Raw genomic sequence first — 288,358 nt, 5'->3', positions numbered from 1 at the left:
AGAGTTAAGGTGGTGAGAAGGCTATTGCGGAGGTATAGGTAAGAGATGATGTTAGTTTGGGTCAGGGAGATGGAAATAGAAATGGAGAGAAAGTAATGTCAATAAGATTTGGTATTGCATTGTTTTAGGAGGGGGAGGCTTCCATACTCTTCTGATTTTCATGAAGAGAGATTTTTCCTTAAAATTTCCTAGCTTCTTTTTTTTTTTTTTTTTTTTTCCTGGCTTCTTTCCTCATCTCATACTCTTCCCACATGACTTATGAGTTTGGGAGAGTGACTGTGCATGGTTCAGCCCTTGCTGCCTTCTCTTTAGGACTGGCTTGTCTATAGGGAGCATGTGATCTTGGTCTCCATAGGGTCTATTTTTTTTTTTTTAAATAAAGAGATTATTCTTCTGAGGAGAGGGCTGCTGTGGCCTGGTGCTACCTGGGACAGGGTAGGTAAATCTTCCTAATGCTGGGATTCAGAGTTAGGAAATTCATTTTTGCCATGTACTTAAATAACATTCTTCAACTTGGGTGTTGTCAGTAGTAAAACTGATCTCTGTTATCATGACTCTTAGCTACTCCTTTATTTATTCAGATTTCGGTCGGGGTTTGGGGGAGGGAAGAGACAATGAGCAATGATGACTCCTCAATTTCTAGTTTATACAACTGCGTAATTTATGGTGCCAATTTTTTCCTTCCTTCCTACCTTTCTTCCTTCTTTTCTTTTTCTCAGGAGGGATAGAGTCTTATCTCACAAATTCAAATTTTGGGACATGTTGAATTTGAGATAACTTTAAAATTGATGTGGAAATGTCAAGTAGGCAATTATATATACAGGTCTGGGACTTAAGGATGTAGCCCGTACTGAAAATAGAAATCTCGGAGCTGTCAACACAGAGATCATGGTCATGGGCATGGATGAGCTCACCTGGGGAGATATTATATAGAGAAGGGAAGGAAGTCAGGCCTGAGCTTCAATGAACTACAATAGTAAATACCCAGCTTGAGGTAGATGAATATAGGAATGTAGGCCAGGTTTTTTATATTGGAGCAGTTTCAGAGGCCAGAAAGGAAGAATTTAAAGAGCAATGGGGGAAGGGCTGAACAAGAGGCAAGAAAACACAGAGCTTTATGAAGATGATAATGCATAATGATAGAAGACCAAAGGTGGGCTTATACTTTGGGCATGAACACAGGGCTCAGATTTAGTCTCAGAGCTTGTAATAATTTAATTACTTATCTTGACTTATATAAGGCCTGGCTTCTCTTCCAGATAGACTTTGAAAAGCTCTCATTTCTTAGTCATTGCTAAACCCTCAGCCACATCCAACAATGTAATTCCTCAGAACAAAGTAGGGACTCAATATCCTTTGACTTCTTGCCTCTATATTTATTGATAAAAAGACCTGAGAAAGAGAAGCACTTCTTAGGGTAAGCACTAATTACAGTCACAAAGAGAGGGGCTGGTGAGAAGAAATACATGTTTGTTAATCACTGCATTCCATACTGACTAAATGCACATTCTTAACCATTATTATTAGCCAGCACTATTCTCCTTTGGTATGATAATTATTTGATTGTATGGAACCCCTCATCAAATAATTTGAAAAAATCTTCAGGCTCCCCCAAATAGATCTGGCTCCCCAAATCATAATTTCAACTATGTCAAAATGCACACTAACATAAGACCAGAAGGTAATGTAGTAACATGTCAATGGTAGTATGAGAGTGATTTCTCCCATGTAGATCTAGGTTATAAATATTCTCATTATTCTATGTTATTGTTGTAAAGGATTTTTCATATTTTGTAGATATTAATCCTTTATTGATTGTATATTATAAATATTTTCTCAAAGATACTCCTTTAACTGTGTTTGTTCTTTAGTTTTTAACAGCTTTATGGAGGTATAATTTACATACCATAAAATTTACCCATGTTAAGTATACAACTGAATGGGTTTTAGTAAATTTGTATAACTTTGCAAACATCACTGCATTCAAATTTTATAACACTTTTCTCACTCTGGAAATTACATTGTGTCCATTTGTATCAACTCTCACTCTCAGCCCCAGGAAACCACTGATCTTCATGGTGAAGTTTTTCCCTCTCCAAATTTTCATATAGATGGTATCATACAACATACAGTCTTTTAATAGTACATGGCTTCTTTCATTTAGCATGGTGTTTATGAGATTCACCCATGTTGTTAGATATATAAGTAGTTGGTTCCTTTTATTGCTGAGTTTTTTACTTATCCATTGAGTGGATGTATCATTGTTTGGTTATGCATGTACAGACTGATGGACATTTGGGTTATCCCCAATTTGTGGCTATTACAAATAATGCTATTATGAAAAGAGTTTGGTGGGGACATATGCTTTAATTGCTTTGGGTTAGATACAGAGAAGTGGTTATAAAATCTGTGATTTTCATTTCCACTTACCTAATGACTAGTTCTGCTAGTGCATATTGTCATCTGTATATCACTTTCTGGTTTATGTGGTAACTTTTCCTTTATAAAGATTTATTTATTTATTTAAGAGAGAGAGCATGCGTGAGCACAAGCAGGAGGGGCAGAGGGAGAGGGAGAGAGAATCCCTAGCAGACTCCATGCTTAACCTGATGCAGGGCTTGATCTTACCACAAAATCACCACCTGAGCCCAAATCAAGAGTTGGATGCTTAACTGACTACACCACCCAGGCGCCCCATGTGGTAACTTTTAAAGAAACAGCTTGATTGTTCCTCAGTGGCTCTAACAGTGTACAAGGGGTTCAGTTTCTTCAAATCCTTGCTATCACTTAGTATTGTCAGTCTGAGATTTTAGCCACTCTTTCAATGTGTAATGAAATCTGTGATTTTCATTTGCACTTACTTAATGACTAGTGATGCTAATGTGTATTGTCACCTGTATACCTTTTTGAATGAAGTGACTAATCTTTTGCCCGTGTCTGTTATTGGCTTGTTGGTCTTTACTGTTGAGTTGTAAGAGTTTTTAAAATATATTCTGGATACAACTCCTTTATGAAATACATGTCTTGCAAACATTTCCTCTCAGTATCTTCTAATTTTTAAAATGGTATTCTTAAAAGAACAAGCATATTTAATTTTGATAAAGTTAAATCTATCAGTTTAAAATTTTTATTATTTGTGCTTTTTGTGTCATATCTAAGAAATCTTTGCTTACTCAAGATTACAAAGATTTTTCTCATTTTTTTTCTTTTTTAAGATTTTATTTCTTTATTTGACAGAGAGAGAGCACAAGTAGGCAGAGCAGGAGACAGAGGGAGAGGGAGAAGCAGGCTCTCCACTGAGCAGGGAGCCCAACAAGGGGCTCAATTCTAAGAGCCTGCGATCATGACCTGAGGCAAAGGCAGACACTTATCTGACTGAGCCATGTAGGCGCTCACCCCTTGCTCATGTTTTCTAAAACGTTCCAGAGTTTTAGCTCTTACATTTAGGTGTATTATATATTACAAACCATTCCATTTTGAATTAAGTTTTGTGTACAAGTGAGGTAAGAGCAAAGGTTTTGTTTATATAAAAATGTCCAGGGGTGCCTGGTTGGCCCAGTTGTTAAGCGGCTGCCTTTGGCTCAGGTCTTTGAGCCTGCACTGGGCTCCCTGCTAGGCAGGAAGCCTGCTTCTCTTACTACCACTCCCCCTGCTTGTATTCCCTCTCTCTGTCTCTCAAATAAATAAATAAAGTCTTTAAAATTTTAAAAAGAATTATAACCATTTCCAATTATCCTAGCCCCAGTATTTGAAAAAAAAAATTTCTTTCCCTTTGACTTGACACCTTGTCAAAAAAAAAAAAAATTACCCTTATATTTATGTCTGGATTTTCTATTTTATTTCCTTGCTCTATATGTCTATCCTTTCCCCCAAACCATATTGTTTTGGCTAATATAGGTTTAAGGTATGTTCTGAAATAAGGTATAAAAATCCTCCAACATATGTCTTGTTTTTCAAACTTTGTGGCCATTCTAGGTTCTTTGCGTTTTCAACATAAATTTTATTTTTTTTTAAGACTTGATTTATTTATTTTGAGAGAGAGAAAGAGAGAGAATGAGCATGGGAAAGGATAGAAGAAGAGGGGAAGAAGACTCCCCATTGAGCAGGGAGCCTGATATGGAGTTTCATCCCAGGACCCTAGGATCATGACCTGAGCCGAAGGCAGATGCTTAACCGACTGAGCCACCCAAGTACCCCTCAACATAAGTTTTAGAATCAGTTTCAATTTCTGCAAAAACACACATGTAAAACAAAACAAAACACCTGTTGAGTTTTTGTTAAATATTGCCTTGAATCTATAGATCAGTCTAAGAAGAACTGCTATCTTAATAACATTTCGTGTTGTAATTCTTGAACATAGTACAGCTTTCCATCTATTTAGGTATCTATGTGCATTATTTTTATTATTAGAAAAAATCAACAACACTTCTCCCCCTTTCCTCAACTATCACAGGTGGGGGGTGGGGCTGCTCTCAGGGAAGTGCTCTAAGCTATTCAGAGCACCGCTGACACTGGTAATTTACTACAGAAAAAAGAGATGCCATGAAACTATGGTGAGTGGGCAGCAGAGATCAATCCGTCAAAATCGTGTTCTGCTCTGCTTCTTTTTCACTTGTTTAAAATACTTATAAGAAAGGGCCACTTAATTTGTCCATCTTCATCAATACTAAGTATGTAATCTTACAGAAAATAAGTACTCAAATACTTAATAGTTTTTAGTTATTGAATAATCATTAGAAATTCTGGAAGAATTTTTCATGATAGCATTTTCAACACATAAAGAATAATAGGTGAAAACACTGGTTTTTTTAGAGGTCATTGTTTAAGACTTTTCTTGCTGCATTTTATTGATAAAGTAATTTACCTTGAAATGTATATTCTTATCTAAACCAGACAATTTATGTACATTAAGGAATGTTACATAAATACAAATCCCAATACAAGCAAATTATAAAATATAGTAAATATATTGGAAGATTTTTAAAAATACTATTATCTGCTAATATATTAAAAATACTCAGTGTATAAAATATCTTTAATAAGTGAAAAGGCAACAACAGCAAATCTTCCTTTATAAGGAGTGAGAAAAATTTTTTCTTTACAATTTTTCTATTTGAGGAAGCAAAACACATTTGCACTAAGATAGAATAAACTTAAAAAAAAAAAAAAAAGAGCAAGCAGTAGCCTGCAGAAAATAAAATGTAACACTTGGTAGCTCCAATTACAGAACTGTAGAATAAGAAAGAAATAAATGAGATGTAACAAATATAAACACTTTGTATCTCTTATATTCAATGCTTCATGTTATCAGCCTCAGTTATAAAGAAAACATAAAAAGACTCTCCAGTAAGAAAAGGAAAAAGATATAAAGCTAATGCAACTGCATTCTTAAATCTGTAAAATTCCTCAAATATAAAAAAGCATATATCAGGCTTTCTGGGTGGCTCCGCCATTTAAGTGTCCAACTCTTAGTTTCCACTCAGGTTAAGGTCTCAGGGGGTCGTGGGATCCAGCCCCATATGGGGCCCCATGCTCAGCCTGGTGTCTACTTGAGATTCTCTCCCTTTGCCCCTCCCCTTGCTTGCTCTCTCTCTCTCAGATAAATAAATAAGTAAATAAATAAACAAATCTTTTTTAAAAAAGACACATGTCTAAACAATCAACTATGATAATGCTACTTGAGTGGAACATATTAGGATTCAAATATTCCTGCATATTTAATAATATACTCAACATTAAAAGGTTTCATTAATGGCCCAGTGGTAACTAAAAATTACAGGTCAAAAGAAATGCTATATGTAGAAAGGAGATAGACCATAGATATAAATAAATATAAACACATATAACACTTCTGCTAGATATTTTTTTTTTTTAGCTGTATTTTGTCTTTCTGAAGGGAACTACAGATCATTTTGTAGGCCCTTAATTATGTTTCTGAATGGATGAAAGGATTTATCTGTCCTGATTTATTCATTTTGCAGTTGAGAGACTGGTGGTCCAGAAAAGTTAAATGACTGGTGCTCATTCATTCATGCCTGCATACATTTAGTGAACAAATAATTTTTGAGCACCTCCTATGTGCCAAGCCCTGAGCTAAGAACTGGGAATTCACAGGCAAACCCAAACCCACTAGGTACCTAATCTATGGAACTTATCATTTAGTGGGAGGAGATATACTACTTACACAAACAAATTACAACTGTGGATAAGTGCCCCCAAAGATGTATTTGTGGAACTTTGCAGAGGTAGAAGAAAATACTTTTATCAGGTAGCTCAAGGAAGAGTGGCCAAGCTGAAGTCCTAGGAAACACTAGTTTGGAAGGTCCCTTTTGTCTTTGAGTTTCAGAGGGAGGTCCTGCAGCCGCATGAAAGAGCAAGGCATTTAGGACGGGACACTCTGGGGTTTGAAGTCTCTCCACTATTTACCATGTATGAGATTTAGAACAACTTATGTAACTTACCCTAGACTTAGTTTTCTCTTCTGTAACATGGGATTAATAAAATCCCTGCTTCCCTGGTTTATTATAAAGATTAAAGGAGATTTTTATTAGGAGTATAAGTTCAGTAAAATGTTGCTACTCTTTTTTTTTTTTTTTAAGATTTTATTTATTTATTTGACAGACAGAGATCACAAGTAGGCAGAGAGGCAGGCAGAGAGTGAGAGAGGGAAGCAGGCTCCCCGCTGAGCAGAGAGCCCGATGCGGGACTCGATCCCAGGACCCCGAGATCATGACCTGAGCCGAAGGCAGCGGCTTAACCCACTGAGCCACCCAGGCGCCCAAATGTTGCTACTCTTAAAACAAACACAGGTTGAAGAGTTTCTAAGTGAGTGTCACTTCCATATCAAGCTTCCAATCCTTTCCTGGATTTGTCTTGCTTTTCCTTGAAATACAGCGACCAGCTTTAAGTATGTTCTGACAAGTCAGCTATTGTGTAATGCAAACCTGTCATGACCCTCGAAGACCAGGACAAAGATCAAGGCTCCGAAGCACTGCCTTTTCCTCTTGTATCACCTATGGTGCCCTTTGGCTATTTCTGTGCTATTGCAATTATTTGTCCTCTTAAGTAGAGGATGGAAATAAAGCATTATACAACACCATTTACAAAAATCTAGAAAAAAATTTTTTTACAGACTTTGTAAAGAAAAACTTAGGGCTGTTAGCACATGAAGTGTTAAAGTTTGGAAAGAAACAAATACTGTTTATTGTGTTTTAAAATAATTTCTTCTTAATATCCCAACAATCCCCATAAAGGATACTATGTTGAAAATTATCAACATAGTCATTTGAGTAATTTGCTAATCTAAATGACCCGTCAGAAAAACGTTAAGAGTATCTTCAGTGCCTCAGGAAATCTATCACCATCCCCTTGACCCATCCCAGCAAATGACATTACTGGAGAGCCTTTTCTGAGTCCGTCTGGCCATAACCCCTACATTTAATCAGTTACCAAAGCCTGGAGAGAAAACCTGTTAAATATTCCTTAGGTTCAGCCCTTCTTCTTCTTCTTCTTCTTCTTATTTTATTACTATTATTATTTTCTAAAATCTCTTCATCATCATTGAGCTGGAATAGCCGCTTGATTACTAGTCTTACCCCCATTCTCACACAGCACACAGCATGCTGAGTAAGATAGTGAAAAAATGTGGAGGTAAAGTGCTCCCCTTGCCTGCCCCCCCAACTCTGAAAAGTGCCTTAAGCCCTGGAACCTCTGAATGTCACACGATATGGCAGAGCAATTAAGGTTTTATATCTCATGATAGGCAGTTTGTCCTGGAGTATCCATGTGGGCTCAATCTTACCACATCAGCCCTCAAAGGTAGAGAACTTTCCTCAGCTGGAGTCAGAGAGAGAAGGCTTGGAAGAGAAAGAGGAGAGATACGGCCAAAGGGGAAGTCAGAGAGATATCAAGCGAGAGAAAGATTTGACATGCCGTTACTGGCTCTGAGAGTAGGCACCCAAGCCTCTCGGGGCTAAGAGTGTGCCCCCCAACACCCATAACAGCAGCAAGGGAAATGGAGATCTTAATCCTGTCACCATAAAGGGCTAAATTCTGGCCAATAACATGAATGAACTTGAGAACATATTCTTCCCTGGAACCTCCAAGAAGAAACACAGCCCTGCTGGCACATGTTTTTTAGCCCAGTGAGACCAATGTTGGACTTCTAACTTTCAGGTGTCATTTTAAATTGTGGTAATTTGCTGTGGTATCAATAGAGAACTAATACACAAAAGAGTTCACTGTTCAAAGCTAACTAGTGGCTCCAGTCAGTCATACCAAGGATAAAATCTAAGCTCCTTAGCATAGTGTAAAAATGTTAGCATTCTCTGTTCCCAAGCTATCCATCACACATGTCCTGGCCTTCATGTCCTGACCAGAAGCTACCTTCTCTGTGAAAGTCTCATTGACACCCCTGTGCAGTTTCTCTTTTATTCACTCAATAAATATTTAGCACCTACTATGTGCCAGGCACTGTTCTAGGTGTTATGAACAAGACATTAAAAGCCCAGGGGCTCCTAACTGGCTCAGTCGGTAGAGAATGTGACTCTTGATCTCAGGGTTGTATGTTCAAGCCCCAGATTGAGTGTAGAGATTACCTAAAAAAAAGTAAAATCTTAAAAAAAAAAAATAGTTGTGTTTAAAAAAAAAAAAAGCCCAAGTTTTCATGGAGCTTCCACTCCAGTTGAGAGGAGAGGGAGAAGAATATAAATAAGCAAGCAAACACATAATGAAGTTCACATTGTGATGAATGCTCTGAAGGAAATTAATAGATTGACATGATACAGAGCATTTTGATGCAGAAAGGGCACCTTTAGGTAGGGTGGCCTGAAAATGCTTTGAGGGCAGATCTGTAGGATGAGAATAACCTGGCCATATTGATGAGCTGTACAAGGGCAGTTCAGTCAGAGGAACCTCAGCTGAAAGGATCCTGGAACTTAGCTTGTTCCAGGAAATAAAAAGATGCCAGTGTAGTGGGAGAGCAGCACTGAGAATTCATCTTGGGCCAAGATGAAGCTGCTGATGACAGTAGACTGTAGAAGCATAAGCATAGGAGCAGGAAAAGCCATGTCAGCAACCCAGTGGGAGAAGGAGAAGGACTGGCTGAGAATGGGAGCCATGGAGAAGGAGCAAAGCAGAACGTCTGGAAAGATATCCTGAAAGTGAGATCAAGAGCATTTGCTGATAGATTAGCCTGGAGATAGAAATCTACTAAATATTCCCAAGTTCCAGTCCTTCTTCTTAATTTCTTGATTTCTTGACTCCTTTCCCAGAACTTGCTCCAAGTTTTTGGCTTGGATGGTTGGTGGTGCCATTCACTAAGACAAGGAAGTCAGGGGAGGTAGGAGAGGGAGGGTGGAGACAGGTTTGGGATTTTAAAAAATCAATAGTTCTGTTTATACTGTGTTAAATTTATGCCTGTGAAGCATCAAAGAGGAAATATCAAATAGTTTTTTTGGATATGCCTGGAGCAAGAGAGAGGTCAAAGTTAGAAATGTGAAACTTGAAGTCATTGGCATGTGGATGGTATTTAGACTTAGGCACTCTTTTCCATGTTCTAACTTTGTAGAGACTTCTCTTTTAGCAATTATCATACCATCTTGTAATTGTCTTTGCACGATGTCTTCTCAAAGGATTGTAAGCCTTTGAGGCAAGGAATTATGTTGTATCTGTATTCCCCTTGTTACATAATAGTTTCCTCAATTGAAAGAAAAATAGATGATAGTTAAATAGATTTTCTTGATTTTACAGAAAAGGATACTGTGGTACAGGGAGGCAAGTGAGTTGCCCAAGATCACATAAATAATAAGTGATAGAGGAGGGTTCCAAACTTAGCACACTGGCTCCTGGGGCCCCAACTATTAACCAGTCAGGTGTAACTGCTTCTCCAGGAATCTGGCATTGTTCAGTAATGTAAGCACAATGTAATCAGAACAAAATTATGAAGACATATTATTGCAATTTTACAATTCTCACAAATGGCCCTCTAGCTTAGACCTGTACTCAAAGGGGCCTTGTGATGTACAACTCCAAATATACTCCTCTGCATAGAAGAGAATGTGTATGGTATGTTTCCCAGAATTGTGTAAAGCGGTAGAACCCATTGTCTCATAATTAAGTTAACTATCCCTATACAGGTTTGGGTTGGAGTAATCATTCAAAAGAACTTCATTTAGAGTCAAGAGTATTGGTATTTACCTTATTCTAGCTTCCTTTCTTGGTTGAAATTTTATATTTAAACTTGGTATTTTGTCATCATGGAAAACAATGGGCAATTGTTGTCACATATGTATTGGACATTCCTCAAATCCATGAGTGCACAGAAAAGGGAGAAATCAAGTGGAAGGAGAAGAGCACGTAGCACTGGTAAGTACCATTTACAGTTTATTGAACACTAAGTATGGACCAAGAACGTGCTAAACACAATTAGGGAAAAAATGGGAAGTTATTCACCCTAGGTTCACAGTTGTAACTATCAGATACAATAACCCAGACCCATTATCTTTCCAATATATCTCTAGTCAATTGGTTAAAAGCACTTAGTACTAACCTTAAAGGATATCTCAGAAAGCAAAACACAAACTTTATTTCAGAAATTATGAGTATATCTTCCTATAATATGAATAAATTAGTCATAATCCTTTAAAAAGCAGTTAATTTTTATTTTTTTTTTATTTTTTATTTTTTTTAAAGATTTTATTTATTTATTTGAGAGAGAAACAGTGAGAGAGAGCATGAGCGAGGAGAAGGTCAGAGAGCGAAGCAGACTCCCCATGGAGCTGGGAGCCTGATGCGGGACTCGATCCCGGGACTCCGGGATCATGACCTGAGCCGAAGGCAGTCGTCCAACCAACTGAGCCACCCAGGCGTCCCAAAAAAAAAAAGCAGTTAATTTTTATAAATCAAATAAATAGAGTTTGGTAAATGGTGCCCGGTAAACTGATCATTCTTTTGGCAAAAGTAGATGTTTGCTTTGCATATCATGGAAAACTCAGTTCCATTTGACTTAACGATCAAAATATATCTTTACAAAAGTAAAAAGTAGAAAAGATATGGAGACACCCAACTGGCTCAATTTGTAGGGCATGCAACTCTTGATCTCAGGGTCATGAGTTTGAGCCCCACATTGGGTGTAGAGCTTATATAATAATAGAAAAAAGTAGAAAAGATAATTTTTAAACTATTGAGACAACATGACTTTATAGAAGAAATAAAAGCTGTTATAAAAGAAAAGACTTACAGTCCAACTACATAAAAATTAAATACTTAAACATTTAGAGAAAAATTTCTCTCTCTCTCTCTCTCCTCCCCCCTCTCTCCTTCCTATCTCTCTTATCTATCATCTTCTCACACTCATGTACAGACATATACACTACCACCACACAATTATATCTATAATATATAAAGAGCTCTGGAAAATCAATAAATATGGCACCTGGGTGGCTCAGCTGGTTAAGCGTCTGCCTTCGGCCAGAATCATGATCCCAGGGTCCTGGGATGGAGCCCTGCTCCAGGCTTCATGCTCAGCGGCATTGGGGACATTGGGGAGGATATTCTTCTCCCTCTTCTTCTGCCCTTCCACCCCACTCATGTTCTCTCTCTCTCTCAAATAAATAAAATTGTAAAACAAAAAAAAGAAAGAAAGAAAGAAAAGAAAATCAATTTAAAATCGACAAATAATCCAGTTGAAAAATGAGCAAAGAACAGGTGGCAGGAAGACTCTAAAATGGTCTCCAGTAATCTCTGTCGCCTCATACTTATAACTCTTGTATGAACTCTTGAGTGTGGGCAGACCTATAGCTTACTCTTAACCAGTAAAATACAGCAGTGGTGATGAGATGTCACTTTTGTGATTAGGTTACATAAGATTGTGACTTCCATCTTCTAGCTGATTCCCTCTATTGCCTCTTAGATGGCATGTTTTGATGAGTCAAGCTGCCATGTTGGAGAGACCGACATGACAAGGAATTGAGAATGGCTTCTGGCCAATAGCCAACAGGAACTGAGGCTCTCAGTCCAATAGCCTTCAAGAAACTGAATTCCACCAACAACTACATGAGCTTAGATGTCGATCCTTCCTTGGATAAACCTTCAAATGAAACCATGGCCTTGTGAGAAACCTTAAAGGAGAGGACTCAGCTAAGACATGCCTAGATCCACAGTAACTGGGAGATGATAAATGTGTGGGTTTTAAGCCATTAAAATTTGTGCTAATTTGTTAAACAGCGATAGATAACTTGTATAGAATATGAACAGGCAATTTATAAAGGAAGGACTACAAACGATTCTTTAAAAATGCTTACTCTCACTAGTGATTAGGAAAACAAATACAGAAAAATTACAAAGAGATATCAGGTTGTGCCTATCAGGTTAGTAAAAATGTTAAAGACTGTTACTTTCTAATAAAAGTAAGAGCAGGGGAAAAGAGTTCTCTTATAGAGAGCTGGAAGCAGTATAAATTGGTAAAATGTCCTTTTTGGAGAGCAACCTGGCAAACCTTTGAAAAGTTTAAATATATAGACAATTGACTAAGTTAAATCCATCCTTTGCAATCTATGCCACAGAAAGAATCCAAGTCATGTATGTCAATAATCATTGCAGCATTTGATGTTATAGCAAAATATTGGAAATTATCTAAATCTCCATCAATGGGGTGTGATTGAATAAATTATGCCACCTTCATACAATGGTAGTCAGTAAAAATGGATCTGTGTGTAGTAACCTGGAAATGTATTCATGATTTATTAGTGGGTTAAAAATCAAGTTGCATAATAATCTGTTTACTATGACCCTGTTCTATGATAAGCCATACACATATATATATATTTATATATGCACATATGTGTATGTGCATAGGAAAAGGTCTTAAAGGATACACACCAACTATGATCAGTGGTTACCCCTAGGAAGTAAGAACAGGACAGATGAGAGAGATGCTTTCACTTTGTACTTCCTATTGTTTAGATTTTTTTCAGGGACCAGTTCATCTTTTTCATATAATATTTGCAATTCTTAAACCAGTGAAAATAAATAAAAGGAAATAAAAAACAAAATTAAAGCATTCTTTTCTTGTTGAAGGAGGAGAACTTTGATACTCTACTTTGTCATGTAACAAAAGAAGACTGAAAACAGAAACAGATGTCTCTCATTCAAGCATAGAGAAGGAAGCAAAATAAGAGAACTGTTTAAGGAAGAAAGGTTTTAAAACAAAAGTCATCTCTTAGAATTTAATCTATACAACCGCATATGGCTTACATTTAAAAAATCATTTTATAAATGTAAAGGAGAAACAGAAATAACTTGTTCATTTTACCACTAAGAACAAAAAATACATTTGATAGCCATGAACACTTTACCAAATAGAAAGTATCCAAGAAAAGACAGATAAAACAAACCAAACAATGGAAAGTATTTCTCAAAGAGACCAAGATTATATGTGACTAAATGAGGGAGCTTTAAGGTTGAACAGTATGAAATTGCCATTTTTGTAAGTCAAAAATAGTAGACAAGCAGTAGTTTCATATTGTTCAACCAAACATATGAGATAGTTCTTGCATTAAACAATCCTTTAGGAAAATAGCAAAAATAAAGAAAAATTTAAATCTCAAGGGTTTTTTGCTATCACTTTTTATATATTGTAAAAGTTTATAGGACAAACCTGAGACCCTACTTTGTTTTCTAGACGAGGCAACTCTACTTTTTCATACTAAATTATAAGCACAAATGTTAATATTTGAGGGGATCATTCAGATGTCCTTTGTGCCTAGTTACTGCTCAAAGAAGAAAAAAAAAAAACAATTAAAATGTTACCTTTCAAAAAAAAAAAACCCCAAACAACAAACAAACAAACAAACAAAAAGTTATCTTTTGTGACACTCTGATCTTCAGAATGAAAAGATAAAATGTAGACAAAGCTTTGCCACTGACAGCTAAACTTTGAAATAATCTCTAGATAGAAAGAAAGTAACAAAATTCAGAGAGTTCCAGGGGTCCCTGGGTGGCTTCTGCTTCAGCTCAGGTCATGATCTCAGGGTCCTGGGATTGAGCCCCTGCATAAGGCTCCCTGCTCCGCAGAAAGCCTACTTCTCACTCTCCCACTCCTGCTGCTTGTGTTCCCTCTCTCGCCATGTCTCTCTCTGTCAAATAAATAAATAAAACCTTTTTTAAAAATTCGGATTGTTCCAAATCTAAATTAATTTTTTTAAAGCAAAGGAAAATAAAAACCCACTTAGCTATAGACAAATTGCTTTAACGGCATAACCTGTTAATAACTGGTTCAGAGTATACAATATGGTATCAGAAGATAAAAGAAAAATAAAAGTAGGGAAAAGTGTTGAGTCGAGACCTGGCCTGGACCCTGGGGACATAGGGATGAAACGACACAGTCCACGCCCTCTGCAAGCTCACAGTGACATAGGGATCTAGGCTGTGTAAACTAACAAACTAATAAGAGCTACAACAGGGGGATGTATATTCTGCAGTACAGAAGAAGGAAGCCATGACCAGACCATGGGCTGGAGTGGGGGTATCAGAAAAGTCCCAATCTCTGAATCCAGTCTTAAAGGAAGTGTAGACTTTAGTCCGGAGAACAAGAGAGGAAACGGATGCCCTAGGATCAGTGTTTATAGCTATACAATAGCTATTGATCCCTTTTATTGCAAGAATTGGGTCATGAAACCTTTCAAACACAAAAAGGTTGTAAGAATGTTAGAGTGGACGCCCACATACTGCTTCCCAGATCCTACCATTAATATTTCTATTTTATTATATATCTATCTGTAGGAACTTTCTAAGTGATAAGAAAAAACAATATGTGCTAATAAGGGTATTTTTAGGCTATAATAAATTACCTTTTTTTGGGTAGTTCTTTCCACTTATATTGGAATCAGAGGTTATAGGAATGTAAATTTTTGGATAAGACCTTGAATAAAGAAATTAAGGGTAAATTTGTGGTATTAAATAGGCAAAGAAAATGCCATTATAGAAAAATATAATCCATATTACTCTCTAATGCTTTCATCTATCAAGATAGTGTCTTTGTTTTGTGTTATTTTGGTTTTTGCGTATTTTGTTGCAACTATATAAGGGCTTATGCTGATTAGGAATACTAGGTTTGTGATTTAAATTACAGTTGGTGGTCTAAATTCCCCATTCAACTGATAATTGGATTTCCAGTTCCTAGATTTTTATGAAGGGTATGCTGTCAAGCATTCTTAGGATTTTTAAAGTTTTATACACTCCTTATGGTAATTTAAGTATGCTACTAAGAATCTGTTATGAATATGTATTATGAAGATGAAGAAAATGAAAAGATGTACTGAGAAATCATCTCTCTCTTATAAATGAATGCTTGGCTAATGCATATTCCAGGCGGGAAGGCTGTAGAAAACAGGCATTTCTGGGAGTGTATGAGATATAATTTGGAGCCATGCCTTAGTTGAATTGTTCTGAACTTCTGTGCACATAAGAATTACCTGCAGAGCTTATAAAAATGCAGACCTGATTTGATCCCCCCAATTCTAATCAGGAAGCCAAGATGGGGTCCAGAAGTTGCATTTCTGGCAAAGGATGTCAACAGTGCAAGACCAAACTTTCAGAGACTCTGTTGAACAAGTCCCAGTTGTGTGGCACTCGGCTTGACCAAGTATAGCTTAGTAGATCTGGACCTTGTCCATATGGACAAAATATGAATGATCATTTTTTTGGAGCACTTATTATATGTTATTATTACTAATATGAAGACAGGTTATTTGAACTAAGCCTCCTGCTAAAAACAACTAAAAATGCTGAATGAAATATGTTTTAATATATCTTCTTAAAAACACCTAGTGTTAGGTAAGATTTATCGAGCCAAAATCTGGGTGAAGGTAGGAATCCAGGGTGTAGCGGAGAAACAAAGCTACTTTTACTCTGAGAGTGTTTGCTGAAAAGGGAAAAACTGAGGGACAGTTTTCATAGTTTTTGCTTATGGGACACCCAAGCTAGGGAGTATAATGGGAAACCCTCCCCCAGTAAAGTTGAGACTCCAAGCTAGGCTAGACTCTAGGGTAGGATAACCCAGAAGCAACCCCCATGCTCATTGCTAGAGTCAACAAGGAAAATAGCCCTGTTCTGAGGGGTTGGGGAGGAGAAGAGGACCCTTGTGTAAGAATTTGTGGCCACAAGCTGGTGTTTGTGGGGTTTTTTTGTTTTAAGATTTTATTAATTCATTTGCCAGAGAGAGAGAGAGCACAAGCAGGGGGAGTGGCAGGCAGAGGGAGAAAACAAGCTCCCCGCTGAGCAAGGAGCCAAATGCGGGACTCGATACCAGGACCCTGTGATCATGACCTGAGCCAAAGGCAGGCACTTAACCGACTGAGCCACCCAGGTGTCCCTGTTTGTGCTGTTTTTTGTCCAAATTTATATCACCTGAAAGGTATAAAACTATTACATCATGTAAGCAGAAGACAGATGGATTGTCAATCTGAAGTCTTGTGGAGTGGGAACTTTACTGCTAAACCAGGGTAAAGGGTACCAGACATTTGTTTTCCCACCCTCCTTTCTCTCTCTCTCTCTCTCTCCTTAAGATTTTATTTATTTATTTGAGAGAGAGCACAAGTTGGAGGGAGAAGCAGAGGCAGAGAGGGAAGCAGGATCCTTATTGAACAGGGAGCCTGATGTGGGGCCCTATTCCAGGACCCTGAGATCATGATCTGAGCGGAAGGCAGAGGCTTAACCCACTGAGCCACCCAGGCACCCAGAAGTGGTTTTAAATTTAATCTCTGCTACTTACTAGCTTGTGAGCTATTTAAACAATTTCATCATCTGTAAAATGGGATTGATATTTGCTTTGCAGTATAATCATGAAGATTAAATAGAATAATATACGGGTATGTGTAACATGTAACATAATGCTTGGTATTTAATAATAAATATCCATAAATCTTAGTTTCCTTCCTTGCTTCCACTACTTTCATTTCTTTTTAAGTTTATTTATTTATTTATTTATTTAAGTAATCCCTACACTCAGTTTGGGGCTTGAACTCATGACCCTGAAATCAACCATCATACCCTTTTCTGACTGAGCCAGCCAGGGGCCTCAACTTCTTCCTTCCTTCGTTCCTTCCTTTCTTTCTCTCTCTTTCCTTCCTTCCTTCCTTTCCTATCTTTCTGTGGGTGTGTATGTATTTATTTGTTTGTTTCTTTTTGGTAATCTCTACACTCAATGTGGGGCTTGAACTCACAACCTTGAGATCAAGAGTGGCATGATCTCCCAACTGACCTGCCAGACACCCCGGCCTTTTTCTAATAATATAAACACATTTGAGGATTTTTTCCCCTTGTCCTATCAAGTTTGTATCTGGAAGGGCTGATGGCTGGTTTGCTGCTGATAATCACAGTAAGGAGGAGAATAATACAGAAAAAAAAAGTGTCAGCTTTAATCAAGGAAATTCGTTTTTTTAGGAAGACCAAAGGAGGAAAGGAAATGCAAAGAAGAATGAGAGTGGACCTGGAAGCAGGAAGAAAAGCAGTGGAGAGTGATGTCCTGGAGACCAAGGGAAGAGGGAATTTCAAAAACAGAGTGATGAAATGTCATGGAGATTAAGATAAGGACTGAGAACTTTCCACCTGATTTAGTAACTTGGAGGACCCTGGTGGCCTTAGCAACAACATTTCAGTGGAACTGAGCAGGAAACCAGTTTGCAACAGCTTGAAAAGAGAGAGGGAGAAAAAGAAGTAGAAGAGTTTAGTCAAATGTCTTCAGGTCTAGCTCTTCTCTAGGGAAGAGATAAAGCAGTAGCTGTAGGAGGACATGGAATTGAGAAGGCGTGTTTGATTAGCTGGAACTATGGGAGTTAAAATACTAGATGGAGAAGAGACCAGAGAGAAGGAAGGTACCAGATATGGAGGACGGAGCATAATGGAGAGAGGGAAGTTCCTGGAGAGGCTGAAGAGCCTGGGACCAGGGCTCAATGGGAAAGAAGGTCTCCTATTTCATTGTGACAGGAAAAGGCAGGGTGCGAACCCAGATTCACTCATAGACTTGGAGCCAGGAAGCTAAGGGAGCACTCCTTGGATGGCTTCTGGTGTTTGTTTGTTTGTTTGTTTTTCCGTGAAGTAGGAATTTAAGTTTTCTCTGGAGAGGCAGGAGGAGGGGCTGGTGCAGAGGTTAGATGTTGGAAGGAAGTGGAGAAGATAAGGAAAAAACCCATTTAGAGTATGGAGAGGGAAACTGACCAGGAAAACAGCAAGAGGCAGAGAAGTGTCAAGGACCCATCTGACATTGATTACTCTGAATTTAAACCAACACCAGGATGTAGGGCTCGGTGGTTTTCTTCAGGCACTGTAGGGGGACTAAGCCACATCTTCTGTCATGTTGCACAACAAGGTACTGATAAATACTTCGCAAGTGCTTTAGGAGTTGTGATGGGAAGAACACTGATTTGCAGCAGTGGTATAAATAATCCCAGTATGACTGACTTCAAGCTATCAATGTGATGTTACTGGATTCAGGCTTGGGAAGGGATGCCCAGTGGCACACCCTTATATGATATTCCCACCATTCAGAATCAATAGACATAAGTAACCATAAGAGCATAGAAAATAGTAAAATGTAGCAAAATAATTAAGAAGTGATAAGTTTTGATTCTTTAGTACCTTGGCCTTTATGTAATTTTCTTAATTATAAGTTTATGTAACTTAATTTTTAATAATAACTGACACCTGGCTTGCAAAATTCCTGCAAATGTTACAATCAGCTCTCTAAGACAGTACGAGCTGCTCTGGGTTGAAATGGCCTGCATTAAGGGATTGGATAGGGTTGGGGGCAGGGAGGGAGCTAAGATGTTAAGTGACAAGATTGCTTTCTTGGGACAAGGGACTCTCCCCTGGGCCTGACAGAGCAAGTCTGAGTTCACTGGGTAAAGAAAGGAGCTGGAAATGATTGAAAAAATGTTGACCCTGGGGAAGGGATAAGAGCTGTTAGGTGTGACATGAATCAAGGATCAGACAATTCAATATCACAGTAGTTACCAAGTTTGTATCTTTCCTGTGGCCATTTTCTCTCATCGTACTATAAATAGTCATAAAGGTCTGATGGAATAGGCTGCCACAGCGTGGGGGAGGGGCTGTCCTGGAGAAGAGCAGAGAGAGTGGTTTTGAGTCCAGGGGCAGGAAACCCCGGGCTGCCTGGATCATGTCACAAGAAAGTCACCTCTGCAAAGGCAAAACCAGCTGGGAGTCTTGCTGTTGGCAGTTTCCCTGAGCTGTGTTTTGTTATAGGTTGGCAGGAAGATACTTGGGGGATGGAAGCTCTTCTTGGTTCTAAAATTATACTATAGCAATGAATGCCGGTAACTAAGTTCCTTCTTTCAAGTAGCTCACTAAATAAACTTAGATAAAAATCCTTTTGTTGTCATTCTTTAAAGTTCTTTGCATGAGGTAGGAGAATAAATTCGCTTCATTTCTGTTCAGTGCACTTTTCTGGTATTGGAAAGTCACTTTCCACAAAAGAGCTAACACATTAATGGCCTCAGTTTGGCTTTTATAATCGTGACTGGGTATAATTCCGAACCATGTTTGGTGTGAGATACCTCAGCAGGCAGCATTTTCACTCTTTTCAGAGAAAATATTTCATAGAGTAGCTGTATTGTCAATATCTCCCTGTTTGCAAAAATCCTATCTGCTCAGGGTACAGCCACAATTACAAACACATTTAGAGATTTTATTATATTTGATCAGATTTCAGAAGCAGTAACAAGAACAAGAGGATGTAGGAGAAAAATAGACAAATGTATTAACACTAAAAAAAAAAAAAAAAAAAAAAGGCATGTGTTAGGCCAGCAATTTCCAGAGCAGTAAAATTATGGGGGTGGGAGGAGTGGGAAGTGGGAGGAAGGACAAACACAGAGTTGCCAAGTCATGACATTAAAAAGAAATTACCAGTTGCTGTCGTTATCATTTCTTAAAAGAAAGATATTTCAATACTAGATAAATAGTAAGAAAAGAATCTTTGAATCAAGAGAATGCATTTGGTTTATGGAAAACTCAACAAATTGTTTTTTATTTTTTTCATATAGGGCTTAATAGTATCTCCATGAGCCATTGTAGGACACATGTGAGATTTTTTAAGAATTTAGTGATTCTCTCTTCTTTTTCATTAATCTTTTGCATAAATCTTTAATATTCTTTACAAAAAGAAAAAAAGAAAGAAAAGGAAATGAAATAAAGGGGCAGTGTGAGATTAGCAGTTTAAAAAGGCAGTTTTCTTTGAAAACTAAAAAGAACTATGGGTGTTTCCTATGGTTCTGATAGAGAGAAGAAGAGGTTGATTGGGAGGAAAGTTATGATTACATGTAGTCTGGCATAATGGAGAGAATATGTTTTTCAGAACTGGGACAGGCCTAAACAAGGAAAGATCTGAAAAAGAAATTAAAAAAAAAAATCCCATTCACATCAAAAACAATGAAATATTTAGGAATAAATTTAACCAAGGAAGTGAAAGACCTGTACACTGAAAAGTATAAGACTTTGATGAAAGAAATTGAAGACACAAATGGAAAGATATCCCGTGATCATAAATCAGAAGACTAATATTGTTAAAATGCCTAGTTTACCCAAAGCTGTTTATAAATTCAATACAAGCCCTATCAAAATTCCATGTCATCTTCACAGAAATAGAAAAGCAATTCTAAAATGTCTATAGAACCACAAAAGACCCCAAATAACCAAAGCAATCTTGAAAAAAGATGGAGGTAAGTTTCTTGGTTGCAAACTATGCTATAAAGCTATAGTAATTAAAATGGTATGATACTGTCACAAAAATAGACACACTGACTAACAGAACAGAATAGAGATCCCAGAAATAAATTTCTGCATATATGGTCAACTAATATTTGACACGGGAGCCAAGAATACTCAGTGGAAAAAGAATAGTCTCTTACATAAATGGTATTTGAAAAATTGGGTAACAACATGAAAAAAAAGGAAACTAGATCCCTATCTTACACCACTTACAAAACTTAACAGAATTGATTAAAAACTTAAGCATAAGATCTGATACTATAAAACTCCTAAAAGATTACATAGGGAAGAAGCTCCTTGACATTAGTCTTGGCGATGATTTTTGGATATGACACCAAAAGCACAAGCAACAAATGGAAACAAAACAAAACAAAACAAAAAACAAAAAAAACAAGAGGGACTACATCAAACTAAAAAGCTTCTGCACAGCAGAGGAAACAACCAACAAAATAAAAAAGCAACCAATGTAATTGGAGAAAATATTTGCAAACCATATATTGGATAAGGGGTTAATTTCCAAAATATATAAAGAACTTACTCAACTCAATAACAAAAACCAGACAAACAGATTTTTTAAATGGGCAGAAGAACCAGATAGACATTTCTCCAAAGACATTCAAATGGCCAACAGGTACATGAAACGATGTTTAATATCAATTAACCACCAGGGAAATGCAAATCAAAACCACAGCTGAGATATTACTTCACACCCATTAGAATAACTATCATCAAGAAGACAAGAGGTAACAAGGGTTCCTGAAGGTGTACAGAAAAGGGATTCCTTGTGCACTGTTGGTGGGAATGAACTGGTTTAGCCACTGTGGGAAATAGTATGGAGGTTCCTCAAAAGATTAAAAACACAACTACCATATGATCCAGCAATTCCATTTCTGGGTGTATATATATATTCAAAGGAAATAAAAACACGATATTGAAAAGTAAAGATATCTGCAATCTCATGTTTATTGAAGTATTATTCACAATTGCCAAGATACAGAAACAACCTAAGTGTCTATCAATGGATGAATGGACAAAGAAGAAATGGTTTGTGACTATCTAATGGAATAGTATCCAGCCATGAGAAAGAAGGAAATCCTGCCATTTGCAACAGCATGGATAGACCTTATGATAAGTGAGATAAGTCAAACAGAAAGATAAATTCCGCATTATGTCACTTATATATGGAATCTAAGAAAGCTAAACTCAGAATTAGAAAGTAGAATGGTGGTTATCAGGGGTTGGGAGTAGGGGAATTGAAAAGATGCTGTTCAAGGGTACAAACTTACAACCAGTAGATAAATTGTGGAGATGGAATGCACCTCATAATGTTTAAGTCAACTCTACTGTTTCACTGTTACTAGTTGGATTTGTGAACGTTGTTTTAAGACATTTGTGTCTATGTTCCAGAGAAATGTTGGTCTGTAAATGTTTTCTTATCTTTGCCCAGTTTTTATATCAAGGATATGCTGACTTCATAATGTATGTAGTATTCTCTCCTCTTATTCTTTGAGTTTTTGTAAGATTTGTATTATTTCTTAAATGTTTCATAGCATTACCAACAAAAATAAATCTTTGATCTGTAGTAACTCTCTTATTAACACATTTTCTAACATTTATTTAATGATTTTCTTGCTGTGACCTCTAACAGAAATGATTATCAGAATAATTCAGCTAGCAAATTATAATGTATTTAATTATAAGACAAGCTTATAATTTGATAAGCTTCAAAGTTGTAAAGAGATTAAATCTTAATCATTCTAACCACACAAAAGAAATGATAATTATGTGATGTGATAAAAGTGTTAGCTGATGACGTGGTGGTAATCGTATTGCAATATATGTGTATCAAACCAACATGTTCTATACCTTTAACTTACACAGTTATATGTCAGTTCTTTTTAAAATAATAATAATAATAATTGCTTCTTGGCCTTTTGGCTAAGATCAAGTGTAAAAACAATAATAATAAAGGACTGAGGTCTAGGTTCAAATCCCAGCCCTGCCACTTACAACCCAGGGACTCAGGCAAGTTATCGAACCTCTCCAAACCTCAGGTTTCTTCTTCTCTAAAGGAGGATAATGATACAGGTACATCCCAAGTGGTCTATGCTGATTTGATGAAATAAAGTAAAAATATAAACTACAACTCACAAGATTGCTTAGCATTCAGTAATTGTTTGTTCTTTACTTCTATCATCCTCTTACTTTCCCATTTAAAAATAATGACAGAAACTGGTAATAATTTATTTTTAATGTCTTGAACTTGACTTTAAGTTGGTACCCTCACCTTTAGATACACACACATATACCCTCCCCCACAGACACCAATTTTTCCGGTCTGAATACTTACACAAGAATAGGTTGCACCTAATAAGTCCCCACGAAAAATTAGCTATTACGGTGTTTTATACTTTATTCTTTTCCTTTTTCATTTTAAAATGGATTTCTCATGCTTGTAAATTGCTATCGCACTCTCATTAAGACTTGGCGCTTTGCAAATTTGATCAGTGTGAACTGCTCTGAGCCTCCGAGCATACTCACAGTAACAAGCAGGAGAGCACCCAGAAGCCAGGGCCCTCTCCTCCAGCACCCTTTGCTTATCTAATGCTTTCCATCCCCGTGGTGTTCAAGCTTGCCCCTGGCTACTTTGTGTTTCCATACCTCTAATGTTTTATTGCATTTTATTGCATTACTGAAAGAGTGTAAGGTTGACTGTCAGTTAAGTTGAATGTAACACAGCAAAGTGGAGCATCTGTAGTTCATTTGTTTTATGAACATTGTCCACAGAAATGTATTGTCTGGGTTAGATGTTGGAGTTATGTTAGAAAATACAAAAACAAGAAAGCCAGCTTCTGCCTTGGGGAAACTGTCTGCTTGGGGGAGGGGTGACGGCCACAGGAACAATTAGACATTGAGAGCAGAGTGTTGTTAGGGGTCTTCATGGAAATGTGTTTGCTCCTGCTACTAGGAAACAGGCATTGGGGGTGGGGTGAAGGTAGGGTGCAGATGAGCCCCGCAGTGAGAGCTTGGGTCTGCCTCAGCCCCAGGGGCAGATGGAGGGGAAGGTGAATATTCAAAGCAGAGGGGACAGCACGAACAAAGATGTGGAAGCTAGAAAGAGCTTGCTATGTGTAAGCGTATATGTGTGAAGAGATACAAACAGGAGGACCGGGGTTGAGAGTGTGTCTAAGGCCCCCACAGAGCCTGGAAGCCTGTGGGGAGTTTCGAGACAGCAAGCGTGGAGCCCAGCGAGGGGGATCCGCAGCCTAGTCTGGTTTGCCCTCTGGGGAGGTCTGATTTCCCCTCTTGGGGTCATTTCTGTGGGCCTGAAATGCCAGCTTACTCAGACCTTAAGGATGTGGCCCTTGCTAGCTCAAATCCACATTTCCTCTGACTCCCTCAGGCCACAGCAGATTCTGCTTCCTTTAAACTCTTAGGACATCCAGGGTATGAGCCTTATGGAAATGAATACTTACATGACCCTGCCCTGTGAAGTCTTTATCTATGAAAATATTTCTCGACCCTTCTGCAGGAGGGTGAGTTCCTTGAGCACAGGACCCACTTCTTTTACCTCTTTCTGTTCTCCATAGAGGCCAGAGTAGAGCTTCCAAATGGTAATTGCTGTAAGTGTTTGTTGTTCAATTGTTGCCTCTCTGGCTTCATGGGAGGAGTAGGAACAGGGTCAGATCCAGAAGTCTGAGGCAGACATGCTCTATTTAGGGGAACTTCCGGCCTTCCAGGCCACAGGCAGGGAAACAGGATAATATTCGCAAAATCTTTTTTTTCTAGGTTTGCAAGTTACCACGTTCTCCTGGTTTGTTCCCAACTCTCTTGATTGTTACTTTTCCATCCCCTTTGTCAGCCTCTCTTTAAGGATACATGCTGGAAAGCCTCCTTTCTTTCTTTGAAATTCTCTCCCCTCGGAAGATTTCAGCTCACTCCTGAAGCTTCAGGCTGCCATTTTCACACCAACAGCTCTGGATCAGGACTTCCAGCCCAGCCCTTCTCTTTGACCCTGACCGCCACCAAGACCCTCCCAGCAACCCCACCCCCACCCCCGTCTGGAGTGTCTCAGAGACACTTCAAATCCAGTGTGCTTGGAACTGAACTCATGTTCATATTTCCTACCCTGCAAACTAAACAAGCGGGAACAAGACAGATGAAAACCCTAAGGCTCCTCCAGTCTTGCCCTGCTTCATGAACGGCCCCAGGTACTCGGTCGCCCAAGTCGCAAACCTGGGAGCTCTTCTTGCCTCCCCTCCACCAACCATCCCACCAAACCCCAGATCAAGTCCATCATCCCGCACCAAATCTTCCCTTACGTCTTGCCACTCCCACACATGGAAACCTAGTTCTCTACCTGGATTATTGCCAAGGGTTCCCTGAATACACTCCTGACTCCCTTAAAATCTATTCTCTGTCCCACAGCTAGAAAACACACTTATAATCATGTAGATCTGATTATGTGACTTTCTTAATGAATGTTCCTCAGGTGTTTCCCACTGCCCTTACAACGAGGCAAAACCCTTGCCAACTTGCCCTCTTCTCTATATGCTGCCCTGCTCCTTACGGTCTGTACCTTGCAGCTCTCCTGGACTTACTTCTGTGAGTATTTCATGCTCTCTCTCATCTCTAGGTCTCTGTGTCTACCCGTCTCTTTGTTGGAACGCTCCACCTGCTCACTCTCACCCTGGCAAACAAATAAATATGAGTCACTTGCTGCTGCTCTGCTTGGAGACATGAATAAGGCAAGGAGGTGGCAGGACCTAGTATACTGAATGGCCAGGTCTCAGCCCTGTCACATTGCATATCCTCTGTGCATTACAGTTATCACTCTATCCGTGTGCTCTTGTCCTGCATTCTGGTGTAGGCAACTCACTGGCTCTGTGATCGAGGGGCATAACTGATGGGGATGTGCCAAGCCATCTTCTAGGTACAGTTTGGGGACCCATGCTGTACCTTTCTTCAGTGTCTGGGTGTTTTAACATATGTAATGATCACGAATGTTCCATTTGTTGTAGACAGCATGTGTCTCCGAGATGAGGTACAATGACAGGGCATTTATGGCCCAAGAAAATAAATAGCATGGGATATATGTTCTTAAAAATGAGGGTGGCTGCTTAGGTCTATGCCATGTTGGGATGATTACCCCAAGATACTCATTAAGCCCGGGTGTCGATTTACTGGGCAAGAACTATACTTCTGCAACAGTTGAACTGGAGGCCTGCAAGGCCATTAAAATGAAACGAATAACCTAACCTCTGCAAAATCAGCACAGGATTCTAATTTATGCTTATCAAAAAAGGATCATTTCTATCCAAATTAACCAATCAGTAATATAATGTTAAGGCAATTATATTAGACAATGTTTCCAAGAGATTGAATTACATCAAATTAATTCCACATTGGCTTAGATCTCCAAGCCAGGTATTTTCCAGAGGCCATGTGTTATGAATATTTGTGCCACATCTGGGTTTCTCTGGGCCAAAAGGGGTCCTTATAATCATAACATGCATTAAACATGTTTACATGAGCTGCAGTATAATGAACAATAGTGAACTATTTCAGAGCCATCAGTTAGGAAAGGTTAAAGAGGCTAATCCCAGAGTCGGGAAAGGAAGAAGCTCATCTGCCAGCAATGAAACATTAAAAAATGATTGCTAGGACAAGTGGTCAAGTATAAATGAATTAACGAATGAATATACACAGCAGTCAACAGTGAGTCCTGAATGCTTTTAAAAACCACACGCTTTCCTAGCTCAGTAGCCGAATCTCTTCACTGATATCACATCTCCTGCACACATTGAAATCCAAATCAAAAATGATTTTTTTCTCACGAGGCACAATTCCACATATTTGAAAATAATCATTTGGTCGCTTGATAGAAACAGGGAGAAGCTAATTCTGCCATAAACAAGGAGCAGTGAAGAAAGGCATGCCATCTCTCTCTCTTTGAGACAGAAGCTGCTGCTTTAACCATTTCGTTGCCAGATGTCATTGCCAGATGTGCCCGTGGGCGTTCCAGACTCTCTTTGGGTATTGGTGTCCTGAGCTTTGGCACAATTCAATCTCTTCCTAGAAAGGAAAGCAATTCATTACATCAGTTCGTAATAGGAGCTTGCTTGTTAGCTGGATGCTATCTAATTTGATCCTCCCTGCAATAGCTTTATTGATGGAGAAGTATTAGAATCCCAACTTTGCCAGACAGGAAATGGACCCCAAGGACTGAAAGGATTTGCCTAAAGTTTCAGGGTTAATTTCAGCAGAGAATTCAAGCTCCTCAGGTCATCCCAACACAAGTTATACCCCTCAAGCTGCCTCTCCCGGCACAAAACCGATGCTCTGACAAGCTCCTGTAGCAGATGATTCCATTGACAGAAGACCAGACCCAAGAGAAGCATGCCATGGTTGAGGCTTGGAGGGGCCACAACACGAGATGCCAATCCCAACAAAGAAACTTCTTTTTACTTTCAAGGAAGATTGGGACTTGATTCCAGCAGATGTTTACCGAGTACCTCCTGTGGCCAGATCCTTTGTTCTGTACCTTCACAGACTTCTCAGTTGTCACAACAAATTCTTTTACTAAGATGCATGAAGGCAGCAGAAGATTCATATTTAAAAAGAACCAAGTGTACCCTGTGGATAAAGAGGAGCACTTGTAGAATCTTCTCCTTATCTCCCATTCTTGGGAACAGGTGTGATTAGTTTCTTAAAAGCAAGCTCATTGGAGTGCCCAAATATCAGTCTGTAGACATTTATCTTGTTCTTTCCTTTAATCAAGATGGGTATTTTTTAATCTTTAGCGTGACTAAGAATTAGGATTGTATAGCCATTTTAGAGATTTTTTTCAAGGATGATTTTGAGATGTGTGATTTTTAGCCTCAGGCTGATGTTAGAACCCAGCCCCTGGTCCAGATATGACCCTGTGGTAGACTAGGACTGGGGAAGCTGCTGATAATTCTCCCCGTGTCCATTGTTGATGTCACCTGCTTCCTTGGGGGCACCACTCCTCCTCTCTGCACTCCAACCCAATGGTCTAAAAGGGAGCAGCCATCTTATCTGACTGCCTCCCTTGGCCCAATGATTGGTTCCAGATATTGGACACATGATCTGTATGATCCAAACTGGACCATCACAACTGTCTCCCAGAACTTTTCAAAGAGGAGCTACAGAGATTCACACATACTTTCTCCTTTTTGGTTGTGGCTCTCTGAGAATGTGCGTCCAGAGCCGCCAGTGTCTCCCATGAAGAGACAGAGAGACAACCTGGGGGTGTTGGTATCTCTGGGTCCAGTCTTTCCTCAGGTCAGCTTCGTCCTGCCTGTCCTACAGTTCAGCTCTGTGAGTCAATAGATTTATCCATTTTCTTAGACACAAACTGGGGTTTTCTCTCATGGGAAAAAAGAGTTCCAACTGAAGATACCAGTGAAATATTTTTTTGTTTGTATTTTTACCTAAAAGGCAGTATGCTGTAATAGAAGGCATGCTGGTTTGGAAACAACATTAGAAAGAATTTTGAAGATTAGGAGGTGTCAGGCACCTATTATTGACATGTGGTGTTGGGGTGGAGTGTGGGAGAGAGTTGGCCCAGGACCAAACAGTTCATTTAGCTCAACTCAGGGATTGGTCAGCCTGTAGCTATGGCCCAGATGTGTCAGGATTCTCTTCACAACCAAGTTAAGTTGAACTGCTTCACATTCCCCCTTCCCCCACTGAATTGTGGGAACCCATCTTCCATTAACCTTAGGCCCATAGACATGGCAGAACCCTTGTCCTTCTAGGTAGTGAGCTGACTGTGAGCACAAGTATGATGAACGCCAGTCCTGAATGCTGGCAGCAGTAGAGATAGAATTGCTCATAGGAACTACTCCACAATAAAACCATGGAGGCAGGGACTAAGAGTGGGGACATTTAGAGCCCCACAGAACTAGGTTTTCATTTAACTGGGTTGCTTACCATCTGAATTCTTGGAGTGCCAGGTTTTTATCTCTAAAGTGAGAACAATCATACTTAAACCTTTAACACTTTTATAAGAATTAAATAAAGGAACTATGTTGTTGCACATAGTTGGCACTTAGTATGTGGTACTTGTACTGAGGATGATGAGGGCAGGTGATGATAATAACAGTAACTTTTTCACTAGAAAGTAGTCTCATGCTCTTTTTTTCCAATAGACAAATACAGCATGGGAAAAGTAGTCTTTTTTCCTTGGGGTCATGTGATGAGTAGCTAACAAAGACAGGATTCAAATAACTGACTCATTTAGGGAATGGCACTTTAAAAAAAAAAAAAGATTTATTTATTTATTTGAGAGAGAGTCAGGGGAGGATGGGGCACAGGGAGAAGGAGAAACTCAAGGAGACTCCCAGCTGAGCGTGGAGCCTAACATGGGGCTCCATCTTACGACCCTGCGATCAGACCCAAGCCAAAACCAAGGGTGAGACACTTTAACCAGCTGCACCACCCAGGTACCCCAGATATGTACATACTTACGAGCCAAAAAGTGTCCAAACACTAGAAGTGCCTAGTTAGTTTTGTGAACAAAGTGTGAATCACTATTATTTTGCTTTTTTTAAATCATTTACAAAATAAAATTTGATGCAAGTATGCTTTTATAGTGTCCTAAACCCTCAAATTGGGGTGGTTCTTACTCTTAGTTTATATTGGAAATAGACTTCTAAATTCTTTCTTCTTAATTTTGATTTTTTTCAAAAAGTTAAAGTTTTCTTCACATTTTTCAAAGGTGAGGTGCTGTTTCCTATCTTAATGAGAATAAAATGAAACCATTGCATTTCCCCAAAGAGAGGTCTTGAGGAAACACAGATCCCTGAGAGGATATCGTTAACTGCCTGCTTCTTATAATTGAGGCCTCTTCTCAAACAGCTCTGCTGTTTAATTTCAGCTCTCACCAATAACCCTTTTCTCTTTTCTATCAAGTGTTTAATTTCCTTGAAAGATTTTCTCAGATTTCAACGATTATTGAGAGGATTTTCATTTAACTCTAACCCTTTAATGGCTAAATCTTGCATATCCATTATTTCAGAAAAGGGTATTTCTGTTCATCTAAGTAAATAGTCCACGGATTTGCTCTTCTTTTCTTGACTATTATTGCTGAAATGAGGAATTATTTGGAAACTTCTCTGCTAACTATCCTGTAAAAATCAAGTGAAATTAAACATTTACAAAAACCAATCTTGGGCAACTCTCAATTATCTACAGCAATATAGACTAAAGCATAGATTACTAAGAACAGATAAACTCCCACACTTGATTATGGCCATTCTGTTCCTTTCTTCTAAGTAAAATCTGTGTTTAACCTTCAGTTCAGCTTTTCTTACAACCCTTAAAAACTTTCTAATTTTAGGAAAACATTAAATATTCATCAGGAGGTAACAGGAAGAAAGAAGAAAGGGGTGGTCAGGATAACACAGAAGTTTAGGGGTAAGAATTATTGCCATTACTATTTAACTATACAGGAAAATTATTAAAAAAAAAACACACACATAAAAATAACAGTAGCAAATCAATCCAGTATGGCTTTTGCCAGATGCTTCCAAGGACTTTAATTTATCTTAACTCTAATCATAAACCATAGCTGGCTTTCAAATCTGGATTAGGTCCTGTGTACTAAGGAATTTGGCTTTATCCAAAGAGAAGTTCCTATCTTTGCTCTCAGCTTCTGGGATGCACTCTGTCATATCTGGTAGGAGTCTTTGTTTAGAGCAGGGACTGTCTACACAAGAAAGACCAACAATGTGCTTAGGGTCAGGGCTTTGGGGCATGTAGCATCACTAGACCTGGAGACTGAGTTGACTCTTATAGCAATCAATCAGCCATGCCTATGTCATGAAGCCCCAGGGAACACTCCAGTCACTAAAGCTCAAGGGAGCCTCCCTGGTTGGAATTCCCTGTGAGCGTTGTCAATCACTGATGCTGGCAGGTAACACCCTGACTCTCTGAGACTGGAACAATGGAAACTTCAAATTTGAGGCCCTCTCATACTCTGCCCTATGTGTCTCTACTTTTAGTTTATTTTTATCTGTATCCTTTCCCTGTAATTAAACTACGACTGCTTTCTTTGAGTTCTGAGTCTTTAGAGCCAATTACAGAACCTAACGGTGATTTGGGGACTCCCCAAACAAGGAGTTGATGAAGGCAGTGTTGGGGACTATGCTTTAGAGTTTGCCTAACTGTGGGTTGCAACTCTTCAGTCCTCCCACAGCATGTTGTCATGACTTCTATTGTAACATCTAACACATTGTTCTTTTTTTTTTTAAATATTCAATGATGGAATGGCAATAAAAATGCTTATGGAGTAGAAAGGCATGGTTGTTTCATTAGTAGCAGTAGTAGTATAGTGATAATGAATATAGTGAAACTGAAGTTCAGAATGATTAAGCAACTTGCCTAGAGTCACACAGTAAGTGACAGAGCAGGGATTCATTAGAGGCTAGTCCTCCGGGCCCCAGAGTCCAAGCTCTTAACCACCACAACATTCTACCTCAGCGTTTGTTGGAAAGAACAGAAAAACGACACAGAGCTTAAGTTCAAATCCTATCTCCCACAAAAACAAACAAACAAACAAACAGAAAAGGAATTCATTATTATAAGTTTTCCTCCTTTCCCTCCTTTTATTTCTCTCTCTCTCCTTCTCCCCTCTCTGCCTCTGCTTTTTTTGGTGGAAGGCAGATGAAAACAACAGGCTACAGTATGGGTGAGAAGGTGGTAATGAATGGAATGACTTCAAAGGGAAAATCCACTGGACCTGTGACTAACTGGATTTAGAAGATAAAGAAAAGGGAAAGGTCAACAACATCTTCACTGTTCGGGAGTAGGGTTAACTTGGAGGATGTTATTATCCATGATAGAGAGAGGCAATTTCAAGGGAAGATAATAAGAGAACTTTTCTTCACCTCATTAAGGTACAATTTACTTAGAATTAAATTTGCATATGTTAAGCACACAGATTGACTTTTGACAAGTATATATCAAGATATCGAACATGTGCGGGTCTCCCAAAAGTTCCCATGCCCCTTCCTTTCATTGTCATGCCTCACAACCACTAATTTGATTTCTGTTACTGTAGATGATTTTACCCGTCCTAGAACTTCACTTAAACAGAATTCTACTTCTTGCTATGTTTTGTATCTGGTATCTTTTTTTCCTCAGTGTAATAGTGGCTGTGGGACTCATCCATGTTGTTGCACATATCAGTAACTTGTGGAGGTGAGGGAAGGGGCAAATAGTATTCCGCTGTATGAATATACCTTTATCAGTTGATGAACATTTGGTTAGGTTTCCAGTTTTGAGTAATTATACATGAAGCTGCCATAAACATCCAGTATATGTTGTTGGGGAACAAGAATTTCCTGTTTCCTTCAACGTCCTTCTGGCTGGACTGAGAATCAAATGGACATGAGACAGATTCACAGGAGAAAATTAAATTTAATAGCATACCTATGGGGAATCTGCACAGACACGGAAATTCCAAAGGCAGGCAAAGTGAGGTACGTATGTTATCCTAAACTAAAGAGAAAGGAATAGGGGTCTAGGACTTCAAAGCGAAGGAATGCAATTCACAGGAAGATGAAAAAGAGTAAAGGTTTGGTCAATGAATGTTTCTGATTGGGCCACTCAGAAATAATGGCATTTGAAGTCCTTTGATCAGACAGACCTTCCTAGGTTCCTCCCGATCTACAGTAACTTCTACAGTTACTACTACAGTTACATATACTTCACAGTATAATTTAGTTATCTATGGTGAGAGCTCTCTTTCTGGAGCAGGTCCTCTATCTAAATTTATTTTTAGGCAATTGTAGAAGAGGTAAAGGGCTTTTCCTCAATCTGCTGGGTTTTGATGGCTTTTTAACTCAAAATAATCTTCACGCCACAGTGACCCATCTTGGGGCGGCCTACCCTTGTCCCCTTTTAGAGACAGATACTCTCATTTCTTATGGGTAAAAACCTAGGCAGCAGAATTACTGGCTCATAGGTTTGATGTATATTAACTTTTCAAGAAACTGCTAAATGGTTTTTTGAAGTGCACCACTTTACACTTCAACCAGCAATGCAAGTGTGTTGCTCTCCATCCTGGTCGATCCACACAGTGGCCAGTCTCCTTAATTTGGTGAGTTTTGTGAATGTGAAATAGCATCTTACTGTGTGTGTTAAGCAGCTACTGAAGTATAACTTACACACCTTAAAAATTCACCTGTTTTAAGTGTACATACAGATTAATGATTTTTAGTAAACATAGAGACTTGTGTAAATATTACCACAAACCAGTTTAAGATATTCCTATTACACAAAAAGTTTCCTCACATTCACTTACAGTCAGACCGCTCCCATTCCAAGCCCAAGGGAATCAGTGATCTACTTTCTGTCTCTATAATTTACCTCTTCTGACTATTTCACGTAAATGGAATCCTACGATAGTCTTTTGCATCTGACTTCTTTCACTTACAATATTTTTGACATTCATCAAAGTTTTAGTTTGTATGTCAAGAACTATGAAAAGTTTTGGGGCTCTTGGGTGGCATCTGAATCTGGTCAGGTCATAATCTCAGGGTCCTAGGATTGAGCCCCACATAGGGTTCCCTGCTCAGCGGGGAATCTGTCTCTCTCTCTGTCCCTCCCGACTCAAGCTCTCTCTGTCTCAATCTCTGAAATAAACAAATACAATCTTTAAGGGGGGGGGGGAACCATGGAAGGTCTGAAATTTCACCCTGATTGCAAACTAACAAGGTAGGCTGCCACAATTTCATGACTGAAGACATGAGACTCCGGGATAAGGGATAAAGGACATTATTCCTTACAGCCTAGTAGGCTACGAGCTTCATGTTTGTGCTGATTCCTTCTGCACCTCAAGTCCCACAGGTGTGCTGCAAGTGGGGCCACATGGAGGCATGTCAGTGGGCCTATGTCAAAGATGAGAAATTCTAAGCTTGGGGAACCCCCATTTTTTGTAATGAGCTGCAAGCAAACCCACCCAACATTTGCCCTGGAGAGAGACATTATCTTGATTAAACTGGACATCAAAAAAAATCATCCCTCTGGTTCACAGCCAGACACTATCTCAATCTTCCACATCTGTTTGCTTAACAATCCTCCCTGAAAAAAATGGTCTGGAATGAAGACAATCAATACCTTAGACCAGGGAGAGTTTTCTCTAAACACTATTTCAGTAGTTTCTTTCTTTTTTTTCCCTTAAGATTATCTATTTGTTTGTTTCTTTATTTGACAGACAGATCACAAGTAGGCAGAGAGGCAGGCAGAGAGAGGAAGGGAAGCAGGCTCCCTGCTGAGCTGAGAGCCCAATTGCAGGTGGCTCCATCCCAGGACGCTGGGATCATGACCTGAGCTGAAGACAGAGGCTTTAACCCACTGAGCCACCCAGATGCCCCAGTAGTTTCTTTATGAAATAATAGTCCATTTAAGTAAACGATTATGGATGTAGAAAAAAAAGAAAATTTTTTTGTAAAATAGGACACCTTTTGTGTCCTATTTTATCTCTTCCTCAGTTGTTAGATACCTGGATTATTTCTGGTTTGGGGCTATGATTCACAAACATGCCTTTGTGTGACTATATGTTTTCATTTCTCTTGATTCTTAGGAGTGGAATTGTGGGATCATTGGTAACTTAATGTTAAACTTTTTAAGAAACTGCCAAACTGTTTTCCAAATTGGTTGTATCATTTTTACACTTCCATCAGCAGAGTATGATTTCTGTTCTTCCTTCCCAACAGAGTGTTCTCTGTCTTCTTGATAGTAGCCCTTCTATGGGATATGAAGGGGTATCTCATTGTAGTTTTAACTTACATTTCCCTCGTAACTAAATGAGTGCTGTTGAGCATCTTTCCACATGCTTATTAGCCATTGGTGTATCTTTCTTAATGAAATGTCTATATTTTTCTCTCATTTTATAATTAGATCATTTGTCTTATTACTGAGTTACAAAGGTTCTTCATACATTCTGGATACAAGCTCTTGTCCATATATGTGTTTTGCAAGTATCTTTTCCCCCGTCTGTGTCTTGTCTTTTCATTTTCTTAATGATGTCTTTTGTTGTTGTTATTCATATTTTTAAGTTTTATTGAGATACAATTTACATATCATAAAGTTCACGTCTTTCAACTGTACAATTCAATGGCTTTTGGTGTACTTACAGGGTGATGTAATATCACCATATTCTTATTTTAGGACATTTTCATCATCCTCAAAGGCAACACTGTACTCATTAGCAATTATTCTCCATTCTCTCCTCCCCAAAGCCTCTGGCAATCATGAATCTTTCTGTCTCTGAAAACGTGCCTAGTCTGGACATTTCTTATAAAAGGGATTATATAATACTTGGTCTTTTGTGACTAGCTGCCTTCACTTAACATAATGGTTTGGAAGTCACCCACATTGTAACATATATCGGGTACTTCACTCTTTTTTATTAATGGTAACATTGCATTGCATGGATAGATCACATTTTCTTAGTCATTCATCTAGTTGATGGACATTTGGGTTGTTTCTACTTTTTGGCTATGATGAATAATGCTGCCATGAACAATCATGTGCAAGTTTTAGTGTGGGCATCTATTTTCATTAATCTTGGGTCAATATTTAAGACTGGAATTTCTGGGGCACCTGGGTGGCTCAGTTGGTTGAGCGATGACTGCCTTAGGCTCAGGTCATGTTCCCGGACTTCCAGGATCGAGTCCCGCATGGGGCTCCCAGCTCCTGGGGAAGTCTGCTTCTCCCTCTGACCTTCTCCTCTCTCATGCTCTCTCTCATTCATTCTCTCTCAAATAAATAAATAAAATCTTTAAAAAAAAATTTCTAAAGACTGGAGTTTCTGGGTCAGACGACACCTCTATGTTTGACATTTTGAAGAACTGCCAAACTGTCTTCCAAAGTAACTGCACCATTTTACATTCCCTCCAGCAGTGTACAAGGGTTCTTCACCAATACTTGTGATCATTTCTCTTTATTTTATCATCGTCATTTTAGCAGATGTAAATTGGTACCTTATTGTGGTGTTAATTTGCATTTTCCCAGTGACTACTGATGCTGAGCCACTCTTCATATGTGTATTCACCATTTGTGTACCTTTGGAGAAATGTCCATTCAAATGTCATGCTCATTTTCTAATTTCATTAATTTTTTATTGTTGAGTTGTGAGAGTTCTTCCATATTCTAGATACAAGTGCCTTATCAGATTAATGATGTTTTCTGAAGTGGCAAAGTTTTTCATTTTGGTGATTTGCTTTTGGCATTCTATCTAAGAAAATTTGGACTCATCCAAACTCACAAATATTGTCTGCTCTATTTTCCTCTAGAAGTTTTATAATTTTAACTATTACACTTAGGTTTATGATCCTATATCGAGGTCTTTAAAAGAATCTTTGCATATTTGTGAAGTAAGTTCATTCTTCTGTATATGGATATTTAGTTATAGGGAGGAATATCCTGCATACGGATATCCAATTCCAGTAGTATGTATTGGAAAGGTCACAGTTTGCTCATTGAGTTGTTTTTGTACCTTTCTTGAAAATCAATTCACCATGAATGTGAGATTTGTTTATGGACTCTCAGTTCTGTTCCTTTGAACTGTATGCCTATACTTGAGCCAATACTACCCTGTCTTGACTACTGTGACTACTGTGGCTTTATAGTAAGCTTTGTTAGTGAGTGCTTGAAGTTCTCTTTGTTCTCTTACCAATTGTTTTGGCTGTTTTAGTTCCTTTGCATTTCCATGGAAACTTTAGGACCAATTTGTCAACATATCAAAAAAAAAGCCTGGGATTTTCATAGGGTGTATTGAATTTGTAAATCAATTTGGGGAGAATTGTCCCCTTGACAATACTGAGTCTTCCAATGCATGGACCTAAGGGGCCTTTCCGTCTCTTTAGATATTCGTTAATGTGTCTGATCTATGCATTGTCATTTTTAGTGAATGTCTTCCACCTTTAAATTAAATTTATTGCTAGATCTATTTTTATGTTATTGTGAAAGCAATTATTTTATTAATTTTATTTTTGGATTGTTGAATGCTCATATATAGAAATATAATTGGCTTTTGTGTATAGCTCTTGCACCTTAGGGCCTAACTCAACCTGTTTATTAGTTCTAATAGTTAGCTGTAGATTCTATGTGGGATTTTCCACATACAATGTTGTATCATGTGAATGCAGACAGTTTTACCTATTTCTTTCCAATCTGAATGCATTCATTTATTTGCCTTACAGAGAGTGTAGGAGAAAACATCCTTGCCAATTCCTGATCTTAGAGGGAAAGTATTTCATCTTTTACTAAAAATATAATGTCAGTTGTATGCAATTGCTCTTCAAGAATTTTCAGAAACACAGCAAAGGAGAGTGTAATATACCTTGGTGACAGAGCCTTTTGTTCCTCTGACTGGCTTGGTTGAAGGAAGAGACAGAGACTGGGATAGACAGGAGACAGAGATAGAGATAGAGATTAAAATGATAGAGATAGAGATAGAATGGTAAAGGTGTGAACATTTCATCTGAATGACATCAGCCAAGCTGATTCTGTCAAAAGGTTGTAACCAAGAAGGCATGGAGAGCCTGGACAGGAAATGATAAAAATCAAGACAATGCCCAGTGGCTTTCTCTCATCACAAAAGTCTTTATCTCAAGATAAGAGAAAGTACTATCTTAAACTAAGAGCTGGGAAAAAGAGGATCCCTGGACTGGCATTATCTGTGTGGAAAACACTGTTGGAAGGACTGGGACAGGATGTAGACATGCATTAAGGGAGGGCAAATCCCTTCAGTATGAAAGCAGAGCTTGAAATATTACATTAGCCCACTGCACCGGCTGCCCTGCCCATTAAATATTCATGCTAAAATCCCTGTCAATCAACAGGAACAACCTTGTCCCACTCAGACCTACTAAAGAGAAACTATGTAGGTTATTCAGCAAATTATAAAAGAAAAGGGACTTGGCTTTTGTTGTCCACAATGTTGCCAAAGATGCTTTGGTACTGAAGATCAAACTGCTTTCTTTCTTGCCTGTCTTTCAACAGACATGGTTGCATGACCTTGGAAGTGTAACCTAACCCATAAGGGCCTCAATTTTCTCACCTGGAGGTTGGAAATAATAATACTGCTTACGTCCTCAGAGAGCTATAGTGAGAATTAAATGAGATAATGTGGGTCAAGTATGCATATGAAACAATTCAAGAAATGGTAGCTATTGTCTTGAATTCAGGCAGAAACATATTCATTATCCAACTCATAATATGTGCCAGTCCATTAGCAGGAACCTTAGGCCCCACCACACCTCAGGATCCTAGTATAAGTTGGGATTGTAGTGAAGAGTTAGAGATCCCCAGAGGGCTTTGGCTTGGCGAGAGGCTGACACAGGAAGCCACACTTCCCACCGAGAGGTGGTGGCCTGACCCACGGGGCCAGAGTGCTGTGGTCTCTCAGCCAAGCCTGCTTCACAAAACCGTGCCCACGGGAGTCAGTGTGACCTGAGTCTTTCCTTACTTTGCGTCTGTGGTAAAGAGCCTGCAGGGAATGTAAGCAGCTCAGGAAATCGTGCTGTGTGAAGGAAGGCACACTGACCCAATTTCCTGTCCTGCCTTTCCCTCTTGTAAGCTGAGAGACGGTGCACATGTCAGGTCATTTCTGTCAATGTTAGCTTCCTGATCTCCCAAAATAAGGGCAGATCAGATATTTATATGCAGGCTTGTGGTTTAGCACTTTAACATACAGTTTCCCTTTGATTCCCACAAGACTGTGGATTTCCCAATGCAGGAATTCTCTCTCCATTCCCTGTGAGCCAACTGAGCCTAAAAAGGTTAAAGGACGTGTTCAAAATCACAGAGCTCAAGCCGGAGTCCTCCAGAGCTTTCCTTTGTTGCCAGGCCCTCGCTGCCTCGCTCAGAGAGCTCACAGCTCGGAGGAGGAAAGAATATCAAGGATGTGAAAGAGCTTGGCACACTTTGGGACCTGAAAGCCTGGTGCCACATCCTCCTCGGCCAGACCAGAACAGAAAGGTGGGAGTCTATTTATAGAGAGCTGTGGTTTGGCTTTCACCCGCTGTTCACTGTGTTTCGGAGAGAGGAATATCAACGTCACAAATGCTTAGTGCACTGAGACTTCTTCAACGTATTGCACGGGAGAAGTATGCTTTTATCGTCCCATCATCATCTTCATTATCGTCAACAACATCGTTAATAACATTAAGCTGGCATGCTGGGTACCAGGCCCCCCCCCATAGTGCTTTCCATATAACATCCCATTTATTCCCAGTGTCAAGTGCAGATTTTTAAAAAATCCCCAGGAAAAGGGTGTTATTATTATATACCCATTATATAGAAGAAGAATTTGAGGAACAGAGTTTGAATATTTGACTATAATTCATGTGTAACAAAATATGAAAGGAGTTCTACGACTGTTGAGTTTTGCAAGCATTTACACATGTACTAATTTTTCATTTCCTTTCTTGCAGCCAGTTTTTGTTTTTGTTTTTGTTTTTGTTTTTTTAAAATGTGAAACCTTTTCATAGGTCCTTAGGAATTGCGCATCTAATGCCTTGTTAATATCCAGGAGGAAAGCAAATGGAGTGAGCAGGGACATGAGCTTTACGTAACAATAAGAGAAGGAGAGGAACTCCCGGCAGATGGTTCTGCTGGCTCACTATCATGCGAAACAGGACCCCACTCATGGAGGGGCTCCCAGATTAAATCCTTGGGGATGCTTTAAAAAAATATAGATTCTTCGGCCAAGTTTCTCTGCGAGCTCAAGGCCTCATCCCCTGCCCCACCTCCCTCCTACTGGTCTGGCTCATTTTCCAGCGTCTCCATCTTGTCCCTTCGCATCCAGGGAGAGGTCAGGAGGAGAAGCTGTGGCCACTCTCCTTCCTTAAACTCCTTATTCCTTCGCTCATCTTTGTTAGGTCTAATACACCCCCCCCTCCATTTTTATACGACCAAATGACAAAACAGAAACAATTTAGTAATGAATTTGATGTCCTTCATTTAAGGGAGAATAACTCACAAGGCGTGGAGCGCTCTCTCAGGGAGAGATATTAGGGGGCAAAGGCAACCAGGAAATGGAGCACCATTGGCTAGGAGATAGAATTTCCTCAGAAGGCTAGCAGGGCCTATTTTCTAGGGTAAAGTGAGCTAGCTAAAGCAGGGCTAGCTCTCTGATTGGTATATGTTAGGTTTCCTTGGCGGTGAGATGTTTCCCGTAAATGGAGGCTGACCTAGATTAGATGGCCTGGGATGACCTCCCTTTTGTGGGTTTCAATGTAGGAATTAGCTTTACCATCACCGAGTACTATGCAAACATAGCTTCAAATCACTCTTCTAGCAGGATAGGTGCCCTCAGTTCCCTGTACCAAAATTCCTGGGCCTTTAGAGCCTCTCTCCTCCCCTGACTTCACTCTGCCTCTGAAGTTAACATGTTGTCCCCCTTGGCTCACCCCCTGGCCTGGATTTCTCCTCGACTCAACTCCCCCGCCTCCTCATTGCCTCATCTGCTGCTCTCTCTTGAGTGGCTCTCTATTCTCTGACTATATTTGTGCCGAAGACCCACCTTCTCTTGTTTCCAGCTGGACCTAGACCAAAACTGTGAGGCAGTTTCTCTGGTGGCAAAATCCTTCCTATCATGTGCAAATTATGGTCACCACCTGGAACAGCTGCCTTCCGAGTTTTCAGGCCTTACCAGTATGTTTCTTAAGGGAATTCCTCAATGTTAGCAGGTTTCATCAAATGATCTCCCCTCTGACATTATGAAATAAATCCCTGAGGCGTGTAGGCACAGCAACAGTGAGAAGTTTTGGCTGGACTAAGGAGTGTGGGGGTAGGCGGGAGGAAGGCAGAAGCAGCAGGAAAATAAAAGTAATATTTACTGAGCGTTTAAATATCGAAGGAAACAGATTTCAGTGTATTATGTCATGCGTACTCATGACAAGTCTGTGAGAGAAATGTTGTTACTCCTGTTACATAAATAAAAATACTGAGACTTAAAGAATTTAACTGCTTTGTCTCAAGTCAAACTATAAATAAGTAACTGAACCAGGACTAGAATCCCTACTTTGGAACTGGCTCCAGAGCCCCACTGCTTTATGAGATCATGGTTCCTGAGACTAGCAGACTACTATCTTTCTTTCTCAGATGATCCCATACATCTAGAATCCCCTGCCTGAACTGCGAGGAAGATAAACTTTCGTTCTGCTGGGCTTTGTTTTAGAATTTCCTTGCTTTCTGGCTTCTCGAAGCCCAAGGAAAAGACTTTTCTTTTTGAAGTGCGGTTTCTCCCTCAGGTAATTTGTAATATCTGATGCAAGGCACAAGCATTGGCCTGGTTCCTAAGGCAGGAGTTCCTGAGAACTCACATGATGCAGGGAAGAGCTTCGTGTGCTCGCGGATGCCTGAGCTGGGGCCCACGTTCGGCCACCAACCAGCTCTACCGAGCTTCAGCAGCTTGGAGATTTAGGCCCCTGAAGTTGGCTGCAAAAGTCTTGTTTGGACCTACTTTGCAATGCTTCTAACTGGGCTTTGTGATTTTATAAGGGTTGCATTTGACAGCAAAACCCATTTCTGTTCTTTAGGGAAGGCTGGTTGTATAAAGCCTTTCATTCTCAGGAAAACTTCTTTTACACTCCAGAGTTGTCTGCCTTTAACCAAATGAAAATCATGGAAGAGATTTTAAATGAGAGGAAACAGAGGGTGAGTCAAACAGTAACACTAGACTGGGATCTTGCTTTTAGCAGATAATCCCCAATAATCCACATAAAGCAAGAATAAAATGCCACAGTTATTAAATGCCCTGAGGTTCTTGCTTTAATCCCTCTTCCCTTAAAAAGTTATCTGCTCCATATGTACAAGCCATATCCTACCATCTCCCGCTCCTTCCACACCACCCCCACCCCAGAGCTGAGAGATTCATTTATTCAAGGATTTATTTAGTGTCAATCCACAGCCCATCTGCCTAGCACCAAAAAAAAAAAAAACAAAAACACAACAACAACAAGAAAAAAGAAAAAGAAAAAAATTAAAAAGCAAATATGGTCCTTTTCTGTTCTTTCAACACAGGAATGAACACCCTTCCCCCACATTCCTCACTCACATGCCTCCTTTTTCAATTATTCTGTGTGTAAAGCAAAGGAATGCTTTGCTTCACCTATCCTTCCTAAGCTTATGAGGCTTTGTTCCTCGGCTGCTAAAATTCACTCCTCCAGAAACTCAAGTTTTTGAAGAGTGAGGTCGGACCAAAGTTGGCGTTTTGTAAATCAATCTCCTTGAGAGCTTTTTACACCTGTAAAGTCTTTTCAAAAGTCTTTATGATTCTGGATAAACACCTGGATGCAGGCTGCCAGAGGGGGGGCTCCGGAAAGCTTGTTTTTCCCTTTCTTTGGGGGTATTTGCATGAATGTTGGTTAAGAGTTTTGCAAAAAGATGATGAAAATCTGACAGCAACACTAAGTAGTGACTAAAACAAGAAAATGGATAAATGTTACAGGGTGCTGAAGGTGTTACAAGGCTGACGGTGAAGTGAGTGCAATTAGAGATTTTTGAGAAAACAAAAGAGCCAGTTTCCACATTAGTTTGTCTCTCTGCTTTCTCTAAATCGACCAGAGGTAGTTTCCTTTTGCCATATTTTCTTTCCCGTGGCATCTGGAAACCTGGGGTAGTGAATTCAGATAGTTGATCATGAGCAAACTGCTAAGCACCTGCTCTAAGAAACAGAACATGCTTCTCACACATCAGTGGGGTAGCAGAAAAGCATTTCCCTCTCCCCGGAAATGGATCAGAAGCAGTAATGGGGGAGGTTGAGGGACTGCTGCTTTGTCAGGACCTAGAGACACTCACAATACTTGTGAATTTTAAATAGGCTGTCCAAAGTGAAATAATACTTCACTTTGATTCAGGGGAACTTACCCATCTAGGACCATTAGAGACTTTTCATTACTAAGGTTCCAAGAGAAAAAGTGTTATGGAAGCCTGAGAGCTGAATGCTGTGTCAGGAGAGAGGCTGGGAAAGACAGAGGCTTGGGGTGCGTGAGCTTTTGGTTATACAGGAAAGCACAGAATGGTCAGTATTTGGCTGGCTGGTCTCAGGACCACCAGCATCAGCAATTCCGACAAGGCTGATCTAAAATGCAGATGCCCCAGATGGACTGACTCAGGTCTCTGGGGGTGAGCCCAGGGCTCCAGAGTTTCACTAGCTTTTCAGCAATTTCTGACGCAGTTTGAAAGTCATTGCTTCAAAACCAGTGGAGGGGTGGGGCTCAGTCGTTAAGCGGCTGCCTTCAGCCCAGGACCCTGGGATCATGACCCAAATCTGGCTCAATCCCAGCTGGAAGCCTGCTTCTCCCTCTCCCATTCCCTCTGCTTCTGTTCCCTCTCTCTCTCTCTCTCTGTCAAATAAGTAAATAAAAATCTTTGAAACAAACAAACAAACAAACCAGTGGAGGGGTGCCTGGCTGGCTCAGTCACTAGAGCATGAAACTCTTTGGTGTCAGGGTGGTGGGTTTGAGCTCCACATCGGGTGTATAGAAATTACTGAAAAACAGGGTTTTTTTTAATTACTAAAAAATTAAAAAAATAAATAAAACCAGTAGAGCCAATCTTACCTACTACAACTTGGAATAAGATACAGATGATCGCTCATTGATTCTAACAAATGATTCTAACTCTTAACTGTAGCCTGTTTTATGTGGGTGCCTAGTTAGCACCTAGGCAGGATCACTGGGGACCCCATTCAACCAGCAGGAAGTGGCCACATGGAGACTGCAGATTCTGACCAACCCTCTTCCATCCCTCCTTCTTTATCTCCTTCCCCCTCCTCTCCTGTTTGTACACTGTCAAGTAGTTCTAGACTTTTGGGGTTTTGCCTATCAGTAAAATAGCAAAACAAACCAAAAAAATGAGAGACATTTTGGTGATTAATATAGGGCTGCCTACTTTTTCTTCCGGCAAGTAAAGACATGAAAAATAACAACTATCACCTATTATCACCATGCTTAGATAAAATAAAGAATATTTTAACACTACTATCTAAACTACTAACACTAAGGAGGAGAAAGGATATGTGAATGGGTTTATAAAACTCTCTACCATCATTATTTTTCTCTAGGTCGCCATTTTCTAAGAATTGTGGAATGCTGACTTTATCTAAGGCATGCAACTTGACTCACCGGAAAGGATTAAATGAGGGGACATTTGGCTGAGGAGAGAGTTGCCATCTCTGCTGAGGAAAGGACATTTAAATAGGTGAGTTCTAGCTGGATCTTGAGTGTTAGGCAGGCTTTTAACATTTTAGGGGCAGTTTCTAGAATTGGAATAGTAGAAACCTAGGCATGTGAGTGTGGGGTGCACTGGAAGACAGAAAATCCACTGGGTCTCTCAGACTTTGATTGGAAAAGATGAGTTGAATACAGAAAGGATCTTACCAATTATCACCACTGTTCAATACCAATATCTTCACTAATCACCATGTGCTGGGCACCATATTTATTATGTACCATCTAGTTTTCATAGCAATCCTTTAAGGTAGAGTTCTACTTTACAAATATATAAACTGAAGTACAAAGAGAGCACAATCATATGGATCTGAACTGAAATATTTCCAGGTCCGACTCCAAAGTCCATGCTCTTTCCTTGTACCAACTTTCTCTCTTGACCTTGAGTGAAAAGATAATTACGGTTGGCACTCACATCTGGTACTTGCTATGTGCCAGGAACTTCACAAATCATTTTACATTCATCAGCTCATTTACTCTTTACAATAAGCCTAGGAGGTGAGTATTCTTGTTACCATCTACAGATAAGGAACTGAAGCCCAGAGAAATACAGCAAAAACACAGCCTAGGTTTTAACCTAAGACTCTGATTTTGGGGCCCAAGCTCTTAATCTCTCCATGGTGCCTCTGTTGTGTAGAAGTTTCTGAGCTGCGGTCACAGAATCCAGGTACCACATATACTAATATTTTCCTGGATGAAGCCAGTAACAGGTCAGAGAATTCTCCTTTCTTCCCTCAAGTCCTCAGTCCTTCTCGTATCCCCTAGTTCCTCCCCTGCCCCAAACACACAGCGACGCTGCATTTGCTTGACAGACACTATACATTGGAACTCCTTGAGCTCAAGAAACTAGCCATCTCCCTTACCTGAGTAGTGTCCTTGGCATTGACAAGGACCCCCTAAGTCAGCAGGTGCAGATGAGGGCTGTGGTAGAATTGGTAGGGGTGGGGCCAAAGGGAACAAGATGAAAGAGGGTTCTACTGACAGGGACAAAAGATAGTTCTTACAGTGCTAATGCCTGGGAAGATGTCCAGTTACACGACCTCTAGTCAACTGTTATTTTTTTTTAAAGATTTTATTTATTTATTTGACAGAGAGAGATCACAAGTATGTGAGGAGGCAGGCAGAGAGAGAAGGAAGCAGGCTCCTCACTGAGCAGAGAGCCCGATGTGGGGCTTGATCCCAGGACCCCGGGATCATGACCTGAGCCGAAGGCAGAGGCTTTAATCCACTGAGCCACCCAGGCACCCCAACTGTTATGTTTTTTTAAAAGCATCCCATACTAATTCTTCTTTGATTTAGAAGTTACTTCAGTTCTATACACAACGGGGGAAACATTCATACAAGTGCACAGTTTTTAGTACAAGTTCAATGAACATTTATTGAGCACTTATTACATATCAAGCACAAGGAATATTGAAAGATTGAGGAATTTTTTTTCAGCACAGAGTGACCAACCCGATCCAGTCTGTTTGGGATTGTCTTGGTTTTATAACCAGAAGTCCCACGTCCCAGAAAAACCCTTAATCCTGGGCAAACCAGGATGGTTGGTGACTCTAACAGACGACCTACACAGCGTCTCTGTCTTCAAAGAGCTCCCAGTCCAGAGATGATGTAGGAAAATACACAAAGCTACCATGACAATCCAAAGATTTAGGTGCAGTGTTTCATTCAGGAAGAAATGGCAGTTTGATATATATATATATATACTGTACTCATTAATTCTGTAATACAGAATTAATTTCAGGGTACGTGACTGGCTCAGTGAAGCATGTGACTCTTGGATCTCTCAGTTGTGAGTTCAAGCCCTGTTTGGGTATCGAGTTTACTTAAACATAATTTTTTTAAAAAAGAAAGAATTTCCATTTGTTATAAACTCTGAGCATTAGCTCATTGGTAGACTGCACTGTGAAATGAAAATTATGAAAGAATAATTCCAGCAAAGTTTTGTTTTTGTCTAAAATAAACTATCTTTTCTCCTGGAATGAATTCTTCTTTCACTCTGCTAGCAATCCAGTCTTTATGATTTTTTTGCTTCTGTAATCTACTGAAAGGGGTGCCTGCCTGGCTCAGTTGGTAGAGGGTGCAACTTTGGATTAGGGTTGTTGAGTTCAAGCCCCATTTGGGTATAGAGATTACTTAAAATATAAATAAAAATAGTCCAGTGTGTATAGGCATTGTTTCCACCAGTGCTGTCCACCATATTACAGATATAGAATATATATCTATATCTATACAGATATATTCTATATTTAGATATAGATATAGAATATAGAATACCAGATATAGAATACCAACGATGTAATTAATTTTAATAATATAACATTTTAACCAACAAATTTAAATATCCTTATTTTAATATGTGATCAATGTCAAAATTAGTGGGATTTTTTTTTCTTACTAAGTCTTCAAAATCCAGCCATATTTTAAGGGCTCTTTAGCCAGAAATGACTAGTAGTTATAGTTAACAGCACTGGGTGTCACAGGTCTACACAAAGCCAAATATAGAACAGAAACAATTAGTTTGTTAATTCAAGTCAAAATTCTTTGCCTAAATTAATGGACAGTTTTGAAAGAAAGTAGTTACTACTGCATATATTTCTGACCCCTCCAAATTTGGACTCTCCTGCCCTTGTCCCTTGGTTCCAGCTGAGCTGAACACAAATACTAAGCCTAGGAGGCAGAAGCATATGTAAAGAAGCCTGCAAGCAAGCTTGGGACTGTGTGTTCTTTCTTCACTGCAGGAGCCCTGCTGAGCACATTGGGAAATGGCTACTCTCAGGCCTGGTTTCACAACATCCCCAGGTGTTTCCAGTTATCTCAAAAGGGTATCATGAAGTTTGCAAAACAAAATATAATTTAAATTCTTGGATATCTAAAAAGCAATTATTGTATGTGCCTCATGGTATGTGCTTGATGGGAAGGGAGAATTGTGAAACCCAGCAAATAGTGAGCTGATGTTGTAATTCCCAAAAGGCTGCAAAACACAAACAAAAATAACGTGACAGATATGATAAAGGCTGTATGAAAAAACATTGAGCTGGGGTTTAGAAAACCCGGTCCTCCCTTGGTGTGTTTTGCCAAATGACTTATCTGTTCAATAATGCTGAATGAACATTCCACCTTTTTCCTCTGCTAAACATTTTTTATTCCCCCTGTCTTTTGTTTGCTATAAGCATTTCTGCTATTTTGGCTCATTGACTCTCAAAATGACTGCACCCATACTCTTCTTTTTTTCTCATTATTTGTTCATTTTGCAAACATTTACTAGGTCTTCCTATGTTTCAAGCATTGAGCTAGGCACTGGAGTTAGGGAAGGAATCACAAAAAAATGCTCACGATCTACAGGGTGAGCTGGAGAAACAAACAGGAGGTGCAGAGTGATCATTTCTGGAAGCGAATTCTGGACAAAGGGTGAGGGGAGTCCAGCAACAAAGCTGGGGAGCCAGTTCCACTCTGGGTCTGGCTAGGTCTGGGTTAGCCTGAGAGCAGATGGCCTTTTACAATGGTATTACTTGACTAGGCTGGAAGGGGAGAGCAGAGACGGAGGAAACGTCCTAAAGCAAACAGGCTGGGACAGGGAGCAAATGCAATGGATTGAACTTTCAGGAACTAACAATGTCATTGTCAGTTAATATCTCAGCAATCAGACTGGGATTAAAATGTGTCCTGAAAAAGGCATCAGAAGCAGGCAGGGCAGGAATGACCCTGGATGAGAAGCAACTCATATTTCCTTTAACACATTTTTCTCCTGAGTTGGCCTTGACCTGGCATTCAAAGTAATCTCAATGGCACCCTTCACACCATTCCTTCCTTCCTTCAATTTATTCATCAAATAATGTTGAACGCCTACTAGATTCCAGGTGTAGGCTGGTGCTAAGAGTAGGAAAATGAATATGATGCAATCCCTAACCCTGGGGTGCAGGTGAGGGAATCATTCATAGGCACGTGGGCAGGATTTCGAGCCTGCTGTGGCAAAGACAAACCTGGAAAATGGGGAAGATCCCCTAGCCAGTGCCTTTGGGCTCAGAAGACAGAGAGCTGGCAAAGGGAACATCATCACCCTGCTGCTCCCCCGCATTCTCAGAACTATTCCAGAGGGCTTTTGACTTTCACAGGTCATGGGAATTGGGGAAGTGTATGTGGTAGACATTATATAATTTTACCTGAATTTTGAGGGCTCAGGAGAGCCCCAACTGACATCTGATCCTGGGAGGGAAGGCATGACTGGAAGCAGGTGATCTCAACATCCTCACTTTGGGGCAATGGTGTCTGTGTGTATATGTGTGCGTGTGTGTTGGGGAGTGTGTATGTGCACACACACACACAGGTGTGCAAAAGCTGGATAAGCACTCTTAGAGTGAACAGGACCCATACGGTACAGCCTATTCACTGACTGCTGAATCTGAGCTTCTGCTGGAACCAGATGGTCCTTAGCCGTCTGTTTTTCTTTTTTCAAAATCCTTCCTTTAATGACTGAAAAATCTGAAATTTAGAGCAGTGCAGTGTGTCCTCAAATGTTGTGATTGGACCCCACATCTCCTGACTCCCTGTATTCCTCTTTTCCTCATGCTGCCTTTCTGCCCAACTCTGTAAAGAATGAGGGCTGCACAGTCATATCCAAGCCCACTTCGCTGTTTCCAAACGCATTCAGGGGCTTGGCCACATTCAGTCTCAAGTATCCCTTCAGGGTGAGCATCTGCCTGGAGTAAAGGAAGCCTGTAAGCTTGTAAACTTTTTCTGTTACCTCCATTCAGGTCCATGAAGCCTGAAAAACCAACAAACTGCTGTATGTTACATAAACTCTGGGGGGAATTGCATAATTTACCACAGTTTAAGGTTGATTCTTAAATATATGGCATTAAAGGGGCTGCCCCTCCCACAGTTGTCTGTAGGACTGTCATTTATCCAGTTGGAATTTTCCTGGGTACATTTAGCCTGAACTTAGGGGGGACTTGGTGGGCACAAATGCAGGTTTCTTATAATCCTTTTGGTCTGGGAAGGCAAAGAAATTTCAGGCCAACACAGGCTTGAGTTCGTGCCTTCCTCACATCTCACTAGAAGCCCCCCCAAGGGGAAGAACCATAACTGTGACCAATTCTGCAATCCCAGGTCCTAGGATTTTCAGTGGATGGATGAATAGATGGATGGATGGGTGGATGGATGGATGTGTGGATGGAAGGAAGGAAGGAAGGGTGAAACTTTACAAAATCTTCCCACTTTGTAATGAGCTTTGTAATGGGTGGACAAAAAAGAGTCCATTAGCTGACACAGAGAGTAGTTAGAAAGGCCAGGCAGCAGGGAATTCCCCATAGGGAATTTCTCCACCTAGAGAAAGAACCTAGAGGAAAAGTAATATTAAAAATACGCATGTTTCTTAAGTGTGTAGGAGAAGAATAAATGAAACAGGATGGGATTGGGAGGGAGACAAACCATAAGGGACTCTTAATCTCACAAAACAAACTGAGGGTTGCTGGGGGGAGGGGGGTTGGGAGAAGGGGGTGGGATTATGGACATTGGGGAGGGTATGTGCTTTGGTGAGTGCTGTGAAGTGTGTAAACCTGGTGATTCACAGACCTGTACCCCTGGGGATAAAAATATATGTTTATATTAAAAAATAAAAAATTAAAAAAAATACGCATGTTTGACTCTTGATCTTGGGATCGTGAGCTGGAGCCCCATGTTGGGTGTAGAGATTACCAAAATAAATAAAGAACTTCAAAAAAATCTGCATGTATATTTCTTTTCTTTTCTTTTTTTTTAAGATTTTATTTATTTATTTGTCAGAGAAAGAGAGAGAGAGTGAGTGAGAACAGGCAGAGGCAGAGGGAAAAGCAGGCTCCCTGCCGAGCAAGAAGCCCGATGTGGGCCTCCATCCCAGGGATCATGACCTGAGCCAAAGGCAGCCAGTTAACCAACTGAGCCACCCAGGCGTCCCATGCATGTATATTTCTGAGCATCAGGCACCTCATCTTACATTATTCTCACAAAAAACATCATGAAAGAGTGACAATTTAGTAACTATGGCCCTATGTAGGTTACCTTGCTGAGGACTCTCCATGCATCATCTCATTTAAAATTCACAGCTTAATCAAGCCAATACTATTATTAGCCCCATTTTACAGTTGGGGAAGAAGAGGCTGAGACGAGAGACAGCAGGGGTGTGACAGTGGCAGGAAGTGACTTAACTCCAAAGCATATGCTCTTAACTGCTGTGATTCATGGGAAGGAAGGTAATTTGATTTTATTTCAGAGAGATGGAGAAACTGAGCTTAGAGAACATGAGTCCCGCTCAGGCCAGGAAGTGGTAGAGCCAGGACTGGAATAGAAGAGGTTGGCCTGACTTTAAATCCTGCCCTCCTTTCAACACTACAAACTCCCTTCTCCTTGACATGCTCAGGGACTCCAAGGCAGACCACCAAAAGTGGCTTTAAATGGACCCAGAAAGAACAACAACAAAAAAAGACTCTACTTATTTATTTGAGAGAAAAAGAGAGAACACAAGTGGGGTGGACTGGGATAGGGAGAGGGAGAAGCAGGCTTTCCTCTGAGCAGGGAACCTGATGCGGGACTTGATCCGAGGACCCTAGGATCCTGACCTGAGCTGAAGGCAGATACTTAACCAACTGAGCACCCCCAGGCACCCCAGAAAGAATATTTTTTAAAGATTTATTTATTTGCGGGACACCTGGGTGGCTCAGTTGGTTAAGCAGCTGCCTTCGGCTCAGGTCATGATCCCAGCATCCTGGGATCGAGTCCCACATCGGGCTCCTTGCTCCGCAGGGAGCCTGCTTCTCCCTCTGACTCTGCCTTCCACTCTGTCTGCTTGTGCTTGCTCTCGCTCTCTCTTTGACAAATAAATAAATAAAATCTTTAAAAAAAAAAAAAGATTTATTTATTTGAGTAGGAGAGAAGAGGAGAGCACAAATGGGGCAGAGGGAAAGGGACAGAATCTCAAGCAGGCTCCCCACGCAGGGAGGAGCCCAATGTAGGGCTCGATCTTATCCCCCTGAGATCACCACCTGAGCCAAAATCAAGAGTCAGATGCTTAACCAGCTGAGCCTCCTGGTGCCCCAAGAAAGAACAATTTTAACTAGAAATTTGGCAATGGTGTCTGATACACATTAAAATAAAATTTTTTTAAAAAGAAAGAAAGAGGGGCACCTGGGTGGCTCAGTGGGTTAAGCCGCTGCCTTCGGCTCAGGTCATGATCTCAGAGTCCTGGGATCGAGCCCCGCATCAGGCTCTCTGCTCAGCAGGGAGCCTGCTTCCTCCTCTCTCTCTGCCTGCCTCTCTGCCTGCTTGTCATCTCTCTCTGTCAAATAAATAAATAAAATCTTAAAATAAATAAATAAATAAAAATAAAAAGAAAGAAAGAGAGATCTCCGTTAGGGTTGGGCAGCAATGAGTTCCCCAACAGAGGGGAAAAAAAAAAAAAAAAAAGGAATTAGGCCCCTGTGGGATGATTTTAAGAATCATTCTTAAAAAACAAAACAAAACAAAACAAAACAAAAACCTTATTTTATTGAATAGGCATTTCATGCTCTCTTGGTATAACATTCAAACTGTACAACAGGGGATATAGTGAAAATTGATTCTTCTCTCCCTTATCCCTCAATTACCTTGTTTCCCTTCCCAAGAACTACTCACTGCTCTAGTGCCAGTGGTCTGTATGTGAGGGATAAACTTGGCCTGTCTACCCTACCCTCCAATCCACACACATACGGGAGAGCAGGAAAATGGGGAAATTTCCACAGGCAAGAGAAAGTGAGGAAGAAGAGGATAGAGGCCTTGGAATGAAGGGCATCTGCCCTTCCTGGATCCCTCTGGAGGCAGGAAGTTAGAGGCCAAAGTGATAAAACTAGTGAGACCCTGGAGCCCCGCCCCTCACCACCCCCACCTATCTTGTTCTCTCACTGGGACTGGGAGCCTTGGGAACATCCAGAGTCCCTTCCCTCTGGCACTCTTCTGATGGGCTGTGAGTCACCCCTTCTGTGGGACACAGAGGGGGAAAAGGACCTCAGTCCACATTTTTAAATGAATAGAGTTCATTGTGCAGTAGACATAAATCTATGGCAATTTTACTACTTAGTGAGTGCTTGCTGTAGAATACTGAGCATAATGGAGCTCCATGAATGACATTTCAGCCACACATGAGAACTCCTCAAAGGGAAATAGCTTTGGTTGGCCCGGTATTTGTCTTGAGGTGAACGGCTGGGTACGGAAAAACAATGAAGAAGTCTTGCTCAGGGCATAGATTGTAGCTTAAACGGGAGAAATACCTGATGCCTATGGTTAGCAGCAGAAAATGTCCTTGGTTACTTTTGTTTTTATCAACCTGGACGAGCCCTCAAGATCGTTCTATTAAAATCTTTGTCATTTATAGATAAAAGGGTGCAGCTGGGCTGAGGGTGTAGAGACATGCCCAATGTCGCTCAGTCAGTATGTGTGTCACCTGTCTGGAGACCCACCTGGCTGGCAGGTGGAGGATCCATTCCACAGCTCTGGCCAGGCTGTTCCCCACAGCCCTGTCAGTGTTTGTCAGCATGTTCATTGTCTCTGAGTTCTAGGGCAGGAAAATCAGGTTTTTCCAGTCTAAAAACCCCACAACCTATTCTTCACTTCCCCAACGGTGCCTCAGAGGCCTCGGGAAATACACTCATGAAAACTAAACTCTACTGCAGTTGATTTGTAATCAAGAAGCTAATAATTTACAAGGGGGAGTCAATCTATTCCAGAATTTCTTTACCTGGCAGTAGGCTTGCTTGTGAAATAAAAAACCCAGTAGATAGGCAGAGAGTTACACAGCAGAAAGAATAGACGTAGTAAAATTGATTCAATATTGGGGCTCAGAAAATGTTACCCTTTTTTTTCATACAGAGGTGCATCTTGGGTTTGAACTTTAGCTCTGACATTACTGGCTGTGTGACTTTGAACAAGTGGTTTAGCCCTTCTGAGATTTCAGTTCTCCATAAGTCCAATGGAGATAACTACCAAGTATAGTCTCTTTCTCCTGGATGGTGTGGGAGGCACTGAGATTTGGCTTCTTGAGTGCTGTTAAGTGGACTGTAATTCTTCACCAGTCTTTTGCTGCGTGGAAAGGGACAATGTAGGTTTTCATCATGCTGAATTCACTGAAATATTTAATATTAAAATGTCCTACATTTCATCAAATGGTGGTGATGAGAGATCATCTTTTTAAAGAATGCTTTTTACTTAACTATATAAGTCAATCTCTTAATCTAGTAACTTGGGACTTGTGCCTGTATAGGCAGGAATGTTTGGTTTAAGCAACTCCAGTGAAACAAAGAGGTATACTCTCTTTTGCATTTGGGTCCTCTGTTTAGTTAATAGTTCCAGTTAATTTAGGAATAAAAATGGAAATTTCCAAAATAGAAAATTGCATGTCCATGCTTTAGTCTCATACTTGTAATTTGTCTCAAGAGAGAAAGTTAGCGTTTGGTGGCATCCAGGTTTCTGTGGCATTTTCTTGCCCATCTGCCTACCATATCAACCTTGGCTGCCCTTCTTTGAATCCTTCAGAGTCTGGTGATTTGGGTTATGTATAACCTTTCATGAAGATGCAGGTATTATGGCTGAATCTGGCTGATGCTTCTAGCTCCTGATGGGAGGTTTGTCCTGCAGGTAGAGATTGGAGGAGGGAACCTCAAAGCCAGAGCAGTAGTGTCACTCTGCTTAAGGCCCAGTAACTTCTAGAACTGGCAGGAGGGATGGGTGAGGCTGCTGAGGAAGATGTCAATATGTGGCTTTATATGAAGAGAAAAGAAAAGAGGAAAGAGAAAATGAGAGGAGAGAAGGAGGGAAGGAAGGAGGAAAGGAAGGAAGGAAAGAAAGAAGGGAGGAGGGAGAATGGTAGAAAGAGGAAGGGAAGGAAGGATAATCAGGAAGGAAGGGAGGGAGATGGAGATTATCACTTGAGCCAGAAAAGCTCTCCAAACAAACAAACAAAAAATACATAGCCCTCTGGAGGACGGAAAAAAAAAAAAAGTTAGCTGGACTTTGGGATCTAGACTGTGAGGGGCACCTGTTGTGTTGAGAGGCAGAGTTACCTCAAGAGCAGCCTGGCAGGCGCCATTTCTCGTACACACAAGCTCTTATTTTGCTCTGGAAAGGAGTGGAGGGGAAGGGAGAAGGAAAAAGAGCCCGGGTGAGCTAACTAAACCAAAGGTTGGGTGAGATGAGGGGCACATCTGGCTGCTCCTTTAAGCTCAGGTAACTGAAGTTCAGTAAGGGAGCCCTGGGGTAGGGGGACCCTCTCTCCATCCCCTTGTCCCGGTTAGAGTCATCTGGTTCCATTCTAAGCCAGCCAGCCAACGGTTTTCATCCCGTTCACAAATGTGCAAAAGTGATTTTTTTGTAACCTATAGTTGTCAGCTGTAATTATTTTGATTCTTGTGAATCTTTTCATGTAAATCGGGGGAGGCTGAAAACCCAAGTAGGGCCTTTCTGGAAGCCTTCTGAGCTGCCCCCCTCCTTGGAACAGTTGGAGAGGAATGTTATGCCAGAATATTTGAGGGTGTTTGCAAACATGGCAGGGGGGAGGAAATACTTCTTTGCTGATCCTTCAAGGATGGAGGCCCAGACTTTCACACTCGAGGCAAGACTGTGGATGAATGTGAGACAGACAGCTACATCCCTTACCCTCTTGTGTCATCGCAACAGTCGGAAAATCTTGGTGATATTTGACAGTGGTGGTGGTTGTACTTGCAGTGGAGCAGGGGGTTTCAGCTATGGACATGCAGACGATGTTCAATTAGCTCCAGCTGTGTATTCCAAGGACAGGAAAGTTTAGTGTATCATCGTCTTTTTTTTTTTTTTTGGACTAGACTCCTAACTCACCTTATTGCCTCAGTGTCACTGAACCCAACCCTGCTGCCTCACAAGAGTTGATCATGCATGTCTCCTCCTAGTTCTGCATCCAGTGGCATCAGTTGGTAAGTTTGGAATTAGCCAGGGTGGAAGATTTACACAACATAAATTGTCAAGGGCCACAGATCAAGGCTTTTGTTTTTCCCCAACATACCCATCTGTTAGCCCAGCCTAGATGCTTCTACTTCTGGGCCCCTTTGCTCACTTCCTTCCACAGCTACAGTAGACCATCAACAGATACAGCTGATGGCCATCACCATCTAATGGTCCAATGCGTTCCATGGCTCTGAGAAAGAGCACAACCTTCACTGTGGCTTATGAGACCAGCCTATACCATCTGGCCCCCACAGGTCTCCCCTGCCTTTTCTTGCATCATGCTTCATCTCTCCACATGTGTTCTATCATTTTTGCCAATGGAGCTTCAGTTTCTCACCACAAGGTCTTGGTTCCATAGTGCCTGGAGCCATTTGCTGATCACCAAGTATTCACAAAGTTTCTCACATTTCCCACCCGACTTGCGGTTGGGTGAGGCCCTGTGACCAGTTCTGCTGAGTGGACTGTGAGTGGACATGATGACTAGCAAAAAAGTTAGGAGCCAATGTGCCATCTTCCAGCTTTCTCTTCCAGAACTGACATGGGGGAGGCCATACGTGGACACGGCAGAACCACAAGTTGGAGTAACCTGGTTGCTGAGTCAGCACATGGAGAACAGCTGTCTTTGGAGAGCTGCCTGATTGTGCATGGGAGGGAAATAAACATTTGTTCTGTGCAGCCACTGAGATTCAAGACAACTCTGTTACTGCAAAACAATCTAGCCAAACAGTTCTCAACCATTTGGGTCTCAGGACCCCTATTAACTCTTAAAAATTATTGATGAGCCCAAAGAGCTTTTGTTTATATGGACTATATCTAGCAATATTTCCATATTAGAGGTTAAAACAGAAATTTTAAAAGTGTGCATATATATTAATTCATTTAAAAATAACAATGGTTTAACTATTACATGTTAACATAAATAACATATTTTTACAAAAAACTAGCTAGCTTCCAAAACAAACTAGTGAGAATGACAGTGTTTCACATTTTTGCAAATTTCTGGATTAATTGAAGACAGCTGGATTCTCATTTCTGCTCCTGCATTTAATTAGTTGCAATCTGCTTTCTTACTGTTGTTGAGGTATATGACGAAAATCTGGCCTCAAGCAGATACCACAGCTAAAAAGGGTATATTTTAATGGCCTTTTCTGATGATTGCAGATATTCTTTTTTGGATAATATATCAAAACTTGCAAGTGGTAGTTTCTTAGAAGTTAGTTACAATATGGAATACGAAACCATACCAGTGACCTTTTCATACTCTGTTACATTAAATCCATTTGGCTATCTTGCACTTTGAACCTATCCTTTACCCACGCATGATTGGGTAACCTCCTGCATTGGTTATTTGAAAAAGATTGGTTCACTGAGTTGAACAAGATCTTCCAAATGTTGACATATTTCATTATATGATACATATTGAAAAATCACAGTAATTAGTATCACCATCAATCTCACTGGAGTCTTGAAGTGTTAGGAAGCTCTCAAGCTCATGGTAGTAACTACAAGCTTGAAAGCTTGAATTTTTATCTTTGGCAACAAACACTGTCAGTTATTTTCCTTGAAGTGACAGGCTGGCTTTATTCATTCTCAAAAAAAAAAAAAAAAAAGAAAAAGAAAAGAAAAGAAAAAGTTTGCCAAGAACCCAAGTTTGAATTATCACAAATGATGGTTTCTGGTATATGGTCAGTAGGGTTTGTTTTTTTGTTTTTGTCTTTTCCCAGAAAAAGCTGTATTTCATGATAAAAGCAGCTAATTCCACTTCCAACTCAAAACAATCAAACAAGTGCTTTTTCTCAAGGCAACCACTGCTCCTCCATCCTCAGAAGTGCTTTATGCCTACTTCCCCTTTGTCACCCAGAATATTATAAAGATATGCACTCAAGGGCAGTGATTTAATTAAAAAGGTAACTTTTACTGCTTAATCAAAGGCATTTCTAGGTGAAACTGGCTTTCCCCCCTATAAGTACATGGTTGAGTGCCACTGACTTGCTCAGGGCTGAGGCCCCAGAAGTGTAACCCACCAGTGCTTTTAGATCACTGGTGTAAATGTCAGTCCAGTGAAAAGGAGCAATGACATCCTGGTATAATTATGAAAATAATTTTGACCTTATAAAACCTCTGAAAGGATCTCTGGGACCCAGAGTGGTCTACTTCACTTCAAGAGCCACCAATGTAGCCCATTCTCACTGATTCACTCATATGCTTCCTTAGGGCTGGGATGAAACCCCCCCACCACCTCTTTACTAGACCATCACATCATAGATGGGATACTCAGGGTCATGACCAAGTTCTGGGGTTCCTTCCTTGATTTCCTGGGTCTGTTTCCATTTTAACTTTGGAGTTAACTTTGGAGTACCACGTATCTCATGTCTATCTTCACTTACAAAAATAGTAATTATACACTTACCTTATCTTCCTCACTAGATATTAAGCACCAGTAGAGTAAGGGGGGATGGTGTTAGGGACCCACAATTCCATTTTCAGTGTCTAACATGGTGTCCATATAACAGGGCTCAAATCTTAGTTGACTGCATGAATGTGGGGGGGTCTGAAGCTGCCACATGCAAAGGCCCACATGGGGGCTCCTGTTCCTTAGAAGGATTCTGTGGCCTTGATTAAACTTTAGTTCACCCAGATTTCCCTACAAAGAAATTCCAAATATCTAAAATATCTACATTTAGTCTTTTCCTATTTCTGAAGGGGTGTGTGTGTGTGTGTGTGTGTGTTCACGTGCACACATGCATGCATGTTTAAGAGAGAGAGAATGGGAACCGATCTGAGAGATGAGACACAGAAATTCTTAATTACCTCTATAATGAGGAAAGGCACTAATAATCTCTGAAAACATTATGCAATCCTACTTTTTTGTCTCATCCCAGGGAACCCTTAATAAGAGCTCTTAAATTTCCATATTTGCCTATTTCCTTCCCTGGTTAAGGGTGCTAAGCTCTTTGAGGATAAGGACAAGGTCTTTTTCTCCTTCTCTCTATACTGTCCAGCCCAGCACATGACATACAGAAAATAGTACATAAATCTTCATTAAAATGTCATGTGGTAAGAAGGCAATGTGGCCAGAAGGAAAGGCAAGGAACTTGAGTTGGGAGCTGACCACCTAGGATTACACAGTCCTACCATCTTCCCTGTACAATAGAGGCTTAGGCACAGCTGGCCCATGCAATGGTTAGCAGCCCTGAGGCCCATTTCCTTTTTATTTTCTGTATCTAAGATGTCCAGGACCAAACTACTCAACCCAGCTAGAGAAAGATGGAGGCCACTCCCATGGTTCTCAGCTCTGCACATTAGGTCCTCCCAGGGAGCTTGTAAAAAATACCATCTCTCTGGGAAGGGCCCCAGGCCTCAGTAGTCCAAAGAGCTCCACAGGTGATTCTGGTACTCAGCCAGGATACAGAACTACTGTGCTAGACCAGGAGTGGGGGTCTCAGGTGCTCATGAGACTCCCCCTACCACCATGGGATTCACTTGAACACCACGTAATGAGTTGCTGAGAAACACACATATGGCTGCCAGTTGCCATGGTGGCTGTCAGTGCTGGAGAAGAATGCACAGGACTGATTCCTGAGACATGGGACCACCTCTGCGGTCCAGCCTTGTGCCGCTGAAGTGCTCCCTACAGCGTCCTGCACCATGATCTCAAAATCTGTTGCTCAGGGGCGCCTGGGTTGTTCAGTGGGTTAAAGCCTCTGCCTTCGGCTCAAGTCATGATCCCAGGGTCCTAGGATCGAGCCCCACATTAGGCTCTCTGCTCCTCGGAGAGCCTGCTTCCTCCTCTCTCTCTCTGCCTGCCTCTCTGCCTACTTATGATCTCTTTCTGTCAAATAAACAATATCTTTAAAAAAAAAATCTGTTGCTCACATCTTTCAGTGACTTGAACTAGAGGCAAGTGGAGTGGTATGATGCCCTGGGAAGACGGGTGTGTGATTAAATTCTGCCTACAATGAAACTCCCGAAGGCGGCGGGGAAGGGGGGGTGTCACAGGCTGAGTACTAGGACCAGTGCTTGTAATAAGGCCTTGTTTATTGTTCAATTAGAGTTCAATAGCTCAACAAGCCCCATCTCTCCCTTCCGCTGCCCGCCTTCCCACCCAACAGTTTCTTTCTAATAAGGTTCTTTAAGCTACTCTCTAATGGGGAGTTGGATACTCAACCCTGGTCCAGTTATGCTTCTAATGGTGTTTACACAGTCCAAGTAGCTCAGCTTGTTAGACCATTGAGCCACAAAGACAGGAAGAGCATCTGCTCAGGGCTCTGTTAAATTAACCTTTAGTCAGTTTGCCCTAATTGATCCCGTGCTTCACTTCCAGGGTGTTCTAAGTATTTAAAAGCATGTAACGAAAGATCTAACTAGCATGTAACCATAGTGGATGAAGAGAACTACTGCAGTATTCCTTTTGAAAGGTCCCATTGAATTAAATATTATTTAGGAGCTATTGGGCTGAACATAAATTAATTCATTTGGGGCAAAATTAGCCTCTAAAATGTGGGCCAACAATGTACAAATATGGAACAACTTGTTTTATACTCAAGGAAGTATTGCTGTGACCCTGGCATCCCCTCACAACGGGAGAATTTCGTTGGGGTCTTCTACCAATGTGGGGCATGTGGTGACCCCAAGGTCAACACATGGAATTCACATAGCAGAGATTAACAGAGGTCAGAGAACTGTCTCAGGCTAGGACTGGGCTCCAGCTCTGGCCAGAAGCTTGCCAGTCACAGGCCAGTGGAGTGGATGGCATAGGATCTGGAGTGGAAGAGGCCTGGGTTAAATCCTCAGCTCTCCTACCTACTGGCTCTGTGCCTTTGGTCAGTCTTATAACCTCATTAAGCTTCCGTGTTCGTATCTGTGAAATGAGAATGATGATAACACTCACCTCCCAGCACTACTCTGAGGATTAATGGAGATAACACATGCCAAGTGCTTAGTATAGCACTTAGCATGTAGTAACTATATAATAAATGTTAACAAAACAAACAAACAAAAAAGCAAAACAAAACAGAATATAATCAACCAAACAACAAAAGCAGGACAAAGAACCCAGAAGAGCCACGCAAAAATGTTTAGCTGCTTAAAACTGCCATGGCCCTCTCCTTTCCACCCCTGCTTATAGGCTTGCTAATTGCAGTGACCTCAAAGAAAACCATGTTTATTTATTTATTTATTTAGTCATTCATTCCAAGATTTTATTTATTTATTTGTCAGAGAAAGATTGAGAGGAGGAGCAGGAGGAGTAGCAGGCAGAGGAAGAAGCAGGCTCCCCATTGAGCAAGGAGCCCAATGTGTGTCTCAATCCCAGGACTCTGGGATCATGACCTGGGCCAAGGGCAGATGCCCAACCTACCTAGCCACCAGGACATCCTGAAAACCATGTTTAAATAAATATAGAGACCTAAAGTTCAAGTGCCCATAGTAAATTTAGGACAAAACTACAAAGTCAAAACAAGCCCCTTGATAGCTGCTCCTCTCGAAAGAGACTTCTAGAACTTACAGGTGTCCATGGGTGCTCTTCTTCCTGAGCACAGACTACATTTCCCAGCCTCCCTTGAAGTTAGATGTGGCTGCCTGACTGAATTCTGGACAGTGAAAGTGAGATAGGCCACTTTCAGGCCTGGCCCGTTCAACCCTCCCAGATACGATCCTTGCTCTGATTTTTCATTTTCATTTGCTGGCTGAATGAAGAGGACACCAAGGACACCAAGAGCCCAGAGGGGAAAGGGAAGCCCCCCTGCTCCTATATCGTACTGTGACAGGAACATGAAATAGACTCTCACTGTGCTAAGCTACAAATCCTTGTGGTAGTGGTTGAAGCAGCTGGCCTATTCTGATGAGTATGATGAGCTTTTCTATTTTTTGCTGATGTCTGCAGGGTGTGTGAAGTACCAGATAGGCAGTCTGCAGAGCTGGTCCTAGTCCGGGCTCTACCCTTCACTTCCTGATGGACCCAAATGATCTCAGAGATCTGAGAATCCAAGAAGAAGGTCAATGATTTCTTCTTCTGTGATGATGACACAGCTGCTTATTTGCCTATGCAGAGACTTGGCTGGGAAAGAGGTTCTGCTAAGTCCTTGGAGGAAGATGCTGGCTGCCTTTCCCCTTCTTTTCCTGAAGCCTGACTCACTGCAGTCCCTGCAGCTCAGCACACTGCAAAGATTATATGGTTCAGGCACTTCAATTAGTTCAATGCCTTTGGCTCCGGTTCACTATTTTATGCCTCAGTTTCCTCATCCATACAATAGGAATAATAATTCACCTACGAGAGAGTTCTAGTAAGAATTAGAAATAATTTTTAGGGGTGCCTTGCTGGCCTAGTCACTGGAACGTGAGACCCTTGATCTCGGAGTTGTGGGTTTGAGTTCCACATTGGGTAGAGACATTGCTTAAAAATTCAAAAAATATTTAAAAAAAGATAATTTTTATAAAGCATCGCTCACAGTAACTGATGCTAGTCGTCATGCTATAAAAGGTTATTGTGATTAAATTAGTGTGCTTAAACGTGGTGTGCTCCACAACCATTTGCAGAGTACTTGCTATGGCCAGGCAAATCACTAGGGATGCAGAGGCAATGGAGGGACATATGTCTGCCCTCAGTGCATTTATGCCCTAGTCCTGGCATTCTTTAACCCCCTCTATCTCTTCTCTTCCCTCCAAACACACATAGGTGGGACATGGTGGTATGAAGTAGAAAACAAAGAAATACTCCCTCTTTCTTTTTCTTTCTTTCTTTCTTTTTTTAAAAGATTTTATTTATTTATTTGACAGAGAGAGATCACAAGTAGGCAGAGAGGTAGGTAGAGAGAGAGGGGGAAGCAGGCTACCTGCTGAGCAGAAAACTCGATGTGGGACTCGATCCCAGGACCCTGAGACCATAAGCTGAGCCGAAGGCAGAGGCTTAACCCACTGAGACACCCAGTGGGTGTCTGGGCCAGACTTTGGTTTGTCCCCAGATTGTTACATGGACTCAAGTGTTCTTGAGTCCCACTGAGACACCCAGCGTCATTTCTCCCCAAAGAAATGCACTTTCTGAGGGACAAATTCAAATGTGTGTCTGGGCCAGACTTTGGTTTGTCCCCAGATTGTTACATGGACTCAAGTGTTCTTTCCTTAAGGACTGTTTCCCTCTGATGGCAAAATTCCCTGCTTAGACCCTGGGCAGAAGGAATCAACTCTCAGAGGGCTCCCAGTCAGTAGAAAAACCAGAGTTTCAGCAGCAGCATAAGCCTGACTCCTTTGTCCTGAAGGAGATTTGGGAGAAGGGAGAGGGCAGAGTTTAGAAGCATTGCTTTGTTTCCCTGGAATGGGGGTGAGGGAAACTGGGAGCTGTGCAAAATGTTAAGACAGGGGACAGATAATTCTGTGTCTGCATTACTATTCTGAATGTAAAATCTCCAGTAGTCAGTCCACACACAATATAACAAAGTCTTTAAGGACAGGCTTAAGAAGGATTAATTCATAAAGACAGAAATCTCTAAAATAATCATAAGTGGAAAAAATGATTCTCAAAATCACAGAGTTTATAAGCTAGAGAGAACTTCAAAGAAACATCCAGCTTAGATTGACAGAGCTGATCTGTGAGGAAACCATCACTGATCTGTGATGAAATGAAAACAATTAGGACAATTTCTTGTCTTTCCATACGATAAATGGCATTCATTGTAAATGACTTCTTTAAGATTACAGTCTTCCTAGTTTTTTGGTTGTAATATTCTTCCTTTTACAGAATGATGGTAGTATTTTAGATGGTAGTTTTTGTTTTCTCTTTTGCCCATGGGTTTTAGAAAAACCTTACCCATAAAAATGAAATGGCAATTCTATGTTGGTCCCTAAGTTTTTAAAAATTTTATTCCCTTCAGTCTCATCTAGAAACCAGTCATCAGACTCAACCACCACACATAATATATGAGGAAACTGGTGCCTAAAAAGTGATGTGGTCGCTCCAGGTTTTGAGAGTACATCTGAATACAGAAGACTGTTTTAATAGATGGGACAAAGACACAACTCTCTCAAAGCAAAATGAATCCAAAGAAAGCACTTCTATAGAAGCTAATACAAAAGCGTAAAAAAATTACCATAAAGTGGAGTAGTGAGAGACACACTGAAATGAAAGGAAGGTCCTGGGTTCTAGTCCTTCTTGTGCCTCTAACAAGGTTTACAGGTCAGGAAAACCCCTTCATTTCCTCAGCTTCTGTTTCCCATCCATAGAATGAGGTGGGTAGAGGCAAGATGATTTCCAAGACCATTTCCTGCGTAAACATTCACCATTCCAACTGGAGATAGCATGGTTCAGTGGCAGAAGGAACTGTATGATTTGCCTCCTGACTCTGATACTTACTGACTGAGGGGCCCTGGGTAAATTATTTAATCTTTCTGTCCCTTAGGTTCCTTATAAGTAAGGTGGGGTGATGGCAGTACTTATTTCATGAAGAATAAATTAGATAACAATTGCAAAGCACTAAATGTAGGATCTGATATTAATAAACTCTCAACAAATACTAAAGATTACTACCAATAATCTGTGCTTTTTCTAAATGAAATGCTTCACCCTCTTCTCTTGGGAATATAATTGGCGCTGCTTAAATTGGACTATACCTCAGGGCAGATCCCACTCTGAAAGGAAGAATAGCTCAGCAGACTGCCAAGAGGATTCCAAGTGCTAAGATATAATAATTAAGGGCAGGTACCTTTCAAAGCATTTTACACAGATTATCTCAATGAGTCCTCAAAACAAATCTCTGAGGGAAGTAGAGCATTTGGTCTCTCAACCATAGTCCAACCCAAAACTCATTAAAAACAATGCTCCATTTTGCCCTAAATTTTAAAACTCCCTTCAGGGTCAAGGGGAAGGCCTGGAGTTGGGGGGGGGGGGGTTCTGGCGAATCATGGCTGGGAGAGAGGTACCTCTTATCCCAAGCAGCAAGTGATGAGCCAGAGCAGAGTGGGTCATGGGAAGGGGAAAGATGTCCTTGGGGAGGGCCAAGGGATTAAAGAAGGCACATGGGAGGTAAGTGTGGGTGGAGAGCTGATAATGGAGCTGTGGTCAAGGCTGATTTTCCATGTACAGTGTTTCCTGTATAAATGGATATGCCTCATATAAAGGCTTGGGATTGAGTGGACACTGGGCAGCAGTTTATTGTTCTAGGAAGAGATAAAACAAAATTCCAAAGTCTCTCTCTGAAATGACTCCAGGACATTATCTTGTGTGGATGATCTGATGTTGCTTGAAAGATGACTATAAACCCTCTCCTTTACAATGTATGGAACAAATGAGAACTATGGTCCTGCTTCTTCTATCCACAAAAGTAATACTATTAGGTCCAAATTTAGCAACTTGGTACATGCCCATCTTGCTTCCTCTTCCTTTATAAGGGCAACTGCCCTCCTATAGTCCCCTGCTGCAGGAATTAGGGTCTTAGGTGGGGATTGAAACATTGGGTGGCCTGGACAGGACCAAGGTGGGGTGGCCACCAAAGGCAGTCAATCCAGGGGATGGATACACATCTGTGAAATGGTCTTATCTGAGAACCTCTGCCCAGGAAACCACTTCAGGTAAGTTTGAATGGGAAGGCACAGAGAGAGTCAGTAATAGGTGCAAGAGCCAGGGAGGAAAATGGAGAAAGGAGCTGACACACAAAGATACACAGGACCAGCAAGATAGGAGTCACCCTAACAACAGAGAAGGAGGATGGAGACCTTTGGCTCTTGTAACTGAAGGGACAAAAACACTTGCATCCGAAGAGTGTCTTGGATCTTGAGCAGGAGCTGCTCCTTGGTTTCCATGAGCTTCTTTACTTAGTACCCCCATGTAATAGACATGTGAATAGCAACCCCCCAATTACTGGAGGTACCTTAAATTTCTCTTCCTTATGACAAAAAGAACCAAACAAAGTATGAATCTTGGTCGTAGTACTTATGAACTGGAGCTGTGTATGTGTGGGGGGGAAGGATCTGGATGACCAAAATTTACTAGACAGCATGGGGGAGGAGACTTTTCTAGGAGATGTAGACAATCCAGGTGTAGAGACATGGAAGGTCAAGGGGGAAGGTGGTAAGATGGATGTGATGAGAGAGAAAGATGGGGAAGGATGGCGGTCTTTGGGGTTAGAATAGTTGGGTCCAGATTGTCAGCAGTCTGTTTGCCATGTTGAGGTTTGGACAAGATCCTTAAGCAGGGTGGAGAATGGGGACATGATCAGATTCACTTCTGTTATTTTCCTTCAGGTCACAAATGCAGTTACTACTGGTGAAGAGATACTGAGAAAAATGAGGCCAAGAAACCATCACATTGGCTACATATTCTGGCTTCACAGAGAAATAAAATGTCAGTCAGGACACAGTCATAGCTCTAGGGAAATTGAGGCCTTTAAAAAGATTATTTTGAATTCTAGATGATGCCATTTTGCTTTTCACAACTCAATATTCCAGTCACAGAATTGTCCCCTTGGAACATTCTCCTACTTAAAATTTCCACAGCTTGAATGAGAGATGTGTAAGAAATATTTTCATATTGTCTGTCGCACTTAAGTTCAGATGTTCATGTTTAATGAACCACAGGTCACTGATCTAAAGCAGAGGTCATTTATTGTTCAAGGACTAGAGTACAGTCAGCATTAGTGTGATAATAGGAATCCCTTTGACTACACTATTTAAGGGATGGGACGTTGGTCCTTCACGAAGTATGGCATGAAAGAGTTGAGGAGTATGTTGTAATCAAAATAATAATAAATTGGTATAAACTTTCTGGAAGACTATTTGACAATATGTATCAAAGCCTTATAAATACATACTTGGAAATTCTACCTCTAGGAATAGCATCCTAATCTGGTTTGTTTCAAGATGAGTATCTAAGGATGTTTATCACAACATTATTTATACTAGATCCAAACTAAAAACTTCTGAAAGTTCCAATTATAAGGAAGTTGTCAAGTAAATTATGGTAGAGCCATATAATAAAGAAGTCATGTGGTTTTCAAAGAATATTTAATGTCATGGGAAATTACTCATAGCCTTATTTGAGAAAAGAAACACACACACACACATATAAAGTTTTTTTAAATGTATTTAAATGTTATTTCTAAATGCTTTAAAAGAAAACCTGGAAGAAAATACTCTAAATTGAAATATGCAATAATCAAAATGTTAATAGAATTTATCTTTTGTTAGTAGAATTACAAGTGCTTTCATATTTTCTTTTTCTATTAATTTTTCAAATTTTCATCACTGCACATGCATTATTAATATAATCAGGAAAGGTTTTACTTCAATCACACACACAAAATTATCATTTGGGCTAGCCATTTCCAGAGCCATTACAGTCAGAAAACAAAGAATAGACATCAAAGCTTTCAGTACCCCTACTGACACAATTATAGGGAAAAAGCAGGTGACCTGATTTGGGTCTCTACTCTTTTTTCAGCTCACTCCTTGGAGGGGAACGAATAAAGGCAAACCAGATTCACTGAGATCTTCCAGGCTTAGCACCATCCTCACATCATCATCATCATCACCATCATCACCACGACCACCACCATCATTGTCACCACTAACAGTTATTGAGCAGGCACCACATAGCAGACACTGTTGGAAGGGTTTAGCCAATATTGTCAATTACGTCTCATAACAACTCTTTGAAGTATTGTTCCTATATTACTGATGAAGCAACCAAGCAACAGAGAAACTTGCTCAATCTCACACCATTAGTAGGGGTGGAGCTGGATTCAGACTCTAGGCAGTCTGATGTGGTGTAATGCAAAGTCTTAGGGTGCACTGCTTCTCAGAAATCAACAAAGAATATTGGAATTTGGGGAACTGGAGGAGATCACAGAGCTTTTTTAAAAAAAAAAAAAGAAAATAAATTTTTTTCAAATCTAACTCTATGTATAATTCCAAAATCTAAAACGGATTTTTTGTTTTTTTTTTAAAGATTTTATTTATGTATTTGAGAAAGAGAGATCATAAGTAGGCAGAGATGCAGGCAGAGAGAGGGGGAAGCAGGCTTCCTGCTAAGCAGGGACACCAACGTGGGGCACGATCCCAGGACCCTGTGACCATGACCTGAGCTGAGGCAGAGGCCTAACCCACTGAGACACCCCGGCGCCCCTTGTTTTTTGTTTTTTTTTTTTAAGATAGATTTATTTATTTGTTTGTTTATTTATTTATTTTGAGAGAGAGAGAGAGCGCGCGCGCGCAGAAGTGGGAAGGGTAAGGCAGAGGGAGAAGCAGACTCCCTGCTGAGCAGGAAGCCCGATGTGGGGCTCAATCCCAGGACCTCAAGATCATGATTTGAGCTGAAGGCAGATGCTTAACCATCTGAGCCACCCGGGTGTCCCTAAAACAGATTTTTAAGAGGAGGAGTTACTCCTGGTTTAGTTGAGAGGCTAGGGTCCCTTCTGTGCCTTTCCCTCATTTCCCATTGAGGTTCACTGTAGTACCTCACCTTTGTACAACTCTTCTGAGGAACTATTGCCGTAATCCAACTACTTCTACTAAGAGGTGAGGAATCTGAGCCCAAAGCTTTTAAAAGACCTGCCTGAGAGCACCCAGTTAGTATGTGCATAAGCCAGTGCTTCTCTCCTATCATCAGAGTACACATATACATACTCCTTCTGCTACAATGCTAATTTGGTTAGACAGAAAAGGGAATTTATTACATCAAATAATCAGGCAGTCCAAGGAGATTCTAGCTTCAGGTGCAGTTAGATCAAGGAGTCCAATATGACACAAGAGGCTGTGTCTAGTCCTCCATTTCTAACTCTGCATCCCTGTCAATTGACTTCATTCTGAGGAAGGCTCTCTACCTCAAATACCTATATCCTTACAGCTCTAGATGTGCAGGACCCCTGCATGGTAAACCACATAATCACTATCATCTGCGCATCTTTCTAATCAAAAATTTATTGACCTTTATTTCTGTTGGTCAAAGAATGGTATGATAGTTACATCTCCCATTCCTGATTTGAAAAACAGAAGAGAAATGAACACATAGTAACAGTGGTCCATAGCATCACTCTCTGTAGGTGTGGTGAAATGAGTTCCTTGTAGCCAGACAATCTGTTCCATTGATCTCTAGGTCTATCTTTTCATCAATACCACAACATCTTGATTACCATAACTTCATAGCATGTCTTACACTCAGGTAGTATAACTCTCCTACTCCGTGGTGGTAGTCTTACTCCTCCCCCTCCTTCTCCTTCTCCTGTCCTGTGCTCTTCCTCCTCCTTCTATCAGATTTGTTGATGTATAATTTACAAACAATAAAACTCACCAAGTTGTGTGATTTGGTAACTTCCCACAAATATAGTTCTGTAATGACTATAATCATTTATAAAAAAAAATTTCATCACCCCATCCTTTCTATCTTCCCCTTTTTTTCTTTTTTGTCTTCCTTTGAATTAATCAAACATTTTTAATAATTTTATTTTACCTACACTGTTGATATATTTAGCCATACCTTTTTGGGTTTGTGTGTGTAAATGTGTGATTACTATACAATTTACAAAATCCATGTTCAACTTACACAATATCACACTTTCAATTTATGTACAGTTTGTAATATTCATTTTCAACTAATTATAGTCTATCTTCAACTAACATACTACTTTACATATGGTGTGAGATTCTTACAGAAGTATATTTCTCTTTTCTTCTTGCCATCCTTTACACTACTTCTGTCATATATATAACTTCTACAAATATTAGTCATTTATATTACTTTAAATAGGTGGTTGTCTTTTAAAGAGATTTTAAAATTTTAAAAAAAATGTTTTATGTTTATCACATATCTGTCATCCTTAATTCCTTTGTACAGATCCAAATTTCTATCTGGTATCATTTTTGTTTTGCCTCAAGTACTAGTTTTAATATTCTTATCTTGAATGGTGCTGATAAAGTTGCTCCCTACAAAATAAAAAAGTCCTGATTTGTAGTGTTTGCTAATTTCCATGATATAAATTCTCCCATCATTATCAATTTTAAGCTACCAACATTTTAACAATCAGTTTGCAAAAGTTCTAAATATTGAGCTATTAGTTTGTATGAACTGGTATGAGGCAGGCAGAGAGGGGGGGAAGCAGGCTTCCCAGTGAGCAGAGAGTCCAATGTGGGGCTCGATCCCAGGACCTTAAGATCATGACCTGAGCCAAAGGCAGAAGCTTAACCCACTGAGCCATCCAGGTGTGCCTTAAATATTTTATTTTATTTCACTTAAATTCAATTAATTAACATACAGTAGTATATTTTATGTTATTAGCTTCAGAGGTAGAGGTCAGTGATTCATCAGTTGTATATAGTATCACAATTTTTTAAACATCTAGGATCCTAAGAATTAGAGAACAATTGCATCCAGAAGGAAATAAGGGATACCAGAATGAAAATAATTGAAAGGATAAAGCTTATTTTAGCAGAAAGTCTCCATATCAAATTAGCTCTAGATAAATATCTAGGAAAATGGATAAATCTCATTTCAGAGCTGGGAACGAGGCTGGCACATGCATCAGTTTTGCCTATGCTCAGGGAGATGGAAAGAATTCAAGTAGGGCACTGAGGGATGTTCACTGTAACCTCTGCTGCTGAGATGAAATGCAGAGTGTGGCCTCGGTGGGGGTTCTCTTGATTTGTTTCTCTTGGCCCATCTTCAGGCTAACAGTGATGATGCTGACCTCCCTGTTGAGAGTGAGTATATGTGGAGAGATGAGAACATTGTTGATTAAAAGTCACAATGGTTTAAGGAAACAAGGAGTCCGGAACTTTGCTATAGGGAAACTGATATGGAGAAGCCTGGTGGGAGCAGGTTAGAGACAGACTTGCAGTCCCAGCCCAGACGCCTGCATTTATATGGCAGGCGCTGGTCTTTGTGTGCCTTGTCAGTCTGGAGAGTATTCTTCCCAAATTAATTATTCTATCTTTGTAGCAGGAAAAGCTTTTATCTTTTGTCTAAATTCATGTCTTTACCTGCCTTACGGAAGGCCCACCCTCCCTAGGCCTTTGGCTCAGAGGTGTTGGCTGCCTTGTCTGCCCCTCTGTTAGGTCTTCTTCCTACTCTTTCCAGGACATTTTAATCACTAGGGACTATGAAAACAGGGGGAAGTGCAGGATCCCATCTTGTCCCCAGGATGAAAAAATTGGACAGAAATTGAGACAGATAGCACTGTGGTCACCTCAGAGAACAATATGTAAATAAATGGTCTGGTTTTCTTAAAAATAGGTAGTTCTTCTGTGTCCTGTTGCCTGGGTTGCCCTAAAAGCAGAGCCTGAGCCAAAGGCTTCTATGCAGGTAGTTTACTAGATGTGGTCTCAGGGGACAAGAACAGAGAAGGAAGGAAAGCCAAATTAAGGATGCGTGATTGAGTTGGCCATGACCTGGGCAATAGGGCTTGACCCTGCAGAACTTTCTAAGGATCCATATGAAATGTGTCTCAGAATGTCCATGGATGATAAAGGAAGGAAACATCTGTCAGCTCTCATCTGCCTCTGGTCAAGAATGGCCCCAGGGTGTGAATTCTCCTGCATTTGAGACCTACACATGAGATTCTGTGTCATTGTGGGACATCAGAAAAGCCACAGGACAGGAAGTGAGAGGATGAGACTCAGACTAAAGCAAGACACCGCCGGGTTGCTTATGTACGAAGCTGATCAAAGCCCACAGAGACCTAGCTGCTTCTTTAGTGGAGAAAGAGGAAGGGCTGCAGGGACTTGGAGTGGTACTCCAGATACGTCCAACACTTCAACCAACCTCAGTGATCTGGCTTGAAGATTCTAGATGACTTCTACAGTATCTTTGTTTCTAATTCATAAGAGACAAATTGTCAGGAACTTTGATTTTTACCTCCTTTAGTCCTGAATTTGAGTCCTAGCTCTATCACTCATGATTTTTGTTCTCTTGAGCAAACTACTTTTTTGAGCCTTAGTTTATTGAGCTGTAAAATCAAGACAGTATATCCACCTCATCCTGTTGTTGCAAGAATGTGCTGAGATAGTGTGTGTTCTTAGCACATGACCTGGCCTATGGCAAGAGGTCCAGAAATGGTAGCCTGTATTATTGATTATGATTCTGACATCACAACAGGAGTAGTTGTGAGACATAAGGCAACCCAGAAAGAGTTATTAGGGGCTAGGACTGGAGACAGGGTGAACCAGATACACACCCAGCAGGAATGTGGGCTGGGGGATGGTAAATTTGTTTTTTAACAAGTCAGGGTGCAGGCCCTGGGATGGAGATGAACTAAAGTCTGACATTAAAGGACTTCCATTAAAAGAGCTGAGGTCCCAGAGGGAAACTAGAGTGTTATAGAGAGAAGAAAAGGAGTGACATGATTTCAGGAATCGGGGGATTGCAGAAAGTTTCAAAGAAAGGTTAGATGGTCTAGGTCATACAGAGAGGCTTCCAGACTGTCCCCATTCCTCAGGCTTATAACAACCAGACTAACCTCATGTCAAGCCCTGGAGCCTTCTGAGTTTACTGTTTGCCTGTATATTTGGTAGGGCTCATGGGTTCAGAATGTGGGAAGGCTAGGCCTACAAGTTGAGGTTATTATTGCCATCAGCTGGGCATGAGGGTTACTCTCAGTTCAGCTGTCATTGAGTGGGAAGCCTCTGCCATAGAGGGGCTGACACATAACCCCTGACCCTGGCCTCCATCTGCCATTGCCAGCCAATTGATCCTTAGACCCAAGGTTAAGGAGGCCTCCCTGCTTCGGCTGACTAGCTGATTATCCTGCCACTAACACTGGATCCTTCAGGGCTCAGACCCTTCTCTCAGCCAAATCTAGTGGCTCAGTGACCCTGGAGGACATAAACAAACCAGATATCTTAAACTTTAACTCCCAGTTTCTCTGTTAAGTTTACTTTTGAGGAAAGAACCATATCTTATTATAATGGACCAGGATTTTTGTCAAATCCCATGTCACATGGTTACAATGTCACCAAATCCATTCCTACAAACGTTCCACTTTAATCTATTTAATAATAACACCTTTCTTTATGTTGTTCAAAGAATTATCTCAATTTCTCCAGTTTTCATAGAGAAAACACACTGAATTGATGTTTCTGATCGAAATGAAGATGTCAGAAGCAAATTTAAATTAGACGTGGTTTTACATGTAGTTGGTTATGGGTAACAACTGATAGGTTAGCATCCCTTTATTTTTCCTTGAAAGAAAAAAAAATTCAATAGAATGATGTTTTGAAAATAGTTAACTGGCAGTGTGAGGGACTCGTGTAGAAAGTTGAGGTGACAACTGAAAGTCAAGACTACACATGTTCATGTGTTTCCCAGGGAAAATAAAATCTCCAATTTAAAGAGACTTGGGTGCTGCTATTATTTCTTCAGATAAGATACATAATGACAGAAAGATGGCTTTTCTTAGGGAGACATTAGACATAAGTTGAAGAAAAATAAATAGAAAAAGTTACTTTTTTTCTCAAAATTTTTTATCTTATTTCTTCATAGTTTTATTATGCAGTGATTTGATATTGACTTATTTTATTTTTTTTAGAGAGAGAGAGCACATGTGAGCGCAAGAAGGGGTGCTAGGGGTTGTGGGATCAAGCCTGATGAAGGACTCGATTCCACAACCCTGAAATCATAACCTGAGCTGAAATCAAGTGTCCAACTTTAAACAGTGGAGCCCCCCCAGGTGCCCCTCAATGTCGACATCTTTAACTATGTGCTTGAACACACTCATCTTTCTGGCAGTGCACGGGGGCATTACCATGGTGTGACTTCAGGAAACAGAAGTCTTGTACCTCCCCATGGGCTTTACAAATGTGGTCCACTGCCATTTCCCTATATGCCCCCTTGTCTCTGAGACTGCTCCTCAGTGTCCTGTATTCTGCCCTTGGCTTCATCCCTGTGCCATCTTATATGACCAAATCTTCCTGCTCACTGTCCTTTGTTCCCTTTTCAATTTCCCAGTGGATTTCTACCTGCTCACTGTATTTTAACATTAATCACAGATTACAGAGTTAATGAGTAGCCTGAACTCCTAAAATCGGTTGCTTATGGGTCAAGGTGGAAAATTGAGATAACTGGACTGCTGTTGTCAAGTGAATTTTGTCCACTTACAGGTCTTGTCCATCAGGCATTCTTCTAGCAGCTTTAGCTCTTGAACACTGTGATCAAAATCAGAAGTAAGCAGAAAGTGTTCTCAGTGACAAGTAAAATAGCTGTCACAGAATCCACATAACTTTATTCCTTTGATTAAATTTAACAAATGGTTATTGAGTATTTTCTATCCGCCAGATGCTGTCCTGGGTGGTAGGAATAGTGAGATGAATAATTTATCTCTCTCTCTCACCTTGTTCCAGAAAGGATGTGAGGTGGCTTGTAGCAGAAACATAAAAACTAAAATGGCCAAATACAGGTTTTATAACTCAGGACAAGGGAAATATAAATTAAAATAGGTCAAGTCCAGGGTGAAGAGAGGACATAGAAACACAGCCAATGGCAGCCTTTATAATGGTTACACTTGAGCTGTGAATTGACTCTAAGCACATGAGGTGGCCAAAGGAAAGGGAAACATGGTCAGTTACACATTTCCCACTGTAGAAACAAAGAAATTGCATAGTCTTTCAGGGGGAAAAAGGTGAATAAGATGTGGTTCCTAATGGCAAGAAATTTATAATCCAGCAGGAGAGACAGAACTGTGGCAAACATCTGTAAAACAAAGGTGTATTATGAGGTCTGCATAAAGTGCTAGGAACTAGAAATTGGGGAGCAATTTCTTTGGCTTATGAGGCAAAGATGCTACCTGAACAATGCCCCGAAAGAAGAAACGGACAAGGAAGAGGAGGGCACATCAGACAGAGGGAGGGAGCACAGTGGCTGGAGATTAGCAACTCCAGCTGTGTTTGCATGAAGAATGCTCTAAGTGCTTGTTAAAAGACTGAGTCAGTAGGACTGGGAACTTTCACAAGCACCCAGAATGCTAATTCTGGTGCTCAGGGACCATACTTTGAGAAACACTAGAATCGATTCTTGGATGTATAGGGCAGTGAGGGATGATGTTGGAAAAGCAGACTGGACCCACCTGGTGTGGGCTTCATATATCACAGTCTGAAACTCAGACTTTATGGATAATGGGGATTCTGGATGCCTTCAAGCCTAAGCAGGTGAAAGACACTATCAGATCTGTGTGTGTGTATGTGTCTTTGATTTCCTTTTCTTTTTCCCGATTACGAATGTAGCAGCCGAGGATGAAAGGCAAGAAGAGAGAGACTGAAAACAGGTAACCAAGGAGGTGTGTTACATGGTCCAAATGGAAGAGGACAAGAATGTGTTTAGGTGTTGGCAGGGGAAATGGAGCAAGGTAAACACTTTCTACAGTGAGCATGAACCTATTATTTTATTGTTAGTCACAGATTTACTTTTCTGGTTAATCTTTGTCATTTTTCATGTCTTGCTGATTATTATTTTACCTTATTTTCTGCTCTCTGGCATCTGGCCTAAACCAACAAGTAGTCCCAGTGGCGCAGGTTATTGCTGAGATCTGTCTGGTCCATGTGTCAGCATGGGTAGGGGGTATGAAGGGCTGTGAGGGACATTCAAGGTGTAGAGTAGGGGAGGCAACTTCTCTTACGGTGAAATCACATTGGAGGGTGACAGAGTACATATGATTTTTGTTTCTTATAATTTACATACTTTTAAAAAGTTCTTATTTTATGGGGCACCTTTGTGGCTCTGTTGGTTAAGCACCCAGTTTGTGATTTTGGCTCAGGTTGTGATTTCATGGGTCATGGGATCAAGCCCTATGTCAGGCTCCATATTGGGTGGGGAGTCTGCTTGAGATTCTCTCCTTCTGTCCTCCTCCCACTCATACTCTTGCTCTCTCTTAAATGAATAAATAAATCTTAAAAAAAAAAAAAACCCTTACTTTATAAAGACAAAATAGGATAGGCGGTACTGAACCTCTATAACCAATTACTGAGATTCTGCAATTTAAGATTTTGACATTTTTTCAGCTTTATTGAGGTATAATTGACAAATGAAAGTATATATATTTAAAGTGTACAAAACAATGATTTGACACACATGGGCTTCATAGAAATGATTACCACAATCCAATTAATTAATACATTATCTCTTACATAGTTACCTTTTTTGTATGTGTGGTGACATTTAAGGTCTATCAGCAACTTTCAAGTACACAGTGCAGTGTTATTAACTATAGTCACTGTGCTGTACTTACAGCCCCAGAGCTTGTTCATCTTATAACTGAAGGCTTCTACCTTTTGACTAGCATTTCATGTCTCCTCCAACCACCAGGAGCTCCTGGTAACCATCAATCTATTCTCTGTAGGAGTTCAACTTTTTTTTTTCTTCTTTTTTAGATTCCACACGTAAGTGAGACCATATTGTATTTGTCTATTCTCATCTGGCTAATTTCACTTAGCATAAAGTCTTCTCTTTCTATCCATGTTGTTGCAAATAGCAGGATTTCCTTCTTTCTCAGGAGTGAATAATATTCCATTCTATGTAGACACCATATCCTCTTTTTAACTCATCTGTTGAAGGACACTTAGGTTGTTTCCATATCTTGGCTATAGTGAATAATGCTGCAATGAACATGGGAATACGGATATCTCTTTGAGGTACTGATTTCATTTTCCTCAGATATATACCCAGATGAGAGATTGCTGGATCATATAGTAGTTCATAGCAGATTGAATTACTATGATCTAATCCAGTAGATCATGTAGTAATTTCTAAGGAACCTCTACATTGTAATTCCTCCAGCTTTGTTCTTTCTCACGATTGCTTTGGCTCTTCAAGGTCTTCTGTGGATATGAATATGAAATTTAGCATTATTTGTTCTCTATCTGTGAAAAATGCCAATGGAATTTTGATAAAGATTGCACTGAATCTGTAGATCACTTTGGGGAGTATGGACATTTAACAATATTAGTTCTTCCAATTCATGAGCACTGGATATCTTTCCATTTGCTTGTGTCTTCCTCTATTTCTTTCATCAAATGTCATAGTTTCCAGTATATAGTTCTTTCACCTCATTGGTTAAACTTATTCCTATTTTACTGTTTTGATATTATTGAAATGACAATGTTTTCTTAATTCCTTGATTTTTCATCAAGACTTCCTTAAAGTCTTGCATTGCTGTCTTCACATATGAGGAAGCAGTTACCTTCGTCCAGTCCTTATTGAATGGCTTTGGGGAAGAAATACCTACTGCTAAGGAGTTTGAGGCTTTGCTCAGACATTTTCTACAGATACACATGTTCCCCATTTCTTACTCTGTCTTAGGGGGATTTCTTAAAATTATATGCTTCTTTTGCTTTCCCTAAGGTGATGCTAAATGCTCAAGTTAGAGGCCTTTCTCCCAATCTTCCAGCATCAGGGCCAGCTTTCTGCCCGTACTCACTAACAGTCTAAAGAGGCTCATACTCTCTGCTCTTGGAACACCTAGAGAGCCAGTCACAGGGTGGGGTGAATGTGGGTGAGGGAAATGAAGTGTTCACGTACCCATGGTCCATCTGGGAGGATCCCCAAATGAAACATCCCCAGCAGTTTGTGGGCAGGCTTCCTGATCCATTCCACAAAGTGGTTAATAAGATCCATGTCTTTCTGATGCCTCCTAGGAGCCCTGACCGCTGTTCTCCCAGCCCCTCTCTGCTCCTGAGTTGTGTAGCATACCCCAATATTCTGGATGGGGTAAAAGAAGTGGGCCCTTTTGGCAGCATTCCACACAGCTGGGAAGCCAGGTGCCCCTTCACACATTTTCAGTAGCCCCCGCCCTCCACCGCTGCCCTGTGAATGAAGCCACAGAATTAGAAGGTCTCCCTTTAGCACTGAGCTGTAGCTATGCCTTGGGGGAGGGGTAACATGGGTAAAGTGAAACTATTTCTCTCATCCTCTCTCCAGTGTGTCCAACCTGATTGTTCTTCGCTCCAGTGGTTTGCTGGAACTTCTCTGTTGGACTCCTGGACTGCCATAAATGCATTCTCATCTGTGGGTGATTGTCAAACTCACTGTTTTGTGGGGAAAATAGAGTAGAAAACTCCAATTCCACCATTTTGCTGATGTCATTTCCATGTTTTTATTTGGTCTAAGAGAAAAGCTAACAATGTCCAGTTCAGTGGATTCTGCAAACACAGTATCTCCCCTTCAAAAATGGCAATAAATACCAGCACCTTGCATTGTGGTCTACAAAAACCAGTGTACCTGAGGCTGGACAATGTTCCCATGCAAAGACTTATTGTTTTAGAACCTGCTCTCATGCGTATCTGGTGTTTGTAAGCAGTAAGCCTATGGTCCAATCCATTATTTCATTCATGGTACAGGAACTACTAAGCATGGTCCCAAGACAAAGTGAAGTAAATATTTGGCTAGGACCCACTGTTTAAACCCGGGTAAGTGGAATAATGGCCTTCCCTAAGATGTCCATGTCCTAATCCCCAGAACCAGTGAATATGATACCTTACATGGAAAAAGAGATACATGTGTTTGCTAAGATCACCATAACAAAATACCACGAATTGGCTTGAATAGGAACTCATTCTTTCATAGTTCTGAAAGCTAGAAGTGTAAAATCAAGGTTTCAACAGGTTGGTTTTTTCTAAAAGCTATGAGGGAGATGATCTGTTCCAGGCCTTTCACTTTGGCTTCCAGGTGACTGTCTCTTCCCTGTCTCTCTCCTTCTGTGGGTGTCTGTGTCCAAATTTCCCCTTTTGATACAGACAACATTCATGTTGGCCTATGTAAGGCCCACCCTAAGGATCTAATTGAACTTATTACATTTGTGATAATCCTATTTCCAAGTAAGTTCACATTCTGGGGTTTACAGTTTCAGAATATGAATTTGGACACAATTCAACCCATAACAAAAGACTTTGTGGATATGATTAAACTTAAGGACTTTGAGGGGCACCTGGGTGGCTCAGTGGGTTAAAGCCCTGCCTTCGGCTCAGGTCATGATCCCGGGGTCCTGGGATCGAGCCCCGCATCAGACTCTCTGCTCAGTGGGGAGACTGCTTCCTCCTCTCTCTCTGCCTGCCTCTCTGCCTACTTGTGATCTCTGTCTGTCAAATAAATAAATAAAATCTTAAAAAAAAAAAAAAAGTTAAGGACTTTGAGATGAGGAGGGTCTCCAGAATCATCCAGGTGGGCTGAACCTAATCACATGAGCCCTTAAACGTGAAGAGATTTTTTCCTTCTGTGGTCAGGGAGAAAGAGTTTTGATAAGGGTGCTTGGCTGGCTCAGTCAGTTAAGTGTCTGACTCTTGATTTCAGCTTAGGCCATGATCCCAGCGTCGTTAGATCAAGCCCTGTGTCCGGCTCTGAGCAGAGTGTGGAGCCAGCTTAAGATTCTCTCATTACTGGGGCGCCTGGGTGGCTCAGTGGTTGGGTGTCTGCCTTTGGTTCAGGTCATGATCTCGGGGTTCTGGGATCGAGCCCCGCATCAGGTCCCTGCTCCACGGGAATCCTGCTTCTCCCTCACTCACCCCCCCGCTGTGTTCCCTCTCTCACTGGGTCTCTCTGTCAAATAAATAAATAAAAATCTAAAAAAAAAAAAAGATTCTCTCATTACTCCCTCTGCCCCTCCCCACCATGTTCGCTTACTCTCCTCTCTAAACTAAATAAATAAATCTTTAGAAAGACAGAAAGAGTTCTGGTAACTGAAAAGAGGTCAGAGAGAGGCAACACTGCTGGCTTGTCAACAATGGTGGAATATATTATAAATCAAGAGATGCTACTGGTCTCAGAAGCCAGAAAAGGCAAAGAAGTAGAATCTTCCCCAAGGCCTCCAGAAAGGAATTTGGCCCTGCCGGCACCTTGATCTCAGTCCAGTGAGACCAGTTGTCAGACTTACCCACAGAACTGTAAGATAGCACGTTTGTGTCATTTGTGGTGATTTGATATGGTGTTGATAGAAAACGAATACAATTTCTTCGATAGAAAACAAATGCAATTTCTTCCAAACCACAGCCCCTCAATTCACCAAGCCATCTCCCAACCCCCCGCATATAATACTTCTCTCTGGGAGGCACTCTCCACAGAACTTCCCCCACCCCTACCACAGCCGCTAATGAAAGCCACGTCATGTAAAGCAGGAGATTCCTCCCAGAGTATCTGGCCAGCCCATGACCCACTCCATTACATTCTCCCCAGCTTGGGAGTCCCTCCCATGAGCTGACTGGAGCAGATGCACCTGGGAGCTAAGCTGGGGTAGGCTCTCTGGATTTTGAGTTTAGAGACCCCAAGACTAAGAGTCTGGAGAGAAGGCCCGTGGGTTAGTGCCGCTGACGTTCTGACGGCTACGCCGTTTCACTTAAACCAGTTTGCAATGGGTTTGTACAACCTGCCAAAGAGCCGGAGCACTTACCTTTGCTGAGTCAGAAAATGTGCCCTGGAGCCGAGGAAGGGAGCGAGGAGTAGCTAAGCGCCCTGGTGTGGAGAAAGCTGCCGCTCCTGGCGGAAGTGAGCCTCCTAGGGCGCCCGCCCGGATGGCTCAGTCAGTCCAGCTTCCAACACTTGATTTCGGCTCAGGTCACGATGTTGAGGTTGTGACACGGCACACGGCAGCCGGGGCGTCAGATTCCGCAGAGCAGGACAAGGAGCCTGCTTGAGAGTCTCTCGCCCTCTACCCCTCCCCCACCACGCGCGTGCGCACTCTCTCTCAAAAAAAATAAAACGAGTCTCACAGAAGTTTCTGGGTTCATTGTTAGAATGAAATGTTGTGAAATGGTTTCTTGTTTTCTACAGAACCAGTAGCCAATTTCTGGAAGCCTTGTTTTCTTCCAGAAGAAAGCTATACATCTATTGTAGGTAGTTCTTGTACCACAGACATGTTACGTCTTCACACAAATGATTGCAAAACGTGCAACTGCCTCTTTGTGCTTTTGTTTTGTATTGTTTTGTTTTAACGTGTTTGATTTTTTGAAAGCTGTTAAGACCTAGACTGGAAGCTCTCAGATGATCAGATCCTCTTGGTGTCAGGACGCAAACACACGACTCTGTGCTTCAACCAGGCTCTAGTCTTTTCTTTGTATCTCTTCCCTCAGGAACGGCTGCAGATAAAAGCAAATGTCTTAGAAGAGCAAGTGTGACATCTGGTTCGCTATCAGGAATAAATCTCTCCCTGCCAAGCAAGACTGTAAGGCAATCTGGAACCAGTTACTACATAAACTTGTTTTATTTCAAAACCAAATCACCTGACTTACCTTTATATTTATTGCCTGCCTTGAATTCTTCCTCACTATCAAGATGCTTCTAATGAAACACAGTTGACCTGAGTTTGAGGTGAATGATGAGAGGGAGTTTGTAAAAGGGACTTAAAGTGGAAGGGCCCTTGTTTCCTCCAGCTTGCGTAGCTTGAAAAGTCACCACAGAAACCAAGCCCCAGCTCTAAAGGGAAAAGAAGGAAAATCAGTGGTACTCTGATACCAAACCCCCGTCCTTCCTGCTGGCTCCAGAGGTGGCAAATCCACAGTGAATTTCTGCTCTGGTGTGGCAGAGTCACCCACCTGTGGGGCTGCTGTGTGGTGTGCTGAAGGGCTCTCAGATGGCAGATGAAGGGCAGCAGGCCTGTCCCCTACAGACTTGCTCTTCACTGTGTCACACCCAGGTAGGGACTTTGTGAAAGGCCTCAGGTGACTGGTGGGTGCTGATCAGAGAGTGCCCTACCTTTTACAGGTGCTGATGTCTTCCCAGGTGAGTGTGCAGTCTACAAAAACCTGGGGACACCACACGGCAGGCATATCCAGACCTCCCCAGTACCAACACAAAAGACGGGTGCAGGACTCCGAGATGTTGGGCTAACGTCTGCGTAATGGCCTCGACGTTGTGGGACACACCATCACATACTTGGTCTAAGAGTGCCCTTCACAGAAGCCTGGGGGAGATGCTGCTGTCTTTCTCATCCTGCCAATAAGGAGGTAAGTCTCCACTTGTCGACTGAACTAGAAAGTAGAAGAGGTGGGTCTCAGGCCCAGTCTCTCTGACTCTTCAGGCAGGGCTCTCAAACCCAGATGACTAAGGGGAGGAACCCAGGGAGAGCATTATCTGGAAAACACAGGCCCTGCCCACAGGGGCAGCTGCTACTCAGCAAAACCTGGGAGCTGCCACACAGGAGCGCAGGCCCACCCTGGCCAGAGCCTTTAGGTTTTTGCTCCACCACATGATTTTCATGTGTGAGATCCCAAACTATTCAAAACCTCTTGCTAAAAACTAAAAAAAAAAAAGTAAAAACAAAACAAAAACAAACCAATCCCCCCCCCCAAAAAAACCAAAACAAAAAAAGCAAAAAAACCCTCCTAAAACAAAAACCACACAAAAACACACAAAACCAACCAACCAAACCAAAAAACCCGAAACATGTCTCAAAGCCCTGTCTGGTTTCCCTGCCAGAGTGCCACTTTTGCTGGTGGTTCATTTTACGTTTATTGAGCACCTATTGTGTCCAGGAATTGTACTGAGGGCTGGGGCCAGGCACAGTCCCTACTGGAACAAAGCCCACCTGCACTTTATTCACATGCACTGAGTCTATGTGAACTCAGTTTCTGTTCCTGTTGAACTGCGGGCTGTGAGGGATTGAAAAAAGTACCACATGGTTGCCCAACGTGCATCTACTCAATGCCACGGATTGTACAGTTATAGACAGTTAAGATGGTGAATTTTATGTATATGTTAACCCAGTAAAAAAAAAACCCTGCTGTTGCATATATATGCAATTTTTATCATTAACAAAGATACAGTCTAAATGAGAAGAGAGAATTTAAAGCTATCAGATGCTTCAACAAACACTTGAGCACCCGCAGTGTATCAAACACCATCCCAAGTGCTGGGAATACAAAGTTGAGGAAAGAAAGCTACTTCTTGTCTTTAAAGGAAGCTTCTACTGAGAAGTGACAGTGACATAGGGAGCAGCCCAGGTTTATGCAGTTAATAATAGCTGCTCTTTCTGGAATGCTAACTCTGTGCCAGGCTCTTGAGTGAGAGCTGGAGGAGCCTCGTCTATCTCATTTGAGCCCCATGCTGCCCTCGGGAGCAGATACTACTTTTGATCTCATTTTACAAGAGGCAGCAGAAGCTTAGAGAGGTTCAGTTGCTTGTCCTAGGTCACACAGTGATAGTGATTGGAGAAAACGGGTTTTGAACCCAGACCCCCTAGCAGAGAAATACTACAAGCTCTGGGACAAGCAGAGATCAACATGGGGCTCAGGAAGCAGGAGCACTGAGGAGGCTGGGTGGGGGGAGCTCAGGGCCAGGCGAAGGCGCCGCAGGCCCCCCAGTGCAGGTAAGTGTGCCAGGGTCTCCTACGCAAGGGGCTGGGGCAGCTTCGTTGAGGTCATTCTCCTATTCCTTCGGAGCAGCTGTAGCCAAATACCACAAGATGCTTGGCTTGTACACAGCAGAATTGTACTGCTCACATTTTGAAGGCTGGAAGTCTGAGGTCAGGATGCCAGCACCATTGGCGAGGGCCCTCTTCCCGGTCCCAGACTTCTTGTGTGTCCTGGCGTGGTGGAAGGGATTGGAAGGCCCCATGGGATAGAATTTGGAGGGTTCTAGATACTACAGAGCACTAATCTTTTACAAGAGGCTTAATCCCATTTGAGAGGGCTACCCCCTCAAGACTGAACCACCTCCCAAGGACCCCACCTGCTAATACCAGCACCTTGAAGGTTAGGATTTCAACATATGAATTTGAGTGTGGGGGACACAAACATTCAGATCACGGCCATCATTAGTGCTGATTCCTAAAGGATGAGAGATGGACAAAATAGAAGGGCATTCTGGCCACATGGAGAAGGTTAAGGGCCAGGGAGAGGGGCCAGTCCATGTCCATGAGCCCTCAATGCCCAGAGCTGTGATACAATGAAGGACAATGTCACACAACATGGGTGGACATCTGAGGGGTCTGGCAGCTGTGGCAGCACTCGGGAGCACTTCATGGGGTTGTGGACCTCAGCGACCTCAGCAGCAGATGCCCCACCTGGAACTGGACTGGGGGAGAAATCAGGCACCCCCTGCAGCCAAGTGGGCTAGTGTTAAAGACTTAAAATCGTGGGCAAGTTGGCTTCTAAGGGCCACTGGAGGTTCCACCAAGCAGGGGGTAGAGACTAAGAAACATAAGTGGATGCAGAGATTGTGGTCCTGTCTCATGCAGGTTAACTCAACTGTAAGTTCGGGGGATGTGACACTCCAGCAGGATGGCCCTAGGACACAGTTCACTAAGAAACATTGAGTCCCCACTAATGCAGTGTTCTTGTTTTAGATGTTGGGGATACAGCAGTGAACAGGATGAGGCAAAGTACTCATCCTCGGGGAGCTTATATTCTAGGTAGTGTTTGTTATCTGATTAGATAATACACAAGTAAATAAAAAGTATATAAGACAATTCCAGAGGGTGACAAGTATATAAAGAGAAGAGGGGGAAGAGCATAAGGTGTGATGGCATTTGATAGTCTAGATAGAATAATCAAAGAAGGCTTCTCTGAACTGACACCTGAATGGGAAGATAAGGGTGGGTATGAGTGGGAGTACAGAAAGCAGAGGGAATAGTAGTGCAAAAGTCCCGAGGCAGGTGTGAGCTTGGTTTCCCACATTTGAACACGTGTTTAAGGAAAGGAGGAATGTCAGTGCAGGTGATGGGGAATGCTGGGGAAAGAAGTAAGAGATGTGACTGGAGTGAGGCCAGATCATATGGGACACTACAGGCTTGAGGCTATAAATACACATGTGTTGGGGATACGTAGGGGAGTGGGTAGCCTCAACACCGGTTCAAGAGAAGAAGTGGCTTCTGGAGCAGCTGGAAAGGGGGTAAGGAAAACTAGCTTGGCTACAGGGTAAACTCCTATGAGGCTAGGCATAGTCCACGGTGCCATGTTCTAAGGGACCTGGAAAATTCAAGCTTGGAATAAGAGGGTATGGTCATATAAAGTGTTCTAATGTAGAGCAGAACATGGCTGTGGAAGTCCATGAAGAAATGCCCAGTCAAATCAGCGCCAGCCAGTGGTGGAGGGGTTGGGGCTGGGGCAAAATAGGAAAAAATGGCAGGCTGAGGGGACTGTAGAGGAGGGAGAGTTTGCAGGGAAGATAATGGTGGAGGGCATGGGCACCAAGAGCAGCCCTAGGTGGAGCCCTGGCAGTGAGGCTGATTGGGGTGACACTTGCTGGAAGCCTGCCATTATTACTGGTGTCCTGGTCCAGGTCAGGTCCGACTCAAACAGAGGACAAGATTTTGTAACAGGATTTGATGATGGGATTCTTATTATCTAAGTTTTGACTGAGGCATGAAAACAACAGATGATAAATTCCAAAGGAGCCACTGTGCAGAAATCTCTAAGTGGTATCACGAATGGGGCAAACAGTTCTTAAATTCCTTAACCACTAGGACAAGACAAAGAGAATTTGCAAAAAGAGTACTTAGAGTGAGTTGCTGCTGTCAAATTCTTTCTCTCCCAGGTTTGGTGAAAGGGGGTCTGTGACTGCTCCTTGCGTCAACCTCAAGTACCACTCTAAGGAGAATACTTGGAAAGCTTATACGTATTTCCTGAATAGAGAGATATTGGACTGGGGTTGGCCTTTTGCCTAGAAGATCCAACAGGCTAGCAATGGGCTGGCTGGAAGTGGAAGAAAAGTGGCTGGTGCTTCAGGCAGAAGTAATAGGGGCAGAGTGCGTGTCCCTGTGTGCTCACATGCGTGCGTGTTTCCGGATGTGCAAGGAGAATGAGAAGGATTTTTGTTGTGATGTGGTTGTTGTAGTTGCTCCTTTCCAAGGAAATGGCAGGTATCGATGAAACAGCTAGGTACGGTGAACAAACATCAAAGATAAGCAATACTGTATTTCCCAATTTAAATATCTCGACTTTTTTCTGATTATAAAAAAACACATACTAATAAAAACTCAAACAGTTCATAAACATACACTAGGAGAGAATGAATTTCCCTTTATATTTCTCACATGGATCTATTAAGACCTTTTTTACAGCATGAAAGCTTTTCAGGCTTTCTGGGGCAGGTTCTGTTTTGTGACCAGCAGGTGGCAGTGCACCACTGCTTTCCGTGGGGACCCAGAAAGGAAGCGGATCTGAACCGCAAGTCCCATGTAGCAGAGAGCTTGGCAAAATGGTTTTAATCTGAAACAAACTTTAAGTTTTCTAAAATGATGTCAGGAAAAATTCCTAGTGATTTTTCTTTACAAAGCTGCTCGGTGTGGGCCGCGGTGCCCTAGATTGTTGACACTGGGCTCTGAGTTTTTGAGATTGAGGTGGGGAGAAAAGTTTATGAAACAAAAAGAATTTACTGGCTCATGTAACTGAGAAGTCCAGAGGTTTGTCCTGAGGAGAAGTATATGAGCTTCAGGTCTGGTTTGATCTGGTTTCACCCCATCATTAGGGTCTTGGGTCTGTTTCTCTGATATTTTCTGCTGTTCTTGGCCAGCTTTGTCCTGGGGCTGCCATCCCTCAAGTTAGAAAATAGTCATAGCTATTTCTGGACCTCATGGCTCACAGTTCACCTTCTGGATCCCCCTTGAAATTGCTGCTTGGGGTCTCAATGGTCTGAGCTGAATCACTTGCTCATTCTCCAAGCAAACACTGACCAGGAGGTAGCGTTGAGTCATTACTTTCACCTAAGCTTTATACATGGGCTGTCTTGGGTGAGGGAGATACCTGGATGGTTAAGAATGGTTAACGTGGTGGCAGGGACCAGGCAGTGGTGTCAGTGGATGTTTGCTGGCCACATGCGGAATGTCAGGGTGACTCTGGTGTCCTCGGTCTCACCAAGTAACCAGGGAAAAGCATAGGACTAAGCCTCCAGGTAGCTAACTAGACAATGTCCTCTAGGCCTGCCCACCCCAATTTACTTTCCACCCAGCCAGGCCCTGAATGGCTTCTCCAGAGAACACATCTGATTGCACAGCTCCTCTCCTGAAACTTTGCAGATGGTTCCCATTTTTCAAGCTCCACACGGTGCACACAGCCCTGTACTCCCTGGTCTCCAGTCTCTCCAACCTCATCTGCCTCCACTGTCTCTGGCACCTTAGCCCCTGCTTATTCATTCTCTTCACTCTGGCGGGATCTTTCCATCTCCCTCAATTTACTCCTCTTACTTCTTCCAAAGTTAGGTTAAATATCATCACCTCCTCCAAAACACCTTGGGCAGATGTGCCCCAGGCTAGTGTGGTGATCTTGCCCTCAGCTCCCATGGCCCCCCATGGATACCCACAATGTGGCTCTTACTACATCGTGCTACAATGATCTGTTTGCCATGTGCTTCCCTCTACTGCTCTGTGAGATTCTGGATGGCAGAGGGCTATGGTAGGTGTTCACCAAGCGTTTATGGAACTGCGGGGATTGATATCAACCCTCCCTTCAGATGCATGGGAGGCCCACTTTCTGCTCTGCCTTTGGTCCTGGGAGCCAGATAGTGGCTTTCCCCCGGAAAAACCGAACTTTCTCAGTCAACCATCTTTCTCCCCGGAAACCCCCACCATCCTATTGGCGTGAGTGATTTTCCAAGGTTCCTTCTAGTCTTAAGGTATATGATTCTTCCTGGAGGAGCATGGGAGGAACAGAATAGATCTGGTCCCCCTGATCTAGGATGGTGGAGGATCCAGCCTCCCGCTGTGGGAGGTCAGCTTGGATCATTAGTGGAAAGCCCCAGTTTGGGTTCTGAGTGGATTGTACAAGCTACCCATGGTCTACAATCACCCTCTCTTCTCTCTCTTGGAAAGATATTTTCATGTCTGCAGAACTTTCCAATGTTTGTTCTTCCCAGCTTCCGGGCTGGCCTGCCAGACTAGAGAGGTCCCAGTGTTTTGAGTGAGGGAGGTCAACAGGGTTGGGCTATTTGGAATGCTATTACCATGACTGATAAGGACAACTCACATTCTTTCATCACTAATTTTGTTAGCTCTCATTTTAAGTATAATACATGGAATAAGCCATTCAGTGTTTACAATACCCTTTGAGGCAAGCACCACTGTTATCTGCATTTTCAGACAAGGAAACTGAGGTATGGAAACATTAAGTGTCTTGCGTAAGGTCATAAAGCTACTCAGTAACAGAGATAGCATTCAGATTCAGGCAGTCTGGTCCCCCATACCCTCAACCACTGCCCTACACTTCCAGTCTTAGCCAGGCTGTGGAGGGAGGAGGGAGAAAGGACAGTTTAGAAAGGGGGCTCGGAGCTGGTGGGACTTTGTCTCCATTGCTGCCATGACTGCTGGCCTCTCAAGACCAAACCTGGCTCTGTTCTACCATCCTAGAGTCTTTAAACCATCATAAATATGATTATTACCAGGAAAATTCTTGCTGGTAATCTATCACGGTGCAGCTCTCAGAACATCACAAGCTTTATTTCACTAGAGACTGACAGTGGCTCTGTGGAGGAGGTATAATGACTCTATTCCCCAGGAGGAGGGGGTGGCTCTCAGCAGGCTAGGGGACCATCCAAAGGCCCCGAACAGGCAGACTGAGCTGGGACCTGCTCCTGAGTCGTCCATCTGTGGACCCAGGGCCAACATCACAGAATCTCTTTCCTCATGGATGAGGGCCTCTCTGTTTTGGGAAGAGTCTCCAGGGAGAACAACTCCAGGGAGGCCTGTTCTTGTTCTCCAGCTCCTAATGCTCCCGGATAACACCCAGAGACGTTGTCTCTCCAGTTCACAGTAGCCTGTCTAGAGGGCCACGCAGGTCCGTATGTAGGACAGCTTTCTACCTCTATCCACTCCCTGCCCACTACCCTCCCTTTCCTCCAAATGTGGACTTTTTCTTTTGCGCAGATGCATTTGAGGTTTAACAGTTTCCGCCTCTGAGGTCGCTAACTAACCTCTGCTGGTGGCCAAGCCTTCTCACCATGCTTCCCACACGGTGAAACTTGTTGCTTTCACGGTCATCATTCCCCACTCCCCTTCAGAGTTCTTGTTGGGCCTGTGGACTTTTAGGGATGTTAGAACCCCTGAAGTGTTGGCCAGGTCCAGACTCGGTCACCCTTTTCAGGGTCATCCAAGGACTCCTGGTGCAAAGGTTGTGCTTTTGATCTTTTCATCAGGCAGATGTTGACTAAGTCCTCCTTTTCTGTCATTCAAACAGCCAAGGTAGGCCCACTCCAGGAAAGAAAAAAATTCCCATCTCTGCTTAGCAGAATCTCTGGGAGTCCCAGCAAATCAGCCTTCCAAGTGAATTCAACCATGCTCACTTGCTTACTTGGAGGAGAACCCTGGGTTATTGCAAGAAGGTCAAGGGAGTTGGGCCATTTGAAATGACATTATCCTGAGTGATAAGGACAGCTCACATTTGTGAGAGCTCATTTTGTTAGCTAAGATTTATTATGTTAGCAAGATAACATTATGTTAGATAACATTATTATGTTAGCAAGATAACATTTTAAGTAAATGTGTACGTATCCTTCAATAGTCACAACGTCCTATGAGGTAGGCGTCATCATCATTCCCATTTTATAGACAAGGCAACTGAGGTGTAGAAAGTTTCAGTATCTTGCCTAAGGCCATCAAACTAGTGTGAATAAGAGAAGGCAGGAGTTAAGGTCAATCCCTGCTCTATCCCTGGGCTCCCCAAGCGGGTGGACACATTCATTGGTTTGAGGACCTCTAACATACAAGGCATACAAGGAAAATAAGGCCTAGGCCTTGGACTCTGTAAATTCAATGCCAGTAGTAAAGACTGACATGTCAGTTATGAGACAAAGAAACAGGCAGGAAGAGAGGGGTAGGTGGGAGGCATGTGGGAGCAGACGGGGAAATTCATTGAGACAGAGGATATCATGGGCAGGAGGAGTCACTCGTAGGAGTTCAGAACCATAGCTCTTCCTTTCCAGGCACTGCACTGACTCACGGTCCTGTGGGATCCCCTTTGGGCAGGGAGGGTGGCACATTCCCCCCAAACCACTGGACTACCCCCAAGCTTCCTAGTCCATGGCCAAATACCCACTCTGTCTTTTCTGCAGAGAGTCACGGATGGGCAATAGGAAGAATGGTGAGTTACCAGCAATGTCTCATGATAGCCTGAGTCCTGTTTTCTGGCCCTTTTAAAATGCATGCTGTGGCTTTCTGATATTTTCCATATGTCACAAAATTTACGAGTCTGATCTCACAGAGCAAACAGAAAGCTCAGAGGCAATTGGTGATGTATGTGGGACGTCTGGCTCCTCTGAGAAAAGGTTCAATTGTGTCTCTTAAAGTGATTTCATCCTAAATCTTAAGCCAGAATGAATACAAAATGCAAATCTGTCTCCCTTATTTAAGGATTTTGCATTTTTGATAGTTTCAAAACAATCATGCAGAGGGAAAAAAAATGTATTTTAACAAATATATCCTGCTGGAAAGCATAGATGCTTTGACAAATTAGGAAGTCAACCAAGCCACACACTTCCTTGTCAACTTTTGCTTCCAGCTGGCAAGCATTTAAAATAATATTCCAAGGAGGTTTAGCATTCGTGATTACATTGTTTGATTATTGCACTTTCTAGATAATGGTTTTTCAAAATTGTATCTTGCAGCTAAAAATTAAATAGCGACTTCTGGGTATGCACGATATTCTTTAATAAAATGAGACCCAATATAATATTCTCAGAGGCTGAGCAGTAATATAGGAGAGATTTACTGTAGTCCAAATGAGTGAAATCATTGATCCTATAGGATTCTTATTATTTTCTCAAGCTAAACTCCAGAGAATGCTGGGAATGGAGCCATAGCTCTACTCACATCTGTCAGGAACCTAGGTGGCCTTTCTTTTCCCAAATGGATATCTGAAGAATTCTTGGAGTCTTTTGGCTGCATGCTGGGAAAATGTCTCAGAAGAGAAAGCTGTGGACAAAGCTGTTCATTTGTGTACCTCTGCACAAATTGCAAAAATGTACCTCTGGTTTTCAGGACAGTGAAACTATTCTGTTTGATACTATAATGGTGGATATATACATCTGCCCAAAGCTACAGAATGTACACCACCACCAAGGGTGAACGATCATACAAGCTATGGGTTTTGAGTGACAATGACGTGTAATGTAGGTCCATCAATTATAATGAGTGTACCACCCTGGTGGAGATGTTGATAATGGAGGAGGCTAGCGTGTGCGAGGGCAGGAGCTACATTGGAACTGTCCGTACTTTCTAATTTTACTGTGAACCTCAACTTGGGATTAAAGAAAAAATGCACTTCTAGGCAGCTCAGTGTATCTTGCAGGTCTTTCTACCAAGACCAGGAGCCATGACTCAGTCAGCCCTCCGTTCTCAGACTGCTCCTTCCTGTTCTAGCCTCTAACCCTTGACACTGTTTCCTCTTTGTACCTCAGGATCTCACTGTTCAATCAATGTTTGTGGAGATTTCAGTATGTACTAGGCACTGGCTTACACTTGGGATCCAGCTTTGATCTCATCACTTCTCAAGGACGCTGGCTTGGACTGAGACTCAACCTTAAAGCAGAATAGGCCGTGGCTCCGTCTGAGCACAATATTGGATCTGATGGGCCTTTCCAACTGGAATATTTATTTAATAAGAAAATCATTTAGAGTTTAACATCTGAGTACTCTAAAAGAGCAGTGTACCATTTGAAGAGTACTCATTTTGTCGTGTTTTTATGATGTGGGGAGGGAGGATACAACTGTAGTAAAAATAATGGGAAATTGTTGATTGATTGTCTATGCTCTGTTTCACAATTAAGAATTTCATACTCTGTCCTTGAATCTCATTGTGATCTCTGTAATTTGTACCTCATTTTACAGGTAACAGAAAAGTTGAACCTAAGGAATGGATGAATAAAGTGAAAAAAAGTCATTTACAAGTATGCAACGAAATAGGGAGCTGGCTGGATTCCCACAGGGAAAAAACATCCTGGGTGGTTGGTGTGTCCTGCATTCAGATCAAAGAGGATAGAGTACCTAAGGATGAAATCCATGGAGAACTGGTAATATGTTTCTCCTTGGGTTTGCATGCTTCTGATAGTTAGGGCTGGACTAGGTGAGGTGTGGTAACAGACAACTGTAAAATCATAATGGCTTAACATTGAAATAATGCAAACAATTCTTCATTCACACCAAGTCCAATGTGAATGTCACTGGTTGGGTGACTTGAAGTCATGGGTTCAGGGTTCCAGCTGATGACATTGTGTGCGGCTCTGACATACCAGAGTCCTTTGCTCCAGTCCCAGAGATGGCCAGGTGAGAGACTGTGGAAGATCTTGCTGAGCATTAAAGGGACAAGGCCCAGAGTGGTGTATACACACCTGGGGTCTGAGTGAGCACCAACAGTCTCTGTCACACACAGTAGGGGAGCCATTTCCACTGGGGACCATTTTAAAACTAAGTAGCCATTTTCCACTCTTTCTAGGATTTTCTATCCCATCCACCAGACTTTTTTTCTTATGTCACCATAGTCATTAAACCAGAGCCCCTTTGACACAGGTGTTCTAAATTGCCAGTCTCCTACCCTGAGGACAGCCCTATGCATTAGAACAGGGAGAACATGGGGGACAACCTCTTTGCTTGTCAAGAAATGGATCTAATAATACAAGAAATGTAATGACATATGCAACAAGAATCCTGTAAAGAGAACTAGTAAGAGAGACAAATCAACCCTGTTATTCTGGGGACCCATAAATAAGCCTAGAATATGTGGCATGTCCTGAATTGTAGGTCAGTCTTAAGCCTTAAAGGCATTGTTCTCCTCCTGAGAGGAGGTTAAATCTGAAGTTTTCTGATCATTCTCTGCAAATATTTGTCACTGAACATCTGTTGTCCAAACTCATGCTAGACAAAGTTACAATAATAAATTCCATTAAGCTTAGAGAAAATGCAGACATCCCTCTTTGTTACTTTAGGTAATCACAGCTTCATTCAAAAGGATTTTCCCATTAGAGGATCTCAAGGCAGAGACTACAGTGTGTGTGTTTTCACACATGGGTGTTCTGGTCCCTGACAAAATCTAAACCCTGGTCATATCAGTTGTGTGAAGTATGCTATGATGATGGAGCTTTTATTTGTATTCTTGGGGCTTCAAGATGGTACTCCCTGCAACCTCACCTTCCTTCCCCAAGAACCAGGAAATAAGGCTGCTCTTTAAGAGCCAAACAAAAAGATCATGAAGTCAGTTGAAGGAGGGCCCCCACTAGCAACGCAGGCAAAGTGTAACATACACAAAGGAACACTACTTCCATTAGAAGAGCAGCCCGTCAACCCTACAAGCCTAGAAAAAGGAGAGAATCGAGGGCTTATGCTGGTGGCAGAAGCAAAGTGCCTTGAATGCCAGTGCAGAGGGATTGGGAATGGATCCTAAAGTGATGAAGTACCTTTGTCTTCAGTGCTTTCTATTTTCCCCTTTTTACCTAATTTAACTATTTTAGGACCCCCTTTCTCTCACTTCCTCCAGACAGCCAATATTATACTCATTTCTTCCAAAACCAATATTTTCAGAGGTAGTAGGGAGCCATAGAAAGGAATCTTACCCTAGAGAGGTCATGGTTCTGGAACATTCTTAATTACTGATTCTTAACTTTATTATACATATCAGATATGTTCAAACATGAGATGAGGTGTTTGTTTCCCCCCGAAACACCATTCCTCAGTAAAGAGGAAACAACCTTATATTTAAATTCTCAAAAAGGCTCTTGTAAGGCTGTTCTCTCAATTACCTTCTGATACCTAGCCAACTGCTGTTTGGGAAAGATTCACCCAGGTTAAAGGGGGTCTAACTTAGTAAACTGAGTGACTGTGTCCCCTTTACAAAGGCATGTATGATGTGAAGATGAACACAGAGGGTTAAGGCCTGGTGAGTTCTAGTCTTCAAGTCCTAATTAGTCCTAGATCCATTGGCTAGAGGGAAGCATCAGTTTATATTCATTTGATTTAGTATTCAAAGAATTTAGCCCTTTTGCTCTGATTCAATGGCCCTCCTCCTCCTCCCAAGCAATTCCAATCATGACTTAAGAGTTTACCTTCAGGAAAAAAACATATTAATCATGGAGGCTTTTGAACATTTGGGTGCTGGTGATGTCACTTTGCATTGCTGATTAGTGCCCTGGCAAAGTGCCTTTATTCTTCACTCTCCCTACTTGGCTAATCAGTCTCTACCTCCCCAAAATGGACTTGTTCTTGGTGGTTGTTAAAGTTCTGAGTCTGCAAGGCTGAAGTCCAGAGCAGAGTTGGACAATCCACAAAGGATTATGGAATTATGGAATTATTGGGTTGATGTCTACATTTTTGTTCTAGGGTGCTTCTCTTTTGTGTGCTGAGAAGGAATTTTGCAAATAATATCCACAATTTCAATGATGCTGACAATTTTGGAGAAATTTTGGAGACAATTTTGGAGAACTCCTTGTTTTTATTTGTGATTCACAGACTAGAAGTCACAGTATACTCAACAGGAAGCGTAAGAGCTGAACTGATGTAAGCTGTGTCCTCAAGATCTGAAAACAAAAACTGGGGCCAGTAGGCTGGCAACCAATACTTTGTCTTTTTTGGTAGAAAGCCCCCTTCTCTTGCTCCTTAGGGCATCTGTTTGTTGGCAAGCTCCCCTGTATATAGGTATGCTTAGGTGAACACACTTCTATGAAATAAAGCTTTGATGGGTACTTGAGTCTGTTGTCATTTTTTTTCTTTGACGACTGTATTCTAGACATGATAAGTTAGCTTTCTCTAACTGAGGGTGGCTAGTTTAGAACATATATTTTCTTTCTTTCTTTCTTTCTTTTTTTTTTTGAGAGAAAGATGGAGGGGAGCATATGGAGGGGGAGAAAGAGAATTTTAAGCAGGCTCCATGCCCAGCATAGGCCTCGATCTCATGACCCTGAGATCATGACCAGAGCCAAAAATCAAGAGTTGGGTGCTTAACTGATTGAGGCACCCAGGTGTCCCTAGAACATGGATTTTAAATAAAAACTGAAAACATCAGGAGCCACTGCCTACATAGAACTTGGGGAATGAGAAAGCTTCCCTGGGAGTTATGTATGATAGGAAAGCGAAGCTCTGATCATTTGTCATAGAAAAACTAAGAGGATAATTCTGATAGGACTGCTTCTAACTCTCTGGAATATACTCACATGGCACCCTGTCCTTTCTTTCATAACTTTTTGCCATAGTTACAATTAATCAATTATGGAATTATTGGGTTGATGTCTACATTTTTGCCACATCTCAACTTCCAAGAAGGTGGGGATTGTCTGGCTCTTTTTCCTCTGAAAACTCAGCCCCTACTACAATGTCTTGCGCATGGAAGATGTTTAGTAAACATTAGATGAATAGATAATATACCATCCAGCAGACTGTTTTTTTTCTTCGAGCCATGAATGCTTGGCAGAGTGTCTGGTGTAGCAAGAACTCAGGCATCAGTTGGGGAATGACAAAAGGAGGGAAGGAAGGAGAAAAGGAAGGAAGAAGAGGTCATTTGCATCTCATGAACTCAGTGCAATTGGACTTGAGGTTCCCTGATTAATATCATCAAAGGGAAAATCCCCTTCTGTTAGCAAAAGATATGAAAAATAAACAGAATGCCATCTAATTTAATTTTAGCTGCGAAGAAAGTGACTAACGAGGCATTTCTGTATTTGGGTAGGAGGAAGACACTCTAAGTGCTACCTGGAAATGGCTTTAGTTACTTTGGTGACTGTTATAGTCTTGTGAGAATAATCTCTTCTTAATAAGGACAATTACTTAGATTTATTACTCCTCTGTGGTCTTGTTAAAGATCTAAGAAGAATCCTATTTAAATGGAAAGAACAATAGGAGCTTTTTAACAGGGAGCAAGTTTTAATTAAAGCCCAAGCATCAGATTGGTGTCTCTGTGGCTGGGTTAAAAAAAGAAGAAGAAATAAACAATGGCATCTACTTTACCTACTTTTGAAGAAAAAAGTCCATTTTGAAAGAAAAGCCTCAAAAGGGTATGTGCATTCAGATTACACAAAACACCCTTTTTGAGGATGGCCTCCTGGAATCATGTCCTCTTCCTTCACTTAATGGAACATCCTTTAGAGTTGAGATAATGAGCTCGATTACATGCTGGGCGCCCAATCCAAGAAGCAGAGATGGGATGACTGATGGGAATCACGGCAACAATCCACAGTGGTATTTAAAAAGTACTTTAGAATGTTGCTAGGGAGGAATGGGGACCAAGAGTGCTCCCAAAGAAATGCGTTTTTGCAGAGTCCCATTGCACAAGTAGAGAGGTTCAGGGTTCTTCCTGCTTGAGTACGAATAGCAAGAGCTGTTTGGAAAACCCCAAAACTCTGGCCCTGAGGAAGTGTCATTAAAAAGAGCAAATATCCTATTAGTCAATAAAAATGAATAGAATGAAATAAACAAACAAAAGTCTGATAACCCATCAGATGGGTAGTCTGTTAAGCCAACGGGTGTACGCTGAGCAGACAGACGGTTTCTGTCTGATGTGGCTAATGTTTCTGTGTTGGAGTAGCACATATAAATGCAGCTGTCTGCTGTTTGGAGCATTATTCTGCTCTAAATAAATAACCAACAGCAGTCATTTAGATGCATTTTGGGTGACGAGGGCACATGGGAACTCATGTCGTCTAACCTAAGCCAGAAGTATTTCCACATTAAATTATATTATTGAAAACAATGAAGGAGAAAGAATAGGGTGGGGTGGGGGTAGGGAGGCTCTTTCTCGGCTTATGGGGTATGTTCTGATTTTATGTCACCCTAGTGGTCAACAAATGTCATACCAAGAACAGATGAACACTAAATGAATCTCTTCTTGTGATGATTATAACAAGACTGTAAAATGGAAAACAGTAAATATAACTCACCCTTATTAAGACTCTCTGGTATTTGTTTCCAGCTAGAGCTCCTAACAAGAGAGTAAACAATACTTGGTCTCTTGTGATTGCTAATTAAAATGCAATAAATTATGGAATCAATTTAAATTCTGGATCAGCTCTATGGTGGGTTCAACAAACCTCCTAAATTTTATTTTTCCCTTGGGGTCTCTTTTCCAGAACCTTGAGGTAGGGGTGTGTGTTTGTGCATGGTCTCTCTTTTGTTTGATTTTTAATTGCTCTGGTAGCTCTTTCAGGGAAAGATGCCCAAGAGCAGGATCTTGGCATGTTTTCCCTGCTTCTGAGTTACCTCCTTGCTTTTGGCTTACTGTGTGGATAATGATAAGACTTGGGCTACTGCCCAAAGTTGTTTAGTACCAGTGGCCTTGGCAGGGTACCTGGAATATCCAAACAGCCCTGGTTCCCCCATGGTCTTGTCCAGGGTCAAGAACAATGGTCTAGGTGGTTTCCTTATACAACTAATGCATGAAGGCAAAGTGTCAGCAAGACCCAGCAGGAGAGGAGGTTAGTGTCTCCTGAGAGAGGAATATCTATCTATCTATATAGATATTTATATATCTATATATAAGAGGTAGATATGTATATCTATATAGATAGATAGATATAGATATAGATATGTTGATACAGTTCTATAGATACGGTACTGTGAGAAATATTTCCACATTATATTATTGGAACAATAAAGGAGTAAGAATATACAGATATTGTTATATCTATACATCTGTACCTATTTCTATATATTCCTCTCTCTGTATCTATATATAGTTATATAGATACATAATATTTATAATGTATATTATATTATATTATATATTATGCCTATATATAATACATATATATACCTATACATAACACATATATACTATACCTATGTATAATATATAATTCTATATATTATAGATAGTAGTTAATAATTTTGAGTTATTAGCAATAATTACTAATAATATGTTACATATATTACATATATGTGTATGTGTATGTGTGTGTGTGTGTGTGTGTGTGTGTATGGCACTATATCTCCATATAGAGATTTCGAGGCTCTTTTAAATTTAGTAGATTGTGCAAAAAAGAAAATGTTCCTTCTGGTAAAACCAAAGTTACTTTGGCCAGATGTAGCAGTAGCTCTTTTAAACTGTTAGAGAGAAGACAGGAACAACTTGCTGTGACTTATAATTCTAATCCCAGACACTGGGCAGGGTTTCCCAAAGGGAACCCTTGGAAGTCTTTGTTGACTGCTCCTGATTTGCATCAGTGAAGGCAGGGGCAGGTAAAGTGTGAAGAGAAGCATGTGTGTCTGTTCCAGCCAGTATACAGTTCAACCAGTGCTGCCCTCTGAGCAGCGCCCAAGACACAGAGCAGCCCCACACCCCGCACCTGCTATTTCCCTGTGTAGATATGCCTCGTTCTTCTCTGCCTCCTTCAGACAAACAGCATCAACAGTTTCATCTTCTGCCTCCTGAGAAGCAAGTGTGACATTGTGAGAGACATGCCACCTACGGACCGTTCCTCAACTGTAACTCTGGAGAATTAACTTCTATCTGATTTGAACATATGAAGTGCTCACGCTGCCTCACACCAGTAGTATTTCACAAACTCACATTGATTATTTGCAAGGCAAAGGACATTTTCACCTTAGAGATATACCATATGATCTCTTTGAAAGTCAACATGATTTAGGGGAATAAACATGGACTTTAAAGTAAGACAAAATTGGATTCAAACCTCTTTGTCTCTTGTTAACTGCATATTCTTTGGCAAGTTATTCTGCCTCACACATACAATAGGATTAATAATGCCTGCCTAGGAGGCACCTGGCTGGCTTAGTTGGTAGAACATGCTCTCTTAACCTCGGGGTCGTGAGTTCAGGACCCATACTGAACATGGAGCCTACTTAAATTAAAAAAAAAAAAATTGAAAAATAAAAATGAGTAAATAAATAATGCCTATCTAACCAAGGCTATTATAGAGATTAAACAAGTTTTTGTATGTAGAATTCCTGTAATAGCTAGTAGACACTCAATAATTAAAACAATTTAATTAATTTAATTAATTAAACAATTTAAAATTTGGTTTTGTCTCTTCTGTTAGCTTTATTTTTTAAGATTTATTTATTTATTTTAGAGAGAGAGAGCGTGTGTAGTGGGGAGGGACAGAGGGAGGGACAGAGAGAGTCCTAAGCAGACTCCACATGGAACATAGAGCCTGACACAGGGCTCAATCTCACTACCCTGAGACCACCATCTGACCTGAAACCAAGAGTTGGACTGAGCCACTCAGATGCCCCTATTCTGTTAGCTTTATATCCATTTATCATTTCATATATTTTTAAACCCCTAAATATAGGGACACCTGGGTGGCTCAGTAGGTTAAGCCTCTGCTTTCAGCTCAGGTCATGGTCTCAGGGTCCTGGGATCGAGCCCCACATCAGGCTCTCTGCTCAGCAGGGAGCCTGCTTCCTCCTCTCTCTCTCTGCCTACTTGTGATCTCTGTCTGTCAAATAAATAAATAAATCTTTTAAAAAACCCAAAACCCTAAATATAACCTACTCCCATCTTACAGCTGTAGGTTATTTTCTTAAAGGAACAGCATGACAAGATAGTTTAAGCAAAAGGATGTTTGGTTTTATTTTTTTTTTCCTGGGAGAACACACATACATTTGTACACAGAGTACATAGACACACAGACACACACAACACATACACACACAGACGCAGAGGCAGACAGAGGACTTTCGGAGTACTTCAAACTTCAGGCTGTCATCATAATTAAGACGGAAACATGTTCAAAGTGAGAAAACACACTGAAGCAGTTCATGCACAATGCATCAGGGGAGATATTCTTCCCTGATGGTTAAAAAAATACATTCTGAAGAGCCCAGCAGAAGCAGGGTACACGCCCAGCTACCTGCTGGTCAGGGTGACCATATTCTGAGTACTTGTGCTGGAAGAAAATTTGAAAACCAGAACCCAGCAATCACTTGCTCTGATCCAACTATGTAGTAGCTGCTAATGAACATATAATGGTGATTAGTTTCATTCTGCCCTGGAATGTCTCACAGGAGTACTGTTGGCAAATAGTAACTAAATAGACTGCATCTTTAGAAAGATTACCCAGCCACAAAAGAATTTTTTTTTTTCTCTCCTAGGTACAGCAACCAGAGAAGAAAAAGAAATAAAAGGGATTTAAATTGTTAGGAACGAGTAAAACTGTCACTATTTGCAGATGACTTGAGACAACCCTAAAGACTCCCAAAAGACTCCACCAAAAAATTATTAGAATTAATAAGCGAATTCAGAAAAGTGGCAGGACACAAAATTAATATACAGAAACTGGTTGTGATTCTATACACTAATAACAAACTAGCAGAAAGAGAAATTGAGAAAACAATCCCATTACATGCAATCCAATTGCATTAAAAAAAAAACAGAGATATCTAGGAAAAAATTTAACCTAGGAAGTGGAAGATTTAAGTTCTGAAAACTCTGACACCAATGAGAGAAATTGAAGATGGTGCAAATAAATGGAAAAATATATTATGCTAAAGAATTAGAAGAATTAATATTGTCAAAATGTCCATACCATCCAAAGTGATCTACACACTCAATGCAAACCCTAGCAAAATGCCTATAGCATCTTCACAGAACCAGAATAAATAATCCTAAAAATTGTAGGGAACCTCAAAAGACCTCAAATAGCCAAAGCAATCCTGAGGACAAAGAAACAAAGCCAGAGGTATCACAATCCCAGTTTTCAAGATATATTACAAAGCTGCAGTCATCAAAATAATGTGATACTGGCACAAAAATAGACCCACAGATCAATGGAATGGAATAGAGAGCCCAGAAAGAAACCCATGTTTATATGGTCAATTATTCTACAACAAAGGAGGCATGAAAATATAATAGGGGGAAAGACAGTTTCCTCAATAAATGGTGCTGGAAAAACTAGACAGCTATATGTAAAAGAATGAAACTTAGACCTGTTTCTTACAAAAATAAACTCAAAATGGATCAAAGACCTGAATATAAGATCTAAAACCATAAAACTCCTAAAAAAAAAAACCCCAAAAAACAGTAGTCTCTTTGATGTCAGTCTCAGCAGTACTTTTTTGGATCTGTCTCCTCAGGCAAATGCAATAAAAGCAAAAATAAATGATAGGGACTACATCAGACTAAAAAGCTTTTGCACAGTGAAGGAATCAACAAAAAGACAACTTAATGAATGGAGGAAAATATTTACAAGTAATATATCTAATAAGGGGTTAATTTATATAAATATATAAAAAATTCACACAACTCAACACCAAAAAACCCACAAAAAATGTGATGTTAAAATGGGCAGAGGATTTGAATAAGATATTTTTCTGAAGAAGACTTACAGATGGCCCTTAGTCACATGAAAAGATGTTCAAAATCACTAACCATAAGGGAATGGAAATCAAAACCACAATGACTTGTCACCTCACACCTGTGAACATGGTTATTAACAAAAAGACAAGAAATAGCAAATGTTGGCAAGGATATGGAGAAAAAGAAACCCTCATGCACCGTTGGTGGGAATGTAAATTGGTGCAGCCACTATGGAAAACAGTATGGAGGTTCTCAAAAAATTAAAAATAGAACTACCTTATGCTCTACTAATTCCACTACTAGGTATTTACTGAAAGAAAACAAAAACATGAACCAGAAAAGAAACTAGTCAGATTTGTTGATTTCAGAATCTTCCCATAACCCCAGGTTACCCAGAAGCCTGTTACCTGGATGCCCCCTTGCTAGGTCACGTCTTCTTTACTATTCAAATGAAAACACCTAAAGTCTTGTGGGGGCAAATGCTATGGGAAGTCTAGGGACCTCCCCAAAGGATCTGAGTAAATCCTGGGGCCTGCATTCTCTGAGTTACCTCTCTCACTGACTCTGTCTGACATATGTCAGAATCCAACTTGAGCTTCTCTCCTCCCTAATCCTGTGGAGACCACATCCTAAAACCTGATAATACAGAGTAGTGTATACGGCAGACTCATCCTAAAATAGGGATTGTGCAACAACACAGCACACTAAACAATTAACTTGAAAATTAATTATCCTTGTTCCTGAAAATTCCATGGCTCCCTACCACCCCAGGGTCTCTCACTGGGCCTGCTTTTCTCCTCAGGCCACAAGGACGCGGGCAGGATGAGCCTGGCCCGTCGTGGTAGTGCTCCTCTTTGGGTCTGGCAGAGAATTCCTTGGAACACCTTCACCTGCAAAATCAGGGACATCGAGACTAGGTCTCAGCTGTTTTCCATTTCAATTAAGTATGTGTGATTTCAATTTTAGGAACATGGTTCAGAGTCATCTCAACAAAATGTTTTATGAACCTAATTTCCGGCTTACAAATAGTTACAAAACTGACTCCTTCTCAGCCATGTGTGGGTTGGGAAATTAAGAACAGTTTAAATGGGTTTCACTGTCCCTGGTTGCTAATAATTCAGACCACAAGCCCCACTCACACCCCACGTTAATCAGTCCCTGTGGATTTAGGGGAGGAAATAAGAGAATGACAGGCAGAGGGGTGTGTTGGGGGGTATTCCAGTATGTGCATTTAGTAGGCAATGGAGTGTAGGAAGGAGTTAAGCCAACAAATCTGCCTTACACCTCACTTTAGTCAAACTGTTTTTAGGAATCAAGTTGCAAATCATCACTTACCCCTGAGAGCAGACTTGACTTCAGTAGAATTAGCCGGGCCTCCCAGGCTGCCTCTGGAGAACCATCAGCCCAGGAAGGGCATGGGGGTGCTGGGTGCAGCTGGCTGATTGCAAATCAACAACACCTATTCTACTTTGGATTCCCTATGGCAGTGGTTCTCAGAGTGTGGTGTCCGACCAGCAACATCAGCATCAGCTTTACCTGGGAATTGATCAGATGTAAATTCCCAAGTCCCACCTCAGATCTCCTGAATCAGAAACTCTGGGGTTGGGGATCAGAAATGTGTTTTAACATGCCTTCCACTAGCAATGCTGATGGACACTGCAGCCTGAGACCCTCGGACCTGATGACCCCCTCCCCCAGATCTTCCTGAAGTTAATGTTGGGCATTCTGTATAGTTTATATCTAAAGTCAGTCCTCCAAATCTGGTGAGATCTGCTCAAACATTTCTGTCTAATGGGAAAACAATTAAAAATAAACTTAATTGGGCGCCTGGGTGGCTCAGTGGGTTAAGCTGCTGCCTTCGGCTCAGGTCATGATCTCAGGGTCCTGGGATCGAGCCCCGCATCGGGCTCTCTGCTCAGCAGGGAGCCTGCTTCCTCCTCTCTCTCTCTCTCTGCCTGCCTCTCTGCCTACTTGTGATCTCTCTCTCTGTCAAATAAATAAATAAATAAAAATAAACTTAATTTTATTTATACAGATAAATGAATTGAAAAGGCACAGAGAGGAGGCTGGATGGTGCTGCTTTAAATCACTAGGCACAAGGAACGCCTGGGTGGCTCATTGGGTTAAGCATCTGCCTTCGGCTCAGGTCATGATCCTGGGCCTGGGATCAAGCCCCGTATTGGGTTCCTTGCTTAGCAGGGCGCCTGTTTCTCCCTCTACCTGCCACTCCCCTGCTTGTGCCCTTTCCGTCTGATAAATAAATAAAATCTTTAAATTGCTAGGCACGGTCATGGCCTGAATATCCCATGTTTTCAGAGGTGAGGTGCTGGACAGATCAGCAGTCCCCCAGCCAGCAGCCAACACACAAGTACAGAAGGCCCTGAAAGGTCTACCAGGCTATCACAAGGCCCTGGGGTCCTTTCAGCACTGACTCACTTTTCCATGTACTCTGTGGAAGCCTGACAGCTGTACCTCGGTCTGCAGAAGTCTGTGCTGGATTCTGTGCTAACAGCCCTTCATTTTACAATAATACTGTAGTGGGTATTTTTTTTTCCATTTTATGAATGAGGAAACAAGGAAATTCTTATGCTGTTCCCATTAATGAGACAAATGTCAGCAAGTTTACACAGGTAGTAAGTCGGGGCGCTGGAATTCACTCCAGAATGCTGGACTCCAAAACCCCTGCCCTCATCTGTAAAACCCTGCCTTCTCCACTGAGAAGGGATGAGGGGATTTACAGGTAAGGTCATGGTGAGTGGGAACAGGAAACGCTAAGGCCAGACAGGAGCCCACAGCCAGGCGGCCATGTGCGGCTCAGCAGTCCCCGCAGCCCCTACTGGGTGGTACCTAGTGGTAATAATTCATTTACACATAGGAAAGGTTGGTATAAATGTTCACTCAAATCCAATAGGTAAGGAGGGAAGCAGTTATCCCAGAAAGGCTGAAATGCAGTGTGGTTGCACTGAATGGGTTAAAATAAAAATATCACTTGATTAATTTGGAAGACCTACCTTCATAGAACACACCCTATTTACTTACAGCATTAGCTAGATAAGTACAATATTACCACAATATGCTTCTGTTCAAATGCGTGGTGAGGTGTTTTGTTCTGTTTTGTTTTGTTTTGAAGAATAGCTTTAGTTTTGAACTCTGGACAGGTAAAGAGTGTAGCCATTCCTTGTGTCTCATCTTATCAACTCGAGCAATGAGGCAGGCAGCCCAAAACATTTCTCGTGCAGTTTGGGCAGTCAGCACCCTCCCAGGAATGCACTTGAAACTAGAAAGCTTGACCAAAGCCAAGCAAGCTAAGCACTTTGTTATTTCTATTATTGTTTCAATAACCATCTTCAACAAACTTCCCAGTCTTGTCTTCTTGAAAAAAGAATCTAATTTGTTTTCCCTGGGAACGGGAATAACTTATGAAAATAATGCCTCACACTACACAGAATGATGCTACAGACAGGCAATGCTCAAACTGGCAATTAATTAGTACCTGGGCCCCCTGCCTGTTCCTCACAAGTGTATGAGCTCTGCCCGTGCAAGGAGGGGTAGTGGCATCCACATGAAACACCGGGGAAGTCAAAGCATTCCTAGGCTGAGGACGGAAGGAACATTAATTATTCCTCTGAATCCTATCGGGTGAAGTGGAGTTTTTTTTCTTTCCTTCCCCAAACACAACAGAAGAATTATTTCCTAATAAAACTTCCACTAGGCCAGACAGTGTTGATGGAACATAATTTTTAATATGCAGTGGCCCGGAATCTGACAGATATTGGCAGAGTGGGTGCCCCTGTTTTAAAAAGCTGAATGTGGCTGACAGTAATGTCACTGCTTCCTTACGTCTATTATAGTCAGTGCAAGGTTAGACAAATACATTCCCACCAGCACAAAATAGCAACCTTCCAAAATGTATGTCAGTGGTGTATTTACAGCCAAATCCAGAAGGAGCTTGTACTTCTTATGCTGTTCCCATTAATGAGACAAATGTCAGCATCCATAAGCTATTTTTTTGTTCCTGCTTATCAAATCTTTCAAAAAATTGATAACTAGTCTTTATAGATTGTGAAAGTCAGATATAACTCTGAATGTATTACTTTACTGGACCCCTTGGGGTAAACTTATCACCTGGAAAACATTTTACATGGAAGATTTGACTTTCATGTGGCGTGTCATAATGCACCCTAGATGGAAATCGAAAATAAAATATCTGGACTACAACCTTCCTCTTGGTGGAATTTATGATTCCCTCAGTACAATAATTTTGAAAATTGTATCCCTTAAGCTACAAGACTTGATATATTATTAACTGCTTGAATTGAAGAAGCTTTCCAATAGGCTTACGTGCTATCTAGAGGCACGGATTAATGTCTACGGAACTACAAGCTTATCTCAAACTGTTTTTCCGTGGTCTAAACTGCCAGCTTCATCTTCTTCCTAGGACAGAACAGAGTGTCCATTTCATCTCTGGCGTCTTCAGGATGCGCTGCTTTTAGGAGAGATCTTCCAGAAGATGGGGACCGTGGATCTACCAGAGAATTGGTTGTGTTCAGTCCATTGCACCCCAGGGAGGCTGACGTCCACTTGGGGCTCTTATCTTTCTATTTCTTGTGGCATTTTCTGGTTTTAATTCTAGTCTGGCCAGACTGAACTGGTGAACAGAGAATGCTGGTAGGAGGGAGTCTGGAAGGCACTGTTTTCAGGGATTTAGAGAACAGCTTTTCTTCTTTAACTTGAAGGGCCTTGTATTGCTGGGGGGGAACTGTTCAACTGTCCTCTGCTTGCTTTTAGTGCTCTTCTTCTCTTATTATTGATGCTGAGCCTTAAAAGTCAGTAATGACCATGAGAACCACTAGACTGTCCAAGGGCTGAGAGGGCCAGGAATCTTTCTGCAGGGCTCATTCTAAGAAGACTCGTTTTCCTTTCAGTCATGCCAGTAGAGTCGGGAATGCATTTATATGTTTTACAGTGACCTCTGTATATTGTAAAGATATTACTAATCTTCCTGATATAAGGATAGCTTCCATAAACTTTATTTCTAGGGACACCAAAGTGCAGGGCTTGAGAGCACATTGCCATAGAAACCAGTGTGGCCTGTGGCCATAGGTACTGGGAAAACATGGAAGTGTTTAGGGTCAGTCACTCTGCATGAAGACTTGAAATTTTACAGCTTGTGTGTGAAAGAAAAAGATTGAGGTTTTCCCCAATTTGACAACAATCCCAAAACCTTACATGACATTATCTCTAGCAAGTTGCAGAGATGAAATAAACTTTTATAAATACTATCCGTAATAGGGGCACCTGGGTGGCTCAGTGGGTTAAGCTTCTGCCTTCAGCTCAGGTCATGATCTCAGGGTCCTGGGATAGAGCCCAGAATTGGGCTCTTTGCTCGGCAGGGAGCCTGCTCCTCACCTCCCTCTGCCAGCCTCTCTGCCTACTTGTGATCTCTATCTCTGTCAAATAAATAAAATAAAAATATTTTAAAACTCTCAGTAGTAAGACTACATTCTTATCACCCATATTAGAGGATAGACTAAAGGGGTTGTCAATTGTATGGGAAAATTTTGAGGTGTCTAGCCAGCCAATCGATCTAAGTATGTTAATTTTGTGGCCTTTGTGAGATTTGTAATTTGTTGTGATTTCCCCCCCCCAACCTTAATAAATATCAATAATTTTGTATTCTTTTAAAGAGGGCCCTCCAGGGGCACCTGTGTGGCTCAGTCAGTTAAGTGTCTGCCTTCCAGATCTGGGATTGAGTCCCATGTCGAGCTCCCTGCTCAGCGGAGAATTTTCTTCTGCCCCCCCTCCCCCATGCTCCTTCTCTCTCTCTCTCTCTCATTCTCTCACAAAAGTAAATAAATAAATAAAATCTTTTAAAAATAAGTAAAGAGGGCCCTCCAAATCGGTAAGCTTCAGGCCTTGTAATACCTGGATCCACCTCCAGGAGAGATTTAATCACGCTTCTCAGAGCACCCAATGCCAAACTTTGGGTAATATAATCATCTTTAAAAAAAAAAAAAACCAAACAGATTTTATTTATTTATTTGACAGAGAGATCACAAGTAGGCAGAGAGGCAGGCAGAGAGAGAGAGAGGAGGAAGCAGGTTCCCTGCTGAGCAGATAGCCGGATGCTGGGCTTGATCCCAGGACTCTGGGATCATGACCTGAGCCGAAGGCAGAGGCTTAACCCACAGAGCCATCTAGGCACCCTATATAATCATCTTTTATGTGTATAATTTGGTCAATTACCATGACTACGCATTTAGAATTTAGAGTTTTAATATCTTTCTTAAAGCTAAAGCATCATATTTATCTCCAGAAATCATTTTAAGAGAACATATTGAATATACAGCAAGTTGACACTGGGATTCTTTTTTCACGTTAGCATAATAGAGTTCTGTGGAGGCTCTAAAGTTCTCTGTGAAACACAAATATTTATGGTGACTTTCTAAATCTCCCTTTTTTCTTGCTAGCTATTCAATTATTTATTAGTCATCTTTAATCATCTCTGTTAGAAAGTATGTATGTACCAAGGATTTTGTTCAGCTAGTAAATGTTCATGTGTCAGGTTTAAAACTACATTGAGAATTAGGGACCTGGGCATCTGGTTGGCTCAGTCATTTAAGCATCTGCCTTTGGCTCAGTCCATGATCTCGGGGTCCTGGGATCAAGTCCTACATCAGGATCCCTGCTCACTGGGGAGTCTGTTTCTCCCTCTACCCCTCCCCTTGCTATTCATGCTCTCTCTCAAATAAATAAATCGAATTTTTTTGTTTTGTTTTGTTTTTAAAAAAAGGGACACCTGAGTGGCTCAGTCATTAAGCATCTGCCTTTGGCTGAGGCCATGATCCCAGGGTCCTGGGATCGAGCCCTGCACTGTGTTCCCTGTTTGGCGGGAAGCCTGGTTCTCCCTCTCCAACTCCCCCTGCTTGTGTTCCCTCTCCTCTGTCTCTCTCTCTGCCAAATAAATAAATAAAATCCTTTAAAACAATTAAAAAATTAAAATAAAAAAGAGAATTAATGACCTGACTTATTTAATAAGTGAGTCGATGATCAAATATAATCAATCAGTAGGAATCAAGTCTGTTACTTAAAGATACTATTTAAAAAAAAAGATACTATTTTTTATGAGAAGATCCAAAGTTATCACTTCGGTGATCATCATTTATAGGAAAATGTTCTCCTTGAGGGAGCTGAGGGCTGGCTGGCAAGGGAAAGGTAGTGTATTGCTATGGCCTTCCCGGCAGCCAATATACAGCAGGCCGTTTCTAAACAATCTCTGTGCTGCAGATGGGAAGGGAGCCAACAAGCACCCTGATTGATGTAGGGCCAAAATTGGGGCATAGTGGAGAGAAACCCATCTACTTCCTCCAGACAGTGTAGCGGACACTTGCCTGGGAGCAGTGCGGATGATTCCAGGATGTGTCTCTTGCCAGCCGTGAACTATAAGCCACGGGCCGTGGGGCCAGGAAACAATGTTGGGCCCTTGGGAAATTTCTGGGACTTTCTGGGCTGTGGTAATCTACCCACTCATCTTTCAACCAGGCTGTGGGAAAATGTCTTTGAATAGAAAACCTGGAGCTTCTTTTGGCCCTTCAAAGAAAGGTTGACCCTGCAGTAGATGATAGATATTCGAGAAAGCACCACACAGTCACTTCCCTGGGAGTGACATTCCTCTTTGTTCGCCGTACAGAACACCCAAGTTTGCAGTTGGTAACTAGCTGTCACGGAGCCTTTGCATTTGTAGAGCATTTAGCTTATTGACCTAGATGTTCTCATGTTTAGGAATAAAAAAAGTAGTTTAATTAATTCACAATAAAAATCCTCCATTTCATAGAAGATAAAACTCATATAACCCAAACAGAATTGAATGTGTGATCTGATGCAATCATCAGCATGCAGCAGCCTTAAAAATTACAATATCTGACCTTAATATGTGTGAATCTATCAGGATTCCATTGTCGACATGTATATTTTTCAATATTCTTCTCTGAGCTGAAATCATGTCATTTATATGCAAATGACCACATCTTCCGCAGCTGCTGCTTCTCCGTTGAAGCCAAGGGACTTATTTGCACTTAATAAAGCCTCATAAATAGGTTTTGCCTCTAAAAGGGTGGGGGAGCAGGAAACCCATCGTAGCCTTTTACAGTTACAAGCTTCTTTTTGTTTTGAAAGCTAGGGGCCACCCCTAACAGGATGGTTCTCAGTTGCCAAAGAAATCCAGGAACCTCACCCAGCCAGTTGCCCCCCTTCCCTCCTTAGAAAACAAGTGTTCCTGTCCTTCATGAGGCCTTCTTCCATTGAACCTGGAGGCAATGTCCAATCTCCAGCAGGGGTTACAATTTAACCCAGACTTCAATGCAAGGAGGGCTGCCATGTGAGAAGAAGCTCTTGCCAGGCAGTAAGAGCAAGTGCCCGCTCGTTCGGGGAAGAACTCCTCAGGCCTCCTCAGGCCGTCCTGTCTGAGGGGAGGAGGAGCTGGGGAACTTCTGGGCAAGCAGAGAGGAATTTTTCCTTTTATGAGTTACCAGTTTCCCTTTTAAGACACTCTACAAAAAAAAAAAAAAAAAAAAAGACACTCTACATAGGGGTACCTTGGTGGTTCAGTCTGTTAAGCATCCGAATCTTGATCTAGCTCAGGTCTTGATCTCAGGATCGTGAGTTCAAGCCCCACATTGGAATGCCCAGCATGGAGCCTACTTTAAAAAAAAAACCCCAAAACAAAAAACGCTCTACATAGAGAAGGGGCAACATTGGGGATTGTTTGTACGCTCTGACGGCCCAAACAGCGTTCAGACAGCATTGAACACATCTTCATTCATGTGAGTAGTACACAGCATCTCTCTTCCTCCTCCCCCCACTCCCATCTTCCTAGCTTGCCATTCTTTTTCAACAGAATTGGATGACAAAGGACGATTGATCATATGAATCCACTTGTTTTCTCTTAATGCTCCTATAAAACCACCCAGGCTTCTACTTTGTGGTCAACAGAAGCATTGCATTTACCACTTAAGACCATTTAAGACATACTAAAAAAAAGAAGAAGAAGAAGAAGAAGGAGAATATTATGGGATAATTGTCTCCCGCTGTTAGATGCTAAGACAAACCCGAGGCACTTATGAAAAATAAATAATCATGGGAAGCAGGGTCATTTATTTTTAAAGCACCGTGTTGCTGATTTGGTAATAATGACCTATTATCCTTGTCAGAGTAATAGACTGTTTCTGGAGCTTCATTTCTGGTGTGTGAGCAACTGACATAGTAGAGATGATTATGCTGTCTGATAAATGTGTATAATCATCAAAGACACTGGTTGACAATACTATCATTAAATTGTCACCAGCTTGGCAGAGAGACAAACATCCCTACCACATCAACCTATCAGAGATGTTTATAACTGCAAAAATGTTCAAGCACGATATTAGTGCAGATAACTGAGATCACACACCCTGAAAATCCAGCCACTAGGAGCAACTTGTGGCCAGGGAAGAGCTGGAAGAGGGAGATATCTGGCCCTTGAATCAGGAGTCCTGGGCTCCCCTCTGTCAGCCTCAGCGTCTTTCATTTTAAACATAGAGATATCTATCCTCTACATCTCACAATAATACTATGAGTATCAACATTTTAAAATATATAAAATACAAAATAATAATAATAGATTCCATCTTTTTTGTATGAGGTTGCTCTTGATATAATTATTTAAGATTTTATATTGGTTTACTTTTTTAAAAAATGTGATACAATACATTTAATATAATTAAATTATATATAATAAATATATAATAATTATATAATAAATACATATAATATTATCATCTTAACTTTTTTTTAAAAGAGAAAGATATAGAGTGGTGGGGGGGGTGTAAAAGTCAGATGCTTAACCAACGAAGCCACCAGGTGCCCCTCATCTGAACCATTTTTAAGAGTACAATTCAGGGACACCTGGGTGGCTCAGCCTGCTAAGTACCTGACCTCAGCTCAGATCATGATCTCAGGGTCCTGGGATCAAGTTCTGCATCAGGCTCCCCACTCAGCAGGGAGTCCACTTGTCCCTCTCCCTCTGTTCCTCCACCCCCCCCCCAAACTTTTGCTCGCTTGCTCTCTCTCTCTCTCAAGCAAATAGATAAATTAAAAAAAAATTTAAAGAGTACAATTCAGTGTTAGGAATATTTGTATTGCTGTGCAATCATCACCACCGTCCATCTCCAGAACGCTTTCATCTTGCAAATGTGAAACTTTGTGCCCAACAGATAATAACTCCCCATTCCCCTCTATCACTCCAGACCCTGGAAATAATCATTCTACTTTTTGTGTCTATGAATTTGACTACTCTAAGTGCCTCATGTGTAGAGTCACACAGTGTTTGTTTTTTTATGTCTGGCTGATTTCACCTAGCATAATGTCCTCAAGGTTCATCCACATTGTAGCACATGTCAACATTCCCTTCCTTTTTAAGGCTGAATAATAATCCATTGTAGTTATACATCACATTTTTAAACCATTCATCCACTGAGAGATACCTGGGTTGCTACTATTTTTGGGTTATTGAGAGTAGCACTGCTATGAACATGGATAAACAAATATCTCCTTGAAATTCTGCTTTAATTTTTTAAAAAGATTTTATTTATTTATTTGACACAGAGAGAGAGAGGCAGAGAGAAAGCATAGACAGGGAGAGCAGGAGAGGGTGAAGCAGGCTCCCTGCAGAGCAGGGAGCCTGAAGTGGGGCTCTATCCTAGGACCCTGGGATCATGACATGAACTGAAGGCAAATGCTTAGCCAGCTGAGCTACCCAGAAGCTCCAAACCGCTCTACCTCTCTCTTTCTTTATATATATATATAAACTTTCCTCAATTAAAAGTAGGGATGTGGGTGCCTGGGTGGCTCAGTTGTTCAGCATCTGCCTTTGGTCAGGTCATGATCCCAGGGTCCTGGGATCCAGCCCCGCATCGGGCTCCCTGCTCGGTGGGAAACCTGCCTCTTCTTCTCCCTCTGCTTGTGCCCCCTCTTTTGCTGTCTCTCTCTGTCAAATAAATAAACAAAATCGTGTAAAAAAATATAGTGTCAAGGCAGATTCTAATCTTTCAATCTGTCATTTAGAAAAAATAAAAGTAGGGCTAGTAAGCATGGGATAATTGGATAGTGTTACTTAATGGATGTAAGTGCTCATTAGCACAGTGCTGCTCATAGCATCATTTTTTTTTTTTTAAATTTCTTGGCCCCATATAAGATTTTGATCAGGTGATCAAAGCTCCTTCCCATTCTACACTATTAGCCCAACAGCATATCCAGTCTATTGACTTGAAGTGAAGACACGTAAACATTTTCTAAAGGCTTTGTGAACATTTTCCTCATCCTCTACGTGGTTTATGTTTGTTTAATTTTGAGTACAGAACAGAGAGTTGATTGAGAGGCATTGTTTATAGTTGAAAATATCTTTTTAGAAAATATCTTTGGGTTTTAAAACCCTAGGCGAGGGGCGCCTGGGTGACTCAGTGGGTTAAGCCTCTGCCTTCGGCTCAGGTCATGATCTCAGGGTCCTGGGATCGAGCCCCGCATCGGGTTCTCTGCTCAGCAGGGAGCCTGCTTCCCCTTCTCTCTGCCTGCCTCTCTGCCTACTTGTGATCTTTCTCTCTGTCAAATAAATAAATCAAATCTTAAAATAAACAAATAAATAAATAAATAAATAAAATAAAACCCTAGGCGAGGGGAATTAACCCATGACAGGACTGATTTCTTCCCAACTTAGGAAGCCTTCACTCATGCTCCATCTCTCTAAAGGCCTCAGAATAAGTTGGAGCAAAATGAGCTTGGGATGAATAAAAGGCAAAGCAAGAGCTTCTGCAGCAGTGCTTTCCTGGTTTATATCATAGCTCTGTCTTGGATTATAGGTACAGTTTGGGGAAGTCATTTCAACCCAACTAAAATGACATCATTGCAGCTCTGTGCCATGAGCCTAAAGGTGACACATTAGTTTCTCTTGCTGCTATAGCAGATTACCACAAACTCTGGCTTAAAACAAGACAAATTTATTACTTTCATGTTTAGAGGTCAGAAGTCCAAAAATCAGTGTCACTGGGCTAAAATCAAGGTTGCTTGATTTTAAAATCCAGGGCTACATCTCTTCTGGAGGCTCTAAGGGAGAATCTATTTCCTTGACTTCTCTAGAAGCCACCTAAATTCCTTGACTTGTGGCCCTTTTCTCCACTATTGAAGCTAGCAGTGTAGCACCTTCAAGCCTATCACCCTTTCTCTCTCTCTGGCCTTTGCTTCCAGTCTTCCACCTCCTTCTCTGACCCTCTTGCTTCCTTCTTTCATTTATAAGAACACCTATGAGTACACTGGGCCCGCATGGATGATCCAGGATACTCTCCCCATCCCAAGACCCTTCACTTCATGTTCAAGGTTCCTTTTGCCATGTAATTTGACATATTCACAAATACGGAAGATTAAAACATGAATATCCTTGGGGGCTTTATTTTGCCTACCGCAGGTGTATTTATACTTTCTTTCCTCAGTCATAGGGCCCAGATATTCTCAGTCCTAGTGTATATCTGACAGGCAATACTTCAAATGGAACAAGTTGGCATTCAAAGAAGCTGGAGTTAATAAAATAAAAAGCAGGTATCAGCATGCACTTTATCACATCACCAAGAGAATCAAAACAGTATGATAGTAAATTTGACTTCTTGTCATGTTGAATTCTTCTTTTGGTGCTACATTATCAGAAAGAGGTAGTATTGTTATAATGTAATTTATATAGTGCCTTCCCCTGAGTGATGAACAAAATATTCCTCAGAATCCTCAGAGACTTAGTCTATCTCTTTTTATCCCAGCTCAGCCACTCCAGCAATATAATATGCAGCAATATTATATCTGTGTGCAAGAAATAAATCAGACTCACTAAACTTAAGGATGTTCACTTAAAGAAATTCTTTTTGGAGTTCCTTTCCGCTCACCCTCCCCCGCTTTCATTTGAAAATGTTCTTTAGGTAGTATTAGAGCCATTGACCCACATTAGATTAATTAGGTCAGTTAGCCTTTATGGAGTAATTGACACTCAGGTGGCTTTAAATAATTCCTTTTAATACAGACGTGCCTTGAAAAGAGATTATAACTTAAATTCCTGCCACATAGTAGCATTAAGAAAACATGCATTTATCAACTCTTTCTGCAGTATGGCTTTGGGTATAGCAATGATATTGGGTAGAAAAAGCTTAAGGATTTTACCTTGATGAGTTGATTATTCACATCCACACATTGTTAAAAGTCACATGTGTATTTTCCATTTGGACAGGCTGTTGGTAACCCTGAATGTTGAGCCTAGTTCAGAGCAATTCCTTTTCTTCTTCTAAACTTGTCAACATTAATTTCTACATTTTCAAACTCACATTGGCCCTAGCATCTAATCTTGGACTCTCACCGGCAATCTGGACTTTCTGAATTTTTTTCCTTTCTGCTTCTCTCCTTCAACATCATCCCCATAGCTTATTTTAATAAGACAATAGCTACCACTTAATGAGTATTTTCTAGGTCCCAGACATTTCATATTCATTATTGCTAATTGTTACTTTCAGTTAACTAACAAGTATTTGTTGAAATATATGCTCTAGATCCTGGAGATACAGCCCAGTGGATATCCTTATCTCCATGTAATACTTACATACTTAGTACATAATACTTACATACATACTCTAATACTTAGGAAATAGAGACAGAGAAGTTTAGTGACTAGCCTAAGGCCCTGCTGCTGTAAAAGCAGATTATAATCCCATAATAAAGCGTGTTGGGGGGGGGGTGGTCTGGGTGTGAAAGAGAGAGATCTGGATGGCTATACTCTAAAATACGCACTGTGATTATTACTAGGTAATGGGATTGAGGATGATTTTGTATTTTTTGTACTTCTGTATTATCTGAAATTTCTTCTTTTACCCCCATTTCCTACTTAGATCACTCAAACCATCCCCCACTGATGACTATGCTAATGCATTTGGTGTAAATCTTTCAGTTTGTTTGTAGTCCTAAATTTTTTTGTTTTTTTACAGATATTTTAAATTTACTTAGATGGTATCACATTCTTTTCTTACATTTTCCACCTAATACTATGGGTTTTAGATCTATGTTGATACCTGTACAAGTCTATTGTGTGTAACTGCAGAATAATTTTTATAATATAGCTATTGTAAATAAGCACGAGCCTTCGTAATTAGAAAAAATATCTAGCAAATCTCTTTTTATTGTGAAGAAATAAAAAAACAATCTTTCTTCTAACATAAGAGCATGAAGACATAAGTTGCTTTACATAACTTTGCCACAAAAATATCCCAATGGAGAAATATTTATTATGTTGGCAATTCTATTTTACTAAACACCTCTACTTTATAAAAGTGCTTGGATACATGGAACTCTTTTCTATAAATATAGAAAATTAAAAGAGAAAAGAGACTCTTTCTGTGAAGTCTCTGAAATGCTTGACTTATTTTAGGAAGCAAAAATTTCAAAAGACAAAATTATTTTGAAACTGAAAAGAGTGAAATGAACTCATTACAGTGTGTTCTCACTATATATTAAAAATGAAATTAAAATCATTTAAAATAAAAGAAATATGACATTGTAATGCAAACAGAAATTGAGGAATATCCCAAAAGGATAAGAAATAGTTGGTTGATGGACAGCACAGGAAAATGAAAAGACAGTCAGGAGAAGTAATAAAGCCTATTGGGAAAAACCTGAAATTTATATATTGAAAGTTCATAATTTTTAACATAAAAATCTAATAATAACTGTTAATCCCTTTTCTTTCTTTAAACTTTAATTTAAGCATAAAAATAGAACTTCAAGTGTAACTTTATTCAGTCATATTTTTCATAAGATAGATATCAAATACTCTCAATAAAAGCTTGTGTTTAACTTTCAAACTTTTCTTCAAAACAATACACTCCTAGATGAGAGGTGTGAAAAAAATTACATATAACTATGTATTATGGGGAAAAAATACCATGATGAGAGTCATATTCCAAGCAGATATGACTTAAATATTGTGATCCCAGAAAAGGTTACAAAACACTGCTTCTTCTCTTTCTATTTAAGCTAGTTTTCGCTGATAGCAGTGGAGAAGCTTTATAACATAGCACTGGCAGACAAAACCAGTTTGCCCTTACTAAAAATAGGGCCTCCTTTTTGTCCTCTCTCTCTCTCCAAAATATTGGGTTTCAGGATGAAGTCATTGATCTAATGACTTAAAGATAAATAGCTTTCAGGATGAAGTCATTGATCTAATGACTTAAAGATAAATAGCTTTTAGGGAAGGCAGGTCAGAAAAGGAGATTAAAATACAGAAGTTTAAGTGTGAAAACTAAAAACAAAATAGTGACCTGAAGTTTCAGAGCCAAACGGTTATAAAGATGTCTACTTATGTTGATAGGTGACCTGCACAAGGGGAAGGCCTCACCCAATGATCAGATAATCTATGAAAAAGGTCATAGTAGCCTTGCTTCTCTGGAAACTAGAATTAAACTGGAGACAGAGACTGGAGACTGAGTCTTGGCTAAGAGCCCTCTTGAATTTGCCTTAAATTCTCCAATAGAAAAACTCTAAAGTTTAGGGGGAAACATGGATTTTGATGATTTGCTGTAACTTTAAAGATGTAGTATTTCAGTATTTCAGTCTAAGACAGAATGGCGTAATGATTAGGCAAAAGGTTCTCCAATCACATAAAGTTCAAGCTTTGCAAAATTTGGCAACTTATTTAGCTTTTTCATGTAAAATATAAGTATTTACCTCATAGGACTACTGAAGGAATTAAATATGCCATCCACAGGCTTAGGGCAAGGTCCAGCAGATAGTATATATTCAGTAATGGTAGCTAGTACTGGTAGTAGGTATGATAGGAATTAAAAAAAAAAAAAAGGTATGTTTACCATTTGAGCATTTATCTGATGACTGAGATTCAGTATCAACACCAGTTGATATTAGTATGTTGTATGGTTTTTAATATATCATATCGCATCTGAAGACATCAGTTCTTACTAATATTAGGAAATGGGACTTTCACAAATCTATCACTATTGATAACATAATGGGTCCAAGTTTCAGTTCATAAGCTCAAGTATCCAAAAATGCTTTCATTCTATTTCAAGCCTCCATTCCACTAGGTGTTGGGAAAACAATCTCAGCCAGTGCAGTTTACCCTCCCCTTACATTGGGATTGCCTGTATGTTCCAGGGGGCTATCACCTGTTGTCAGTTGTCATCAGCTCTGTGCTACTATCTGGTGAGGTACACCTTCTGGTTCTGACTAGCAGTCCACGAAGTTTACAGCTGCATCCTTCTTGTGTTGGACACCAGTTTCTGTGACTTTTGGGAGACTGAGAAAAGGAATGGGGCACCAAAAGGTCCTGCCTCATCCCTGTAATAGACTCTGACTCATGGGACATGCTTCTGCTGCTCTGCATACACTCCTGGGGCACAGAGGATACCTCAGTCACCCACACCACCACCTCAACCCTATTGCTCTTGTGCCATTGGCATGGGGGAGTGAGGGAGAATTCTGGAGTCTTGACACCTTCTCAAAGTACACTGGAAAAATGACATTTCTTCTGCTCTCCAATTTCTAAAATTATGCAGAGAGGAGTGTTCTCTTTTTCCCTAAACCTTACCACACCCGACTTCAGAACAAATCCAAGAAAAAGGTGAGCCCAGGTTTTTTTGTCAGGTACTCGCTTTTGAGCTCTTTTCTTTCCCTCTGACTACCTTCCTTTTCCCCAAGTCTAGAGAATCTTCAGTCTTGAGGACAGGAAAAATGAGTTTTGATCCATTAGGTACTTTTCTAATTCTTTTGTCTCAAGTCTGGATCTCAATCTGAGATGTTTAAAAATGGGGGCACCTGGATGGCTCAGTCATTAAGTGTCTGCCTTTGGCTCAGGTCATGATCCCAGGGTGCTTGGATCAAGCCCTACATGGGGCTCCCTGTTCAGTGGGAAGCCTGCTTCTCCCTCTCCCATTCTCCCTGCTTGTGTTCCCTCTTTCTGTCAAATAAATGAATAAAATCTTTTTTTAAAATAAAGGATTTGATAACCCTTCCTTGAGGAACATCTACTTTATAGTCCAGTTGTCTTAGTGAAAGAGGCAACAGGAGAAAAAAGAAAAACAACAAATTAAAAACAACCAAAAACATTGGTTAATACCCCAGAAGTACATCAAAGCAGGGAGGGATGTATCTTTTATCGCTTCCATCCAAAACTACATTTTAAATACTTTAACTTTCCATAATGAATAAAAAAGTCTTTCAACTAAAATATTTTTCTTTAGTCAGAAGCATGGCTTACTTTATACACTGTTGAGAAGTGCTTGATTTTATAATTTCCTTTCAGCCCAAATTGTAAATATTAATTACATACCTTATATGCATGTAAATGGTCCTAACTCCACTCTGCTAGTTGTGGAAACTCATTTCTTTAGTTTCTTTATTCCCTTATTTTCCCCTTCCAGAAAGTGCTGAACTGTTCCCTCCGTGATCTTTCATCCTCTCCAAATTTACTCCATCCTCTAACTTCATTCTTTTAATAATCCAATACCCAAAAGAATGTGTAGCTTTCTTTTTCATAAAATTGACTTTGCACGTTATCTCCTTAAGAAGTATAGACACTACAAGTCTTATGTAGAGTCTAGAAAAACTTGTTGATAATGTAATTTGATGGTGATTATATTAATTTAAAAAATAATCTTGGGGTGCCGGGATGATTCAGTCAGTTAAGCTTCTGACTCTTGATCTCAGCTTAGGTCTTGATCTCAGGGACATGAGTTCAAACCTTGCCTGTTCTTCATGTTGGGCATGGAGCCTACTTAAAAAACAAACAAACAAAAAAAGCAAAAACAAAAAGCTTTGATAACTTTAAAAGTCCTATGTTTTTCTTGCGTTTTGATCATTGTTACCTGGATCATCTATGGGTCTCTTGAAACATGATCTGCTCATATTCATCTAAGACTTGTTCATGACATAAGAAGTAGTATAAAACAGCTGTTCAATATTTAATGAAAAACAGTAAGATATTTGGTCATTTTCAAACACTAATGCATAGCAAAACCATTCTAATCTACATACACCATATACTACAACACTTACATGTGCAATATTTTAAAACTCTAAGTATAGCAACAGCTATGGGTAAAATTGTCTCTAGAATTGAACTATTTTGGTTTATAGCTAGAAAAGAATTCCTTAATACATTTAAGGAAGAAGAGAGCGAAATAGAATTTACATTTATAATGAAAGATAAAAAGTTTACAAAAGTGGGCATGAGTTTTAACCCTTAATACTAGGAACTAAAGTAGGAAAAGTATGGTGCCAATCCTGGTTCAGTTCTAGTTCTGCCAAGGATTAGCTGAGAAACTGTGGGCAAATAGTTTAGTATTTTCATGGGCTGTTCTCCAGTTCTATAAATTGAACTTTTGAAATAGAATCTAAGATTTTTTTTTATTGTACCATTCAATTATTTCCATTATAAAAATGCATCAGATAACAATGGAAAGACAAAAAATTAAAGTAACTTTTAAAGTAAAATAAAATTTATGTAATGAATTAGTAAAAATGATTGTAGTCATGGGCTTCAGTGCCTTTTCTGGGCAGCCGTAGATCTGAAGTGCTTTAAAGGATAGAACCCCAAGAAGAAGTAGTGTACCTACCAGTACAGGAGTGAAAGGATTGGATCAGTTGTCCTTGATTGAATCAACTTGTCCTCGATTGTTCTCTATTTAAAGACTAAACTATTACAGCCATTGGAACAAAGATTCAGCATTCATTCTCATTGTTCTGTGGGTTGACATTGCCATTAATAATCAACCTGCTGGAAGAGTTGTCTTTGAATTTTTTCTGATATATTCCCCCAAACATGGGATAAATTTTATTGTCTTTTACAGGTAAAAAGGGGTCAGAGAAATTAACTCAGAAGCCATTATATTTTAAGAGTTCTCAGTTTTGAAGCATTGTCAAAGATTTTATGGTTCAGATGGTAACTTCAGTGAAGAAAATGAAGGAGAAGGGAAAGCTATTAATGGAGGGTATTTTGAAGATAAGAGATTCTCTGTTAAACACAACAGAGAATCTCTTTTATCAGTGACAGGGGAAGGATAAAAAGTTCATAGTTCTTCATAATCGCAAAACCAACTCCTCATTAAATGGGTATCATATTGTTTTGGGGCAAGTGAATTCTGTTAAGGAAGTTGTGGGAGAGAGAAAACCAGAAACAGATGCAGTGAGCAAACGATTTGCTGAGATATTCAGCTGTGGAGAGCTAATTCCCAAACTAGAGCTAAGAAAGAAGAAAAGGCATAAATCCTCTTCCTCTTCCTCATCCAGTGACTCACCCAGCTCAAAAGATTCTCAGTCCTTTACTGATTCTGAAAGTACTTCTGAAGAGAAAAATTTGTTTTTTGATTTTTAAAAAAATTTTATTTATTTATTTTAATGATGAGAGCAAGCAAGCACAGGTTGGGGGAGGGGCAAAGGGAGAGAGAGAATCTCAAGCTGACTCTGTGCTGAGCATAGAGCCCTATATGGGGCTTGATTTCACAACCCCAAGATCATGACCTGAACCGAAACCAGTTCTGACGAGAAATTTTAAAAAGGTGTTTCTGAAGAGAAATTTTAAAAAGAAAAAAGAGGGTGCCTGGATGGCTCAGTTCTTAAGTGTCTGCCTTTGACTCAGGTCCTGGGATTGAGGCCCACATTGAGCCCCACATTGGGCTCCCTGATCCCTGGGAAGTCTGCTTTTCCCTCTCCCACTCTCCCTGCTTGTGTTACCTCTCTTGCTGTGTCTCTCTGTTAAATATATAAATAAAATCTTAAAAAAAAAAAAAGGAAAAAAATTCCCAAATACACACACACACACACACACACACGAAAAGTAATTTAAAGCACATGTAGTGAAAGCAAGGCTGAAAATCTTAGAGCATAACATCAGTGTATTGTACATCAGAAGAGTGTCCTCCTATACCTGAAAATAGATTCCTAATTAGAAAAAGTGTGCCTAAAGCTGATGACAAAGAAAGGAAAAACAGAGAGAAAGAGAGAGAGAGATCGATCTACCTAACTTCCAGCCTGCTTCCTATCAGAAGAGACTTTCAGTTACTAGGTCTAGCAAAGAAATTAAAGAAATAGGACAAAGGATTATCAATTTCCCTCCAGATTCAGATCAAGGGATCATTTCAGACATAGTGAGATGGCTTCACATTGGAGGCAAGAGATTCGGAAAACCCAAAGAATGAGGGTGTCCAGTGGTGAAAGTTGAATCAAAGGAGCTTAAGAGTGAGTAAACAAAAGAAACTGAAACAAAACAAATCAAATAAGTCCAGCTAGAGTAAAAGAGAAAAACATAACTGATCAGAAGCATGTGTCCAAGAGTCCAAACAGGAAGAGGAAAAGAAAGTTAAAACAATTAATAAAACAGTAAAGAGAGAGACATTAGAAGAAATTCAGAAAAAATGATGATAAATATAATAAAAACAAGGTGAAGAAAGGGGTCAAATCTAAAAGTGGAAGTAAGAGCAAAAAGAAGTAAAAGAGTTAAGAAAAGCATAATACAAAAATAAACATAATACAAAGCATAATGGAATGAAGAAAAGAAGATGGGAGTCAAGGAGTAAAGAAAGGAGTCGTAAGAATGTTAGAGAAAAATCTGAGTCTAAGGAAAAAGATTAGGGAAGGGGTAAAATTAGAAGTTTAAATAGAATCAAAGAGCAATGAGCATGATCATTATAAAAATAAGGAAAAGAATAGATGCACAGTGTAGAAGGGAATGGGATATAACCCAAGGCAGATACAATGGTTCTCACTCATCAACAGCTACATGTCTGTCCTCACTCATCTAGCAGCCTCAACCCACATCCCAGTACCTTACTCTCATCTAGAAGGAATTGGGCTCATAGACAAATATGTAGGAGATAAAGTGTCCAGCAGGATTCTGAAAAAGAAAAAAAAAAGAGCTTATATTCTCCTCTCTTTTTCCATAGTTGAGGGGAGATTGAAATGTAATAAAACGGTCCCATTTTTTCAGCAAAAATTAATTCTGCCAGCTGTAAGAAGACTTGTAAACAAGATGTCACTTCTCAATAGTTTAAGAAACACATGACCTGGAGAATTACCTCAATTTTGTCACCCATAGAGTGAGGTTCTTTTATCTGACCTCAATATCAAAGGGATACTATAAGAAATATTTATACGATATTTTTTATTAAAATATTATGTATTATTTGTTTCAGGAGTACAGGTCAGTGATTCATCAGTCTTAGTAATTCACAGCCCTCACCATAACACACACTCTCACCAGTGTCCATCACCCTGCCACCCCATCCCTCACATCCCCTTCCACTCCAGCAACCCTCAGTTTGTTTCCTGAAACTAAGAGTCTCTCAAGGTTTGTCTCCCTCTCTGTATTCGTCTTTTCCATTTTTCCCCTCCCTTCCCTTATGATCCTGTTTTGTTTTTCAAATTCCTCAAACCAATGAGATCATATGATAATTGTCTTTCTCTGATTGACTTATTTCACATAGCATAATACTCTCTAGTTCTATCCATGTCGTTGCAAATGGCAAGATTTTGGTTTTTTGATGGCTGCATAATATTCCATTGTATATCTATACCATATCTTCTTTATCCATTCATCTGCTAATGGGCATCTAGGCTCTTTCCATAGTTTAGCTATTGTGGACATTGCTGCTATACACACTAGGGTGAACATACCCCTTCAGATCACTACATTTGTATCTTTGGGGTAAATACCTAGTAGCAAGACTGCTGGGTCATAGGGTAGCTCTATTTTCAACTTTTTGAGGAAACTCCATACTGTGTTCCACAGTGGTTGCACCAGCTTGCATTCCCACCAACAGTGTAGGAGGGTTCTCCTTTCTCTGCATCCTCACCAACACCTGTTTTTTCCTGACTTGTTAATTTTAGCCATTCTGACTGGTGTGAGGTGGTATCTCACTATGGTTTGATTTGTATTTCCCTGATGCTGAGTGATGTTGAGCACCTTTTCATGTGCCTATTGGCCATTGGGATGTCTTCTTTGCAGAAATGTCTGTTGATGTTTTCTTCCCATTTCCTGATTGGATTATTTGTTCTTTGGGTGTTGAGTTTGAGAAGCTCTTGAATATTAGCCCTTTATCTAATATGTCATTTGCAAATATCTTCCCCAATTCTGTCAGTTGTCTTTCGGTTTTGTTGACTCTTTCCTTTGCTGTGCAAAAAAAAAAAAAAAAAGCTTTTTATCTTGATAAAGTCCTAGTAGTTCGTTTTTGCCCTTGCTTTCCTTGCCTTAACGGTATTTCTAGGAAGAAGTTGCTGTGGCTGAGGTCAAAGAGTTTGCTGCCTGTGTTCTCCACAAGGATTTTGATGGATTCCTGTTTCACACTGAGGTCTTCCATTTACATTGAGTCTATTTTTGTGTGTGGTGTAAGGAAATGGTCCACTTTCATTCTTCTGCATATGGCTGTCCAATTTTCCCAACACCACTTGTTGAAGAGACTGTCTTTTTTCCATTGGGCATTCTTTCCTGCTTTGTTGAAGATTAGTTAACCATGCAGTTGAGGGTCTATTTCTGGGCTCTCTGTTCTGCTCCATTGATCTCTGGGTCTATTTTTGTGCCAGTACCACACTGTCTTGATGATTACAGCTTTGTAATAGAGCTTGAAGTCTGGAATTCTAATGCCATCAGCTTTGTTTTTCAGCTTTCTTTTTCAACATTCCTCTGGCTATTCAGGGTCTTTTCTGGTTCCATACAAGTTTTAGGGTTATTTGTTCCATTTCTTTGAAAAAAAGTTGATGGTTTTGATAGGAATCGTGTTAAATGTGTAGATTGCTCTAGATAGCATAGATATTTTCGCAATATTTGTTCTTCCAATCCATGAGCATGGAACGCTTTTCCATTTCTTTGTGTCTTCCTCAGTTTCTTTCATGAATATTCTATAGTTTTCTAAGTACAGATTCTTTGCCTCTTTGGTTAGATTTAATCCTAGGTATCTAAAGGTTTTGGGTGCAATTGTAAATGGGATTGGCTCCTTAATTTCTCTTTCTTCTATCTTGTTGTTGGTGTATAGAAATGCAACTGATTTCTGTACATTGATTTTATATCCTGACACTTGACTGAATTATGTATGAGTTTTAACAGTTTTGGGATTGAGTCTTTAGGTTTTTTGTTTTTTTAAATTTTTAAAATTACCATTATTTTTCAAAGATTTTATTTATTTGATAGAGATCACAAGTAGGCAGAGAGGCAGGCAGAGAGAGAGAGAGGAAACAGGCTCCCCGCTGAGCAGAGAGCCTGATGCGGGGCTCCATCCCAGGACCCTGGGATCATGACCTGAGCCGAAGGCAGAGGCTTAACCCACTGAGCCACCCAGGTGCCCCTCTTTAGGGTTTTCCACATAAAGCATATCATCTGCAAAGAGTGAGAGTTTGACTTCTTCTTTGCCAATTTGGATGCCTTTTATTTCTTTTTGTTGTCTGATTGCTGAGGGTAGGACTTCTAGTTCTATGTTCAATAGCAGTGGTGGTAGTGGACAGGCCTGCTGTGTTCCTTACCTTAGGGGAAAAGCTCTTAGTTTTTCCCTATTGAGAATGATATTCACTGTGGGTTTTTCATAGGTGGCTTTTGATGAAGTTCTAGAACCTAGGTGAGGTTCGGTGGGCTGAGGTCCGGAGCTGATGACCAAGGAAGAATTCTTGAGACATCTTTGGTGCAAAATGGTGGTTTATTAAAGCATGGGGACAGGACCCGTGGGCAGGAAGAGCTGCTGCCCCGGGTTGTGAGGGATGGCAGGTTATATACCTTGCGGTTGTGGGAAGGTGAGGGGAAGGGAGGTTTCAACGGAGTTTTCATATGTTAAAGAGGGCCTACAAGGTGTTGGGAGGAGGTCTTGCCCTTGTGGCTTGATCAATGTCATCTTTAGGTCAGCCATTAACATCAAGATAGTTGGTAGATTCTTGGTGGGGTGTTATGATCCTGCTATCATTTACATTCCCTTCTACCTCAGCCTCCTCCAGTTTATGGTGGGGAGGTAGACATTAGGGCTTCAGGAACTGAGAGTTATTTGCCTCTGGAAATTTGTGCTATTGATAAGGTAATCTCCCTGTTTGTAGATCTCTAGGACATCTGTAGAGCAAGGGAGATTCCTGTCCTGCAGGATTGTGATCTCTGCAAGTTAACTATTTGTTTATCGTTCATGGCAGTCAAGGGTGCCTGAAGAATGCTACACATATTACGGAGGGGAGCAGAAGGAGAGGGGGGTGCAAGGTGCCAGCTTTTGCTCTGTCCTCAGCCAGCCTCCTGCTCCCTCATCAGCTTTGATGATATTGAGGTATGTACCCTCTATCCCTACACTTCGAAGAGTTTTGATCAAGAAAGGATGCTGTACTTTGTCAAATGCTTTTTCTGTGTCTATTGAGAGGATCATATGATTCTTGTTCTTTTTATTAATGTATATCACGTTGATTTGTGGTCGTTGAACCAAACTTGCAGCCCAGGAATAAATCCCACTTGGTCATGGTGAATAATCCTTTTAATGTACTGTTGGATCCCATTGGCTAGTATTTTGGTGAGAATTTTTGCATCCATGTTCATCAGGGATATTGGTCCATAATTCTCTTTTCTGATGGGGTCTTTGTCTGGTTTGGGGATCAAGTAATGCTGACCTCATGAGTTTGAAAGTTTTCCTTCCATTTCTATTTTTTGGAACAGTTTCAGGAGAATAGGTATTGATTCTTCTTTAAATGTTTGGTAGCATTCCTCTGGGAAGCCATCTGGCCCTGGACCATTGGGAGATTTTTGATTACGCTTCAATTTCCTTATTGGTTATGGGTCACAAGGGGCAAAGTGGTATATGGGGTGAGATATAAAATAAAGTATCCAAAAATGAAAAAAAAAAAAGGTAGTTATGAAGTAGAACAAGAGAAAGAAGCAGACTTAGGGGAAGTAGAGAAGGATGTGATCTGGAAGCTATGACAGAACTGGCAGAGAAGCATGGAGTACCACAGATACAGAGAACAGGAGTACAGAGGAGAAGCCCAGAAAGTGGACAGAGAAAAGCAACATCAAGAAACAAAGTGAGGAGGGGAAGAAGAAGAGATTCCAGAGCTCAGAGAGAGAAAAAGTTAAAGCAGAAACAATGGAAAAATAGAGAAACCGAGAAAATTCACCCTGGGAAGAAAATGCTGAAGGTAAGAAAAGAATAAGAACATGATCATAAGAGTTTAAATAATAACAGGGGGTAAAGGCTGATAGAGCTTACAGTCCATTCTCAAAAGGAAAACAAAGTAAGACAATGAAGTCAAGTTCTCCACACTGAAAAATAAGGAGCATGAGAATTCCACATCCTCACTGGAAAAGAAAAACCAAAAATTAAAGGGTTGAGAAAATGACCATATACATGAGAAAAATTTGAAAAATTGGACATAAAAATTTTTGATTATGAGTCCAGTCCTAGAAAAAAATGAAGACAAAAGTGATGAGTGAGTTGTGGAAAGTTCATTTCCATTTTGTCTCAAATTTTTAGTAGAGACTTACGACGAACCTCCTTTATGTTCTTTTTCTCCTTTCATTGTTTTTGGGTTGTTCTTTGTCCTTTTTTTTTAAATGTGAACTTCACTTAGTTAATCTTTTGGTAATGTGCAACCTGAAAAATTTGTACTGCCTAAATTTTAAGTTTTTCAAGTTTAGAAATGAGAAAAAAATATGGCAGTAAGATTTGTTTAAAAAATCTTTAAAAATTAAAAAAAAATTAAGTTCTAAATGGTAAAATGTTTACATTTCCAAATTAATAAATACAGAAAAGAAAACCAAAATGATGACTTTATCCTATGTGTACTTTCTAAAAGACTGAAGCCATCTACAGTCATACGGATGTGCTTCAGTGGGCAAAATGCTAATATTGGCTGAATTTTCATTCCTTTTTTGATTAAAAAAATGTATAGTTACAACACATGTGAGTGCAGGTTTATACACATTTTCCCAAAATTTTCAGAACACTGTGGGGTTTGGGTTTTTTATTTCATTCTGTTTTGCGGAAGTATGTATGGAGTTTTAAGGCATATGTTAGTTTAGGGAAAGGTTTCCGAATTGAAATGTGAAAATAAGCAAGACAAAGATAGCTCTTTTGAATTATCAGCTCTTATTATGTTAATTAAAACAAAACTCTATAGAGCATCTAAGTGCCTCTCAAGCTACATAAAAAATACCCAGTTGATGCATGGGAATTATAAAGATAATTTACACAGTTGGTGAAGAAAACAACCTATACTGAAAGGCAATTAAACAAGAGTGATATCACCATATTACATTTAAAATAGGAAATATATGTGCAGAAAACCAAATAATCACCATTACTCTTATACTTGTCTTCTGGAATGGATTCTCTTACAAATTCTGATATTGCTTCCTTTCCTCTCCTTTCTACCTTAAAAAAAGTGGTTCTCACTCTTTAACATGCATGTAATCAGCCCAGAATCTTGTTAAAATGCAGACTGACTCACAAGTTCTGGACTGAGGCCTAAGAACTTCTAACCCCAGTTCCAAGGAGTTTCTTGTATTACTGGTCCTGGGTCAGAGCCTGAGTGGCAAGGCCTTTAACTCCTGGCAGTCAGGAATTGACATGCTAAAAGATAAGAAGAACCAGGGTTTCCTTTTCTTTTTGTTTTATTTGTTCCACTAACCAAAACCCACAATGAAATTCTTAGCTTACTTAATTCTAAGCTTAACTTGGTTTTCTTCTCTTTGCCCTAACTTTCTGCTCACTGGTGTCTTCTCTATTCTCACAAAAGTAGGCGTTCTTAAATATAGACACCTATTATGATCTAAGATGCTACAGGTAAGTGTTAGCCATGTAATCCCTAGGCTGTGGGTCCTCAAGGAGTGGTTTCCTACTATCCTTGATGAGGGTGTTTTCTAGAAATGGGGTCATGATAAAGAGATACTTTGTCTGACTTTACTAAGAATCCAAGGAGTAAAGTGTGCAAAAACCTAAAACAGTGAATAATTCAGCAGTCATTTCTATTTGGCTTTAGAATGCATTATAATACAATCTGCAAAAACTTTATTTTCTACTTACATTTTATTAAGGTAATATTAAAATGGATTAATATGATCCGACCATAAAAGAACTAAGAGTGCTGATGAAGAGGGAACAGAGATAGAGCAATCTACCTGAAAGCATGAGGAAGTATACATAGGAGGGAGGTCTAAGAGAAAATTTTTTCTATGGATGATACATCTATGGAAAGTCAAAAAGTTAATTTGTAAAGTCCTGTGCAAGTTACTGAAATTCAAATACAATTTGCAAGGAAAGATTTTCCTTGACTTACACTTATGGTGAGGTTATATCCTAATAAACCCACATTAAGTTGAAAATACCAATAAGCCAAAAATGCATCTAATATATCCAACCTACTGAACATCATAGCCTAGCCTCCCTTAAACGTGCTCAGAACAACTACATTAGCCTATAGTTGGGCAAAATCATGTCACACAAAGCCAATTTTATAAAAAAGTGTTGAATATTTCACATACTTTATTGAATACTGTACTGAAAGTAAAACAAAAAACAAACAAACAAACAAACAACCCCCCAAAAAAACCCAGATTGGTTGTATGGGTACAGAATAGTTGTCAGTGCATGGGTTGTGTCCCCTTATGGTCCTGTGGCTGACTGGTAGGTGCGGCTCCCTGCTGCTTCCCAGCATCAAAACAGAGTAGCCTATGCATATGACTAGCCTGGGAAAACAAAGTTCACAGTTGAAGAATGGTTTGAGTTGAATGCATATCACTTTCACACCATCATAAAGCTGAAAAACTTTAAGTCCAAACACTGTAAGTTAGGGACAGTCTGTATTGTATTACTTTACCCCTTCCAATGAGTTAAAGTACTGCTAAAGATAGGTTTTTTGTTTTTTTTTTTTAGTATGAACAACTACCATTTATGAGCATATTTTATACATCCGTCCCTAAACTAAGAGCTTTCTATGCAGTGGCTTATTCAAGTCCCGCTCCATACCTATGAGGTAAAGTGCCATTATGTCAACAATAGAGGTGAGAAAAAGACTGCCTATTAAGGACCTTTGGTTTTATTTTAATATGTTTTTTAGATTTTATTGATTCATGTGTGAGAGAGAGACAAATAAAGTATAAGCAGGGGGAGAGGCAGAGGGAGCCACCTAGACACCCTATTAAAGAACTTTATAATTGAAAAAAAAAACCAAAACAACAACAACAAAAAACCCCAAACCTGTTGAAAAAAATTGAACCTAACAAAGATTTGTGTGGAAAGCTTTGTTGCATGGTTCATTTAAATACACTTAAAATGTCAGTTACAAAATGGAAACTGCAGGGTTATTCACTCATGGAAAGAATATCAATGACTGAATTCCTTCAAGTAGTCAGTCCATTCCTTAAGGACTACTACACATAATTTTCCAGGTAAACACTTATACAAACAAACAAAGGAAGGCAAGTCTATGATAAAACTTAATTTGCCATTTGTTTTGACTCCTCAGGAAATGAACATACTCATATATTTCCAAATTGGCCTGATAAAGAGTAACCTGGAATGTTGTTAACTATAGAATTCCCACTCCCCTCAGCTTGGCAATTCTGAATCAGTAGCCCTTAGGTAAGGTCTAAGAATTTTTATATTTAATATATTATCCACGTTTCTTATGATCGGCAAGTTTGGGAAACATCTGTCTCCCGAGTAAAGCTCAGGTTTCTTAGCATATAAAGTCTTCCACAGTCTGACCTGAAGGTGCACATCTCCTACAGGGGCACCAGCGTGGCTTAGTTGAACAAGCTCCTCTGCTTTCAGCTCAGGTCCTGACCTTAGGGTCCTGGATCAAGCCTCAGTTGGCTAAGTGTCTGCTTTCAGCTCACATCCTGATCTCAAGAGTCCTGGATCAAGGTCTATGTCAGGCTCCCTGCTCAGTGGGGAATCTGCTTCTCCCTCTCCCTTTGCCCCTCCCTGACCACCCCCCCCTCTCTCTTTCAAATAAACGAAATCTTAAAAACAACAACAACAACAACAACAAAACACAAAAATCTCCTACAACATTAACATATGTTTAAAATTATCTATTCATGGGGCGCCTTGGTGGCTCAGTAGGTTAAAGCCTCTGCCTTTGGCTCAGGTCATGATCCCAGGGTCCTGGGATCAAACCCTGAATTGGGCTCTCTGCTTAGCGGGGAGCATATTCCCTCCTCTCTCTCTGCCTGCTTCTCTGTCTGCTTGTGATCTCTGTCAAATAAATAAATAACATCTTTAAAAAAATTACCTAATCATTATTCCCCAAATAGATACTTCCCTCCCTTGGAGCTTTGCTCAAGCTCTTCCCTCTGTTACAATGTCCTTCTATCATATACTTTTTCATTAAAATTGTATTCATCTTTCAAGACTCAGCTTAAATTTTAAGTTCTCTATAAAGGTTTCCCTGACTCTATGGTCAGGATTATGTTCACTGTCCTATGAACTCTAAGAGCTCTTTTAAACCTCTATCGCAGTGATTCTCAAGGTGTGATCCCCGACCATCAATATCAGTATTACTTGGGCACTTGTTAGAAATGCACCTCCACAGGCCCCACCCCAGACCTACAGAGTCAGAAACCTTGAGTTTGGTGCCCAACAATCTGTTTTCAAACAGGTCCTCTAGATGACGGCAATACATCCTGAAGTTTGAGAACCACTTCTCTAATGTATTCCATATTTTATTATTGCATTATTATATGTCTCATTTTCTCTACCAGAATGTAAAGTAGGCTCCATGAGAGCAAAAACAGTGTTTTATCATTTGCCTCCTTTGCAGTACCAAGCACAGTGCTTTTTGCTTAGCAGATCATAATAAGTCTTGCTGAATTAAATTGCTATTTCTTTAGTGTCAAAGTCTATGTATGCAAGATGAGCAGATTGTAGTGAGCCAATTTTTCATTTTAATGGTGTTTAATAACCTTTAAAGGTTGTAGCATGATTGATTCAGATGCAGAAACATGCCAATTGTAAAGATGACTAAAAAGAAACGGTTGCCCTTATTTTTCAACACATAATAAAGCTTCTTAGTTTTTATTTTAAGCTTTTTCTCCATGTTTAATACATATGATGCTGCACAAATGTTTACTAGTGACAACAATGACAACCTAGTCTGGAAGTTTCTCTTCTTTACATCTCTTATCTCTAAGGCTCTTACGCTTAAAGAAAAATTCCTAAAATTTCTTATATGGTCTTCAACTTCCCCTGTATCTATAAATAAATTAAATAATAAACATTGCTTAGATTGCCTCTATACTACTTACCAATAAATATAAACAAATTTGAGAACAAATTCATGGGAGAATAACATGAAATAGTGTTTGCCACAGTAAAAGTCAATATAACAAGGTTTCAGAATTCACCACACTGGAAAACAAGCCAAAGGAAAACAACAATCTATATTGATTAATGTTTCATTTATTATTATTTAAAGTTATAGAAAACAAGAGGTTCAGACAGCCACTGGATTCTTAAAAATCTTTAGTAAAACAAAACAATATTGGTGAATAATCCATACAATAAATTGATCCACTGATCTAGCATTATTTTGTTTTCATAGAATTTCTTAATATAAAAATGTACTTTTATTGGTTCCTGTCAAAATCCAATCAAGATACATTTAAGTGCAATTTAATTTTTAGCTTACTGAAACAAATCCACTATAAAAGTGTTTTTCATGAAGCTCCAATAGGAAAATAAACCAATCCAAAAATTTGTTGCAAATAAGTCAACAAAACTGGTCAAATTCAAGAGAAAAACATTTGAACAATTATGAACTACTTTAAAAATATAAAATGCATGCTTTGTAATTGGGTGTCTATATACCTTATCTTATTAATAGGAGATGAATTTTTTGGTTTCTTTTAGAAAATACCATCAAATATTCCCAGAAAAGACTTCATTTCATCAGCTTCATCATCAGGATGATACCTACTGGAGGAGGAAAAGCAAGTACAGAAATATATGTAGATTGCTGAGAGGTTAATGTATCAAATGAACTTGAATATGCATTACCTAGGAAGAAGTCTATAAGGGAAAATCAGACTTCATAAACTGTGAGAAGTAGGGATCAAGTCCCTTAGGTATTTCCTTAAGGTTTTTAAGAAGTAATGTCATTTAATCAGTGTGTGAACAAGTCTATAAACTTTGACTATTCAAGGGGAAAGACAGAAAATGCTACAGTTACTCCTAGAAGTGACCAGCTGATGGGGAACTGAGTAGACTTAATCTGACTTTTCATTGAACCTGCAGAATTGTATAAGAACTGATTGGCTAAAATACAACTTGAACATCTGAAAAATTAGCCAATCTCATTTGGATTTAAGTGATTTTACACTTTATATTATCAACATCTTATATTCAAATCAGAGAAACAAAGTTTAGCAATACAGTATGTTTTAATTAAAGATATTAAACATATGTTCTCAAAAATTGAGATACTTAAAATTATGAATTATTTTAAGGAGTTTAGGTCACCAGGGGTCTAAATATTCAATGTTTTTAAGTAAATAAAATGTCTAGATTTTAATCTTTAAAATAAACCAAGGAAAGGGGCACCAGGATAGTTCACTCCTGATTTCAACTCAGATCATGATCTCAGGGTCATGAGATGGAGCTCCAAATAAACTCCAAGAGAGGCATGGGGACTGCTTGAGATTCTCTCTCTTTCTCTACCTCTGCCCCTCCCATCCACTCTCTCTCATGCTCTATCCCTATAATAAAATAAAATAAAATAAACCAAGGAAAACAGAATACTGAATTTCTTCATAGAAAGTTTTCATTGGCATAGTCTTGAAATGTCTTTAAAGAATTCTTACCTGAAATCAACTTCCTCTTTACATTCACTGCTTCTAATAAAGAAATCCACTTTCTTAACAAAATGTGAAGAATTTGGTATTTTTTCAGAGTGAGTAAAGCACAGCCTTTCAATTTCCGGTGACAGGCTTTGTTGTTCTCTTTCTTGTAAATAGACCTGTATTTTGAGGTTAACAGAAAAAAAAAAAAGCAATCTTTGAAAGTTTAACTATTCAGACAGAATTTAAAAGAAAAACAATGAAGTGCTTCTTACAATATTTGCATTTCCAGCTTGTTGAGGTGATTTTTTCATGGAGGATGGATCAAACTTGAACACAGGAGAATTTGATAAATAAACATCTGGCTTCTCAGGCGATGAAACAAAACTAAAAATAAAAATTAATCATTTGTAAAATACAGCAAAGAGGAGAAACAAACCATTTTAATTTAGATGAATAGTGATTCTTTGGGGAATATGATTAAATTTTACCATATTTATTACTAAAAATTATGCTGTTTTTTAGACTCATGGAAAATTTGGTGTAGCTCCTTTCCTTTAGACAAAACACAAATTACTATATTCCAAATTAGATAAGAATACTATTTTTAAAAGCCTACAGCAGTAATCATTCAGTAATTTTCTTTAAAATTGAGTCTTATGCTTAATTTTCTATTACCTAGCAGTCTGTAAATCTTTTCTAAATCCCACTTTGCTTAACTTTTAATCTCTTTTCCCTTCTGATCTCACTGTAGAGAGATAACTTGACTTATCTTCTTATGTAAAACTACACTAAAATTCACCTTCAATCTTCTGTATTAAATTCATTCATTAAAAAACATTTATTATTCACTACCATATGCCAGATATTGTACTAAGAGCTAGGTATAAAGAGGTAAACAAATCCTCAGGGAGTTATCATCTAGTAGAGGAGCAGACAATGAGTAAATAATAAATATACATAATTATAGATCCTGAAGTGATATGAAGGAAATTAATTGAGTAATATTACAGGAAATAGTGTGGAGACACAAACACACTTCAAAAGGTGGTTATGAATGCATGTCTCTCTGAGGAGGTGACAATTTAAGTTGACACTTATAGGCTAAAATAGGAGTAAAAAGCAGTGGATATAGGTAGTAGAATAGAGAAGTACATATGTTGAGAGGATTGAATCTTTTTGTCTTTGATTAAAGACAAGAAATCAAAATAGGAAAAAGGGGTATAAAATGAAAAGCATGACTCCTTTCCACTCCAAATCTTCAGGTCCTACAGGCCTTCTTTTCAGTATCAACTTCTGGCACAATTTTTGTTTAGAGGCTTCTTGATAAGGATTCCTTTTTAAATCCACTTATTTTCCATTCATTACTTTTAAACTCTCCATAAATTATTTATAGTTTCTAAAGATATGGCCCACAAAACTGTCTATGTGCTTTGTTATTTTCCTACTTGTATCTTTCTACTTCCTACCCAATTTTTTTGCTTCTTTACACCTATAGCTTTGTTCTCCTTTGATGCTCCTAATCTGTTTATTCTGTATGACTCAAAGTTAGAAGCAATGAATGGAAATAGTAAGAAGACCAAATTTAGGCAAATAGTCTTAAAAGCTTTGAATGGTCTGAGAGACCCAAATATGGAACAAGCATGTTGGAGTGAATGAGCTCCTGGTCACTAGAGCTGTCTTGGTAGAGATGGCATGAATACCTGCCAGTGATGTTGGATGGTGATTCATGCATCTGATGATGGGAAGACTAAATGATGCTTATTATTAAGCACCTTGCAGTTCTGGAATTCTCTGAAATCTGTGATTCTGTCACGCCAATAATCAGTAAAATGACTAAATAATAACAAAAATACCAAAAGACACCACAAATTTCTTATATTTTAAACTAGGAGAAATAAATAACCAGAGGAGTAGTGGTTGGCAAAATAGATAAAGGGGATTAAGATGTACAAACTTCCACTTGTAAAATAAATAAGTCACAGAGATGAAAATTACAGCACAGGGATATAGTCAATAATACTGTAATGACATTGTGTGGTGACAGATGGTGACTAACTACACTTATTGTTGTGAGCCTTGAGTAGTGTATAAAATTGCTGAATCAGTAAGTTGCATACCTGAAGTTAATATAACATTGCATATCAGTCATGCTTCAATAATAAAAAGTAAAATAAAAATAAATAAAAGAATCAACCACTACTCAGCTCTAAGCAGTTGTTGCTGTGTAAGAAATAAATGTCTAGTGTTGTCAAATATTCTGATTAAAAAGAAAAACCTAGGAATCTAAAATCTGATGTGACATCTCCTGACTTATAAATTTTAAGAACTAATTTTTAAAAATGTTATACAGTTGGGTGCCCTGTTAAGCATCTGCCTTCAGCTCAGGTCATGATTCCAGAGTCCTGGGATGGAGTCCCACATGGGGTTCCCTGCTCAACAGGGAGTCTGCTTCTCCCTCTGCCCCTCCCCACAGTGGTATGCTTGCTCTCTCACTCTCCTGAAAAAATAAATAAATAAAATCTTTAAGATAAGTAAATAAAATAAAATAAAATAAATAAAATAAAATAAAATAAAATAAAATGTGATACAGTCTATAGCCCCTTCCAGCTGTAACCTAGTTTTTGATGTCCATGTAAGCATTAGGAAGCTTCCCAAGATACTTAAGGACAGGATAAACAATTTGATAAGACAAAAATTATTCTAGTGATTTGTAGATTATATATAGTGATATGATATATATAGAATGAGTTGCAGAAGGTCGGACCACAAGAGACATTGTGGCCAGTACAAGAAGCAGCCTATGGTGAGGCTAAACTAGAGCAGAGGTAATGGAAACTGAGAGGTAGAGTTGGATTTTTGAAACAATTCATAGCACATACTAAATTTAGCAATAATTAGGATACAGTAGTTGAGGAAGAGGGAAAAATAAGTGGCAAGTGGGTAGATGAAGATGTTCTCTGAAAATATAGGACATATAGACATTTGAAAAAGAAAATAGTAATTTAAAAAATGTTCAACTTGAGGCACCTGTTTAAAACAGCTCAGTGGGTAGAATATGCACCTCTTGATCTATCTATTTTGCCAACCACCACTCCTCTGGTAACTATCAGTTTGCTCTCTGTATTTAAGAGTCTGCTTTTGTGTTTTTTGCTCATTTGCTTTGTTTTATTAGATTTCAGATCTAAGTGAAATCACATGTCTGGCTTATTTTACTTAGCATAATATCCTCTAGATCCACCTATGTTGTTCCAAATGGCAAGATTTCATTCTCTTTTATGGCTGAGTAGTATTAGATATACAAATAGCTCATAACTTTAGTCATTCATCTATTTCTACCTGCAACTTGGAGTGCTTCTATATCTTGGCTATTGTAAATAATGCTGCAAAAATACAGGGGTGCATATATCTTCTCAAATTAGTGTTTTTGTTTTCTTTGGGTAAATACCCAGTAGTGGAATTACTAGATTGCAGGGTAGTTCTAATTCTAATTTTTTGAGGGAACTCCATACTGTTTTCCACAGTGGTTGCACCAACTTACATTCCCTGCCTCACAGTGTACGAGTGTTCCCTTTTCACTACATCCTCCACTAACACTTACCATTTCTTGTCTTTTTGATACTAGCCATTCTGGCTTGCATGAAGTAATATCTCATGGTTTCAATTTGCATTTCCCTGATAATTACTGATGTTGAGCATCTTTTCATGTGTTTGTGGGCCATATGTATGTCTTCTTTGGAAAAATGTTTACTTAGGTCCTCTGTCTATTTTTTAATCAAATTGGTTTTTTGTGTGTGTATTGTATAAATTCTTCATTTATTTTGGAAATTTATCCCTTACTGGATATATTATTTGCAAATAGCTTCTCCCATTCAGTAGGTTGTCTTTCTGTTTTGCTCATGGTATCCTTTGCTGTGCAAAGCTTTTTATTTTGGTCTAGTCCCAAATAGTTTATTTTTGTTTTTGTTTCCCTTGCCTTAAACATAGCCATAAACATGTTGCTAAAATCAATGTCAAAGAAATTACCACCTATATTTTCTTTTAGGAGTTTTATGGTTTCAAGTATTATACTTAGGTCTTTAATCCATTTCGAGTTTATTTTTGTTTATGGTGTAAAAAAGTGGTCCAGTGTCTATTTTTGTGTCAGTACCATACTATTTTGATTACTGTAGCTTTGTAGTAATCTCAAAATTTGGAGTTGTGATATCTCCACAGTTGTGCCTTTTATATGGGACACTCTTCAGTTGCCTTTGGCCCACCAAATCCTGAAGGCAGTATGAATTTTTAACTACCTTCTACAGGATACAGTTAAGTTGTCTAAATACAGCATTCAAGGCTTTTTAGAATCAGACCTCAGCACTCAGCCTTAATGCTGTGGCTCTACTGACGCTTTACTGACCATTGAGCATAAGATACCTTCTCAAGCCTTATACCTTTACACATGCTTCTTCTACCAGGAATGCCTTATCCTCTTCTTTTCTACCTGTCAAACTACTATTCAGTTTTCAAGTCCTTTGAAAAGTAAAAATTCTTGGGCTCCAGCCCCAGAGACCATGATTTGGTAAGTCTATTATAGGGCCTAGGAATGTCTATTTTTAATATATTTCAATACTTTTGAAGTAGGTGGTCTGTCAACAGCACTTTGAGAAACACAGGTCTAAAAATAAGAGGTTTCAGGCTGGTTAATACCTTATAGTTTCTTTGATATCTAATAATTCAATCCCCATCTCCAATTATGTGTCAGAAGGATATACAGTTGTAAGGTATTCCAAACCAAAATTCTAAAACTTGCCTTTTTGCCATTTCTCCTTGGAATTTGCTCTTTGACTCCTGGAGGAATAGCTTATTTCCTTCGGTACTTGAACTCAAAGTGTTTCCAAATCCTATGTAAAGAGATAACATTTTGAAATTAAATGGCAAGAAATAGATGAAAGGATCTTTTCAGAAGTTCTACAAGGGCTCTCTCCAATAGATATGATTCTGAGTAAAGAAGAAATGAATAATCCTCTCAATTATCAGATTTAATTTATATAGAGAAATAAGGGAGCAAAGCTAAGGGAGTGAAACTACAAACAAATAGGTCAGCTTATCAGTTACTATACTAAAAGGTTCCCAAACCACTTTTACTTACTTACTTATTTTAACTCATGTAAATGATCAAGTTGAATTTCATTCAATATTTTCAATGGTCTGCATACAATTAAGTTCATTTAAAGTGCTCTACACACGGCATTTATGGAGACTGATTTTCCAGCATCAAAGTTATGCCCTCACATGATTAGGCTACCTCAAAGAATCACTACAAACTGCCTCTTAAATTGCAATACACAATGACTTTTAACTTTGAGCTAGCTAACTAATAGCTAACTGTCCATTGATATAGGAAATTGTGCCTACAGGCTCCACATCATAGATTTTCCTGACCTATTTTGTGAAAGTGGTCAAATCCTATTCCCTCTGGAAGGAATAATAGTTCTCTAGATATTTCTTAGAATCCTGAAACAATAATATTTCAACTTCTAATAGCTTCCCTTAAAAAGATTTTTTAAAAGAGCATTGGGGTGTGGGATACATTGAAAGGTAACTATAATTCTGGGAGACTGATTTCCTCCTGTCAGCCATCATTGGAGAGAATATCTCTATTTTGCTGTCTTCTCATACACTTATCAAGATAGAGTAAATCTGCCAGTAATTCAGAAAACTAAGTCCTGTTATTTTGGAGTTGTAAATGATTTAAATATAATATCTAATACAGGAGAAAGAAATCCTTTCTTATTATTTATTTATACCTGAAAAAAATTAGTGTGTCTACTAGAAATAAAAGGTGTCTTTCATTTTCCTGGATAGCAGATGAATACTTTTAGAAATTGAGTAATTTTAGGGGCACCTGGGTGGCTCAGTCAGTTGGGCATCCAACTCTTGATTTTGGCTCAGCTCAAAATCTCAGGGTCATGGGATCTGTGGGGCTCTGTGCTCAGTGTAGTCTACTTGTCCCTCTCCCTCTGCTCCTCTCTTGCTCATGCATGTGAGCATTCTCTCACTTACTCTTTCAAATAAATAAATAAAATCATTTTTAAAAAATGGAATAATTTTGTCCTTTACAAATATTAGGAAATTATGTGTGATCACAGAATTGAAAGCTACATAGTCTATTTTTTTTTTTTAAGATTTTATTTATTTGACAGAGAGAGATCACAAGTAGGCAGAGAGGCAGGCAGAGAGAGAGAGAGAGGAGGAAGCAGGCTCCCTGCTAAGCAGAGAGCCCGATGTGGGACTCGATCCCAGGACCCTGAGATCATGACCTGAGCCGAAGGCAGCGGCTTAACCCACTGAGCCACCCAGGCGCCCCTACATAGTCTATTTTATGAGGGAAAATTCAATAAACATTTTTTATTTAAACAGAGTTTTTAACAAGATAGGGGAGCAATAGAATAGAAAAAACTCATCTCCTATGTCATTATCACGGAATAACCTTGAATTCTGTCCTTTGGAGGAAATGTGATTTATGGAAGGGTCACATTTTCAGTTTTGCTAAAAATTATAATTTTAAAAAAACAAAACTAATTAAGCAAACATTAAAAAAAGGCAAAGAAAATTAGTCCCAGAAACTGAATTGAAAAATATTCGAAGAATTTCTCATGAAATTATTTCAGGCTAAAAGACAATTTTACCTGATGTTTTTGTCTTCTCAGTACTGGCTGAAAAACTGGTAACTTCTAATAAGTTCTCATCATCAAAATCATCCCAAACTTCATCTCCCAATTCAAAGTTCACATTCAAAACTTTTGAGAATGGAGTATTACTTTTATCCACATCTTTCAAATTCTGGTTTCCAGATGCATTAAGATGTCTGTTGAACAGCACTGTTTGAGGGGCTTTCTCATCTGAAGTTATAGGATAGTTCCATCTAGAGAAATCTGTCATGTGTATGTATAAAAGAGTATAGGTACTTTTTAAATCATTAACATAATTTTCCACTGATATATCAAATACATCTTTCAACTACTAAACTGAAGTTTTGAATAGTAGTTTTCAAAAGTAGTGGGCCAAGCATTGTTAAATATTGTTTTCAACCAATTCTATTTACTATTACAAATACTGATAGTTGCATTAAATTTAATTTTCAATGGATACTTTTAGAGAGAATTATATTTTCTCTCTTAATTCCTATAGGAGAATAACCCTACTCTAAAATGAATTTTATAATTTCTAAAATGGGCTTTCTTCCTCCAGCTCTTTTTTCCTACAAGTGAATTTGAATGTTATTATGAAATATGTTCTTCCAAAATATATCTTAATTTTTCTCCTGCTAAAAAATCTTCAGTGTTATCCATTGTTTATAAACTGGGCTTAGGGCCAGACTACTAGATGAAAATTCTACTTCTCTCACTTACTGGTTTTATGATCTTAGACAAGTAATTTAAAGTCTCTGAGCCTTGCTTCCTCCTCTACAAAATGAGAATAATAATAGTATCTATTTCATAAAATTGTTAGGGGCAATAAATGCCTTTAGTTTTGCAGTTTTCCATAGCAGTGTGCTAACAAATGTCTAATAACTGTTTCTCCAAAATGTATGCATATATATATAAGCATATATATACACACATACATACATACATACACACACATATACTTATATTTATTATATGTATTTATTATGGGTAAAGGATATGTAACACATGATTTATAAATAGTAATAAAATATACAGCCTGCTTAATTATAAATTTCATATATTTGATGTTCACTGAATGTTTTCATTGAATTTTACCAAACTCTTATATCCATAGCCAACTTATGGTTGCAGTTAACAAATGAATATAGTTCTCACATGAATGCTGCTTGACATTTTTGTTGACTGTAACAACTAAGGTGAAAGCAAAATAACAGAGAAGGATGTTGGGACTTGACTCATTCATTCATTGACTTAGGCAACTCCTTTGCTAAATTAGACAACAGTTTTCAAATACTAGAAGAATATTCCCTCACCTTTTTGTGCTACTCACAATGTCATAGCTATAGACAGAAAACACTGTTAAATTTACTCTGTACTATTAACATTTTTTCTATCACTTTCATAAGTCTAAGCAATAAATCAAGTCCTAATATGCAGTGTTTGCTGATTTCCATGGTATAAATATTCCCATTATGATTAATTTCAAGCTACCAATGTGACATCTCTGAATGCAGAGTTCAGAAGAAATGCACAGTAACACACTATTAAATAGTATTTCTACCATATAGATACAAATAAAAAGGAAATACTCTCAAGAACACAGTAATATGTTACTACATAATAGAAAGTGATCAATTTTGAATACTTACAGTCTCTGTTTTTAATTATTTAATTGAAAGTTTAAACAATTAAACTTTTAATAATGGCTGAAAGATTCCCAAGAATTTAATAATAATCTCTCACAAGCCAGCACAAGCTTGCTCCAGTGCACCACCAAGATTCCTTCATTTTAAATATTCTCAGTACTTTACTTCACCTACCCAAATCCTACTTTATCTTTCAATTGTACCTACAAGTCCAGTTCACATTATTCCACTTTTGTTCACTGATATACACACAATATATATACTAAAAATAGAAGAGATATAAAGTGTAATGGGAATGCAAAGGGAACAGGACCTAAACCTACAATGGACGCCCCTAAGTGGATGCCCCTAAGATGGTAAAATGGTAAGAAGGTAACATTGGAATTTGAGCTTGGTAGAGCTGTGACTATGGAGCAGGGGAAGGGGGAAGGCAAGATACTCCATGAGGGGAGCATAGTATGTGAAAGACATGGCAGTATGGGAGACCAGAGAATGTTTGGAGAACTATATGTATTCAGGATTTCTGGATCACAAAGTAGGAGAAGAAGGGTCCACTTAGCCTGACAGGAAGTTAAATGCCAGATTATGCTGATTCTTATTTTCTATGTTGAAGAATTCACTTTTTCACCCTTTATAGGCAATGGGTAACTACTGAAGATATTTTAGCAAGAGGTTTATATGATCAGAAATACCTATTAGATTCTCCGGAATAGTTATGAATGGGATGATAATGAGACTGGAAGCAAAGAAAGCTATTATAATAAATGAGAAACAATGAATGTCTGAGCTAGAGTATCAGTAGAAAGGACAGAGAAGAACAGATATGAGAGATGTTTAGGAGGCAAAACAGATAGGACTTGGCAATTACTTGCATGTAAGTTAAGGTATTTAAGATGACTCTTTTCCTGCCTTTAGCAGCTTGGAAAAGAAGAGGATTCATTCACTGACCTAAGGAGAAAAGAAAAGGAGCAAGCAGTGTGAGGTATAGAGAAGATAGAGTTCCGATGCAGCTATGTTAACTATTAGGTGGCTATATCCAGAAAGATAACTGTATAGATGAGTCAAGCTAGATAGAAAGAAAGAGATGGCAAATGCAGATGTAGAAAGCATCTGAATATAGTTAGTAGTTGTAGACATGGACTTGGGTGACACTATTAAAAGAAAAATTTATGAAGTAAGAAGAATAAAAGTAAAAAAGAATCCTTTGCAACACCAACAGGAGAAAAAACCCAAGCAGTTCAAGAAGTAGTAGGAGAAGCAACAGAATAGTTTAATTGAAACCAAAGGAGAGATTTCCAAAAGAAGGGAAATACCAGATGTGTCAAATACAACAAAGGTCAAAGAAAATATAAGTTGAAGAGTTCACTGAATTTAGCACTTAGGAGACCACTAAACGGTCTAAGCAAAAGCAGTTTCAAAGGAGTAGAGAACCCAAATTTAGGTGAATGAAAAAATGACTAGGAGGTAAGGAAATGAGCACAGTGAGTATAAATCACCCTTTGAAGAATTTTTGTTTGATGGGAAAGCAAGACATTGAAGTATGTAAAGACTCTGGTGATTCTGTTCTTTGCCTGACATACTTCCCTTTTTTTAACAGGAGCATCTTTCCTGTCCTTTGGTGAAACTGCCTCCACACATTCCATGTAATCCTGGTGAGGATGTCATTTATGGTACCCTGGTCCCAAGGGCTACAGCAGAGGAATGCATGACCCAATTCCCAGGCTACAGGGTTTGATGGCGGGATGAATACAAGACTCAACTAAGGTCATTTAGAATGAACTCTGCTCTGCCAAACCTAACAGGGAAGGCTGTTTTTCCACTGAGACTGTTCAAGTAGGAAGATGTGAGTTAGGGGTTACCTGCCATGTGAAAAAGCCTTTTGAAAAAAATAAAGCCAATTAGTAACAGGCATAGCTAAAAAACTGAGAGAAAGCCAGAGGCATGACTAAAATTATTTGAGTGCCTGGATCTAGCAAAATTAAAGCCAGATGCATGTCTGGACTTACAAGTTTACATGAATGGTCTCCTTTTTTGGGGGGATTAAGTCACTTCGAGTAGAGTTTCTGTCACTTCACCAGAATAGTCATGACTAGCTTGATGAGGATAGGGAGCTGAAGAAGGAAGAGACTTGAGCATATTTATATGGTGAAGACAAATGAGGAGAGATTAAAAATTTAGAAAAGAGAGGGGTAACTGGTCTCCTAAAGCCCCAAGGGAGGCAGGACTAGAAATATTAAAACTGTAGGTGGAGAGATAAACCTTGAATAGAAGAAAAGAGAAATCTTCTTTAAAAACAGAGTTAAGGATGATACAAAGATAGAAATACACAGTTGCAGGGTAGAAAGTTGAAAGAGTTTATATAGGTTTGATTTTCAATTCTCCACTGACAACTAAAAGTCAGTTTCATTATATAGAAATGGCACTGAACTGGGAATCAAAAGATATAGAATCTATTTCTGGCCCTGCCATTAATTAGATATGTGATTTTGGGCGAGGCATTTAATCTCTCAGAGTCTTGGTTTCTTTCACTATAAAATTGCCCAAAGGTCCCTTACAATTTAAATTTTATGATTCAACATACTTTCTCATATAATTTCTGATATTTTTCCTTCTCCTTTCTTGAAATTGGAGTACAGATGATAAAAATTGGCATGTTTTTCTTAAAACATTCTCTAGAGCAATATTTGAATACAAATAAAGTATGTTTTGCCACCAAAAACTAATGTGTGAAAAGTATAATGAATATACTCAATTACTACTAATAATAGTACAAATACTATGTTAAGAGCTTTATGTATATTACCTCATTTAATACTAAATCCCTAAAACATAAGCAGATGAGGGAATTGAGATAAAGTGGGTAGTACATTATAAAAAGTGACAAAACTACTAAATGGTAGAATTTGAACCTAGACAGATTATTCTAAGCACTTTTTCTTTTAGTAACCTCCCAGCCCAACATGGGTCTCGAACTCAAAACCCCGAGATCAAGAGTCACATGCTCTACTAATTGAGCCAGCTAGGCATCCTAAACAGATTATTCTAGATCCTGTGAATTTACCTACTACACTACACACCTTCTTCTTTAAAAAAAAAAATGTGGCCCATTTTTAGTAAAACATGGATACAATTATTATTGGGGGTTAAAGTATCTAGATGAAACTTTAATATCATAATATAACTGGGTTTGGTAGGGGATAGGAAAGAAAGAAAAGTAAGAAAACTATGCACAAATAGCATCAAAGGGGGTGCTTGGGTGGCTCAGTTGGTTAAGGTCTACCCTTCAGATTAGGTCATGATCCCAGGGTCCTGGGCTGGGATCCAGCCCTGCATTGACCCCTGTATTAAGCTCCCTATTGGGCTCCCTGCTCAGTAGGGAGCCTGCTTCCCTCCTCCCCACTAGTGCTCTCTCTTGCTATCTCTGTTTCTCTCTCTCAAATAAATAAAATCTTTAAAAAAAAAAAGCTTGAAAGTAATCAGAGGAATAAACTGTGGTATGTAGAAGGGCAGGGAATAGAGCAGCAGAACAAAGAGTAAGTTAGATGGCTACAGGTTGAAGAGAGATAAAAATTAAGAAGTCGACAATGTAACACTTCTCCCCACATTGTAATGATATTAGACTTCGAGCAAGTTGGATTAATTCTCTGATACTCTAAGATTGGGGGACTTTTCTTATTTTTATTTGCGCCTAAGAGGTGGTGGGCACTCCAACCCTTGCCTACTTAAGATCTTAAATTATGGCTAGTGACAGAATGAAGGAAAGAATACCAATAGATGCTAAGGTCACACACATAAAATTATTTGTGGAAAACCTCAAGTTTACCATTTCTACATATAGCAACAGAAACAAACAATTCTACGGCCAGGATTATTTCTCACACATTTTAACAGACTGGTTATTGATGGCATGACCCAGACAAATGATGCTATTAATAATAGGATCCAGAGTAATGATGAATTGGTCCCAGTGTTGAAGAACTATATGCTTTATCTTATTAATTTCATGAGTGACACAGAAAAAAAGCAAATCTAGATTACATATGAGCTATAGCCCACAAATTAAGTTATATTCTCATATTATCAGAGAAACTGTAAGAATCTTAGGTTTAGAAACTGGAGAGGTATTAAAGTTCACCTAAATTAATCCCCTAATTTTAAAGATAAGACTAAGACCTAAAGAAGTTAAGTAATTTTTCCAAGTTCACACAGCTATTTTATAAAACTGGACTAATTTTATAAACATAATATTATTTTAAATAATTTTAAAGACATATAAAAGAAATAGTTCAGCATTTTAATACTTTGTGTATCTTGAGGTCTCTTATTTTCTGTTTTTCCTCATATTATCTTTAAATAAAAATAGTCAACACAACGTAGAGAAGAGACTTTTTAAAAAAATCTATAACAAACATAGCAAGTCCATCTGAAACAACAGACTTAAGAATTTGAAATTGGACCAATAACCCAAGAGAAAAATAAGTAAGTTAATAATGAGTAATCTCAGATGCTGGTTTTTCAATAACATTGTCATTCTGAAGTAATGATAAACCAACTTCTCTTTCAAGGTAATAACAATGGTAACTCACCTTTATCTTGATATTCTGATGGTTCTTGTTGAAATTCTGCACAGATTTCATGTTGATCCCTCTGCTCCATTATAGACAATTCAGGTATGTTTAAACACTCTGACCTTTATAAAGATAAATAAAACCATTAAATGTTAAATATTAAAATTAATCTGAACTTGAAAACCACTTATGCATATAAATAAAAAAGAAATGGTTGATCTTCTCAACACTTCTATGATAAGCTGCATTAGCCTGGGTATTAAAGAGTAAAAAATAGGTGTTTATTGGAAGCAAGATACTTAGTCATCTTTCATGACCCAGATATGTAGATTTCTGCCATCTGTGTATAGCCTTAAAAATCTATTGCTAATGCAACTTTCAATTAGATAATAAAAGCTAGGATCTCTAGAAGTAGTGTTGGCATCTGTTCTGATTGGTCAGTGGCTGTTCTGTACTGTTTATTACGTATAGTAAATGTCATCCCTGCATACAGAATACCCTTATCTGGAAGGAAAATGACATATATTATTGCCTTCCAGCCATCATGATACAGGAAAAGAAAGCTGAGGAATCACCTAGAGCCTTCTGCTTAATAACTAGGAATATGAACTGCGGTTATTTTATCTATAAAATAGGATAGAAATACCTCATTTTATGAGGCAGGACGTGGTTAAGGCTAAAAGAGATAATATAAAATGTGGAATTTTAAAATTTAAATCATTTTAATAAATATTAAGTGTTATTAATATAGAGTGGGCCCCTAAATGTATAAGATTATATTTTGTACAGCAACATGATTTTTCTTTTTAAAGTATACTTTTGTGGAGCGCCTGAGTGGCTGAGCCTGAGAGGCTCAGTCGGTTAAAGCCTCTGCCTTCAGCTCAGGTCATGATCCTGGGGTCCTGGGGTTCCTGGGATCGAGCCCCGCATCGGGCTCTCTGCTTGGCAGGGAGCCTGCTTCTTTCTCTATCTGCCTCTCTGCCAACTTGTGATCTCTGTGTGTCAAACTAAAAAAAAAAAAAAAAAAAATCTTAAAAAAAAATAAAGTATACTTTTGTGACCTGTTAAATTTAGAAAGCAGAGAAGGCCTGAGGGCATGACATATAGGAAAGGTAGTTTCCCAGGAAAGAGATGATTCAGTGAATGTTAAAGTATTCTCTAACTGCAGAGTTCTAAATAAATTTAGATAACCAAACTCTTATGATGTCATTACTTCATTATGGAACTAAATGATTACTATGATTTGAATGTAGTCAGTGTTCACCTTTCCCTGAATAAATGGTTATTTGGAAAAGCAAAGAGTTTATGATGATTATTCTACTTTGGATATTAACATTATATTTGTACCTTGATATACTGGGGAGAGAAGGCTTTGGAGTAAAACAAAATTCTTTAAGGTCCACACTTTGAGACTTATTCATTTGCATCTATTAATGAAAAAAAAAAAGTTCAACTGTCAATTTCACAGCAGCACTTTTTAACAGATAAGCCAAACAGCAAAACTCTTGCTGGTATACAAAGTCCCAAAACCAATGGATTATGAGAAACTCAGGCTAGTTCTCAAATCAAATCTTCTCAGGGACTTCTTAAATGTTGATATTCTTCAGGTTCTTTACTAGGCCTCCTTCTTCTCTTCTCTCTTTACACATTTCTAAAGATCTAATTTACTTCCATGGCTTCAATTATCATTTACAAGTGAATGACTCTCAAAATATATATTTCTAACTCAGCTCCTTTCCCTGATTTTTGAAGAGTTAATCCAACTCTCTGTAGAACATCTTTACCTAGATATCTTGCAGGCTTCGAAATTCAGTGTTTTCCAGATTGAACTTACTGTGTATTTACTTCTCCACACTTGCTTTTCCTTTGGAGTTTCCATTCTGGTGAGGCCTCACTTTTTTCCTACTTGCTCAATCAAGAAAGCTGGTCATCATATTTATTCCTTTTACTTCACCCGTCATAAGCAATTAAATCCCAGGGTAGTTGATTCTATCTCTGAAAAATGTCTTAAACCTAGCCACTTCTTTCTACTGCTACTGCTACTATTAAACTAAACCATTATCTTGCCTGGATTATTGCAAAACCCACCTAATGAGTCCCTATGTTCCTTTTCTATCATCTTCTAATCCATTCTCTACATTGCAACCATAGTGAAATTTAGAAAATGCAATTCTTTTTTTTTAAATTTATTTTTTATTTATTTTCAGCATAACAGTATTCATTATTTTTGCACAACACCCAGTGCTCCATGCAATCCATGCCCTCTATAATACCCACCACCTGGTACCCCAACATCCCACCTCCCGCCCCTTCAAAACCCTCAGATTGTTTTTCAGAGTCCATAGTCTCTCATGGTTTACCTCCCCTTCCAATTTCCCATGTCCTCCATGCAATTTGATATGCTCCACAAATAAGTGAAACCATATGATAATTGACTCTGTCTGCTTGACTTATTTCACTCAGCATAATCTCTTCCAGTCCCATCCATGTTGCTACAAAAGTTGGGTATTCATCCTTTCTGATGGAGGCATAATACTCCATAGTGTATATGGACCACATCTTCCTTACCCATTCGTCCGTTGAAGGGCATCTTGGTTCTTTCCACAATTTGGCGACCGTGGCCATTGCTGCTATAAACATTGGAGTACAGATGGCCCTTCTTTTCACTACATCTGTATCTTTGGGGTAAATACCCAGGAGTGCAATTGCAGGGTCATAGGGAAGTTCCATTTTTAATTTCTTGAGGAATCTCCACACTGTTCTCCAAAGAGGCTGCACCAACTTGCATTCCCACCAACAGTGTAAGAGGGTTCCCCTTTCTCCACATCCCCTCCAACACATGTTGTTTCCTGTCTTGCTAATTTTGCAATTCTGATCATGTCACTCATTAAAACTCTTCAGTGGCCTCCCAATACTTTCATGATAAGGTCCAAATCTTTAAAATAGCAAAAATACCTTCATTATCTAGCTCTTACTTACCTCTTCAGCCTCATCTCTCACTACTCCCTTACTTGTGACTTAACTTCAGATACACTGTATAACCAATGTTTTAAAAGATGTCTCTCTTTCTCAGTTCTGGACCACTTCATATTTTCTATGTCTGGAATACTCTTCTATCCTTCTCCACCACCACTCTGGGGCCTATCTCTCCATACCTGACTTATGCCTAGAGATTCTTCAAGTCTCAGTCATATTTATTTGGAATCCTTTCTTCGCCTATCAAATCTGGACTGAGTTCACTTTCTATCCAATTTCAAGTTATCTTACACCTCTGTCACAGAATTCTCTATCACTGAAAAAGCCTATTTAGTTATTATTATTATTTTTTTAATTTTTATTTTTATTTGATAGACAGAGATCACAAGTAGGCAGAGAGGCAGGCAGAGAGAGAGAGGAAGGGAAGCAGGCTTCCTGCCGAGCAGAGAGCCTGATGCGGGGCTCAATCCCAGGATCCTGAGATCATGACCTGAGCTGAAGGCATCGGCTTAATCCACTGAGCCACCCAGGTGCCCCAGCCTATTTAGTTATTTATCCTTTACTCAGTTATAAGCTCTATGAGGACTGGGACTAAAACTGTCTTATTCACTGCTGTATCTTAGCACCTGTCACAGTACTTAGCATATTGTTTGTGCTCAATGAATGTGGAAGGAGGGCACTCAGCTGACTCAGTTGGAAGAATGTGAGACTTCTGATCTCAGGGTTGTGAGTTTGAGCCCTACTTTGAGTGTACAGACTACTAAAAATAATAACTTTCCTTTTTGAGAGAGGGAGAGAGGGGCACCAGGGTGGCTTAGTCAGTTGGGCATCTGTCTTTGGCTCAGGTCATGATCCCAGGGTCCTGGGATCAAGCCCCACATCTGGCTCCCTGTTCTGTGGGTAGCCTATTTCTCCCTCTCCCTCTGCCTGCTGCTCCTTCTGCTTTTGCTCTCTCTCTCTGTGTCAAATAAATATAAAAAAAAAAAAAAGTAAAAGAGGAAGAGAGAAAGGGAGGGAAAGGGCATAGGGTGAGGGAGAGATATAATTTTAAGCAGGCTCTTAAACCAGTGTGAAGCCCAACAAGGGGCTCCATCTCAACCCTGAGATTATCACCTTAGCCAAAATTCAGAGTCAGACACTTAACAGATCACCCAGGTGCCCCAATTAAATAAACTTTAAAAAAAAATGAATATGGAAGGAAAGAGGGAATAATATGGAATGGAGAAGGAAATAAGGAAAAAAGGATAAAAGAAAGGAAGGAAGGGAGAGGAAGGAAAAACTTGGGCTACTAAAAAATTAGTATCTCAGAGAAGATGGTGGCTGTTTCGACATGCATGCCTCTCCATTTCCCAGTATTCCCCTTATTTTAGCCGCATGACTTAAAATCTTCATTCTTATTAAAGCTCTAGAAAAGGGCTTTTCCTACCTCTTTTCTGTGGCCTGATCAATTATTTTGCCCTGAACATGATGAGGTAGGCTTAGAATAAGTCTGCTAGTGACCAGCCTATCAACCAGTAGAAACAACCATTATTTCAGGATTTGGAAAGGAGGCTCTTTCTCAGTACTCATCTAGGTGCATGAATCAAAATCAACTTTAGACTTTCCATACCACTCCAGCACAGATAGAACCAGGAAAGAGCAAGTGTGTCTAGTTTTAATTGCCGAACCAAGCCAAACTACATATCCCTCACCATTTCCTTCTTCTTTGGTTTAAAAACAAAAAACAAGGGCACCTGGGTGGCTCAGTGGGTTGAGCCTCTGCCTTCGGCTCGGGTCATGATCCCAGAGTCCTGGGATCGAGTCCTGCATCGGGCTCTCTGCTTGGCGGGGAGCCTGCTTCCTCCTCTCTCTCTCTCTCTCTCTCTGCCTACTTGTGATCTCTCTCTGTCAGATAAATAAGTAAAATCTTTTAAAAAAACAAAAACAAAAACAAAAAACTAGTAAGGGGCTGTAGAACTATGTCCCAAAAGTAGATTTACAAACTAATTATTAAGAACTACAATATTTTGGAGCACCTGGGTGACTTGGTTGGTCAAGCGGCTGCTTTCAGGTCAGGTCATGATCCCAGGGTCCTGGAATTGAGCCCCATATTGGGCTCCCTGCTCAGGAGGGAGTCTGCTTCTCCCTCTGCCTCTGCCCCTCCCCGTGGTTGTGCTCTCTCTTAGTACCTCTCTCTCTCTTAAATAAACAAATAAAATTAAAAAAAAAAGAACTATAATATCTTTTCTCTAGAAACAATATTTTAAAAATGGCCATACTCCCTAGGCAAGCCCTCAAGTAACTAAAATATACTTCAGATACCTACCTAACTGATACATAGAATAAAGGAATATTCATATACCTTAAATTACAAAACAAGGGCTAAATGTAATTAAAACTAACCTTGAGGGGCACCTGGGTGGCTCAGAGAGTTAAGCCCCTGCCTTCGGCTCAGGTCATGATCTCAGGGTCTTGGGATCAAGCCCTGCATCAGGCTCTCTGCTCAGCAGGGAGCCTGCTTCCTCCAATCTCTGCCTGCCTCTCTGCCTACTTGTGATCTCTGTCTGTCAAATAAATAAATAAAACCTTAAAAAAAAAGTGTTTTAAAACTAACCTTGAGACGTTTAACAGGAGGAAGTGATGAAACAGCATTCCTATTTCTTAAATCAGATAAATATGAAGAGATTGTTGGCTCTTTCATTTCTGACCTCTGTGCAACTCCAGTTTTACCTAAGAAAAGAAATTCTCAATTCTTTAGGTTAAACTTTAGGTAGTGTTCATGTAAAACCAAATTTCTTCATAACTTCTTTTTCTAAAAATTTTTTAATTTAAATTCAATTTAGTTAACATACCATATTATAAGTTTTGGGGGTAGATCTCCATAATTTCTAATCTAATTTTTTTCATGTTATCCACAAAGAAAGAAAATTATTTGAGTTATAAACTGCATAATATATATATCATACATAGGTAATTAGGATGTCATTACTATTCAAAGACTGTTCAATTTTTAAAACCTGAAATAAACTTCTTTTATGGAACTCACAGCAGTCATGTCCACATGTATGTTTATTTTTACAGTGATGATTACATTCTCGATTCCCAGGTTTTTTGCAAGCAGTCATTCCTAAATTAATATAAGAAAAACAAACATATTTTTTACTGTAGTTCCTTTTACAGAGTACAAAAAGTTATGGTTTTCACACTTTTTCAAAATGTTAGCCTATTTTATATGTAATTTTTAAAATGATACTTCTGACAACAGCTAGTCCCTGCTGGGCTATTAGCCCAATCCCAGCTCCTCACAAGGAGCGTCAACCACCTATAAGCTTCTCTTTACCTCCCTGACATAAACAGAGCCAATTATCACAGAGTATCAGTAACTCTTTTTTAAAAGATTTTATTTATTTAGTCACAAGAGACAGAGAGAGAGCAAGAAAGGCAGAGGGAGAAACAGACTCCACGCTGAGCAGGAAGCCTGACGCGAGACTCAATCCCAAAACCCCAGGATCATGACCTGAGCTGAAGGAAGACTCAACCATCTGAGCCACCCAGGCACCCAGAAATATAAGTAGCTCTTATCTTGAATGAGGTAAGAATAAGAAACTTCTCTGCTGCTTTATACTTACACTTAAAGTAGAACCTGGAAAGAAGCAAACATAATAGCATTTTGATGGTATCAGTGACAGTTTCTAGTACTTAGGACATCATACATATTTAATAAATGTTAGAAATATGTGTTTTGGGGGTATAAGGAATTTTCTGTATGAATTCACAGGAAAAAGATTGCTTCCAGCTTGACCCCCCAAGCTAGAACATCCAAATATATAATTTATTCTTCATTTATAATATTTTAAGTAGACTTTTTCTTGATCTTAGTAACAAGAGGGAAGGAAGAGACATCCGAACTGACAGAAAGGATCTGGACACGAGAAAGGGACCAGGGGAAGATGGTCCAGGTAGAGGGCATAATATTCAAAGACAGCAAACCACAGACTGTAGAAATAGAAATAACTTGACTTTTGTTGGAGCACAGATTTTAAGTGAACTAGAAATGTTGGAGGGAGTGAAGAGCTTTGAAAACCTTTGTAACATTTTCTGGTCTTTTACTCTTCATTTTCAGTGCTGTTGCTCAGTCAACTCTTTTCAAGACATGGCACATTTAGATAATAATATTTGTATAGCACCTGGAGTAAATGGATAAGGCAACTGGCTACATGCCTTAAGGGCCAAGCAGATCAATGTATTGGGTAGTGATAAAGTAACGAAAGGTCCCTGGCAGCTGAAAGCTGACAGGCTAAACCACAGTGTTCCGAAGTGAATATAAACAACTTTGGTAGAATATAAACAATACTCAGGTAAGGCCATTCTGTGACTGTAGTAAAGATCGAAATAAGACTACTGTGTAATTATCTCTGAAACTTGAGACAAGGACACTCAAGAACCACAAAAATAACGAAACATCCCCCTCTTCTGGCTAACACAAATGACTACTATTTCCATAATCTTCCCATATCTAAGATAAGATACACCAAAATATCTAATACTTCCCTTTTTTAAAGTATGTAATCTAGAATTGACCTCTGCTCTCCCTAAACCCTGCTAAGAATCACCAGCACAACCTAAAATCCTATAAATAATTTCTTCCCAACCCCTTGAGATAACCCACAGCTCTACCAGAGCTGTGGTCTTTTGCTGTAACAAGTCCAAAAATACTTAACTTTCCTCAACTACAGGTATGCTCCCAGTGGTCTTTAGATGAAAGGGTTCAACAATATATTTTGCAAGGTTTGCCATGGATTACTGGTTAGAAGTTTTGCTCCAGTTCAAAATTTCATCTCTCAGTTACCTGGTATCCTTGTCAAGTCCTACCATATTACAATTAATTATACATGCTGTTGTTTAGTTAGTCCTCCTGAAGTTCAACTCTGGTCAGATCATTTGTCCACCTAGAAATGTTAGTTACTTCCTGTGCCAGCAAATTAATTCCATATTTGAAGTCCTCCACAATGTAATTCTAGCCTCCCTTTCTGGTACCCTAAATACTAATCCTAATTCATCAAAACATATTTGGTTGCCATTATTCAAATCGTCTCAAGACATTCTATGATTATAACTTTGATATTACCTCTTGTTTTAGAAGCTGCTTACAGAAGCGTATCGACTTTCAAGACCAACTTAAATGGTACCTCTACCATGGAGATCTACTCTTATCACCCCATCTGAAGTGATTTTTCTCTTTTTTGAGCCCCTAGGGCATTTTCTTTGTCCCTCTTTACTCACTGCATGCTGCCTTATATATTCAAATGAGAAACACATGGTGAGGTACAGGGCACCTTAAACTAAAATAAGAAAACATAAGTTTTAATATGGGCTCTTAACTGTAAAAAAACAGATTAAAAACAGTATCTGTTTTGTTCACCTCATAGAGATGAAAAGATAAAATGAAATTAAGTATGTGAAGGCATTTCTAAATTAAGTGATAAACTAATATATTAGAGCATATATTATCTCTATTATTACTTAAGGATTATGCAAGTAACTATAAAATTAAAATTGTTTAGAATCCTATGAAGGAGAGGAACACAATGCTATATATATGATAATTGGAGGCACCATCCTAGGTAGGAATGTCTTGGAAGGCTTCCCTAACTTCCCTAACTCAACTGAGTTGAGGACAAAAGAAAGAATGGGAATTAAAAAGGCAAGGAGGGAGGAGAAAGAGAGCATGGCATATGCAAAAGCTCTATAAGGGAAAGCATGGCATATAGGAGAAATTGAAAGAAGGTCAGTGTGATTAATACTCAGCAAGTAAGAGAGAGCACGCACACAAGATGAGATTAGTAGAGAGTGGTCAGGCTATATTTGTAGAATGGCTCCACCATGGAACCCTGGTAATTCCATGTCTCTATATAGGCCATATCCAAGACTTAACTATTTATAGAATGCCCTCTGAACCTCTTTGGGACATGTCAAGATAGTCAGTCTTATGAGGTGGTGCTAAAAGACATTTCTCATCTGCTTCCTTAGCTTGCATGAGACTGCCATGAAGCAGTTTCTCATCTGCCTCTGGTTCCGGTAAGGCACTGGTCCTTCCACCTTGCCTCTTCCAAGGTACAGATACAGGCTATAAAACCACTTAATTGCAGCCTATAGTTGATGCCTCAAAAACAAAGCAGTCCACCATTGTGTTATCTGATCAGTGTTAACCTGTGGGATTAGGAATGCAAGCAACTGGTAACATGCTGATCTTATTTTGCTGTCCACATAAGTAATAAATTGTCTAGGTCCATTTAGGTCTCTAGTGTCCTTAACCAGCCAATTCTATGGAGGTGAGACAAGACTACCTAGCAACTGTCATCCCACTGCTGCTTAGGAATTGACTGACCATGTGACCTAGTAGGGATGTTAATGAATGGATCTTTTATTCTAAGGCCTAGGAGGAGACACTACAGTGATTTAATCAAGGAAGGAACATAATTAAATTCACAGTTTGAAAAAAAGGCTACCACAGGAGTCCAGGCAAAAAAATGATGGTAATTCAGTCTAGAGTGATGATACTACTAGAGTCAGAGAATGGGCTGATTTGAGAGCTAGACAGAAAGAAAAAATATCTTTAATACTGAATCAAGTGAGCACTTTTCTTTCTTGAGCTGCTGTCTTGTTTTCCCTGAAGTTTTGCTGCCTTTCTTTTAGTCTTAAATTTCTTTTAAGTGTATTCAATATTTCAGAGACAAAAATAAATACATGGAGACACCACCTATTTACTCCCCCTTCATCACTACTTCCTTTCTTAAGCCCTCCATCCTCCTCCTAACATATTGTAGGCCTGTCCTACAACTGTCCTCCAGAATTTCCTTTCATTAAGCTTCTTGAGTGAATCCACTATTCTTGGATTCTTTGACTTCTTTTTTGGTTAACTGCTTTGTTATATTGTGCTCATACTCAAGCAACTGCCTCAGAAAAGCTGTGTGTGAGTTCAACTTTCTAAATCCTTGGATGTATTAAGATTACTTTACTTTCACACTTAATAGTTTGGCTGGGTATAGAACACAGGGTTGAAAATCATTTTCCCCTGGACTTTTAAGTCTATTGTCTTCTACACCCAGTGCTGCTGATAAAGATGAACAAAATTTCAATTCTTGTTCCTTGAAAGTGTTTATGATTTTCTCTTTATGCACAATGTTCTGAAATGTTGCAATTATTCCTTCTTTGTAGATATTCTTTCATTCATCCTAACTAGCACTGACTAAGCCTTTTTGATATGCAGATCTATATCTCCAAGTGTAGAAAATTTTCTTAAATTATTTCTTCTGATTTGTTTGTTGTCTCTTTCTGGAACATTTATTAGTCAGCTACCAAACTCCTAGATTTCCCTTTATCTCTTTTATTTTCTGTCTCCCTGTCTAATTCCAGAGAATCAAGACTATCTAGATAAGAAATAGCAAATCTGAGATTCTAGTTAAGGTAGTCTAATTCCAGAGCTTGATCTCTCAACCACCTTGTCTCCCTCAAATAATGCATTTAATTTATTTAGGGAAGAAATCAAAGGATTTGGGGGGTGGGAAGTCAGGAGGAAAAGCCTTGTAGGTTGTTGTTTTGCAGTAAGGGATAAGGAATTGCTTTGTTCCTTAATCCAACTCCTAATAGATGCATTTCTAAACATCACCACAAGATGGTGTCCAATGATTATACACATTTATTCCCAGTGGTTGAAAACTATCTACCATCCGGCAGTTGAATTTTAAAGATTCTGGAGACACTCGCAAATTTCAAGGCAGAGTTGGCAAGTCTTGTTGGGAATGAAGACTGTATACAAGTTTGTTTATAGAATATTAGCAAACAGATATTAATTACCTAAGTGACAAAAACATTAAAGGTGTTAGAAATGGTACTTATATAAGTGCTTTTCCATCCCTACACCACTACCCATATCCTGATAATTGTCTGATTTTGTCTTATTAACAAACATAAGATTACAGAGATTGATAATTGGAAAAATTAGGTTCTCAAAGAAAACTGACCTAAGCTGTACTCTTAGGTATAATTTAAGGTTAATAAATCCCATATTCCCATTACTATAATAATCTGAAAGGCATATATTTTCATAGTTCTGTCACATATAGATTTGTATGTCTTTAAAGCCCCAATTCTAATTATTTAAAGTAAAATAAATTTATTAATGTCAACTAGAATTGTATTTAAGGAAAATATTTAAAATTACTTTAATAGGATCAGTAATGGCTGGTGGGGCAAGGGTTAGTTGTTTCAAAAAAAAATCAAAGAGGATGCCTGGGTGGCTCAAATGGTTAAGCACCTGCCTTTGGCTCAGGTCGGGATCCCAGGGTTCTGGGCTCCCTGCTGGGCGGAAAGCCTGCTTTCCCTCTCCCACTCCCCCTGCTTATGTTCCTGCTCTCGCTGTCTCTGTCAAATAAATAAATAAAATCTTTTTTTAAAAAATCAAAGAAAAATTGATAGTAGTAGGCACATTACACCTGACACACTTAGCCTTGCATCCTAATTATAAATTTAAGTAATTGGTCTCTGTATAGGCTACTGGAGTTAATATTTTTTTTTTAAAGATTTATTTCTTTATTTTAGAGAGGAGGGAGAGAGAGACGAGAGGGAAAGTGAGAATCTCCAGCAGACTCCATGCTGAAGGGGGAGCCCGACTCTGGGACTTGATACCACAACCCCAAGATCATGACCTGAGCCAAAATTAAGAGTCAGACAGGTTAAATGACTGAGCCACCCAGGCACTCCTGGGGTTAATATTTCTAAAAGAATATTACTTTGACTTTTGCAGTTCTGATTTATGTTAATTAGATTTATGCACTTTATGACTTTATTTTTTTTTTATTTTTTTTTTATTTTTATTTTTTATTATTATTTTTTTTTAAGATTCCATTTATTTATTTGACAGAGAGAGATCACAAGTAGGCAGAGAGGCAGGCAGAGAGAGAGGAGGAAGCAGGCTCCCTGCTGAGCAGAGAGCCCGATGTGGGACTCGATCCCAGGACCCTGAGACCATGACCTGAGCCGAAGGCAGCGGCTTAACCCACTGAGCCACCCAGGCACCCTCACTTTATGACTTTAAATGAGAGAGCATCCTCTCTAAATTTTTTGTCAAATACACTACCATTTTGTCATTTATTTATCAAGAAAACGGTAACACTAATGAATTGGAGTCCACAGTGCTCAGGCATTTCTTTTATCATTTTGTTTTTTCAAATATTTTAAATTTTCAACTCAGAATGGCATAGCAACTGTAAATGAATTTACTAATGTCAAATCAATTTTTTTCAAATTAAACAAAGTTCATACCTCTTACTGAGAATCTATTTAAAGGATCAAAAGTTTAAATGCCCAAATCTTATATATTAAGAATAGGCCTGAAAAAATTTTAAATACTTTACAGTCAAAAAAGTATATTTTTCACATTGTCATATCTTAAAAATAGCAAAAATATTTTTCCTTAAATTTTACAAAATGTTATCTATTTGACTATATAGATGAGAAACTACTGCTAAAAGAATGTTTTCAAACACAGGAAGCATGAAAATAATTTTTAGTTATATTATGTAAATTAAAGTGCATACTTCTGTTTTTATATATGGCCCCATAATTTGATATTATGATACTCAAGTATGTGCTGAACTTTCAAGCACATTTAGAAACAATTATTTAGCAACTATAGTCTCTGAACTGAATGTTAGTTTGTATCATTTAATAACATGGTCTGACAGGAAGTCAGAAAAATTGAAATTTGGATTGTTTTGAAAAAGCCAAATTTTGTTCTAAAAACCTTAGTAGGGTATAAATCTATGACCCCTTCATTGTGTCACATATTGAGAAAGGTGCAGATAGGATATGTATGTTATATTTAAAGGTGTAAGTATGTATCTTTATTTGGGGGATATATGAATTTGCATATAAGAACTGAATTATATAACTGGAATATTCACAAGATTTGGGATGGTTGAAAAATATAGATTTGAAGGAGTACATGCAACCCAATGTTTATAGCAGCATTATCAAGAGTAACCAGAATCTAGAAAGTGTCCCAATGTCCACTGACTGATGAATGGACAAGGAAGATGTGGTATATGTATGTATATACACACACACACAAACACACACAATGAAATATCACTCAGCCATCAAAAATAGTGAAACCTTGTCATTTACAAAGATGTGCGTGGAGCTAGAGTGCATTATGCTAAGAGAAATAAGTTAGTCAGAGAAAGACAAATACCATATAATTTCACTCCTATATGGAATTTGAGAATGAAAGAGATGAACATGTGGGAAGGGTGGGGAAAAAAGAGAGAGGGAAACAAACCAAGCGAGACTCTTAATGATAGAGAACTGAGAGTTGATGGAGGGAAGTAGGAGGAGATGGGCTACATGGGTGATGGGTATTAAGGAGAGCACTTGTTATCATGAGCACTGTGTATTGTACGCAAGTCATGAATCACTGAAGTCTACTCCTGAAACCAATACTGCACTGTATGTTAACTAACTAGAATTTAAATAAAAATTTGAAAAAAAAAAAAAAAAGATTTGGGATGGTATATTTGAAGGGTGTGTGTGTGCGTGTGAGTGTAATAAAATATTATTTGTTTGATAGGAAGCATCTTTTACCCGTTTTCAAGGACTGTGCAAAATACATAGGGAATTTTTGCCCTTATAGAAGATTCATGCTAGCAGAAAGTATAGTAAACATTCCAACTTCTCATTACAATTTTAAGTAAGAAACAAATCAAGCTACTTTAAACAAAAAGAGCTGGTGAGTGGGGGAAATGTGTTACATGAACACAGATATGTCACAGAATCCAAAGCAGCAATTCAGCGAGGCATCAGAAGGGACTAAAACCAAGAAACAGGAAGTCATCAGAATCCCAGCTCTGGCATTCTCACCTTTGCACCTCTCTGCACCTCTGCTTTAGTTTTCTGTTTCAAAACCCAGCTTTCTGTGATCCTTTCTGCATGTGGTAAAGGATGGGCAGCTGATGGCTCTGAGTTTATATTATCTTTATGCAGCTCTAATTCTAAATTGTCTTTTTTTAAACTGGTTTCTGATGCTAGTATAAAGGGCATTTTAAAAAATGATTATTTCTATTCCTTTTTTGTTTGCTGGCATATAGTAATACTATTGTTTTTCAAATTTTTTAGTTGAAATATAATTCATACCATAAAATCTATTCTTTTAAAGTGTACAGTTTGGTAGGTTTTTAGTATATTCCCAAGGTTGTGTAACCATCACTGTATCTAATTCCAGAACATTGTCACCTTAAAAAAATCACATAGCTATTAGTAGTTACTCTTTAGTTCTTCCTACACCCAGCCTCTGCAACAACTAATCAACTTTCTATCTCTATAAATTTGCCTATTCTACACTTCCCATATAAATGGATCCTAACAATATCTGACCGTTTGAGAATGGCTTCTTTCATTAGCATAATCTTTTCAGGGATTATCCATGTATCAGTAGTTTATTCTTTATGGCTGAATATTCCATTATATGGTTATACTACATTTAACTTATTCATTCCATGAGTTGGTAAACATTTCAGTTGTTTCTATTTTTTTACTATTATGAATAATGATGCTATAAACATTCACATGCTAGTTTTTATATGTTTTCAATTCTTTTGGATATAAACACAGAAAAGGAACTGCTGGGTTGCATGATAATTCTATGCTTAACTTCTTGAGGAACGGGCAAACTGTTTTCCAAAGCAGCTGCACAATTTCACATTCCCATAGCAGTGCTATGAGGGTTTCAATGTCTATACATCCTCACCAACACTTTACTATTGTCCATCTTTTTGACTAAAGTGGGTGGGAAGTAAGTGTCACATTGTGGTTTTGATTTGCATTTCCATCTTGACTAATGATGTTGAGCAACTTTTCATGTTTGTAGGTCTTCCTTGCAAAAATGTCTATTCATATCATTTGACCAGTTTGAATTTGGTTCCTTGCATTTTTATTGTTTGTGTATACCAGATACTACTCCTTTACCAGATATGTGATTTGCAAATATCTTCTATCACTCTTTGGGCTGTTCTTTCCACTTTCTTGATAGTGTTATTTGAAGCACAAAGATTTTTAATCTTTTTTTCTTTAAAAAAGAAATTTACTTATTTGTCAGAGAGAGAGAGAGAGAGAGAGAGAACGCGCCTGCCCAAGCAGGGGGAGCGGCAGGCAGAGAGAAAAGCATCAGCCAGATGGGAGACTCAATTCCAGGATCCCAGGATCATGACCAGAGCTGAAGGCAGATGCTTAACCAACTGAGCCATCCAAGTGCCCCCAATAGTTTTTAATTCTGATGAAGTCCAATTCATCTCTTTTTAGTTGCTTGAGCTTTAGGTGTCATACCTAAGAAACTATTGCTAATCCAAGATCATGAAGATATAAACCCATGTTTTCTTCTAAGATTATTACAGTTTAACTCTTACTTTTAGGTCTTAACACATTTTGAGTTAATTTTTACATACGGTATGAAGTAATAACATATATTGTATGAAGTAATTATGATATAATTAACTCAACTGACTATTCTCAGTTGTCCAGCTCTATTTGTTGAAAGGCTAATATTTCCCCCACTGAATTGTTTCGACAGCTTTGTTGGAAATCAACTGACCACAGATGTATGGGTTTATTTCTGTACTCTTAAATATATTCTGTTGATCTATATGGCTATTATTATGCCAGTACCAAATTGTCTGGACTACTGTGGCTTTGTAGTAAGTTTTGAAATCAGGAATTGTGAGTCCTCTATCTTTGTTCCTCTCCCCACCCCAAGACTGATTGGCTAATCTGGATACCTTACATTCCCATATGAATTCTATTTATTTATTTATTTATTTATTTATTTATTTAAATTCAATTAGCCACCACTTAGCACATCACTAGTTTCAGATGTAGTGTTGAACCAGTTGCTTATAACAACTGGTGCTCATCACACCATGTGCTCTCCTTAATGCCTATCACCTAATTACTATATCTCCCCAACCACCTCCCCTCCAGCAATATTCAGTTTGTTTCCTATAGTTAAGAGTTTCTCAGTGTTTTTCTCCCTCTCTGATGACTTCCCATTCAGTTTTCTCTCCCCTCCCCTTTGATCCTCTGTGCTCTTTCTTATATTCCACATGAGTGAAACCATATAATTGTCTTTCTTTGACCCATTTTGCTCAGTGTAATACCCTCCAGTTCCATCTATGTTGATGTATATGGTAACTATTCATCCTTGCTGATGGCTGAATAATATTCCATTGTATATGTGTGTGTGTGAGCATGCATGTAAAAAATATATATATATTATATGCATATAGGCATGTAAAAATGTATATTTTTTACATGCATGCACACACACATATACAATGGAATATGTAATATACAATGGAATATATACATATTCCATTTTGTGTGTGTGTGTGTGTGTGTGTGTGTATTTCTTCTTTATCCATTCATCTGTCAATGGACACCTTTGTTCTTTCCACAGTTCAGCCATTGTGGACATTGTTGCTGTGAACACTGGGGTGCATGTCTTTGGGGTAAATACACAGTAGTGCAATTGTTGGATCTTAGGGTAGCTCTATTTTTAACTTCTTGAGGAACCTCCATACTGTTTTCCTGAGTGGTTGTACCAGTTTGCAGTCTCACCAACAGTGTAAGAGGGTTTCCCTTTCTACATATCCTCGCCAAAATGTGTTGTTTCCTGTCTTACTAATTTTTGGTGCAATTGTAAATGGGATTGATTCCTTAATTTTACTTCCTTCTGTCTCATTGTTAGTGTATAGAAATGCAACTGATTTCTGTGCATTGATTTTATATCCTGCCACGTTGCTGAATTCCTGTATGAGTTCTAGCAATTTTGGGGTGGAGTGTTTTGGGTTTTCCACATAAAGTATCATGTCACCTGCAAAGAGAATTTGACTTCTTTGAAAACTTGAATGCCTTTTACTTCTTTATGTTATCTGAGTGCTGAGGCTGGTACTGTATGTTGAACAACAGTGGTGAGAGTGGGTAGCCCTGCCGTGTTCCTGACCTTGGTGAAAAGCTCTCTGTTTTTCCCCATTGAAAATGTTAATTGTTGTGGGCTTTTTGTATATGGCTTTCATGATATTGAATATTCCTACACTGTGGAGAATCTCAATCAAGGAAGGATATTGTATTTTGTCAAATGTTTTTTCTGCATCAACTGAGAGGATCATATAGTTCTTGTCATTATTATTATTATTATTATTATTAATGTGATGTATCATGCTGATTGATTTGTGAATATGGAATCATCCTTGTAGCCCAGAAATCAATCCCACGTGGTTGTGGTAAATAATCCTTTTAATATACTATTGGATCCTACTTGCTAGTATCTTGGTGAAAATTTTTGCACCCATGTTCTTCAGAGATATTGGCCTGTAATTCTCCTTTTGTTGGGCTTTTTGTCTGGTTTTGGGATCAAGGTAATGCTGGCCTAAAATTTAAAAAAAAAAAATGCTAATGATGGTCTCATATGAGTTTGGAAGTTTTTATCCCTATTTTTTGGAAACAGCTTCTTCTTTTAATGTTTGGTAGAATTCCCCTGGGAAGCCATCTAGCCCCAGATTCGTTTGTTGTGAAATTTTTGATGACTGCTTCAATTTCCTTACTGGTTATGGGTCTGTTCAGGTTTTCTACCTCTTCCTGTTTCAGCTTTGGTAGTTTGTAAGTTTCCAGGAATGCATCAGCCTAATTTGTTGGCATATTGTAGCTCATAATATGTTCTTCAAATTGTTTGTATTTCTTGGTGTTGGTCATGATCTCCCCTCTTTCATTCATGCTTTTATTAATTTGGGTCCTTTCCCTTTTCTTTTTGATAAGTATGGCTAAGGGTTTACCAATCTTATCAATTCTTTCAAAGAGCCTGCTTCTAGTTTCATGTTCTACTATTCTTTTGGTTTCCATTTCATTGATTTCTACACTAATGTATTATTTTTCTTCTTCTGCTTGGTTTAGGCTTTGTTTGCTGCTCTTTCTCCAGCTCCTTTAGGGGTAAGGTTAGCTTGTGTATTTGAGGCTTTTTAAATTTTTTTTTCTAAGATCTTCTCTCTTAGGACTGACTTTGCTATATCCCAAAGGCACTGAAATATTATTTTTTCATTTTCTTTTGTTTCCATGAATTTTAAAAATTCTTCTTGATTTCCTGGTTGACCAACTTATTCTTTAGTAGGATGCTCTTTAACCTCCAAGTGTTTGAATTACTGACAAATTTCCACTTCTGATGGAGTTCAAGCTTCAAAGCATTGTGCTCTGAAAATAAGCAGGGAATGATCCCAACTTTTGGTACCACTAAGACCTGATTTATGACCCAGTATGCGATCTATTCTGGAGAATATTCCATGTGCACTTGAGAAGAAATGTGTAATCTGTTGTTTTAAGATGGAATATATCTGTGAAGTCCATTTAGTCCAGTGTGTCACTCAAAGCCATTGTTTCCTTGTTGACCTTCTGCTTAGATGATCTGTCCATTGCTGTGAGTTCGGTGCTGAAGTCACCTACTATTACTGTATTATTATTGATGTGCATCTTTAGTTTGATTATTAATTGATTTATATAATTGGCTGCTCCCAACTTAGGACCATAACTGTTTATAATCATTAGATCTTTTTTTTGGATGGACCCTTTGAGTATGATATAATGTCCCTCTTCTACATCTCTTACTACATGTAAGATGTAGTAAGTCTCATCCCTTACTATAGTTTTTGGTTTAATATCTAATTTGTCTAATACGAAGACTGCTACCCCAGCTTTCTTTTGATGTCTATTAGCATGATAAATATTTCTTCACTCCCTCACTTCCAGTCTGGAGGTGTTTTTAGGTCTAAAAGGAGTCTCCTGTAGATAGCATATGGAAGGGTCTTGCTTTTTTATCCAATCTGATACCCTGTGTCTTTTGATTAGAGCATTTAATCCATTTACATTCAAAGTAACTACTGAAAAATATTAATTTAGTGCCATTGCATGACCTGTAAAGTCCCTGTTTCTGTAGACTGTCTCTGTTTCTTTCTGGTTAATGTCACTTGGGGCTCTCTCTTCACTTCAAGGATCCCCTTTAATATTTTTTGCAGGACTGGTTTAGTGATCACAAATTCTTTTAGTTTCTGTTTGTCCTGGAAGTTCTTTATCTCTCTTTCCATTCTAAATTACACCCTTGTTGGATAAAGTATTCTTAGCTGCATGTTTTTCTCATTTAGTATGCTGAATACATCATGCCAACACTTTCTGGCCTGCCAGCCTGATGTTCCTATCCCTGTAGGTTAAGAACCTCTTGTCTTTAGCTGCTTTCAGGACTTAATCTCTGGAATTTGCAAGCTTCACTATTATATATGTCAGGTGTTCATCTATTTTTAATGATTTTGAGGGGAGTCCTCTCTACCTCATAGACTTGAATGCCTGTTTCCTTCCCCAGCTTAGAGACTTTCTCATCTATGATTTGCTCAAATATACCTTCTGTCCCTCTCTCACTCTTTCTTCTTCCTCTGGGACCCCAATAATCCTAATGTTTTGCTTTATGATTTCACTGATTTCTCAGACTCCCCTCACAGTCCATTAGTTGTTTTCCTCTGTTTTCTTCAGCTTCTTTCCCTTCCATCAACTTGTCTTCTATGTCACTCTTTCTTCTGCTTCATTGACCCTAGTTGTTAGAGAATCCAATTTAGCCTGCATCTCAGTTAAAGCATTTTTAATTTTGGCCTGATTAGATTTTATATCTGCACTAAGAGATTCTCTAATGTCTCTTCTACTTTTTTCAAGCCCAACTAGTAAGTTTATAATTTTTATCCTGAATTCCAGCTCTGACATTTTAGTTATATCCATATTGATTAGATCTGTGGCAGAGAGTATTACCACTGGTTCTTTGGCTGTGAATTCCTTCTCCTAGTCATTTGCCCAGAGGAGAATGGATGAATGAGAAAACAAAATTAAAAATATCAACCACGACCCAAGCAAAATATACACTAGGCAGTAATCCAAAGAGGTCAGAAACCAAAAAAGAAAAGGAATAAATAAATAAATAAATAAATAAGGGTGGTGGGAATATAATCTCCCACGTAGACAAACAGGGTGATCCGCTTGGTCCTGGGTGTATTTTGGTCTGTGTGTTAGAAGACACTAAATCCCAAAATTGTAAAGAAAGCAAAACTGATTATATATATACACAAAAGTAAAATTGAATACAATGAAAGGAAGCCAAAAGTGAAGACTACACCTATAATATGTAAATGTAAAAATGAAAGTTAAAAAAGACTTAAAAACAAAGAGTTGATAAAATAAGAAACTAGCTGAAAACGAAAATTATAAACTGAAAGATAAATGAACCATGAGAAAAAAAACCCTCAAATTCTATATACTAATTTCCCCTATCACTGGACTTTTGCAGTCATGTGTGCTCTGTAAACTTGGTGTTGGCCTGATGTTCCAGCTGGTCTTCTGGAGGAAGGGCCTGCTGCACTAATTCTTAGGTTATCTTTGCCTGGGTGGAGTTGCACCGCCCTTGCCAGGGGTCCAGGCTCAGTAAAAGCTGCTTCTGGTTGATCTATGTAACTTTGTTTCCTGAAGGCTTTCTATACCTCTTTAGAGGATGAAAATAAAAGTGGCTGGGCCCTGATCTCCAGCCCCAGAGCTGAAAGATCACAGCTCCCTCTCTTCAGTAAACCCTCAGGAATAAGCAGTCTTCACTTTTGTGTGTGCCAAATTCTAGACTCCTGCAGCCTGCACCTGTACTGATCCTCCCAGGGAAGGCAGAGGGTCATCACATTTCTGCCCTTTTGTGCTGCGGTTCATGGTTTATGACAATAGAACTGAGAGCCCCCTCCTGGTCTCACTGGCTGTAATCAATTTCCCCACTCCAGGGCGCCTGGGTGGCTCAGTGGGTTAAGCCGCTGCCTTCGGCTCAGGTCGTGATCTCAGGGTCCTGGGATCGAGGCCCGCATCGGGCTCTCTGCTCAGCAGGGAGCCTGCTTCCCTCTCTCTCTCTCTGCCTGCCTCTCCATCTACTTGTGATTTCTCTCTGTCAAATAAATAAATAAAATCTTTAAAAAAAAAAAAAAAAATTTCCCCACTCCAGTCCTTGGGAACTCTGCTGGCTCAGGTACCCCCATTCTTTTGGTGAGCCAGGGAATCCTGAGAGGACACTGTCCCACCTAGAATTCTGCCCCACTTTACCACCTGAGCATCTATCAGGCAAGGATGTATTTTACTAGAGCAGACTTCTAGATTCTGATTTTGTGCTCTGGGGCTATATCACTTTCCAGCAGCTGGCATATGGATGCTCCCTCCCCCTCCCATTTATCTCCTGATACATCCCCTCAGATTCACTTCTCAGCCTACCTGCAAAAAGGTAGTTTTTTGGTTGCTTTTCTATTTGTAGAATTCCAGAAATTCTTTTCTTACATCTCAGATTGAATTCATAGGTGTTCAGAATGGTATGATAGTTATCTAGCTAAATTCAAGGGACCAGGTGAAACAAGGTTCTCTACTCTTCCACCACCTGTCTCCCTCTTCCCATATGAATTTTAAAAATCAGTTTATGAATTTCTGCCAAAAGCAGAGCTAGGATTTTGCTAGCTGTGATTGATTTGGAAAATTTTGCCACCTTAACAATATGAAGACTTCCAATCCATGGACATAGAATATCTTTCCATTTATTTAGGTCTTCTTTAATTTCTCTCAGTGGTGTTTTGTAATTTCTTGTGTTCACATCTTGCACTAATTTTATTAAATATATTCTTAAATACTCTATTCTTTTTAGTGCTATTGTAGTATTTTTATATTGACTCTGTATTCAGTGATATTTCCAATTTTATATATTAATTCTAACAGTGTGCCTACAGTCTTTTGGATTTTCTAGGTATATAATCATCTTTCTTTTGTTTCAACTTTTACTTATTTATTTAACACAGAGAGAGAGAGAGAGAGAAACAAGCATAAGCTTGTTTAGGGGAAAAAGGAGGCAGATGGAGAGGGAGAAGCAGGCTCCCTGCTGATTAAGGAACCTAATGTGGACTTGATCCCAGGACCCTGGGATTATGACCTGAGCAGAAGGCAGATACTTACCTGACTGAGCCACTCAGGTGTCCCTATAATCATATTGCTTTCAAGTAACAACAGCTTATTTCTTTCTTCCCACTCCTTATCACTTTTTTTTTTTATTATATAACTGTACTGACTAGGACTTCTAGCATAATGTTATTTAACATTATGTAGTAGTAGTAGTAATAGAGTATATTACTCTATTACTATAGAGTAATAGTATTACTATATTACTCTATTACTATAGAGAACATTCTTGTGTCATTCTCCATCTAAATAGGAAAGTTTTTAAACTATTTCACTACTGTGCTCATTTGTTATATATATATATTTTTTAATAAAAAATGAGCATTGAATTTTTGTCAAATTTCTTTGACCTCTATCAAGAGGATCACATGGGTGTTGTTTTTTTTTCTGTTAATGTAGTGAATACACTGATTCATCTTTGAATGCTGAGGCACTCTTCCATACATGGAATAAGCCATACTTAATTGTACTGTAGTATGACTTTTAAATATATGGCTGGATTCTACTTGCTAATATTTTGTTATGAACTTCTGGATCTATTTCCATGACATACACTGGTGAATAATTTCCCTTTCTATTAATGTCCTTGTCAGGTTTTGAAATCAAGATCTCCGTGTTGGCTCTGTTCAAAAAAATTACAGCATTAGAAACTACTTTTTCTTTTTCTATTCTCTGAAAAAGTTTGGGTAAGTTTGATACTATTTTTTCCTAAATGTTTGGGGAAATTCACCAGTGAAATCACCTAATGCTCTGGATTTCTTTGTGGAAAGATTTTTAATTGCTTCAATTTCATTACTAGTATCAGACCACTAAAATTTTCTATTTTTTCTGTCAGTTAAGTTTTGCTTCTCAAGGGTTTGTTCATTTTTACCCAAATTATGTCAAATTTATTGATATAAAATCATTCACAATAGCTTTATCTTTTTTATGTCTGTAGTGGTATCTCCTTTTTCATTCCTAATATTGTTAATTTGCATTTATCTCTTTATCAGTCTTGATAAGGGCTTCTTAAATTTATTAATCATTTCAAAGAACCAAATCTTAGCTTTGTTGATTTTTCTGTTGTACATTACATTCTATATTTCATTCACTTCTGCTTTTCTCTTTGTTATTTCTTTCTATATTCCTTATATTTGGTGTGTTATAATCCTGAGGTAAGAGCATTTCTGATTTTAATTCTACATATATTTAAAACTCTACAAGTCATTTCAATTACTGCTGTACAATAGCCAATTTAGTTTAATTTATAACAGTAAATTTAGTCATTTATTTGCCCTTTCGACTGTTTTTCATTCCCTCAAGCATTTCTGCACCTGTGGTCATTTTCGTTAAAGGAACTCCCTTTAGTATCTCTTTTACTGCAGGCCAATAAATTTAGTCATTGTGTTGGAGTGCTTCAGTTTTGTTTTGTTTTTCCTCAAAATATCTCTATTTCACTTTTATTTTTAAAGATACTTTCACTGAGCACAGAAATGCAGGTTAGCATCATTTTAATACATTTTGAAGCTGTGTCCATTATCTTCTGTTTCTATCATCACAGTTGATAAACCAGCTGTCAGTTTCACTGTTCCTCTTTTGAAGGTAATATTTCATTTTTCCATGTCTGCTTTTAAGATTTTCAGCAGTTTTGCTACAATGTGCCCAGTTGTGGTTTTCTGTGCATTTACCTCCTAGGGTTTGCTAAAATTCTGAATCTATGAGTTGATGTCTTTCATTATTTTGGAATGTTCCCAGCCATTGTCTCTGAATATTACATTTGCCCCATTCTTTTCCTTTGCTGCTTTAGAGATTTTAATTATGCATATTTTAGAACTTTTTGAGTATTATGCTTTTTTGTGTTCTTTCCATTCTCTTATCTCTGGGCTTTAATTTGAATATTTTTTCTTATTATGTCTAACATTTCACAGATCCTGAGTTTGGCTATATCCAATCCATAATTATTTTTTTAATATTTTATTTACTTATTCGACAGACAGAGATCACAAGTAGGCAGCGAGACAGGCAGAGAGAGAGAGAAGGGGAAGCAGGCTCCCTGCCAAGCAGAGAGACCGATGTGGGGCTCGATCCCAAGACCCTGAGATCATGACCTGAGCTGAAGGCAGAAGCTTAACCCACTGAGACACCCAGGTGCCCCTCCAATCCATTATTAAACCTACCAATAAGTTTTTCACTTCAGATAATATATTTTTCAATTCAGGAAAGTCCATTTAAATCTCTGTGTGGATTATATTTTTCTGGTGAAACTTCTCAGCCTTTCATATATTTTTTTTCCTTTATTTTTTGAAAATACTAATCATAGTTATTTTAGAATCTTTAAATGCTAGCTCTCTTATTGTGAATCATCTACAGAGTGCTTTACTTCCTTTATACTGTTAATTATAAGTCATATGGTCTTGCCTCTGTGAATGTGTTGTCAGTTTTTATTATATGGCAAACATTGTATCTGTAAATTCCAAATTATATTACACCAAAGAATGTTTCCTTTTTCCTGTGTTAGGCAAACATGGTGAGTGGCTGATCACATAAATCCCTTTTGAGAGCATAGCATACTTAGGCTTTTAATTAAGAGCCTACAGGTCCTTGACTCCTCAGCCCTGAAATGGTTCTCCCTTTGGAATTTTAGTTCCTTTAGTCTGCTTTTACAGATGTCCTAAAAATTGTAATATTTACAACTTAGGTAGGCTTTATAGTTGTTACTGTAGGTACACTGGCCTGCCATAAACTACTGCATCCTACCCAGAAATGGGAGCTCTTCTGTGGGTTTTTTTTTTTAATTAATTTTATTTTAATTTTATTTTTTAAAGCTATTTTATTTATTTATTTGACAGAGAGAAAGAGATCACAAGAAGGCAGAGAGGCAGACAGAGAGAGAGGGGGAAGCAGGCTCCCCACTGAGAGAAGAGCCAATATGGGGCTTGATCCCAGGACCCTGAGATCACGACCCAAGCCAAAGGCAGAGGCTTAACCCACTGAGCCACCCAGGTGCCCCCCCTCCTCATTTTTAAAGACCTTAGTTATTTGCGAGAAAGAGCACATGAGAGATATGAGCAGGCAGATGGGCAGAGGGTGAGGGAGAAGACTCCTGGCTGAGCAGGGAGCCCTGATGTGGGCTCATATGTGAGGCCATAACCTGAGCCAAAGACAGATGCTTAATCAACTGTGCCACTCAGGCACCCTACTCTGTGTTCTTTAAAGAGGTGGAGATGAGTGTTCATGGGTTCACAGAATAATTCTCTATGTGCTCTTTCTGCCTTTATTCACTGAAGTTACTATTTATTATAACTACCAATTCAGAAAGCACAACTGTCTAGGTTACTTTGATAGGAGCTACTGCTTTCACATTCCTCAGTACCTCTTAGTTACTCCCCTTACATATAAGGTAATTAGCAAGCTGAATATTAGCTCAGTATTGGATGATATTAGTTACTATTAGATTTTTATATGTAAGAGTAATGTATTTATGTTTTTTTTTAAAATCCTCACTGAAACACAGAGGATATAACACGATTTTCTTTAAAATATAGAAGGGGAAAACTGAAAAGAGGTACAGATGAAATAATATAAGCCATGAGTTGAACATTGTTTAAGGTAGGTAATGAGTACATAAGGGTTCATTATACAGATCTGTCCAGTTTTGTGTATATTTGAAATATTCTGTAACAAAAAATTCTTAAGTTCACTGTCACCTGATTTGCCTCATCAAATCTATAAAGTCTTATATATCATTTACTCTTCCCCAACAATGGCCTTTAGGAAGAAAGGGGTACTGTAAATCAAAAACTGGTCAAATAATCTGTGCTCCAAATATCACCCCAATTTGACAAATATTATTTATAAGAAAAAAATCCTACTATATATTAATATAATTATTATGAAGCTTAAACATCTAATTCCCAAGTATCTACATCTTGAATGAAGCAGTACTATAACACTGATACTCCTCCCTAGCTATAACTTTGCTTTAATGCAATACAGTAATAAATATAGCTATTTACCTTTATTGGGTCCTGCTATCGTAGATCTATTTGAATGTTTAGAATGGGAAATCTCTGTTTCTGATTTTTTTCGCATAACTATTTGATTTTCAGGCCTCTTCGTAAAGCCTAAGTAAAAGACTGAAAATTTCTGCTGAATATCGAGTCCAACTGGAAAAACGAAAAGAGTATACAAGTACTTAAGTCCTATAAATCTAGCCATGAGATCATTTATTTGTTTTTATATCTTTCACATTTCTATACCTTTTGAAATAAAAGAGCTAACAAGTTCAGGAAATAAAAATATATATAAAAAAACAAGGTTAAAAAATATAACAAGTTAAGGGGGGTGGTGGGTTAGGTGAGCCTGGTGGTGGGTATTAAGGAGGGCATGTACTGCATGGAGCACTGGGTGTGGTGCACAAACAATGAATCGTAGAACACGGAAAAAATTAAATTAAATAAAAAAATAAGTTAAAGTTTATACATTTATCATCATAAAAATAAAAATCAGTGTTCCTATAACAATTGAAATTTTATTATCTTGTAAAATAAAATACTTATAAATGAACAGATATAATTTTAATTTTGTTATCTTAGTCCGTGCTATCTTTCACTTACCTAAATATATGAAACTTCCTTTAAAATTACTCATATTATTTAAATAGATTATTTTTACACAATATCATTTAAACTGCTTTTCTGTTTCAGCATGAAAGAAATTTTTAAATGCTATCATATTCTTTACATTTATGGGTTCATTACTTCAATGAGCTTACCATATTCAGAACTAATTAGATTTATGCTAAGATCTTCAGAATTAAAAGCTCTCTTCACATCAATCTTTTTAGTCCAATTTCCAGCTTTTAGCAAAACAGAATCCCTGAAAAAGAATAACATCATTTAAATTGTAATTGGAATACTAAATGAAATAATATATTAATCATCAAGGGCAGACTGACCTTTAGATAGGTCCTATCTGGTACTAAGCAAAAGTCAGTATTGAAAATTACTTCCTGCAAATTCTGAGGAGGAAGAAATGGAGTGTCAATGGGGCTACCACAACCATAATTTTCTAACTACACATTGGCCAAACAGCTGATTCCAAGTTAAATTGCTTCATTTCAGATCCACCTGAATACATAGTTGATATCAACAACCCACGAGCTTGCCCATAAATCACTACCACTTTCAAATGGCTATATATAAGTTACACAAATTTGTGAGAACTTGAATAGTATCTTTAAAATTCATATAATATAGTCTGAGTCCAATAACATCACAAACCAGCAATCAATTTTGTGATTGAATTTATTTTAACTTTATATATACAAAACTGTCTTCAGACTTATCACAGAAAACAAAGATTTGTACAATGACATATTCTCTATAAATGTGTCATAGCTAGCTGCAGTGAAGGAGTTAATAGTGAAAGGGATGTTCTATTAGGCACTGTAGTCCTTTTAGGAACCTTGCATAGATGATTTTGGGAAGATATCTTCCAGTGCTCTGGCAACAATGAGGAGATTCCCATTTCTGAGTCACTGCTAAACGTGAACTTACAAGTAAATTAATACAATTAGGAGCACAGGCTCTGGAGTAAGACTGCTTGGGTTTAAACCCAGATTTTGCTATAAACTACCTATATGAACTTGGACAAACTGATTAAACTCTCTGTCTCAATTTCTTCCTCTATTAAGATAATGATAGCACCTGTCTATACAAAGATTAAATAATTCATTACCTGGAACCTATGAAGAGCTCAAAAAATGTTAGTTATACCTATAATTGCTAACCTTACAGAGTTTGCCTATGGCATCTGAGAGAAATAACACTATCAGAAAAGACTAATGTAAAAATAATAGAATGGCATGCTAGAGAACCAGGTGTAAGGGAAAGTACCTTCTTTATATATTTGATCTGGTTGCCTGATCCTACAATGGAGCTATAGTAGTTTGCTGGACTTTATTTTGGAAATATTAGATATATCTTAAAAGGAGCAAGAGGAAGATAATGAAAGGGTAGTAAGGTTGTGAATGACTGGAGAAAAGCAAAAATAAGAAACTTCAACAACAGTGGGCTATAGCTACTCCTAAAGGTCATTTATTCACTTGTTAACAAACAAAACAAAACAAACCATGGTGATAGATTTCACACTGTTCATTTGAGTACTGACAACAGACCCAATGTTAATACTTTCTTTGACAAGAAACTACCCCATTACAGCATAAGGAAAATGTAATTTAATTAACCCCACAGTGATTTTGTTACTCTTTCTCAGCAGAATTTTTCTTTTATAGTATATGCTTAGAAATAAAATCAAGTGGAAATCGTGTACTTACATAATTCTGTGCTTAAAAACCAGCTGATTATCTGCATCACCTATGATTAAAGTAACATAGTGAGAATCTGGTGCTGTTCTTTTAGTTTGTAGCTGTTCAAAATTTCTTAATGTAATGGTCACTAATATTTCTGCCATGGTGTCACTATATCTTGCGATCTTTAAAAAAAGAATAGGCATAAAAGTGTTAAAAATAACCTTACTTCTCTTATTCAGCTCCAAGTCAGCTATGGGTAGCTTTATTCCTGAAAAGACAATGAAAATACCTTTAAAAAAAAATTTACCTGTTCCACTTCAAGTTCATATTTTGGCAGATACATCACTGTTTCTTTTATTTGCGTTCCAAAAGGAGGGTGTCTATTTAAAATCTAAAAACATTTATATCATTATATTCTTACCATAAGGTTAGAAGTTCTTTTAGTAGATACTTTTCAGTATCAATAGTTTTAATAATGCTTATTCTCAAAAACTTAAGTTAAAATACTTATGACTATGAGAAGGAAAAAAAATTTTTAGAAGAAAAAAAGATATAAAAGGTAGGCTTTAAAATTTAGATAAAATTCAGGTAACATTAGGAATAAGTGAATATTAAATACCAGTTCAAGTTCCCTTGCATCTGTTTCTTCTATTTTTTTAAAGGAGGTCAAACCTGCATTTACCATTGCATTTGACAATGTTATACCTGTGGAAAATTAATCAAATAGCAATTTTTAAACAATCCATTTTACACTAAATCTATACTTAACTTTTCAATGACATTAGTAAAAAATTTGTTTTAAAGATCCAGATTAACAACTAATTTTTGAAGTTTTTTTAAAAAGTTCTTCAGTTGGATTATTTGGGCTGTGACATTTATTCAATTGTTCTATTTTTTTTTTTCAAAATGAAATAAAACATATATTTGCTTTATAGAAGAGAGAGGAACTCTTTGGTTCACAAGATGATTCAACACTTATTTTTATCATATGCTATCCATAAAGTACCAAGTGATTCCTACTGTTACATGTTAACTGTAACATGTAACATGTTTGAAGAGAAGACAATATGACTTATGGATGGGAATATTGCTTCATAAAGCTACAGTCCACCTTAGAAAGAGAGTTCTATGTTTCTGTACTGAAACCAGATAATTTTACTCTTCTAAAATTTCCAATTCCTTTCCATTGCATTTTGTATAAAGTGAAAATTTTTTACCATGACCAAACTCCCTTACCTATCTGACTTGACCAGTCTACCTGTCCCATCTAATTTCCTACCATTCTCCTCTTGCTGACAACTCTCTAGCCACATTTACTTTAATTTTGTTCTTCAAGTTCACTTCTAGTTTTGCACCTTCTCTGTTTCTTTATGCTTCAGGAAACTGGAATTTAAAATTCTTACACTCACAAATGAATTTAACCAAACCCTGAAATAGGAGATACTATCAGAAGTATAAAATTCCAAAATATTACCATCTTGCCTGGGGCACATATATTACTGGTGGGGATATTACACTATTTCTTTTTCCATACCTTTAACTATACTTGAAAATTTCTCTTACTCATTCTTAAGATATAACTCCTAGTATTAATAATTCCTCCATGTTCATTTTCCCTCAAAACTTTTCCTGAATTTTAATTTTTTATAAACGTTGTTGAAAAATTAATTTGTAGTCATCATTCTTTTCCTGGTGCTCAGGAAGAATGTAGATTTTCTTTTTCATTTAGATTCTTCCATTTTCTAGTGTATGAATTTTGCTGGGCAATTTTTGCTTCCTTCTCTTCAGCCATACTGAGTTAGTATAAAAAACACATTAGTGTTCAACAATTTGGAAAAGATAGAAGCAAATGATGCCTGATTGACAATATTCTAGAAAGTCAGAAAGACTTTTTCAAATATAATGAAAATTTTCTTAATCATTTAATCTAATTTCAAAATTTCTCTAAGTTGCTATTTCCCAAATGTTATATGGAACCTCCTTCCCACTTTAGAACTCATCTTTGTGAGATGGGTACAAACATTTGTTTGCTAGGACTTCAGTAGAAAAGTGAGCCTTAATGTCAAGAACCCCTACTCTAATTTGACCTTACTTTCTTCCACCAGCTAATTCCCATCTTCACTGCAGCTCCCAGGACTGGCCAGTCCTCTGCTATCCCACTGATTTCAAACTTCAAGGAAATAATAAAGAACTTCCTCACAAAATAGTGGAGATCTTTGTTCTAAGGAATAATGAGACAACCTCTAATAACCTGTTACATATTTTTTTTTACCTGTTACATATTTTTTAATGTCCCCAAAATGCATATAAAATTATAAAGCAAACAAAGCTGTTAGTCATGGAGTAACAATTCTCTTCTTAGAGAGAAGGAGGAGTAGGATCACAATATCAAAGACACCAAATTGGAAAACTCTAGAGTATACCTAGTTATACCCCAGTCTTTGTAATTGGTACCCTCTAGAGTTCTTCAATACGTAACTTGAGCTACATCTGAATAGGTAAGAAGTGATTATGCAGAATCTTTTGTCTACAGAATCTCTATGGAGATGAGAGTGAATATTGTCCTGTTACTGAAAAAAAAAAAAAAAAGGGAAAAAGTTAAGATATAAATAAGTGATATAATTCTCTGTAATGAATTAGGAATGGCTAGGATTGCTAGCTCTGTACCTTGTCATTGAGATCAAAACAAAATAATCATAAAAGTGGAATAGAGAACAACAAATAGTTACCTAATACTAAAATGAAATTTCACTCTTGGTTTGAGAACTAATTTAAAAATAAAAATATTCATTTTTAGTAGGGGGTACCTGAGAGGCTCAGTTGGTTAAGTATTTGCCTTTGGCTCAGATTATGGTCTCAAGGTCCTGGGATGGAGCCCCACATCAGGGTTCCTTGCTTAGTGGGGAGTCTGCTTCTCCCTCTGCTCCTCCTCCCTGCTCATGCTCTCTCCCTCTCTTTCCTCTGTCTCCCCCTCCCCTCAAATAAAATTTTTAAAAATATATTTTTAAAAAAGAGCATTCATTTTTATTAGACTTCTCAATTGATTTCAAATAGAATCCTTCAAGCAGGAGAAAATGAAAATCAGATTTTCAAGAGAATTTCAGTTCCTTATTTAGACCTACAAACACATTTTTTCTTAAAGTCTATTAATACCATAGAATAATTTTCCCAACAATGAAAAACAAAATAAACTGCAGACATTGACAAATTGTCTGCCTGTATTCAGCACATACCAATTTTTTCCAGCTGTTTGGATACATGTAGAGAGTTTTCCCAAAGTCTGCATCTAAAACATTTAGCTAAAATCAAACTGTTCAATAGTACAGCAAACTTCTTTTCTTGAACAGCCACAAAATCTGATAACCCTAAAAAGAAGTTTCCAAAGTTAAATCTAGTGTAATAGTTTACTGGGAAAAATACTGAAAATCCATTAATCCTATAACATACATCTTGTAATTCGTGAGCCATTTCTGAAAATCTTTGAGGTATCTTGTGTCAAAGCAAAGTCTTGTATTGGAATGCATCCTAGCTGAGCCTGAATAAGACTAAAGGAAAGAAGAAATTTCATGATTTCCTTGTAAAAACTATTATCTCATAATATTTGACATCATTGATTGAAGTATCTCTTCTTAAAATTCCTTTCTACATTGATCTCTGTGACACTAGATGATTCTATATCTTGCACCATTGTTGTTACAAGTCATTGTTAATTTCTTTCCAACCTCTGAAAGTTTTCTTATTTCTCTACTCTTCTTCATTCCCTTCACACTCTCTTTTTCTCAAAAATCTAATTTCTTCTCAGGACTTTCATTTTAATTTCTAGATTGATAAATTTCAAATGCTTACAGGACACTCTCAGACTATTTCTTTAACCTCTACATATTTAAAATTGTTGTCTTATTCTCCTCTAATAGAGTACTTTTAGCTCTACATAAATGTTATTATAGAAAAGCAAGGCACTTTATGTAATAAACAAATATTTATTAAGTGCCTATGAGTGGCAAGCAGAGTGTTAGCTCTTAAGATTCTGTTCAACATATAAAGATCGGTAACATATTAGTTGATTATTAGAAACCAGCAGTTGCTTGGCTACAAAATTTGAGGAATGGGTGGTAAAAAGGGAGAAAAGGAACTAATATACATTGCACCTACTATATCCCATTTTGCCTGTACTTTCCCAACCAGACAAAGATGTGCAACTCATCACCCTATGGATCTAACTAAAATTATCAGACTTATATTAATTTCTTAATAAGTCAGGTATACAAAGTAGAATAATAGTTATATTTCATAGTTTAGTTTTAGTAAACAACATGTGAAAATAGAAGGTAGTAACCAACTCACTTCTCAGAATGGGTGCATATCACTGAAACTAGAAACTATTTAATTCTTTTGGCTACTGAATTATATAATTCTATGTAATTCTTTTGGTTATCTTTGGAAAGTTATTTTATATTATCTACTAAGAAACAGTTGTAAGGAATAATCTAAAATTTGTATTGAACCACAAAAGACCCCAAATAGCCAAAGCAATCTTAAAAAAGAACAAAACTGAAGGTATCACCATCCCAGATTTCAAGATATACTACAAAGCTATAGTAATCAAAATAGCATGGTACTGGTACAAAAACAGGCATATAGATCAATGGAAGAGAACAGAGCCAGAAATAAATGCATCATTATATGGTCAATTCATCTTTGACAAAGGAGGTAAGAATATGCAATGAGAAAAGGACAGTTTCTTCAACAAATGTTATTGGGGAAACTGGACAGACACATGCAAAAGAATAAAACTGGACCATTTTCTTTCACCATACACAAACATAAACTCAAAATGGATTAAGGACCCTGGGATCATGACCTGAGCCAAAGGCAGAGGCTTTAACCCACTGAGCCACCCAGGCACCCCAGTAATAACCATTTCTTGAATACTTACTATACTCTAGTCACTACATAAGATACTTTGCATACCTATGAGAGAAAATTGCTAGCTGACTGTCATATTATCTCTTCTGACCTATACACAAAGATTCTATTTCTCACTCAACTTTGTAGCTAGATGTGGCCCTGTTACTAAGATAAGTTAGTAAACTAATAAAAATGATATAAGAACTTTCCAAAAGACTTCTGTATCCTGGCCAACTTAGTAAAGGAAGGATTTTTCAGAAAAGATCTGTGTATAAAGAATAGAAATCCTTCAAATGAATCCCAACTCAGGTACCACATCTTAATCTAGACCAAAGTAGCTATTTAGTTTTGTTTTTATGTTTCATCATTTCAATTAAAGACTATAAACAAGAACAATAATAACAAAAGAAATTCTGCTAATGAAGGAAAGTTAAATGTGTATTATGAAGCTGCACAACTCTTTTGAGAGGAGAAGAGTTATTCTGCAGCCATTTTTTTCTGCCTAAACATAGAGTAAGAATGCCCAAAGAAACATCTGAGACAAAAAATCAAGTTAGCACATGGAGCTTTCTATGTACTTACTCTTCCTCAAATTACGTGAAAGGATGAACATATGTATACGTGTGTTTATATGTTTATGTCTCTAACCATAAAACTATAGGAGAGCAAAAGCATGCCACTGGTAGACAAGAAAGTTTAATGTTAGAAATAAAATATGGGGGCACCTGGGTGGCTCAGTGGGTTAAGCCTCTGCCTTCAGCTCAGGTCATGATCTCAGGGTCCTGGGATTGAGCCCTGCGTCAGGCTCTCCGCTCAGTGGGGAGCCTGCTTCCCACTCTCTCTCTCTGCCTGCCTCTCTGCCTATTTGCGATCTATCTCTCTGTCAAATAAATAAATAAAATCTTTTTAAAAAAAAGAAAAAAATAAAATCCATGAAGAAGATCAAATCTGTGAGAAAAAAGCCGAAAAAAATTATCCATAACACATGCAGAAGAGTCAACAGACATAATATTGTAATAACTGGCAACAGAGGGTAACTACATTTATCATGGTGAGCATCATGTAATGCATAGAACTGTTGAAATCATTATATTGTACACCCAAAACTAACATTAACATTGTTAGGTCAACTACAATTTTTAAAAAAACTCCTTAAATTAAAAAGTCAACAGATTAAGAAAGGCAGTCCTGAGATATTTCTCTGAGCAATTAATTGAAATGCTGTATTCTGAGCAGGTAAGTTAGTCTGCTGCTGCCACTCTCTCATTTGTGGAAAATATTAGGCAGTTTTGGTATGTATTAAGGGCTAACACAGGAGTATAGACATTGAGGTCAGAGAGGCAGGTCAGCAGTAATAACAAACACCCAGGAGAGGTAAGGTGCCTTTATTCTTTTTTTTTTTTTTTTTTAAGATTTTATTTTTTTATTTACTTATTGGAGAGAGAGAGAGAAAGGGAGAGTGGGGTGGGGAGTGAGGAGCAAAGGGAGAGGGACAAGCAAGACTCTGCACTGGGAGAGAAGGTAATAAATGTCAGCAGAGAGTCAGAAGTTCCAACATTCACCTAGTAGGAGTTCCAGAAGGAGGGAACAGAGAGAATAAAGGAGAAATAATTAACTTACAGAAGAAAACTTCCCAGATCTGAAGAAAGACACGAGTCTACATATTAAGAGAGCCCCCAGAGAAAAACTGAGAGCTTTTCCCCTAAGGTCAGGAACATGGTGGGGCTGTCCACTATCACCACTGCTATTCAACACAATACTAGAAGTCCTAGCCTCAGCAATCAGACAACAAAAAGAAATAAAAGGCATCCAAATTGGCAAAGAAGAAGTCGAATTCTCACTCTTTGCACGTGATATGATACTTTATGTGGGAAACCCAAAAGACTCCACTCCAAAACTGCTAGAACTCATACAGGAGTTCAGTAAAGTGTCAGGATATAAAATCAATGCACAGAAATCAGCCGCATTTCTATACACCAACAGCAAGACAGAAGAAAGAGAAATTAAGGAGTCAATCCCATTTACAACTGCACCCAAAACCTTTAGATACCTAGGAAGAAAAGTTGCCAAAGAGGCAACTGTAAAGTACTCATGAAAGAAACTGAGGAAGACACAAAAAAAATGGAAAAATGTTCCATGCTCATGGACTGGAAGAACAAATATTGTGAAAATGTCTATGCTACCTAAAGCAATCTACACATTTAATGCAATCCCTATCAAAATACCATCAATTTTTTTTCAAAGAAATGGAACAAATAATCCTAAAATTTATATGGAACCAGAAAAGACCCCAAATAGCCAGAGGAATATCGAAAAAGAAAGCCAAAGTTGGTGGCATCACAATTCCAGACTTCAAGCTCTATTACAAGGCTGTAATCATCAAGACAGTGTGGTACTGGCAGAAAAACAGACGCAGAGATCAATGGAACAGAATAGAGAGCCCAGAAATAGACCCTCAACTCTATGGTCAACTAATCTTTGACAAAGCAGGAAAGAATGTCCAGTGGAAAAAAGACAGTCTCTTCAACAAATGGTGTTGGGAAAACTGGGACAGCCACATGAAGAAGAATGAAAGTGGACCATTTCCTTACGCCACACACAAAAACAGATTCAAAATGGAGGAAAAACCTCAATGTGAAACAGGAATCCATCAAAATCCTTGAGGAGAACACAGGCAGCAACCTCTTCAACCTCAGCCACAGCAACTTCTTCCTAAAAACATCATCAAAGGCAAGGGAAGCAAGGGCAAAAATGAACTACTAGGACTTCATCAAGATAAAAAGCTTTTTTGCACACCAAGGGAAAGAGTCAACAAAACCAAAAGACAACTGACAGAATGGGAGAAGATACTTGCAAATGACATATCAGATAAAGGACTAGTATCCAAAATCTGAAAAGACCTTCTCAAACTCAACACCCAAAGAACAAATAATCTAAACAAGAAATGGGCAGAGGACATGAACACACATTTCTGCAAAGAAGACATCCAGATGGCCAACAGACACATGAAAAAGTGTTCCACATCACTCGGCATCAGGGAAATACAAATCAAAACCACAGTGAGATACCACCTCACACCAGTCAGAATGGCTAAAATTAACAAGTAAGGAAATGACAGGTGTTGGCGAGGATGTGGAGAAAGGGGAACCCTCCTACACTGTTGGTGGGAGTGCAAGCTGGTGCAGCCACTGTGGAAAACAGTATGGAGGTTCCTCAAAAAGTTGAAAATAGAGTTACCCTATGACCCAGCAATCGCACTACTGGGTATTTACCCTAAAGATACAAATGTAGTGATCCAAAGGGGCATGTGCACCCTAATGTTATAGCAGCAATGTCCACAATAGCCAAACTCTGGAAAGAGCCTAGATGTCCATCAACAGATGAATGAATAAAGGAGATGTGGTATGTATGTATGTGTGTGTGTGTGTATATATATATTATGCAGCCATAAAAAAAAAAAAAAAACCCTGAAATCTTGCCATTTGCAATGACATGGATGGAACTAGAGGGTATTATGCTAAGCTAAATCAATCAATCAGAGAAAGACAATTATCATATGATCTCACTGATATGAGGAATTTGGGAAACAAGACAGAGGATCATGTGGGAAGGGAGGGGAAAATGAAACAATACAAAACCAGACAGGGAGACAAAACACAAGAGACTCTTAATCTCAGAAAACAAACTAAGGGTTTCTCGAGGGGAGGGGAGTGGGAGGGATAGTGTGGCTAGGTGATGGAGACTGGGGAAGGTATGTGCTATGGTGAGTGCTCTGAGTTGTGTAAGACTGATGATTCACATATCTATATCTCTGAAATAAATAATACATTATATGTTAATAAAAATAATAAAAAATAAAATGAAAAAATAAATTTTAAAAATAAAAAGTAAATAAAAAATTTTAAAAATTAACCATATATTAATCCACAAGTAAAATCACAATATATATCATAAAGCAGAACACTGACAGGCCACATTCTCCAACTACAATCCAGTAAAAGTAGAAATTAACAATAAAATACTGACTTTAAGAATTTAAAAAAAAAAACAATTTTAAATAATTCTTAAAGAGGAAATTAAAGTTACCATTAAAAAGAATAGAAATAGATTTAGAAAACCTATAGAACAATGACAAAGTGGTACTTACTAAAAAATCTGTAGTCTTAAATATTTTATGGAAAACAAGAAAAACAAAATAAATGGAGCAAACATATAGTTTTTTAAAAACTACCCAAAAAAAAGAAAGTAAAAGTAAGAAAATAAAAATAAAATCAGAAATTAATGAAATTAAAAAATAAATGGCTTGCAAAGATCAAAATATAGAAACTTCTGGAAAATCTAATTAGGAAAAAGAAGAGATGACACAAGTATATTAGAAATTAGAAAGCTGACATTACATTTCCAGAGGAAACTTTTAATTTATTAGAGAACAAAACGCGTCATAAAACAATCTGGATGAAATTAATGCTATCTCAAGAACATATAAATTAGCAAAAATGTACTCAAGGAAAGTTAGAAACCCTGCAAAAACCAAAAAACATAAAAGACACTTTCAGATTCATTACAATGACAACCCAAAATAGGTTGCTCTCTACCACAAACTCAAACCTGTTTTTACGTTTAAGTGAGAAGGAGGAATATGGATCCCAGAACCTAATCCCAAAGGTGTGAGGAATTCCTTGGTGGTGTGACACTGAAATCTTGACACCTAAAAACAGTAATGGGACAAGAATGTTTGTTCTGAAACTAAAGACAGTATATTAGAAGTTTTGCCTACAACAAGTTAAGAAAAAAAAACCCCAGAGTTTTAACTATTAGAAATCAAGAGATAAAACTATTTCTCTTTATAGATATGATTGTCTATCTAGAAAATCCCTGCAAATCAAATGAAGGACTTCTAGTACTCTTAAGAGAGTTCAGTAAGATAGATAAACAGTCAAAATTCAAAAACCAGTAGCCTTAAAACAAAAACCAAAACCCAGTAGCCTTCTTATATATCATCCATACCTGATTACAAAATACGTTCTGTAGTTTTTAAAAGGACTCTGTTCACAATATCATACTCCATAAAATACCAAGAAGTAAACCTACCAAGAAATATAAACCTAAATGGTAAATTACAAAATATCACAGAAAGACATACACACCTGAATAGATGGAGAAAGATACCATATTCCTAGACAGAAAGATTCAGAACTGTAAAAACAAGAATCTTCCCCAAACTAATCTATAAAATCAATTTCAACAGAACTTCTTACAGATTTTGATGAGCTGATTCTAAAATTCATAGAGTAAAAATGTAAGAATAGCCAAAAATATTTTTAGAAGAACAAAAAGGAGGAATTTGTCTTACCATATCACAAAACTTCCAATAAATGAAAAGCAAATAAAACAATGTCATACCATCACAGCAACAAAATAAATAGACTAGACTAATAGTTAAGTGTCCAGAAACTGATCGTTAGGAATTTAGTTTATGAGAAGACAGCATTTCAAATCAGTAGGCAAAGAGAAAACAACAACATATTTATCAAATATATCTGACTACCTTTTGGAAACAAAATATAAATTCCTAACTTATACCATATAAAAAATTAACTCCAGATGCCTTATAAGAAGCCTAAGGGTAAAAATAAAATGGTTTGCAAGTATTAGAAGAAATGATAGAAGAAGTCCTATAATCTTAGGACATGTGGCAGAGGCTGCTTTGCCTACCCAACACTCATGTTCTTTCCTTCTTAATAGCAGAACTCCAATTTTAACCTAGGCACACTATCAACACGATATTTCCCAGTGTCCTTTGCACTTACGGGTAGTCATATAACTAGGTGCAAAAATGTTATCAGGACTTCCAAGAAGTCTACCAAATGAGAGAAGATACTCAAATGTAAATGGCTGAAGCCCCTGCAGTCATTTCGGACAATAAGGTGACCTTGAAATAGAAGTTACGTGGGATGACAAAACTGAAAGATAGAAACCCACATACTAATGATACCATGAAGCCACCATATCTACCTTAGAGTATCCACTTGGAGCTATCTTTTTGGTAAAAGAATAGTAGCCTGTCTTCTTTAAGCTATTGTTAATTCACTTTATTATATAGTTTTCTAATCCTAAGAAATACAGGATGGGAAAAAACTTCCTAAAAGACACAAAATCTAGAACTCATAAGGAAAAGATAAGTGTGCATGATTTTATAACAATTTAAAACTTCTGCGTAAAACCAGGTAATACACATATTTCCTCCTAATAATCAGGGACATACAAATTTTTAAATATAATTTTCATCCATTAGATCGACAAAAGTTTATTTATTTTTTAAGATTTTATTTATTTATTTGAAAGAGAGAGATCACAAGTAGGCAGAGAGGCAGACAGAGAGAGAGGGGGGAAGCAGGCTCCCCACTGAGCAGAGAGGCCATGCAGGGCTCGATCCAAGGACCCGGAGACCATGACTTGAGCCGAAGGCAGAGGCTTAACCCACTGAGCCACCCAGGCACCCCAAATCGACAAAAGTTTAAAGATACAAAACAAGTATTAGGATGTATGGAAACAGTCACTCTTTTTACACTGTGAGTGGGAATTGTAAATCAGAGAAGCCTTTTCAAAGGCAATTTGGCATTATATATTAAATCTTCTCATGTATATACACTTTCACCCAGAAATCATTGAAAAATATGATATAAACACCAAAAAGCTCATTTCAGCATTATTTGTAATAGTAAAAATTTGTAAGCCATCTAATTCTTCATCAACAAAGGAGTGGTTAAAAATTATATTTATAGGGGCATCTGGGTGGCTCAGTGGGTTAAAGCCTCTGCCTTCGGCTCAGGTCATGATCCCAGAGTCCTGGGACTGAGTCCCGTATCAGGCTCTCTGCTCCGCGGAGAGCCTGCTTCCTCTCTTTCTGCCTGCCTCCCTGCCTACTTGTGATCTCTGTCTGTCAAATAAATAAATAAAATCTTTTAAAAAATTATATTTATATTATATCATATATATTTTATAATATTATATTTATAGAGTACATCATTAAAGTATACATTGCTATTAAAATAAGGTTAATGTGTATATGTACAGATATAGAATCTTTTTATTTTATTTTTTTATTATTATGTTCAATTAGCCAACGTTTAGTATATCACTAGTTTTTTTTTTTTTTTTTAAGATTTTATTTATTTATTTGACAGAGAGACCTGCACAGAGGTAAGGGGTGGGACAGAGGCAGAGGGAGAAACAGACACCCCACTGAGCAGGGAGCCTGCTGGGGTTCTATCCCAGGACTCTGGAATCATGACCTGAGCCAAAACTGAGTAGGTCACCCAGGTGCCCCACATCCAACATATCTGTACACTGTGATGCTTCTTTGCATTTTCCTTCTCTTTACTACCTCTGGTTTGTTTTTCCTCCTTGGGCTTAATTACTTGCATTTCAAGTACTCATTACTATAAGAATAAATCCACTTAATGTTTCCTAAATTCCTCAAAAATAAACGTATAAATGTCTGAATATATAGTAGTCTAAGCTATCCAGCCCCCAAATCAGATTCAGCCCCCAAATTCATTCAATCCCCAAATTCATTCAGCTAATTTATGAAAGCACCCTTCAAAATCAAATTCAAATTATATTATACTGAACACTCTATAAAAGAAGATGACTAAAATAAATTAGCTACGTTGTTAGTTTTTGATGTAGTGTTCAATGATTCATTAGTCGAGTATAACACCCAGTGTTCATCACAACACCTGCCCTCCTTAATACCCATCACCTAGTTACCCCATGACTTAACTCCCTTCTGTAACCCTCAATTTGTTTTACAGAGTCCAGAGTGTCTCATGGTTTGTCTTCCTCTCTGATTTCTTCCCAATCTGTTTTCCATTCCTTCCCCTCTGATCCTTGTAGCATCACAAGAACAATAGTTATGATTTTTTTTGTAGTAGACATATGTTTATTAGTACACATATTTGTGCTAAATAAACTGGAAACTGGAAGGATGCACAGCAAACTACTGGTAATAGCTACTTCAGGGGAAGAAATATGGGAGGCCAAAACAGATATTATTTTTTGACTTATAAATTTTTGACTCTTTAAAAATTAATCCATGCCTTACTTATATAATAACAAGAACAAATGAAGAAGAGAAATCACTGATTTGAAAATACATCTTAAAAGTTCACTGAAAAATACCAGTTAAAACAAACAGAGCTAGTACTGAGTACAAAAGGTCTGGGAATTAAAATATTGAAATTTTTTTTAAAAATCCTTAAATTAAAGGTCAGAAACTTGGAAGGATAAAAGTTTAAAATTAAGAAGATTAACATCTACTTAAAAAAAAAAAAACAGATCTGAAATTCAACACAGTAACAGGGATATGAGAGAGACAGGAAAGTGGTAACTATTAATAGCCATTATTACCTACCAAAACATCATACATTTTGGATTAAGAAAAGATTCTACATAGTTCTCTCTTCCTGGTCATACTCGAGTAGATGAAAGGTAGGAAATTATAATAGGAAACTAAATTATGATATTTTTTAAAAAATTACAAAATCATCAAATCTAAAATCTACAGCCCCAATTAAAAGAATGTATGACCCAATTTAAGAGAAGGTAAATGGAAGCATTAAAGCTGCCAATAAAGTGTTCCTAAGAAGATGCTTGTGGAAAAATACTCTGATTTAATTTGACCCAATAGTTGATGCAACAGAGTATATTGGGGAAAAAAATTGACAGAAGAAAGAGACCTGGGTTGTAGCTCTAGCTCAGTCTCTAGTATTGCAATAAAATCTTGGGAAAGTCACAGTTTAGCTGGGCATCACTTACTTCATTTGTAAAATGAAAGGACTAGACTATATGGTCTCTAAGGGTATTTTAATTTCTAGAAAAATAAAGCTAAAAACAGAACATTAACTTCTACTGTGCAAGCTATAATCTGTCTGTTGAGCTCTATAAAACTGTGAGAAGTTTGTTTCTGAGACTTCAAGGCATGTGGGAGATAAAACTCAATGGAATGTAAGGAAGTATCCCAGAGAGAGTGACCTCCTCTAGCTAAGGAGGAAAAGCAAATTCTTAGAATAACAGGTTTTACTGAAGTACATAAAAAAGTTATTTCACATGAAATCACACTATCTTAATCAAAAAGTTTAACAGTAAGAACTAAATACTCAGAAAATCAACCACTAGGCAAGCAGAAAAGAATGTCATTGTATTTGTGATTGTGATTGCAAACAATTTACAATGTAGTCTTAGTTTACTCTTCTAATTACTATTCCTCTATACAAACTTTCCATTCTCAATAGAATAGACATTCCACTGTCATATATGCATTCACTCACTCATGTTTTTACTTTTACTATTTGTCTTTTCCAGAATGCTGCTATCATTCAATATACACTTATTATATGTGTTTCCATACTGTCCATTATCTTCATACACACGGTTCTCATGGTTCTCATTCAAGCTAACTTGAAAGCTCCTGATGATGACAAACTTAACCTTCTTTTCTATCATTACCTTGCTTCGGCAGAACACACTTTCAAAAAATGTTTGTTGATTTAAAAAAATTCACAAATCATCTATTTTAATTGAAGTCTGAGAGTTTTGGGACATTAATTTCACATGTATATTCTGACACCTTACTTTTATGTAAATGTGTCCTTTCTGGTATTAAGGAAAATAAATTATAGTTAACTTTTAAAACTAAAAAAAATTTTCAGAAATAGGAATCGCATATGGTAGTATTTTAAGACATTTAGTAATCATCTTTACCAATTTACTTTCATTTCTCTTGTTTTAATTCTTCCTTCCATTGGAAATCTATAAATAAAAACACAGGGCAAAACTTTTATTACTATTACTTATTTTAACTAAATAGGACCTTCAAAAATAAAACACATTTAATTTCCATACCTGATTGTTACCCGATTTGGATCTTTGTTCAAAGTATTCAGTGTTTTCTTTTCATTTATCCTTAACTGCACATCTACAAATTCCTTGCAGCTGGCTATCATTGTGACCTATAAAATTTCATCATTTGCCCATTTACTTATGTCCCTTTTTTTTATGGATTAAGCAATTATATTATCTCACATTGACAGAGGTAACATTTTCCATCATCTATTCCATGAATTTTTTAAAATTTTTTTCAGCGTAACAGTATTCATTGTTTTTGCACCACACCCAGTGCTCCATGCAATCCATGCCCTCTCTAATACCCACCCCCTGGTTCCCCCAACCTCCCACTCCCGCCCCTTCAAAACCCTCAGACTCTTTTTCAGAGTCCATAGTCTCTCATGGTTCACCTCCCCTTCCAATTTCCCCCAACTCCCTTCTCCTCTCTAACTCCCCTTGTCCTCCATGCAATTTGTTATGCTCCACAAATAAGTGAAACCATATGATAATTGACTCTGTCTGCTTGACTTATTTCACTCAACATAATCTCTTCCAGTCCCACCCATGTTGCTACAAAAGTTGGGTATTCATTCTTTCTGATGGAGGCAAAATACTCCATAGTATATATGGACCACATCTTCCTTATCCATTCGTCCATTGAAGGGCATCTTGGTTCTTTCCACAGTTTGGCGACCGTGGCCATTGCTGCTATAAACGTTGGGGTACAGATGGCCCTTCTTTTCACTACATCTGTATCTTTGGGGTAAATACCCAGGAGTGCAATTGCAGGGTCATAGGGAAGCTCCATTTTTAATTTCTTGAGGAATCTCCACACTGTTTCCCAAAGTGGCTGCACCAACTTGCATTCCCACAACAGTGTAAGAGGGTTCCCCTTTCTCCACATCCTCTCCAACACTTATGTCCTATCACAGCTTTATCACTTATAATGTGTAACAATTAAAAATTCACTTTATACATTTTGCTTAAGGATTCATTCATTCACTAATAAGTGTTTACAAACATTTGATATATGCTAGACATTACGCTAGACACTGGGACTACATCAATAAGATCATAAAGATTAACAAAATAAAATTTAAAATATTCAGTCCTGTGCCTACCACTTAGTAAGCTCTCAATAAATGTAGCTGTCATTTCTACGACTATTATAATATTAATTACCCCTCTGTAGTTTGCAAATCATTATCCTGATTCAGATTAATTTTGTAATGGAGAGAATGCTTTAGACATTAAGAAATTTGTATTACAAAGCCTAGTTCTGCTAGATGACTTTGAGCAAAGCATTTTTGTGCTTTGGTTTCTCACATCTGTAACATGAAACTAACATCTGTTCTAATCCTCTTATATACTTGCTGAAGTCAAAATAAGATTAGTTAATGTTAAATTAGGGGTTTTTTACTCTTGATTACCCTTAGTTAAGAACAATATTTACATAAAAATAGAAGCATTCTAGTTTTCATCAGTTTTTGTGCTATTTTTGTATAATAATCTCATTATAAAAATCAACCTAGCTATCTTAAATAAAAATTAATGGTTAAATTTGAGAATAAGAATAAATATTTTGTTGCATATTCATGTCCCTGTAAAGGGAGAAAGGACCAATATGGTTCTCAAGTATCATCAACATGACTATGGTTCTACTTACTGCTATAACTGTAAAGTTGCCCTCATAGTTGATATCTTAGTATCATCTTGTTTTCACTCCACTTCTCTGCAATCACTGCTTTTTTCTAGTCTATCATGAATCCTATCCTATTTCTACTATTTTTCTGATGCAAAAAGTTTAGAGAAGGATTGTAAGTACGTGGCACACATGTCCAACATTGTCCATCACTCAGAGTAGACTTGCCTAATATATCATGACACATTATCCCGGTCTTTCTCAAAAAAGTACACTGGTAGCCACTACCAAGGTAAACAGCATTATCATTTAAGTTGAAAGAGAGTTGCCATCCCTACTTTGGGTATGTATATAAGTTTTCTTAGCCTTGATACAGAGATACAATTGACAATTTATTGTGAAGAATAATATTCCATATCTCATGATCAAAGGTATGTAAGATGGAGAGACATAAGCACTACTAGAAATGTTTTCTTGTTTGCTCACTCATTCTTAAATTGCATGAGATTTGCAAATTAGTTGTTTCCCCAATATTATTTTATACTATATCATTACATATTTATTTTCTAGTGACAACTAATTTACCAGATCTAATAAAGTCTCCTTTCCACTGATGGTACAAAATTTCTTCACTGTCTCAAATGTAATGTAATACCAAGCCATCAATCTTCCTGCCTCTGTGAAAAAAGAAACATTCACTCCATCAGTTGAAACAATGCACTTTTTCATCAGTTTAACAAACATTCCTTAATTTCTATTCCGTGCCTGTAAAAGCATCAGGTACAAAGACACACCAGAAAATTGAGAAGACACACTTTCTAAAATTTCTAGGTTGGCTAGGGAGATAACGATATACAAAATAGCCAGACTAGAGGACAAAATCCAGTTAATGATAATATTTACATATACTAGGGGCACCTGGGTGATTCAGCTGACATCTGACTCTTGATTTTGACTCAGGTCATGATCTCAGGGTCATGAGATGGAGCCTAGCATTGGGCTCTATGCTCAGCCTGAGTCTACTTGCAATTCTCTTTCCAACTATCCTCTGCCCCTCCCTACTCTCTGCACACACTCTTTCTTTCTAAAAATAAATAAATAAATCTCTAAAAATATATTTACATATACAAGCTTAAGTACAGAGGATATTAAACCTAAGAGAATGGTCAGTGTGGGATGCCTTAGTAGGAAAATGGGGCTTGAGTAGGATTTAAAAATGAATAATATGCCTTGGCAGAAAAAAAAAGCTGTCATGACCTCAGTGAAAAAAAATCAAGACTTATTTATCAAAACTGTAAAGTTAAAGGCTATCTTTAGGACCTCCTGAGTGGTTCAGTCAGTTTAGCATCCAACTCTTGATTTCGACTCAGGTCATGAGACTGAGCCCCACGGTCAGCTAGTGCTGGGCATGGAGCCTGCTTAAGATTCTCTCTCTCCCTCCACTGCCATTCTCTAAAAAATTAAAAAAAAAAAAAGACTATTTTTATAATACCTTAATGAGAGATATGGCTTGATAGTAACTATGAGTTCAGGCCAAAGTGACCTTCTTCAAGTCACTGCTCCATCAGTTAGTAGGTAGGTGATCATATACGCAGGTTATTTTACCAATATCTTAATGTAACTTGGGGATAATAGAAGTATATATGTCATATATTTTTGTGAAGAGTAAATGCAATATTACATGTATGGTACATAGCTACCTAACATTAGTGCCTAACATTAAATAAATGTTGCCTACTTTTATTACCAAAACATGATGAACAGTAGACTATGAGGGCCTGAAATAGCCTTGAAATGCTAACAAAGGAGTTTAGATTTTGAATTTGATTTGTAAAATAACAGAGGACTACTTAAAATTCTTGAGCAATATTTGATTAAACTGAAGTGTGAAAGTAAATTGTTTTGGAAATAGAACACTGAGTTGGCTGGAAGTAGCAGTATGGGTAGAGCAGGGGTAAGTAAATGATTAAATGAAATTCATTTGAAAAGTTACTGGTTTCAATTACAAGTTGTCAAAAACATTATAAAGAATGTTAAGCCTTGTGAGCACACACAGGAAACAGCTGGGAAGAAAAAATTGCATACTGCTTCTTAAGCAAAGGGCTAACATTTATGTATGTGCTACAGGTTTACTGAAGAAAGGAAGGATTAGACATTCCATCAGACATACAGGCATCAAAACCATAGTAGAGCAGACAGAACTAAGAATCAGGAAGAGAAGTAGCCAGGGAAGCTTAAAAGCCACTTTATCAATTAAGATCCTGGTGTATATGTTCAACCGAAATGCAAGGGATGCAGTGGTTCATAAAAGGGAGCTTCTGAGAGCAGTGTGTGAGATACAGAGAATATGGTTACCATGGGAACTAGTATGTTAATCTTTAGGATATATTTAAAGATACTCCTCTTATCCTAGATGTTTATAAATTAATATAAGGTTTCTCCCCACTAGAGAAAATAAAAGGTTTGAGAAAAGACTTGATACTCACTGGCTTATTAAAAAGGATAAAAGATTCCTAGGCAAGGTATGAAAATAATTTACAAAGGAAGGCATGAAGAAATTGAGTCAAAGTAGAAGGACTGGAAAAAATTTTAAAAGATTTGCAAAAGGACATAGGATCACAGGGTGGGGTAGAAAGTAGAGGCCATGAGAATACACCTCCCATATCTCTTCCTACCAGAAGTGACTGACTGATGGCTCAAGCTAATATACTATGAACCTATCACTATCTTTACACCAAGGTCATACTCCTCATGAGATACTCCAAACCAATGACTACACATGGTAGAAATATTAAGATAGGCCTATAAAATAGGAACTCCTTGGATAGGGAACTTTGAACTTAAAGATTCCTTGTCAGCTTTGCTGAATGGTCTTAGGACTGCATTTCAGGTTAAAATTTTCCTTCTTTGAAGCCAACAACTGAACAATTCATGCAACCCTATAACAAGAATACTAACCTCAATAATTATCCTAATCAAAATATGAGCACAGTTTAAAAGACATGTTACATTCCTCATAAAATTATACATACATACATAGACACATGCATGCATACATACATAAATGCTTTGTGGGTTTTTTTTTTTTTTAATAGCTTAATGGTACCAGGTGCAACAAGAGTTGAGGCTACTGAGTTATAAACACAAAGGGCAATATGTTCAGAGACTGGACATTGGGTAATATGTATTTTCAATGCAGAGTACATGGCCAATCTGGGCCCAGAGAAAAACCAGGTAAAAGGGTATTATGTGCAGTGCTGTATTATTCTGAGAATTCAACTACTTTCCACTAGATTTGTGTAGTTTATGTTAAGCTGCTCTAATGGTTAATTTTAGGTGTCAACGTAACTATCAACTAGCTATAGACTATTCTTATACTGGGTCAAATATTATTCTGGATGTGTCTGTGGGGATATTTTTGGATGAGATTAACATTTGAATTGGTAGCTAATGATTAAGCAGATTGCTTTTTTTTTAAAGGTTTATTTTTAAGTAATCTCTATATCCAATGTGGGGATGAGCCTACAACCCCAAGATCAAGAGTCACAAGCTCCAACTGGGCTAGCCAGGTGCTCTGTAGACTGCCTTTCCTAATGTGGGTGAACTTCACCCAATCATTTGAAGGCTTAAATAGAACAAAAAGACTGACCCTCTGGTATAAGAAGGAATTTCTCTGCCTGACTGCTTTGAGCTGGGAAATGGGTCTTTTCTTGACATTGAACTGGAACTGAAACATTAGCTCTCCTTGGGTCTCAAGACTGCCAGCATTACACTAGAATTTACACCATCAGTTCTTCTGGTTCTCAGGCCTTCACACTCAGACCAGAATTGTATCATTGGCTGCCCAGATTTCTATCTTACTGACTAAAGATCTTGGGACTTCTAAGCCTCCATACTCATGAGATGCTTACAGTAAATTTTATCTATCTATCATCTATCGACTTTCTGTGTGTGTGTGTGTGTGTGTTTACATATATATATATATGTTTACACATATGTGTGTGTGTGTGTGTGTGTGTGATATATATATATATATATATAGATAGATAGCCTGGACATGGAATGACACAGGAATTAAAGAGAAACCAAAGATATCAAATATTTCATAATCTTAAGCCTGACAAAATGGTTATGCTACTGAGAATGACAGGCAAATATATAAACAGAGATACATTTTTCTAACCTTGGACAAAAGAGAACAACAACTCATATTTATGGTAAACATTTTATACATTGATTATTCCATTTGATCATCGTAACAACCCAATAATGTAATGTAGGATATATAATATATTCCTGTTTTGTAGATGAACAAACTAAATTTTAGTGAGCATAAGGTCACAGTTAGCAAGTGGTAGAACTGGGACTGAAATCCAGGTTTTGGAACTCAAATTTTATGTTCATTCTATTTCACAGTATTCCAAGTCATATTAACTGTTACATGCTTCTAGATGTCAAGTTTCATGTTATTTACCTAAATAAAGACTTTCAACAGAAAACTGAGCAGTGGGCATCTCAAAAAAAAAGAAAGAAAGAAAGAAAAGAAGAGAAAAGAAAATTGAGCACCAGATTTTGTAAAGAAGGTGAGAGACCAGAATCAAAATTAGAGTTTTGAATTCATTTATGGAATGACTATAGCTGAAGCTTGAAGGTAGGTCATGTTTATAAGAAAATAATCAGAAACCAGAATGAAAGTCCAAGGTCTGCAACTTCAAGAAACCCACAGTCAAGCAAAATGGTCAGCAAAGAAAGATCGATTAAAGCAGAGGAAAACTAAACGGTTACCAAGAATAGGAAAATTAGGTAGTATTCACTGATGATGCAGAAGGATCACTATAGATCATTTACTTGGTATATTCAAGAGTAGAAGGAACGGTATCTATGTATTCAAGAAGTTCCACAGGAAAGGAGTGATAGTGGGAATTAGATCCTTGAAAGGGAAAGTACCTAAAGAATAGATGAAGTTACATTAATGATTCTCATGCCCACTCTAATGAGATACCCCAGAATACATAGAAGATAAATAATAAACAAAATTATGTTTATCAAAAAGACCACAGGAGAAAGAAAAAGCAGTTATAAATCTAGGGCTAACAGTAAGGGCAATAAATTGCTTTAAAAAACTTAATCTTATATAAATAGATGAAAAGAGCCAATCAGAGATCAAGAGCACAATAAATGAAATTAAGAATATACTTGATAAAATAAATAGGCTAGATGAAGCAGAGGAACGAATTAACAACCTGGAAGACAATAATAAAAAGTAACCAAGCCAAGCAAAGGAAAGGAAAGAAAATTATGCAAACTGAGAATAGTCTTAAGGCACTCAGTAAACTCCATTCAACACTTAGCAAAAGTGTAGTAACATTTGCATTATAGGCATCTGAGAGGAAAAGGGAGAAAATGGGGCAGAAATTTATTTGAAGAAATATAGCTGAAAACTTCCCTAATCTGGAGAAGGAAACAGACATCTAGATCCAAGAGGCACAGAGATCCTCCCAAAAATCCAACCTTAGAAGGTCCACACCAAGACAAATTGTGATTAAAATGACCAAAAAATAGAGATAAAGAAATGTAAAACCTTACATTAAATACACGTAAAAACATGATACAAAATTATACATTTCTAAACTATGGTTGCAAATGTATAAAAAATGCATTAAAAATGGAAGGATACTTGTCAAATGCTAACAATAGGATCCTCATTTTTAAAAAATTTTTCAATCCTATTAAGGATTAATTTGAAATAATGAAGTCAGTATTTCCCCTAAGAAACTTCTCATCATGAGTCCTAAAAACTACAAACCATTCTTTGTCTCTTGTATTATACTCTAAATAGAATGAAAAAGACAGAGAAAGAGAGAGAGAAAAGGAGGCAAACAAATGTTTGAATAATTAATAACTAGCAAAAGGGTACCTACAAGAATTCTAAGAGGTTTAAAGTGACCAAAGATTTCAATATTTCAATTCTCTGCCCAAAGTCACCAGAATCAGTGAAGACAAAGTACCTGTCAAAAACAAGCTTATAGGGGCACCTGGGTGCCTCAGTCATTAAGCATCTGCCTCCAGCTCAGGTCATGATCCCAGGGTCCTGGGATTGAGCCCTGCATGGGGCTCCCAGTTCAGCAGGAGGCCTGCTTTTCCTTCTCCCATTCCCCTGCTTGTGTTGCCTCTCTAGCTTTCACTGTTAATTAAATAAATGAAAAAAAAAAAAAAAAGTGCTGGGCTCTCTACTCTGGACCCTCAACTCTATGGGCAAATAATCTTCGACAAAGCAGGAAAAAATATACAGTGAAAAAAAGACAGTCTCTTCAATAAATGGTGCTGGGAAAACTGGGCAGCTATATGTAGAAGAATGAAACTCGACCATTCTCTTACACCGTACACAAAGATAAACTCAAAATGGATAAAAGACCTCAATGTGAGAGAGGAATCCATCAGAATCCTAGAGGAGAACACAGGCAGTAATCTCTTCAGTATCAGCCACAACAACTTCTTTCAAGATATGTCTCCAAAAGCAAAGGAAACAAAAGCGAAAATAAACTTATGGGACTTCATCAAAATCAAAAGCTTCTGCACAGCAGAGAAAACAGTAAAAAAAAAACAGAGAGGCAACCCACAGAATGGGAGAAGATATTTGCAAATGACAGTACAGACAAAAGGTTGATATCCAGGATCTATAATGAACTCCTCAAACTCAACACACACAAAACAGACAAGCATATCAAAAAATGGGCAGAAGATATGAACAGAGACTTCTCCAATGAAGACATACAAATGGCTATCAGACACATGAAAAAATGTTCATTATCACTAGCCATCAGGGAGATTCAAATTAAAACCACACTGAGATATCACCTTACACCAGTTAGAATGGCCAAAATTAGCAAGACAGGAAACAACATGTGCTGGAGGGGATGTGGAGAAAGGGGAACCCTCTTACACTGTTGGTGGGAATGCAAGTTGGTGCAGCCTCTTTGGAGAACAGTGTGGAGATTCCTCAAGAAATTAAAAATAGAACTTCCTTATGACCCTGCAATTGCACTCCTGGGTATTTACCCCAAAGATACAGATGTAGTGAAAAGAAGGGCCATCTGTACCCCAATGTTTATAACAGCAATGGCCACGATCGCCAAACTGTGGAAAGAACCAAGATGCCCTTCAATGGACGAATGGATAAGGAAGATATGGTCCATATACACTATGGAGTGTTATGCCTCCATCAGAAAGAATGAATACCCAACTTTTGTAGCAACATGGATGGGACTGGAAGAGATTATGCTGAGTGAAATAAGTCAAGCAGACAGAGTCAATTATCATATGGTTTCACTTATTTGTGGAGCGTAACAAATTGCATGGAGGACAAGGGGAGTTAGAGAGGAGAAGGGAGTTGGGGGAAATTGGAAGGGGAGGTGAACCATGAGAGACTATGGACTCTGAAAAAGAGTCTGAGGGTTTTGAAGGGGCGAGAGTGGGAGGTTGGGGTACCAGGTGGTGGGTATTATAGAGGGCACGGATTGCATGGAGCACTGGGTGTGGTGAAAAAATGATGAATACTGTTATGCCAAAAATAAATAAAAAATAAATTTTAAAAAAAGTTCTATAATTTTATAAATAGGACTCTTACATAAATATATCATGCTAATAATGATGATACCCTGTTGTGACAACTGAGATTATAATTTAATTTTAGTATCATCTAAATTTTAGTAGAACATATTTTAAAATTTAGTCTTATCCTTAAGCAATTATTAAATTTACTAACTAATGGAAAAATTACCTGTTGGTTTGAAATTAACATCTTCATCCATCCTTATCAAGTCCAGAGATGATAAATCATTCAGATTCTTCAAACATAATTCTGTCCAATAATAAGAAACATATTTTTATTTTAGTAAGATAAGGGAACAGCACAAAATAGAATTTATAATCAAACATGCTAAAGTCTGTTTCTCTATATTTGCTATGAGAAAACTGTAGTCCCTACTTAAGTGGTAAGGAAAAACTCATTAAATAAAAGAGCCAATGAACAGGCTAAAAGACTTTCTAATAGTAATAATAATACAAATTACCAAATAAGTGATGAAATAACATTTACAACTTGGAACTTTAAATTTTAAATGAGAAAATTTGCATTACCTCATTTAATTTAATTCTCATAATAACATAACAAGGTAGGTACTAATATTATTTCATACACAAGTTAGGAAATAAAGAAATAGAGAAGCTAGGTTACTTGCTCCAGGTGTATGTAACCACCCTGCTATTTGACTTCCAGTGTGGCGTGGTTTTCTTTTTCTTTTTCTTTTTTTAGCTTTCATCAAAGATACATACATACAAAATATAAAGAGTCAAATAGATCTACAAAGATTGTCCAAAAAAACACCAGTCTTTTCCCTCCTCTGAGTTTGCCACACTCTTGAGGCAACCACTTGTGACTACTTCAGCTGATGCTTTTAGTACTTAGTTCAGCATAATTAACATGTTACTATTGCTACCTGGAAGGAACCTCTGAACAGGAAGTAAGGCAAGTTCACCTCTCACTGACTGCTGAAGATCAGAGCAATTATAGTAGCCTGCTGCCCACTAGACTCCCATTGTTCCATGCTATAAGGCCCAGAAGACTGTAGGTAATTCAGATCTACGGAGTGGGAATGCCACAACATGTTCAATCTTTTTTTTTTTTTTTTAACATTTTATTTATTTATTTGACACAGAGAGAGAGAGAGAGAGAGAGATCACAAGTAGGTAGAGAAGCAGGCAGAGAGAAAGGGGGAAGCTGGCTCCCCACTGAGCAGAGAGCCCGATCTGGGGCTTGATCCCAGGACCCAGAGATCATGACCTGAGCCAAAGGCAGAGGCCTAACCCATGGAACCACTCAGGCACCCCCATCCTGTTCAATCTTAAATAGAGTAGCCACTCACAAAAACATAACCCTTAACATGCAAAATTCTTGAAGAAATACTTCAGTTTAAGCAACATTGCTTAGGCAGCTTGATAAACTTTTAAGTATTTGGTTAATAAGTAAGGCTTTTGAAGTCTTTGCTAATTTTCTTAATTACCCATGATTAACATGCAAGAAGTTAAACAGTCAAAGAAGATACTTACTATATTACATTACTGAGCACTAATCTAAGCTTTGGGTTTACAGCAGTAAGCAAGACATGGCTCCTTCTCTATAGAACTTATATTTTATGGAAGAAAGGAATCAGTACAGAATTTAATAATAAAGTTTCAGGCACTGAAATGTACTATGAAAGAAAATAAAGCAGAAAGAAAGGACCTAGAAAATAAGAATTTTTTAAAAAAAGATTTTATTTATTTATGTAACAGACAGAGATCACAAGTAGGCAGAGAAGCAGGCAGAGAGAGAGGAGGAAGCAGGTTCCCTGCTGAGCAGAGAGCCTGATGTGGGGCTCAATCCCAGGACCCTGGGATCATGACCTGAGCTGAAGGGAGAGGCTTTAACCCACTGAGCCACCCAGGTGCCCCGAAAATAAGAATTTTTAAAGGTTTTAAATTTTCATGTATTTTTTATATAAAGCTATGTAATATCTGATTTAGTAAGGATATGTTCATCCTAATTTTCAACATAAGCATATCACCTTTCCAACAAAAGGAAAATAGCAACAATATCGTGGAAATTGCTTTACCATCCTCTCTGAAGAGGTAGATTTAATTAAGGCAGTCCAGAAAGGCCTCTCTGAGGAGCTGATATTTGATCAAAGATTTGAGTGAAATGAAGGTGGAGACCACAAGTAAAAAATATGAGAAGTGTTCCAGGAATAAGGAATAGAGTGGAAGGACCGGATATGGAAACAAGCTTGGTGTATTTAAGGAACAGCAAGAGATCCAATTTATAAACAGTTGAGTAAAAGAGGTAGAAAGTAACAAGAAATGAAGCCAAGCAGGATGATACCAAAGAGGATTTGTGGGCTCTGGTGAAAGTTTGCATTTTATTCTAAGAGTGAGGAGGGAACTACTGGAGGATTAGGAGCAAGAAAGTATAACCAAATTTAGGAATGCTAAGGATCCTTCCTAAGAGATTTAAGGCAGACCTCCAGAGATACCAAAATATTAAATTCAGTTATATAATAAACTTGGCCATTCTTTATAATCAAAATCTAGTTATCTGATAATGACTAAAGATAAGGCAAATTTGAACTATGGTTCTGCTAATTTAACAAAAGTTAAATCATTACAATTATCAGAATGTAGCAAGACTATATTGGACTATCTTGGACTATCTGATTTCTTGTATGTATTTGATTATTATGATCAAAATATATGTTTTAAAAACTCCATTACAAAATTGGTCAGTAAATAAAGAATAATACAACTATTTTATATATCTGCTATATCTTCTCAATAGAACCATTATGAATATATGCTGTTGCTTATCACCTTGTTTCAACAATATATTTGTTCTTTAGTCAAGATAATTTTACTGCTTCATCCTTAACTCTGCATCTTAATATGTCATATGTGTATATCCAAGTAGAGAACAAATTAAAATTGGCTAAATATTTTCAGGCCTACAGTTTACAATACGAGTGCTCCTCCATATATGCATGTCTACTTCTTTATCTTTTTTTTTTTCCCCCTTCAAGTTATCTTTGTACCACCCAGTGTGAGGCTCTGGGCCTCAAACTCACAGCCCCAAGATCAAGAGTTGCATTCTCTACGAACTGAGACAGTGAGGTATCCCAAAATTGGCTAAATATTTTTGGTGGATCTAAATTTTTTCTTTCACTGAAAGAGAATCTCAATACAAAGAAGAGCTAATACTTTCTAACCCTAATAAAGGCTCAAGAATTTTTTGATATTTGAAATGGCAGGTAATCAAGTATTAATTAACTGAAAAATTAAGCTTGGATTTGATGGGAATACATCATTAGTGCAGGTAAGGATAAGAAGAAGCCCATAATCAAGGTAGGCTTATATATTCAATTAAAATTAAACTAGAAAATGAAGAGTTGTATATCCATGGGCAATATTTTCAAAGATGAGGGTTATTTTCAAATAAAAACAAAGTTAACATTATATAAAGGAAGACATTCTGATAGAATCAATAAATTCATTAACTCAGAAAAAAAGTACATGTGCTAAAACTTTATTTGCATGTGAAAAAGAAATACTTCATATATTTTTTTCTGGAAACAAGTTTACATTTTAAAAAAAATAATTTACCAAAGAGTATTCTTACTTTCACACTAACTTATTTTTTCATTAAAATTTATAAAATATAATTTTTTTACAAGGAAATGCATCTAACCTTGTAATTTTGCTTCAATTCCATCTTTGTTCAATCCAGATGCAAAACCTATAAAAGTTATGAAAATTCACAAAAAGTTAAAATAGAAAGGACTTAACTCATATTTATAGGCCCAAGTTAATTAGAAAAGAGTAATCTAACTTAATCTTAAATAGGGGGAAAAATAGCTTAATAAGTTAAAACAAGGCTTACCTATCTATAGAAAATAACCACTGTTGTAAACAATTGGTTATCTTTTGCTTTTTTATTGTATAACTATGACCATGCATACTGTATTTTTTTTCCCTTGGAGAGCTTAACGTTTTGAACCTTTAAGTTTTGAACCTGTGTGCATTCGAATAAAACTGCAACAAATCAGGTTTTAATTTGATATTCAGCAATTCCAAGTATTTTTACTTTATAACATGTACCATTATGAAAGAACCTTCTAGAAGCAACATAACCAGATGTGTGTTAGCTTTAGAAGCAGGATGCACATTCCAGCAGCAACAGCAGTACTATATACTTTGATCTGAACACAAGTTCAGAAAAAATTCAAGAATCCTTTTACTTTAAAAAAATAATTTTAGGTATTTTTATTATTTTTATTCAAGTTAATTTTTTTCTAAAAGGTCTATATTTAATGGTGCCAATTTCAAACCTTATTAAAAGACTAGAAGTAAAACAGACAAAGGTTTCTCACATTTTTCTACTCTTGTTGCTAATGTACTTCTGAATGTTATTACTTTTTATTTCTGTTACCTATTACTGTCTATAATCTATTCTGTGACTTAAAAGTATAAAAATAGACTCAACTGGCTTGAAAAATTTACTACTTTTTCAAATCAAAGTACAAACCATAATGAGATGGATTTTTCAAGGCTCTGATATAAAGCAAAGTTGATCGTATCCATTCCAAAGCAATATTCACATCTGTGATAGTATGTAACACTATCTCTGCATTTAAATGTTCAACAAGATGTCTGTGTAAACTAATAGGAAAAAAAAAAACCTTTGTATTAGTAATATGTATTTTAATGCCATAACCTTACCTTTTTAAACTGCAATAATATTTTGAATAATTCAATAATTAAACATAATTAAAGAATATACTCATTGTTATATTAATTCATGAAAAATAACTTTCAAAAATATATAAGAAAATCATACAAAAAAATCAGTTCAACTGTTAAAAAATTATAGACTTTTCTCTATCTCATGGCTCCAGAAGACATTATTACTTAAAAAGAGTAGAGACTGAATATTCTCTCAGAGTATTACAATCATATACTTTACTAAAGGTTCCAGATTGTCTATCTATTATTAAACAAATTTTAAAGATGTAAAAAGATGTGAAAATTACAGTCTTATTACTAATTTGGCCTTTTATAACAAGGATACATACTACCACATGCTAGGAAACTAGTGAATAAAAATATTACACTGTCCTTTTTAACTCTTAGCTTCTTAAAAGGACACAAACTTTCTGCTTAGATTATTGAAAAGTTTTAAGACAATGGTCTTAGACAATCTAATCAAATTTGCTTTTAATATGTGAATAGGAAAAATGTTAGCGGTATTAACAACATTTTAGAGTATTTTTTGTATTACCTGCTTTCTATAGTGTCACTACAAGCTAACATCTGAATATATTTCTCTTTTGTACTTAACCGAGTCATAATAACTGCAGTAGCTGTAGTGTCAAACTGGAAAAAAAAAATAAAATAAACACACACACATACAGAGAAATGTAGTAAAAAGAGTACATGTTGGTACCAGTCCTCTTTAAGAATTCATAAATTTCATTTTATATTAAGCAGTGCCTGTCTTAAACAACAGGTCAAAAACGCCTTAAAAATGTTTCTGAATTTGAATGTTCACTGAAAATTTAATTTAAAACCTTCCAAGAGTATAGATGTAAAAATATTATTTTAGTTTCAATGTAACATAATTTTGGTAACAGTAAAATCAAAACAAACTTAGGCAACTGGATAAAAGTTCTAAGATTTGGTGTAGTTTACATATAACCTAACTGATCTTATAAAAACTATGATTTATATAATATAATATTTTGACATTCTTTGAAAAGATATTCTTCCTAAATATTCCCCTATTAACTATAAGAATGACTTCTTTATTTAAATATTTGCTAGAGTAGGACATGTTTCTTAAAGTATATAGGCTAGTTTTTAATTGTCACAATACCTGGGGACCGCTATTGGCATTTTGCCTTAAGACCTGGGGATGCTACACATTCTGCAATGTATGACAGTCCTAAACAATGAAAAATTGTCCCATCTAAAATGTGAATAGCATCCTCCTTCAGAACAAAAAACAAAAACCGAAAAAACCTCAAAAAAAAAAACCAAAAACAAAAAACAAAAACCCACCTTTGATAGTATATACACATTCATCAACCAAACCAATAGCCTAGGGAAACTCAGAGGGCACAGAGGCAGCATCTTTCCTTCAGTGAGATTCATTTTATTTCTATGTCTCCATTAAAGCAGATTTTCTATTGCACTTAATTTTAAACCTAATCTGAATGTGAAATGCTGATCTGTTTAACAAAAAGTACACAAAAAACAAAAAACAGTTTTTGCTTACCTTATTTTAAAACAAGTTACAAAAATAAAATATTGTCACTTACTTGAGGTCGACCAGCTCTACCAATCATCTGCAGAATATCTGTTTCACTGTATTCTTCAAACATTCCTCCAACATAATGCATCGTAGATTTTATAATTACTAGGTGAGCAGGCAAATTTACTCCCATAGCTAAAGTACTGGTAGTAACTGTATCAGATTAAGAAATAATAGTTTCAGGCCATAATAACTCTATTGCTTCAGTAGAGATCTTCTTATAAAATATATATTCTTATAAATATAATAAAAACTCATACATAGGGAATTTAGGAAAAACAAAAAGGAAAAGAACATCACTATGTAAACTAACACGTCTTAAAATTAAAAAATTATTGGGGCACCTGGGTGGCTCAGTGGGGTAAGCCTCTGCCTTTGGCTCAGGTCATGGTCTCAGGGTCCTGGGATTGAGCCCTGCGTCGGGCTCTCTGCTCGGCAAGGAGCCTGTTTCCCCCTCTTTTTTTGCCTGCCTCTCTGCCTACTTGTGATCCCTCTCTCTGTCAAATAAATAAATAATCTTAAAAAAAAAACCAAAAAACTATTAAATTCTTACTCTTCAGGTAGCACTATTCAATAGCATGATAACCAAAACTGCCAGAGTTTACTGCAAAATGTGTAAGTATGGGTAATTACATAATTTTAGATTCTTAGAAGAAAAGCAGAAATAAGTCAGAATACTCGAGCTTTTTTTTTTCTCTTAACAGTTTTCCAAAATATCTTATAATAGGCACAAGAATATGTTTTACTTACAAAGAACTGGTAGATCTCCAACAGTGAAAGCTCCTTCAACTAATTTTCTATCTGACAGCTCCATACCAGCATGATGATAAGCAACACCATGTATTAAGATATCTATAATAGAAATGTATCATCTGTTATATGCTGTTAACATTTCATCCATAATTGACTCCTTTTACGTATGGCTGAAAATCCTATTCAGAAATAATCTCTAAACTTACCTCTCAGTTTCAAATCTCTTATGGAATATGCACACTTCTGTAACCTATTTTAAAAATACCATAAAATTATTAAGAGTTATCCCCATTAACATAAAAGCGTAGTTTATTAATCATTTTGAAGCTACAGATATTAGAATATTTTCACAATACCATTGTTCAAAAATCACCTTTCATATTCAGAAGTCCCTAAATTTACAACTCAGCAAAACAAGAAACAAGTTAAAAATGGGCAAACGACCTAAATAAACATTTTTCCAGTAAATTTATACAAATGGCCAACAATACATGAAAAGATGTTCCACATTACTAATCATCAGGGATAAATGAAGTCAAAATTACCTCACAGCTGTTAGAATGGCTAGTATGAAAATGACAAGAAGTAACAAATGCTGGTGAGGATGCAGAGAAAAGAGAGCCCTTGTGCACTGTTGGTGGGAATAGTAAACTAATATGGACCACTATGGAAAACAATATTAAGATTCCTCAAAAAATTAAAAATAGAACTATCACATTATCGAGCAATTCCACTTCTGGATTATATCCAAAAGAAACAGAATCAGTATCTCAAAGAGATATCTGTACTCCTAGGTTGGTTGCAAAATTATTCAGAATAGCCAACATATATAAACATATATAAGCCAACATATATAAACATATATGTGTCTGAGACAGATGAATAGATAAAGAACATCTGATACACACAACTACACATACACACACACAAACACACACAATGGAATATTATTCAGTCTTTAAAAAAAAAGGAAATTCTGCCTTTTTCAACATGGATGAAGTTAGCAGCCATGTTGCTAAGTGAAATTAGCCAAAATGGTAATAATATGGTAATATGATAGTCAATTATCATGTTATCCCACCCTTGATTAAGAAACTGAAACTGGGGCACCTGGGTGGCTCAGTGGTTTAAAGCCTCTGCCTTCGGCTCAGGTCATGATCTCAGGGTCCTGGGATCGAGGCCCGCATCGCGCTTTCTGCTCGGTAGGGAGCCTGCTTCCCCCTCTCTCTCTATCTGCCTCTCTGACTACTTGTGATTTCTGTCTGTCAAATAAATAAATAAATAAAATCTTAAAAAAAAAAAAGAAACTGAAACTAAAAAAGTAATGTGCCCGATGGTACACGGCTAAAAAAGTGGCAGCACTGAATTCCAAATCATGGTCCCTCACTTCACACTGTTTCTGTCCTTTTTCTTTTTTAAGACTGATTTCTTTATTTGAGAGAGAGAACAGTGGGGAATGGGCAGGAGAGAGGGAGAATCCTAAATCCTAAACAGACTCAGAGCCTGACAGGGGCTCCATCCCACGACCCTGAGATCAAGACCTGAGCCAGAACCAAGAGTCAGTTGCTCAACAGCCTGCACCACTCAGAGTGTTACTAACACCAACATTTATTTCTAATACCAACATTTCATTCCTGGAAAATCAGGAATAAAAAAGGGGGGTGGAGGGGGGGAGGGAGAGACAAAGAGTGAAGAATGAAATGAAAGACGAGAAATTTTCCTTGAGTAACTAGGTAAAGAGTGGGAAGTAAGAAAAGGAGAAATATGATATATGCTTCTTTATAAGAAAATGATTATCTAAAACAAAATTAGCTAAGTTGGGTGCAGCAGACAACAGGGGAAAAGGGAGAGGATGGAATGGAAATTAGTTTCAAGGCTGCATGCAGATTACCTATTTCAGTTTCTCACTCTTACAGATAGATTCGGGTTCAAATGCTAATTATTAAGTATTCATCTTAGGAAGTTATATAATTAATTCTATATGAATGATGCTATTATTACACAAAGAATTCTATCAATTTTTATTAAAATTTTCTTCAGAGTTAGTTTTTGAGCAAGAAAGTAAGGCTCATTGCTTGACAACCACATCTGCTTCTGGCTAAAAGTCACATGGCCCAACTAGATCAACTAGCTTATTCACCCAAGTAGAAGGTCCCAAATTACTCATTGCTACTTACTGTCTCCTCCCCCTATAACTATACTTTTTTTTAAATTCCAGTTCATGTTTATACTATTACTATTTTCATAATGATCTGGTAAATTGATTTTTGAAACCCCATTTTTGCTAAAATCATTTAGAAAATTAATAATCAAGAATGTTAAAAAACCAAGTCCAGCTGGTATAGAAACTATTAATTGCAATTTAATTATAGAAAAGGATTTTGCCAGCAAAATGACCTAATGGATGCATACATTTTCCCAATATGCTTGATCATTGCCTTAAGTAGCCAAGAAGTTTTCTGGATTAAAACCAAAGTCTCAGACCAGGTGATTAAAATAGAAACTTTAAAAAAAGGCTTAGGAAACATTCTCATTACAAGAATACTACCAATTAACTTCCTGAAGTTAACTAAGACATTCCAAAATACAGAAATATTTTGTTATTTGAATGCATTATACAACAGAAGAAGTATTTAATAAAAAGCTAAAGAAACCAGAGTACAAAATAGCTGAACATGTTAGATTTAGAAACTTTGGTTACAGAATCTGGGGCTTGATGGGCACAAAAAAGTCTTGTAGGAGTTGCTAGAACATGAGTGGTCAAAGGAGAATTGAGTCTCTTTTCCTGGTCTACACCAACTCAAAATGGCATCCCATTCATTTTCATTCAATATATCCAAAATAGAAGCATGGTTCTCTCAAACCAACTCCTCTTCCAGTGTTTCCCCATCTTAGTTATACATCACTCCCTGGTTGTTCATGCCACGTTTATCACTGACATCTCCCTCACCTTCCTCCACATAGGAAATCAATTACCAAGTCCTATTTATTTTTACTTCTAATTATATCTCAAATATGTCATTTTATCTCCATCAACACTGTCACCTCCTTAGTTCAAATCACTATTAGTTTCCAATAGTCTGAAATGCTCATACATATGCAACTGGAGATGTCAGTTAGGCACAGACTATAAACTACAGTTCAGAATGGAGCTATAAATTTAGGAACTGACAGACATCTATAAATACGAGCATACATATATTCTTTGAACCCATGTGATAGACACAAATACCCAGGAGTGTGGAATTAGAAAGAATGAACCTTGGATAGAACCTCCAGAATGCCAACCTTTCAGAGCTGCATAGAAGAGGATTGAGAATCAGCAAAGTAGGAAGAAATTTGGTAGAGGATGATCACGGAAGCATAGAGTCCAGAATTTTGAAGTAAGGTGGGAGGGATCAAATGTATTAGAGGCTCCTGAGAGATCAACAGCAAGATTAGCTTTAGTGAAAGATTACAATAGATACCAAATTCAAAGTGGATTTTAAAAAAAAAATGAAGACAGCAGTATGAATAATCTTTCAAGAAACTGGCTAAGAAATAAAGAAGATAGGATCAGAGTGTCACTAAGATTCACTCTCTCACTTAATCTTCCAAATTGTTCTTATTCTTAATTTATACCTGAGGAAACTGAGGCTTAGAGAGGCTGATTAACTTGAAAAGGTGAAATAACAAACCCAGTTTTCTCATCTCACCTAGATAATCCCTAAAAGTCTTCCCATCTCCAATAACAAAAAAAGAGAAAATGTACCTCTGTTTCTGTTCCACAGCCATGATAAATTTAGCATCTTTCACAAGAACAGAAGCAGCCTGTTGTACACCTTTCCTTGTTGCACAAAACTGAAAATAAATGAATAATTCTTGGATTGATCATATTAAAAACTGAACATTACAATCAAAAATAAGCAACTAGCAATCTATACCACAAGTGCGGGTTTCTGATCAGAGTATGTTTGTATAACACTGGCAATTTTGTAGTTGAGGGTTAAATCAAACTTAAATTCAGTTTGGTTATTTCTGCAGGGGAATCCAAGAACCACTTTACGAAGTTTCACCGGCCTATGTCTCTCATCCATTTTCAGGCATATCGCAGGTCTTTCACCATCTGAAAGCCATTCTGCAATCTTTAAATGACAGAAACATATATTAAAAGTTCTTTCTGGTCAAGTTTTATGGCTAAACAACGCAATAACAGACCACTTTTAAAGACAAGGTATAAAAATAGTTAAGCTGTCTTTTTCAGTATTACATGAAATTTCAGTGATACTATTCTATTTACATATTGGTAAATATTATTGGTAACAGTATTTTAAGATTATTCCCACCTTTCAATATGCTAAACTCCCAATTAATTATTATTATTTTGTTTTATTTTCCTTCTCAAGAGTCCAAAATAAAATTAAAATTGATTTTGGCAGAGAAACTGAATTTCTCACTATCATTATTAACCTTCCTATTTTTCAGAACTATGCCTAGATATGTATGACAGCTCTTTTGAGCTGTGCTAAATAATAGCCAAGGAGTAGCAAAGTAATGGTTGGCTTAGATTAGCAAGGGTTGACAATTTTTAAACAAAGAGCAAATAAATGTTTAAGAGATAATAGTGCTGAAAGTACATTTCAGACTCAATGCCTGAGTCATTTGTTAATTTCTGAAGCTGTGGTGAGCAATCCTTATCTTCATATAACCTGGTTGGTAATTGGGCTTTATGCCTGCTCTGAAACTGACCACTGCTTTGACAGGAAGATGGATTAATGAGTTTTAGTTGCAGGAGAAAGAAATATTAAAACATTTCAAGGTTAACGTGTATGTAAATAAGGTCACACAAGAATTTAATTTGCAAGGAGCAGAAGGCCAAGGGTGAAGACCCTAATTTAGGAGAAAATTGACAAAGAGGATTTGTACAAAGAGACAGGAAAGTAGCATACACAGATGTGGTGATTATCACAAAGGGCAAAAGAATTTCAAGAATTACAGGGTACTGATATTTAACAACTGCTTACAAATCAATTAAAGTTTATTATCCCAATGTGAAAAAAGGGTAAAGAACAGGGGAGAGACAAGATGGCAGAGGAGTAGCAGCCTGAAATGACATCAGAACCCAGGAGTTCAGTTAGACAGGTATCAAACCACACCTACAAACTCAACAGGAGATAGAAGAGAAGAGGAGCAGCAATTCTAAGAACAGAAAATTGACCACTTTCTGAAAGGTAGGACGAGTGGAGAAGTGAATCTGAAGTGATGGAAGATTGACTGTGGGGGGAGGGGCTGGCTCCCGGCAAGTGGTGGAGCAAGGGAGCACAAAATCAGAACTTTAGAAGTCTTGCTCCACTGAGGGACATCGCTCCAGAGGCCAAGCAGGTGTGGAGCGCTCGTGGGGACAGTGTGATCTCAGGTCCCATGGGGTCACAGAAAGGTCAGGGGTATCTGAGTGTGGCAGAGCTCCCAGGTATCAGAGCAGGGAAACCAACTACAGAGACAGAGCCAAAGAATGAGCCTTCAGATCAGGGTTACCTTAAACCATGATCCAAAGCACTGTCAGACCACTGCTCTTCGAGCAGGAATCCCACAAGGGGCAGATCCAGGGAGGCTTAACTTCCTGCTCTGGGAGGAGCAGTGTGGCAGGAATCTGCTGGGTTTGGAGACTCCAAATAGGGTCATGTGCCAGAGACAGAAATGCTCAGTCACAGGCCAAGTGAGCTTGGAGTGCAGCTGGTGACCAGGGAGACAGGAGTATTGACTGCTTATCTCTGAGGGCCACTGAGTAGTGGGGTCCCGGGCCCTCACCTCCTCCAGGCAGATATTGGGAGGCCACCATTTTCATTCTCGTCCTCCAAAGCTCTACAGAAAGCATTCAGGGAAAAAAAGCTCCAAGAGTGAACCTAAGCAGATTACTTAGCCCGGTCCCTGGCCAGGGCAGTACAATTTCACCTCAGGCAAAGACATTTAAGAATCACTACAACAGGCCCCTCACAAAGAAGATCAGCAAAACATCCAGCCAAGACCAAGCTCGCCTATTGAGGAGAAGAGCAGAACTCCAGAGCTAGGGGAAAGCAACACATAGAATTCATGGCTTTTTCACCATGATCCATTAGTCTTGCAAAGTTAAATGTTTTTTAATTGTATTTTTTCTTATTCTATTTTTTAAATTTTTCCTCTTTCCTCTTTCAATGTTTTCTAACTAGTTTGTCTTAATAATACCTTTCTTAAAAAAATCATTTTAAACATTCATTGTTATAGTCATATTTATCCCTTCATTGTATTTAACCTTATTTTTGCATACATATAGGTGTTTTTTTTTTTTCCTAAAAAATTTTGGGATACAATTTCTTCTAATAGATCAAAATATACCCTAATCTAGCACATGACTTTGTTCTAGTCTCCAGCCTAAGCACAATCCCTCCTCTTTTTTTTTTTCCAACCAACTTATCAATTCCTTTTTTAGAATTCTTTTTTAAATTTTCATCTTTATAGTCATATTTCATCTCCTAGTCATGTTTACCCTTATTTTTGTATATAAGTTTTTCTTTCTTTAAAATTTTGGGAGGTAGTTTCTTCTAAGAGACCAAAATACACCCCAAATCAAGTGCATGGCTCTGTTCTATTCACCAGTCTAATATATATATGTATATATATAATTTTTTATTTTTTTATTTTTATTTCTTTTTTCCCCCCTTTCTTCTCCCCTGGTTTTGGGTCTTTTCTGATTTGGTTAGCATACTTTTTTATGAGGTCTTTGCCACCTTTTAGTACATATTCTCTCATTCACACATTCTTATCTGGATAAAATGACAAGGCAGAAAAACTCACCACAAAAAAAAAACAAGAGGCAGTACCGATGGCTAGGGACCTAATCAATACAGACATTGGAATATGTCAGAACTACAGTTCAGAACGACAATTCTCAAGGTGCTAGCTGGGCTCGAAAAAGGCATGGAAGATATTAGAGAAACCCTGTCTGGAGAAATAAAAGCCCTTTCTAGAGAAATAAAAGAACTAAAATCTAACCAAGCTGAAATCAGAAAGCTATTAATGAGGTGCAATCAAAAATGGAGGCTCTTACTGCTAGGATAAATTAGGCAAAAGAGAGAATTAGTGATATAGAAGATCAAGTGATAGAGAATAAAGAAGCTGAGCAAAAGAGAGACAAACAACTACTGGACCCGAGGGGAGAATTCGAGAGATAAGTGATACCATAAAACAAAACAATATTAGAATAATTGGGATTCCAGAAGAAGAAGTAAGAGAGAGGGGGCAGAAGGCATATTGCAGTGAGTTATAGTAGAGAATTTCCCTAATATGGCTAAGGGAACAAGCATCAAAACCCAGGAAGCACAGAGAATCCCCCCCTTAAAATCAATAAAAATAGGTCTGAACACCATCATCAAATAGTAAAACTTACAAGTCTTAGTGACAAAGAGAAAATCCTGAAAGCAGCGGGGGACAAGAAGTCTGTATCAGTAGAAATATTAGACTGACAGCAGACTTATCCAGAGAGACCTTACAGGCCAGAAACAACTGGCATGATATATTCAGAGCACTAAATGAGAAAAATATGCAGCCAAGAATACTATACCCAGCTAGGCTATCACTGAAAATAGAAGGAGAGATAAAAAAGCTTCCAGGACAAACAAAAATTAAAAGAATTTGCAAACACCAAACTAACCCTACAGAAAATATTGAAAGGGGTCCTCTAAGCAAAGAGAGAGCCTAAAAATAGTAGACCAGAAAGGAAGAGAGACAATATACAGTAACAGTCACCTTACAGGCAATACAATGGCATTAAATTCATATCTTTCAATAGTTACCCTGAATGTAAATGGGCTAAATGCCCCAATCAAAAGACACAGGGTATCAGAAGGAATAAAAAAAAACCAGAACCCATCAATGTGCTATCTACAAGAAACTCATTTTAGATCCAAAGACACCTCCAGATTTAAGGTGAGGGGGTAGAAAACAATTTACCATGCCAATGGACATCAAAAGAAAGCTAGGGTGGCAATCCTTATAACAGATAAATTAGATTTTAAGCCAAAGACTTTAATAAGAAATCAGGAAGGACACTATATCATACTTAAAGGGTCTTCCCAACAAGAAGATCTAACAATTTTAAATATCTATGCCCAAACATAGGAGCAGCCAACTATATAAACCAATTAATAACAAAATCAAAAAAACACATCAACAATAATACAATAATAGTAGGGGACTTTAACACCCCCCTCACTGAAATGGACAGATGATCCAAGCAAAAGATCAACAAGGAAATAAAGGTCTTAAAGGACACACTAGACAAGATGGACATCACAGATATATTCAGAACATTCCATCCCAAAGCAACAGAATACACAATTTTTCTCTAGTGAACATGGAACATTCTCCAGAATAGATCACATCCTGGATCACAAATCAGGTCTCAGCCCATACCAAAAGATTGGCATCATTCCCTGCATATTTTCAGACCACAATGCTCTGAAGTTAGAACTCAATTACAAGAGAAAGTTGGAAAGAACTCAAATACATAGAGACTAAAAAGCATCCTACTAAAGAATGAATGGGTCAACAAGTAAATTAAAGAATTCAAAAAATTCATGGAAACAAACGAAAATGAAAATACAACTGTTCAAAATCTGCGGGACAGAGCAAAGGCAGTCCTGAGAGGAAAATATATAGCCGTTCTCAATAAAATATATAGGACTTTCTCAATAAACAAGAAAGGTCTCAAGTACACAACCTAACCCTACACCTAAAGGAGCTGGAGAAAGAACAGCAAAGAAACCCTAAACCCAGCAGGAGAAGAGAAATAATAAAGAGAGTAGAAATCAACAAAATCGAAACCAAAAGAACAGTTGAACAAATCAATGAAACTAGGAGCTGGTTCTTTGAAAGAATTAATAAGATTGATAAACCCCTAGCCAGACTTATCAAAAAGAAAAGAGAAAGAACCCAAATAAATAAAATCATGAATGAAAAAGGAGAGATCACAACCAACACCAAACAAATATAATCACGAGAACATATTATGAGCAAATATATGCCAGTAAATTTGACAATCTGGAAGAAATGGGTGCTTTCCTAGAGATGCATAAACTACCAAAACTGAACCAGGAAGATATAGAAAACCTGAAAAACCCATTACCGGTAAGGAGACTGAACAGTCATCAAAAATCTCCCAACCTGGGGCACCTGGGTGGCTCAGTGGGTTAAGCCTCTGCCTTCAGCTCAGGTCATGATCTCAGGATCCTGGGATCGAGTCCCGCATCAGGCTCTCTGCTCAGCAGGAAGCGTGCTAGAAGTCCTAGCCTCAGCAATCAGACAACAAAAAGAAATAAAAGGCATCCAAATTGGCAAAGAAGAAGTCAAACTCTCACTCTTTGCACGTGTTATGATACTTTATGTGGGAAACCCAAAAGACTCCACTCCAAAACTGCTAGAACTCATACAGGAGTTCAGTAAAGTGTCAGGATATAAAATCAATGCACAGAAATCAGCTGCATTTCAATACACCAACAGCAAGACAGAAGAAAGAGAAATTAAGGAGTCAATCCCATTTACGACTGCACCCAAAACCTTTAGATACCTAGGAAGAAAAGTTGCCAAAGAGGCAACTGTAAAGTACTCATGAAAGAAACTGAGGAAGACACAAAAAAATGGAAAAATGTTCCATGCTCATGGACTGGAAGAACAAATATTGTGAAAATGTCTATGCTACCTAAAGCAATCTACACATTTAATGCAATCCCTATCAAAATACCATCAATTTTTTTTCAAAGAAATGGAACAAATAATCCTAAAATTTATATGGAACCAGAAAAGACCCAAATAGCCAGAGGAATATTGAAAAAGAAAGACAAAGTTGGTGGCATCACAATTCCAGACTTCAAGCTCTATTACAAGGCTGTAATCATCAAGACAGTGTGGTACTGGCAGAAAAACAGACGCAGAGATCAATGGAATAGAACAGAGAGCCCAGAAATAGACCCTCAACTCTATGGTCAACTAATCTTTGACAAAGCAGGAAAGAATGTCCAGTGGAAAAAAGACAGTCTCTTCAACAAATGGTGTTGGGAAAACTGGGACAGCCACATGAAGAAGAATGAAAGTGGACCATTTCCTTACACCACACACAAAAACAGATTCAAAATGGAGGAAAAACCTCAATGTGAAACAGGAATCCATCAAAATCCTTGAGGAGAACACAGGCAGCAACCTCTTCAACCTCAGCCACAGCAACTTCTTCCTAAAAACATCATCAAAGGCAAGGGAAGCAAGGGCAAAAATGAACTACTAGGACTTCATCAAGATAAAAAGCTTTTTTGCACACCAAGGGAAAGAGTCAACAAAACCAAAAGACAACTGACAGAATGGGAGAAGATACTTGCAAATGACATATCAGATAAAGGACTAGTATCCAAAATCTGTAAAGACCTTCTCAAACTCAACACCCAAAGAACAAATAATCTAAACAAGAAATGGGCAGAGGACATGAACACACATTTCTGCAAAGAAGACATCCAGATGGCCAACAGACACATGAAAAAGTGCTCCACATCACTCGGCATCAGGGAAATACAAATCAAAACCACAGTGAGATACCACCTCACACCAGTCAGAATGGCTAAAATTAACAAGTAAGGAAATGACAGGTGTTGGCGAGGATGTGGAGAAAGGGGAACCCTCCTACACTGTTGGTGGGAGTGCAAGCTGGTGCAGCCACTGTGGAAAACAGTATGGAGGTTCCTCAAAAAGTTGAAAATAGAGTTACCCTATGACCCAGCAATCGCACTACTGGGTATTTACCCTAAAGATACAAATGTAGTGATCCAAAAGGGCATGTGCACCCTAATGTTATAGCAGCAATGTCCACAACAGCCAAACTCTGGAAATAACTGAGATGTCCATCAACAGATGAATGGATAATGTGGTATATGTATATGTAATGGAATACTATGCAGCCATCAAAAGACATGAAATCTTGCCATTTGCAATGACATGGATGGAACTAGAGGGTATTGTGCTAAGCTAAATAAATCAATCAGAGAAAGACAATTATCATATCATCTCCCTGATATGACAAATTGCTGAGGCAGAGTTGGAGGTTTGCGGGGTAGGGAAGGCAAAAATGAAACAAGATGGGACTGGAAGGGAGACATACCATAAAATACTCTTAATCTCAGGAAACAAACTGAGGGTTGCTAGGGGTTGGGAGGGTTAGGGATATGGTGGTTGGGTTATGGACATTGGGGAGGGTATGTGATATGGTGAATGGGGTGAAGTGTATAAGCCTATACTCCTTATAATAATAAGGAGCATAATAATAATACATTATATGTTAATAAAAATAATTTTTAAAAAGGGTAAAGAACATGACCTAACAAGGTACGAAGAATTTACTTCAACGTGATACCCCCAGCTTTGGTTTTCTTTTTCAACATTTACCTGGCAATTCAGGGTCTTTTCTGGCTCCACACAAATTTTACAATTATTTGTTCCAGCTCTTTTAAAAATGTCATTGGTATTTTGATTGGAATGGTGTTGAGAAGTATAGATTGCTCTGGGCAGCATAGACATTTTAACACTGTTTATTCTTCCAATCATGAGCATAGACTGTTTTTCCACCTTTTGATGTCTTCAATTTCTTTTGTAAGTGTTCTGTAGTTTCTAGAGTATAGAACCTTTACCTCTTAGGTTGGGTTTATTCCAAGGTATCTTTCAGTTTTTGGTGTTATTTTAAATGAAACTGGTTCCCTAATTTCTCTTTCTACAGTTAGATTGTTAGCGTACAGTAAAGCAACTGATTTCTGTGCATTGATTTTGTATCCTGCCACATTACTGAATTGCTGTATGAGTTCTAGCAATTTGGGGGTGAAGTCTTTTGGGTTTTCCACATAAAGTATCAGATTGCCTGATTCAAGCTATATTACAAAGCTGTGATCACCAAGACAGTGTGATACTGGCACAAAAACAGATACACAGATCAATGGAACAGAATGGAGAGCCCAGATATGAATCCTCAACTCTATGGTCAACTAATCCTCAACAAAGCAGGACAAAATATCCAATGGAGAAAAGACAGTCTCTTAAATAAATGGTGCTGGAAAAACTGGACAGTGTCGGTGCCCGAGAGGCTTGTAGCGCATGCGCGGTGATGCTTCTGGGCTCCGCCGTGCCCGCTCGCTGCCTCGGCTGCCACTACCTCAAGCCGTCGCCGCCGCCGGGTGGCAACGGTGCGGAGCTGCTCCGGCTGGGCCCGCGGGGGGCCCCGGGCGCCGCACGACTTTTTCGGTGCCCGAAAGTAAACACACCATTAAGATGGCGGCTGGATCGAGCCAGTAGGCGGAACTTAGGATTTTGTATCTATGTGGCTGCGAGTGATTGGTTGTGCAACCTTGGTATTTATAGACATGCACGGGCGGGGGAGAGGGAGATCCCAACAGCTACGCAGAAATAAAGCTTGCTTTGCTGAGGTCTCCTGGTCGTTCTTGCTGGCGAGAGCGACAAGTGGTGCTGAAACCCGGGAAACCCGAAACCTACACCGAGGAGTTCTCAGTGAACGCAACGATCCAGTAAGTGTGCACAAAATTTCAGATAAGAAAGTTCCTAAGTATAGGACGAGAAGTGAGAAAGTTCCTAAGTATAGGACGAGAAGTAAAAGGGTTCCTAGGCATAGGACAAGAAATAATGGGATCAAAGTTTACTAAGATGGGAGGATTACTGACGGAGGTGCTTAAGGCTAACGGCACTCCGCTAGACTCTAACCATGAAACGGTTAAAAATGTTATCGAGGAGCAGGTCAGAGAAGCCTCTAAGGCAGGATCTAGCAGAGGGGGAGAAAATTCAGAGGAGAGCTCCTCTGAAGATGAGCTTGGGGAAGCCATGACACACTTAAAATTAAAAGAGGAAGTCCCTAACGAACCTTTAAAGGGAAAGACATACAAAGAATCCGGGAAAAAATATGACTCCCTAGCGCCCTCTGTCAGAAGGTCAAGAATTCCTACCCCTGAATGTAGGCCTATAGCGCCACCTGCAGAATGGCCGCCACCATATAACACTTCATGCTCCCAAGGGGCATGCGGTTGTCCAGAATGTAGAAATGAAGGATGGAGGGACATTACGGACTTTACTAAACCCTCCCCTCTTGCATACCCAGTGTTAGAAGATCAAAATCAACAGAGGTTTCATCAACCACTAGACTTCAAACTTATTAAACAGTTTAAGGAAGTAGTCACTACTTATGGGCCACAGGCTGCTTATACACTTTGACTTTTGGAAGCAGTCGGTAGCATGAACTTTACCCCAGACGATTGGACTAACATGGCAAAAGCAACTCTGTCTTGTGGACAATACTTGATATGGAAAACTGCTTGGCAAGAGTGTAGCTCAGAAACTGCCCGGCGTAACGCCGCGTCAGGGAATCCCCACTGGAATATTGACATGCTCATGGGAGGAGGTCAATTTGTGGGACAAAACAATCAGATTGGGTACCCCCCAGGGGTGTATGTACAGATAGCAGCTGCAGCCACTAGGGCTTGGAAGACCATACAGGGTTCTGGCGATTTGCGGGGACAACTTTCCAAGGTGTTGCAGGGGCCTAATGAACACTATGCTGACTTTGTAGATCGTCTGCTCCAAGTAGCAAGGTGCATATTTGGAGATGTGGACCAAGCAATGCCCCTTGTTAAACAATTAGCCTATGAACAAGCAAATAAATGGTGTAAAGAGGCTATCCGCCCTTGGAAGTCTAAGGACCTGATTACATATATCAAAGTGTGTCGATACATCACTGATACAGTTGTTCAGGGCCAAGTTGTGGCAGCAGCAGTAGCCCAAGGGATAAGAAGTTTCAATGGAGGAACCAGGAGTTCTTCCAAGGCTTGTTTCCTTTGTGGAAGGGACGGTCATCTTAAGAGGGATTGTCCAAAGGGTAAAGGACCTCCTAGACCAGTCAAGCTCGCACCTGGGTTGTGCCCTCGTTGCCGTAAAGGGAATCATTGGGCTAATGAATGTAGGTCCCAGAAAGCTATTCAAGGAAATCCCCTGCCACCGAATAACTGGATTCAATCCAATTACTCAAAAAACGGGAAGCAGGGCCCCGCGCCCCGGGGCCCAACACAAATTTATGGGGCACTAACGCAAATGCCCAGGACATGGTATCCTCCCTCGGAGAAAGGCGCGCAACCTCTGGATCAGCAAGGCTCGATATCAGAGCAGCCGCCCGAATGGTCCTAACTCCAGAGATGGGCATTCAAGCATTGGCCTCCGATCTAAGAGGAGGCCCCCCTCATGGTACTGTAGGTTTATTACTTGGCCGAAGCTCCACTTATCTCAAAGGTCTGATAGTTCACCCTGGGGTAATAGATTCAGATTATGAGGGAGAGATCAAGATACTGGTGTCTTCACCAAGGGGAGTTACTGCAATTAGCCCAGGAGATCAGATAGCTCAACTTCTCATACTCCCTAGCCATCATGAAGCCTTTCCCAGTAAAGGAAAAGAAAAAGGTACGAGAGGTTTGGGGTCTACGGGAGTTGACCTAACATGCCTGACCCTGGATATGACTGATAGGCCCATAATTACCCTCAAGGTGCAAGGAAGGAAATTTTTAGGGTTACTGGATACGGGCGCCGATAAGAGCACCATCAGCCAACAAGAGTGGCCTCCGAGATGGCCCCTAACACAAGCAAAACAAACACTCAGGGGTTTAGGAATTGCTCAAAGTCCTGATCAAAGCGCAGCTACCCTTGAGTGGGAGGATGACGAAGGCCATAGGGGAACTTTTCAGCCCTATGTCTGCAATATTCCTATTTCCCTCTGGGGACGAGACGTTTTGGAACAGATGAGCGTCCACCTGACAACTGAAACTATATACAGCCCCTGATCAATAGCTATGATGCAAAAAATGGGATACATACCAGGAAAAGGGTTAGGGAAACAGGAGCAAGGTAAAATAGACACCATCCCTTTCACCTCAGAATATAAGGGGCAAGGCCTGGGTTTTCGGTAAGGGCCACTGAGGCAATGAAAATAACGTGGAAGACAGATACGCCCTGCTGGGTGCCTCGGTGGCCCCTTACTAACGAAAAACTATCAGCTGCTAAAGCCCTGGTATAGGAACAGTTAGAGGCGGGCCATATGAAACCTTCTACCTCACCTTGGAATACACCTATCTTTGTTATTAAAAAGAAATCTGGTAAATGGAGACTTTTACAAGATCTCAGAGAAATTAATAGTTAAATGCAGAACATGGGACCAATACAGCTGGGATTACCCATGATAACCGCCTTACCGAGAAACTGGCCATCAATAGTGGTTGACATAAAAGATTGCTTTTTCTCTATCCCTCTGCATCCTGAGGATACAATTAAATTTGCCTTTACCCTACCTTCTATTAATCATGCAGAGCCTAACCAAAGATATGAGTGGGCTGTCCTCCCTCAGGGCATGGCTAATAGCCCCACTATGTGTCAATTATGTGTTTCTAAAGCCATACAGCCTATTAGAGAGACTTACCCTGATTTAATGTGTTACCATTACATGGATGACATATTGTTGTGTGGATCTGACTCTACTACAGTTTTGGAAGCCTTAGTAATGTTACAAAAGGAGCTAAATTAATGGGGGTTAATTATAGCCCCCGAAAAGATACAGGCTTCCAACATCAAAGACTATTTAGGCATGAAACTATACAATACCATGGTAAAACCTTCAAAAGCCTCCATTAGAAATGACAAATTACAAACACTCAATGATTTCCAAAAGTTATTGGGGGACATAAATTGGATCCGACCCTCCCTGAAAATAACTACAGGAGAATTACAACCATTGTTTGATATTCTGAAGGGTGATGCCCGTCTAGACTCTCCTAGGAGCCTTACTCTGGAGGCGAAACAGGCTTTGAAAATTGTGGAGGACAGGCTTGCCTTGACTTCAGCAGATAGATGTGATCCTAACCAGATAGTCCAAGCCATAGTGATTCCATCCCCTTCTTCACCTACTGGAGTGCTATGGCAAGGTGGGCCCTTACAATGGCTGTACCTCCCAAACACTCTTCCTCGGTTAATCACAACATATCCAGTTGCAGTAGCCATTCTAGCTAACAAATTGATCACTGTTTGTATTTCTACTCTTGGAATCATACCTGACAATTGCATCGTGCCGTATACTAAGGAACAGATTCGCCTACTATGTGCTACCCTAGATGATTGGGCAATACTGACCACCTCTTACTCAATAGAATTTGATAATCATTATCCTTCACACCCACTTATAGAATTCACAAAGGGTATTGAATTCATACTACCAAAAATTAGTAGATCAATACCACTAAAAGAAGCCTCTACTGTCTTTACAGATGGAAGTAAAGAGGGCACAGGAGCTTATATCATAAATGGAATCGTGAACCCAGTCATAGTTCCTGCCAGGTCGGCTCAACAAGTAGAGCTACTAGTAGTGCTCCTAGTGCTCCAAAGATTTTCAGACACTCCCCTAAATATTATTTCTGATAGTCAACACATGGTAAATGCAACAAAAAATATTGAAACAGCCATCCTCTCCTTAAGTGATTCACCTATTCCATGGATCTTAAGGCAACTACAAGAGGTTGTGCAACTGCGCACTGCACCATTTTTTATAGATCACATCAGAGCCCATATGAGCCTACCAGGACCATTATCCGAGGGCAATGCTCTAGCAGACCACAATAGTCGTTTCCAACTTATTTGCCCTACCTTAGAACAGGCGAAGCTGTTCCATAGCAAATGGCATGTGAATTCTAATACCTTAAGATATAGATTCCATATCACCAAAGAACAGGCAAGAGATATAGTAAGGACCTGTGGGAATTGTGCCACATTACTCCCTCAGCCTTCCTTAGGGGTAAATCCCAAAGGCCTTCAAGCTAATCACCTATGGCAAATGGATGTCACACATGTACCTGAATTCGGGCAACAAAAGTACGTACATATATCAGTGGACACTTATTCGGGTATCATAATGGCTACTCCCCTCACGGAGGAGAATTCAAAACAAGTCATCACACACTGCCTACGATGCTTCGCAGATTGGGGTATCCCAAAACAAATAAAGACAGATAATGGACCTGCATATACATCAAAATCTATCCATCAATTCCTAAGTCAATTTGGTATAGTCCATACTACAGGTATACCTTACAATCCACAAGGTCAAGGAATAATTGAACGCGCCAATGGCACCTTCAAATGATGCTTACAAAAAATAAGAAAAGGGGGAATAGGGGATGACTACAAGTCACCCCGTGATCTTACATCTCTCACCCTTTACATTTTAAATTTTTTGTTCTTGGACCATAATGGTACATCTGCAGCGGACAGGCATGCGGCGGTTACCGAACGCACTCTAGCCCAGGCAAAGTGGAAGGATATACTCACGGGCCAATGGAGAGGCCCTGACCCGGTCCTAAGATGGCACCGAGGTTCTGTTTGTCTTTTTCCACAGGATGCCCAAGTGCCTATCTGTGTCCCGGAGCGACTGATTAGAAGAATCGATCAACATGGCCCGCCCCGTCCTGATGCTCGGCCTGATAGCGATCCTGGCGACACCAGCATCCCTTCAACAGATGCACCAATGGGCAATAGTGAAAGCCTGGCCGTTCCCCATGCCACTGACGAATGAGTCCGCCATCCTCCCTACTGTATACCTACTTTCATTCCCATGCCCGTTTCTGTAAATCCTAACAATTCGCCTGTATTGCTCTCAAGACATAAAAGAGACTTTGGGATCACTGCAGCCATTATTGCGGCTGTAGCAGCCTCCGCAGCTGCAGCAACTGCAGCGGCTGTAGCTCTCACCACATCTGTAACAAGTGGACATTCTCCAGAAACTATTGACGATCGGATGCATCCAATCACTTTCTGGACTTTGCATAACCTCCGTGGCCTATAATGACCTTTCTATTGCTGCTAATCTGTCGAAAGAGTTAAGCAGATAAGATTGACATAGCTCCATTATGGGATTGGGTATCTGTTGTAAATCCTTATGTTCCACCGTTTTGCATCATTACGTAAACAACAATGTAGGCAACAGTTGGCGCTAGTACAAGCTTGCATGGCACTGGAAGCTGGTACATTTCCCCAAATCTGGCTAACAGCGCTAGATCGGTAGTCAATGACGGGTAAGATTGGCTGCATGCACATAGCAACCTAAGCCAGGAGTTCTCCAACCAGGGGGAATTATCCGATGACGGGTAAGCATGTTCATGGCAGCTGACAACCTAAGACAGGCAAGATCTCCTGCCTTGCATGCCTAATATAAAAGAAAAGGGGAAGATGTCGGTGCCCGAGCGGCTTGTAGCGCATGCGCGGTGATGCTTCTGGGCTCCGCCGTGCCCGCTCATTGCCTCGGCCACCGCTGCCTCAAGCCGTCGCCGCCGCCGGGTGGCGACGGTGCGGAGCTGCTCCGGCTGGGCCCGCGGGAGGGCCCCGGGCGCCGCACGACTTTTTCAGTGCCCGAAAGTAAACACGCCATTAAGATGGCGGCTGGATGCGAGCCAGTAGGCGGAACTTAGGATTTTGTATCTATGTGGCTGCGAGTGATTGGTTGTGCAACCTTGGTATATATAGACATGCACGGGCAGGGGAGAGGGAGATCCCAACAGCTACGTAGAAATAAAGCTTGCTTCGCTGAGGTCTCCTGGTCGTTCTTGCTGGCGAGAGTGACAGGACAGCAATATACAGAAGAATGAAACTTGACCATTCTCTCACACCATAAACAAAGATAAACTCTAAATGGATAAAAGACCTCAATGTGACATGGGAATCCACCAAAATCCTCGCGGAAAACATAGGAAGTCACCTCTTCAGCATTGGACATAGCAACTTCTTTCAAGCGAAACAAAAGCAAAAATGAACACTGAGACTTCATCAAGTTATAAAGCTTCTGCACAGCAAAGGAAATAGTCAACAAAATAAAGAGGCAATCCATGGAATGAGAGAAGATATTTGCAAATGGCAAGAACTTCTCAAACTCAACAACCCAAAAAACAAATAATCAAGTCAAAAAATGGGCAGATGACATGAACAGACACTTCTCCAAAGAAGACATATGAATGGCTAACAGACACATGAAAAAATGTCCAACATCATTAGCCATCAGGGAAATTCAGATCAAAACCACACTGAGATACCACCTTACACCAGTTAGAATGGAAAAAATTAAGAAGGCAGGAAACAACAAATGTCAGAGACAATATGGAGAAAGGGGAACCCTCTTACACTGTTGGTGGGAATGCAAATTGGTAAAGCCACTGTGAAAAACAGTACGGAGTTTCCTCAGAAAGTTAAAAATAGAGCTACCCAATGACCCAGCAATCCCACTACTGGGTATTTAGACCCAAAGGCACAGATGTAGTGAAAAGAAGGAGCATATGCACCCCAATGTTCATAGCAGCAATGTCCACAATAGCCAAACTGTGGAAGGAGCCTAGAAGCCCTTCAACAGATGAATGAATAAAGAAGATGTGATCCATATATGCAATGGAATATTACTCAGTCATCAATAAGGAAGAATACCCACCACTTGCATTGACATGGAAGGAATGAAGGGGAGTAAACTAAGTGAAATAAGTCAAGCAGAGAAAGACAACTATTATATGATCTCACTTATATGTGGAAGATATGGAATAGCATAGAGGACATTAGGAGAAGGAAGGGAAAAATGAAGGGAGGGGAATTAAAGGGGGAGACGAACCATGAGAGACTATGCACTCTGGGAAACAAACTGAGGGTTTCAGAGAGGAGGAAGGTAGGGGGATGCATTAGCCTGGTGATGGGTATTAAGGAGGGCACATATTGCAATGAGCACTGGGTGTTATATGCAAACGATGGATCATGAAACATGACATCAAGGACTAATGAAATACTGTATGGTGACTAACATAACATAGTAAGAAAATATACTTCAGTAAAAATCAAAGCAGTTCAAATTTTTTAACTAAAGTACATTTTAAACAAGAAATGTGACAACTATTTATTTTTAAAGATTTTACCTATTTACTTGAGAGAGAGAGCACATGTGTGTACATGTGTGCAAGGGGGAGGAAGAGAGGGAAGCGGGGAAGAAGACTCCCTGCTGAGCAGGTAGCCTGGATCGCAGGACCCAGGATCATGACCTGAGCCAAAGGTAGATGCTTAACCGACTGGGCCACCCAGGCACCCCGACAACTATTTAAATGTAATAATAACAATAATTTATTATAATATCCAGTGCTGGAATACAGAGAAATGGCTAATGGTGGAAGTATAAATGACTATACCATCTACTGAAAGCACTGTTTCCTTAGAGTTTTATATATCCTTTGACTCAGTTATTTCACATTAGACATTCATCCTAGAGAAATAATCATAGGGCACCTAGGTGGCTCAGCTGGGCAACTGCCTTCAGCTCAGGTCATGATCCTGGAGTCCCAAGATCGAGTCCTGCATCAGGCTCCCTGCTCAGCAGGTAGTCTGCTTCTCCTGCTGACCTCTCTCCTCTTATGTTCTCTTTCTCTCACTCTCTCTCTCTCAAATAAATAAAATCTTTAAAAAAAAGATTCTGGAAAAAAATCATGTTTTCAAAGATGTATTAACTTTAGCACCATTTACAATAGCAAAAATGGAAATAATCTTCCATCATTAAAGCAATAGATAAATTATAAAAGCCACATATAATTAGATAAATAATTTATAATAAAACCACAAAAACTATATTAAAGAAGAATATCTAATGGCATGGAAATGTCTGTAGGTTACATGCAAGTCATCAAAGAGCACACATAGTATGATTCTACCTATACATCTGGAAAGACGAACACTGGGTTTCTATTGACTATATATACTTAAAAATTTTCTCTGTTATTCTTGAATATGAACAAAATATGTTAACAGGAAAATGAATAATTTTGCCAAATTAAGGATAAATCAGGCAAAAATTTCCATTAGATTTGACAATATGGAACTATATTTGAAATTCTAAGTAGTAGAAGAAAAAAGTCCAACTATAGTAGGCTATGAAGTAAATAGGAGTGAGAAAAAATGAAACCATACTATTTTTCAAGAAGTTTGCCCAGATATTGAAAAAAATTAGAACAAATATAAAACTGCATACAATTATTTATCTGTCTATGTACTCCATTAACCATGAGATCCTCCTCAACGGCCAGGTCTATATGTTTTCACTTTTTTATCTATTATTAGTGCTTACCATAATGCCAGTCACATAGAATGTGAAAAGATGGGTAGTAATCACCTAAGCAATTATTTTCATTCTCCACCATACTTTGCTATACAACTAAAGTCAGCTGATTACAACCACCATAATAAATTACTAGTCATTATGAGGTATCTGAAACCCATAAAAACCAAGACTTTTAGATACTAGTAAAGAACAGACTTGTAGCAATTATGTTTCATTAAACCAAATCAATCAAATATTAAGGCTTAATAATGCCATACCTATGAGATCTGACTATAACTTTCTACAACATACTTTCCTACTAAGTCATTTATGGGACTTATAGGGAAAAACCCTCACTTCCCCCTAAGATTAAAATGACAAAATATTTCACTAGTCATAAAAAAGTCCGATATACTAAAATTCTAACTTACATCCTCAGCATTTGGAATTGTTGCAGATACAGCTACAAATCTCATTGGAGTAATTATGCCACTATTTTCAGAAGCAGGAGATAAAGACTGTACAGTTTTCATTCTGCTAACTACAACTTCAAGAGTTGGTCCACGATTTTCATCTTTTATAACATGTACCTAAGAAAGAAACCAAGAAAAAAATGATTAACTATAAAAATTAAAAAACTATTTAATTGATTAAAATCCATAATAATATTAACACTCTTAAGAAAATAAGACTTTCTACTTGAAGGGATAAAACAGAGTTTGGATAAAAATGTCTTATTTCTTTCTATCCATCCTAGTCATCATTTTATGTTTATCTCTGAAAATAAGTTGATGTGTTCACTACCTCATCAATGAGAAAGAGTCTAACCAGCTTGACCAAAGAGTTGTCTCTCCATTTTCTAGTCATGCTATCCCATTTTTCCTAAAGAAAAAATGCAAGTGGTTTAACATAAGAAATTATAATAAATATTATTAAGACATCAATAAAAATCTTAACCTGATACAAAGAATGGGCAATAGTTTAATTCATGTCTTAAAAGTATTCTGAAAAAGATTTAAAGATAAAAAACACTTTAAAGAATTTTGATAGTCTTATAAATGCTTAAAAAACTAAACCCCCATTTATTTTTTACATAACCAAAAATATACAAAATTATAGTTTAAGTACCTTTTTTAAGCCCTATCAAGGTCCTCCCTCTGTAATACATAATACTTGGATAAAAGAATACAAGCAAAAAATATGATTGCAAATTATCCTCAATAACAAATTACCTATTCATATATTTTGTCTATTTTGCCCATTTGGTAGTTTGTCTTTTACTTACTGATAAGTAAGTATTCTTTATATAACCTAAATAGTAGTATTTTTTATGTTTGTTTCTTTTTTACATTGCATATATTTTCTTCTACTTTGTATTTTCTCTTAATTTTTATTCATGGTGAAGAGAAACATTTTCTAATAAACCAAGGAAATAACTGAGTATAAATAACACCTACTGGAGTTGTCATAATAATATGGGCATGCTGAATCTCAAATAGGTCATCCATTACTGTATCTCCAGTGAGTTCTTTACAATTCAATCCTATTGGTCCAAATTTTTCTTTCCAATCATCAAAACGCTGACTACACAGGGCTTTTATTGGTGCCACTATAACAATATAAGATATTCATTTTGAATGTCAGTGCAATTTTCAAATTACTTTCACAAACATTGGTTAATAAAATTAAGATCAAACATCGAGGTGTTGCCTAGTACTTATAAATTGAAAGAGTTAACAATATAAGCATATTATTTAGAGATATAATCAGCAGGCTATACTAAAAATAGAAAAACAAGTAATTGTTCAGGGAATTGTAACTAAGAGCAGAAAGAGGTAAGGTAGGAGATTGTGCTTTTCATTATAAGACTTTTTGTAATAAGCTATCTTTTTTAACCATGTACATAAATTACTTGGATGAAAAATTTTAAATATATACACACACACAGACACATACATACACACACGTACACACACACACACATATATATCTAAGAACAAAGAGTTCAGGTTACTAAGGAAATTTTTTAGAATTTCTAAATGTTTGAATTTATTGTTCTTGTTGTCCTTTGAAAAATAAACACATATTATATGGAGCACTGGGTGTGCTGCATCAAGAATCTTGGAACACTGAAAAAAAATTAAATTAAAAAAAAGATCAAAAGGAGAAAAACAAAACAAAAAAACATGTAAAGGTCAAACTGTCAATTCAAATATTACTTCTTATTTATTTATTTATTTTTATTTTTTATTTTTTTTTTTTAAAGATTTTATTTATTTGACAGACAGAGCTCACAAGTATACAGAGAGGCAGGCAGAGAGAGAGGAGGAAGCAGGCTCCCTTCGAAGCAGAGAGCCCGATGTGGGGCTCGATCCCAGGACCCTGGGATCATGACCTGAGCCGAAGGCAGAGGCTTAACCCACTGAGCCACCCAGGCGCCCCTATTACTTCTTATTTAAAACTGTGGGAAAATGTGTTTGGAATTTAATGTAACAGACAAGAGCAAATGTGAAAATGTATGGCAAACCAAATATTAACTCTTATGGCTTGAACTTTATTTCTTACTTTTGCCTCAATGGTTTTTCATTATTATAATTAATTACTCTTATAATATATAATACTTACTGTAAACAATTTTAATATTTGACCATGGCAATGGGACTTCCATTAATAATCTTGTTATAGCTAGTTCAAACACGACAGTTTTCCCAGAACCAGTTGGAGCACAAATCACAAAATTCCTATCTGTGTAAAGAAGCTAAAAAATAAAATTTAATCAATCATGGAATATATAGAATTTTTCAATCACACTCTCAATTTGTTAGAAAATATGTAAGAAAGACTTTCTGGAATAATAATTCAAATTATTTTTACCTCTAAACTTACTAAAATTCTAACCCTACTCTACATCCACACCCTCCCCAAAAAACACCATTATTAAATAATTTATCATTTTGTTTTATTTGTGAAAATAATGTTAGACCTAGAAGAAAATAATTTCTTTAGCTTCCAGAGAAATTTTATAAATTTAATAAGTATAAACAAACCCCACCTATGAAAGTCACATACATTCATTTAGCAAACATTTTTTGAGTTCCTATAGTTTACCAGTCACTGAGCATGGCACTGGAAACATAAAGATGAATGTGATCTAGTCCTTGCCCTTAGAGAGTACACAATAAAATAAGAAGATGCAGATAAATAAAAATCATAATAAAATACTTACATCATCAAAGGCTTTGGATTGTATATAGTTGAAATATGGGAATTCCTTGAAAACACTTCTAAATTTTGCCGCTTAGAATAGCATTAAGGAGTCAAATATTTCAGAATTTTTAAGAATTCTTTACTTTTAATTAACTAATTAATTGGTTACTTTTAATATAAAGTTCAATTAATCAATATTAACTTTGATCATATTTAATGATGAGGCTTTAATACTTGCTGTTTTAACATCATAAGAAAGGAATTAATAGATACAGAGGGAGTGACCAATATGGCAACATAAGAGGCTCCTGAACCTTCCTTCCTCCCACAGATGCACCAAACATAGTTACACACGGAGCAATTCTAAGAAAAATCCAGAAATTAGTTAAGTGACTCCTACACACTGGGGGAATGAAAATGCCCACAATGAAATGGGTGTGAAAGTCTGAGACAACTCTTACCCTAAGCACCATACAAATGGAAAAGGAACTCCCAACTCCCAGCTTCTCCCAGCAAAGACTTTGGATCACACATCTAGAGGCCCAACCTTTAAGGCTCCCACCCACAGGATAAGCCCCCAAAACACCCAACTCTGTAAGCTAACAGAGTTTGCAACCATGAGACCCACAGTACTATAGCAAACAAATAAGCAGTTCTTAAATGGCACAGGAACAACTCCTCTTCCTCTGCAGATATACTCAGTGCAGAGGGAGCAGCAAAAATGTTCATTTCCAGTTTCTATTTTCTCGCTACTACCTCAGGTTCTGGCTTTTAATCAGCCTGCACCTAGGTGCTAATTACAACCCTCCCCTTTGGGACACTGATACATTTTAGCTCAACTACTAGAAGCCACTAAGAACAAAGACAGTGAATTGGGCAATCAGAAAAGTTTGAAAGGGAACTATGAGTTTGGGTTAAGTTGATTGATGAGGCTCATCTCCTAAGAACAGCCTGTCAATATTGGGAGAGGTGGATATTTTATCAAATGTGTAGAAACCAGCATAGAGGTTAAGGAAAACAAATAAAAGGGAATATGTTCCATACAAAAGAACAAGATAAATCTCCAGAAACCCAACTTAACAAAACAGAGATAAGTGATTTATCCAGTAGTTTAAGAGAATACATAAAAATGCTCACCAAGGTCAGGAAAGCAATGCATAAACAAAGTAAGAATTTCAACAAAGTCATAGAAGATATTAAAAAAAAGTACCAAACAGAAATCACAAGGATTCAACATCAGACAGATCAAACAGAAGAAAGAATCAATGAACTCAAAGATAGGGCAATGGAATTAATCCGGTCAGAGGAGCAAAATGAAAAAAGAATGAAAAAAAAAAAAAAGATAGCTTAAGGGGCTTATTTTACACTGATATCAAAGCCAGGTAAGGATACTACAATAAAAGAAAATTACAGGCTAATATTCCTAGTGAATATAGATGCAAAAATCCTCTAGAAAATATTAACAAACCAAATTCAACAGTGTATTAAAAGGGTCAAAACCACATGATCAAATGGAATTTATTTCTGGAATACAAAGAAGTTCAATGTCCACAAATAAATCAACATGATACGCCCATATTAAAAAGCTGAAAATCAGGAGTACCCAGCTGGCTCAGTCAGAAGAGCATGTGACTCCTGATCTTAGGGTCATGAGTTCAAGCTCCACACTGGGCACAGAGCATACTTTTAAAAAAAAAGTTAAAGATAAAAATCATATGATCGGGGCACCTGGGTGGCTTAGCTCGTTAAGCATCTGCCTTTGCCACAGGTCATGATCCTGGAGTCCTAGGATCAAGTCCCATATCGGGCTCCCTGCTCATATCGGGGAGTCTGCTTCTCCTTCTGCCCTTCACCCTGCTTGTGCTCTTTCTTTCTCTCTCTCAAATAAGTAAATAAAATCTTAAAAAAAAAATCATATGGTCATCTCAATAGATGTAGAAAAAGCATTTAACAAATACAGTATCCTTTCATGATAAAAACTCTCCAGAAACTGGCTAAAGAAGGAATGACCCTCAATATAATAAAAGCCATTTATGACAAGCCCACAGCTAACATCATATTCAATGGCAAAAAGCTGAAAGCTTTTGTCTAAGATTAGGAAAGAGACAAGGATGCCCACTTTCACTACTTTTAATAGTAGTGGAAATCCTAACCAGAGAAATTAGGCAAGAAAGAGATATAAAAGGTATCCAAATTGAAAAGAAGAGGTAAAGCGGTCTCTATTCACAGATGACATCATATTATATATGGAAAACACCAGAGACTCCACTATAAAACTGTTAGAATAAACAAATTCAGTAAGGTTGCAGGGTACAAAATCAATATACAAAAATCAGTTGCGGGGTGCCTGGGTGGCTCAGTGGGTTAAAGCCTCTGCCTTCGGCTCAGGTCATGATCCCAGGGTCCTGGAATCGAGCCCCACATCAGGCTCTCTGCTCAGCAGGGAGCCTGCTTTCTCCTCTCTCCCTCTCTGCCTGCCTCTCTGCCTACTTGTGATCTCTGTGTGTCACATAAATAAATAAAATCTTCAAAAAAAAAAAATCAGTTGCATTTCCGTGCACTAAAAACAAAATATCAGAAAGAAGTGAAGAAAACAATCCTATTTACAATAGCATCAAAAAATAAAATACTAAGGAATAAAGCTAACCATCCCATTTACAATAGCATTAAAAATAAAATGCTAATGAATAAATTTAACCATTAACTATAAGACAGTGATGAAAGAAACTGAAGACACAAATAATTGGAAGGATATTCCATGTTCAAGGATTCAAGAACTGATATTGCTAAACTGTAAACTGCCAAAGCAATCTACAGATTCAATTCAATTCTTATCAAAATTCCAACTGCATTTTTTAGAGAAATATAAAAAAATCCTAAAATTCATATGGAGTTACACAAGACCCCAAATGGCCAAAGCAATCTTGAGAAAGAACAAAGCCAGAGGCATCATACTTCTTGATTTCAAACTGTATTACGAAGCTACAGTAATCAAAAACTGGATGGTATTGGCATAAAAACCAGACAGCTAGATCAATGAGACAGAATAGATAGGCTAGAAATAAATCTGTGCATATATGGTCAATAAATTTTCAACAAAGGAGCCAAGAACTGGGAAAAGATAACTTCTTCAATAAAAGGTATTGGAAAAACTGGATATCCACAGACAAAAGAATAAAAGTGGATCCCTTACATTATTTACAAAAATCAATTCAAAGTGAATTAACCACTTGAATATAAGACCTGAAATCCTAAAACTCCTAGAAGAAAACATTGGGAACAAACTTCCCTACACTAGTCTTGGCAATCATTTTTTTTAGATTTAAAACCAAAGGCAAAGGCAACAAATGTTAAAATAAACAAGTATACTACTTCAAACTAAAAAGCTTCTGTGAAGTAAAGGAAACCATCAATAAAATAAAAAAGCAGCCTATGGATAAAATATTCGTAAACGATATGTATGATAAGGGGTTAATATCCGAAATACACAAGAACTCATACAACTCAATAGCAAAAAACAAATAACCTAATTTAAAAATGGGCAAAGGCCTGAACAGACAATTTTCCAAAGAAGACACAAATGAAGACACAAATGGCCAACAGTAAATAAAAAGTGCTCAACATCACGAATCATCAGGGAAATGCAAATTAAAACCACAATGAGAGATAACCTCACACCTGTTAGGATACCATTTACCAATAAGACAAAAAATAAATGCTAGTGAGGATGTGGAGAAAAGAGAACACTTGTACACTGTAGGTAGGAATGTGAAGAGGTACAGCTATTATGGAAAACAGTATGGAGGTTCCTTCAAAAATTAAAAATAGAACTATCTTATGACTCAGCAATTTCACTTTTGGGTACACATTCAATGTGGGGCTTGAACTCACAACCCTAAGATTAAGACCTGAGATGAAATCAAGAGTCAGACACTTAACAGACTGAGCCACCCAGGTGCCCTTAGGGCACATATTCAAAGGAAGCAAAACCAGTATCTCAAACAGAAAACTGTAATCCCATGTTCACTGCAGCATTATTCACAATAACCAAGATTCAGAAATAATCTTAAGTGTCTGCAAAGAGACAAATGGATAAAGAAAATGTGATGTACATATATTTTATATATATATAATAAATATATATATCACACACTTATGCACATATGCATACACACACAATAAAATACTATTCAGCCTTAAAAAGGAAGGGAATTCTGCCTTTTTTGACAAATTGGATGAACCTGAAGACCATTATGCAAAACGAATTAAGCCAGAAAGAGAAAGACAAATACTGCATAGTATCACTTATAAGTGGACTCTTAAAAAAACACAAAAGACCAAACTCATAGAAACAGAGAGTAGAATGGTGGTTGACAGGGGCTGGGGACATGGGAGAAATAGAAAGAGGCTAATAAGAAGGTATAAACTTTCAGCTGTAAGATTAATAAGGTAAGGTTCTAATGTATGACATGGTGACTAGAGTTGATAGCACTGAATTATAAAATTTAAAAAAGTAAATATGGAAGATGATGGAGGGTGGAAACTAACTTGATGGTGGCATCTATTATAATGCAACATATGTCAAATTATCATATCGTACATGTGATACAGCATACCAAGTGTACTACTTCAAACTAAACAGTTTGTTAATTTAGACAAACTAAATATATTTGTCAATTACACATTAATAAAGTCAGTGGGGGGAGAAATTAACAGAAATTATTAGAGTCCCCAGTAACAGTCCATATTCTGAAAAAATGTCCCGGTGCAGAAACAAGGTTTATATAAGGGTTATAATTTGACAATTAAAATTTGACTATTAAATCTGATGGAAAAGATGTAGAAAGTTGCATATTTGCCAGTATATCAAAACTAAGTGTACACTTTTCCTTTTGCAGAGTGGTGTTTTCTTATTCATGTTGATTAGGCAATTTTTATATCTCCTTTAAAGTTCTCAATTTCACTTTTTAACTTTTCACTTTTAACTGTTTTAACTTTTTAATTTTAGTTGTCTTTCATTAGCTGAGATGTGTTTCCGGTCACCTAACCCTGATCCCTTTGTTTTCAATAATTTGGTTGTACTGAGTGGTGGATTTATTTGCAACTATCAGCATATTGGCTCTACAAGAACTTAAACTGTCCTTCCTTTGTAAGAAAACTCAAAAATATTAATAGATATGAACACTAAACTGTCCCCTCTCCAAGGTGAGAGTCTAATGTCAGCTTGGTAGATACTTGTACTTACATGGTATTCTCAGTCTGAGTCACATCTATCAACTACATCTATTAAATACTATATGCAAAATACATTACTGGATTTAGAAAGCTGTGGGAAGCTATTAAGAAGAAGAGTTCTTACAATGGAGGCTGTTATAATCTATTAGGAAACATAAAACATAATACATCTGAGAATACAAATACACAGTTATTCTAGCAATTTTATTTTTATGTACATATATACAAAAATTGATGGGCTGCAGTAAGTGATCTTGTTAAAAGGTTAAATGAGAACATATTACTTCTCTGCTCATTTGCCCACTTTTTGTCAAAGTATATGACTACAAGGCCTTACATGATCTTTGGTCTCCCCTCCGTCTTTGTGATTGTGATCTCAGGTCCTACTACTCTCGCCTCTGCCAAATTCCTTCTAGCTGAATTGGACTCCTTTCTGTTCTTCAAAACACCAGCCATGTTCCTGCTGTTAAGGCCTTCCCTCTGCCTAGACTGCTTCCCTCCTTATTTCCTTGGCTCTTTCACTTCCTTCAATTGTTTACATCTCTCCTTCTCAAGAAGGCCTACCCAAATTACTCTACTTAATTCTAATCTTGAGCCTTCAATTCCAACATCCCCAATTTCATCTTCTTTACTCTGCTCCACTTTTTCATTTTCCAAATTACTCACTGCCTTCTAACATACTATATGACTTATTTATACACTGTTAGAATTGTTCAGATCTGTCTTCTCCCCCACCCCCATCCCAAGAATGAATGTTAACCCCTCAAGGCAAGGATTCATTATCTGTTTTCTTAACTGACATATTCCAAATACCTAGAACAGTGCCTGGCTTACAGTAAGCACTCAATTAATATAGCTTTGAGTTTATTAAATCAAGCAGATAATATACAAATCTTCATTTTATTTTCACTTATACAGAGTATCAGAATATTTGTCAAAACAAAAGTGTAATTTTGAGTTTGTCAATCCATCAAGCTTTTGAAAGAATCTCATTTTTCCTTCAAAATATGTTTCTTCCGATAAAATATTTATTTGTAACAAGCCCACAAGTGGGCCATCATGCTGTTTTTTCTCTCATTAGATAGTTCCACATCAATTTACATTCACAAAAATGAATCTTTGATTCAGAGTATAGAATTAGTTTTCCAGCTCATGAGAAAACTGAACTACTAACATCATTTATCATTACTATAAATACTTGATATCAAATTTCTCCTTTTGTTCAACAAACTCTCAGCAGTGTCACTGCAATTATATGTTATAACAGGTAGGAAAATGTCTGCAGAATTGAAAATTATAGACTACTATAGCAAAATCAATCTGAGAAAACTTTTATTGTCCTAGGGATTCAAATATAGTAAAATATTATAAAAGAATTAGAAAATATGCTGTGTCCAAGTAATTCCAAAACTCTTAAATTATCATGAAAAGCACTTAGTCTTCCACTTTAAATACATACTTAGAAATAATAAAAAGTAGTTCTGTGATTTTGACCACAAATGAACTTTTTGAACAACAAATCAATGCAACAAGAGTACAGTATTTTTAACTAACAGAGACCTAAACAATAGATACATTTCAGCTGAGCTAATATAGCATTAATATCTTTAAAACACTTCATTGGGGTGCCTGGGTGGCTCGGTGGGTTAAAGCCTCTGCCTGCGGCTCCGGTCATGGTCTCGAGGTCTGGGGATCGAGCCCCGAGTTGGCCTCTCTGCTCAGCTACCCAGCAGGGAGCCTGCTTCCCTTCCTCTCTCTCTGCCTTCCTCTCTGCCTACTTGTGATCTCTGTCTGTCAAATGAATAAATAAAAAAATCTTTTTTTAAAAAAAAAAGATCTTTAAAACGCTTCAAAAGTTACTGTCATATTATCAAGTTGAACTAAGGGATAAGAAGACTTTCTCATCATACACATAATGAAACTAACTTTTACCTGTTTAAGACTAACAAATTTCCTATGTTCCAACCATATTTAGATCACCAGAGAGAAGAAAGCACAGCAGGATTGAGACACCATGCTGAACAGAAACACTAAAAGCTGACTATATCTGAAGTTATGATATATCATCCTTTATTGTTCTCTTCCCCCATTCTAACTTAGTTCAGTTATCTGCATTGCAGGAAAATTTTCATGATTGGTCAGGCAAATATGTTTTTTTAGAGATTTTATTTATTTGTCAGAGAGAGGGAGAACTGCAGGCAGAAACAGGCAAAGCAGGCAGAGAGAGAAAAGCAAATTCTCCACTGAGCAAGGAGCCCCATGCTGGACTCAATCCCAGGACCCTGGGATCATGACCCGAGCCAAAGACGGATGCCCAACCGACTGAGCCACCCAGGCATCCCAAGTCAGGAAAATATTTTCTAACAATACCTCAGAACGGACTCAGTCTCCTGAGTATCCTGGACTAGAATAATTCTCCCCTAGATTCCTCCAGCTCAGGAAGAATTCATTTACTGTTTTGCCAACTAGACAATAACTTTTGTGGAGTCTGGAGCCTTACCCAGCTTTGAGTCATTAATTCCATATTCCAAAAGCATGGTTTTGATGATATAACTTGACTTGCTCAAAATACTGCATGGTTTCTCCTCATTGTTCAAAAAATTAAAAAGCAAACAAAACCTCTTGACCTTGGTATCCAAGGCATTAAATAACCTGATCCTGGGATACCTTTCAATCATTATGTCCTATTACTCCTGTAATCATAGCTTTTATTCCGGCCAAACTGGAATGCTTGTTCTTTCTAACATATTCCACACTATTTTACCCTCATCTTGGCTCATGGCTACTCTTTTGTCAAAATAACTTCCTTTACCTGCCTTTCAGTATATTTGGAGATAGGAAGATAAACAAGGGATGGCCCTTCCCTTCAAGGAGTTCATAAGTCATAGGGATGGTCCCATAATAGTCACAGTCACTGGATTATAATAAAAAACAACAAGCACACTGTTATAGACATACATGAGATATCAAAAAAGCAAAGATGATGTTATCTCCAGAATATACGTATATACTCAAAATATTTATATTGGAAATGCCCAGAGATGTAAATTATACCATAGGTATAAACTGTAAATTTCATTCAAAAAATGCTAGATATGTAAAAAATATACCCAATCCACAGAATATCCCATTTTCATTTATTTCCTCTACCCATGTTTATCCCAATATACTATCCTTACCCAAAGTGTAGGAAATGATCTGTATCTAAGGAAACATGCTCAGAATGCAGGCAATAATACAAATCTCATTTCTATACTTATCTTGTCACAAACTCGTAACAAGCAGTTCACAAACCAGCACTAGCCTGCCACACTTTGAGCAGCACTGACTCTCTCACACACTGGGTCTCTTACATGGCCCAAAAGATGCACTTTCCCCTCGTTTTCTTTGTCAATAAAATAAACACCGACACAATAAAATAACATGCTTACAAATTATGATTTCAAATATAAAGCTGCTATAGTAAAATAAAGGATACGGATTTCTGTGACAGCCTTCAAGGAATCTATATCATTTTCTGTTACTCCTAAAAATAATTCTACATATTTATATAGGTATTTTTAATCTCTTCCATACAAACTGCCTCAATAAAACTAGTATAACTTTTTATTAAGAGCACAGTTAAATATTAGATCATAGTTTATTTCATTTTTTATTTTTTTAAGTAGGCTCCACACCTAACACAGGGCTTGAACTTATGACATTTACACCAAGAGTCATATGCTCTACCAACTGAGCCAGTCAGGCACCCTAGATCATAGTTTAAAAAAATGCAATAGATTGAGAAATGCAGAAACTGCATTTTTTATTATTTTTTGTACTTATTTTTATTTTTTCTTTTTTTCATTTTTGTATTCTTTACTTTTGTATTTATGTTTTTATATTCTTCCTTATGCTGAGAAATACAGACTAGTTTGTTCTATCATAAAACCAATTGAAAAAAGCAAGGAATTACCTTGAACTTCATGAGGCTGGGATGCAACTGCAAAAGTTGGTGTTTTGAATATCTCTTCCCGGATTGCAGAAGCAGAAAGAGTATTGCTTGCTGTAAACATGTTAATGTCTGAATATTGATGTTTCTGTTTACTACTGCTACATTTCCATGATTCCCCTTTGTTCATTTCTGTTGGGGCAACTTTCACTGAGCCAACAGGAGAGTCCAAGTTTGTACTGTCATTAGAGTTAACACCCTCATGTATATTATCAGATATTTTAAACAACCTAAAAAAGAAAAAAAAAAAGTTTGCCCTTGAACAGTTGCTTAGAAGAGGAAAAACTAGCATAAAATTGGTCCTTTGAAAAATGCCCATAGATTGTGGTTTATTCAAACATAAAATTTAAGCATTCCCCTAAAATACGACTTGACAAATTTACCACTGAATTATGTCTTTTCACTTTTAGAAGTGAAAACTCAAATCCATTTGTAGAAGCCAACCTCCAAGACCTGTTTCCTGCTAGTCGCATCCTTTTAAAATTAGGACTTTGAGTCAGGACAGAATTACATGACTGGTAGAGTACTGAGGAAGTACAAGTGCATGACTTCCAAGGGCAGGTCATAAAAGATACTGTCTCTTCTGCAGAGGCTCTTGGATCATTCACACTCAGAAGACCTATCCACTACATCTTAAGAATACAAAGGCAACTGGATGGAGAGGCCCATGTAGTCAGGTATTGTGGCTTCTTGTCAGGAACAGCATCAACTTCCCAAACATTATTCAATAATCACTTTAGTATAACACTAAGTAAGTATCACTGTCAAGAACACTTTGCAAAGAAGTATTTTCTTTGCAAAGTTCTAGAAAATAAAGGCCATCTTTACAATTGCAATTTATTATATCAAACTGATCAAAAGCCAACCCATCAAACTAATTTGTTCACCATAGCCCTAAGATACGAAGTGGCCATTAAAGTTCCTAATACAGGGATGCCTGGGTGGCGCAGTCATTTAAACATCCAACTCTTGATTTAGGCTCAGGTCATGATCTCAGGGTCCTCAGATTGAGCCCCATGTAGGGTATGGAGCTTGCTTAAAATTCTCTCTCTCTCTCCCTCTGCCCCTTCCAACCATGCTTGTGCACATATGGATATGTGTACTCTCATCCTCTCTATTTCAGAAAACAAATAAAATTTGAAAAGTAAATTTCCTAATGTAATATTTGTATCTTACAAAATAAGTATTAGGGATGACAGAAGATATCAGTCTTACAGAATTCTATAAGAAATGACATCCAAACAAGTATTGTGCAAATACAGAACACTTTCTAAATTATTTTTACTATTAATTTTTAATGACATGTTTCCATATAAGAAAGCAGGAGTCTTTAAAAACACTATAGAACAAGAAATACACTTGAAAACAAATTGTAGGGTTGTTCTATCCTTCAAAGCATCCTTCTATCAATGAAGATAGAAAATTCAAAAACAGATGATTAGCCTTGAATAATATAGTAGAATCTGATTATGAAATGGTATTGAGGATAAGAAAAACAACTTACGCCACAGGATGACTCCTTGCTATATGCAGTCATATCAGTTAAAAGCATGGACTTTGGAAACAGACAAACTGGGTTTAAATCCAGAGCTCCTCCACTTTCTAGCTGTGTGACTTAGAGTCTGAAATAAGTTTTGTGAACTATAAAAATATTATCCATGTGCTAGTTACCTAAATTCTCTGGAACTCAGATTCTTCCTAATTCCTCTAGAATTCACACTCCATAAACTCCCCTACATCCTTAACTTCTTCACTTATTGCTATAATTACTTCCTGGTCTTAACAAAAATATTGCATTACCCTAAAAAATTCTTGCTTCTTAAAAAACTTAAGTAGAAATTACTAATTTTTCCACACCAAATGTACTTGAGGATTGAGAGTCTGTGCCTTCTCCATCCAAAATCTGCATCATTATTCTTCTCTTCTTTTATAGAAGTATCTGTGCCAACTAGTTATAACACTTTGTAACCCTCCTCGTGGCATATATCATATAGCAACATCTGGTCACTTAAGAATCTTTTCCTATCAATTCCAAATTCTGCCACCATCTCCATTACTTCAACATTCATACAGATAAGCCATTCAAAATCCTCTCCTCTTCATTTCTTAGGCATTCATCTACAGTGGCTTTCTACTTCAAACAATTTCATTCACCTATTCTCTCATCTTAAACACTGTCATTATCCAGAACTGCTCCTCCTCTCATATCAATCATTCCAATATATCATTCTCTGACCACAGCTTCTTACTCTTTCAGCTTGTTTACACAAGCTACCAATGAAGTAAAAAAACAAATTTACTTTAATGAACCTCTTTAATTTTCCCCCAACTATCTTCCCTTCTCTTTTCTCATCTACCTTTAATGGACTTAGATCCCATGGCCTATCTTTTTGACCACTCTTTTACTAATATTCTAAACTCCCATTCCTCTTTATTCTTTTAACATCCTTATCTTGCAAAACCTCAATCCCAGGTGAATCTACCTACTTTTTAAAATAATTGCAGCAGGGCAGGGGAACACTACTGGAAAAAGAAGTTAGGGAGATGACACAACACTGAACAATAAAACTGAGAGTCATCATCGGCAAGACTGTAGATATAAGATCAATATACCAAAATCAATTGCTGATATTTAAACACTCGCAATGCACAATCTGAAAAAAAACCTTTTTAATTCCATTTATAAAAGCATCAAAAAGAGCAAAATACTCAGAAATAAACTTAATGAGTTTGACTTGCCCACTGAAAATCTCACAATATCATTGAAAGAGATTAAAGAAAATCTAAATAAATGGAAAGATAACTCATGTTCATAGACTAGAAGACTTAACATTATTAAGATGGCAATACTCTTCAAGTTGATCTATAGATTCAATACCATCCCCATCAAAATCCCAGCTTGCAGAAATTTACTAATGTATCACAACATTCATCTGAAAATGCAAAGAACCCAGAGAAGTTTTTAAAAAATCTTGAAAAAAGGAATAAAGTTGGAGGACTCACACATCCCAATTTAAAACTTTACAACAAAGCTACAGTAATCAAGACAGTGTGGGATATGTATTCATGCAAATATTGGTCAGTGGGATAGAACTGAGAGCCCAGAAATAAGCCTTTATTTAGTAGATAGTTTCCTAGTTAGTATAATAGGAAATATACATTTGGTCTTTGTTCCCAGTACCTAGCACAGAGCTCCTAAAACCCTTGGAATTTTCTGTGGGACAGTAGTGATAAAAAGCATCTTTGTTATTCATGACAAACCCCTTCCAATCATACCTGAGTTTACGCTAATGAAGTGACTCTTGTAGGACCCCTAGATAGCTTCAGGATGGGGGTTAACGGTCAGAGAAAAATAAACCCTAATTAGAGAAGGCTAAACTTTTAGCCTCATCTGTGATACCCAAGGAAGAAAGAGGAATGGAGATTGAGTTCTATCACCAATGGCCAATGATTTATCAATCATGCACACCTAATAAAACTTCCATGAAGGAAAAACCCATATATGACAGGGGGTTCAGAAAGCTTCAGAGGTGAACAGGGGCACCTGGGTGGCTCAGTCAGTTGAGCATTGGACTTTTAATTTCAGCTCAGGTCATTATCTCAGGATTCTGGGATCAAGCTTCATGTCAGGCTCTGCACTCAGGATGGAGTCTGCTTGTCCTTTTCCCTCTGCTCCTCCCCCTGCTCATGCACTCTCTCTCTCCCTCTAAAATAAATCAATATATAAGATCCTTAAAAAAAAAAATTACAGACCTAAATGTAAGAGCTAAAACTATAAAAATCTTATAAGAAAATGCAGTAGTAAATCTTTATACAACCTTGAATTAAGCAATGATTTCTTGGCTATGACACCAAAAGCCCAGGCAACAAAAGAAAAATTAGATAAACTGGACCTCATCAAAATTTAAAACTGCTGAGGACATTATCAAAAAGTGAAAAACAACACAGAGAATGGGAGAAATATTAGCAAGTCATACAGCTGATAAGAGACTTTTATCCAGAATATATAAAGAACTCTTACAACTCAACAATAAAAAGACAGAAACCCCAATTAAAAATGAAGGATTTGAACAGATATTACTCCAAAGGTAATACACAACTAGCCAATAATCACATGAAAAGATGCCCAATCTCATAGGTCATTAGGGAAATGCTAATCAGTGAGATGCCACTTCAAACCCACTGGGATGGCTACAACAAAAAAGATGAATAATAACAACTACTGACAAGGACAGAGAAATTGGAACCCTCACATATTGCTTGTAGGATTATGAAGTGGTACAGTTATTTTGGAAAATAATCTGGCAATTTCTCAAAAAAGTTAAGTATATAGTTACCATATGAGCCAGCAATTCCAATTCTAGGCATAAATCCAGAAGAATTACAAAAATATATTCACACAAAAACTTGTACATGAATGTTCACAGCAACATTAATAATAGTCAAAAAGTGGAAATAACTCAAATGTCCAACAATCGATAATGGAAAAAATGCTGCACTGTCCACTGAATGGAGTATTATTTGACCATAAAACATAAAGTATTGATACACAATGTAATATGGATAAACCTTGAGAACCTTATGCTAAGTGAAAAAAGACAGGAGTCGGAAAGGGAAGTAATCAATAATGAATACAGTTTCTTTGGGGAGATGAAAATATTTTAAAATTAGATAGTAGTGATGATTACACAACTGTGAATATTCTAAAAACCCATGAATGTACATTTCAGAAGAGTGAATTTTATATGAGTTATATCTCCCTTTTTTAAGATTTTATTTATTTATTTGTTTGAGAGAGTAAGGGCAAGCAGGGGGAGGAGTAAAGGGGGAAGGAGAGAATTTCAAGCAACCCATGCTGAGCAAGGAGCCCCAGGCAGGGCTCAATCTCAAGACCCTGAAATCATGACCTGGGGCAAAACCAAGAATTGGCACTTAACCAACTGAGCCACCTAGGCACCCTGAGTAGTATCTTAATAGAACTGTTACAAAAAAATTCATAGACATCAACCTCAATTGGGCCCTTTAGAGTGTTCAACAAAGTGCTCGCTTCGGCCGCACATATACTAAATTTAGAGTGTCCAACAAGCCTACCATTATTCTAATTGGATTGCTTTCCCATTATTAATAATCTCTAACTCTCTTCTCTCTCTTTTTTTTTTTTTTAAAGATTTTATTTATTTATTTGACAGAGATCACAGGTAGGTAGAGAGGCTGGCAGAAAGAGAGAGAGAGAGAGAGAGAAGCAGGCTCCCTGCCGAGCAGAGAGCCCAACGTGGGACTCAATCCCAGAATCCTGAGATCATGACCTGAGCCGAAGGCAGTGGCTTAACCCACTGAGGCACCCAGGCGCCCCTCTTCCACTCTTCTCATACTTGTTCAATATTCCCACTTTTTCCCCTCAAACTCCACAAACGACTCACCTCTTACATCACAGAGAAAACAAAACCTATCAGTTAGATCTCTTCTGAATCTTTAAACCCATACATCCAATTCCCTATCTGGACAATTTATAGGTACTCAAACTCAACATGTCCAAATCTGTACTCATCACCTTCCCCCAAACCTGTTCTTCCTTTACAGTTTTCCACATCATGAAAGGACACTACCATCCTTCATCATTCTGGTTCAAGTCAGAAAACCATGAATCAGATGTCATATCTAATAATCATTTAGGTCCTATGGGATTTTTATCTCTTAAATCACTCTGAACTCTCTCATTTCTGCTACCACGGTCTACATCAGTCTCCCATTCTCTCTCACCTAGATTAATAAAAACCTTCTAAGTGACCTTTCACAACGTATTTTAGTTCCTTCTAATTCATCATACTGATTGCCAAAATACACTTTAAATTTTTTAAAAAATCCAATTTTACTCCTCTACTTAAAATGTAGAATCTTAGAATTCTAGCTCTCAAACTTTATTGTGCGTAACAATCATCTAGAAAAATTGTTAAAAATGACAATTCCTGGGTCCCCTCCCCTCCTTTATATAGACTGTGATTCAACAGGCCTAAGGTAGGACTCAGGAACCCAAATTTCTAATAAGTACTTCAGATGATTCTGATATGGTGGGTGCACAGGCCACAGCCTAAGAAATAGTGCCTTAAGAAAAAGCACAAAGTTTATGGCAGCCTACATGATTCTGAATCACTCGACCTCTCCAAACCTTACCTCTCCACATTCTCTCTGATTTTACACAAAAGGAAATTTTCTAAGAATAGGCCAAGCTCTGTGCTACTTTAGGTCTTTTGCACTTATTATTCTTTCTGCCTAGAGTACTCTCCTTCATTTGCCCTTAGTTTAATTCTATTCCTCCTTAAGGTTAAATTTTTGTTTTTGAATTTTTTAAGATGTTATTTATTTATTTGAGAGATAGAGAGAAAGTACAAGAGGTTGGAAGTTCAGAGGGAGAAGTAGACTCCCCGCTGAGCAGGGAGCCTGATGCAGAATGTGATCCTGGGACTCTGGGATCATGACCTGAGCCAAAGGCAGATGCTTAACCGACTGAGCCACCCAGGTACCCCAAAGTTAAGTTTAAATACCACTTCTTCAAGAAAGCCCTCCCTGATGCTCCAGAACAGATTAGGACCCCATGTGATATGCTGTAACAGTAATTCTCAAAGGAAAGTTGAGACTCTTTCAGAGAGTATGTAGGATCAAAACAATTTTCATAATATCAGTAAAGCACTGTTTGCTTTTTAAATTTTTTGAGTTTTCATTTCTAATATGGTTAAATATTGATAGACATAACCAATATATACAAAAACTGTTGAGAATCCTCAGTAATTTTTAAGTGTAAAGGGTCCTTACGGTAAAAAGTTTGAAAAATTTTGAGACCCTTTGCTCTAACTATATACTTCATAAAAATAATTGTTGTATTATAAAGTACTTAATCAATTATTTTAAATTATTTGTCCTTTCCCCATTAAGTTGAAGCTCTCTGAAGACAAGAACCTATGACTAGAATCCCAGAGTTAACAGAGCATCTCATATACAGTAAACCCTATTTGTTGATTTTTTTCTCATTTAGATTCTATCATACTTCATACATTTGGACATACCATAAATGTTCAACTTTATCACTGAATATTCTGTAATTAATTTAATTAATTACCTTTTTCGGAAGGCTGACATGCTCTCTCCTTTACCTTCTGCAAAATTAAATAATTTTGTATTATCTGGAACACTTTTCTCAGGTATTATTTCAGTGCTACCGTGATTTTTGTATTTCTGATAAATACCATATGTCAGCTTGCCAGGAACATGTGATAAGTCATCGTTACCTGCTCCTCCTAAATTCAGATCACCTGCTTCATATTTATTTAAGGAAAAGGCAAACTGGAATTTTTGTGTTGGTGAAATATAATTTGTGTTTTCATTAGTTATCTTTAAATTTGATGGTAACATTTTTGGCTTCTCTTCCTGACCTACAAAAATGGAATACATTAATTAATATATGTTCTCCATGAAGATAAATTCTCAAAATGACCATGAAAAAATTTAACAAAAATTTTCAAACAGCTTACAAGGTAGACATGAAAGTTATTCATACAACATCAAGATAATCTATAACACCAAATACGGTTTTGAACTATAAGTGATTGGTACTGTTATTGTATACTATATGACTGAAGGACACTCAAATTAAGATTTACTGAAATTTGAAATTTATAAAAAAACCTACATTATAAAATAGGTTTAATTTCTGACTCACAGAAATAACCATTATTATACCTTTTAAGTATTTTACCAACTACAAATGATATAATTATACAATTAGGAGGATTTGAATATTTACATTACCGATTTACACATAGAAATATAATGACCAATCATATACAATACTGGATTTGATTCAGTATTAAATACATGATGCAATGTTTTTAACTTTGTAGTATTGCTTCTAAAATCAAGATAAAGGAATGCTTTTATCAGGGTGAAAAAATTTTAAAGGTTTCTTTACAGAGATTTTACAGGCATCTTGAAAGGTTGGGAGGAATTTGTTAGGGCTTAAATTTGTTTTACCATCTATGTATATATATAGTATATATATGCCTGTGTATACTATGTATTATTTGGTATATATGAGAATATAAATGAAATGCATATTTTCATGTATAAAATATACACAACTTACAAAGGTTAATAAGGTAACATATATGAATTACCACCAAATTTGAAAAATCAAAAATTTTATCAACAATATCACATAAGATCACATATACTATTTGAATATGCTTGTCTTTAACTTTATAAAAATGTTACCAAACTATATAAAATACTCTGCATCTTCTTTTTTTTCAAGAATGTGGTTTTCTAAGTCAGAAGATCCTACCTTTAGTAAAAGGCAAGACAAAAACTAAATGGCAATGACAACTTTAATAATAAGAGGAAACAAATTCATGCAATAATACATGTTTGTGATAGTGTACTATATATATACAATATGTATATGTACGTATATGTATGTATGGAGAAGAAAGATGTTTTTGATTTTAAGATTTGGTGAGCACTATTTTGAATAAAGTATCATTTTATTTCATTAAAATAAAGGAATTAACACTTTAATGTGTTACTAGATTTTTTTACACTGACATGAGCTGCACAGGTTTAACTTCATAACAAGTATGTGATAGTTTACCTAACGGTTTATGACTTCCTATTTCCTCCTCCAATGCCTGAGTATCTGGAATTTCTGAAATCAATGGAGCAGGTGGGAGAAACCAATCCAATGATTCTTCATTGTCTGGATGGCTATATAAAATATAAAAGTATGAATATATATGTTAATAAAGTTATATCAGAAGCTATTAATTAAACATTACTCAATTACAGACTCTTAGATAAACAACCTATAAATTAATTTTCTATGGTGACTTTGATGTATCTTTATACACAGCAGTGTTCTCAATCTTTTTTCCCTTGTGTGTCATACGATTAATGACACTGCTATGTGAGATGTGCTACCTAAATAATGGCTATAACTCCATCTTTTTTCCTCTAATTCAACAGCTTGTGACAAGAATCTTAAATCTGTTCTAATATAAAAAAAAAGTAGTTAATCATTCTGAAATATCAGCATCTTTACCATCAGAATTAACAAAATACTTATGACACACCTCACAATAGATCATGGGTCATCAGTGTGTAAATGACACCACCACTGGTATTCTCTATTCTCTAGAGTATTCCTAAAATATTATTACAAGTTAATGTCCTAATCAAAATACCCTGGATCCAGAACCACCTACAAACCACAGAAAATCCAAGAAACCAGTTGAAAATGATAATCACTTTGTAAACTTAAAGTAGTTTTTAAGAATTTTGCCACCCTGTTGGCACTGTGAACTGTCTCTCCTTATCTTTCAGCTGTGATCCTATTAACATATAAATTTTTAATGTTTCCTTTTCAATAAAAGTTGATTTGTCCTTCATTAGAGCAAAAAAGTAAGTACTGGTTGACAGGAAATAAATCTGAGAAGAGCACCACATACATACACTGTCTATGACAAGTAGCAAGGATTTTTTTAAATGATTTTATTTATTTGAGAGAGAGAATAAGAGAGGGAGAGAGAGAGCATGAGGCGGGGCAGCGTTAAAGGGAGGAGGAGACTCCCCACTGAGCAGGAAACCCCATGCAGGACTCTATCCTGGGACTCCAGGATCATGACCTGAGCCAACGTCGCTTAACCAACTAAGCCAACCAGGCTCCCCCAAGTGGCAAGGATTTTATGATATTTTTAAATCTTTTTTATTTAGGACTTTAAACTCTGGAAAGTGAGAGACCCAGTCTTTTACACCACTGCCTTTGTAGCTCCTAACACATAGCTCCCACAGCTATGTTTTCCAAATCAAAAAATCTACAACACATTATCTGACAATGTCTGACAGACTGTCTGATAAAAGACCAAAGCATTTGAAATTTAGGACTGTCAGAGGGTCCCCAAGAGCACCCCCAGAGCCAATGATTCCCTGGGCTGATTCAAATTCAACATATAGTCCTATTTGTGACTATGAGGCAAAGTCCAGGGGAAACCAGGCACAAGCCTCCAAAGATCCTCTCCCAGTACAGCAGCACAGGACATCTTTAATTCCCTCAGCAACAAGCTGTACCAGCATGCGTGAAGTATTGCTAATGAGGGAGCTCATTAGAGACTCCATGCCCAGTGTTTTTACTGAGGACTAATCATGTGGGCATCCCCTGTCTAGTACATACCTAAATTCTGGATTCCCAGAAGAAAAGCAGATAGTCAAAATAAACCTATCTGTATAAACAGTTTAGGCAGTGAGCCATTCCTATCAGTTAATGGTGGAAACTTTCTTAAAGCTTTCACTCTAGCCAAGGGCCATTCGTACAACCAGGGCCTTTCAAGGACAGTGGTTTAGGCTTGATGTATTAATTCTTTTCTATACAGAGACTATTTCAGAAAATCTAAGAGAGATATAAAAAGCACACATCTCGGGCGCCTGAGTGGCTCAGTGGGTTAAGCCTCTGCCTTCAGCTCAGGTCATGATCTCAGGGTCCTGGGATTGAGCCCCACGTTGGACTCTCTGCTCAGAAGGGAGCCTGCATCCCCCCTCTCTCTCTGCCTGTCTCTCTACTTGTGATCTCTGTCAAATAAATAAAATCTTAAAAAAAAAAAAAAGCACACATATAATTCTACTATACAGCATCCCCGTAAAAATCAAATCTCCCTTATGACTTCCCTATTTTCCAGAGGCATCATCTTTCTCAGTCATCCAGAATTCAAATTATAGCAAAATCTTATACCTATATATCCAGACATATACCAGGTCTTACTGCATCTTCTTTATAATGCTTCTTGAATTCATTTCCTTGTATTTCCACTGTCACTATTTCAATCAAAGCTCTAATCAATTTGTTTAAGAACAATCATGTCTTAACTGGCCTCACTGCCTCTGGCTTTCTCTAACATATTTTACACACTCCTATCACATTGATTTAGAATTGTTTTCATCATAATTATATTCCATTCAAAATACTTCAGTGGCTTCCAAACAATATCAAATGTCCAAATGGCCTTAGGCTATCCTAGAGTTTTAACTCTCCTACTCTACTTATCTTATAGTCCAGCCCAAAGTGAACTACTTGCATACCAAATAGATAACATATTCTGCACCTCCTCATCTTTTCTCAAAAATATTTCTTTTACTCTGACTGCCACTGTACATGACCCTATCCTGTATCTATCTATATAAGTTCCATTGTTTCATTCCTTCATTAATCTATTCAACAATTATTTACTGAGAACTACTTTCCAGGAAATATTCTAGACACTAGAGCTTACGTTCATCAAAATCAAGCTTAGATCCTTCCCTCTTCTGGGTGCCTGGGTGGCTTGGTTGGTTGAGCGACTGCCTTCAGCTCAGGTCATGATCCTAGAGTCCTGAGATGGAGTCCTGCATCAGGCTTCCTACTCAGCAGGGAGTCTGGTTCTTCCTCTGACCTTCCCACGCTTATGCTTGCTCTTATTCTCTCTCTCTCTCTCTCGAATAAATATAATCTTTTTTAAAAAGTTTAAAATGTTTCCCTCTTCTTAAGTACTATTTGAACCAATAATATTTATTACAGTCCTATTGTATTATATGTCTGTGTGTAGATAATATATATATTGCATATTATATATAGATAATAGAAAGATCGAGAATAGATCAGTCTGATACCCTCCCCAAATCATAAAAACATAAAGGTTTGTTTCTAGTTCCATTCACATCAATACTACTTAGCACAGTGCTTTACATAATGAGATATGTCATCAATAAATGTTTGTTGATTCAGTTCCAGGCTTTTAACACATGGTCACGTCCCACCGCAATCTATCCTCAGTTTACTTTTCTAACTTTATGTCCCATTGTTTCTCCTTTATGAATCTCCTATTCCACGAAACTTCTCTATACATTATCACCTAAAAATACTGCAAATTGTCCCACCTCCATTATTTCTTGCTGTTAAACTCTGCCTTCAAATGGCCTCTTCTCTCTGCTTATTAGAATTATCAAATCCTTCAAAGTCTCCTGAAGTCTCTCCCCATTACCATAAAGCCTAACCTTATCAGTCTGTACCAGTCTCCCTCCGAATCTGAAATTTCATTGCATGAATGTATGCTTATCATTTCCTTCACATCTTTTTTTGACTCTGTATTGTTAGAAAGGCAACCATAAGTTGCAATTTGCCCAGACCAGTCCTGATTAACACATGTTGTACAAACTGGATGCACTCTTTTACTCTCAAAGTATCCAAGTCTGGATGATGAATTACAGAGTTATGTTACTTATTAATGACCTTTCCATATGTGTTCTTAATCTCCTCAAATAGATTTTAAGTTCTTTTGAAGTAAAAATCTGTTTCATCCTTCTTATATCCTTTTCTGCATTCAATCAATATTTGAAATAATACTTGAATGAATGAAAAAATTAATGAAACAATAAATACTTTACTCAATGCTTCCTTTCTTTTTTTTTTCTTTTTTTTTTTTTAAAGATTTTATTTATTTACTTGAGAGAGAGACAGTGAGAGAGAGCATGAACGAGGAGAAGGTCAGAGAGAGAAGCAGACTCCCCATGGAGCTGGGAGCCCGATGCGGGACTCGATCCCGGGACTCCAGGATCATGACCTGAGCCGAAGGCAGTCGTCCAACCAACTGAGCCACCCAGGCGTCCCTCAATGCTTCCTTTCTTTAAAAAAGGATAATATAGGGTCGCCTGCTGGCTTAGTCAGTGGAACATGCAACTCCTAATCCTGGGCTTGTGAGTTCAAGCTCCACACTGGGTGTAGAAATCATTTAAAATAAAATCTTAAAAAAAAGAAAAAAGATAATACAATAGAATACATAGAAAACTTAGAATTGAGAAAAATTTACATGTGAAAATCCATAAAAAAATTTACATTATGAAAATCCATAAATCCATAGTATTTAACAGACTATTCTCTGCTCTTATTTCCTCTAGCACCATATCTTTATTTCCACCCCTACTTCCTGCCTACAATGAATCTGCCCATCACACTAGGCCTTTGGCACACTGCCCATTCTGTTTCCAAAAGGTGACATCACTCCTGTCCATTGCTACTGTTTGACCATTACTTCAAGTTTTTACCTTGGACAAAAATAATCTGAACAAACCAGAAATGCAAATACATGAAAGCCAAACAGGCAAGTGTCTACTCTATTTTTTAAGTTATAACATTTAACATGTTAAAATTCAGATACTCCCTTATATCTGAACTCCATGTTTACCAGTTATATACCTGAAAAATCATTTTGTCGACCCCTCATTTTTTATTTGTATATGTCTAGTGAGAAAATTAAAACTCCTTAAAAATCAAAAATCTCTAAAACAATATACTATATTATCATTCTTTAAGGCAGACTTACTTTTTAGCTTCACCTGGTTTTTCAAAAAACAAAGTATCCAAGGAAAACGAGTCATTTGATTTCAGCATTGTTAAAGACTGGATTGTGTCATAAATCTACAAAAATGTAGAAAAAGTAGTTTATATTTTATTCATAAACCCGTAGAAAAATATTTCTGGATACATAAACTATAATCATTAATTTCCTAGAATAATCACAGACTCTCTTTCCAGCTGCATCTTCTGCAGCTTCCTTCAAAGTGCCTCAATATTCAAATACATTATTCTCTATTCTCCACTACTTCTCCAATTCATGCATATTCACATCTGTACCCCTCTCCTCATACTGCACCAATGCTTAGAATGTGTTTTTCTTCCATTTCTTCTCTACCTGGCAGATCCCTACACATCCTTCATGTATAGGTCAAATGTCGTTTTTTCTTCAAAGGCTTCTCTGAGTTTGTCCTGTTCTCCAAGGCAGAATTAATCACTCCTTTTGGGTTCTGAATACTTTGTCCATACCATTATTTTTGATTTAGGATAATGCATTTTGTAGTGAATGTGTGTGCCTCTAACAATATGCCAGATACATATACAGAGGTTTGCTTCAAAATAAATGGGGAAAGGTAAGGGGCAATGATAAAACAAGATTGGCAATGAGTTGATAATTGCTAAAGCTATATAATAGGTCATGGAGTTCATTATAACATTCTGTCAATTTTGTATATATGTTTGAACTTTTCCAAAATAAAAAAATTTTCAAGCTTAACATATATACGTATGTTTACATTCATATTACATAATATGTACATAGAAATGCTTACATTCCTTTTTAAAAAGCCAATTTTTACATTCAGAGATGGTATCTAAATATAAAGGATAAAAACATTTAGCATTGGCCACATGCGACTAGAATAAAATTCTAGGGCTGAACAAAGCCTCAACTTTGATAGGAGACTAAAGAACCATTTCTACAAACACATACATTGTTCCATTCACATTGCCATTCTTTCCCCTGCATATCAATACCACATCCCAATTTTTTTTCTCAATTCTGTAACGTGATAGAAAATTCTATATGACAAAACATGAAATAGATGCACTAATCATAAAACATAAGTCACATTTCTATTTACTCTGTGATAGTTAATACACTGCATATCTTTCCTTAGGATAGAAACTAAAATCAAAGAAACTATATGAGTGCCATCTTGTGGAGAAATCCATACTATCAGGTCAGATCATGCCCCTTCAATTTTGAATCCTCCCTAAGGTGGGGATGAGATACATGTAGGAATATGTGACACCCCTTGACAAAATACTACTGGTAAGAGGGCTAGATCTGTGTATATCAAGACTGTTCTTAGTTATCCAGAACCTTGTGGGATTTTTCATTGTTCTAGTCATTGGAGTTTTTCTCCCTTCTATCTGTTTAGCTTAATTGTCCTCTTTTTTTTTTTAATTTATTAATCACTTAGTCACCAAGAAAAGAAATAGTGAAGTTGAAACATATTAGCAATTGTTCTAAAACAATTGACTATATTAACAATAGAAACCCAAGATAATAGGGAGGGAAACAGAAGGGAGTCATTCAAAAATAAGCTAAAGGAGTCCTTAACATCTTTAAGTAAACAATTTCAGAACTTGAAAATAATTACCTGATAAAGTATAAATGGACGTGCTAATCACGTTGCTATACTATGCAGACAGGAACAAATAGGGGCTCCTGGGTGGCTCAGTAGGCTAAGCCTCTGATCCTTGATTTGGACCCATGATCTCAGGGTCCTTAGATGGAGAGTGGTGCTCTGCACTCAGCAAGGAGTCTGCTCCAGATTCTCTCTCCCTCTGCCCCTCTCCCATCCCTCCTGGTTCAAGGGCAGAGGCTCCCTTTCAAAATAAATAAATCTTTTTTTTTTTTTTTAAGTAACAAAATGTTCCCTTTCTCATCTCAGGATAACGATATAATTTAAAGCAACAAAAAAAGTTTTCAAAATTAAAACCCACTGGACTAGTTTTATATATGGCTTTGCTACCTCAGAATTTACTAGAAAACTGTGTGACTACCTAATTTCTTGTCTGTTGAGATAGCGTGCTCTTTATCTAATTATCTTAGTGACAATTTAGCATTTTCTTATCTTCTATAATGCTTACTATATAAATTTTTCTGATCTACTAGTCATTCCTTGCGACTTGTACTCTCAGAAAGAAACTTTTTTTTAAGTGCCGAAATTCAGATATAAAATACTGATTTGAAATCGGTAGTGAGTGGAAGCCGAGACCCACAGTCACTCGAAAAACCAATCACGACAAAGATCGCAAGGAACCTGACAAGGTAAGAGAATAAACAAGAAAACAAATTACCCTGGTCTCCGAGCCTCGGCCAGGGAGGAGTCCCTACCCGTCGGGGAGGGAAGTGGGGGATGGGCATCTCCATCACCCGCCCCGGAGTACCCCGCGGGTCTGCCGGGAACGACTCAGCACCTCCCCCCGCCCCAATTCCTGGGGAACACCCTAATTCCAAGCAAACCCGGCCCATACCCCCAGACGCCAGGGAGAAGCCGTCAGGACCCGCGTGTGGCCCGCGCCCCGAGGGCTGGAGCCGGTCGCTCCCCACCCCCCACCCCGACGTCTCCTTCCCACCGCTGGAAAACAAGGTGGCTACAGTACACACGCACGCCGCACCTGCAGCCGCTCAGGGGGCAAGACACACCTAGACACAAACACTGTGGGTCCGGGAACAACCAAAACAAAAGCCGAGTCAGGCCAGCTCCTTCAGCTCCGCACACGCGCGGTCCTCCCGCCAGCCCCACCCGCTCGAGCGGCCGCCCCGCCCCGAGCGCCTCAGGCCTCGCCGGGTTCCTGACAGGAACGCGGCGAGGACCCGCGCGGCACGGGCCGGGGCGGGCTGTCCTCAACTCACCGCGCCCGCCAGCCCCCAGAGAGCGGCTCCGTGCCTAAGGTCGGCCGCTGCCGGGACGATCGCCTGTTCCCACCTCCCCGCGGGATCCCGCGTCTGCGGTCCCAACTTTCCCCCGGGAGACGTCCGGCCCGGCCCAGCTCCTCACCCCGCAGCGGGACTCTCAGTTCTCGGAGCCGAGCGCCTATTCACCCGCCCCTTCGAGGCCCCCCAGCCTGGCTAAATGAGCTCCAAGCAATGGATCAGCGGGGGTCTCCGACTTCTCCCTTCCCGCTTCACCTTTTTCCTCCAAAAGTAGTTAATTAGGCTTGAATATATTGCTCTCCCAGTATACAGTGGCCTCTTCTCATTAAATAAGGCCCTTAAGGCTTCCCCCAGCACCTGGTAACTCCTGTGCTACTTGCCCTCTCTATGAATTTGCCTATTCCAGGTAACTCCCGTAAGTGGAATCATACAGTATTTGTCCTGTGTCTGGCTTATTTTATTCCGCATGGCTTCAGAGTTCATCATTTGTAGCATGTATCTGAATTTCATTCTTTTTTAAACTTGAATATTCCATTGTGTGCATGTACTACATTTTGTTTACCCATTCGCCTGTGGATAGACCTTTGTGTAGTTTCCACCTTTTGGCTATTGTGTTAAAACACTGGGGTACAGATATCTGTTTGAGTCCCCGCAGTTCTTTAGATATATACCTAGGAGTGCAGTTGCTGAGTCTATGGTAATTCCAAGTTACACCTTTTGAAAAACCACCAGACAGATTTTCCACAGCTGCTGTATCACTCCCACTAGCAATGCAAGAGGGCCCAAATTTCTCCACATCCTTGCCAGCAAGTTATTTTCTATTTTTAAAATATTATAGCCATCCTATTAGATGTGAAGTAATATCTCATTGTGGTTTTCATTTTCATTTCCCTAAAGACTAATAATATCTTTTAATGTGCTTAACAGCCATTTTGAATATCTTCTTTGGAGAAATATCTATTCAGTCCTGGGCCAATTTTTTTGTTATGTATCTTTTTACTATTGAATTGTAGGAGTTTTTAAAAATATATATATTATGGCTATTTGTCCCTTATCAGATGTAAGATTTGCAAATATTTTCTCCCATGTCATCTTTTTGTTTTCTTGATAGTATCCTTTGATGCACAAAAATTCTTACCAATTTTTTTTCTTTATTGCCTGTGCTTTTGGTTATATCCATGAAGTCATCGTCAAATCCTATGCCACAAAGATATTTCCGCAAGTTTCTTCTAAGAAATTTCTAAGATATTTCTAAGAAATATCTTAGAAGAAGATATTTCTAAGATATTTCTAAGAAATATCTTCTTCTAAGATATTTCTTAGTTTCTTCTAAGAGTTTTATAGGTTTAGCTCATAAGTTTAAGTCTTTGATCCTTTTTGCTCCAATGGACCAACAAGTTTTATTCATGTGGATTAAGGTTACTAGAGGGCCTATGTCAAATAAAAGAGTTGGGGGAAGGGATATAGTTTCCAGAAAGATTGGAAGAACTTGAAAGACAAAAGATAGGTGTTCATGACACAAGAACAAAATATATTTCTGCCTATACAACTGGATGTCATGGATTCTGACTCAATATAACCAAACTTTTTTCTACTTTGTAACCTCCACTCTGTTTAAACTCTGATCAAGAGGAGTTGACTTTGAGAAGTTAGTGCTGATGGCTCTAGAGCAGGTGGAACCAAGAAATGTTTCAGGACTATTTTTCTCTGGGTGACAGCCAGAAATGTGTTCTGCTATTGTCAGACATGGAAAAGAAGAGGTAAAGAAATCATTTGGGAGAATCTGAAAATTGTAGAATTAATGTCTGAGAAAAGGAAAGAGAAGGGAAGGGAATGGGGAGATAGGGAAGGGAAGGGAAAGAAAGGAAAAAAGTGTAGTCTAATATGACCAGATCCTTGGGAAGAAAGAAGACTTTAGGGAGTCATGCATAATTCTATGTAGTAGAGTCTAGTGCTATTTATGCATTTAGTAGGTGCATAACTAGCAAAATGATAAATGAATGAAGACCAAATCAATGGATAACTGTTCTTTAGGGAAAGATGTATTAAATCTCAATGTAACCAAGAAAATAGTAAACATAAATTGATTAGAAAGTAATTCCTTGGGCACCTGGGTGGCTCAGTTGGTTAAGCATCTGTCTTCGGCTCAGGTCACAGTCCCAGGGTCCTGGGATCAAGTCCTGCATTGGGCTCCCTGTTCTGTAGGGAGTCTACTTCTCCCTCTGCCCCTCCTCCCATGTGTTTTCTCAATCAATCTCTCTCTCTTTCTCTCTCTATCTCTCAAATAAATAAATAAATAAATTTTAAAGTCTTAAAAATTAAAAAAAAAGAGGGACGCCTGGGTGGCTCAGTTGGTTAAGCAGCTGCCTTCAGCTCAGGTCATGATCCCAGGGTCCTGGGATCGAGTTCCACATCAGGTTCCTTGCTTGGCAGGGAGCCTGCTTCTCCCTCTGCCTCTGCCTGCCTCTTTGTCTGCCTGTGCTCGCTCGCTCTCTCTCCCTCTGTCTCTGACAAATAAATAATTAAAATCTTAAAATAAAATTAAAAAAAAGAAAGTAATCCCTTGAGTTCCAGCTGTTAAAGAGTATGCTTAATGATGATGTACAAGATCCTAGTACGCATATTTCAGACTTGTTTGTTTTTCAGGAAAAAACTGACTTGTCCAGCTAAACTGAACTTAAAAATATCTTCTGTTCTCCAAAGTCAACAATGTTGATTTTTTAAAAATATTTTATTTATTTATTTGACAGACAGAGAGCACAAGTAGGCAGAGAGGCAGGCAGAGAGAGAGGAGGAAGCAGGCTCCCTGCCAAGCAGAGAGCCCGATGCGGGGCTCGATCCCAGGACCCTGGCACCATGACCTGAGCCGAAAGCAGAGGCTTAATCCACTGAGCCACCCAGGCACCCCCAACAATGTTGATTTTTAATGGGACTGTCAGGCAGGGTGCTTCAGTTAAACCCTGAACTGAAGTATCCCACTGACACGGCCTGCCAGAGAGTATTATTACAAAGAATATAAGCCTTCCATAGAAATCAGTAGATAAAGATTCCATATTCAATTATTGTTCTTTATGTAATTGCATTATAGTGTCTAAAATATGGTAACATAATCCTTGAAGTAAGAAGTGAACAACCCAGGACAGAAACTTAGGGACAATGAGTAGTATTCCACACTAGAATGAATGATTTCCTAATTAAAAATTGATGCCAGTTCCTACAAGAGGAGTAAGTGGAAACTGATAACCAGTGTATAGTCTCTATGAATACTTGTATTTAAATTTTTATAATAAACTGCATACACTTTTTCTTTCGGTATGTACTAGGTTTAATCTTCTGCCATGATAATGTCTGTCAGTAAATAGGAATTAACACATTCCTTCAAGTGGTTAGTATGTAAATGTGGTAGACTTCATCGTACTGTTATAATCAAGGTTCTGGCATCCAGAAACATATAGCATCTTAAAGAAACATAGAATATATTATTCCCACAAAAAGATTATTTGAAGGAATTTTTAAAAGCAATTGTAACATTTTTAAAGATATTTAATGTCAGGAATCAGAGTATAAAACAGATTTTAAGAACAGGCATTCTTTTTTTGTTTTGTTTTGTTTTGTTTTTTAAGGTTTTATTTTGAAGTCATCTCTATGCCCAACATGGGGCTCAAACTCACATCCCCAAGATCAAGAGTTGCACGCTCTTCTGAATGAGTCAGCTACGTGCCCCTCTGTTTTGTTTTTTATCTAAAGACAAAAAAATAATTGGCAAGATCTTACAGTAATGTGATCAAAAATTAATTAATATTGTTTATATGTAGTTTAGAAATAGGATAATTTCTAGAAGTTATATAATTTTGTAGTTAATAAAGAGATTTGCAATGATACAAGTAATCAGTTAAGATACTAGACAGATTTGGGTATGGACAGAATTAAAGAAATGGAAACACTATAAAGAAATGCTTCTGCCTAGAATCCCTTCCAAAAAGGGAGTGTGATGGGGGAATTGGTAAGAGACGCTACAGCAACTGGCACATAATTATTCGTTTGTGATATATGTCAAGTTATGATGCATCAAAGCATGGGTTAATCTCATGTTTAAATATGTCAAAGCATTGAGAAAGCACAGTGCACATGATAGCGTATATTTTAACCTCCTGGATGATCCCTGGAATGAAGTTGAGAGTGCTGTATCCATGTCTGCCCAGAATCTGAAGCCACTGCAAAGAGAAATAGATAAATCCGTTTTCTCACAACAGCTCCCACCGTTAATTATCGCCAGAGAAGGAAAGAAACCAAATCTAAAGATATTCTCTAGAAATTCTGGCTGTTCATGGCTCCTGCAAGTGGAACACAGGATAGATTTCTAGAGGAAGAGTGGGCATATTGAGATACACAAGGAACAAAAGTAGCTCAGTGCTAAGGTTAGGGCCCCCTCCGTCCCAGTGCTGCGCACTCCAAGGAAGACTGATTCCCATGGAGGGACCAGCAAACTCAGCAAGAAGCAGCAAGAGTAGCCATGGGAATGAGACTGTGGAGGAGAAGCAGCTCAGCAGTGCTCACAGAGTCTGGCCCCCATGAAGCCATCCAGAGTGAAAGGTACTGCCTTAAGAGAGATCTGCTGGCCTCAGAACAACATGTTGCCCAGGCGGAGGCAGTGATATGAGCAGCAGAACTGTGACCAATGGCTTCTGCGGCAGCTCTAAAGTAGGAGCTGTGAAATCAGCCAGGACTGTGAACCTGGCTTATGAAAAGTATATGCTATTTGTGAGGGTTAGTAAGACTGATGGCAAAAGCCAGGAGAGTTGATAAAGTCCCGCCCTCCAGCTCTCATTGGAGACTGTTGGGTGCAGCTGGTCAGAGAAGCTGGATTCTGACAATGATGGAACAGCGTTGCAGAGCAGTAATGTGTTTTGTTGTCTTTGAGGGGGGAAGAATTACATACATTGTTACCTTGCTTTATCTAATTCAGATTAGTGACTCATGAAAACACCAGTGTCACAACAAACTTTGCATAGACCCTACAGTTTGCAAACATCTATTCATTTAACCCATGGGGTTAATATCTGAGAATTCATGCGAATGTGTGTATGCAAGCCTGAGTGAATGCGTAAGAGAGTAGATGCATTGCATGTGTGTGTTATGGGAAGGAGAGTAGAACCAAGTAGATGGAAAATAAATAATATATTTAAGTGGGAGGAATATTATCCTCCCCTAGTCAGTAGAGACATGTGGGTTGAAACAAGTCCAATGAAATTAAAACCCTCAGCCTAGGAAACACCAAGTCAGATAAGCGAGTGATAAATATGAAAGTGAGATGAGCTAATGTGTACTGTTAGAACCTTTTCAGATACCTATGGAATAAAACAGCTGTCAAATTATAAGTTCTTATTGAATACTAGAAACTTTATTCACCTATTTTATGTATTTCCTGACTAACAGAACACTTAAAACATGCTCTCCTGGGGGAAAAAAATTACAGAATTAACTTCCAGAGGAAGTCCTGCCAAGCCCCACAGCCTGTGTTCACACTTTCTATTCCATCCATACATGTAGAAATGGGCAAGAAACCCACAGGAAATTTTTTCCAGCAAGATGCTTCATATCACAAGTCATTTAAGGAAGTTTTGACTAAATAAGTTATTTCATAGGCTATGACCTATAATACTGAAGAATTAGAACTTTCTTTTTCAAAAAATAAGAAATTTTTTTTCTAGATAAAAATACTGTTTACACAATTTAGCCGAAAATTTCCCCAAATCAGGAAATACCTTAAGAATTAGTATTTGAGGGGCGCCTGGGTGGCTCAGTGGGTTAAGCCGCTGCCTTCGGCTCGGGTCATGATCTCAGAGTCCTGGGATCGAGTCCCGCATCGGGCTCTCTGCTCAGCGGAGAGCCTGCTTCCCTCTCTCTCTCTCTGCCTGCCTCTCCATCTACTTGTGATTTCTCTCTGTCAAATAAATAAATAAAATCTTTAAAAAAAAAAAAAAAGAATTAGTATTTGATATCTAACATGGTGAAGTTATTTTGCCTGGATTTTCCTATATTTGGTCCCTGACTCTTTCTACAAACCATACTATTTCCTCTGAACAGCAATTGTTGCTGATTTTTTGTTAATATTGTCATTGCTGTATAAATGTTACAATTAGAAAATGTATATTTTTTAAAATATATATTTTTTAAATCTCTGGCTTTGAACAAATTCCCATTTACTTGTGACATCTGTTTAAGCAGACTTAAAGTATAAAGTATAAGTATAAAGAAGACACATCTTTCCTTAGACTTCACTCCCAAATAGTATCTTTCTCAACATATTCAGATATATAGGTTTATAGCAATGCATCTTCTAAACAGCTCTGAATTTTTTAATTTTTTAATTTCTCCCAAGCTAACATCTGAGCTGCCATATAATTTGAATTTTTCCAACTCACAGAGATTACACAGCAAGTCACAAACCTGCATGATCTAAAGCACATGACTGGAAAATGTCTAACATCAGAAGTTAGGGGTCATTGATCCACAGGCAAATGGAAAAATGTACAAACCTCCAAAGACAAATCTGATACAAAACTAAACAATTCTTTTCAAGTCACAAAACATTTTTTTAAGCCTCAGTCATTTGTAAGCAGAATGTCTCAGTTGATTTATATTTCCCCTAATTGAGAAAGTTTCCCAGAGATTTTTACCTGTGCTTTCATTTCTAGTTGCTAAAAATGAATAAAATCATAGGCCATGTTTCTAACTTATGGGTACATTATTTTCAGTGCATCTTTATATTTAAAGTTCATGTCTTGTAGTTAACAGATGGTTTAGGTCTGCTTTATAAGCCATTCCGACAATCTTTGTTTCTTCATTGGAGTAACAGTGAATTTACATTTAATGTAATTATTGTTATAGTTGGATTTAGGCCTACTATTTTATTAATAGTCTGTTGTCAATTTTTTTGTTTCTCTGTGCTTCTTTTCCTGCCCTCTTTTGAAGTATTTGAACATTTTTGAGATGTTCATTTTCACTTGTCTCTTGGCTTTTTAACTATCCTTCTTAATTTTTTTATTTGGTTGCTTTAGGTATTACAATGTACATTAAACTTTTCACAATGTACTTAGAGTTAACATAATACCTTGAAACTATACAGGTCCATTTACTACTATCCCTACCATTCTTTATGTTATGATTGTTATTACCTCTACATACGTTTTAAATCTCTCAAGACAATGTTCTGATATTTGCTTTTATTATTTTTTTAAAGATTTATTTATTTATTTTAGAGAGTGAGCATGCAAGTGTGGGAAGGGGTAGGGAGGAGGGAAAGAGAGAATCTCAAGCAGACTCTGAACATGAGGGGGCTCCATCTTATGACCCTGAGATCATGACCCGAGCCAAAATCGGATGCTTATCTGAATGAGCCACCCAGGGTGCCCCTAACTTTTGCTTTTGAAAGCCATATATACTTTATTTTTTAAATAATCCTTAATAGACGTTTTTTTCCTTTTTTAAAAGATTTTATTTATTTATTTGACAGAGATCACAAATAGGCAAAGAGTTGAGGGGGTAAGCAGACTCCCTGCTGAGCAGAGAGCCTGATGCAGGGCTCGATCCCAGGACCCCGAGATCATCACCCAAGCCGAAGGCAGAAGCTTAACCCATTGAGCCACCCAGGTGCCCCAACATTTTTTTCTTTTTAAGAGAGAGAAAATGTGCAGACGAGCAGGGCATGAGGCAAAGAGAAAGGGAGGGAGAGAATCTTGAGCAGGCTCCATGCCCAGTGCAGAGCAGCACAGGGCTTGATCTCACAACCCTGAGATTCTTGACCTGAGCAGAAGTCAAGAGTTGGATGCTTAACCAACTGAGCCAACCAAGTATCTTTAAAGTCATATATAATTTATTAACATAAAAATAGTTTTTTACACTTACCTGTATACTGAGCTTTTCTCATGCTTCTCATTTCTTCCTGAAGAGCCAAATTCCCTCTGGTATCATTTTCTTTCAACTTGAAAAACTTCTTTTAGCATTTATTGCACTATGGGTCTGTTGGGGACAAATTCTCTTAGGTTTCTTTATCTGAAATAGATTTGTTCAACCTTTATTTTTCAAGAATATTTTTTTAAAAGATTTTACTTATTTATTTGACAGACAGAGAGAGCACAGGCAGGGGAGCAGTTGAAGGAGAGGGAGAAGCAGGCTCTCCTCTGAGTAGGGAGCCTGACGTAGGGCTCAATCCCAGCACCTTGGGATCATGATCTGAGCCAAAGGCAGATGCTTAACCGACTGAGTCACCAAAGCACCCCAAAATTTTCAATGGATGGAGAATTCTGAGTTAGCAAGTTTTTCTTTCAGCACTTTGAAGATGTTATTGCATTAAACATGGCCATCATGGTGTCTGATGATACGTTTGTAATCATTTGAATCATTGTTCTCTTGTATGTAACATGTCATTTTTTTCTGCCATTAAGATTTTTCCCTTTGGGGTGGGTCGGGCCAGGTGGAGGCATTCAATCAGTGGGGGTGCATACTGTCTCCTAGCTACCAAGGAGTATGGGCCCCGCCCTTTGGGTGCCTTTTGGGTGCCAATTCTGAACAAGGTGATAGGCTAGTTCAAATATCTACTATAGGGTAAATTGTAATTCAATTGGTCACTTATGTGTGACCTATCAGGACTATGCAGCTTTCTCTGTGTTACAATCTCATTGGTCAGCTGTGCATGGCCAGGCCCAACCACATGGCCTCTGCCCTTAAAAGTTAGTCTGTACAGCAGAGGGTGCTTGCCTCTTTGCAAGAGACGTCCCTGGCCAGTCAGTTTGATTCTTGATGCTTGGCATGAAATAAAGCTTTGCTTGACATTCGCTTTAATTAAAAAAAAAAAAAAAAAAAAGAGTTTTCCCTTTGGGTAATGGGCAGAAGACTGAACAGACACTTCTGCAAAGAAGACATCCAAGTGGCCAACAGACACATGAAAAAGTCCTCAACATCACATGGCATCAGGGAGATACAAATCAATATCACAGTGAGATACCACCTTACACCAGTCAGAATGGCTAAAATTAACAAGTCAGGAAAAAACAGGTGTTGGCAAGGATGCAGAAAGGAGAACCCTCCCACACTATTGGTGGGAATGCAAGCTGGTGCAGACACTCTGGAAAACAGTATGGATGTTCCATAAAAAGTTGAAAATAGGGTACCTGGGTGGCTCAGTTGGTTGAGTGACTGCCTTCGGCTCAGGTCATGATCCCGGACTTCCAGGATCGAGGCCCGTATCAGGCTCCCAGCTTCTTGGGGAGTCTGCTTCTCCCTCTGCCCTTCTCCTCTCTCATGCTCTCTCTCATTCATTCTCTCTCCAATAAATAAATAAAATCTTTAAAAAAAAAAGTTGAAAATAGAGCTACCCTATGACCCAGCAATCTCACTACTGGGTATTTACCCTAAAGATACTAATGTAGTGATCTGAAGGGGCATGTGCACCCAAATGTTTATAGCAGCAATGTCCACAATAGCCATACTATGGAAAGAGCCTAGATGTCCATCAACAGAAGAATGGCTAAAGAAGATGTGAGATATATATATATATCTACACATATACACATACATACATACAATGGAATACTATGCAGCCATCAAAAATGAAATCTTGCCATTTGCAATAATGTGGATGGAACTAGAGGGTATTATGCTGAGCGAAATAAGTTAATCAGAGAAAGACAATTATCATATGAGGGATTTGAGAGGCAGGGAGGGCAGTTGTGAGGAGTAGGAAGCAAAAAAATGAAACAAGATGGGATTGGGAGGGAGACAAACCATAAGAGACTCTTAATCTCATGAAATAAACAGAGTTTCTGGGGGGTGGAGGGGTAGGGATGGGGTGACTGGGTGATGGACACTGGGGAGGGTATGTGCTATGGTAAGCACTGTGAATTGTGTAAGAATGATGAATCACAGGCCTGTACCCCTGAAGCAAATAATACATTATACGTTAATAAAAATAAATAAAATAAATAAATAAATAAAAGATTTTTCCCTTGGTATGCCTGGGTGCCTCAGTTGGTTAAGTGTCTGCCTTTGGCTCTAGTCATGATCTCAGGGTCCTGGGATGGAGCCCTCCATTGGGCTCCCAGCTCAGCAGGAAGCCTACTTCTCTTTCGCCTACTCCCCCACTATGTTCCCTCTCTTGCTTGTCTCTCTCTCTGTCAAAGAAATAAATAAAATGTTTTAAAAAATTTTTTTCCCTTATCTCTGGTTTTCCACAGTTTGATCATGATGTGCTTAGACTTAGATTTATTCAAACTTATCCTGTTTAGGGTTCACCAAACTCCCTGAATCTATAAATTCATGTCTTTCTTCACACTTGAGTGGTTTTCTGTTATTATTTCTTCAAATATAGGTTTCTGCCTCATTACTTATCTCCTCTACTTCTGGATTCCAATTAATGTATATCAGAACTTTTATTTTTGTTCCACAGGTCCCTGAGATTCTGTTCAGTCTTTTTCAATCCTTTTTTCCTCTCCCTTTTCTTCAGATTTAATAATTTCTGTTGACTTTACTAACTCCTCTGCCATCTTCATTCTGATATACCCATTGTGGTGGTTAATTTTATGTGTCAACGCGACTGGACTAAATGATGCTCAGATAACTGGTAAAACTTATTTTAGTGTCTGTGACAGTGTTTATGGAAGAGGTTAGCATTTCATTCAGTAGTCTGAGTAAAGAAGAGCCATCCTCACCAATGTGATGAGGCATCATTCAATCCACTGAAGCCCCAAATAGAACAAGAGGTGAAGGAAGGCAAACGAATGAAAAATAGAAATTCTCATCAAAGAAATATAAGATAAAGAAGAAAAAAAGAGAAATTTTAGAGCTGAAAAATATAACAACTGAAATAGAAAACTCAATGGTGGTCTAAACAGCAAAATGAATGGAAAAGAGAAAGAATCCATGATCTGAAAGGTAGAACAATAGAATTAAGCAACCAGAACAACACAGAGAAAACATACTTTAAAAAAAAAAGAAAGAAGGAAGGAAGGAAAGGAAGGAGGGAGGGAGGAAGGGCGAAAGAGCCTGAAGAGCCTGGGGAACCATAACCGTTCTTGTATATAAGTCATCAGAGTACCAGAAAGAGAGGTGAAAGTAGGCAGAGGTGAAAAAATAATCAAATAAACACTGGCTGAAATAATCTCAATCTTAGCAAAAGGCATAAGCCTATATATTACAGAAGCTGAGAAAATCCCAAATAGGATAAACCCCCTCCAAGACACATCATGATCAAACTTCTGAAAACTAGACAAAGAAAAAAGAAAAAAATTTAAAGGCAGTCAGAGAGGAGCATCATATAATCAATAGATGGAAAACAATTGGAACGATAGCAGATTTCTCATCAAAAGCCAAGGAGGTCAAAATTTAGTGTCATAAAATTGTGACACTAAAGGAAAGAACTAGAAACTTGTAATTCTGTATCTAATAAGAATCTCCTTAAGTTGGCAGTAGATATGGTAAGGGATGCAAGATGTAACAATTTGTCTGAACTTCAGTTCAGTCTTGTGACTGTGACCCCTCTTTTCTCTATAATAGCCCTGGTTACCTCAGGATTCCTGCCCTGAATTCTCTAGCCAGAGAGATGGTGGATTTTCTAAGGAAGTTTTAGCCACTTCTATACCACCTGCGTCCACTGTGACTTCATGGGCCTTGGAAGAAAGCCTCAAATATATGGAGACGTTTATTTCAGTTATGAGATTAACGCATTCTGGTGATTATAGCTAATAACACCGTATTGTATAGTTAAATGTTGCTTTAAAAGTAGATCTTAAACATTCTCACCACAAAAAAGAAATGGTAATCCTGTGACAGGATGGAGTGTTAGCTCCTGTGTTGGTGGTAATCACTTTCCAGTATATAAATGTATCAAATCAACATGTCACACACCTTAAGCTTACACAATATTATAGATCAATTGTTTCTCAGTAAAGCTGGGAATAAATAAATGAATTTATTAATGAATAAAAACTTTGTTCTAGGGGCACCTGGGTGGCTCAGTGGGTTAAAGCCTCTGCTTTCAGCTCGGGTCATGATCTTGGAGTCCTGGGATCAAGCCCCAGGTCGGGCTCTCTGCTCATTGGGGAGCCTGCTTCTCCCTCTCTCTCTGCCTGCCTCTCTGCCTACTTGTGATCTCTCTCTGTCACATAAATAAATAAAATCTTAAAAAACAAAAAAAGTTTTTTCTAGTTGCATGGCCCAAGTTTTGCCTCCAAAATCTTTCTGCCTATGTACAGTCTCCAGAATTGTTAGGTAGTGATGCTTTTCTGTATCCTATCCAATTTTACACTGTTATTCATGAGAGGATTGGTTCCTCAAATATTCAACTTCTCCATACTAGAAGCAAACCAGGACTTACCATCTTAAAACTTCCATATAACTAAAATATTGGGCCCAAATATGTTATTTCCTTACATACACTAAGATTTGTTTAAAACTTTCTTAGCATATAGTTAGCGACAACCCAAAACCAGATAGTAAGATTACTTTTCTGTAGTTATTTTATTCTAAATCACAAAAATCTCACATTCTATACAACACTCTTACACTTTTGGCATGTTAATGTGAAATTTCAAAACAAAATTTTCACGATGATTACATTAGAGAGTTATTCTAAAAAGGAACTCTTAGCTTCATTCTTTTAATAATGACTGCACCTCTTGTAACATTCAAAGTGTTTGCTTGTTTAAGACTTACAATTTGAATTTAGAGAGGAAGGGACCAAAATAATAATTAATTAAAGATATAGATTTAGAAATCCTGGCTATTTAAAGGTAAGTAAGAAGTGGGAAGGGGGGCCTGGGTGGCTCAGTCATTAAGCATCTGTCCTTGGCTCAGATCATGATCCCAGGGTCCTGTGATCAAGCCTTGCATCGGGCTCCCTGCTCAGCAGGGAGCCTGCTTCTCCCTCTCCCACTCCCCCTGCTTGTGTTCCCTCTCTGGCTGTGTCTCTCTATCAAATAAATAAATAAAATCTTTAAAAAAAAAAAAAGAAGTGGGAAGAAGACTCTGAAATTGTAGAGCACATTGGTAGTTTCAAAACAATTGTTATTTTCAGAATTTGAGGATATTTTAAAACAAATGGTATATATAACTCTGATACGAATAAAGTTTATATGTATGTTGTTTTTTTTTTAAGATTTTATTTATTTATTTGACAGACAGAGATCACAAGTAGGCAGAGAGGCAGGCAGAGAGAGAGAGAGGAGGAAGCAGGCTCCCCGCTGAGCAGAGAGCCCGATGTGGGGCTCGATCCCAGGACTCTGAGATCATGACCCGAGCCGAAGGCAGAGGCTTTAACCCACTGAGCCACCCAGGCGCCCAATATATGTATGTTGTTTTAATAATATATGTAAAATAATTGTATTGGTTCTGTTTTATTACCTCTACTCTCCCTGGATGGATACTGTTTCATGCCTACCAAGATGCATTTTTCCTATCTTCCAGACAAAGAAAGTTACAACATTGGTGGTCCCAGCTTGTAGTTAAGTGTAGCCACACATCTGATATCCTGCCAATGAAATGTGATACAAGGGAAGTGTGTCACTTCTGACTCAGACCTTAACATACGCTCTCTTTCTTATCAACTAGAACCCACAGTGACCCAGTTTTGACCATGCAGATGGCAGCAATGCCTCAGGATGATAACACAATGTGGTGGGTAGAACACGAGTCCCTAACAATCCCAAGCAGAAGGCTCTCTGCCAACCTGGAACACTCAGCAGACTTTTATATGACAGGGGAGTAAGTGTTTACCTTCTTAAGAAAATGAATTAATGTTAGGTATCTTTTTTGCAATAGGTCAGCCTTTGCCTGATTAATATGCCCTGGCTTTGGTCTCAAATCTTTTAGGTAAGAGTATGGGTAAGGAGAACAGTCTAAACAGCAGACTCTACAATTTCTCTACTCCCCTCCCTTTACACAAGCCACCAGAAGAAAGAGCACCTGTCATTCCAAGTATGAGACTCCTTCCAGGCTGCTGTGTTAGCTCATCAGGCAGTAGAACAATGTAGCCAGCAGTTATTGTCTTCAGAAATTTGACCAAGGTCAACAAAAGAAATAACAGACATGCTTCATTCCCAGAAGCTCTCCTAAAAGAGAGAGCTAAAATTAACCATTTTAAAATAACTCACATTCATCCCCTCCTGACCTCATTCTTTGTCTCTGGCAGGAACCTGCCCAACCTCTCCCCAAGACTTCTCCACAGTAAAGCTAAGAGTCTTGGAAGCTCCATTTTCAACCACCCCAGAAGCTGCCATTCACAACAGAATCTAACTACTGTTTCCTACAAGTGTTTTTCCCTATTAAAATGTTATTGCCATGAAGTTCAGGTCCCAATGCCAGGGGCATTAAAAGATGGCTGTAAGAGGTGCCCAGGTGGCTCAGTCAGTTAAGCATCTGCCTTTGGCTCAGGTCATGACCCCAGAGTCCTGGGATGGAGCCCTGCAGCGGACTCTCAGTGGGAAGTCTGCTTCTTTTTCTGCCCCTCACCTCTGCTCATGTTCTTTCTCACTCTCTCTGTCTCTCTCACAAATTAATACATAAAATCTTAAGGAAAGAAAGGGGGGGGATGGCTGTAAGTTTCAGCTTTCCTTGTGAGAATTGAACTCTTCTTGATTAAATTGTTCTTGGCTTAGCTTACTCTTGAGAACAAAAGAATGCAAAATATTCCTTAGTAGTGCCTGCTTTGTCTCCCTGTGTTGTCAGTCTCTTCTTAAAGACCCACTGACTTGTACAATATCTTATGAACTTGACTGAACTCCCAGAATCTGTTTCAAATACTTAACTTTGATATAAACCTTCCTCCAATGCAATAGTTCTCTGTTTTAATTTTCCCTTTAATTAATATCTCTCTTACAACAACCTCTTTCTCTCAAATCATGAAAGGATAGTTCTTTTTCCAATTTAATTTTTATATCTTTTAATAAAATAGGATTCCTGATTAAGATGCCACTTTGTAACTCTTCCTGTCAGAAGTCCCATTCCTCAGCAGCTCCTTTCTGAGTACTTCTATAGTGACCTTATGAACTGTCTTGGGCTCCAGGACTCAAAGATGCCTGCAAAATAACTAAACTAGTTTCCTCTTCCTTAACACAGAGCATCTACACTTCCCAGCTGCACTGTATTTTATAGGACCAAGTGACTAATTCTCATTGTGTAATTAGAAGGAATATCAGGGCCAAGACAGTTAAAAAGAAAGTATGCCTTCTCTGAAGTCTTTGTCTTTGCTCTTGGCTAGCCAGATGGAGAGGGTCCAGGAGGAACTCAAGATCTTAAAGAAAGCAGAGCCAGTAGACAGGAGGAGCACGAAATATCACATGCTAAACATATAATTAGACTCATGGAGCAAGAAACAAACTTCTGTTATTTTAAACCACTGAGATTTCAGAACATGGGACAGGGAGGAACATTGTTATTATGTCATAGCAGAGCCTATCCTAATACACCAAGTAATTTTTCCTCAGTTATACCTGACTATCTTCTGATTGAGGCTTTAAAATCAAAGTAGTTATGTGAAAATAACTAAATCACACAACGAATACATTTTAAGCACTTTATAATGAAATACTTAACTTTAGCAATTTCTACTACTAATTTATCTTTGTAGGTTGCTGTTCAGATTGTAACCACCAATGATTTCTCAGTAAAGAGAAAAAGAGATTAGGATGTTTTAAATTCTTTAAGTAAATGTTTTAATTGAACTATAAAGTCATACATACATACAGAAAAACACAAAACTCATAAATATACAGCTTCATGTTTTTTTACAAAGTGAACATCTGTTATTACCAACCCTTATCAAGAAATTAAATCATTATCCCCCCTCGATTGTAACTTTTGTAGATTAGTATTGCCTATACCCAAACTTCATATAAAATATTCACTCTTATGTGACTGACTTCTTTTGCCCAATATTAGATTTATGAGATTCAACCATGTTGTTGCATATAGTAGATTTGTTACTTTTACTGCTGTCTAGTATTCCATTTTAAGACTACATCAAATCTAGGGGACACCTGATTGGTTCAGTCGGTTAAATAACTGACTACCAGTATTGGCTCAGATCATGATCTCAGGGTGGTGAGATCGAGCCCCGCGTCAGCTCCACTCTCAATGCAGAATCTGCTTGAGATTCTTTCCTCCACTCTCTCCTCCCCTTGGCTCTCCCCCAACCATAGATTAATAAATAAATAAAATCTTAAAAAAAAAAAAAAGAAAGAATACACCAAATTTATTTAAAAATCTTTCTGTTGATGGACATTAAACCAGGAAGTGGGCCTCACCCCAGACATAAAATATTTGCCAGCATCTAGATTTTGGTTTGTTATTTATAAGCCACTCGGTCTAAGGTATTCTGTTATAGCAGTCTTACAAGACTAACAGACATTTTGTTTGTTTCTATTTGGGGCTGTTACAAATTGTGTTGCTATGAACATCCATATACATATCTCTTGAGGCACTTATGTGTGTGTCTCCATTTGGCACATAACTAAGGGTGGAATTTCTGAGCCATACAATATACACATGCTTAGTTTTAGTAGATAAGGCCAAGCTGTTTTTCAAAGTGGTTGTACTGATTTACAATCCCACTAATTTCTCTACATACTAGATAATTTTTGGTATTATTAATTTTTTTAAAGTCAACCATTCTGGCAGGTGTAAAGTATTATCCCGTTGTGGTTTTAATTTGTATTTCTCTTTTACTAAGGAGTGTTAGCATCTTTTCATATTTTTAATGGCCATTTATATGATCTTTTGGGAAGTGTTTTATATATATGAAATGCCTGTTCCAGTATTTTATCCACCTTTTTTACTGATGTGTAGGCATTCTTTATATACTATAGACATGAGCCTTTTGTCAGTTAAATATATTGCAAATATTTTCTCCCAATCTGACTTACCTTTTCACCTCTTAATGGTATCTCTCTTTTTTTTTTTTTTAAGATTGTATTTGTTTATTTGACAGAGAGAGATCATAAGTAGGCAGAGAGGCAGGAAGAGAGAGGAGGAAGCAGGCTCCCTGCTGAGCTGAAAGCCCGATGCGGGGCTCGATCCCAGGACCCTGAGATCATGACCTGAGCTGAAGGCAGAGGCTTTAACCCACTGAGCCACCCAGGTGCCCCTTAATGGTATCTCTTGATAAAGATAAGTTCTTTAATGATTTTCAATTTATCAGTGTTCCCTCTCTTGTTTAGTATCTGCTTTAAGGACTCTTGGCCTAGTTCAAATTGATAAAGTCATTCTCCTGTGCTGTCTTCTAAGAGTGTTATTGCTTTGGTTTGCACAAAAACTGATTTTTGTATATTGATTTTTTATATTGATATTCAGTTGACTTGATACTCTTTATTGCAAAGAACATCCTGTTCCCCTCTACACAGCAGCGGCACCTTTGCCATATGCCCCATATGAGAGTAGCTCAAATTCTGCTCTGTTCTATTTGTCTACTTGCCTATCATTGTGACAATACTACACGACAGTAGTAGTAAGTCTTTGTATTCAGTAGTGAAAGTTTCCAAACTTTATTCTTCTTTAAAACTTTCCTTTTAGGGGCACCTGGCTGGCTCGATTGAGCATGTTACTCTGATCTCAGGGTTGTGAGTTTGAGCCCCACATTGGGTGTAATGATTTAAAAAAAAGAAAGAAAGACTTTTCTTTTACATGTGTTTACATATAAATTTTAGAATAGGCTTGTCAAATTTTACCAAAAAAATTTTCTGGAAGTTTGATTGGCCTTGCACTAAATCAATAGATTGAAGTGGAGAGAACTGAAATCTTACAACACTATTTTTTTTTTAATTTTATTTATTTATTTGTGAGAGAGACAGAAAGAGCATGAGCAGAGGGAGGGGCAAAGGGAGAGAAACAAGTAAACTTCCCATTGAGTGGGGAGCATGACTCGACTCAGGGCTTGATCCCAGGACCCCAAGATCATGACCCAGTTTGAAATCAGATGCTTAACCAACTGAGCCACCCAAGTGCCCCACAATATTGTTATTATCAGATGACTTTCTGTTATTTATTTATTTTTAAGTGCTCTTTGTCTCATAAACTGGGATACAAACTCCATGAGAGTAGAAGCTTTGTCTCTTTTGCTTACTGCCATATCCCAGAGTTTAGAAGAATACCTGGTATATTGTAGGTTCTCATTAAATATTTTTTGTAAGAAGCTAATTAATGCTCTGCTGAGAATGTCTTTGTTATCCCCCTCTCTCCATTTTCTCAACTTATCCTTCAGATCTGAAATCATATGCCATTTCCTCAAGGGAATCTTCTCTGATCTGTCAGCATGAGTCAGGCTCCCCTGCTAACAGTTATGAAACCCTGCACTTATTTTTTAAACACTTACCTACTTACTATCATTAAGTAATACTAGTTACTATGTAATACTATATGTTATTTGATATCGATATCCCATTTAGCTCTGTGAGGACAAGGACCAAGCATATCTGAACTTCTTACTCAGTTGGTTTCCCCCAGTACCTGGCCTGGTACCATGTACCAGGCCAGTATCAAAAAAACTATTACATTATTTTCTAAAAGAGGCTTAAACTCTCTCCTTTGTTTTTTAAAAAATAGAAGGCATTATCTTGGCAACACTTTGCTACCCTAACATCAAAAATCCCTCCTCTAGATGTTTCCTGCTGCTTTTATCCTCTGGATTGTTTGGTGGACATTCTCTATCAGACTTCCTAGAGTGTGAGGGGGGTCCTTTGTGGTCCCCTGTCCCAGACTGGCTGAATCAGAGGACGCCTAAATTGGAACTGGAGAAGCTGCATTGTTAAGAAATTCTGCAAGTAACTGTTGCACTGGTGAGTTTGGGGCCCACTCCCTTGGACGACATTCATGACATGGCTGCTTTATCTCTTTGTACTTCACAATTTTCTTCATACTGTTCTGGGTCCAGTTACTCTTATCGTCTCTGCCTGTGCTGTGTTCTGCTTTTGCTCTCAAGGCCATATTTTCTCTTTGGCCATCTGCCCTCCAAGGACCACTGGAAGGCCACCCTGGCTGCCTAATTAAGAATCTCATTAATCTCATCTTTATCTTTCTGGTCATGCTGACCACCCAGCTTCAGGGCCACACACTGTCACAGCTCTGATCCAACTTCAGAGACAGTGAAAAGGAAATAGCCCATGATTTAGGAAATTTCAAACTGGGAAAAGAAAATTTGCTATCTGTGTGACATTGAAAATATCATTTAACCTTTCACTTCAGTTATAATAATAATACCTGCCCTCCCTACCTCAGAAATGTTATGAGAATCAAATGACACAATGCATCATGCCAGAACTTTGTGAACTATAAATGGATGTATGCACATTAACTATAATTGATAACCTCAATCATCCAACTCTTTTTTTTTTTTTTAGGATTTTATTTTTAAGTAATGTGGGGTTCGAACAACCCTCAGATCAAGAATCTCATGCTGAATGTGGGGGGTTTGGGGGGTAGGAAAAGGTTAAATGAAACAAGATGGGATCAGGAAGGAGACAAACCTTAAGAGACTCTTAATCTCACGAAACAAACTGAGAGTTGCCGGAGGGAGGGGAGTAGGGAAAGGGTGGTTGGGTTATGGACATTGGGGAGGGTATGCGCTATGGTGAGTGCTGTGAAGTATGTAAACCTGGCGATTCACAGACCTGTACCCCTGGGGCTAATAATACATTGAATGTTAAAAAAAATTTTTTTAATTAAAAAAAGAATCTCATGCTGAACACACTGAGCCAGCCAGTCTTCCACTCTTTGCAAGATGGGGGCACGATTTGCACCCTGAGGTGTTTAATAGGAAAGGATATCCTTCCAAGTGCTGTTTTGTTCCAAGAAATAAACCAACTGGCTAACTATTGTCCTCTCTGGCTTCAGAATGTCACATACAGGGGCACCTGGGTGGCTCAGTGGGTTGGGCCGCTGCCTTCGGCTCAGGTCATGATCTCAGGGTCCTGGGATCGAGTCCCACATCAGGCTCTCTGCTCAGCAGGGGGCCTGCTTCCTTTCCTCTCTCTGTGATCTCTTCCCTTCCTCTCTCCTACTGTGATCTCTCTCTGTCAAATAAATAAAATAAAATCTTTAAAAAAAAAAAAAGAATGTCACATACATTGCTCTTCTGGCTGCAGGGTAAAATCTTTTAACATTTTTGAGCTTTTCTGTGCAAACCTTGTAGCATAATACATGAGGAACTTCTTAACTAATCCCGCCTACTTCACTAGCTACATATGGCCTACTTTTCCTCTTTCTTTCCTCCTCTTTTTTTAAAAATAAACTTTTAGTTTTAGAATATTTTTATATTTACAGAATAATTGTAAAGATAGTATGGGGGCTCCCACATACTCTGATTCCAGTGAAAACTTATTCTCTTATTTATTGACATTTTACATTAGTATGGTACAGTTGTCACAATTCACAAATCAATATTGATACCTTGTTTTTTAAAAGATTTATTTATTGAGGTGTCTGAGTGGCTCAGTCAGTTAAGCATCTGCCTTCAGCTCAGGTCATGATCCTGGGGTCCTCAGATGGAGCCCTGCTCAGCAGGGAGCCTGCTTATCCCTCTTCCTCTGCTGCTCCCCCTGCTCGTGCTCACTCTTGCACACATACGTGTTCTCTCTCTCTCTCTCTCTTTTAAAACATTTTATTTACTTGAGAGAGAAAAGAGAATGAAAGCAGGGGAAAGGGTAGAGGGAGAGCCAGAGAATCTCAAGCAAATGCTCTGCTGAGCAGTGAGCCCAACACTGGGGCTCAATCCCACAACCCTGAGATCAAGACCTGAGCCAAAATCAAGAGTCATTGCTTAACCAACTGAGCTACTTAGGTGCTCTGATACACTGTTATCAACTGAAGCCCATTCTTTCTTTGGGTTTTCTGTTTTTACCTATTTTCTGCCCCAAGATTTCACTCAGCATACCATATTACGTTTAGTCACCCTCACTCTTGTTTTTATCTCTTTCCCTTTCTCTTCCTTTTCCTTTTGTCTTTCCTTATTTATTTGTTTGTTTCTTCTTTGTGCTAAACACTAAGCATATAAATAAATAAGCATGGCTTTTCCTTAAAAAAACCTAGTGAGAAAAACTGAAAGTGAAAATGTAACAAATTGATTATTCAGGTAAATGTTAAGAACACAAGCAGTAGAACAATAGAAGCCACATTAAACAGATCCAGAGTAAGAAGTAATTCCATCTGATTTTTTTTTTTAAAGATTATTCTTAGTGGGAGTAAAGTTTGTGGCAGAAACACCTATTAAGGAAGCTATTATAACAGTCCAGGTTGGAGATGATAGTGGCTTGGATTGAACTGAAGCAGTAGAGATAGAACTAGAGATATTAACCATATTTCAGAGATGTCTTTGAGGTATAAACCAGGGGACTTGTTGATAAATGTAGATGTGGAGGATGAGGGACAAAATGGAATCAATCTACCAACTTCTCAGTCTAGAGCTTCTATACCCCAGCCATACTCATCATCATACTCACCATGAGAGCTAAGGTCCCAAGCTCTTAACACTTACTAAATCCTCTGACTAAATGCCCCTTATTATTGGTAAATAATTGGTAAGTTATCGGTAAATGATGATTGGTAATTTGTAAATACCAACTATTTGGTATTTACCAAATAATTGGTAAATAATTTCTCCTCAATACTCTTTCCTCTTTAATATTCTTCACCACTTCTGGGAAGGCTTCCTCTGCAATGCCTCCCAGGACTCCACCTCCTGAGTGAATAGGTTTTCCCTCCTTTCTGTTCCCCTGGGAGCCTGCACATACTTCTATGATAGTTTGTAGCATCCCATATTTTACCGTTATTATTTGCTTACATATCTGTCCCTTGAAGGAACTGTGTCATTTCATAGCATAGTCCCTGGCACAAAGAGGAGTAAGTGAATATTTAATTGAGTGGCTCTTTACTATACTTTCACATAAACAGAAAAAAATAATACTTATAATTTTCATATAAGAAACCATTATCAGAGCAATCACTAGTAAATCTAAAATATAACTAATGTCATCTACATTGTACTTCAAATTTCTGATCTTTTGCAAACATTGTTTTTTAAAACTTGCAGTCTGAATGTCTCTTTTATTCTAAAATATATTTCATAGAACTCTTTATTAAGGGACATCTGTAGCAAAGCCACATTATTTGCAAAGTTTCAGCCAACATTTCTTGATTCTATTACTCTTGGTTTCATGTAAGAATTCTAGCCTCCATTTCTAAAGTTAAGGATCATTCATGTAAATCAAAGAACTAAAGCTCCAAACTTTGAGTCATTGAAAATTTATTATGAACATGACTAAGAGTGTGAATGTGTGTGTGTGTGTGGTGTGTATGTATGTTTCGATTCCTTTTCTTTTAGAATACTGGCTTCTGTTTCATTTCCATGAAATGAGAGTATGGTTACGTAGCTTATTTAATCAGCTTGATTTATGAATTTAATAACATGATCATAAGGATGTTTTTCTACTTATAAATAAAGATATTTGCCTTGTATTCATTTTCATATTAGAAACATAACCATAAGTTTATCATACTTTCATAAGTAATAGACAATGCATTTCCTAAAATCAAGAGCAACTTCTTTTTCTTTTAAACTATGCAGTCCATTATGTATTCAGTCTTTGGAAATGCCAAGCTACAGCAGGCGGTTATACAACAACATCCCCAACAAAACTCCCTCCCTTCCTTTCTGCCCTCCCCATCTTAACATCAGCCGACCCCTTATATAATACATTTGTGGGAGCCCAGCCACAGAACTCGAGGGGAAGACTGAAGAGGTAAAGAATTCTGCATGGAGAACAGGTGGTCGATAGGGTTTTCCACTCTGGACTGCAGGGTCCCTGCTTCTGAGGTTGCTAGGAAATAATCATCCAGGTGACTGAGGGAAGTGTCATCACCATCTGAGTCATGGAGAGGGGCTCGGCACCTTATGGGTGTATGAGGTCTGCCGGTTTCTGGGAGAACAACTCTCAACAAGTACACTTTGTTCAACTTTTTATAGGTTCCTTTCAAGAGTTTTGGAGGTGAGGAGTTCTGTTTAGTCCTATTTTCTTGTCTAATACAACATGTTGTAGTTTAAATACTCAGGAAGCTTAGAGTTGAGGTTATACAAACGTAGCTATTTTTTAAAGCTTTTAAGACATTCCAGTCTTAAAAAATACTAGCTAATTCTCTCTGAAGAGACTCCAGCATGGGAGCCAGAAAATTATGGCTTATTTCCAGGCCACAAAGACTCAAAGTTGGTCACTGAACTTATGCAAACTATAAATATTTTGCTATTTATTCTGACAATGTGCAGGATACTCTTTTTTATGTTTACTTGTTAGTTTGAGTTAATAATACTATTGTCAACATTTAAATTCCTAGAAGACAGGATATAATTCTGCTGAACACACTCTATTTTGTATTTTGGACACTGTTATGTGTATATGTGGATGTTTCTAAGGTAATATTTGATGAAAAAATGATAGTTTTCCTTCAGGGAAAACACTTCCTTTCCCCCCAACATCATGCAATATAGATAATAGTCAGAGGGGCATATTCAGTTGAAAGCTTTCTTTTAGGGATGTTTGGGTGGCTCAGTTTGGTTGAGCATCTGAATCTATTTCAGTTCAGGTCATGGTCTCAAGGTCAAGAGATGGAGCCCCAAGTCAGGCTCTCTGTTTAGCAGGGAGTCTGCTTGAGATTCTCTCTCTCTCTCTCCCTCTGCCCCTCCCACTGCTCGCTCACTCTCTCTATCTCTCTCGCGTGCACAAGCTTGCTTGCTAAAATAAACAAATAAATCTTTTTAAAGAAGTTTTCTTTTAAATAATCTTTCACTATTAAAGAATTCTGACCTCTGACCCTGTTTTATTTTTAAGAAAAGTTGACCCTTATCTATGGGGGAGTCCTAGCTTTCTAGAAAACATTTAACTGTAGGCTGGACTCCTCTTTGGGTAAAGTTTCCCTGTTGCCTCCCTCTCCAGAACTTAGATGGGAAATCTTTTATTTGTATTCTGTACTCCCTTTTTATATTTTACTGAATCAACTATGTCTAAGCCAACTCAATAAAATGCTGTTGAGCTTCTGTGAAAGATTTTCAGGGCAGGATAATTCATATCTCTAGTGATAACTGTTATTATTGGGAAGAAGAAAGAGAAAGAGGAGAAAAAAGAGGTGGGGAGGAAGAGGGAGAGATCCTTAGAGGAGGCTTGAAAACAATGACCCTTCTTATTAAAACATTTTCCCACTCTCATTAGGATTTGAGAAGATGAGAATAGCAGAATATCAAGGTATGCTCTAATGGCCACTTGAGTTTCCTTAGTGCCACACCATGCCCAGATTTTGTGCACCTTAGAAATTGGGCTTTCACTGAAATGTGAACAATAACGATATCCTTTCCCCATTTTTCCTAAACATGACTGAGAGCCCCAAATCTGATTTACATTGACCTGGAAGATGAAACTACTTAGAAATGATCCAGTACGACTTCATCAATATGAAGTAGAAGTACTGTGGCTGCCAATGCCTAGAAACATGCAATAAAGGCTGTGTAGTAGAGGTTTGTTATCCAGTATCCATTCTCCCCTTCTTTACTTTGTAATGCATCCTTTGAATTTTAGCTGCTCACAATAAAAGCTACACTTCCCAGACTGCCAAGCAGCTAAGCATAGTCACACTACTGACTTCTGGCCCATGGAATTGGAGTAGTAATAAACACACCTCTAGGCTCCTTTAGGCCGGAGACTGGGAGGCCACCATTTTCATTTCCGTTCTCCGGAACACTACAGAAAGTGTTAAGGGGACAAAAGCTCCCGAAAGCGAATCTGAGCAGATTACTTAGCCCAGCCCTTGGTAAAGGCTGTGCAATTCCGCCTCTGGCAAAGACACTTGCAAATCTCTACAACAGACCCCTCCCCCAGAAGATCAACAAGAAATCCAGCCAAGACAAAGTTCACCTACCAAGGACAGCAGCAGAATTCCAGGGGAGGAGAAAGCAAAGCATGGAACTCATGGCTTTCTCCCCATGATTCTTTAGTCTTGCAGCTAATTTATTTATTTATTTATTTATTTATTTATTCATTTTTCTGCTAATTTTTTTAAACTTTTACCCTTTTTTAATGTTTTTTAAATAGTTTATCTAATGTATATATATATATTTTCTTCGTTTTCCTTTTTTAATTTTTTTTTTTTCTGAACTACTTTTTATCCCCATTCTCCCTCCCATGATTTGGGAGTCTCTTCTGATTTGGTTAAAGCACATTTTCCTGGGGTCTTTGCCACCCTTTCAGTATTTTATTTGCTCCTTCATATACTCTTATCTGGACAAAATGACAAGGCAGAAAAACTCACCACAAAAAAAAGAACAAGAGGCAGTACTGAAGGCTAGGGACCTAATCAATACAGGCATTGGTAATATGTCAGATATAGAGTTCAGAATGACAATTCTCAAGGTTCTAGCCGAGCTCAAAAAAGGCATGGAAGATATTAGAGAAACCCTCTCTGGAGAGATAAAAGCCCTTTCTGGAGAAGTAAAAGAACTAAAATCTAATCAAGTTGAAATAAAAAAAGCTATTAATGAGGTGCAATAAAAAATGGAGGCTCTTACTGCTAGGATAAATGAAGCAGAAGAAAGAATTAGTGATATAGAAGACCAAATGACAGAGAATAAAGAAGCTGAGAAAAAGAGGGACAAACAGCTACTGGACCATGAGGGACACCATAAGACGAAACAACATTAGAATAATTGGGATTCCAGAAGAAGAAGAAAGAGAGAGGGGAGCAGAAGGTATATTGGAGGGAATTATTGTAGAGAATTTCTCTAACATGGCAAAGGGAGCAAGCATCAAAATCCAGGAGGTACAGAGAACCCCCCTCAAAATCAACAAGAATAGGTCCACACCCCGTCACCTAATAGTAAAATTTACAAGTCTTAGTGACAAAGAGAAAATCCAGCCCGGGAAAAGAAGTCTGTAACATACAATGGTAAAAATATTAGATTGGCAGCGAATTTATCCACAGAGACCTGGCAGGCCAGAAAGAACTGCATGATATATTCAGAGCACTAAACAAGAAAAACATGCAGCCAAGAATACTATATCCAGCTAGGCTATCATTGAAAATAGAAGGAGAGATAAAAAGCTTCCAGGACAAACAAAAATTAAAAGAATTTGCAAACACCAAACCAACTCTACAGGAAATATTGAAAGGGGTCCTCTAAGCAAAGAGAGAGCCTAAAAGTAGTAGATCAGAAAGGAACAGAGACAATACACCTTACAGGCAATACAGTGGCACTAAATTCATATCTCTCAATAGCTACCCTGAATGTTAATGGTCTAAATGCCCCAATAAAAAGACACAGGGTATCATAATGGATAAAAAAACAAAACCCATCAATATGTTGCCTACCAGAAACTCCTTTTAGACCCAAAAACACATCCAGATTTAAAGTGAGGGGGTGGAAAACCATTTACCATGCTAATGGACATCTGAAGAAAGCTGGGATGGCAATCCTTATATCAGATCAATTAGATTTTAAGCCAAAGACTATAATAAGAGATGAGGAAGGACACTATATCATTCTCAAAGGGTCTGTCCAACAAGAAGATCTAATAATTTTAAATATCTATGCCCCTAACGTGGGAGCAGCCAACTATATAAACCAATTAATAACAAAATCAAAGAAACACATTGACAATAATACAATAATAGTAGGGGACTTTAACATTCCCCTCACTGAAATAGACAGATAATCCAAGCAAAAGATCAACAAGGAAATAAAGGCCTTAAATGACACACTGGACCAGATGGACATCACAGATATATTCAGAACATTTCATCCCAAAGCAACAGAATACACATTCTTCTATAATGCACATGGATCATTCTCCAGAATAGATCACATCCTGAGTCATAAATCAGTTCTCAACTGGTATCAAAAGATTGGAATCATTCCCTGCATATTTTCAGACCACAATGCTCTGAAGCTACAACTCAATCACAAGAGGAAATTTGGAAAGAACACAAATACATGGAGACTAAACAGCATCCTTCTAAAGAATGAATGGGTCAACCAGGAAAATAAAGAAGAATTTTAAAAATTCATGGAAACAAATTAAAATGAAAACACAACTGTTCAAAATCTTTGGGACACAGCAAAGGCAGTCCTGAGAGGAAAATATATAGTGGTACAAGCCTTTCTCAAGAAACAAGAAAGGTCTCAAATACACAACCTAACCCTACACCTAAAGGAGCTGGAGAAAGAACAACAAAGAAAGCCTAAATCCAGCAGGAGAAGAGAAATAATAAAGATCAGAGCAGAAATCAATGAAATAGAAACAAACAAACAAAAAAAAACCAATAGAACAAATCAACGAAACTAGGAGCTGGTTCTTTGAAAAAATTAATAAGATTGATAAACCCCTGGCCAGACTTATCAAAAAGAAAAGAGAAAGGACCCAAATACATAAAATCATGAATGAAAAAGGAGAGATCACAACTAACACCAAAGAAATACAAACAATTTTAAGAACATACTATGAGAAACTCTATGCAAACAAATTTGACAATCTGGAAGAAATGGATGCATTCCTACAGACATATAAACTTCCAAAACTGAATCAGGAAGAAGTAGAAAACCTGAACAGACCCATAACCAGTAAGGAGATTGAAACAGTCATCAAAAATCTCCAAACAAACAAAAGCCCAGGGCCAGATGGCTTCCCAGGGGAATTCTACCAAACATTTAAAGAAGAACTAATTCCTATTCTCCTGAAACTGTTCCAAAAAATAGAAATGGAAGGAAAACTTCCAAACTCATTTTATGAGGCCAACATCACCTTGATCCCAAAACCAGACAAGGATCCCATCAAAAAAGAGAATTACAGACCAATATCCTTGATGAACACAGATGCAAAAATTCTCACCAAAATACTAGTCAATAGGATCTAATAGTACATTAAAAGAATTATTCACCATGAGCGAGTGGGATTTATTCCAGGGCTGCAAGGTTGGGTCAACATCCGCAAATCAATCAATGTGATACAACACATCAAGAAAAGAAAGAACAAGAACCATATGGTACTCTCAATAGATGCTGAAAAAGCATTTGACAAAGTACAGCATCCCTTCCTGATCAAAACTCTTCAAAGTGTAGGGTTAGAGGGCACATACCTCAATATTATCAAAGCCATCTATGAAAAACCCACTGCAAATATTATACTCAATGGAGAAAAACTGAAAGCTTTTCCGCTAAGGTCAGGAACACGGCTGGGATGTCCATTATAACCACTGCTATTCAACATAGTACTAAAAGTCCTAGCCTCAGCAATCAGACAACAAAAAGAAATTAAAGGCATCCAAATCAGCAAAGAAGAAGTCAAACTATCACTCTTCACAGATGATATGATACTATATGTGGAAAACCCAAAAGACTCCACTCCGAAATTGCTAGAACTTGTATAGGAATTTAGTAAAATATCAGGATATAAAATCAATGCACAGAAATCAGTTGCTTTTCTCTATACCAACAACAAGACAGAAGAAAAAGAAATTAAGGAGTCAATCCCATTTACAATTGCACCCAAAACTATAAGATACCTAGGAATAAACCTAACCAAAGAGGCAAAGAACCTATTCTCAGAAAACTATAAAGTACTCATGAAAGAAATTGAGGAAGACACAAAGAAATGGAAAAATGGTCCATTCTCCTGGATTAGAAGAACAAATACTGTGAAAATGTCTATGCTATCTAAAGCAATCTACACATTTAATGCAATCCCTATCAAAATCCCACCCTTTTTTTTTCAAAGAAATGGAACAAATAATCCTAAAATTTATATGGAACCAGAAAAGACCTCGAATAGCCAAAAAAATATTGAAAAAGAAAGCCAAAGTTGGTGGCATCACAATTCCGGACTTCAAGCTCTATTACAAAGCTGTCATCATCAAGACAGGATGGTACTGGCACAAAAAACAGACACCTAGATCAATGGAACAGAACAGAGAGCCCAGAAATAGACCGTCAACTCTATGGTCATCTAATCTTCAACAAAGCAGGAAAGAATGTCCAATGGAAAAAAGACAGCCTCCTCAATAAATGGTGTTGGGAAAATTGGACGGCCATATGCAGAAAAATGAAACTGGACCATTTCCTTAGACCACACACGAAAACAGACTCAAAATGGAGGAAGGACCTCAATGTGAGAAAGGAATCCATCAAAATCCTTGAGGAGAACTCAGGCAGCAACCTCTTCAACCTCAGCCGCAGCAATGTCTTCCTAGGAACACAGCCAAAGGCAAGGGAAGCAAGGGTAAAAATGAACTATTGGGATTTCATCAAGATCAAAAGCTTTTGCACAGCAAAGGAAATAGTTAACAAAACCAAAAGACAACTGACAGAATGGGAGAAGATATTTGCAGATGACATATCAGATAAAGGGCTAGTGTCCAAAATCTATAAAGAACTTAGCAAACTCAACACCCAAAGAACAAATAACCTAATCAAGAAATGGGCAGAAGACATGAACAGACATTTCTGCAAAGAAGACATCCAGATGGCCAACAGACACATGAAAAAATGCTCCACATCACTCGGCATCAGGGAAATACAAATCAAAACCACAATGAGATACCACCTCACACCAGTCAGAGTGGCAAAAATTAACAAGTCAGGAAATGACAGATGCTGGCGAGGATGCAGAGAAAGGGGAACCCTCCTACACTGTTGGTGGGAATGCAAGCTGGTGCAGCCATTCTGGAAAACAACATGGAGGTTCCTCAAAAAGTTGAAAATAGAGTTACCCTATGACCCAGCAATTGCACTACTGGGTATTTACCCTAAAGATACAAATGTAGTGATCCGAAGGGGCACATGCGAATGTTTATAGCAGTAATGTCTACAATAGCCAAACTATGGAAAGAACCTAGATGTCCATCAACAGATGAATGGAAAAGAAGAGGTGGTATATATATATAATGGAATACTATGCAGCCATCAAAAGAAATGAAATCTTGCCATTTGCAACGATGTGGATGGAACTAGAGGGTATCATGCTTAGTGAAATAAGTCAGTCGGAGAAAGACAACTATCGTATGGTCTCCCTGATATGAGGAAGTGGAGATGCAACGTGGGGGGTAAGGGGGGTAGGAGAAGAATAAGCGAAACAAGATGGGATCGGGAAGGAGACAAACCATAAGTGACTCTTAATCTCACAAAACAAACTGAGGGCTGCTGGGGGGAGAGGGGTCGGGAGAGGATGGTGGGGTTATGGACATTGTGGAGGGTATGTGCTATGGTGAGTGCTGTGAAGTGTGTAAACCTGGCGATTCACAGATGTGTACCCCTGGGGATAAAAATACATTATATGTTTATTTAAAAAAAAGGGGGGGAGAAAATAAAAGGGGGGGGTTCCTGGGTGGCTCAGTAGATTAAGGGTCATTATCCTGGGATTCAGCCCCACGTCTGGCTACCTGCTCAGCCTGGAGTCTGCTTATCCCTCTCCCTCTGCCCCTCCCTCTCTCCCAATCCCTTGAAGTGTATGCATTCTCTCTCAAATAAATAAATAAAATCTTAAAAAAAAAAAAAAAAAAGAAATGTCATTGAAGAAGTTTGAGAAGAAATTGGTATATACTGATTTTTAAAATTAGTATTATTGATATGGGAGAAAAAGGGTGAAAGTGAGACACAGATAAAGATAAGAATGGGGGCACTGACAGTGAGCAGAGGTATGAATTGTAATTTCAGTTTCATATGAACTTTGCCCTTGATTGGGAATGTAGGCAAAACTGACCAGATTTCTTACATTTTCTTCTTGTTCAGCACATAGCGGAAGGTTCTCAAGATCAATAGTTTCCAAGCTTTTTAAGAAAGTGACACTGATCTGTTTCAAAGATAATCTTTTGTAAAAGCTGGAAGTACTTAGCAAGCGATAAACAGTGGCTCTAAGGCTAAAGCAGAAGCTATTGCCAGCCCCCAGGGCTCCAGCCGCCCAGGCTGGATGCCTTTTCTTATCTTTCTTTTTTTTTTTTTCTTTTTTAAAGAGTTTATTTATTTATTTGACAGAGAGATCACAAGCAGGCAGAGAGGCAGGCAGAGATAGAGGAGGAAGCAGGCTCCCTGCTGAGCAGAGAGCCCGATGTGGGGCTCGATCCCAGGACTCCGAGATCATGACCTGAGCCCAAGGCAGTGGCTTAACCCACTGAGCCACCCAGGCGCCCCTGGGTGCCTTTTCTGTATCTCTGTTCTCATGCTCCAAAGGATTCTTCAAAGGTATGGATTCCTTGGAGTCTTAGAGGTTCCAGGAAGAGTCATTTAAATGCCATATTTATATTATTACCAGTTTGCTGCTCTGATCAGTGATACCATTCACATCTGTTTGTCTGTATAGCAAATATTGGTTTCTTAGTGGGAGGAAATGGTAATCCCTTTAACCAATATTTAGTACCCTTCATTTTGGTAAATATCAAGTTAAATTAGGTCCTGTTTTTTTCCACGGTAGGTGAGTTAACAGCTGGACATTATTTATTACCCTTTCCTGAATGCAGTTAAAGAATCTCTGCCCACCATTTGAGAAACAGTGTTCAATAATAAAAAGTATTTGGTCAGGCTCTGAATAACAAGTTGTTTAAAACTTTTTGGTTCTGGTTTTTAAGAGAGGACAAAAAAAACCCTGGACATCTTTCTAACTTTTAGCACTTTTTACAAAGATGTCTCTCTTTTTCTCAACCACTTTTAAAAAGTGACTGACGATCTATTGGAAGTTAAGTTCTGAGTCACGCAATATATTTCAACCACTCATCCTGAGCCATCCCTGATGTCTTGGGTTCTGTGCTCTGAGGACATTTTGAAGGTGAAACTGAACACTGAATTCTGAACTTCCTGCTACTTCTGGCCTGACCCTGAGCCACAGCGGATATTATACTACAAGAAGGAAGAATACAACACCTTTCCAAAAGTGTGTTTATGAATTCCTGGTTGAAGATATCCACTTCTTTAAATATGAAAAGTATGCATATCTTTTTTATAATTTTGTAGTCTGAAATTAACATGAAATCTTATGTTCATTAAGAAAAAAAGAGTAAACATAATCCCAATACTAAGTAGTAGAAAAACATGTCACATCATATCCATCAACTAAATGTTTCATAACAATGTGTTGGTAAATTACTATCATTATTTAGTATAATTAAGAATTCTATAATAATGTGCTTGCTTTGGCAGCACATATACTAAAAAAAAAAAATTCTATAATAACACTTGTTTAACATATTCAATTCAAAATAAAAAACCACCGAAATGGGCATCATTAATGCTGTACAAGTTTTGTTTTGTTTTGTCTGCCCATAGTATATTATGATACTCACTGGAAAGAGAACTTCAAGGGTTAAGAGAAATAAACAGGGCCCAAAGTTTTCTGCGATTCTATAGCCCTTTAATCATAGTGCTCCTGGAACAGAGGAAGAAGAGTGGGGATAGACCAGAATAGCTTCAGGGAGCTAGCTACTTTGGAACACTAAATCACAGTCCCCGAGCAAATTCCATTTTAACAATAGCCACAGAGTCCTTTCTAAAGTATTGCCTCATCTTTAATATTTTAAACCCAATGCCTTAAGTGATATACTGGTTATTTTCCTCTCTCTAGATGATTCTTGCTTTGATAAGTTACTTTATGTCTCGGGGTTTCAGCACATGGTCTGCTGGGTATGGCAAAAACATTTCACATTGGCCTGCTGAGATTTCTGTGTACTTCTGACAAGCTGTTGGATTTAGGGGTAAAGTAGATTTTCTCTGAATGTGCTTCTTTGTTCTATCTCGGGTTTTAAAATAATTTTCTTATAAATCCTCAACCTTTTTTTCTTATTGAAAGTGAATGAAAAATAAGCAGAAACCTTATTATAGCTTAGTTTGGGCCTAAGCAATACAACAGAAAAGCTCTGAAAATCCATAATCTTTGTGACTGAAAAATTCATAGTTTTTGGGTTCTTACAAATTAAAGTTAAAGAGATTCAGCTATGTTGTGGAAAAGCTATAACTTGAAGTAGTGTTTTCCAAGGTTTGAGCATAGTAGGTGCTTACCAGATTCACATCAATAACTTTCTTTTGAGGCCATCAGAAGGTTCTTCCCTCTTCTACCCAAAGAATTATTATTATGCCAGAGTAATCCTTGAAACTCTCACAGACCTGAAATAATTCTGCTTAATGAGAGTCTGATTTCTTTACTTACTATCCTCAAAACTTTCATACCCATCATTGTATTTCTTATCGGGAGAGAGGCAAAGGGGAGCATAGCATGTGGCTAGGAGCATACGTTTTGATGGTATCCAGACCTGTGTGGGAGCCAAGGCCATCCAAATGAGTCACTGTGCTTCTCTGTACCCCTGTCTCCTCACCTATAAAATGGAAGAAGTAATACCCACCCCTAAAAGTGTCAGTGAAGAAATGAGACTACAGACAGAGAGCTTGGTTCAGTAACTTGCAATGGGAATGCTCAGTAACTGAGTATTGTTATTACTGTTGTCATTATTTTTAAGTGTCTGAAGTGTCAGAGAATAAAAACAAAACAAATCTTAAGTGTTAATATATTTATAATGGTATATCTTCTGTATCTGTACTAAGCTAGCACTTTTTATATGAGATAGGAAAAACATGAGAAACTTGTCATTTTCCAGAGAATATATGGAAGCAACAGATTTCAACACTGAATTATCAAAAATAATTTATTGTATACTTACATGTATATGGAACCAGGACTAGCACTGGGAGGGGAAATGAATAAACAAAATAAAAATCCTGAGACTTTATGTAATATCCATTCAATCCTTTTAAGGTTCTGGGTTCAAAAACAAATAGTTTAATTTTTCCTCTGGCTTTTAAGTATTACCCTGTAATACATTTTGCTGTCATCAGAGGTAAGAAGTTATCTTTTGGAAAGAGCTAAGTGAAGGTCATATCACACTTTCCAATACTCTTTATTTTAATGATATTCTATAAATTTAATAATTAAGTGAAATGAATCAGCCTAACAAGGCTATAAAACCAGAGTAAAACAAAGGACAAGTTAGGAAAAATACCTTTCTTACATATCAATGATAAGCACTATCGCAGTGTACCCT

General features: G+C 38.3%; 1 protein-coding gene and 1 pseudogene across 19 annotated transcripts; one reads left to right on the top strand and one right to left on the bottom strand.

Moving 5' to 3' along the window:
• Nucleotides 1-117,108: 117,108 nt before the first annotated feature.
• LOC116568180 lies at nucleotides 117,109-129,745 on the top strand (annotated as a pseudogene).
• HFM1 (helicase for meiosis 1) lies at nucleotides 129,498-254,620 on the bottom strand. Of its 19 annotated transcripts, XM_032361670.1 has the most exons (41): nucleotides 254,243-254,420; nucleotides 253,505-253,646; nucleotides 251,345-251,439; nucleotides 246,592-246,704; nucleotides 245,192-245,377; nucleotides 245,065-245,101; nucleotides 237,915-238,180; nucleotides 237,438-237,485; nucleotides 228,744-228,814; nucleotides 228,143-228,275; nucleotides 226,975-227,126; nucleotides 226,322-226,399; nucleotides 225,949-226,107; nucleotides 208,251-208,451; nucleotides 208,079-208,167; nucleotides 204,534-204,577; nucleotides 204,325-204,426; nucleotides 203,582-203,727; nucleotides 202,543-202,637; nucleotides 201,790-201,923; nucleotides 200,953-201,000; nucleotides 197,458-197,538; nucleotides 190,263-190,354; nucleotides 188,054-188,160; nucleotides 187,913-187,960; nucleotides 176,687-176,784; nucleotides 176,473-176,604; nucleotides 173,859-173,944; nucleotides 173,547-173,630; nucleotides 173,264-173,421; nucleotides 171,701-171,804; nucleotides 170,943-171,092; nucleotides 150,893-150,973; nucleotides 150,461-150,576; nucleotides 146,239-146,318; nucleotides 144,910-145,013; nucleotides 138,675-138,920; nucleotides 136,796-136,886; nucleotides 132,279-132,390; nucleotides 132,028-132,182; nucleotides 129,499-131,143 (listed from the first exon to the last, which is right to left on the bottom strand). In XM_032361670.1, exons 3-41 carry the CDS (start codon nucleotides 251,410-251,412, stop codon nucleotides 131,074-131,076), a joined length of 4,365 nt encoding a protein of 1,454 aa, XP_032217561.1. In that variant the 5' UTR covers nucleotides 251,413-251,439; nucleotides 253,505-253,646; nucleotides 254,243-254,420; the 3' UTR covers nucleotides 129,499-131,073. The 19 variants fall into 19 exon arrangements, with proteins under 19 accessions (XP_032217560.1, XP_032217561.1, XP_032217554.1 ...); XM_032361663.1 differs by having other exon boundaries at nucleotides 245,065-245,377; XM_032361676.1 differs by lacking the exon at nucleotides 245,192-245,377 and having other exon boundaries at nucleotides 254,243-254,419.
• Nucleotides 254,621-288,358: the final 33,738 nt, after the last annotated feature.

This window comes from Mustela erminea, chromosome 10 (genome assembly GCF_009829155.1).
Source record: "Mustela erminea isolate mMusErm1 chromosome 10, mMusErm1.Pri, whole genome shotgun sequence".
Classification (NCBI taxonomy): domain Eukaryota; kingdom Metazoa; phylum Chordata; class Mammalia; order Carnivora; family Mustelidae; genus Mustela; species Mustela erminea.
This window is presented reverse-complemented; position numbering and strand designations above follow the sequence as displayed.

Excerpts from the sequence above, each read along its gene's own strand:
- HFM1 (XM_032361663.1), bottom strand. The coding sequence starts at position 251,412 with ATGCTGAAATCAAATGACTCGTTTTCCTTGGATACTTTGTTTTTTGAA. Across the intron at positions 190,355-197,457 it reads TGTTAATTTCAAACCAACAG|AGGCAGGAAGATTGATGGCT; the intron begins GTAATTTTTCCA and ends CTTTTTTCACAG. Across the intron at positions 132,183-132,278 it reads AAGCTGGAAATGCAAATATT|GTCTATTTACAAGAAAGAGA; the intron begins GTAAGAAGCACT and ends CTCAAAATACAG.